The following is a 243,793-nucleotide window of genomic DNA, read 5'->3' as shown; positions in this document are numbered from 1 at the left end:
TTCAGATGGATATAGCCACCAAATCTACTTATATTTTAAATAAAGTTTTTTTTAAAAAAAATTTATATATAAAAACTGTTAGCCGGGTGTTGGTGGCGCACGCCTTTAATACCAGCACTCGGGAGGCATAGGTGGGTGGATCTCTGTGAGTTCGAGGCCAGCCTGGTCTCCAGGGCGAGTGCCAGGATAGGCTCCAAAGCTACACAGAGAAACCCTGTCTCCAAAAACCAACCAACCAACCAACCAAACAAACAAACAAACAAACAAACAAAAACTGCTATATATACACTGGGCAGTGGTGGTGCATTCCTTTAATCCCAGCACTTGGGAGGCAGAGGCAGGTGGATCTCTGAGTTTGAGGCCAGGCTGGTCTACAAGAGCTAGTTCCAGGACAGCCTCCAAAGCTACAGAGAAACCCCGTCTCAGAAAAAAAACAAAAAACAAAACAAAACTGTTATATCAAACAACTTGAAAAACACCAAAACACTAAGAGTAAGGTATATGGCAGAGCATTTGACTGTGTGAGCGTTCTCAGGCCTCCATGCAACCTCACTGCAATAGCCCCAACTGCACACCTGCAAGTTGTTGCATGGTTTCCTACTTCCCTTGCTTTCACAGAGTTTGCAAATGACACACAAATTTATGAACCTGAAATTTATTTTTTCTTGAAGAGATGTAAATAAATCTAGTATTTGAAAAAGTAATGAGTCTCTTAGATGGAAAGTGGCCATATCTTTCTGAACCAACAACTGGAGAGATCCTTCTTAATTCACTCAGAATCACTACTGACCACAGCCCTACATTCACTTGCAGTTCTTCAGTCTGGGGTATGGCCAGAAGAAATGGGGGTGCTCCCTGCAGACCTGCAGAGTCCACTCACATGAAACATTCCCTTCCCGGATGTTCTAGTTTCAAAGAATGGTGGAAGAGCTGGGAGCAAAAGTAAGAGAAGAGTCCGGTGGGCCTAGGGCTAGGCTCCTGCAATAGATTCTCTTCTGTGAACACAGCAATGGGGTCTGGGTGTCTGCGTCACAGCGAAGCTCACGCTTTAGCTGCTGGAACTTGCACTGTGTCCAGCCATATATGCCACAGTTGAGCAGACCCTGGGATGCTGCTGTGAGAGCCTGCAGGAGATGGAGAATGATGGAACCCAAGCTACAGACATAAAGTCCCAACCCTATAGTGCTGTATTGCCATTTGAGCTACTGAATTATATACAAGCTCATCTAAACTCTTCATGTTATATCTTGCTGTGGACAGCTGATAGCTAGTTACACTGTTTAGTATATAGATGAGGACAATAAAATGGCCTCAACTGCTGACCCAATTCTCATAGAAACTGTTCTAAGAAGTTTTCTTCTGACAATGGAGGAAAGAGGAAAGCATTCCTTTACTGTTCACTACTCACTATGAACAGTTAATTTGTGCCATTTGATTCACTCTGGATGGGAGAGCATCACCACCACCAGTGCCTCACAAGAATATACCCTGGGAGATCTTATTCTATCACCCATAGCTTCAACATAACAAAACTAAGTTGCCCAAAAATACCTGTGCTCCAAACTAGACCCAAAAACACTTAGACTAGCTTGCCTTTGAAGAAATGGTTTTATTCCTTCCAAGTGAGCACAAACATTAGATGTTCTCTTCTGTAATGCACAAATAAATATACTGAAGGAAAATACCGTGTGTCTTTTAAATGGCAGTGCAAGAGAATAGTTCATGGAGGCACAAGACAAGAGACTCTGGCTTTGGAAGGTCTTACCTGGAGCACAGAGAAAGCCATGTGCAATGAGGTATCCTGTGGCTTGACCAGTTTTATGATTAGCAGTGTGACAGCTGCAAATACACAATGTGTGACCTGCTGTTAGCTCTAAGTGCACATGCCTGAGCATTCCATGAACAGAAGCTACAGGTAAATGAAGATCAGCACTGAGATTAATCAGTTATGCAAACCCCTGAGCTTTTGGCTTTGATTTCTGGGTCTTTACTGATTAAAACTTTCAGATTAATGCCAGACAGAATGGTACATGTCTTTAATTCCAGCAATTTGAGGCAGAGGCTGTAGGTGGTCCTCTGTGTGTTTGAGGCCCCGGGGGTAGGGGTGGGGCTACATAATGAGACTCTGTCTCAAAAAATAAAGCAGTAAGTAAATAAATAAAATTTACAAGCTAGACAGGAATATGCAGTCATGATTTGGGTGAGATCATTTTGTTTGGCAAACCCCACAGTCACCACCTCCCAGTTCTTTTTATTAAGATACCAACCTGGGCCCCAACAGCATACAAAGGCCACCGGGAAGAAGCGAACTCGCTGACCCACAATGTAAATCACTGCCCACTGCTCACTCTCCAGAAAACCTGTCGATTTCACAAACTTCTTATACAATGTCTGGGCATGGAGGAGTAAGACCTAAACATGAGTGTAATTGTGAGTAGTCAGCCTATGGCTTAGTTAAAATTTCAGCACTTTAGAAGGCTCACTCTACAAGGAGCTCATCATGTCAGGAAAAACTACTCTCCTTCTTTACCATGAGAGCAGACTTTAGAGAATTATCCAGCGGGAATTTTAATGTAGACAAACAGATACTAACCAAACAGAGTTATGTTCAGTGTGTGAGCATCATCAACCCCCAGCTTTCCCAACCTCAAACAAATCATAATATATATGGGAAGGCATGTGTTTTCTTATGGAGGTGGGAATCAAACCCACAGACTTGTAATAATAGGCAAGTATTGTACTAATGACCTACATTGCCACCCAGGAAGTTAAAGTGAGATCTAACGAACACATCTCTTATTAGAGATTCTTCAAGACCATGTTTGTTTTTTGTTTTGTTTTGTTTTTTGTTGTTGTTTTTTCGAGGCAGGGTTTCTCTGTGGCTTTGGAGACTGTCCTGGAACTAGCTCTTGTAGACCAGGCTGGTCTCGAACTCACAGAGATCCGCCTGCCTCTGCCTCCCGAGTGCTGGGATTAAAGGTGTGCAACACCAAAGTCCGGCCAAGACCATGTTTTATGCTAAGTACCCTGAAGTTCATCAGTACAAAGGCTGAGATTAAATTCTCAACTCCAAGTAAAAAAAGAGTTTTTGAAAATCTTTTCTCAGCCAACCAATGGTGGCATACATTTTTAATCCCAGCAGTTGGAGGCAGAGGAAGGAGGATCTCTGTGAGGTTGAGGCCAGCCTGGTCTACAGAGGCCAGCCAAGGCTGAAGAAATAGTCTCTGGGAAAAAAAAAAAGAACGTGCTTTCATTATCTGAGAAATTAAATCAAAGCACAGGTTCTTTGTTTCAGAGTGTCACTTACGTAAAGGATACATCTGTGTCCTATGATCTACTCTGGGTCCTCATGGGAATCAAAGAAACACATTAATTTTAGAGTGAACATGATTGTCACCTAACTAATACAAGCTTTTTTTGCTGCTCATTGTTTGATTTTGTGAAGTCCAAAAACCAAAGGCAGTAATTACATTGTCAACATCTCCTAGTCACTTTCCTTTTTTTTTCCCCAAGATGGGGTTTCTCTGTGTAACAGTCCTGGCTGTCTGGAACTAGCTCTACAGACCTAGCTGGCCTTGAACTCACAGAGATCCACCTGCCTCTGCCTCCTAAGTTCTGGGAGAAAGGCTCTTATATACAGCCCAGACAGGCTCTATGTAGCTGAGGATGATCCCATTTCAGCTTCACCTGCTCTCTGCATTCTAGCGAAGTGTTCTACCCCACCTAAGCCACATCCTCAGCCATGACCACTTCCCTGGTGCTGGATGTACAGGAAATGTCTCTTGCATGGTTCCAGCCTTGGAATATCACCTATCTCTCCTAGTCCTTCATTTCTGCCATAACAGAGAGGTGATGCCATACCGTGATGATGAGGAGGCTGAAGAAAAAGCTGGTCAGGAAAACAGTGACGCCATAAAAATACAGTGTGCTGCAGACAGATGTGTTGGTGGAAGGCAGGAGTTCAATCATGGCTGAGGGTGGAGAGTGCATTAGGACACACCTGAGGAGAGAACCAATGGGCAGGATGATACGACAAGGACAAGACAGGAGAAACAGAACAAGAACTGAATGTCTTAGTTAGGATCACTATTGCTGTGACCAAACACCATGACCATAAGCAAGCCAGGGAGGAAAGGGTTTATTTGGCTTATTCTTCCACATCTTAGTCCATCACTGAAGGAAGTCAGGGCAGGAACATTGAGGCAGAGGCCATGGAGGGATACTGCTTACTGGAATGCTCCCCATGGTTTGCTTAGCCTGCTTTCCTATAGAACCCAGAACCACCAGGCCAGGGATGGCACCACTCACAGTTGCCTGGTTCCACCAACACCAGTCACTAATGAAGAAAACCCTCTACAGGCTTGCCTGCAGCCCGATCTCCTGAAGGCACTTTCTCAATTAAGGATCCCTCCAATCTGAGGCCTTTAGCTTCTGTCAGGTTGACAGAAAACTATCTGGAACAGTGAGTAACTGTACTTATCATTTTTGGGGCTCTTGCCTATAACTATAGCATCTTATTCCTTCCCACAGATGAAATATCTTGAAGTCACTCAATACTGTCTGTTTCCTTGTGTATCTTCAGCCTGACTACATCATGTTATGTCTAGAACCCATTTCCAAAACAAGCATTTTTTTTTTTTTGAGGCAGGGTCTGATGTCGCCCAGGTTGGCCTCAAACTGATAAGTAATTCAAGATGACCATGAAACTCTAACCTCCTGTCTCCACCTCCTGTGTGCTGAAGTCACAGGTGTGCACCACCACACACACTATCTGCAGTGCTGGGGATCCAAGCCAAGACTGCATAAGCACAGAAAACATTCTACTGCCTGAGCTACAACCATATGTAAAACAAACTGTATGACTAAAGAAGACCCATTGTATGCTAGACATCCATTTTGGTACCCACCAATTGTTTGTTGTTGACTCCAGTTCCTGGAAGGTAAGTTTCCAGTATAAGAAGGAACAAAACTGAAGCCATCTTAAAAAGCATGGTGAAATAAACTTTAAGTTCCTAATGCCTCCTTAGATCTCCCTGATAACTGACAACATTTGCATCTTGGTTGACAAGGTAAGACATGAATGGTAGACAGACATGAATGGGGCAAGCTGCCCTGCCACACTTGAGTGGACAACCAGTGAGGACAAGAGAAGTGTGCCACACAACAATGTCCCTAGGAGCCGGGCGTTGGTGGCACATGCCTTTAATCCCAGCACTCGGGAAGCAGAGGCCGGTGGATCTCTGTTAGTTCGAGGCCAGCCTGGTCTCCAGAGTCAGCGCCAGGATAGGCTCTGAAGCTACACAAAGAAACCCTGTCTCGAAAACAAAACAAAACAAAAAAACAAAAAAGCAACGTCCCTAGAAAAGGCCCTCATCTTTGCATGCTGGTTGGAGGGAAATGTAAGTGTAACTTGGCACAGATATCTGTCGTTTTCTGCTTAAATACTTGCTGAAATGAACATTCAAAGACACAGCTTCCAAGTCTGTACTGCTGGAACTTGCTTTGCATGAGCTCTTGTGTGTTTGGGTTGTTTTGGGTCTTCTTGGACCCTACAACACCAGTACCTCTGACTCAGTAACACTCACCCAAAAATGTACATCCGTGGCTATCTATGTCTAACGGCTTTTGTTTGTTTGTTTTTTGAGACAGGGTTTCTTTGTGACTTTGGAGGCTGTCATGGAACTAGCCTTTGTAGACCAGGCTAGTCTCGAACTCACAGAGATCCCTGTAACTTACTTATGCAGACACCCAAAGACTGTTTTGAGATACTTTAATCACTTAATTTGGTAGAACAGAACAGTTTTATTTGCTTCATAGATACTGAAAGTCTCTGTGTAGTTTTTCCCTTTAATAATCCTTCCACATACTCCTTCTGTAATGGCAATCTCAAATTTGGTTCTGAGATTGCTTATCTTGCCAGCAGTTAAACAGTACATATTTTAATTATAACTGAATTGAATATATGATCTTTTCTCAGTGGTCACAAACACCAAAACAAAACATCTTGGCTAGAAAGTATGTAGAATTTTCCCCCTTTTTACTCTGTTATAGAAAAGAACAAATAAAAACCAGAGTTAGTCCTTCCTTACCTGTGGCTCTGGCTAGAGTTGTGGAAACATCCATTGACATTGCCCAGGCAAAATACAGGTGTCATCAACAGCAGAGGTATCAGGCTGGGAGGAGAAAACTTATTGTGCAATTACCTGGAAATTTTCATGCCTTTTCCCCTTTTGTAAAATAGTCTCCTTTCTCCAACTATATTACCCCACCAACTCCCCACAACTGACATACATGAAGAAAAACATCTTAAATAATATAGCTATCCTTATTTTCTATTTCCTGATGAACTGCATTGTGAAGTGGGTTATTTATTAATTTATTTATTCATTTTTGGTTTTTCAAGACAGGGTTTCTCTGTGTAGCTTTGGAGGCTTGTCCTGGCACTGGCTCTGGAGACCAGGCTGGCCTCGAACTCACAGAGATCCACCTGCCTCTGCCTCCCGAGTGCTGGGATTAAAGGCGTGCGCCACCAAAGCCCAGCTATGAAGTGGGTTTTATATCTAAGTCAATCTCTTAACAGTTTCTTGAGAATCTTCGGAATTATAGTCAGATAAAAATCTGCTGGTCTAGAAAGTGGTGGCCCACGCCTTTAATCCCAGCACATGGGAGGCAGAGGTAGGCAGATCTCTGTGAGTTCTACAGAGTGAATTCCAGGACAGCCAGGACTGTTTCACAGGGAAACCCTCTCTCAAAAACCAAAAGAATGAATGAACAAACGAGAAAAGGGAAGAGAAGAAAAAAAAGAGAAAGGAAGAGAGAAAAAGAAATCTAAAGGATGGCAAGATGGCTAGGGAGTTGGTTCACTCAGTAAAGTATTTGCTATGCAAACATGAGAATCCGAGTTTGATCCCCACTACCCAAGAAAAGTCAGGGCATGGAAGTGCATCTGTACCCCTGGGGCTAGGGATGGTGCAGGAATGGATGGATCCCCAGAGCTCACTGGCTAGCCAAATGGTGAATTCCAAGTTCAATTAGAGATACTATCTCAAAAAATAAGGTGTTGGGTTGGAGAGATGGCTCAGAAGTCAAGAGAACTCACTGGCTGCTCTTCCAGAAGTTCTGAGTTCAATTCCCAGCAACCACAAGGTGGCTCACAACCATCTGTTATGAGATCTGGTGCCCTCTTCTGGCCTGCAGGGATACATGCAGGCAGAACATTGTACACATAATAAATAAATAAATCTTTAAAAAAATAAAGTACAAAGTGACAGAGGAAGATACCTAACACCTGCTTCCATGTGCACATACTCTCTACAGGCACATGTGATTGGCATATGCAAACATACATACAATCTAAGTAGAAGAAAAGAAATGAATCAGACTCTAAGTGAGGTTGGGTATAGTGATGCAGGCTTATAATCTTAGCATACAGGAAGGTGGGGCAGAAGGATCTTGATTTTGAGGCCAGTCTGAGCTACACAACAAGACTGTCTCAAAAAAGCAAAACAAAACAAAACAAAATTTACGTGAAAAAATCTACATAAAAAAAAAACTATGGAGTTGCCAGGCAGTGGTGGTTCACACCCTTAATCCCAGCACTCAGAAGGCAGAGGCAGAAGGATCTCTTTGTGTTTGACAGACGAGCCTGGTCTTACAGATTGAGTTCCACAACAGCCAGGGCTACAGAGAGAAACCCTGTCTCGAAAAACAAACAAAAACAAAAAACCAACCAAATGAATGAAAGAAAGAAAACTATGGAGCAGCCCTGCATGGTCTCCTTCACACTGCAATTGCCAGATTAATTTTTGTCCTTACTTTCCCTGTGTACTCACTCTTTAGACAGACAACTATTTATCTACTTAAATACAGCATTGCTCTAGAAGGGATTTGGGAGAAAGTTGTAAAGACTAAAACCAGTGTGACTACTTTGTCTGAACTCTAGATTCTTTCTGGACTACAATTCTCATGCGATGTTATAAGGTAGACTGAGTTTGAGAGCTGGGATCCAAAGGCAAAGTGTTTGCTGCCTAAGCCTGAGGACTGGAATGGTATACAATAGGATGCCCAGAACCCACATAAGAAGCTGACAGCTCTTGAGGCCAGCCTGTTGTCCAGCACACAGGAGCCAGAAAAATGAACCCACAAGGCAAGGTAGCTGATCCAACTAGCAGGTATGCTGAGCTCTGGCTTCTGTGAGAGACTGCCTTGTTGTGTAAGATAGAGAGTGACAAAGGAAAGGGGCCAACACCAAGCCTTAGCCTTCATATGCATGCACAGAAGCACACACCTGACACATAAACTCCTGAACTCACATGCATGCCAATGCAAAAAAGAGGTTTGTTCAAAGTCACATAGAATTGGTGTTATAGGGCTGTAGCTAAAACCCAGCTCTCTAATACCAAACTGGGGAAAGGAAGAAATGATTATATTTGTTGCTTCCTATCATTTAATGCCCTGAAAAGACAGGGGAGTGACAGTGGAAATGAAGAGTAACAGGTCATTTGTTCCTTTGGTACCTTACTAAGTAGAAAAAAATCTTACCTTGACAAAATGAACACTATGTTACCACTTTGGCAAGTATGATCTATCAACTGTAAAAAGAATAGATGTGAAAAATGTTAGGGCCAATGCCAAACTCACCAATAAACACACACACACACACACACACACACACACACACACACACACACACACACACACACACACTTCCAGCAGCCCCGTTGCTTTGTCAGCCATGGTACTGGAGAGCACAGTTTTAACTATATTACTGTGCCAAAAAGAAACAATAATAATAAAAACAGAAGACTAAAGCTGGGCGTTTGTGGCACACACCTTTAGTCACAGCACTCGGGAGGCAGAGGCAGGAGGATCTCTGTGAGTTCAAGACCAGCCTGGCCTGCAAGAGCTAGTTCCAGGACAGCCTCCAAAGCCACAGAGAAACCCTGTCTTGAAAAAGCAAAGCAAACAAACAAACAAAAACAGAAGACTACAGGAAGTAATTTAATCCAAGGCTTGAGTGCTGAAACAAATTCTTTTAAGAATAAAAGCATATATGAAATCATAGGGCATTTTATTCTTTTAAAAAAGAAAGGTATGTGTCAATGAAGCTGTGCATAAGTTGGCCAGCACAGAATATCAGTAGGCCAATGTTGACATGACAGTGTCAAAGGAACCTTTGGATATAAGAACATTGCATTCTATAGAATGGAACATTTAAAATCTGGAGACTTAGGAGATTTTTCAGTAGATAAAGTGGTTTCTGAGCAATCACAGGAACCTCAGTTCAGATCCCTAGCACCCACACAAGAAATCAGGCATAGCAGCACTTGTCAGCAACCCTAGCTAGCACTGTGGAGGAGGCAAGGGAAGAGAGACCAACCCTGGGGGCTATGCACAGGTCAATCAGACTAACACAAATGGCAAAATCCAGGTTCAGTGAGAAATAATGTCTCAAAAACAAAAACAAAAAACAAAAAAGGTGGAGAGCATTGGGTGGTGTTGGTACACTCCTTTAATCCAAGCATTTGGGAGGCAGAAGCAGACAGATTTCTGTGAGTTTGAGGCCAGCCTGGTCTAGAGAGTGAGTTCCAGCACAGCCAGAACTGTTATACAGAGAAACCCTGTCTTAGAAAACCAAACAAAACATGAAAGGTAGACAGCAACAGAGGAAAGCAGCTGGTGTTAACTACTGACCTCTGTGCACTGACACACAGTCACACACACTACACATACACCACACACAGAGAATATTGTATTACATAGAGTGATGGAATATGTACTTACTATAGAAAAGAGTTGGTTTCAAATCCATAGCACCCCCAGATAGACAGACAGATGAACACTCCCCGCTTGCATCAGAGACTGAACAATTTACAGCAGCATGACTGCTATGAACTTTGTATTATGATAGAAAGTTCATGGCCTATGGGGTTTGCTTTTCACACTTGGTCAGTGGAGCACCAGCTCAGCCCCAGGGCTTTGAGTGAAGTTGTGGACAAAGCCCTGGGAGTTGCTGCTGTGCTTTGAGGCACTCATCTGCCCAAAGAGAAAAAAACAAAATCGTAGTCCTTTGCAGTATCTTCCATTTATACAGACAAGTGTGTAAAGGGGTAAGTAGTCACAGGTCCTTCCTTCCTGGAGGGATCATGCAATGTTAAGGTGCAGAAGACGCCTATGCCTATGGAATGCCCAGAGTGGGCAAGATAAAATGGCAGCAGAGTGGAGTTCTGGTTGTACACACAGCTACTACCCACACATAGCTACTTACACTAAAACTAAATAAAATGAAAATGTCAACTCCTGTTAGGCATGATAGCATATGCCTTTGAACCCAGAATTTGGAAGGCAGAGGCAGTAAGATTGCTGCAAGTTAGAAACCAGCCTAAATGATAGGCCGGGCCTTGGTGGTGCACGCCTTTAATCTCAGCACTCGGGAGGCAGAGGCAGGCAGATCTCTGTGAGTTCGAGCCCAGCCTGGTCTCCAGAGCAAGTGCCAGGATAGACTCCAAAGCTACACAGAGAAACCCTGTCTTGAAAAACCAAAAAAATAAAAATAAAAAAATAAATAAATAAAAATAATAATAATAAAAAAGAAACCAGCCTAAATGACACAGCAAATTCTAATCCTGCCCCAGCCAGGGCTAGAGTGGGAGAGACTCTGCCTCAAAGCCTGAGTTCCCTGCAGCGGTTCCTTCATTTGGCAGTCATATTACAAGTGGTCAGTGGCCACTCATGGCTAGTAGCTACTGATATAAAACATATGTGCTACCAATTGTGGTGGTATACTCCTTTAGTTCCAGCACTTGGAGGGCAGAAGCAAGCAGATCCCTGTGAGTTCAAGGCCAGCTGGTCTACATAGTAAAAACCTGCCTCCAAGAAGTTTCACTGAATAGCTTTTGTATAGACTATAGTATCTTGTTTAAGATGCTGCTTATGGGTACTTTTCACGTCACATTTCATTAATTTTTCCCTGTTCTAAGAGAAATAGGGACCAGAGAAAAGAAGAGATAAAATTCTCTGTTCCTACCCTTAACAGTGAACATCTTCAATAAATATTTTCACGAGCACAGCATCTTGGTGCTGGAAGCTGGAAGAGGCACTATAGAATATATAGATTAATACTTAATTTTAGATGAAAACTTGAGGCCTAATTGTCTTGGCCACATAGTGAGTTGTGGGCCAGCATTAGCTACATAGCAAGAGCCTTTTAAACAAAATATGAGATGATGCATTTGCTAAAAGCAGAAAATATATAAGTTGAAAGCAACCATCTAAAATTAATATCCACCATAAATGTTGAACTCAACATTTGGATATTAGTTGATAAAGAATGACATTTGTGAGGCTAGGGAGATGGCTTAGTGGTTAAGAGCACTGGCAGTTCTTCCATAGGCTCTGGGTTCAATTCCCAGCATCCACATGTCAGCTCACACCTGTCTGTAACTCCAGTTCCAGGGGGATCCAGCACCCACATATGGACATACTTGCAGGTAAAAAACATAAATGCACAAGAAATTTAGAAAATAAAATAAAATAAATGATGTTTGTTATCTGGGTCAGTTGGAGGTAGTGACTTCATCCCCCGTAAAATTCTGCTAAAGATCCTGTAAAGCATCTCCCCTGCCTCCTCCTGTGAGTCTTCTGTGCTGTTTAATAAAGACAGAGCAAAGCCCTCTGGGAGGGACAGACAGACACAGGGACAGAAGACACAGAGAGCATGAAGTAGAGAATTCAAATATGGACTCACTCTTGTTTAAGTGACTCCAAAGGGAAATGCTTTTATTTCTATTGTTAATGCAATACTGATGTATTATTGATGAATCTGAGTTAATCACTAATGCATTTAATGCACACAGTCTTCCACCTACTCATACAACAGATATTTACTGGGCTATTTCATGTGTTCCCTAGGATAGTCTCCTTTGTTTAAGAAGTAATCTGCAGGCTCTAGGGAATGGGCAGAGCAGCTTTCCAGATCGTTTATCATGTTCTTAACAATAGTTTAAAAGGGGGGGGGGGGGCTGGAGAAATACTGGCTGTTCTTCCAGAGGTCCTGAGTTCAATTCCCAGCAACCACATGGTGGCTCACAGCTATCTGTAATGGGATCTGATTCCTTCTTCTGGTGTGCATGAAGACAGGTCACTCATACACATAAAATAAATATTTAGAAAGTGAGTAAATAGCTGGGCGTTGGTGGCACATGCCTTTAATCCCAGCACTCAGGAGGCAGAGGTTGGCGGATCTCTGTGAGTTTGAGGCCAGCCTGGTCTCCAGAGCAAGTGCCAGGACAGCCTCCAAAGCTACACAGAGAAACCCTGTCTCGAAAAACCAAAAAAAAAAAAAGTGAGTAAGTAAAAACCTATTTATAAAAAAACAAAAGTAGTGAATACTGCAGAAGTAAGATTAGACTATTTAGTAAGATGTACAAGATTAAAATAGGCCTGTGTAGTTGGGCGTTGGTGGCGTACGCCTTTAATCCCAGCACTCGGGAGGCAGAGGCAGGTGGATTCTCCATGAGTTCGAGACCAGCCTGGTCTATAAGAGCTAGTTCCAGGACAGCCTCCAAAGCCACAGGGAAACCCTGTCTGGAACGCCCCCCCCCCCCCCCCGCAAAAAACAAACAAAAAATAATGACTAAATTGAATGTGATGGTGCATGCTTTTAATCCCAGAACTCAGGAAGGCAGAGGCAAGAAGATCTTTGTTAGTTGGAGTTTGAGGCCAGCCTGGTCTACATAGTGAATTACAGGGCAGCCAGGGCCATATAGAGAAACCCTGTTTGAAAAACAAAACACCAATCAAACAAACAAATCTTTTGTATGCCAAGGGAGGAGAGGAAGTGATGTCAACAGATGGAAACTATGTGAACATCATTTTCTTTCTTTCTTTCTTTCTTTCTTTCTTTCTTTCTTTCTTTCTTTCTTTCTTTTTTTGAGACAGAGTTTCCTATGGCTTTGGAGGCTGTCCTGGAACTAGCTCTTGTACACTAGGCTGGTCTCAAACTCACAGAGATCCGCCTGCCTCTACCTCCCGAGTGCTGGGATTAAAGGTGTGCGCCACCACCGCCTGGCAGGAACATTATTTTCATCAGCTTCCACACACTCAGTGTTAAGAGCTTACCGAGCACTCTGGGAGATCCTTCTCGGCTTACCTGTGCAGCTGTGCTCTGTCCACTTTGGCTGTGTTTCATTCTCAGCTCTGAGTACAGATACCAGATGTAATTGACGGTGTAGAGGAGTGAGGCAATGTACAGTATCTAGGTGAGAGTCCAAACACCCATCATAAATGACCCATTCCTACACTTTCAGAAGAGATCTCACCTGAACCAGTTGGCTTCATTTTACCCTTTGAACTGTTCAGAACCACAAATAGCCACCTCCTCTCACCTAACTTTTCCACTTTAGTGAATATTTTTCTATTGTATTTTTTATTTTGTTATCATTATTATTGTGTGTATTGCCACAGCACATGTGGTCAGAAGACAGCTGTGGAGTGGGTTCTTTCCCTGCACTTTTCCTTGGGTTCTAGGGATGCAACTCAGGTCACCAAGTTTATATGGAAAGTGTTTCATCATCTGAGTCATCTCATGGACTCTGTGTTGTATTTGCAATTAAAAAGGTAGTTAGAGCCCGGTGATGGGGGCACAAGCCTAAAATCCTAGCACTCAGGAGGCAGAAACAAGAGGATCTACTGAACAAGTTCCAGGACAGCCTCCAAAGCTACAAAGAGAAACCCTGTCTTGAAAAACAAAAACAAAAAGATAGGATTTCAATTTCCAATAATGGTTGATACATTATTCCATTTTTCATTACTATAAAAAAATATTGGAGGGTACTTTTGAGGAAGAGAGTTTCCTCTCACAGCTCTGGAGGTGCAAGGTTCAGGAATCTCATCTTGTGATACTGTCTTGATGTTAGAATCCTTGGGAGAGGGTGTCAATTACCTCAGCACAAGATGAAGAGCATGTATGTTTATCTATACCTATGTGTTTGTCTTTATAAAGCCACCAGGACTAATTTGTGTGCTTTAATAACCTTATAGTTCTCATCATCCCCTGAAGACCACCCCTCCCCCACTAAACAGCAGAGTAAGTCTCCAACCTTCCAATGCCATTCATAGGAATCATAGAAAAGTTAGTGTCTATGTGTGTGTACACATATATGTCTGTAAGATTTAGGTAATTAAAGCACTACATAAATTTGATGTGGACAAAAAGTGTTCAAGTCACAGAAATATCCCATACTATTTGAACTAAACCTTTCATCCAAAACTTGTACTAGCCGGGTGGTGGTGGCTCACGCCTTTAATCCCAGCACTCGGGAGGCAGAGGCAGGCCGATCTCTGTGAGTTTGAGGCCAGCCTGGTCTCCAGATCGAGTGCCAGGATAGGCTCCAAAGCTACTCAGAGAAAACTTGTCTCAAAAAACCAAAACAAACAAACAAACAAACAAACAAACAAACAAACAAAAACCAACTGGGACTATACAGGCAAGATACTTTTAAAAACAAAAAAAAGAACCTTGGGTATCCCATGCAGGACTTGAATGCTATGTAGCCAAGAATGGTCCTTTATTTGGTTTTCTTGAGACAGTGCATCTCTATGTAATCCTGGCTGTTCTAGGGTTCACTGTATAGACCAGGTAGGTCTCTTGACTTCACACAAATCCTCTTGCTTCTACCTCTCATGTGCTAGGAGTAAAGTTGTGTGCCACTACAGCTTCACAAATGGTCTTAAACTCGTGGTTCTCCTGCCTCACCTCTCAAGTTTATGGAGTGTTGTGATTCAACCAAGGGCTTCATTAAGCAAATGCTCTACCAGTTGATGCAGCCTCAGCACTGATGTTTAAAAGCTCTTTCAGAGAATCAGGTGCTGGAGAGATGGCTCAGCAGGGAAAGGCATTTACTGCCAACCTTGGTATTGGAGCTGAATTTGATCCCCAGGAAGGACCCATAGAGCAGAGAGAATGGGTTCTTGAAAGTTGTCCTCTGACCTACACACACACACACACACACACACACACACACACACACACACACACAAGCCCATGTAGCTAAAATAAGCAAATAAATATAATGATATTTAGAAAATAAAGAAAAGGACTTATGGGAACTAAAGAGATGGCTTAGAAGTTAAAAGCACTTGTTGCTTTTTTTTTTTTTTTTCCTTCGGGACAGGGTTTCTCTGTGTAGCTTTGGAGCCTATCCTGGCACTCACTCGATCTAGAGTCCAGGCTGGCCTCGAACTCACAGAGATCAGCCTGCCTCTGCCTCCTGAGTGCTGGGATTAAAGGCATGAGCAACCAACACCCGGCTGCACTTGTTGCTTTTGCAGAGGGCTTTGATTCAGTTCCCAGCACCTGCAGCAGGCTACTCACAACTGCCTATAACTCTAGCTCTATGAGATCTGATACCCTCTCTCCTGAACTTCATAAGCACCCTCAAGCATGTGCACACACACATACATAGATAAAAGTAAAATGAATCATTTTACTTAAAAAATGATTCTTAAAAAAAGAACCAAAGAGATAACTTGTAAACAGAAGTTTCTCTCCCACCTGCTTACTCCCAAATACTATGCTGCTGCTTCCCAAATAACTGACTGGGAGGCTTAATATTACTTATAACTGTTTGGCTGATAGCTCAGGCTTGTTACTAGCTAACTCTTACAATCTAAGTTAACCAATATTCCTTATTTACACTCTGCCATGTGGTGGTAGCTTTATCAGCATGGTATGGCCATCTCCTGCTACCTCTTCAACCCCTGACTCCACCCTTCTCCTTCCCATCATCCTTAGTTTGGTCACCCTGCCTATACTTCCTGCCGGGCAACTGCTCAATCAGCATTTCATTAAAACCAATTTGAGTGACAGAACTTTATAGTGTACAGAGGATTATTCCATGGCACTAACTCATAGATGAAAAAGAAACCACATGACACCACATAAGGCATGAATTCCTGATCCTGCACAGCTAAGCTAAGAGATTTACTCTTCAACCTCATATAAGCAAAAGCTGGAGCTGGGCAGACAGCTCATTGGATGAAACACTTACCATACATACCAAGGAGGGAAGTCCAAATCCCCAACAGCCACTGACAAAAGTCCGTCACACCTTTAATCCTAGCACTCAGGAGGCAGAAACAGGCAGATCTCTGTGTTCAAGGACAGCTTGGTCTACACACCAAGTACTAGGACAGCCAGGGATAGACAGAGAAACCCTGTCTCCAAAAGCTAAAAAACAAACAAACAAACAAACACCCCCCCCAAAAAAAAACACATTATAAGAAGGATAATTCTAGCACTCACTATATTGTTGGTTTGTAATGTGTACAGATGTATAGTAATATGTTTAAGAACAAGGTCATCCCAGGCTGTGACAGAATTAATATGCCTTGCTAGTGAGATCACTGCACACACCTAGAGATTAATAGAGGAAAAATCCTTTAACAATAGCACATGACTACTGTTGGGCTGGAACCTCCAGCTAATTGCTGCTTGATCTGGAAAGCACCATTCCTGTCTCTCCTCTCTACTCTCTCCCCATCTCCCTCTCTTTCCCCCTCTTCAAACCCACCCTCTCAGAGAATCTCTAAAAAAGAAAAGGCTCCAAAAAGCCCAGTTCCACATTCTTGGTTGCTAGGGCAGCTCCTCCCCATGAAGTTGCCAGCAGCCCAAGTCCCTGATCAAGCATTCCAGCTTTTGACTATACCTGGGCACAAACCCAGTTTGTGGGGCACATCATCCCTCACCTACAGGCTATAAAATCTCCCTGCTTTAGTTCAGGCATATGACTTCTCCAGCCTCCATCTCTGGGGCTGGAGAATTCATCTGGGTGTTGCTTTGCTCAAATAAACCTGTTCTTTTAGTTTTCAATTCAGCTTGATCTAGCTTACTGTGTTGATGGAGAAACCGATTACGGGGCATGGACAAACTATTAACTATAGTTTGGGATAATACACAAGAAGAAACAGCTTTAGACAGAGAACTGTACCATCCTAAGCAAGCCCGAGGCTTATAATTACACACACACACACACACCGTTATCCTTAAATCTCTTTCAGGTCCTTGCCTCAGGTTACACTGAACAATTTTTTAAAAAGACAGTGGATTTCAAGTCTGGCCACTTAGGCAGATGTGAGACTTACACAGCAAAGATACTGCCATAATTACTTAAGTAAACCAAGCAGTGTTCTTTTCAAATAGTTATTACCCAGGGTCATCTTGACTACCTACTGGAATTATGCATCTCCTGTTAAAGACTTAATGACATGATAACCTTGCACTGACTCCTTGAGCTGCCTATTGGGAGACATGTCCTTTGATATAAGCAGGGTCCTAATGGCTGGCTGTAAATCAGGGTTATCTCCTTTTGTTATGGAACAGTACCTAATCAGAGGCCAGAGGTCAATCTTGGTAAACAAACATTAGCAGAAACTTTCTCAAGTTCAGTGAGAGAACCTATCTCAAAAGAATGTGGTGGAGAGGTTGGACAGATGGCTCAGTGGTTAAGAGCACTGGCGGCTCCTCGAGAGGGCCAGGGGTTCAATTACAGGCGGCTCACAACTGTCTGTAATTCAGCTCCAGTTCTTACACCTTCACACAGCTACACATTCCGTCAAAGTACCAATGCACATAAAATTTGTTAGTTTTATGCCTGTATCCCAGCACTTAAGAAGTTGAGGCAAGAGGATTGCTATGAGTGCAAAAAACTCATGTACCTGGGATACATACTGAGTTTCATTCCAACCTGTGTTAGGTGAGAAAATATCTATTTAATGAACACTAGGCAATTTCACTTAATGCCAGGAGAGGGAGCCATGATATCATGAAACAGATTCCCGACTGGACTTGGGCACAACCCCTTCCTTCAGGTTCTCATGAAAGGAGAGGATACTGATGGGGTTGGAGGAAGAAAATTAATTGATTAATTTTTAAAAATTAAAAACTTGGCTGGGCAGTGGTAGCACACCTTTTAATCTCAGCACTTGGGAGACAGAAGCAGGTGGATCTTGCAGTTTGAGGCCAGCGTGGTCTACATAGGGAGTTCCAGGACAGCCAGGAGAAACCCTGATTTGGAAGAAAAAAAAAAAAAAAAACTTAAAAAAAAATCTGTGAAAAGCCTGAAAGATAATCTTTTCCTCTTTTTTTTTTTTGTTTGTTTGTTTTGGTTTTGGATTCTCAAGAAAGGGATTCTCTGTGTAGCCCTGATTGTCCTGAAACTCAATCGGTAGATTAGGCTGGCCTTGAACTCAAAGATTCACCTGCCTCTGCCTCCTTAAGTGCTGAGATTAAAGGCATGTGACACCAATCTCACCCCAAACCCTGGCAATGCTCACATTTCAGCATTTAAGAGAATTACATACAAATCTACTTTGTAGACAAGTCTACTCTACTTTGTCTTCTTTTTTTTTTTTTTTTTTTTTTGGTTTTTCGAGACAGGGTTTCTCTGTGGCTTTGGAGGCTGTCCTGGAACTAGCTCTTGTAGACCAGGCTGCTCTCGAACTCACAGAGATTCACCTGCCTCTGCCTCCCAAGTGCTGGGATTAAAGGCGTGCACCACCAACGCCCGGCTATTTTGTCTTCTTTTAAGAGACTCAGAAATCATCAAACCCATCATCTCTTGTGAATCAGGCAAGTGACCATTTAGTTACCATCACTTCAGGAAGGAAGGCAGGAGAGCCTCATGCACAAAAACTGCATTTGGACATTCAGGCCTTCAAGTTAGAGCATAGGCTAACATGTCTTTATGAGCTGTCACTTGGGCTCTGGGAACTAACCCTGGGTTCCCCAAAAGAGCAGCCACTGCTCCCAACCACTGAGCCTACCCAGTAAAGCTTTGTTGTTGTTGTTTTCCAGTAAAGCTTTTTAAACTGCTTTTTAAAAGGCTCATTAAGCGGCAAAAGCTACTTCTCATTTACTATTAAATTAATAACCTAGACTAAGGTGATGAGGGATGAGCTATGACCCACATCTTCCCTAACACCCAATACAGTTTGTCCAAACAGAAAATTCCCAAATCTTGATTTTCTTTATCTTTTGTTGGTTTTGTTTTTGAGGCAGGGTCTCCTGTCACCTAGGCTAGCCTTGAGCTCACTATGTGGGTGAACATGACCCTGAACTCCTCTTCCTGCCTCTACCTTCAAACTGCTGGCTACAGACAAAAACAACCAAACTCAGCTCATAATCCTGGTATTCAATCAGGCACATGCCTGTAAGCCTAGCACTTTTTGAAATAGGAGGATCGCCACACATTTGAGGCTAGCCTGGGTCTTACAGTAAGCTCCATATCAGTGAGGCTATGAGACCCTGTCAAACAAATCTTGGTATTCTTGCTAGCTTATTTACAAGATGAATGCACCTAAAATTCTTAGTAAAAATAGAGGTTAAAGTTATTTACAGAGAATAGTCTCCAATTAAGTATAAATTTACTCTCAATTTTTGCCAGTTATTTCAATAATCTGAATATCATGTTTTCAATGTTGAGTGCACAAGATCCTTGTACTCACAGACAATCACTGAAGAAACCAGGAATGTTAAATACACAGAATTGTCTCCTTGATGAAGGTGATGTATACCTGATGTCCACCCTGAAGGCTGGGTGTGGATGTAGCTAATAGCCGGTGACCCCTGCTGATTATAGGGCCAGGTCACATCTGAACCCCCAGACGATTATGCTTATCCCAAACTCTTCTTAAACATTTGTCCTGAGCATTCTCTCTCAGTCAATGAAGCCAATCTTTATGGGAGATGTTACTAGTACTTTACAACAACCTAGTTAACTTCTATGTTATCTGTAGGGCCAGGCCCCTCCTAACTACCAGTCTTTCTCCCTAGACTCTTATCCTGAGCATTGCTTCTGGGGTAGTTTGAATGTAGCTGACCTTCATAATCTCATAGGGAGTATCACTATCAGGAGGTGTGGCTTTGTTGGAGTAGATATGGCCTTCTTAGAGGAGGTGTGTCACTGTGGGGGTGGGCTTTGGGTTTCCTAATGCTCAGGATACTGCCCAGTGTCTCAGTTGACTTCCTGTTGCTTGCAAGACATAGGACTCTCAACTACCAGCACCATGTCTGCCCGCACACTGCAATGCTCCCCTTGATGATGATAATGGACTGAACCTATGAAACTATGAGGAAGCCACCCAAATTAAATGTTTTCCTTTATAAGAGTTGCTGTGATCAAAAGTGGGGGAGGGAGTGGCCTGGAGAAATGGCTCAGCAGTTAAAAGCACTGACTGCTAATTCAGAAGACCTGGGCTCGATTCCCAGTACCCACATGGCAGCTCACAAGTATCTGTAATTCCAGGATCCAACACCCTCACACAGACACACATGCAGGCAAAACATGATCAAAATAAAATAAAAGAGTTGCCATGGTCATGGTATCTCTTCACAGCAATAAAAACACTAAGTTTCAGGCTGGAGAGATGGCTCAGAGGTTAAGAGCACTCTTTGTTCTTCCAAAGGTCCTGAGTTCAATTCCCAGCAACCCCATCCATAATGAGATCTGACACCCTCTTCTGGCATGTAGGCAGAATGTATACATGATAAATAAATAAATTAAAAAAAACACTAAGTTTCTGAGTCAGAGAACCTATCTTTTAAGAAAGAGGTCATGTGCACTTTTAAAGAATTTCAATGTAAATATATCTTAAGCTTTGTTGAACACACAGGATTGAGTTAATTATCATTAGAAAACTCTTTTCTAACATGGTACCATGCTTAAATATGGCTAAAACAAACTGCCTAAGATCTGACTCTAGAAGTTTGAACCAGCACCAGCTACTGAGGCATGTTGAACCAGATTACCTTCTTGCCTGTCAAGGAGCAGAATTCTGCTGGCCCTGCTATTTGCCCTACAAAATGTAGGGCAGTATTTGCCCGGTAAAATGTAGGGCTTAGAGTTAGGAGCGGTAAGCCCAAGGGGTCAGACAGACACTGAGAACATACTAACAAGATCATAAATCTAAGAAGATGCTTCAAATAAAACAGGCTCTCTATTGACAGATGAAGAAAGCAAGAGACCACTAAGTATGTGAAGCAAACAACAAACCTGCCAGTGAATCTTTTTTGCAAGTACTCTTCAACATTGGTCTAACTTGTCTTCACTGTTGCACCAAGAATCTATCATTTATAAGTGAGAAAACTATGATCCAGAGATTTTAGATTGATTAGAAAGTATGTGGCTGCCGGGCGGTGGTGGCACGCCTGTGCCACAGTACTGTGTAGCTGGAGACAAGCTGCTGGCCATTCGTCTGTAACAGATTCAGTGAAAGACCCTGCTCAGAGGAAGAAGGTGGAGATTGGTAGAGCAGGAGCCCTTTTCCCCCCTCATGTCCCTGCACAGGAGCATACTTCCTCCAATATGAGTTCATGTACATACATGCCATACTCATACAAATACATAAAAACCAAGAAAAGCCGGGCGTTGGTGGCACACGCCTTTAATCCCAGCACTCGGGAGGCAGAGGCAGGCGGATCTCTGTGAGTTCTAGGCCAGCCTGGTCTCCAGAGTGAGTGCCAGGATAGGCTCCAAAGCTACACAGAGAACCCTGTCTCGAAAAACCAAAAAAAAAAAAAAAAAAAAAAGAAAGAAAGAAACGGAAAAAAAGAAAGTACGTGGCTATATGTCATTATGAAGACATCTTTAAAAAATTTAATTTCTGTTTTTTTTTGAGAGAGAGGGTTTTTCTGTGTAGCCCTAGCTGTCCTGGAACTCACTTTCTAGACCAGGCTAGCCCGAACTCAGCGATCCACCTGCCTTTGCCTCCCCAGGCTATGTGGCTGAAGACTCTAAACCTTAACTCTAAAACATCATGTCATTTGCAACCCAAACTGACACCACTACAATATGTGACCAGCATGCTCTTTCAGGAAATAGAAACTGGACATTGCTGAGCAGTGGTGGTGCACGCCTTTAGTCCCAGCACTAGGGAGGCAGTGGAAGGTAGATCTCGGTGAGTTCGAGACCAGCCTGGTCTACAAGAGCTAGTTCCAGAACAGCCTCCAAAGCCACAGAGAAACCCTGTCTCAGAAAAAAAAAATTATTCCTGATGGCTTGGTTTTCTGAGCCACTTTACTTCCTAGTAAGACCCAGAATGGCATGAGTAAATGTTGACTTCCTGTATTCCAGCTCTGTGAAGTGGCCTCAGGTACTCCAGCTTGGCCAAGCCTGTTCCCTCACAGCTCTGGGCTCCATGAAAGCCTTCCATTACCTGAATCAGGTTCAGAAACAGTGGTCATATGATCAAGCTATGCAAACAGAAGGTGAACAAGTCTAATTTTTACCCCTTGTTCAACCAGGTAGAAACAGAAAATCAATGGAAAAACTGATGCTTCTTGGAGTTTCAGCAGCCTCACCCAAGAACAACATTCACTGGCTGATAATTAAGCTGGTCTAAGAACACACAGAAAAACATCCGAAATAATAATGGGTTTCTGATAGGGCTAAGTTTACTATTTATTTCCTTAGAATTTATTTTTGTTTTATGTGTATGTGTGTTTTGCCTTCACTCTGTGTGTATCACATTTGCATTTGATCCCTGGGAAGCCAGAAGAGAGTGCTGAATCCCCTGGAGCAGGAGTTACAGGTTGGAAGCCACAGTATGTATTCAGAATGGAACCTGATCCTCTGAAGAACAAATGCTCCCACCCACTGAGCTATCTCCCCAGTACTAAGAATCACTATCTTTTAGGTTATAGTTTTACCAAGTTTCTTTTTTCTCAAATGATATTTATTTCATAAATGGTAACTTTTTTCATTTTGGTTTTTCAAGACAGGGTTTCTCTGTGTAGCTTTGGTTGTCCTGGAACTCATTCTGTAGACTGAGCTGGCCTCGAACTCACAGAGATCTGCCTGCCTCTGCCTCCCCAGTGCTGGAATTAAAGGCATGTGCCACTGCTCAGCTTTTTAAAATGTTCTTAATTCACCCAAACCAAGAAGTAGAGGACATTTTATCAAGTCCTAGGGATTTAATTTTATTCTTCTGCAAAATTATGAAGTCTGGAAACCACTGAGCTTCTTGGCATATCACATAGTGAAGGGACCAGCTTCCCTTTTGGCAGCCATAGCGGCCGAACACATGCTTCTATGACCTTGTCCTAGTCACTAGAAAGTCAGATGCCTGTCTCGTGACAAGGAACCAATCAGAAGTTAGCTGATGGTGCTATGCTTTATGACTCTGGGTGTGCTTTACGGATAAGGGCACAGCAATGATGTAGAGAGCATAGCAACCACCCTGGGAGGGCCTATGGGCCATAACAACCAGTTGACCAATCAACACAGGGCAAGCCCTCCAAGCCTGGAGGCACACCAATCGTGAGCCTGTATGTACCCCTAGACACTCCCCTTACGCTGTCCTATAAGATCTCTCGGGAGCCCCTAGGAGCCATCTTTTGCTAGCCATCAGCCTTAGCGGGTGGGTGAAAGACCCGAGCTAACATGGGGTTAGCTCATTAAATTACAATAAAGCCTCTTGCAGTTTGCAGCAAGCTCTCGAATCCGCCTGGTGATTGGGGTGACCGAGAACGTGGCCTGGGACCCCGGATACTTGAGTTTTCGGGGGTCTAACAATAGCTTTCCTGGAAAAGCAGCAGTTTCAAGCAAGTGGAAATTGAGTGTAGATTTGGCAGGCAGATCCCTGTGAGTTCAAGGTCAGCCTGGTCTACACTGCAAGTTCCAGGACAGCCAGGGCTACACATAGAACCCCTATTTTGAAAAAAAGAAAAAAAAAAAAAGACAAGCAAACAAATGGCCCCCAAAGGCCTGTAGGGAGTGGCCTATTAAAAGATGTGGCCTTGTTAAAGTAGGTGTGGCCTTGTTGGAGGAAGTGTATCACTGGGAGTGGATTTTGAGGTTTCAAATGCTAAATCATATATGGGCGGTGCTGGTGAATTACTTTAATCCCAGCACTCAGTAAGCAGAGGCAGGTGGATATCTGAGTTCCAGGGAGGCCTAGTCTACAGAGGGAGTTACAGTGAAGGGACCAGCTCCCCATTTCCGCAGCCATTACAGCTGAACACGTGCTTGTCTGACCTTGTCCTAGTTACTAAGGTCAGATGCCTGCCTTGTGGCAAGGAACCAATCAGAAGTTAGCTAGTGGTGCTATGCTTTACAACTCTGGGTGTGCTTTACGGACAAGTGCACAGCAATGACATGCAGAGCATAGCAACCACCCTGGGTCCTATGGGCCTATGGGCCATAACAACCAATTAGCCAAGCCTGGAGGCACACCAATTCTGAGCCTGTGCATACCCCTAGACACTCCCCTTACGCTGCCCTACAAGATCGCTCAGCAGCCAGTTCAAGCTGTCTTTGCTAGCCATCCGCCATGGCGGGTGGGTGAAAGACCGAGCCAACATGGGGTTAGCTTGTTAAAAAAAAAACAATAAAACCTCATGCAGTTTGCAGCAAGTGTTCGAATCTGCCTGGTGATTGGGGTGACCTTGGTCCTGGGCTGGGACCCCGGATACCTGAGTTTTCTGGGGGTCTAACAACAGGATGGCCAAGGCAACACAGAGAAATCATTTTGAAAAAAACTAAAACAAAAAAATGCTCAATGCTCAAGCCAAATCTGCTGCCTTCGGTGGATCTGGATTTGGAACTCTCAGCTCCTTCTCCAACACCATGTCTGCCTGCATGTTGCCATGTCCGGCCATGCTGATAATGAACTAAACCTCTGTACTGTAAGCTGAACCCAATTAAATGCTTTCTTTCATAGGAATTGTCGTGATCATAGTATCTCTTCACAACAATAGAACACTAAGAAAATGGGCAGCGATGGAAGGAGGAAGGAAAGGAAGAAAGCCAGATGAGTGTCAACATTATAATTTCCTGCCATTATGAGAACAACCTGTCCTGGAGCACACATTTCTGCTGCCACCATGTTCTTGTAAGAAAACCATCAAGGTAGGTAAGACCCAACTTCTGAAGTTGTCCTCTGACTTCCACATATGCACCATAGCATGTGCACATGCTTACAAGAGCACACAGACACAGTCACACAGGAACACACACACACATACACACACACACACACACACACACACAGTCACACAGACAGACAGACACACACACAGACACAGTCACACAGAAACACACACAGTCACACACACAGACACAGTCACACAGAAACACACACAGTCACACAGTCACACACACACACAGTCACACAGAAACACACACAGTCACACACACAGACACAGTCACACAGAAACACACAGTCACACAGTCACACACACACACAGTCACACAGAAACACACACAGTCACACAGTCACACACACACACACAGACACAGTCACACAGAAACACACACAGTCACACACACAGACACAGTCACACAGAAACACACACAGTCACACAGAAACACACACAGTCACACAGAAACACACACAGTCACACACACACACACACACACAGTCACACACACAGAAACACACGGTCACACACACACACACAGTCACACAGTCACACAGAAACACACACAGTCACACAGTCACACACACACAGTCACACAGACAGACAGACAGACACACACACACACTCACACACACAGACACAGTCACACAGAAACACACACAGTCACACACACAGACACAGTCACACAGAAACACACACAGTCACACACACACACACACACACAGTCACACAGTCACACAGAAACACACACAGTCACACACACAGAAACACACGGTCACACACACACACAGTCACACAGTCACACAGAAACACACACAGTCACACAGTCACACACACACACAGACACAGTCACACAGAAACACACACAGTCACACAGAAACACACACAGTCACACACACAGAAACACACGGTCACACACACACACAGTCACACAGAAACACACACAGTCACACAGTCACACACACACAGACACAGTCACACAGAAACACACACAGTCACACAGAAACACACACAGTCACACACACACACACACACACACACAGTCACACACACAGAAACACACGGTCACACACACACACACAGTCACACAGTCACACAGAAACACACACAGTCACACAGTCACACACACACACACACAGTCACACAGACAGACACACATACACACACACAGACACAGTCACACAGAAACACACACAGTCACACACACAGACACAGTCACACAGAAACACACAGTCACACAGTCACACACACACAGTCACACAGACAGACAGACACACACACACACTCACACACACAGACACAGTCACACAGAAACACACACAGTCACACACACAGACACAGTCACACAGAAACACACACAGTCACACACACAGACACAGTCACACAGAAACACACACAGTCACACAGAAACACACACAGTCACACACACACACACACACACACAGTCACACACACAGAAACACACGGTCACACACACACACACACAGTCACACAGTCACACAGAAACACACACAGTCACACAGAAACACACACAGTCACACACACAGACACAGTCACACAGAAACACACACAGTCACACACACACACACACACACAGTCACACAGTCACACAGAAACACACACAGTCACACACACAGAAACACACGGTCACACACACACACAGTCACACAGTCACACAGAAACACACACAGTCACACACACAGAAACACACGGTCACACACACACACAGTCACACAGTCACACAGAAACACACACAGTCACACAGTCACACACACACACAGACACAGTCACACAGAAACACACACAGTCACACACACACACAGTCACACAGAAACACACAGTCACACACACAGACACAGTCACACAGAAACACACACAGTCACACACACAGACACAGTCACACAGAAACACACACAGTCACACAGTCACACACACACACACACACACACAGACACACAGTCACACAGACAGACACACATACACACACACAGACACAGTCACACAGAAACACACACAGTCACACACACAGACACAGTCACACAGAAACACACACAGTCACACAGTCACACAGTCACACACACACAGACAGACACACACACACACACACACACTCACACACACAGACACAGTCACACAGAAACACACACAGTCACACACACGGACACAGTCACACAGAAACACACACAGTCACACACACACACACACACACAGTCACACAGTCACACACACACAGACACAGTCACACAGAAACACACACAGTCACACACACACACACAGTCACACAGAAACACACACAGTCACACACACACAGTCACACACACACACACACACACGCGCGCGCGCGCGCGCACAAGATGCATTTAGTGTGTGCACATGTGTATGTGGGTGCCAGAAGTCAATGTCTGTTCTCTGTTATTTCCTGAGGTAAAATCTCTTGCTGGGTCCTGAGGTTCACCAATTAGTTTAGGCTGACTGACTAGCAAGTTCCAGAGATCCATCTGTCTTTATACCCCATCAACAATGGATTAACTTTTATATAGGTACTGGGGACCAATTTCAGGTCCTCATACTTGAGTGGCAGACACTTTGCCAACTGAACCATTCTCCCAGTCCCTTCAATGAAGATTTTTGGGGTTTTTATTTTTTTTAATTTCAAAGACTATAATAGTTCTTCATCTGAAAAAATATGGCCTTGACTCTACTTAACTAGTGAGACTATTGGCAGGGCTGAGCAAAGTATGTCTCTAAAATAGTTGAAAACTTCTGTGATCTGTGACATGTAAATACACAGATTTTAAAATACCAGTCACGAGGGGCTGGAGAGATGGCTCAGAGGTTAAGAGCACTGGCTGCTTTTCCAGAGGTCCTGAGCTCAATTCCCAGCAACCACATGATGGCTCACAACCATCGGTAATGAGATCTGGTGCCCTCTTCTGGCGTGCAGGCATACGTACAGGCAGAATGCCATATACATAATAAATAAAGTCTTAAAAAAAAAAAAAAAAAAAAAAAAAAACAGTCACAAGCCGGGCATTGGTGGCAGAGGGAGGCAGAGGCTGGCCTGGTCTCCAGAGAACTGCCAGGATAGGCTTTAAAGCTACACAGAAAAACCCTGTCTCAAAAAAACAAAAAAACAAAAACAAAAAAACAGTCACGAGTCACAGGCTGTGTATCCCATATCTAGTCTGAACTAGTTGGGAATGTTTAAGACTTGAGATATCTGCTGGGCAGTGGTGGTGCACGCCTTTAATCCCAGCATTTGGGAGACAGAGGGAGGCCGATCTCTGTGAAAAAAACAAAAGATTTGGCATATTTTAAGATTGGGAATATGCATATATATGCACACACATGTACATTTGTGCTTATATATTCACACAAACAGATACATATGGCTGTGCACACACAAATACACACACACACACACACACACACACACACACACACACACACACGATATGTTGGAGATCCTCCAAGTCTAAACAAGATGTTTACTTATATTGCATATATGAAATATTAGAAATACTTTGCAAGGGTAATTAAAAAAAACTGTGGCTATCTGCATTTTGACTATGACCTGCCACAAGAGGTCCACTGTACATTTTCTTACAAAATTTCATATTCTTGATAATATCCCTTTCTGATTATATCATCTTAACTTGTGTTACTTTCCTAGTAAAAGAGAAGACATTTCCCCTTAAGTAACAGATTCCAAGCAGTGTCCATCTTAATCTCCTTTTTTTTCACACTGCAACTCTTAGAGATTCAGAAGCAGCAGCCCATATCGATAGTGTTGTACAACTTAACTTGTGATAAACTTCATGGAAGGCATGATGTGAGCCTACACCATCACCAGTGGTATCTTTAAAACCGAATGTTTATTATAGCCACACAGCACAAAACTATGTAGTCATTTCAAAAGTTATAAAAATATTTGAGTATATAGAAATATGGTTAAAATAGGACTAAAAATGATCACAAAACATTAATCTACTATTTTTTACATTTTAAAAATATCCTCAGAAAAAATTTGAAAGATTTGTATTATACACATTTATATGACTATGTGTATGACATTTTTGTTTTATATCTTCCTGAATTTTCAAAAATTCTATTAGCAGTAATGTTTTGTTTTGGGTTTTTTGGACTTATTTTTTAAGACAGGGTTTTTCTGTGTAGTCCAGATGGGTCTAAAACTCTAGATCCTCTTTTGTCCATCTCCTAAGTTGGATGACTATGGTGATATTTTGTTTGTACTCTACAAATAAAGCTTGCCTGAAGATCAGAGGAATGGGCTAGCCATTAGTTAACTATAGAGGTCTGTAGTTCTGTACAGACAGGAAGTGATAAAGCATGGTGGAGTGAGGAACTCAGTCTCTTTTGGGGCTGAGAGTCACAGAGGTAAGAGCTCTAGTGGACCTGGCTGCTCTACTCTGATCTTTCAGCTTTCACCCCCCTAATATCTGACTCCAGGTTTTTAAAAATAATTTATGTTTTTATTTTATTTGCATTGGTGTTTTGCTTGCATGTTTGACTGTGTGGGAGTGTCAGATCTTGGAGTTACAGACAGTTGTTAGCTGCCATGTGTGTGTTAGGAATTGAGTACTCTAGAAGAGCAACCAGTGCCCTTAACCTCTGAGCCATCTCTCCACTCCCTGGGTTGTTATTATTAATATTGAAGACAGGTCATCAGACTTAGTGACAGGTGCCTTTCCCACTGAGCCATCTTACAGGCCTGGCAGTGGCTTTCCTCTTCTCTTTTTCTTCTCTCCTCTCTCTCCTCTCCTCTCTCATCTCCCCACCCCCTCATTTTATTTTTGAAACAAGGTCTTTCTATGCAGTCCTGGCTGTCCTGGAACTCACTCTGTAGACCAGGCTGGCATCTAACTCACCTGTCTCTGCCTCCCAAGTGCTGGGATTAAAGGTGTGCGCCACCACCCCCCAGCCTCAGTAGCTACTTTTAAGATAAAAAGTGATAAAACTATTATATCAAAGTATAACAATGGACAATGGGTCTGTATTTCCACAATGGATCATCTTTGATCTGAATTGTACTTATATCTGAATGTACCTTACTTGCACAGTGTTGGCGGAGTCTAGGAATGCTCACCTCCCCGACTGTCTGTAGGTTATAGCATATGCTGTCCTTGTGGGCTGCTGAAGTTCCATAGAGAAGTCCCTGTATGAGCCAGCAAATTCCCAGGAGCAGGTCAGAAAAGCTCAGATAAAAGAGTGATTTTGTCTGTCAAAAGCCACAAAATCTTAATTCAGTAAGTGATATAGCTAGGAGAAAGAACATACAAATTATCTTTACATTTTATGCTTTGAGTAGAAAAAATTGCTGTCAGTCTGCCAGGGCTTCTGCCATTGTTTGACTATTGATAATGTAAAGGAAGATTTCTGATAGGAAGGTATCTGTGACCACAGCTACTTCAAAGTCCTGGAGTAAGAGGGCTTGTGAACAGCTCAGCACTCTCACCCACAGGGACACTCCTTCCTCAGCTATAGGGTCACAGATAGAATGGACAGGTAAAAGGTTTACAGTGGAGCTATAACATAAATGCTAGGCGTGTTCAGTCACCATATTCTAGAATTAGACAATGATGTCATGAGTCTCATGTTTACAGATATAGTTGAGGACTTAAAAAGTGAGAGAAATGCCAGTATGATATATATGCTACCTTTTGCCTTCTTACTACACTGATGAGGTCTTAATATTTTCTTGGTTTTTGTTTGTTTGTTTGTTTGTTTGGTTGGTTGGTTTTTTGAGACAGAGTTTCTCTGTGTAGCTTTGGGGCCTATCCTGGCAATCACTCTGGAGACCAGGCTGGCCTAGAACTCACAGAGATCCGCCTGCCTCTGCCTCCCGAGTGCTGGGATTAAAGGCGTGTGCCACCAACGCCAGGCTTTTCTTGGTTTTTATGTATTTGTATGAGTATGGCATGTACATGAACTCATATTGGAGGAAGTATGCTCCTGTGCATGGACATGAGAGGGAAAAAGGGCTCCTGCTCTACCAGTCTCCACCTTCTTCCTCTGAGCAGGGTCTTTCACTGAATCTGTGACAGACGAATGGCCAGCAGCTTATCTCCAGCTACACAGTACTGTGGCACAGGTGTGCATGGCCAAGCCCCACCTTTGACCTGAGTGCTAGAATTTGAACTCAGGGCTTCAGTCTTGCACAGCATGCACTCTTACTCGCTGAGCCACTCTCAGTCTGCTTGCTTACTTTTTATTATCTTTGTGCCTCCCTGTTCCCAATTAGTTTTTTACCACTTTATTTTATTATTAGTTAATTTTTGAGACAGGGTCTCACCATGTAAACCAGACTGGCTTCCACTAGCTTCTGTCTCCTGAGTGCAGGGATTAAAGGAGTGCACCACCACACCCAGCTCTTTTCTGATTATTCTACAGAAGAAATATGTTTATGGAGACACACCAAAGAAATTCTAAGAAATATGTAGTGCTCATGGATGTAAGATACTATAAAATGGTGGTTCTTTCTAAGTGGGTCTATAAATTAAATGTATCTTATTCTCTACAGATTTCCCTGTGGAATTTAACAAGCTAACTTGAAGTATGAAAAATGTACTAACCAGAAATGGCAGAACAGGCTGGTGATTGTTGTGCTCAGCAGACAGAGGCAGAGAATCAAGAATTTGAAGCTACCTGGACTATAGCAAAACTACTTGGGATTCATAACAAGACTGTGTCAAAGAAATATTTAGGGTTTAAAGCACCAAGAGAATATAGCTAGACTATAATAAATACTATATTTGTTTAATTCAGAGGGATTGGTCTTCTGAAAAGCTCTGCTACTTGGTGGATAACTTAATCTTGAATGTCTGTAGTTTCCTCAAGTGTGAAATGGGCCAAACTGCATTCTTCATGGTTTTTTAGACAGCAGCTCTCCAGCATACACATTAAACAGCACTGTGGCTAATTCTGAGCCATTCAGCCTAATTACAGCAATAATTGCTCCCTGTTCTTTAAGGTATGTATTGAACTGGCACGTAGACCACTCTTGCCAGCACTTCATGAGTGTGTGTGTGTGGGTTGAGCACACAAGTTGGCGTGTGTGTGTGTGTGTGTGTGTGTGTGTGTGTGTGTGTGTGTATGTATGTGTGTGTTTTATTTTGAGGTGGAATCTCAACCTGCCCAACAGTAAAGTTTTTAACTTGAACATTTCGGTGTGATTATTTTTATGAAGTATTTTTTTAATGAAACTGTAATTGCTAAGGAGGACAGGACAACAAACAAGTGTTTCAAGCAGACAAGTCAAGATCAGAAAGCTTACCTAAGCCAGTCATGGTGTCTCACATCTTTAATCCCAGCACTTGGGAGGTAGATGCAAGTACATCTCTTGAATTTGAGGCCAGCCTGTTTTACAGAGTAAGTTCCAGGACAGTCAGGGATACACAGAGAGACTCTGGAGAGAGAGAGAGAGAGAGAGAGAGAGAGAGAGAGAGAGAGAGAGAGAGAGAGAAAGAAAGATAAAAAGAAAGAAAGCTGCTCACCCAGAGGGAAGGCCTTACCACACTTAACGTCAATACAAGCCTCAGACTTCAGACAGCAGCTTCCCTAACCTTAACAACTCACAGTACAAAGAGAGCCATACTTAATAGCTAACCTCTAAAAACCAAAGGTTACAGCTGCAGTCCTGCCCAGAAGAAAAAGGAGTTCTGTGATAGAGGGAAACATTCCCATCTATTATAATGAGGAACTTATTGGTAATCATAGAATTATCCCACTGTGCATAGGTTGGTGCTTTCCTGGCACTTATGTCAAAGGCTAAATCACCAGCAGTTCAAACTCAATGGAAAGAGACTCTTACCTCTGCAGATGTCTGTGGGTTCTGGAACACAGTATAAGTAATAAGTGAACTTGAACCTATAACACTGAGAGACAAAGATCATTGGCCATTACAATACAGTGGTAAGACTCTCATTTTTATAATTCATTGGCATAACTGATATAAAATATACCACACATTTTAAAATTTAGAGTGCTTTGTGAATATTCATGCCACCCTTGTCTAGTATCATTCCAATTTCTCTTACTTTGTAGCCTCTGATTGCCTAGAACTCACTGTGTAGACCAGGCTGGCCTCAGTCCCCCCAAGTGCTGGGATTAGATGTGAACAACCATGTTCACCTTCCTCCCAGAGTTTAAAACGTGCAGTGCTGAGGTGAGTGCCTGATGCTGGTCTGCGCCAGTCCTGCTCGCAGGCTGTCCACTTATTTCAAATGAGTGCCCTACCTCTGTTTCTTATGGCTCGAATTCTTGCTTCCACTGGGTGTAGATGTGGTGACCCATCAGTAACCTCTGGAAGGCCAGAGGTCAATGTCAGTGTCTTCCTCTATCACTTCCCACCTTAATTTTTAGACAGCCTCTCTTGCTGAACCTGGAGCCGCCCCCAAGATCCTCAGTCTCTGTCTCCCAAGACTGAGACAACAGGCAGGTAACAACATGGCAGACTTTTCATATGAATGCCTGGAATCCCAACTCAGCTTCTCATGCTTAGGAAGCAAGTGCTTTATTCACTAAGCCGTCTTCCCAGTGAAAAAATACCAACATAAGAAAGAATTTCTAACTAAAAGTAACATGCAACTCTTGGGAGCAAGGTGTGGGAAGCTACACAGCTCTCCAGTCTGCTCATGCGATTTCAACAGTCATGTGACATGAGACTGAAAAAAAAAACATACCTCAGAGTAGCCGTGGCAAATTGTATCCACTGTATTGCAGGAAAAAACTAAAGAAAAGAGAAAAGTCAATCTTTTACATTTAGTGTTCAAGCTGACTTCCGTTTCAATGTTTATTAACCATCTTTTCAACACAGACCTTCAAATCCACTCCAGGTCTGGGAAGGAGTGAAATCTAAACAGACCTGTGGGAAGGCAGGACCTGGCTGCCCTCAACCCAACTCCTTATAAAACAGTCAAATTTTAGAAGAAACAGCAATGTGCGGGGAGTGAATGAAGGAGAAAGAGAAGGTGAGAAAGCTACAAAAACAAAATAACAGAGAGAGGAAAGGCTGATGTTTAAGGGAGAACAGATGACAGAAAGAAGCCTTAACATGGAAGAGAATGCTAAGTGAAGCTGACTGACAGAAAGCTAAAAAGACGGAAAAAGGGGAAATAATGAAGAGGGGGAAAGTTATTAGTATGGAGAGAGCCACTGTGAGTAACACCCAGAACAGAGAGTACAAAGAAAGGAGGGAAAGGGGGAAGGACAGCCAGCTTTTGACCTTACAGAGTCCCATCTGCCTTCCAGAGGGCTCGTCTCCAGTGGGAGGGCCATAAGGACTTCAGTCCCAGCGACCCTCCAGCCCAGGCCCTTCTCCGGCAGGTTCCAAACAGGTAGCTCCACCCCTGCCTCAGCTGGGCTCCACCCCATCTAATCCTGCCCCTACTACCTTAGGGCAGGAGGTAGAAGGGCCAAGAAGAACAAAAATAGAAACAGCAGGTGACAGGAGAAACCAAGTTGTAAGAAACATTAGAGAAAAAAAAAGAAAAAGCAACATTAGAAATTTTAAGAAGGAGCAAGAGGAGGGAGTAATAAAAAAGCAGATAAAGTTGCAAAAGAGAGTACAACAGGAAAATAAGGAAGAGAAGGAAATGGGGTAAACAGAGGCCTGTTAAAACTTATCCTTTTTTGGGGATAAAATGAAGAGAAAGACGATGGCACATTCAATCAACAAACTTTTAGTAATAGTGAAAATCAAGAATAGGTTTTAGGGGTTTGTTTTGTTTTGCTTTTTGAGGAAGGGTTTCTCTTCACAGAACTGGCTGTCCTGGAACTCACTATGCTGACCAGGCTGGCCTCGAACTCACAGAGATTCGCCTGCCTCTGCCTCCTGAGTGCTGGAATTAAAGGCATGCACCACCGAGCCACTGCCACCACCACCACCACACCACCACCACCACCACCACCACCACCACCACCACCACCACCACCACCATCATCATCATCATCATTATTACTGCCTGGTGAGAGAAGAGGTTATTAATGTTTGTTATATTCAATACTAACATATTAAATACTATTTTATATCATGCCATTTACTCAGCACACTTAAGTGTAATCAATTTTGTATAAATCAATGTATTATGGGAGACACAAAGATAAACAAAATCTAGATGAAGCCTTCCAGGAGCTTGTAACACAGTGGGGGAATGGTTTAAGCACCAAGACACAGTCTGAATAGTACAATGATGTATAGAACAGCATGTGGACAGTGTTTGGGGGGAGTCTGACAGAGTCTGGGGGAGAGCAAACACACGAACACTCATTGCTTTAATTATACTTTCATTGTGTTCAGCAAACATCTCTCTTGTGTGTCAAAGTGCTGGGGACTATGGGGACTGAGCTCAGGGCCTGCCAAATGTCATACATGTATGCTGACCACTGATCATTGTCCAGCTCTTCAATATTGTAACAAATACTTGCATGGCTGGAATAATTTAAATGAATGGTGTTCATATCAGACTGAAAGTATAGTATAGCATGGAAGATCAGACATTTTTTTTTCTTTTTTTATTAAATTATTAATATTTTCACATATACTTTCCCTCTCCCTCTCCCTCCCCCCACCCCCATTCCTTCTCCCCCACCTCCAACCTACCCCCACCCCATCCACCCAAGATCAGACATTTTTAAGAGGAAGATTTCATTTAATAACTTGTCTTGAACAAGTAATCAAAGTTCTGGGAGACATCACACCAAAGATCAAGTCTTGGGAACATATGGAGGCCTCTAATCATGTCTACCTACTGAGGGTGTGGAGACTAATGACAGTGTCACTGGATGATAAGAGAATGCTCTTGAACAAAAGACTCTTCTGTTTCTCAAGACAAATCTCAGATTGTTCAGAGAACTTTTCCCTTTGGCATATTGCTAAAGCGTCTATGCCACCTTCCTGCACAAATGCATGTGTGCACACACATACATATATGTGTACGCACATGTGTGTCTGTATGTGTCTGTGTCCATGCTTGTATGTGCCTTTGCATGTGGATGTGCACACCTTAATGCACATGTGTACTTTCCCTTTGGAAATAGAACTTTGCCTTCTTTCACTACAAGGTTAACTCAAACTCAATGAAATCAGTCATATTCAGTCTTTGCTTCTGTGTTTAAGCTCTGCTGTTGATTTGTGTGTATCTTCATGTGTGGTTCTGAGATTGAACCCAGGAGCTTGTGCATGCCAGACAGCTGCCTCAGCCCAGTCCCATTCTTTTTTCTAAAAAGCTCTATCACAAGTGCAGGTACATGTACCTTCAACGGCCATGATGGGCACAGCATGTTACATATGGATCATATGACAAGAATTCATTAACTTGTAAAAGGTGTATATGTTGTTTTGTTGTTGTTGACATTTCTGTTCTTGTTTTGAAATAGGATCTCACTCTGACAGCAGCCCTATCTAGCCTGAATATGCTATGCAGCCTAGGATGGCCCTGAATTTGTAACAACCTTGCTCTACCTAAAGGGTTCTGAGATGACAAACATGAGCCACAATACCCTGCCTGAAGGATTTACAGTGGTAATAACAACAAGCTTTTAAGTGGTTTCTATGTAAAGATCTGTGTTGTGGTATTTTGAATGTAGTTGACCCCCATAATCACACAGGGTGCAGAATGTGGTGGTTTGGAAGAAAATTGCTGCCAAAGGGAGTGGCACTATTAGGAGGTGTGGCCTTGTTGGAAGAAGTGTGTCACTGTGGCAGTAGGGTTTGAGTTCTCCTATGCTCAAGTTACTCCCACTGTCACAGTCCACTTCCTGCTGCCTTCTGTGCAAGATGTAGCCAGCACCATGTCTGCCTACAAGGCCCCATGTACTGCCATGATGATAATAAATTAAATCTCTGAAACTGCAAGTGACCACCTCAATTAAATGTTTTCTTTAGGGGCTGGAGAGATGGCTCAGAGATTAAGAGCACTGGCTGCTCTTCCAGAGGTCCTGAGTTCAATTCCCAGCAACCACGTGGTGGTTCACAACCATCTATAATGAGATCTGGTGCCCTCTTCTGGTGTGCAAGAATACATGCAGGCAAAAGAGTGCATCCATAATAAATAAATAAATAAATCTTAAAAAACGTTTTCTTTATAGGAGTTGCTGTGGTCCTGGTGTCCCTTCACAGGAATAGAAACGCTAACTAAGATATATGCTAACAATGTAGTCCTTTTCACAATTTTTTTTTCAAGACAGAGTTTCTTTGTGTAGCCCTGGATGTCCTGGAACTCTCTCTCTGTAGACCAGGCTGACCTTGAACTCACAGAGATCTGCCTGGCTCTGCTAGAATTAAAGGCATGCATAACCACTACCCACGGAGGTATTTAAAAAGTCACACCAGGCTAGTATGTTCTCTTTGGACAGAATAACAATATTGAGCATATCTGGGATTTGGACAGAGTAGCTGGTAAGAAATTTCATGATACAAAAATAAACTTTGCGAGGGGCACTTAGGAGGCAGAGGCAGGCAGATCTCAGTGAGTTCAAGACCAGCCTGGTCTACAAAGTGAGTTCTAGAACAGGCAGGACTATTACAAGAGAAACCCTGTCATAAAACAAAGAAACAAAAAGCTTTGTCAGGCATGGTGGCTTATACCTTAAACCCAGTACTCAAGGGGCAGAAGCTGGCAGATTTCTGTGAGTTTGAAGCTAGCCTGGTCTACACAGTGAGTTCCAGGACAGCCAGGGTACCTATAAAAACCCTGTCTCAAAAAAACAAAAACAAACAACCCACAACACTTAGACTTAGTATTACAATTAACATCATTTCCTACACAAATAAACTCTGGCTACCATCTACATCTATGTGCTTTAGTAACACAGGTGAGAAGCCAATTTCTTCAGCCACCTCCCTTCCATAGGCTCAAGCAGGCTTGTTTCCAGGAGCCTATACCTGGCTTCAGCCTCTGGTAAAAACCAGGCATAATCTGTTTGTTCCCTTGACACAGTGCATTAACAACTGGATGCTCTCCTAGAAGACATCAGCCTGGTTTCCCAACAGGACCCATATAATTTGGCCAGGACATGCTTTGTGGTTCCTGGAGCCTTCACTGGGGTCACAGGAATCTTTACAGCATGGGGATTCTGGGTACACCTGACCTGTGGGCAAAACTGTAAGGTATCTGTGTGCATTTCTTGCCTCCTGGTTCTGAATCCATATGAATGAGACCCAGTCAGTGAACAGGGTTCTCATCCTCACCAGTGAATGTTATTCTGCACCAGGATTTTTCCCACAGTGGTACTTCAACAAACAGAATCCTCGAGGGGAGGTGGTGGTGCACGCCTTTAGTCCCAGCACTCAGGAGGCAGAGGCAGGTGGATCTCTGTGAGTTTGAGACCAGCCTGGTCTACAAGAGTTAGTTCCAGGATAGCCTCCAAAGCCACAGAGAAACCCTGTCTAGAAAAACAAAACAAAACAAAAAAAAATAGAATCCTACAAAAAACAAAACAAACCAACACTGTCTTAATCATGGTTTCTATTGCCACAATGGGTGGAAACATGGCAGCACTCTGGCATATATAGCGCTAGAGAAGTAGCTGAGAGTTCTACATCTGGAACCGAATGCAGCAGAAATAGACTGAGACACACTTCTTCCAACAACACCACACCTCCTAAAAGTGGCACATCCTATGACCACATGGGGGACATTTTTATTCAAACCACCACAACCATGAGCAACAAAAAAACCAAACATTAGCAATGACTGCAATTATTCCCATTTCAAACTCATTTGTTTCCACAGCCACATAGCTACTAGGAAAGTCAGTGGAACAAACACTACAAACCCCAAACTTCAGTAGAACCACAAAAATGTATCTACAACCTCCCAAGAGAGATAAAACTTTATACCACTACAGCAATCCACCCTCTGCATTTAGACTTATTATAGGATCTGTTAGCATGACCCCTCCTTTTTTTTTTTTTTTACCTCCATGGAATAGTTAGGGTGAGCCTTATATTTTCCACATCAGGTCATCACTCAAAGCAATAAAGCAATTACTTTTGCAATGCAATTCACAATAGAGGTATCAATATGCCACCTCCGACTAATCCACTTCCTTCACTTCTTCCAAAACCTAATTCTACCTCGGTGTAGTGGCACATATCTTTAATCTCAGAATTTGAGAGACAGAGGAAGGCAGATCTCTGGGTTCTCTGTGAGTTTGAAGTCAGCCAGGTCTACATACTGAGTTCCAGGATATTCTCACTACTGGCAACATAGTGAGACTGTCCCACCAAAAACAAACAAAAGTCTACTTCTAGAGCTGAGGAGAAGGGTTAGTAGGTAAAGAGTGTGCTACACAATTTTAATAACCAAGGTTCATATTCCCAGAATCCACCTAAAATGCCAGGTGTGCAGTGCTGGCCTGCCTGTAGTTTCAGCAGATGGACACAGGGAATCCACAAAGCAAGCTGGTTAGCATTGGCCATAGCTTTGAGCTCTACGTTTGAATGAGACTTTGCTTCATTGAATAGGATAGAGATGAATGACTGCTAATTTTAACCTCAGGCCTCCTCATGCACACCCCATGTATCCACACACAAATAGGCATACATATACACACGTCTGCACATCTCTCTCATACACACACACACACACACACACACACACACACACACACACACACACACACGAAAAAGAAAAAAAAGTTAAGCCTACTTCTATATTAACCACAACCAGAAAAGCATTTCTGGATAACCATTCTAATGGGGTGTACCCAGAGTATTCATATACTCAGAAATGAGCAATGTCAAAAAATCAACATTTTATAAAGAGTTTTCAATGTATTTTTGGGAGGGGGGTTCAAAGCAGGATTTCTCTATGTAGCTTTGGAGCCTGTCCTGGAACTTGCTCTGTAGACCAGGATGGCCTTGACCTCAGAGATCCACCTGCCTCTTCCTCCCAAGTGCTGGTACTAAAGATGCGCCACCTCCTGGCTCTTTTTTTTTTTTTTTTTTTGATTCTTCAGCTGAGACAGCAAGAGAGAGGGGTTTACTGGCAACTAGTGAACTAGTGAGGCAGAGAGTCCAGAATGGCAGGGGACCAGTGGAACTGTTTTGGTATAATGAAGGCAGTCAAGTCTCTCAGGTGGTCTCTGCAAATAGATGGTGATGTTGCAGGTTCATTGAGACTTACACCAACGGTAGCACACTCCAACAACTTGTACCAGTGCCCCAGCCTTCAGCATCCCTTACTTCTGCTCCTCAGCCTTCGTGGGTAGACAAGCTAGTTTACTGCCTCATCTTTTTTCTCTTGCCCTTCAGCCTGCTCATTTGTTTCTTCCTCCACTTAAGTCTCATGGCAAGGAGTTTCAAGGAAGGCAAAGAGCTTTTATCTTTTTTATTTTTATTTTTTTAAAGACTCAGGGTTTCTCTGTGGAGCCCTGGCTGTCCTGGAACTTGCTTTGTAATACCAGGCTGCCTTGAATTACAGTGATCCGCCTGCCTCTGCCTTCTGAGTGCTGGGATTAGAGGCGTGGGCCACCACACCAGGCCTGAAGGTTTTCAATTTTTTTAATAAGTCCTTATGGACTGTAAGACAAAACAGAAATTTTCAATTTTGTTTTCAAGACACTCTCCTAACTTCAAGCTATCTTACTATTTTGAGAAATTCCTCCCATCAAGGTACTCATCCCCTAACCTGAGGGTCTAAAGCAGCCATTTCTGTATCTTTCCCTTTTAGTAATCTCCCTCCTACAGTGAGCTTTCTTCTGAGGAATTACCTGTTTCTACTTCCCACACGTAAGCCGGTAATTCACTGCACTCCTTCACACCCTTCTCAGGACCAAGGCATCACTCTTTTACTTACAGCCTACTTGAGCTAACGTATTCAAAATCAATTTTTCCCTCTTAAAATTAAAATTTTGGGCAGAGGGTTTGAGACAGGGTTTCTTTGTGTAGCTTTGGTTGTCCTGGAACTTGCTTTGTAGACCAGACTGGCCTCAAACTTAAAAAGATCTACCTGCCTCTGCCTCCTGAGTGCTGGGATTAAAGGCATGAGTGTCTACTGCTCAGTCTTTAAAATTAATTCTTTAAAATTAAAAAAAAATAGGTTTTTCAAGACAGGGTTTCTCTGTATAGCACCAGCTATTCTAGAACTTACTCTGTAGACTAGGCTGCCTTTGTTTAAGATTATTATTAAGGCAGCATTTCATGTGTCATATTCTAGGTTGCTCTTAAACTAGCTACATAGTCAAGGATGACCTTGAACTTTTGTTCCTCTGCCTCTACTTCCCCAGTGCTGTGATGACAGGTGTGTGTCACAAGTTTGTTCTCTAGCATTCATGGTTCCTTTTATTCCAGAATTAGTTAATGGTATTAACTCTTAGCTCACACATTACCCTGTCATACAATAACATGCCTATGCAGATTACAGGATGGCCATAGGAGAGTTACAGATGCTGCAGAGTGCTGAGAGACTGTCCTGAAGTTGAATGGATAAAATCTAAATTCAAATCCTGCTGGGGCCATAAGGAGAGTCTTACTAGATACAGGCTCAGAGTTGTCAGCACAGGCCCAGGAGTTTGGGCATCTCAAATGCTGAAGTGTCCAAAGGGTCACATGATGGAGAAGCTGCACTCAGCCTGGAGTCTCGGCATACAGGAAGAAGTCTTTCACTTCAGCCAGTGTCTTACATAAGGCTCATGACCAGTGATGGGTCAAAATGGGGTACTCTGTACAGTTCCAGGCGTGGGTATTTCTGTTAAACACATGTAGAGTCTCTGCTTTGATTTGATATAGTCATAGGCAGCTCTGCTTATTCACACAAAAGAAATGATTTGTCAACTGGTACATCCTGGTGCCCTGACAGACAGTAGTTGTTGACTTGTGTGAACATGCTGTAGAGTCATTTTTCCTTGGCACTTAACTTCAAAAATGTGTTGCACGGCCCGAGAGCAGCAATTGTAAGTAAGGGCAGGCTCAAACAGTTACTTCCACTTGAATCTATTTGTTTAATCAAAATCTAACCAATTGTTTTTCTGTAACACAGGGTTTCTCTGTGTAGCCCTGGATTTCTTAGAACTTGCTTTGTAGACCAGGCTGGCTTCAAACTCATGGAGATCCACCTGTCTCTGCCTCCAGAGTGCTGGGATTAAAGGCTTCCACCAGCACCACTGCAGCAACCACCACCCAGAATTCCATACTACAAAAGGGTCTTTTTGTTTGTTTGTGACAGGGTCTCTCACTGTGTGGCCCTGACTGACCTGGAACTTGCTTTATAGACTGGGCTGATCTTGAACTCAGAGATCTGTGTATGCTTTTTTAAATTACCAGATTTTAACTTCTGTCACCTCCTTTAATACTGCAATAGATACTTAACTCCCTTCAGCTTTCTCTCTTCTGATCTGTTCCTTTCATTTGCTCATTGTCTCACTATACAACCTTGGCTGACCTGAAACTAAGTAGACAAGGCTGGTTTCCCATTCACCTGATATCAAAGGCATGTGCCTCCATGCCCAGCTGTAATCTTTTTCTTAAAGGGACTATCTCTCCAAATGCAATCACAGTGCGTGTGGGGAACACAATTTAGTCCATGACAGGACACTGCTTATTTCAAACTCCTCCTCAGATTTTCTCCAGTCTTCATTGCTCTCCTTCCCAAGAACAGCCCAGTAAGACTGGGGTTATAGGTGTGTCCCACCATGCCCAGTTTTCTCTTCATTCTTCAGTGATGCTTTTACACACCTCTGACAGCACTCCAGCTAAAACCTCTGGTGGCTCTAAACCCTTTAGATTAGTGAAAGCCTTTATTTTGCCCCCCAGTTTGCCTTTTCACAGATTTGTGGTGCCCAACATATTTGACCATATTTGTCTCTGACTGGAACTGTTTCTCTTTGCTTCACAAATGCTTCCTCCCTTTCCAGTCAAGCAATAAATCAAGGATAACAATGCTGATGCTTTTGGGGAGGACTGACTTGAACACAGACCTTTTAAAGTGGAGAAATACCCTGGCAGTGATTGGAAAAATGATGAGATAGGAGTGAAGATTTTCATACTTACTGGGAAGATGGCAGCCCTGAAGACCTCACACACAATTCAAGACAAGTAAGAAAGCAGACAGAGAAGGACCGATAGGTCTTTCTTAGGACATAGTGATGGCCAAATGTGTTTCCTGGGAAGAGTTTCTATGGGTAGGCTTAAAGTAAGTAGGCATGAATCACAGAAGTCACACTGACAGAGTGGTCATATGTCATACCTGCACAGCCTGTGCTAGATGTGAAGGTAAACATGGCCAGTCAAATGGAGGGCATCTAGCTGTCTATTAGAGGGGTGGCCACTGGGCAGCAAGTGTAGATGGCACAGCTATGTAGAATCAACACACTGAAGAGTACAGTTATAAAACTACAAACTGTTATTGAGAGCACTGAAGGGGCTGGAAAGATGGTTTAAGGGTAAGAGCACTGGCTGCTCTTCCAGAGGACCTGGGTTCAATTCCCAGCACCCACACGGCAGCTCACAACTGTTTGTAACCCAGTCTCAGGGAATCTGATGGCCTCTTCTGGCCTTCTTGATATACACATGTCACACACATAATACACTAACATATACACAGACCAAACACCCATGCACATAAACAAGAGATCAAGAAGGGGGGGAGGGAGACAGACTGCTGAGGTGGGGGCTGCAGAGCTGGTCCCGTGGTTAAGAGTGCTTGGCTGCTCTTCTGGAGGACTAGGGTTTCATTCCAGCACCCACATGGAGGCTTAAAACCATACCCAACTGGCTGGGTGGTGGTAGCGAACGCCTTTAATCCCAGCACTCAAGAAGCAGAGGCAGGTGGATCTCTGTGAGTTCAAGGCCAGCCTGGTCTCCAGAGTGAGTTCCAGAACAGGCTCCAAAGCTACACAGAGAAACCCTGTCTCGAAGAAAAAACAAAACAACAAAATCAACAACAGCAACAAAAAGGGATGAGATGGATCGCTCCCCATATTAAAGTACTTGCTGAGTTGAATTTCCAGGAACTATATGGTGTGTGTGTGTGTGTGTGTGTGTGTGTGTGTGTGTGTGTGTTTGTGTGTGTGTTTGTGTGTGTGTTTGTGTGCATGTATATGCATGTAGAGTGGCCAGCCTATCTTCCTCAATGATAACCCCATCTTTTTTTGAAAATCTCTAATCCTGGAACTCACTGATTCAGTTAGGCTCGATTTGGGGACCTTCCTGTCTGCCTACCCCGCACTGCTAAGTGTGCCACATTCAGCTTTTTTGTCTTTTTTGACACAGGATCTTACTAGGTTTAGCCTGGGTGGCCTAGAACTCCCCACGTGGACCAGTATGGTCTTGAACTCAGGCCCACCTTGGCCTCAGGAGTGCTGTGATTAAAGGTGTGTCTCAACACACCAGGCCTAGATCCAGCTGTTTCCTTGGGTGCTGATGGAACGTATATGGGGTGGGGGTGGGGGGCAAGTATGCAGTCATGGCAGGCCTGGAACACACTATGTAGAATCAGCCTGCTAGTTTTCCTAGTACTGAGGTTGAAGGCCTGCACCGCACACCACACGCAGCCTGCTGGGTGTGATCCCCATGTCTTCTGGGACAGGGGATTCCTTCGAGACTTTATGGCTGAAATCCCATGGATGCAATCAGAACCTAGCAGTCACTCAAAAAGGATGCTTGTTTTCTCACTACACATCCCAGTTCGGTCTTGCCACCCTCCTGCCTTGTTGTGTTGAGGTGATAGGCATGTGCCACCTACTACATCAGGAGGCTACTGTGCCTATGTACCCCGTGGGCCTGACCAGCGCTGCAGCCTGAGGGGGCCTGCGGCTTAAAGTGACAGACAGCTGACTAACCGAAGGAGGTGGCGGGTCCCAACAGACAGCATGAGAGCCCAGCGCTGGGGAGGAAGGGACACCCGCCTCGTCTGCTTCCAAGGAGAGAGAAGGCCGCACGGGAATTGTCGAAACTTAGCTTCGCGCGGCTCAAGCGTCGTCACCCGCTCACCCATCATGTAGCCGCGCCTTCGCCCTGAGCTTCGCCCACTACGCACGCGCAACTGCCTCACGTCGCCCCGCCCCTCGAGCGACCATCTCTTTCACCCTAGGCCTGGAGTGGCCACGTGAGCGCATGCGCGCTCGCAGGACCGCCCACCAAGTGACGTGAGCGTCCACTCCGAGCTCACGGTCCGCAGGTTTCCATCTTCCGCAATCTGCTGTGATGGCTGCCTCGGTCCCTGCCGCCGTTTCCCTCTCCCCACTGCTGTCTATTCTCCTGGGCCTGCTGCTCCTCTCTGCTCCGCCTGGCGGCAGCGGCCTGCACACGAAGGGCGCCCTTCCCTTGGACACAATCACTTTCTATAAGGTAATGAGGACTCGGGGGTCGTGCGTAGGTGCAACCAGGCTCCCGTGGGAGCGCGCGCCCGTGAGGACGTTGGGTCCAGAGGGGTGGCAGCAGACAGTCCTTAGGGACCACCCCTACATATCCCACCCTCCTATAGGCCCAGTGTTGGCAGAGCAGGCGAGCACGCTGACCACCCGGCACCCTTGCCTTTGCTTTGCAGCCCGGGTACTCGCTACCTCCTTTTACAAAAGAGCTACCAAGATGCAGCCGAGGGAACTAAGTGTCCCTTCCCTTTGTCTAAAGGGAAAAGACAATGCCGGGAGAGATCCAATCCACGAGTCCCAAGTGGAAGACCGAAGGGCGGGGCGAGGTCGACGCTCCTCGGCTTCCTGATGGGGTGGGGGGGGTGGCGAAGAGAACTTAGCAGGTCTGCTCCCCCTCTTCTCTGAGGACGGCTTGTAGCCTGCTTGGCAATGTGCAAACCACGTTCACACAGCACGCGGACCCATACAAAGTGCAAGGGTTAAAAAGGTTCAGTTCTGCCACCTGTAGAGAACATCTTGGGGGCAGAGAACGAAATAAACACAACCAGGTCAGAGCACAGAAGAGGCGCCACTACCCCCAGCTCTTTTTTCAAAATTTGGCACCCAGGTATGGGTAAATAGATGGTGGAAATGTTGGAGGCTGAATGCAGTGGCCTCTGTGGACCCAGACTCTGTCCTCATGCATGTCTCCAGCCACCAGCAGCTTCTCACTTCCTCTATTGGGGGAGCTAAGCGTGGCGAGAAGTAGTCCATTTTCTTATTTTGTTCTCATAGTGAGGAACCGAAAAGCAGAAGAGGACTCTAAATACGTCTGGAAAGGGTTGCTGTTTGGAAAGGACCCTTGCACGTGTTGTTCATAGGAATTTAAAAGAAGAAGCTGGCCATATTATTAATCACTCATTCAACTCTAGACAGCGATCGAGAAATGCAGCAAGCAGTCCAACTTGGAAGAAAAGGGCCCTTTAGTACCATAAGTTTAATGAGTAGGTGCTTCCTCATGTTTACCAACAGCATCCCTGCACCTTGAGATCCGACTCTATTAACAAGTCCTGTATAGAGAATGCCCCTTGTTCAATCTACTCCAGCCAGCAGAAGCCTCCTGACTGTTGCTAGCTCACAGCTGTTAGTACATCTGCACTGTTCCTTGTGACTGGAACATTCTTTGCCCGGGTCTTTGAAATGTTATTTCCCATTGTTCTGTCTTGGGTTAAATATTATCCCCTCGGGTCCTTTCCTTATTTTCTCAGGCCCCCAGGCTTGAATTCAGTCCTGTTGCTCTGTCACTATTGTTTTTTTTTTTTTTTTTTTTAAACTCAGCATTTTCAAGAGGGGCTATGGCAGTGCACACATTTAATCCCAGCAGGGGCAGGGAAAAAAAAAGAAAACCAAGCTTGTCAGTTTCAAATGTCCCATAGTAGATTATTACATACTGATGAAGTACCTGATCCTCTCTCTGACTCTACACAGCATACCACATTGTTTATTGAGCATCTACTATGACAGTTGATCTGGTGTGCTGTGTTTACGGGAATGAGCATTTGTCTCTAGTCCCTTCCAAATCTCACTCCTCTGAAACAAGGGGCAATTCCTCGTGTTTTGCCAGGAATCTTGTTACAAGCTTTGACTTTCAGTGGTTTCCAACTCAGAATTAAATTTTCTGTTATTTTTTTGCTCATCACTGGGCGGCTTCGTTAGATAAGCCCCTATGTTGTTCACTGCTGTGTTTGTTTACAGTGATGTCTAGTGCATCTAGTGAAGTCTACCAGCTTCTTATTCGGTGAACAAATAGATAATTTCAGCCAGACAGTGGTGCCACACACACAACTATCGAGGCAGAGGCAGAAAGGTTGTGAGTTCAAGGCCAGTCTAGGCAACCTAATGAGACCTTATTTTAAAAATGCCAGTGAAGGACCCATGAGATGACTCAGCAGGAAAGCACTTCTACCAAGCCTGACCACCAGAGTTCAGTCCTGTGGCGCCACGTGGTGAAAGGAGAAAATTGATTGCCACAGTTGTCCTCTGATCTGCATTTCCAAGGATAAGGAGGACCATGGCCTGTGTTTCGGTGCACCCCTCCAGTCCCAGTATCTGGTATATGGCAGACACTCTGAGAAATGTTCTGAATAGAACTCTAGCAGTCCTTGGGGAGCTGGTGCTGCATGGTTGTGAGTCAAGGTGGGCAGAAGCACAACACAGGGACCCTTACCAGGGGGCCAACATGTGTAATAATACAGAGTACCAGTAACCATAGGGTGGTTGGACACTGAGTAGAGAGTTTAGCTGACAGGATGCAATGGTGCTGTTGCATATGTGTGTTATGTGTAGGTGCCATAATACCGAACACAGGCCATGGTCCTTATCCTTGGAAATGCAAATCCTATTGGAAAGGACAGAAAGTGAGCTGATAAAACACGGTTTCAGAGTGAGATGGGAGGGTTAAGGAAGCGAATAGGTGATTGCATCCTTCTCGAAACTATAAGGAGACATTTAAACTGAGCCTTGAATGACAGAGGCAGACAGAACCCAGGAAGAGGCTTCTAGACAGGTTGGAACTAGTATTGAGGAGAAACAAGGTCAACGGGGCCACAGGGATATGATCTGGTTTATATTTTCAGTTTTCCCTGCTGCTGGGCCCTGAACTTTTGGTGTCAGTAACTGTTCTAGTTGCTTCTGTCCTTCATTTCCCTAGGCAGTTTTGTTTTGTTTTGTTTTGAGGCAGGGTTTCTCTGTTTAACAGCCTTAGCTGTCATCGAACTCACAGAGATCTGCCTGTCTCTTTGCCTCCTGGGTGCTGGGATTAAAGGTGTATGCTTTTGTTTGGTTGTTTTTTTTTTTTTTTTTTTTGCTTGTTCTTTTTTGTCCTTAGGCAGTGTTAATGTCATTAAATATGTAAAACCAAGTGAATGGGGCTAGAGAGATGGCTCAGAGGTTAAGAGCACTGACTGCTCTTCCAGAGGTCCTGAGTTCAATTCCCAGCAACCACATGGTGGCTCACAACCATCCGTTATGAGATCTGGTGCCCTCTTCTGGTGTGCAGATATCCATGGAAGCAGAATGTTGTATACATAATAAATAAATAAAATCTTTAAAAAAAAACAAAAACAAAAAAACCAAGTGAATGTTAATAATAATAAGGCCTCTTTACCTCTAATGATGGCCTGTGAAGAAAATATGACAGTTTGAGACTGCCAGACTACAAGCATGTAAGGTTGGGGGTCGGCTGGAGAGATGACATAGTGGTTAAAAGAGCAAGCACTGCTTTTGCACCATGTCAGGCAGCTTACAGCCTGTAACTCTAGCTCCAGGGGATCAAACGCCCTCTTCTGACCTTGGGTACCTGCACTCAGATGCACATAGCCACACACACAAAATTTAAAATGAAAGTAAGTTGTTTTGGCTTTTTAATTTGAAGAAGGGTAGGCAGTATTGCTGATCAAAGCTAGTTAGATAAAATGTATGCATTGAAAGAAGACACCAAAAGGAAGTCTTGGGCTCTAAGTTAAATGTACTCACCATTATAAACCCCTGGTACCCAGTAAACCAGAGGGATGGAATGTATGTGCTCAAACAAAACATGTATGTGAACCTTTAGGGCAGTGCTATGTACAATAACCAAGAGGAAGGAGCCAATCAAGAGTTTATCAGCTGATATGTGGTTTACTTGGGGGGAAATGTCCAAAGTACTAAGCCAGGCTATGGTGATACATGCATGTATCCTTTGCACTTAGGAAACTGAGACAAGAAGATCAATGTGAGCCAGCCTGGCTACAGAATTCCAGGATAGCCAGGTCTAATCAGAGAAAACCTGTCTTGAAAGAAAGAGAGGGGGAAAAAGAAGATTGAGAAATATTTCATTATATTAACTTTACCACAATTAAAATCCTGGCCTCAACAATTTAAGGCGGAGATGTAGGCAAAGGGAACTCTGGTCTTAGGAGATGACACTGACCCAAGTCTGGCCTCTCACCAGCCTTCTACTTGACCTGAAATTGCTCAGTTTAGTTCAAACTCTGGTCTCTATGGCCAAAGCACTCTGAGTGTTTGAGCTTTACTGAGAAAGACCCTCTGAGATGTCTGAGGATAGAAGTGCATGTTAAAGTCCCCTTGGCATTGAAAGACACTTTTGAGGGGAAGGCCTCAGCTATTTATCCACTACTCTTTGTCTTTCTTGAGTGTGCACAGATTCCCAGTGAGATACCCAGCCAAGGAAGCATGTCCTAACCTTTAGAGGAATCGGTGAATGGTAGCATGGGACAGCTTGTCTCCTGTGTAGGCTTGCTTCCACTCTGTTTCTTAAACAGGGGTCCCTTGGGAAGGGGATTTAGCCCTAAGGGTCCCTCAACACCCGACTTGCTCAGCTCTATGCGCCCTCAGGTCATCCCCAAAAGCAAGTTCGTCTTGGTGAAGTTCGACACCCAGTATCCCTATGGTGAGAAGCAGGACGAGTTCAAGCGGCTGGCTGAAAATTCGGCCTCCAGCGATGATCTCTTGGTGGCAGAGGTGGGGATCTCAGGTATGGACAAGTCCAATATGACTGGGGAGGGACCTGGGAGGGAAGGAAGCTAGGGCTCATTTCCCTGCTGGGGGGTGGGGGGAATACCCTTTGAGCCAGTTCCTTGGAGAAATTGGTTGTGGTCTGTTAAGACTTAGTGCCTATAGCAAGTTAGGCAGGTGCTGCCCATGGAACCAGAAATAATCATATAGCTGCCTTAAGGGATTCCTCCTCGCTAGGCGTTGGTGGCACATGCCTTTATTTCCAGCACTCGAAAGGCAGAGGCAGGTGGACCTCTGTGAGTTCGAGACCAGCCTGGTCTACAAGAGCTAGTTCCAGGACAGCCTCCAAAGCCACAGAGAAACCCTGTCTCAAAAGGGGGGGGGGGGACTACTCTTCCTCTTCCCAAACATTCACTTGTCTGACTTACCTTGAGAACTGAGTCTCAAACCTTGCAAGGCAGGGGACAAGAGAAATGCCATCCTCTTGTCTTCATTTCAGATTTTATGCCACTGTTGGGTTCTGGCATTCTTGTCTTGAAGGACCCACACCTCCAGCTGGGAGGACCCTAGGAACTTCCTGCAGTGTGATAGCAGTAGAGCTGGCTGGCATACTTCTCCAGAGTAGTTAGGCAGTTTATTCAATTTCCAGTCTTTTCAGAGCTTGGTAAATAATACCTGCAGTGGGGCCAACATTCATCCTTTATCTCCTGTGTGCTCTGTGGGGGAAGTACTATGGGATGTCACCTGTGTCTCAGACCAGGGCCTGATGCTTAAGATTGAGTGTAGCAGTTAAATGCCAGACCTAGGGAGCTAAAGAGATGGCTCAGCACTGGCTGTTCTTCCAGAGGACCTAGGTTCAATTCTCAGAACCCACCTGGCAGCCATCATACCTTTTAGCCTTGGAGACTACCATGCCCTTTGGGGGAGGGTGTTCCCTCACATGTCTACCTACATGGTCTGTGTTGTGTTGTAGTCAATATTGAATAAACACTCTTCTTTAATGCTACAGCCAGCATGGCTGTATGTGGCTCATGACCTCCAACCTCAGTCCCTGTCCAGACCCCACACTACCCCACGTCTTCATATGGCTGACTCCTCTGAAGTCAGATCCCACAGCTGTGTTCATAGCCTGGACCACAAGAGCTTCCTCACCCCACGAACTGTGCCATCACCCTATTGGTTACAATACAAGTATTTACTGTGCCCTGTGTAGTCTCTCTCGGTCCTATAGAGTACAAGCTCCTTACAGCATCAGAGCTTGACATCTGAACTGTGACTAGGCCCTCACACCCACCACAGGTTCTGGCACATGGCACATACAATATTCAGATCAGTTGTCCTCCACAAAGCAAACCCCCCCCCAAAAAAAAAAAAACATAGAGCCATTGAATGACACAGTAAAGCCACACAGCTAAGGCTTGTTAAGATGTTCTGCTAGTTCCTCATGTCTGGTTTCTGTTCACAGACTACGGTGACAAGCTGAACATGGAGCTAAGTGAAAAATATAAGCTGGACAAAGAGAACTACCCAGTATTCTACCTCTTCCGGGATGGGGACTTTGAGAACCCTATCCCATACAGTGGGGCGATTAAGGTCGGAGCCATCCAGCGCTGGCTAAAGGGGCAGGGGGTCTACCTGGGCATGCCTGGTTGCCTGCCTGCGTATGATGCCCTGGCAGGTGAGTTCATCAAAGCCTCCAGCATAGAGGCCCGCCAGGCCATCTTGAAACAGGGGCAGGATGGCCTCTCAGGTGTGAAGGAGACAGAGAAGAAGTGGGCCAGCCAGTACCTCAAGATCATGGGGAAGATCTTGGACCACGGTGAGGACTTCCCAGCCTCAGAAACGAATCGGATTGGCAAGCTGATTGAGAACAAGATGAGTGACAGCAAGAAGGAAGAACTGCAGAAGAGCTTAAACATCCTGACTGCCTTCCGGAAGAAGGGGGCTGAGAAGGAGGAGCTGTGACAGGGTTTGCTGGGGGCAGGAAGAGGAGAGCCACCTGCTGGCTGTGAGGCCCCTGTGGGGTATAAGGGGTGGTGGAACAAAGCAGTCCTGAACCAGAAACCTGAGCTCTGAGTACTCCCGGACATTGATGCTGCTGAGACCATACATAGGACATCCCCTGAGCCAGTGTGTGGAACTGTGCGCTCAGTCAAGGCTAGTGAGATGCCCCCAAAGAGGAATTGGTGCTACAGAGAAGTTCATTCTGAACAAATAAAGGTCTGTTTTGGTTAGGTGGTTTTCTTTTCAGATTTATGTTGGCCTATAATTTGAGTACAGTTTTGAGTCTCGGCTGTGTGGATTCCTATCAGGAGAACTCTTCCCTGCACAAGGTACTACCCTCTGACCTCATCAGTGAGTTAGCAACAGGGCATTGCCTTTCATGCTTTCTCTCTACAGAGCAAATTCTTAGTGGTACCTTATATATGGCATTTAGAATTTATGCACCAAAGCCAGATGTGGTGACATATCTGAAATCTGAGCACTAGGAAAGCAGAGGCACAAGGAAGGATCAGGATTCCAAGGCCAGCTTCAGCTACATAATGAATTTGAGGACCAGCCAGGGGTGCATACCTTATCTCAACAACAACAAAAAATGTACACAACCAAATGGAACAATCATTTCAATTTAAAAGTTATAAATTACTTTCCAGCAGTGTCACTTTGCTCCAAGTTACTGAGTCAATACCAACTCTTTTTTTTGCTTTCCAGTCAGGGTTTCTTTGTGTGACAGTTCTGGCTGTCCTGGAACTCACTCTGTAAAGCAGACAGGCCTTGAACTCACAGAGCTCCACCTGCCTGCCTCTGCCTCCTGAGTGCTAGGAGTAAAGGTGTGCACTACTGCCAGGCAAAATCAACTTTTATTAAACAAGGTGACTCCACCCCACCTGTTATAAAATGCTGTTCCTCTATGTACAGCTGTCAGCATGGATAAAAGCCTGGATCAAGCAGAACATCTGGCTATTTAGACGGGTGTGAACCAGCCCACATGTGAGCCTCTGCTGCCAGCGCAGAGTTCACATCTCAGTAAGGATTCTGAAATCCAGAGAACCTAGTATTTTCATTTCTAGTGTAAGAGTGCTTGCGTGGATGCGCACAGTGTGCACGGGTGTGCAGTGACATGGAGGCCAGAAGAGGGGGTGGGGCTCTCTGGACTAAAGTAGTAGACAGTTGAGAGCTCTGGGAACCAAACTCTGGTCCTTGAGGGCTCTTAACTGCCGAACAAGCCATCTTTCTAGCTGCTAGGATTTTATTTTAATCAGAACCCTGTCTCGTCTCCTTGGGTGCTTCTGAAACATGACTTGCCTTAGCTGCTCTAAATTTATACCTGGATCTAGGCCAGGCCAACTCCAAAGAACAGAATATTTGCTGTTTTGTAGAAAGTAGAGGACCTACTTAGCCTCTTCATCCTTTATGACAGAAGCAGGACAGTGGCAGCCTACCCTGGGCTCTCCCAGGATGGGCTCAGGCTGGCTGCTATCATTTCTAATCTCAGGAGCTCTGGAGTGGGACTAAATTACCATGTCTTTTATTTCAAGTTAAATCTGCTTAAAAGATTTACCTATGCCACAGAAATGCAATCTACCTCATACTGCAGCCTTCCACAACACTGGCCCAGGGCAGTAAGCAGGCTCTAATGATGGCTACGTAGAGTCTGACTTCTTAGGGTCACACAGCTACATACTGTTTAAGGGAATTCTTCAATAACCTGAAGCAATAAACACTGGATCCAACATAGCAAATTTTATTCTAAAGAACCTAAACATTTTCTCAGATAGTGCCAAAAGGGCCTATTAAATTAAGGAGCATTTCTTAGTAATGAATACCATTGAAAGGGTGGAGTAGGGCAAGACAAAGAAGTCAGGGCTAGCTTTGGGTGTACGTAGGGGGAAGCACAGTTGCACAAAGAAACAATCTAGATTGTAACTCTTATGTGGGACCCACGCATGTTCCTGGCATCCACAGAAGTTACAAGTTGCACAAAGCTGCGCCCCTCAAGTATGAACTGCAATAGAAAATCCCAAATAATGTGTTTGATCATGTGACTCGCTCTGTACTCACCATTGTAAAGCTGGCATCATACTGTCTGCAAAGTCATTTCCCAAAATCATGTTGGGAAAGTTAAGAACAGTAGTGAGGTTCAGGCAAGCACTCTTTTTGTTAAAGGAAAAAATATTCAGATGAAGTTAATTCCTCCCTGAAGAAGCAGGCAAAACTAAGGGCATATATTATCAGGACAAAAAGGATCAGGAAAATAGCTCCTGCTCCCACTGCATGGTTAGTGTGCGCTTGAGCAGGTGCTATCACAAGACAGCCTGAAGCCTTCTAGTCACTCTCCTAGGTGGAGCCTTTGCACTGACTCATTCAGATTTCCAGACACACTGCAACAACTTCCATCACACGTAATAGATTTTCTACACCACACAGCCTCCAACCAGGACGTAGGGTCACAGTAACTAGCATGTAGTACAACTGCTTGAGCCGAACCTGTTAGTTAATAAATGCAAGTGTGCAAGGCACTACTGTTAAGCCACAAAGATTAGTTTTGACCTTCAGTCTTTTGGTTTTATTTTCATTTGTTTTTTAAGACAGTGTCTTATAGCTGCACATGGTCTTGACTTGATCCTCCTGCCTCCAGCCAGGGCTAGCCCAAGGGAGGGATAACATTCAGTATAGAATTGAGATGAGGAAGCTCTAACTGTTAAGAGTGAACAAAAATGAACCAGGCAAAAGTGCCAAGTAAAAATAAAAACACTTAAGGAAATTAACCTGTCCAGTTAAAGCCAATTTGCTGCCTTTCACTTAATTCTCAAGAGTGGATTTCCCATACCAATAAATCACATCAAAAAGTAGGAAGAGTTTCAACAAGCCTGAAGATACATTGAACCCCTTTTTATATTGAAAAAGTTGAAATGAAAGACAAATACAGATTGAATGTGGTGATTGCAAAATATAATGCAATTTTGAACAATTAAAATTATGAAAATATACAAAATTGATGGCAGCACACCTAGGTTTGTGCACACTCTCCCATTATGTGGAGACACTACAGAGGACTCTCCGTCCACGTCAGAGCAGTAACTTGAACCCAATGCCTGCTGTGGAAAGTCTTGACTTAGGATCTCAGTAGTATAAAAAGCAGTGATTTTTCAGTCTGTAAACAGTAGTTGTGGTTTTTTTTTCTTTTTGTTTTTTAAATATCAATTTACCACACAAAAACAAAACAGGACAAAACCCATATAAACCAGAACAGCAGCAGCAGCAACAGGTCACTGAGCATTCTCCTCAGATACTAAGACATACAAACCATGGGAGAGGGTGCTTTTTACTCAGTAAGAATATATATATATATATATATACTTTAACTGTACACAATGTATAGTGCATGACAGCTTCCAAAAGAACAGACTGATAAAAGATATTGGTCATTTCTTCATAATTTCATTCTTTTTACAATTATCTTAAAATGTAAGAATTGGGTCTAATTGAAATGCTACATTTAGTAGGAAAATCAGCAAGTAAGAAAGGAAGCATAACTCCAACTTGACATTATTTGTCAGTAAAACCAGTGGAGATCCCAGGTGTCCAGGGCAGGAGACTGACTGGATAGACCACTAGAGGGAGGAGCCAGAGGGCCCTGAGAGCCAGAGCCAGCACAATTATGGTCAGCTGACAGAGCTGTTTCAAAGAGCTTCTATGTCTATACACATACAGTATAGTTTGGATATCCCAAGAAACATTATTCCAAGAGATACAGTGCTTGCAAAAGCCCACCTAGTCCCATGGGACACAGGCCATTGCTAAAGAAAATGGCCACATGTTGATGTTCAAGGCAAGTCAGAATTAGAATCTTCATCTTACTCAAAAGGTCCTTTCCTTTTGGGATGGAGCATGTGATACTATGGCAACTAAGTTATTATGTGGTCTAGACTTTCCAGCACATCTTACAAGTAAGAAAGTGGTTTCTACAGATTTCCTTAGACGTTTAAACTGTTAATAACCACTATGAATACAATTTGTAAATCTAAGACTGTCAAGATAAAGGATAAAATGCAAACCTGACACCCGAGATTTACCCAGCTCTCGTTAGCTGGTGTCACCTTTTACTGGAGTAGAATTTGGGAAAGACCAATACTCAGCAAATTCATGTCCTCATCTCATAGTTACTGACTTGTAGTAGTTAGTCAGATGACAGGAAACCAGAACAGAAGAGGATTCAAACACCAGCAGTTACCAAAGGAGCTGTAAGAGCTCGCCACAACATATTCAAGAGCAGTTTTCATCTCTCTCTCAGGCCAGACTCTCATGCAGGCTTGGGGACCAGACCTCTAATCTCCAGGTGAACAAAGAAAATACATCCTTGGTACAGTTGCCAAGCGTCAACAAAGTAGACTGACATCAGGCCCATTGTAAAACATATCTTTTGTTAACCTAAAACTTAAAACCTAGGTTAAATCCATAATATATAATCCTTGTGTCTCAAACTCCCCACTTAAAAACATTAGGGTGGTAAGCCTTTGTTTCCAAACATATTTATGCCAATGTGTATCTGTTGTGTATGACTCATTTATCAGCTGCAGAATGTGACTCAAAACCAAGGAAACAAATATCAGACTGGCCTGCACAAATCATGCACACCTCTCTTTAACAGCTCTTCCCACCTTTCCTGGAGGACCAGGGGAGGGATCTCAGCAGCTTAGGAAGTGTGAAGCGGGCTGTACTCAAGGGTTTCCCTCGCTGACTTGAGGCTGGGCTAGCTCTCCCAAGAGCGGGGCTAGGATGTCTTGGCTGTCAGGACTATGAAGCCAAAACTGAGCACCTGTGGTCATGTGTGGTGCCCTGAAGTGGCATGTGTTCACGCCACATCTCACCTGATCCTCTGTGGACCCACCCTGGTTCTGTGTGAGCCTCACAAGGAACCTGCCACCTTGGAAAGGGCATGCTCCTGCATCTGCTTTTTACCTCCTGTGGCTCAGGACCAAACCCAAACTCCCACTGCACGACAGAGCAATCACCTGCTTTGAGGTTGATGCTTTGTACTTGTTTCTATTGCTGCTTGTATAGAAACCCCACTCCAGACATTTCTGGTGATGGGAGGAAGGTGGGGCTCTCCTTGCTGTCCTGTGTGTATGAACAGGTATAAAGAGTGGTAAACCCAGATGAGGGTCCTGCTTCTGGTTTATATACAATAATTTATAATCAGTTGTATATATTTAATACCTCAAAAATTAATTCACGATCAAAGTCCTTCATGCATTTGTGAGGAAGTTCTGGATGAAAACGATGGCCAGCAGCAGACGGTGCTGTTGCTGGAGAAGGTGGTGTGTCGTCTTCTGCTGGAGCATCTTCAGTGCCTCTGGTTCATACTTTCTTAAATTTTTAGTTTCTTTGTGGTCTCAAGTCTTTTTCTGAGCAGCTCCCCAATTTCCAGAAGTGAGTGCAGGTAACTGCTCTGCACTTTCCCCTGCACAGTCTTTGAAAATTTTCTTTCTTCCTACAACAGAAACAAGTAATCTTGCTTGAAAATCATTCACTTGATTTATAGTGATCTTTCCCAGAACACCAGGTGATTCATTCCTACATTGATACAAACAGCTAATCAAAGCACAAGGCTGGCTGTACATGTGAGTCTTAACAAATCTGTATAGCTGTGAGTGAATAAAGAAAGCCCAAGTTGCAGAAAGTGGTATTTTCACTTACTTAAACTATGAAATAATATGATACTATACACTCTCATGAATATAAACACAAAGAAAGTTGTCTACCTACAACTCTTTTTAGTTGGGTACCCCATATGGAAAGAGGACCAGGAAGAAAGGCTACCAAGTTTGGGAGGAAAGACTAGAAACACAAGAGATGTACTTAAAGGAAATGGAATTGAGGTATTTAAAGATAAAACAGGACTAGAGAGATGGCTTTGCAGTTAAGAGCACTGGTTACTGTTACAGAGGACACAGGTTAAGTTCCCAGAACTGTCATGGTGGCTTACAACTCCAGTTCCAGAGGATATAGAATGACTCAGGCTCCAGGTACACATGTGGTCCACAGGTATATATGCAGGTGAAATAACCAAACATTACATAAAAATACTTATTTTAAAAGTTAAACAACAACAAAAACACTAAAAGATGAGGACCATTCCAGGCATGGCATTTCATCCCCATGATTGCTGATACTAGGAATGCTGGGGCAGGATAGTACAAAGTGAGCCTGTGCTCTGCAAAGGGAAAACCAGAGACACACATGCCAGTGCCTGTGCAGAGTAGCCCGGTGGACTCTGCAGATCTTGACTAGTTAATGCCATTAACTGGCCAGTTAACTGCTGTGCTCCATCCCAAAAGGTGGGTGTTCTCCTCTCCATGTGGATAAAGAGAAATGTGGTGATATCTTGCTTGTACAAATAAAGCCTGTCTGAGGGTCAGAGAATGGAGCTTGCCACTAGCTAACCATAGAGGTCTGGAGGTCTGTACAGACAGAAGGAAGGGACGTGGCTGGGCAGAAACAGGACATAAGCATGGAGAAACAGAAAATTGTTCTCTTCTCTACTAGACACATAGGAGGTAAGGTATGCAGTGACTTGTTCCTTCTCTCTGATCTCTCAGCATTTCCCTCTATGACTCTGGGCTTTTATTATCTAGACCAATTAAGAACTCCATTTACAGAGGAAATTCCCCCCAGAGTACTGTACTGTGAGGGGCAGTGTCGAGACTGTCATCACTGTCTACGGCCAGGCTAAGCTACAAGAAGAAAGGGAAAAGGGGACTCCATAGCACTGACCCAGAATTACCATTCCATATTTGGAGGCAGGTGAACAGGAGCCCACTACCACAGTCCCACAGCTCGCCTCCTACCTCTTCTCCCTGCTAATCTTCAAATATCTCCATGAGACTTTCCAAATTTCATTTCAATATGAAGGATTCTGGGATTTTTGTGATACACCCTATCTCCCCCCCCCCCCCCGGCCTAGGATGCTATGTAGACCAGACTGGACTCACACTTTTAGTGATCCTCCTGCTTCAGAGTCCTGAGTCCCGAGAAAGCAGGCATGTGCCACCATGCCCAACCTCCCTGAAGGTTAGGCAGGTGTTCTCTATCAACTGAGCCACACCACCAGCCCTTGGCATTAGTCCTCTTTGGAAAGTAATAGCCACAGAAAATTGGGTTGGGGGATGGAAGAGGAAGAAAAACCTATTACCTCAATGTACTTTTAAAAACCACCACCACAATAACAAAGCGACATCCAAAGCATCCTCTTGTTCTGGGTCTTACAGATGAAGAGAATGATGAGCTAAACAGTAACTAGTCCTCCTAAAAAGATTTCAACATGTGCAGAGGGCATGCTGCTAGCCTAGCATCTCTTACCGGAGAGATACACGTGTCTTCTAACGTGAGTTCCTCAAGTTTAAGTGCAATTAGATGTGTTTCAAGTCCTTTAATATGATCCACAACGTTGGAAATTAGAGTCTGAAGTCCAGTAACATAGTCTTGGAAAGTGGTGAAGACTGGAGGCTGAGGCAAAGAAGATCAAAAATATTAAAAAGCCTTCTGAGCATCTCCTGTTTCCAGCACGAGTTACGAACGCAAACTTCCCACTGCCCAGTGCTTTGCCCACAGGGATGGACACACTGGGATAGTAAGACAGCCTGGAGTAACCAATTAGCTGCTAACTGATGGTTTAGACAGCCTTTGGATGGGAAAAAAAATACTGGAGATTAGTCTAGGCAGGAAACTGTATCCAGGGTTTATACTTTTTTTTTTATTTTTCGAGACGGGGTTTCTCCATGGTTTTGGAGGCTCTCCTGGAACTAGCTTTTGTAGAGGCTGGTCTCGAACTATACTTTTTTTAAATGAATTTGTATTTCCTATTTCCCAGCATGAGCTGGAGAAGAACTAACAGAAAAGCGTGTGAGTTGTTTATGACTCCTGCGGGCTGGAAATATGCAAGAACAGTACAGGATAGGGAGGGAAACAAGGCTTTATTTTCAGGACTGGGGAGGTAGCACAATGGGTAAAAAAACCTTACAAGTGTTGGACCCAGCAACCACATAAATGCTGGCCGTAATCCTAGCACTCAGGAGGCAGAGACAGGCAAGCCCAACAGCAAACTGGCAATCTACACTGTGCGTGCGTGCGTGCGTGCGTGCGTGCGTGCGTGCGTGCGTGCGTGCGTGCGTGCGTGCGTGCGTGTGTGTGTGTGTAGGCCAGAAGATGGTGTCTGATCCTCTAGAGCTAGAGATAAAGGAGGTTGTGAGCCATTTCATGCGGATGCAGAGAACCAAATCAGGTTCTATGGAGCAAAGCAAGCTCTCCTAGCCACTGAGCCCGTTCCCAAGTGCCATATCTAATTTTTAATCACAGAAGGAAAGAGGAACATCTGTGATGAACCAGGGAGACACTTCCTTCATAGAACACTAAAATGTCAAGAATGGGACACAAACCTTAATGTTTCCTAATTTAATGAAGTAACAGTGCTTATGTCTAACCTCAATTTCTGCCTGTATCTAAGAATATAATAAGTTTCAGTAGTGACAATTGTCACACACATGCCTAAACTCTTCAAAATAGACAAAAGGATAAGGAGTGTTCAGATGCAAAGACAGTGGGGAGACGGCAACTAAAGGCCTCATCACAGGAATCCAGCACTTTGGAAAGGAAAGCAAGGGTGTGGTTGGGACGAACAGGTACTCTGAACTCTCAAGCCTTCCAAGACCATGGTTCCATGTCAACACCTTGACAACATAGGTTTGGTGTAAGCACCTTGGGTACGAAGTTGTTCTTTGAGATGTGTCAATTGACAAGACAGCAGATTTGTCCAAGTGATAACCTAGAGAAGGACCTTTATGGTGACATTAGTCTGTCCCTTTCACTGAGAGGGTGTAACTGGGGAAAGAGCTCTTAGGACGCTGAGATAGGACAGAGTGTCTCAAACAACACATACTTGTTGTCCCACCTACTGGGGTGTTGATGATCAAAGTCAAGAAAAGGCCAGGCTTTTTCAGAAAAGCCCTAAAGACTCACATAGCATGAGGCAAAGGCAGGCATGTTATTACCATGATGATGCTGGTCTCTTTTTTCTTCTTTTTCTTTTTCTGTATATTTAATTTGTATGGTCGCAAGACACTCTCACAGTAACTGGATACCCAAAGGATGACAGAGACAGTCTGAAAGAGGAAATGTGCAAATTAGTCAGTATGGATTCCAATAAGGTGTCAAAACAGCAGTTAGGGACAGACAACTGGCAGTTCCGCAGAAGCCCTCCGGAGACCATGGTGATGGGAAAAGTCAACAAGAACTGAAAACTGTGACTGTGAGCCAGAATGAACTATTCTTCCTTTGAAGACATTCCTTCATACAGTTTCTCACTCCAACAGCCTAGCGTCCTCATCCTTCCTTCCGATTCAAATCTGCTAGACTCCATTTTACTTCACTTCTCTAAGTTCCTTTGTGAGTGTTAAGTCCACACCCCAGGGCAAGGGACCCAAGAGTTCCTTACAGTGTGGACTCAGCAGCAAACTTGTGAATTCTTAGCTAGAAACCCATCCTGGAGCATTCAGTCAGCTCCTGTTCCACAGTGTGATCAGTGACTACTTGGCACTCATTACCAGTCACCAGAGCAGTGTAAACCCTTCAGGAGACTGCAGGCCACAGGAAAAAGGGAGACATGGTTAAAAGAAATATGGCTACTGGCTTTGGGAACACTCTGTAGTTCAAAGTGCTGGCTGTTCTTGCAGAAGACCTGGAATTGATGCCCAGAACTCACATGACAGCTCATAACTGCCTGTGACTCCAGTTTGAGGAGGTTGATGCCCTCTGGCCATTTGTAGGTACCTGTGCACAGGTACACATAACCCCACGCAGGGCCACACACATATACACACAAACCTAAACCAATAATGACAAAAAGAATCTGGCTAAGACACAACAGTTTTGCTACTAGGTGTGCTAGCAGGTGTCCATGACTCCAGTACCTGGGAAGCTGAGGCAGGAGGATTCAGAGTTCAAAGTCAGCCTTGACTACACAGTAACTAACACTCTGTCTCAAAAAAGCAAGATGGGAAGAAAGTTGTATTCTATCATCCTCCAGACTCCTTCATAATGAAGAATGCAAGGTAATTAGTAAAAACAGCTGGAGGAATGACCTAAAGTAAAGAGCCAAAGGAAGTGGGACAAACGGATTGGGAGAATCTTAGAAAAGAAGCATGCCACTCGGAAGCTGTCCCTAGGCATAAGGAATGACACCAGTTTAGAAAACAATGTGAAACTGGATGTAAAGTCCTGCCTGTGCTCTCAGGATGGATGGAGACACAACACACCTCCACAAAGAAGACCAGATTCTCCAGGATGGCAGGCTGTGTCTTCACGTTACCATCTGTAACTTCTAAGAGTTCACCTTTACACGTGCTGAAGACACCTGAGGAAGGAAGAGGTTTTACGCTTTATTCTCCTTAAGTTTCCACACTTTTAGAAACATGGTGTAGAATCTGAAAATAAGTGATGTAAGAAGTTAACCCAAGCTGGGCACAGTGGCCACCATGCCTTTAATATCAGCACTGGGACGCAGAGGCAGGCAGATCTCTGAGAACAAGGCCAGTCTGGTACATACTAAGTCCCAAGCTTCCCAGAGGTACAAAATGAGACCCTGTTTCAAAAAGCAAAATAAATAAATAAATAAATAAATAAATAAATAAATAAATAATACTACAAGGGAGTGCGAGTATAGCTCAGTGTCACTGCTTGCCTGGCCCAATCAATGTCCCAGATTCCATCCCTAGTACCACCACCAAAACCAAAAATCTCCTCCAAACAAAGAAAAAGACCCAATGCATATGAAGTAAAAAGTCCTAATGATTGTTCTATAGTCTCCAAAATATAAAAAGTACCCTTAAAATGATACATGCTATTGGGCAATGGTGGTGCACACCTTTACTCCCAGCACTTAGGAGGCAGAGGCAAGAGGATCTCTGTGAGTTTGAGGCCAGCGAAGGCATGCATGAGCTGGGGGGGTGGGGTGGGGAGAAGAGATATATGATTATTTCCAAATCCTTACATATTTTTACATATCCTTTTCTTTCTTTCTTTCTTTCTTTCTTTCTTTCTTTCTTTCTTTCTTTTTTTTTTTCCTGGTTTTTTGAGACAGGGTTTCTCTGTGGCTTTGGAGGCTGTCCTGGAACTAGCTCTTGTAGACCAGGCTGGTCTCGAACTCACAGAGATCCACCTACCTCTGCCTCCCGAGTGCTGGGATTAAAGGTGTGTGCCACCAACGCATGGCTATTGTTTACATATTCTTAAACACTGAGCTATTGTTAGACATGCAGGCAAAATTCAAAAAACTACAGTAAGAACTTACCTTTTAATAGTTCTAGTAAAGATGTAAGACTATTTTCTATCCGTTCCTGTATATCGACTGTACCCTCTAAAATTGAAAAACAAATAATCAACCTTTGTATTTGTAGAAAGAAAAAGAACCAAACTGGGCACGACTGCACATAGCTGTGATCCCAGCACCCAAGACACTGGTGCAGCAGGATTGAGCTCAAGGCCAGCTCACAGCTATGCTTGCTGGAAACACAATTGTCATCAAGCTTCAGGACCTGAATTTAATCCCTGGGACCCACATGGTAGAAAGAGAAAACTGACTCCTATGAGTTGTCCTGTGACTCTCCAAGAACAATGTGGCACATATACACACACACACACACACACACATCTGCCATAGCAAATTTGGAGAGATGGCTCAGTGGCTAGGAGCATATACTACTCTTGCAGAGAACCTGAGTTCAGTTCCCAGTACACATCTAAGGTAGTTCACAACAGCCTCTAACTCCAACTCCAGGGGAGCTGGTAACTCCAGTTTCCACTGGCACCTGCCCTTATGTGTACACCCCAAAACACACAATTAAAAGTTGGGGTTGGAAAGATGACTCAGCAGTCAAGAGCACTGGCTGCTCTTGCAGAAGAACCAGGTTTAATTCCTAGCATGCACGCACATCCTAACCCACAACTGTTACTTCAGGTCCAGGGGGATCTGACACTGACCCCGCTTCTGGCCTCTGAGGGCACCAGGCATGCTCATGATGGACAGAAATACACACAGGCAAAACACCCATACACTTACAATAATCATTTTAAATTAATGAGAATTCTAAAAAGCAACAGTAAACTTGATATCAACAATCAAATCACGGCAGGGGCGTTTTCCTCCTGAGACCCCAGACATTTACAGTCCACTACTGAAAGACAGACACAGGGGGAAAAAGAGGCAGAACTGAGCTGGGCAGGGTTGGTGTACACCTTTAATCCCAGCACTTGAGAGGCAAAGGCAGGCAGATTTCCTTGAGTTCGAGGCCAGCCTGGTCCACAGAGCAAGTGCCAGGACAGGCTCCAAAAGCTACACAGAGAAACCCTGTCTCGAAAAACCAAAAACGAAGGGGGGGAAAAAAAAGCAGAACTGCAAAGGGAAGAGGGGCAATGACTGCTCCTCTGTCCAAGGGCTCTAGTCTAAGCAGGACTCGCCAGCTGTGTTCCAAGCACAGATGAATCAGCTCTGATGGAAGCCTAGGGGTGGGGCTCAGCCTATGGGTATTCTTGATTCTCCTTAAGTTTAGGATCCTAGTAACATTTCAGTATTCATTCACTTACTAAAATGTTAATGATAAATGAATGCCTGTGCACACTTACCTAAGCCACTGGTATCAAGCTCATACACATCACTGACAAGATGAAAGGAGCGGACCTGGCACTGACAGCAACCAGAGCTGAAGAACCTGCCCATCCTGGTGGGGACAGGCCCAAGGAAGGGATACTGGAAAAAGAGAGAAAACCACATGTGTAATTCACACAAAGTATGAAAACAGGACTGGTGACTACTGCATAAAACCCACTCCTAAGAAAACTAGTAGCCGGGCGATGGTGGCGCACGCCTTTAATCCCAGCACTCGGGAGGCAGAGGCAGGCGGATCTCTGTCAGTTCGAGGCCAGCCTGGTCTACAAGAGCTAGTTCCAGGACAGCCTCCAAAGCCACAGAGAAACCCTGTCTTGATAAACCAAAAAAAAAAGAAAACTAGTAACCGCCTTCCCATAATAACAACAAAAGAGCCATATATACTAGCAGGGCATGGTGGTGTGTACCTGTGGTCCCAACACCAAAGCAGGAAGACTTCAAATTCAACGCCATCCAGAACTATAGACCAAGAGCCTATCTCAAAAAAGAAAAGAAGAGAGGAAGAAAAAAAAAAAAAAGAAGAAGAAGAAAAAAGGAAAACAAAACAAATAAAAACCACAAAAAGCTATTTTGCTTTTCCTGACTAGTAAGTCTAGACAAATGAGTCTAGGGCAAAACCCTCAAATGGCTCAAAACTATCAAATCCCTCTTTCTCACAGAGACACAAACTAGAACCAAAATGTGCTCTTCACTATGCATTAAAAGACAACTTGCGGGTGTAATTATTGCGCCTCCAATAGCAAATACTTATTGATACCTGAATTTCCTTCTCAATAAATCGCTTCCCCGTCTCCACGGCCACTTCTAGCTGTTGGAGGAGCAAACGAAGAATGTCAATCCGGGAGGACACACCATTCTCGGAGGTCTTCTCTGAGTTCTTTGGCTCCACAGGGTGGGTAAGACTCGGAAGTCCACTGATGAGCCTCAGCGTTAAGGTGCGAATTCTTAACCACATGGTCTCCTCCTCCAAGGAGAGTTTCTTATGCTCTTCAGAAACATTCCTTAAACAAAAACATCCCCAGACCGTGCATTTTACTCAGCCTGTTGCCTTTAGAGCTTTGAGCGTTTCCTTTCACCTGTCAGGAAACCTCAGTATAGTTTCTGCCTGGGGCAAACATCTGACTCCTGCCTGCTTCACAAGATAAGCGGGGCATGGCAGCCTTACCAACAGGTCAGCTCCCCATTCAGAGCATTTGCTTTGATGATTAAAACACAAATAACACAAAAAAGCAGAAATGCTAGAAAAACAAGGTAGGTAGTGAAGAATGCAACTACTCAAACACTCAAAAGTCCACAAACTCACACAAACCCCTTCAGAATTCTCTATACAAAAGTATATAAGCATATATACTATACTGGGGCTCAGTTTGCTGGCACAGAACACCCGAAGGATGAGTCTCTTTTACTCTAGAAAGGTCCCAAGAATTGAACTCAGGTTGGTGGCAAGCCCCTCTCCCCACTGAGCTATCTTGCTGGCTCCTCTGACCCCTCTGAAGAAGGGGCATACAGGCTAACAATCTGAAACTCACTTGAATGTATAGGATAAGGATGGGCAAACGCAGCTCTTCTGGTGGCTGAGAAGTTTCTTTTCAAAGAATCACAGGAGGCCTCAGGAGGTTTGTTTTATTTGATTATTTCATTGAAATGGGGCTTCGTGTAGAATAGGCCTTGAACATGCTGTCATGTTCAAGGATAACCTTGAACTCATGATTCACCTGCCTCTAACCTCTCAGGTTGCTGAGTAGGCAGAGGGCAGTGCATGGCTAGTCCTTCAATTTTTGTCCTGCCAGGGCTATTCATGTTTGCATGTGACTTAGAATAGAACATCTATTATTAAGAAGTTTTAACTTTTCTTCCCTTGAAACAAGATCATACTGTGTAGCCCTGGCTGTCCTGAAACTCTATCCTCACAGAGTTCTGCCTGCCTCTGACTCCAGGAGTGAACAACCACACCTAGCTAATAAACACTGATATCATTACAACCTTTTGTATTGCTTTAAAAAAAAAGAATCCTTTTGTATACACATACCACATATATGCACAAACACAGTGCACAAACACACCTGTCAATACCCTCTAGAGCCTAATAGAGATTATAAGCCTCTATATAGTGCTAGGAAGAGCCAACATCACATAAAAATGTTTTCTACCTTCCTCTCAGATGCCTAGGGAACTGCAAGTCATCCCATACCTTGAATCACCTGGCACTTACACACACCAAGGACAGACCTACTTAGCAGGCCCAGCACTGGAGTGGGGCGTGCGGGGCAACTAGGCTCTCTGATTCCAACAATGAACATGTATATTTGTATAAAGGGAAAATTTTTTGAAAGTTTTAGATTCACACTGACTTTTCAGAGCTGAGCCCCTCTTACCTGTCCTTTGGATCCCAGCTAAAGAAAACATCCAAGTCTCTGTTGTCTCTCAAATCTTCCCATGGAACATCATCTTCCTCTGGTCTCAGATTCATTGATTTGATACTTTCTGCCAAGCTAGTTGATCTGTAATACAGAAGGTTTGCTTAGACCGTGTTTGAGCACATACATGTGCACATATGTGTTGCACATGCAAGACTTTATGACTGTGTGTGCCTGAAGAGACCAGAAGTACACACCAGGTATCCCCCTCCCCCTGCCCTCCCTTGTTTTGAAGACAAGCGTCTCACTGAACCTCGAACTCACCATTTGGCTGGGCCGGCTGCCGGTGAGCCACATGTCCCTCCTGACAGCACTGGCCCCCCTAGCACATGATTATAGGCATGCAAGGCCATGCCTGACTTTTTATTTGGGTGTTGGAGATCACAACTCATGTCCTCACAGCCACACAACAATCATTTTACCTACTGAGCCATCTCCCCAACCCTAAGGTTTTATTTCTGTAACAATACACCATGGAAACATTAGCCAGGACTTTCTTTTACCGGAAAAAGAAAAAGGATCTACTTTAGAAAACATGGTCTCATAAATCCGAGACAAGCTATGACAGCAAGCAAAAGCCTTTTGGTGTTCAGCAGAATACAGAACACCCTGCTCCTGAAGCCTGTCCAGGGAAGAGGCCTCAAAAGCACTACAGGGAGGAGGGTTAGTTCCCAGGGCAGGCGGCTCTACTAGATCTGAGACACAGCCTCAGCCCTCCAGCATTCTCCATGACAGGGTCAAGGTTCTATGTCTCCCTGTTTGCAGCTTCTCTTCTCTTCCTGTCCTCCATTTTCCTCTTAGCTCTGCTGCTGACAGCCATTAACATCTGACCTGGACCCTCAATCCCTCTTGGCCTCTCATCACATACTTACATGTTTGCTTCAAGTAGAAGGTCTAACAGCATCCGTTCAGTGCGCACTTGTGCAAAGTGGAGAGAATTATTCAGCCTATTCCTAAAAGCGATAAACTCTGGGATCTTCTCAAATGCACCGTATTTGTAAGCTTGAATAATGTATTCTGAGGTCTGAGAAGGAAAGACACCACCTTGGTATAAATACTCCACAGTTCAGGCAATAGAAGCAAAGCTTGCCAGCCAACTAAATACCCAAACTACAGCCAAGGCTCTGGTCCAATCTCTGAAGGTCTGGGCCACACAGCACAGTCCCAGTCATGAATAAAGTTACTTTTCTTTCTTCCTGCAGCAGAGTCAAATGTCTCCTCCACTACACTGCAGCCCTGAGGCAGTTCCTACTGTCTCAGCCCTGTCTTAGCACTCATGCCTTTCATGGCAACAGGACTAGAGGATGTTCTATCACGTCAGCCAAAAATGTGGCAAATGCAGATCTTACCCAGTATCTCTCCAATTCTAAGACAAACTGTGCTATGTTCAAAGATTTCAAAGATGTCATAAGTCCACAATCCTACCCCATGGGCCCCAAATGAAACCCTCTCCTGAATTCAGAAAGAGACTGCTCCTTGGTTGGTTCTGTCTGAAGACGGTATCAGACATAGGCAGATGAGTTTCTCAGCAGGACAGAAAGAAGACAACAAACAACAAGACCCATCAACAGGAATGCCACCTACTCTGAGGACAATGTCAAGAACCAAGTTGCCTGAGCACACAAACTGCTAGAAATTACACTAGACAACTAAGGGAAGGGGAGGGAGCCCTCACACGCATGTATTTAACTACAGATTAAAATCATCAGATGAAACCCTGCAGACAGAGGCAAGACAAGAGTTCCTTATCAAGCACTGGTGCAACAGAAGAACGCTTCAGAGTGGGTGGAAGCCACCAGGAACAGAAGACAGATCACCCCTGTGGGCCAAGGAAGTGTTTCACTCAATGCTGATGTCTGCCCTGAAGACACTTTCTGGAAAAGCCTGTCTTTTGCCTAGCCTTATTTGCTTGCTCTGCCCCCATTTCTACTATGCCTGAGTAATTTGCCCAGTAGGAAAATAGGCCAATAGTCAACAACATACCCTCTGATACACAGCCTCGCAGGGTTCATTTCAGGCCGTGGGGTTGTGCCACAGGCGCTAAGTCAACTGCATTCGATGCGGCTTTTAAACCCCCAGGGGACACCTCGGCCAGCTGTTTGCCTGCAGTATCTGGAGAGATTAAAGACGGACGGACACAAGAAAATTAAAAAGATTATGTGTGATCCTGCGGGTTTAGGACTACCTGCCAGCTTGACTTCGGACAACAGCATGCCCCATCAAGAGGCCCACACTTATCACACTCTTCTCTCCTCTAGTCCCCAACTTAGAAGCCACACAGGGTTGACTGCTGACCCTTGCAATGGGAACTGACAGCTTGAAAACACTTCCAAGTAGCCAGGATGGAAATAGGACTTTCGTGGTTCTACACAGAATGCAGTTCCAACATGAGACCCAGCCTTCTTTCAGTGGGAACCTCAGTGGCCCATGGAACATCACTTGTGAGAAAAGACAATAGCTTTCCAAAGAGAGAAACAAGGGCAATCAGGGGATACATATAGTCAGTTAACAAGCCAGGAGTGGCTTCAGATTTCTGTCCATTCGACCGACATAGTCCCCTTAAATACCACAATAAAGTGGCTCTGCAGAGCTAGCCAAGGGCCCAGGGAGCATAGCAGGAGGCTGAGAACATCACTGCTGAGGCCTTATGCCTTGTGGAATGCAGCCAAACAGCAGCACAGGCACACTGAGGACTACTGACCAGAGAGTGCATCCTCATCACGCCCACTCATTTGTGTACCAGCGAGGCTAGAAGGACCCCTGAAATGAACCCTGATCACTGTGAAAATTAGCAAATCTACATGGGTATCAGATTTTAAAGAATGACCTTTATGAATACCTAAAACAGAGACTTCAGAGAGAACTCTGAAAAGATTTTTACTATTTTTATTTCTGTGATGTGTGTTTGGGCAGATTCCCTGGTAGTATTTTGCCTGAGGTAGACTCAAGCCCTGCAAGTCCGGCAAGCTCTTCACCACTGTGCCATGTCTCTGTCACCCAAAATCAAGCTTTTAAAACCATAAACATTTAAGTGACTTTTGGCAATGAGGAACCCTAACACTGATTCCCAAGTAAATGACAGCAGACAGACATCCAAAGATAATTTTCACACCACAGCACAAAGCCCACCAACAACAGCGGGTTTGCTTCTTAAAAAGCTCTATGTAGAAGACTAATTAGGAAGTCAAATATACTAGTTACCCAAGGGAAAGAGCAATTAGGAAACCTCCAAAACCAGAGAATGATAGCTGTAGAACATGGTGTTTGGGCTTTGCAGAAAGCCACTCCAACAGGCCCAGGGCTCTGCTTCCTTACTGGGTACACAGGCACTGCTGCCTCAGGTCCTTATAGATGGGCTACTCTAAATGGGCTACTCTAAACTCTGAGTTTATACTTTACTCCACGATCAATAAAACGCTAATTCATCAGGCTCAATATCATGTACATTTAGCTGCATCAGGGATCAATCAAAACCATGACCCTTCTGAGGTCAGGCAGAAGATAGAGAAGGAGCTTGGAGACAGCCTCACCTACATTGCAAGGCCCTATCCCAAATTTCAAGTCTTCTGTAAATGAAATGTCTTCAACCTCTTCCTTATAAATACAGAAAGAAGAGCTGAAATAGTGAGACTTGAGGACACAGTTCTGGAAAAGCTGTAAATTCCTAGAAAACAGAGGAGGGCGATTACAGATTCTTAATGCACTGTGTAGCCTTAGATTTATCACTCAACATCTATTTACACTGGAAATCTAACCCAATGTCTGAGACAAGGCTTCTTGTCTCTATGCCAAGCCAGCACCTTGGAAACAAGTCTTAGATGCTGATACCCTCTTCTCTCTCATCAGAGAGAAGGTCTCCATAGATCCCAATACGTTCAGGACAGCAGACAGACAAGTTGGTGGTGTGGGCTGAGGCAGAGGGGTTGGTCAGCCTTCTCCGGGATTGGAGCTGTCCTCTGCCACTCTACCAACAGCTCAAAACACACCGTTCAGAAGTGCTCTGTCCTGCTTCTCTATTCTCTAACACGCCTCTCAAGAAGCAAGTGGAAGACAGGTATGACTTTAAAGCAGAGGCCTCAAGAGTAAGATGAATCTCAAATGACTTGATGATATCAAGAGACCAGGAAAATGGAAAGCTACAGGCCGAGCCTGGCATGGTCAAACCACAGGGAGAACAGCAGCAGTGGCCACTCGAACAACACACCTTCTCTGCACACTAGTTCCTGGACACGCTGAGAACTTCTTTAACCTAATGGGCCCAAGTGAGCAGCAGGGAAGACTGCACTCAGGTCCACCCTTGCCTCTGCCAGGGCAGCTATAATTGCACAAACTCAGCAGCCTCTTGCTTCCAATCATGATAAGACTTCTCAGTCTGTTAATGCCCAGTTGCAAATGTAAATTTCCAAGGATTCAATTACAGACACACACAATGAACAAATGCAAATCTCTACCTAGTGGCCTTGGATGATTCAACTCAGCCTAAGGGCATCTGCCAGCAATAGATCAAGGTACCACGTGACATGTATCCTATGATCCTAGGGAGTGGTGCATTCTGAACCACGTCATTCACCAGGAAACCATAGCACCAATGGGTTTCACTTACATCTTTCTGGTTGGAGTGGAAAAACCTGAGTGCGAAGTTACAGGACTGGGAGGCAGCAGCATACTGACCCAAGGATGCAGCATATCGGGTCAGAAGATAGCTAGGTAGGAAAGAAAGAGAAAACATGTTACAGTTACCTCATTCTACTGTCTAATACTAGGCACCAAGAAAGAGGAGGTCATAAAAGAAAAAAAAAAAATACTATTAGCAGTACTATTTAGTTCACAGGATCAAATTTTTAAAAGAATGAACGTAGTTCTTTCTTTATACCTGGTAATAACAGAAACATAACTGGTGAGACAACATGTTCTCTAACTAAATGTGAATAGAAAAATGCCTATTGCATAACACAGTCAAAAATCAAACCCAGTGTTGGGTCACGGGCAACAGCAAGGGAAAAGTAGAAACTTCAAAATACAGTGTGCTAAAGAGAAAGTGGAAAATATACAGATGGCTGCCTGGAGACATGCCACCCAACAAAAGAGGGCATGCAGCCTTAGCATGATTGAAGCTGTAAACTCCATAATGCCTGAAGATATAAGGCCCTGCTGCTTTGCAGTAGTGACTGGTGTATAGAGTCCTTCCTGTTCCACTATCATCTACAAGTGAGCTTCCTAGGCTGTCTGCACAGTATTCAGAGTATATACTACCAACCCAATGGTGTCGTGCTGGATATGCTTGGCGTCAAGGCTGGAGTAAAGATCCACCACTGGCTCAAATGCACCCAGCATGCAGTAGATTCGAACAAGCAGCAATTTGAACTGAGCATTCGATGGGCTGTGGGTTAATCCTTCTTCCAGCAGAGTCAGGGCCTGCCACACAGCAGTCTCCTCACCTAGAATCAAAACATATCCACTCATCTTTAAGGAACCACCACCTGGCAAGAAAATCATTTGTTAAACATTAGTAACTAACTAAAAAGGGCTCTTCTGTTCTGTGGGTTTGCCCATCTGCCTTTGAATCAGTGCGGTTGTATCTAAACTCTAGCTTTATTTCACAGTGATTGTGCATTATGCAGACACATTTAGAAACTAATGAGCCAGCTAATGAGTTGGGCCCAAGGATCAGTGGTGTTATTTCCACAGTGTGGCCTCTATCTTCAAAAAACCCCCACGGAGTTGACACTGGCATCCTACCTGCTTCTCTCCATATATCAGTGAGCACATGGACAGCAAGGAGACAGTAATAGTCGGAGAACTGCAACTCTGTCTTCAAACAAGAGCGCCCTGGGGGGGGGGGAATCACACCTGTTTTTAATTGTTACTTATTAAGTGCTGCTACAGGAGGCTTTTGTTTCTTTACCTTTTAAGCAATGTATGTGACAGGCACAAAAAATGGAAAAGAGAAAGAAAGTAAGAATAGGATGAGTAAGCCAGGCAGTGGTGGCGCAGGCCTTTAATCCTAGCACTCAGGAGGCAGAGGCAGGTGGATCTCTGTGAGTTGGAGGCTAGCCTGGTCTACAGATTGAATTCCAGGACAAGCAGGGCTACAAAGAGAAACTGTGTCAGAAAAAAACAATACAAAAAACAGACAAACAAAAAAAGAATAGGATCTGTACTGAAGACAATAGAAGCCATAAAAACTGGGGATGTGTCATGAACATAAGCACTTGTTTAACAAGTATGAGCAACTGGCTATCATCCGTAGAACCACAAAAGATGGGAGCAAGAAAGAAAGGATGGATAGAAGGAAAGGGGGGTAGGCATGACACAACCAAGAAGCCACACTCGACTGGAACAGAACATTCCAGGGGAGAAGGTGCATATGCCAGTCTTTACAAAGGGAAAGGTCTGAAGAAGTCTGAGGTGAAGAAAAGAATCTGACTCCTATACCAAAGGGTTCTTTTTTCTTTTCTTTCTTTCTTTTTCTTTTTTTTGGTTTTTCGAGACAGGGTTTCTCTGTGTAGCTTTGGAGGCTGTCCTGGCACTTGCTCTGGAGACCAGGCTGGTCTCGAACTCACAGAGATCTGCCTGCATCTGCCTCCCAAGTGCTGGGATTAAAGGCGTGCGCCACCAACGTCCGGCTAGTTTTTTTTTTTTTTTTCAAAGGGTTCTTAATGAAGAAGCTTAGTGCTCAAGCAACACCTCTATTGAGCAGTTTAAAGCCAGTCAGAAGACCCCTGCTTCTGCACTGAAGGGTCCATCACCTCACAATGCATACTACACTACTCTGCTTCCCAAAGCAGAGTTAGAACATAAGGCCACAGCTCCTGAGCTCAAAAACCCTGACAAGTCATGGGACTTGTTTAAGAGCCATGGATCACCCAGCTGCTCAGAAGAAGCAGGCACCAGACAAAGTCTGCTAGCCTACCTAGGCTTCTGAGAATTACTCTGGCTGGGGAAGCACTTGATGAAATACCGGGCACATGCATTAGACCAGTGTGCTTTGGGTACTTTACATACAGACTTATCAGTATGGCAAAACTGGGGGGTGAGGCGGGGAACGACACATATCTGAATGGCTACTCACCAAACTCCAGTCCATGCTGGTACCTTAACATCAACTCTCTGACCACACCCAGCTTCTGGTTCTTGTCCATGATGTGGTACAAGCCGAGCAGCCTTGTCAGCTGCACAACACACAGATGCTGCTGCAGGGCTCGGATGTCAGCTGGCAGGGCCAGTTTGTCCTCTGTTGGTGTTGACAACGGAACTACTCCAAGAAGCTGATTAATAAACTGCAGAGAGAAAGAACAAAGTCCACACAATACAAATGACACCTGAGATGCTCTACAGGAGGACTCTCTACCTACCCACAGCTATTGTCCAACCTCTGGCTCACACAGATCAGGTGTGGTGCTACACACCTAGAAGAAACATGACATTCCTCTTGAGCAGCAGGCCTCTTGCTGCTCTCTGCAGGGTGGTCAGCACTACTGGACAAGACGCTCTGCCCCGCACTGCTCAGCACACTGCTCACCAGCACTCACGTGATCTGGTCCACATGGTCACCTGGATTCTATTTCAATTCCCGACAGAAACAAAACCCACTGTATTTTTGGAGGAATCTGACTACTTGCTATAGCCACACTGAACCAAAATCTGAATTCCTTGTAAAAAAAAATTATCTTCCCTCCTGTCCTCCAAGACAGCTGTTCAGATATGCCCTCCCAGACCAAACTTCTACTGCACAACTTTCAAATGTTCCTAAAACTAGGATCTTCCGCCCTGCGTGCTACAATTACCCAAGAAGTTGTTGGCATGAGCCTGTGCACAGACACCCCAAGAAGACAAGAATAGAGTCTTTCTCTATTGGATCCTTATTAGGGAGCTGGGATTAGTTAGGGTGCCCTAGATGGGTGACCAAAGTCTGCCAAAGTACTGAGTCCAGGTAGAGTGAAGACATAGTCATTCCACCGTGTTCAGTCCACTTCACTCACTGCTCATGGGCACAGAAGGCGTTGTGGAAGGCCACATGGCAGCAGCCCTGGCACAAGTTTCCAGTTATCAAGTGGATGGCAGATATTGGTTTATTCTCTGCACTTGATGCTATCCTACCTCAGGTGTACTGTTCCCCAGTGGACAAAGGCCCCCAACTGCCTATGAGCAAGGCTAACTCTGGAGCAGGCACTAAACACTTCTGAATATCAAACAGTCTAGGGCAGTGGTTCTCAACCTATGGGTCACAACCCCTTTGGGGGTTACACATCAGATAAATACATGAAAATTCCTAAGAGTAGCAAAATTACAGTTATGAAGTAGCAACAAAATAATCTTATGGTTGAGGGTTGCCACAGCATGAGGAACTGTCTTAAATAAAGGGTCACAGTGGTAGGAAGGTTGAGAACCACTGGTCTAGGGGCTTCTGTGTATGGCTCTTCAGCTTGTAAAGACACAGCAAGATGTGCAGGACGGAAAAAGTATCTTGACTTCAGTCTGCTCAGCCTCGAGATGAGAAGTCAGCCTGGTGTAACAGCTCACATAAGACCTCCATGTTTGAGGATAGAGGCAGGGTGACCCTGGGCCATGTGAGCTGTCTCAGAAAAATGAAGTGCCTATTGTCAAGTGAGACATCTAGGTGTGGTTCTCCAGTGGTTCTAGAACTGTAGACAGACAGCAGTCACTCCTGCACCACCTCCTCCTGCATGCAAGCACAGACACTCCAGACACTAGCAGAACTCTGAGAGACACATACTTGTGTGCACTGGGCAGCAGGCAAGAGGTCAACAAACACCTTCAGGTCTGTGAAACAACAAGGCTTATCCCCAAACTTCTTGAAATACTGGAACATTAACTCTTCCGGGTCACCTTAAAGAGGAGGACAATACATTACTACATTACTCACAGACTGGAGTGAGTGCTTCAGTGACATCTCTAATCTTAAAGCATCTGTTTTGTTTACATTAACTTGGCCTGAAGCCAGTCATCGTGGCACAGACCTTTAAAATCAGCATTTCCTGTCTCAAAAAAAATAAAATGAAATAAGAAATACAAAAAAGAAAAAAGAGAGAGAGAGAGATGGTGTTGCTGGTTGATGGGGGTACATCTTTAATCCCAGCACTTGGGGCAGAGGCAGGCAGATCTCTGTGAGTTCAAGGACAGCCTGGTCTACAGAGTGAGTTCTAGGACAGGCAGGAATACACAAAGAAACTCTATCCCCAAAACCCAAGAATCAGGTATGGTGAGCACACCTATAACCCCAGTATTTGGGAGGCTGAGGCAGGAGGGGTCAGTTTAAGGTTATCCTCAATTAGTGGCAAGCTCCAGGCTTCCAACCTTCTAAAAAATAAAAAGTAGTCATTGTAGCTCAAAATGGGAAGTCTGAGTTCCCGGCAAACATGGGCTACTGAGTGAAATCCATTCACACAAAAGCAAATTGGAAAGAATACTAATGCGCTCTGAGAAATACTGAGAATGGCAAGCCTGGAAATTTCTCTTTATACTGGGTCAGCAAGAACATGACGGACTAATCTAACACACATATGAAAAGCTAAGCAAACGGGGAAGGGAATGGGAGAAGGGAAGGGAAACTGTAGTCAGGATGTAAAATGAATTAATTAATTAAATAAAAGTAAAATAAAGCCAAGCCAAATATGTGCTGAAGACAGATTTTATAAATAAACCATCTTTAGTAATTAATTTCAGGTAATAAGCACATTGATAGAGGACTACACTCTCAAGATTTGAAGGGTATCCCTCATCTTCTCTAGTTCTCCCCAATACCCAACAGTTCTTTACCCAGCTTGTACTCGTCGTTACAGCCTTGGCTCCTCAGGCGCCTGATGAGTTCCAACTTAGCAAGGTGTGGGCCTCGGACATGCCGGGCACTTTGTGCTGCCTCCGTTATCCTATCCTCTATAAACTTCACGGCGTCTTCTGCAGAGCAGTGTACTTCCCCTTCTAAGGAGCTGGAGGAAACACAAGGCACCATTACTGCCTCTGACGACAAAAACAGCAATAAAGCAACAGTGGTGGAATGTGATACCACTGCTACAGCCATCCATGCCTGTAGCAGGTTGCAGGAGACTAAGCAAAGTCAGCACTGGCCTCCAATAGTCAATTCAAGGAAGGGCTCCCAGGACCTGGGAGGAAGAGGCAGGTGGATCTCTATGAGTTCTGAACCAGCCAGGTTTACATAGATACACAACAGCTAAGTAAAGACCCTGCCTCAAACAAAACAAAACAAAACAGACAATGACTAGCAGTGTGGATTAGTGGGAAATCACTTGCTTCACACACTCAGATGTCTGAGCACAGTCTCTATAAATGAGGTTGAGGAGGTACAACCCATGTGAGAAAGCCATGATGAGCCTGATCTAACAGGTAGCAGATTATAAAATTATTTGTTGGTGGCAAGATGGCTCAGCAGTTAAAGTGCCTCTATGAGCCAGAACCCACATAGTAGGAGGAGGGGACTCATTCCCACAAGGTGACCTCTGACCTTGGGCACATGTAGTAGTATACAAGCCCCCCCACCCACCCCGCGCGCGTGCGCGCGCGTGCGCGCGCGCACACACACACCGTAACATACACACACACGTATACACACACACGTATACACACACACACACACACACACACACACGTAAAGCTTTTTTGTTTCTTTGTTGTTTCAAGACAGGGTTTCTCTGGGTAGCCCTGGCCGTTTTGGAATTCATTCTATAGACCAAGCCAGCCTTGAACACAGAAATCCACCTGCCTCTGCCTCCCGAGTGCCCCCAAGTATTAGCACTAAGGGTGTGCACCAATATGCCTGGCTAAATGAAGACTTTTTTTTAATAACAAAGGAAATTATTGTAAACAAGGTATAAATAAAGTACAACAAAATATACTGTGCAAATTGGAGCTCATTATCCTTTATAATTTTTTAAGAAAAATCTTTTTCAAGGTTCAAGTTTGCATGTCAGAAACCACACCCAAGATATAGAAACAGTTTAAACGGGAAAGTATAGTGACAGTTTTACACTATATATTTTTGAACAATTTACCTTTACTACCGAGGGTACTATCCACTTTCCAACAGAACAAAAATACTGTTAGCCAAAGTCATTGTTCTAGGCTGGGGATGTAGCTCAGTGGTACAACATTTGCAGAACACATGCAAGGCCCTGAATTTGATCCCCAGAACTGAGGTGAGTGACCACAATAAAGCCTTTTTTTTTTTGACTTTTCAAGACAGGGTTTCTCTGTGACTTTGGAGGCTGTCCTGGTACTCATTCTTATAGACCAGGCTGGCCTTGAACTCACAGAGATCCACCTGCCTCTGCCTCCCAAGTGTGCGGGGATTAAGGGCATGCGCCACCAAACCCCTGGGTAAATGAAGTCTTTTTAAAAACTGATTTTTAGCCGGGAAGTAGTGGCCCATAACTTAATCCCAGCACCCAGGAGGCCGGCAGATCTGAGTTCAAGGTCAGTGAGGTCTACTAAGTGAGTTCCAGGACAGTCAGGGATACTCAGAGAAACCCTGTCTCAAAAAGTCAAAGCAAAGCAAAACAAACCGGTTTTTAAAAGATTCTCCATAAGCTTGCTTCATATCACCTATAAAAGGGGGAAGAAAAGTTTCTGCAATAGCATAACTGCAATCAACAGCAGAGACATTATTGGATTATGAACCATCTCTAAAGGATAGCTCTTGAGCTACTCACAGAAAGATGAAACAGATGTCTAGCACACAAGAAAGGGCCTACAGGAATTTTTGGGAGGAACACACAACAACCGCTGCGTCTAATCTAATCCACTCTCAAGTTATACAGCACTGTGTTAAAGGATAAAAGCAAGTGGGGTGACAAGGTGCTGTCAGGATTTATTTTTACACTGACAGTTAAGGGGGACGAAAAAGAGTCTTATAGGGATTATTTTAAAGGAATGCATTTTGGACAGATAAATGATGACTGGTGCACAATAAAGGCCTCCTGGTCCATCACTCAAAAGCACCACTATAATCCAGACATGCTGACACAGGCTGTAACCCCAGCACTCAGGCTAAGGCAAAACAGCAGCCACTGTGCTGGGATGCAGTTTGGCACTAAGAAGGCTTGCATACTAATGTAATCCCTGGGGTCAACAACCAATCCACAGAAAGTGAAACTGTAACTCAGAGATGACAACCATTTGGGAATACAGGTTAAAAATCCTCAGGGTGGCACTTAACGTAAGCTGCCAAAACCAAACCTTTTAAAAAACAGCATAAAGGCTAGAGAGATGGCTCATCATTTATGAACACTGCTGCTCTTGTAGGCTTTCAATTCCCAACACCCACATGTAAGCTCAAACATGTTAAATAAATATCTTTGAAAAAAATTTAAAAATGTGTAACCCATACATCACTCCTTACATAAAGACAAATAAAAACTGCTAAGATATGAAAATGAGAGCTGGAAAGATGGCTCAGAGGTTAAAAGCACTGGCTGTTCTTCTAGAAGTCCTGAGTTCAATTCCCAGCAACCACATGGTGGCTTACAACCATCTATAAGATCTGGTTCCCGATTCTGGCCTCCAGGTATACATGCAGACTATATACATAATAAATAAATAAATCTCAAAAATAGAAAAGATATGGAAGAGAAGAAAGATGACAACTTACTGTTCCCCTTCAGCAGGAGGTGTCCAGGCCTCTTCGATCAGTCGAAAGACAGAATCGAAATAAGTCAGATAGAACTGCCAGTCATCTGAGCTAAAATCAGATTGAATGATGCACACAGGATTAAACCCAAATTGTGACAAAACTGCCTTAGGAACCATGACTTCAACTGATCCTCTAAGTCACGCCCACATGTCCCTGGACCCCCAAGGTGGCACTGCAAGGGCTGTCAGAGCCCAGGACTTTTCAGGTGCTCAAAGACTAATGTTCTTAGCAGAAAATTCCCCAGTGAGCTCTCCCTAAGTAGGAGTTGGGATGAAGAGGGAAACCTCCTTTTAAGGCCAGCGTCAAATGTGACACAGTAACTTGCTGGGCAATGGTGGCATACACCTTTTATCCCAGCACTCGGGAGGTAAAGACAGACAGATCTCCTCACAGAGATCAGGGCAGCCTGGTCTACAAAGCATGTTCCAGGACAGTCAGAGCTATGGATAGAAATCTTATTTCAAAAAACAAAAACAAAAAGTGATACAGTAACTCAGTACTCAGGCACCATTAGGTCTTACAAAAAATAAAGCTCACTGAAAACTTGTAAAACCTCTCAAATACACCCAGAATTCTCACAGCACACAGCAGCAATTAGTCTTGGGGCTCGGACACCTCCAGAGGATCTCAGCTCAGAGGCAGTGACGCCTACTCACTTTTTTAACAGGAGACGTCTGGAAAGGGCGTTGCACTCTGGCCACCTGCTCAGTTTCTTGTACATAGCCATGCATTTGTTTTCCCGACTCTGAATCTCACTTGTCAACTTCTCTACAACAAAAAGTGTAAGTTGATGGGCTAGTTTCATGTCTACCAGAATAAAATCCAATCACTGAAAAAAGTTGCATTTTTTTCCTCCCTCAAGAAAATAAACTCAGTCAGGCAGTGGTGGCACACATCTTTAAACCCAGCACTTGGGAGGCAGAGACCTCAGTGAGTTCGAGACGAGCTGGTCCACAGAGCAAGTTCAAGGACAGCCAGGACTGTTACACAGAGAAATTGTCTCCAAAAACCAAAATAAAAAATAAACTCACTCTTATAATACACACTACTATTTTATAAAGATCCCCTTCCCAAATAGAAAACTACATTTCCAACAACAAATTTTGATAATCATTGAAGATCCACTGAGCTGTGGTATACACAAGTGAAAGCTAACACCTGAGGACTGGAAAGCTCAACTGACACATTTCTGAAACACAGTCACCACTGTGCACTGGCTGCAGATATGCATTCAGGCAAAACACCCATATCTATAAAATAGAAGTAAGTAAAATGGCCAGGCAGTGGCAGCGTAAGTTTTGAATTCAAGCACTTAGGAGGCAGAGGCAGGTGAACCTCTGCGTTTGAGGCCAGGCTGGTCTCCAGAGTGAGTTTCAGGACAGCCAGGGCTACACAGAAAAACTCTGTCTCAAAACCAAAAACAAACAAACAAACAAAAAAACAAAACCTAAAAAACAGTAGCTAGGCCCAGGAATGATGGTACATAGCTATACTGCCAGCATTCAAGAGACAAAGGCCTGGGTAAGTAGATTTGAGGCTAATTTGGTACACAGAATGAAATCCAGACCAGTCAGAGCTATACATTGAAACCTTGTCTCCAAAATCCAAAATAGGACGTTTTTTCCTGGGTGTGATGGCTCTGGCCTGTAATCCCAACACTCATGAGGCCAAGGCAGCAGGAGTGTTGTCTAAGGACAGCCTGAGCTACACGCAGAGCTCCAGGCTACCAAGGGCTGCAAGACTGTCTCAAAAAAAAAAAAAAATTAAAGGCAGCAACAGGCTGAAAAGATGGCTTAGCAGTTAAGAGCAAGCACTTGTTGCTTTTGCAGAGGACTAGGGTTTAATTCCCAGCATCCACATGGCAGCTCACAACCATTCCTAACAGTAGTCTCAGGGGAATCCAATGCCTTCTCTGGCCTCTGAGGGCACTACACACATAACATGCACTCGCATACATGCAACAAAACACCAAACACATACAATAAGGCCTGGCAAGAACAAGCAGCAGCAGGACTGTGACAAGATTAGAAACCTAGGATACAACTCTCACACCTTTAGTCTGAGCCATCAATCAATTTCAATGAAAGACAGTTTAACCTGAGCTGGCGTGGTGGCACACGCCTTTAGTCCCCAGGACTCAGGAGGGAGAAGGCGGATCTCCGTGAGTTTGAGACCAGCCTTGTCTACAAAGGACAGCATTCTTAGAGTAGGCTACACAGAGAAACCTTGTCTCGAAAACAAACAAACAAACAAAAAGTTAAACCCAGCAGTTTATGGGCAGCATAAACTAAGGTCAATGAAAAAAATTAGGGGGCAAGGGAAGTGAGGTAGGGGTGACCTAGGGGAAGTTAGGAGAGAGTGGAGAATGATTATAATAAAAATGCATTGTATGAAATTCCTGAAGAATTCATTTAAAAAATTGTTATTGTTTGAGACAGAGTATCTTCACACAGCTCTAGCTGTCTTGTGTAGGCCATGCCTGTCTCTGCCTCCCAAGGGCTAGGAATAAAAGTATTTATAATAGTTTAAAAATAAGGCAAGCCGGTGATGGCACACTCCTTTAATCCTAGCACTAGGGAGGCAGAGGCAGGCTGATCTCTGTGAGTTCGAGGACAGCCTGTTCTACATGGCGAGTTCCTGGACAGGCTCCAAAGTTATAGAGAAACCCTGGCTCAAAAAACCAAAAATACAAATTTAGAACACAGAAGTATATAGCAAGTCATAGGACTTTTATGTGTGTGGAAATGTTTCCCCGACAAATAATTTTCATCTTCGAATTAAAAACAAAACAAAAAATTTTAAAATTACCTCCTAATTTCCCTCTAATGACATCCAGAGCTTCCTGGTACTTCCCCAAGCGTTCCAGGATCATATAATAAAGTTCAACCTTCAGAAGACACAAACAGTTACAGCACTGAGAGACCAGCAGGACACAGCACCTGTATATTCATTACAATTATTTAACACAACTTAGTGATGACTTTCCCTTTCCACATGCATCTCGGCAGAGTGCACTTCCCAGAGATGGCTCGGTTTCATGGTGTCTGAGCTGAGCCAGGGCCCAGATGGGGTCACCAGCCCCGAAATGGCTGTTGGGATACAAGGCTACTGCACTGTCACATTGGGGAAAATGGAGGAAGGCTCATACTCACTTCAGCTTCGGCTTCTATCTTGTCTTCTTTCACCATTTTTTCTACCATCCTCTCTGCCAAGGGCAGAAACATGGTTTTTGAGAGGTTTTCATCTCGTGCGGATATAGACTACAAGAGGAAAGGTAAGTGTTCTCTGTCATCTTTCTCCTGCTTGCTCTGTTCACATCACCACACAGATCGTCACTATGGCCTGACTCTGGCCACCAGTCCACTGGGTACATATCAGGCCTAATCTGGATCTACCATGTGGATACATGTAACGGTGGCCACCATAGCACCCCATGCATTCCTACAATCCCACCTTCTACACATGACCTAGTGCCCTGACAGGCTGCTGTAATGTGTATCTAGAACAACTCAAATAGGGGTGTGCTTCTGCTGGGTATTACATACATTACTAGCTAGGGTGTCAAGAAGAAAGTTGTTTACACTGTGTCTTGATATGTTAATACAGCTAGAAGAGGACACATGCCAACTCTATCAACTTATACAGCTTTTGCTATTAGCTAATTATCATATAGCCATCATTTTAAAACCAGGACCATTGTTAACTGAACCATGCAAAGATTCTGCTCAGAGCTCACTTACACAGAAGATATAACCTTTCAAGTAGGTATACATTCACTTCGCAGATAAAGAAATTAGGGGAATGTCGTGCGGTGGTGGCACACACCTTTAATCCCAGCACTTAGAAGGCAGAGGGTAGGTAGATCTCTGTGAGTTTGAGGCCAGCCTGGTATACAGAGTGAGATTCAGGACAGTCATAGCTGTTACAGAGAAACCCTGTCTTGAAAAATAAAAACAAAAAAAAAAAAAAAAAGAAAAGAAGGAAGGAAGGAAGGAAGGAAGAGAAAGAAAGAAAGAAAGAAAGAAAGAAAGAAAGAAAGAAAGGGAAAAAAAACAAACTAAGGGAAGGTATTCCCCCAGTATCTTGGCAATTTGTGATAAAACCTCACACACTTGAAGATAGTCCTGACACGAGAGCTTGGTTTGTTGGCTGGGTTTTTGTCTTTTCAGACAGGATCTCACTTGTACCCTAGCTCAGTCTCAAACTCAAGATCTTCCTGCTATGCTGGGTTTTGGGTCTGCATCACCACGCCCAGTCTCATCCCGTGTTTTCTCAGCCATTGGCCTCCCACCCTTTTCCCCACAGGGCCTCACTGTGATCCTCACAGGAGTTCTGGGAGATAAGCATCTCCCTTATGCAAAAAAGGAAACTGAGGCTTGGTAAGAACAAATGTGGTGCACAACTGCAATCCCAATACTCAAGTCCTCTGTACCCACTTGAGTTGGGAGTAAACTAACAGGACAACTGAGAATATAACAAGCAGCCAGGCATGGTGGCCACCTCATCTGTAATCCCCAAATTCAAGAGGTGGAGGCAGCAGGAGCTTGAATTTGAGGTCAATCTAGGTTACAACGCAACTACAAGGAGATATCCTGTCTCAAAACAAAACAAAAAACACTAAATAAAGGAAACTGGAAAACAGTCTCAGTGGTTAAGAGCACTGGCTGTTCTTCCAGAGGACTCTGATTTGATTCCCAGCACCCACATGGTGGCTAAAAACTGTTTGTAACTCCAGTTCCAAGGGATCAGACACCCTCTGCTGAGTGACCTCAGCAGCCACTGGTTCTAACATGGTGCACAGACATACATACAGGTAAAACACCCATACACATAAAATAAAATTTAATTAAACAAAGACTAAGTATCCTCAACTTGAAAAGCTAAGGGTCGATCCATCAAGACCCTCCTGACACTTGGGGCAGGATATTACCCATGACAGACGATGGTAAAAACAGACTTCAATCCATCCTGAGCGGCATACTTACTTGCATGATTAAGCTCATCACGGACCAAAAGTAGTAAGGGTTTTTGGGGACAATCTTATACAGAGCCATGCCAGCCTGAAAGAGAAAGAGCTTAATTTAAAAAATATCAGACAGACAACAATAAACTGAAAATGAAAACAAAATCTTGGTGTGTGATAATACATTTCCAAGGAGACCAGTAACACAATTACATATTCTACTTGGTGGCAGTACAGGGTCACCTTATCACTGCACTATAGCAACATGAGTAATCATAAATGCCAAGTTTTACAACCTGAGTGACAGTTCAACTTTAGAACTACTGAAGTCCAAACTTATAAAATGGATGTGACACAGTACAGTTTTAGGAAGACTACCAAAACCCACAAAATTTGACTGAGTGTCCATCCATGTGCTCTCCAGGCTGGAGCACAGTTCAGTTGGTAGAGTGCTTGTCCCCCCCCATTCACAAAGCCATGGGTTCGATGCATACACCAGGCCCGGCGATGCATGCTCGTAGTCTCAGGCACTTGAGAGACAGAGGCAGTTCAATTACCCTCAGTTGCACAGGAAGTTTGAAGTCAGCTTGGGCTGAGACCTTCTCCAAGCAAACAAGCCACAGCACAAGTCCTCATGGAAGACAATGAAACAACTACAACAAAGCGGGGTCACCAGACAGGATATGGGCTTGATGGGAAACATTAGGTCCTTCCAAGATATCAAAAACTACAACTGACCCCACAAGCCGCACAATGGAACACGGCTGTAATAAACATGGCCTCCCAGAGCTTGAGCAGTAGAGAAGAAGAGCTCAGGAGCCCAAGGTGACCTTCAGCTATAGTGAGAGAGTAACATGAGACCCTGTCTCAAACAACACATGAAAAAGGTGACTAACCCTCTTACACAGTATGCCCACACTTGGAGCAGATGCAGACACACAGAGTAAAATTACTCAAGCATACTTGAGACTGAATTGCTGTCCCCAAATTCCTTTGAATTCAAGAAGGGAACCTTTTCCGGGCATGAGCAAAACCCAGTACAAACAAGAAACAGATAAGGCAAAATGTAAACCACACACACAAATAATTCACTAGGGGTGATGTGTGTTCATACATATGAATTCACATGTGTGCACATGCCTGTGGAGGCCAGAGGGCTTTTTTGAGACCAGTTCTCTTACTGGGGCTTGTCAATTAACCCATCTCCCAGGTACATAATACACATCTAACCAGTTAAAATTTACCTAGCAACAGAAATGTGTATAAAAACATGCTAGAAAGATGGCTCCATGATTAAGAGTGCAATGGCTCAGCGTTAGGAGCACGGGTTGCTCTTCCAGAGATCCAGATTCAGTTTCCAGCACCCACAAGGCTGCCTACAACTGTAACTGTAGACCCAGATCTATAGTTGCCCTCTTCTATCCTTCTCAAGTACTGTACACAAACATACAAGCAGGAAAATACACACACACATACACATATACATACATACAAAACAAAAGGGGCTGGAGAGGTGGCTTGGGTAAAGAGCATGTATTGTTCTTCCAGAAGGCCTGAGTTTGATTTCTAATGCCCATGTCAGGCAGATGACAATTGCCTGAACTCCAGTACCAGGGGGATCTGATGCCTCCAGCATTTACATGCACATACACACACACACACACACACACACTAAAAGTAACAATAAATAGAATCACATGCCGGTTGATTTCAAGAAAGGTGAGATCACACACATGTTGCCCGTGGCTCCTTAAGAGAAAATGGGGAAGTATCACTATGAAATTCCCTGAAAAATAGTATTTCAGATGGACCTCAAAGGACAAAGTGAAGCTCTAAGCTAGACTGGAGATATTTATGATGCACAAGCTTTTGAGGTCAACAGGTAAGTCCTCAAGTCTCAGTAGGGGAAATGACTCTCAACAAAATCAAAGTGAGTCACGGGTTGGCTCAGCGGTTAATAGACCCTGCTGTCCTTCCAAAGGACCAACTGGCAGACATACACACATAAAGAAAACTACAGAGGGCCGAGCAGCTTAGCCGTGGAGCACTGGCCTAGCACTAGAGAGCCTGGTTCAATCTCTAGCACTACCGAAAAGTCAAAGAGTCAAAGCTGAGTTTTGCACTATGGGTGGCTGCCCACCCAGCACATAAAAGGCCCTAGGTTCAATCTCTAGCACCAAACATGAGACAGGAAGGAAAACAAGTTCATGAGAGACACAAAAAGTTCTTCTACTTTGAAAACAGATATAAATATAAACTGATTCTGAGGAAAGTTTTGTATTACTACAGTATTATTACCATGCCTGACTTTCTATTGCCACAGTGTGATACTCCAGGTAATGAACAGTTAAAGCTGGGCGTTGGTGGCACACGCCTTTAATCCCAGCACTCGGGAGGCAGAGGCAGGTGGATCTCTGTGAGTTCGAGGCCAGCCTGGTCTCCAGAGTGAGTGCCAGGATAGGCTCCAAAGCTACACAGAGAAACCCTGTCTCGAAAAACAAAAAAACAAAACAAAACAAAAAAGTAAATAAATGTTAGCATAACATTCTTCAAACATACACAAAGAACCCCTAAAGTCCAATGCTACCTCTGGAAAGCAAGAATTATAAATTCCAGCCATGGGGACTTCTCCCGTGGTGAATTTATTTAACTCTCAGAAGGCTAAAGCAGCTCAATTAACTGAATGTAAACTTCAGAGCAGCTGTCTGTCTGTTTTGTGCTCTGTGATCTCTGCCTATTCATTTTCTGAAACCTGAACAGCATGTCACTCAGGGGAGCAATCTGAAGCTGAAAGCAAACTAAAGCAAACACATCCGCAGCCAGACAGAGACAAGCAACTTCCCCAAGTAAAGCATTTCAAACCCTTGAATAATAACTGCTCATCACCACACACACAGCAGCTCAATCACAGTAGACTTTACACCATGCCCAGAAGCCTGTGGACTCAGTTACCTGTTGCATCTTCTTGTACTCGCCCACTCTGGCGTAGGCCATGAAGAGGTGAGAGTGATACTCCTCGCTATTGGGAACTTTCTTCACAGCCGCCTCATAAAGCTTCGTGACTAACTCCGCTAAGAAGGAGAAAAGCAAGACTGGGTTTTGTTTCTGTGAAGAGAAAATCCTAATGCTCTTTCCTGTTCGGCCAAAGCAAGTGTTCTCAATCTTTCTAACGCTGCAACTCCTTGTGCTGTGCTGACCCCAACCATAAAATTCTTTTTGTTGCTACTTCATAACTGTAGTTTTGCCACTGTTATGAATCGTAACGTATATAGGCTCCAAAGCTACACAGAGAAACCCTGTCTCAAAAAAAAAAAAAAAAAAAAAAAAAAAAAAAAAAAAAAAAAAGGTTCCTCCTGCCACTAAAGGATATGGAAGTTTTGTCCCCATCTGAGCACTGATCATCAAATTTACTAGAACATTACATAAAACAATGTATTTAATAATAAAATGTTGAAGAAATTCCAATGAAGCTGTAGTGTGGTGGTAGAAGTCATTAATCCCAGCAGTAGAGAACAAAGGGGCAGGCAGATCTCTGTGAGTTCCAGACCAGCCTAAGATCCTGTCTCAAAAAAAAAAAAAAAAAAAAAAGAAACAAAGAAAAAAGAAACTCATTTTGATTCTCATTCCAAGTCAAGGAAGCTCATGCTTTTAACTACCCTAGTCAAGCTCTTCAAAGGCCACGGGCAATACACTCATCTCTTTATTGTCATCCACACAGCTTAGGGGAGACATGGAAAGTCACATACGCCGATGCATCTCCCGGTAGAGGATGGTCAGGGCCTGCAGAGAGTTGTCATCTGTGGGCTCAAGGGCAGCCACCTCCTGTGCCAAGGTGAAGGCTTCTTCCTGTTTTCCAGTTCTCTGTAAACCAATTGCCTTGAGAACCTGACAGCAAGAAAAGAAAAATCAGCTTCCTTTGGAAAGAAAAGCTAAGGCAGAGTAAAGAGTCCCAGATCTGCACCTGGGCTACATAGTGAGATAAAGCAAGGAGAGAGGTAAGGGCAAGCCTGGTGAAGTGCTCTGTGGAAACACAATAGCTGCGCCTGCTGCCCAAGGATTACTACTTGCTCCTAATCCCAGTGCTGGGAAGGCAGAGGCAAGTGAGCTCAGGGATCAGTGGCCTTCCAGTCTAGCCTACTTGGCAGGTTCCAGACCAGTGCAACTGTCTCCAAATAAATAAATAAATAAATAAATAAATAAATAAATAAATAACAGTTGTGGGGTGGAGAGCTAGCTCAACTTGCTGGTCTATAATGAAGACCAGACCAGATTCATGTTAGGCAGCCCACACACCTCACCGTTAACTCCAGCTCTAGGTGACCTGATTGATGCCATGTTGTAGTCTCCACAGACATGGAGGAGGGGGTATATACACAGACATGTAAATAATAAAATCTTTTCTTTCTTTCTTTTTTTAAAGACAGGTTTTCTTAGTATAACAGCCTTGGCTGTCCTGGAACTGGCTCTACATGCCAGGCTGGTCTGGAACCCACAAAGATCCTCCTGACTCTGCCTCATTAGTATTGGGATTAAAGGAATGGGCCACCACCGTTGGCTATAAAATCTTTAAAATGTTACCTTTGTCTCCACATGTACGCACATATGCACCAAAACTGATGAGTGCACATATGTACACACAAGACAGGGAAATGGGAACCAGGAGCAAAGCCAAAAGTAGAAGCTGCAAGGGACGCTAAGCTGTGATGAACTACAACTGTTCTCGAAAAAAATAAGTAGCAACTCAAAATTCCTTCTTACCCTAGTCACAATGAAAGCAGCTAATACTGCTTTTAAAGACTGTGAAAATAAACTGGGTGTGGTGGCACATACCTATAATCCCAGGAGGTAGAGGCAGGCGGATATTTGTTAGTTCAAGGCCAGCCTGGTCTACAGAGCAAGTTCCAGGGCAACCAGAGACACACAGGGAAACCCTGTCCCTGTGCCAGACAAAAATGATTGTGAAAATAAAATTAAGTAGTATCCCAAAATATACACAGTTAAGCTTCAATTAAGTACTATCTATGCAATATAAAGTGCTCAGGACAGTAAGTAACGGGGAGGGGGGGCAGGGCTATCAAGTAAGAAAGCTGGGGAGCCAGCTTGATGGGCAGAGGTCACTGCACATAAATAAGCCTGGTGACCTAATTCAGTCCCTGGAACTGACATGGTAGACAGAGAGAATCAAGCCCTGAATGTTGTTTCTCCTCTGACATCTACATGCTCTGCACTGTGGCATCTGCACAGGCACAGGGAAGAAGGAAGGGAGAGAGGGGACTGGGCAGGGGAGGGAGGGAGGGAAAAAAAAGAAATGGACCTGGGAGGGCAAAGCAGTAGAATCAGAACTTCAAAGTCACCCTCAGTTATGTAAGACCATGTCTCATAGATACAATACAAAATACAAAACACAAAACAAATATGAGAAAGAATTACAAATACAACTCACAGTCCAGTGTGGTAGCACATGCCCTTAATCCCAAACTCAGGAGGCAGAGGCAGGAGGATCTCTCTGAGTCTGAGGTCAGTTTGGTTTCATATCAAGTTTCATGCCAGCCAAGGCCACATAGAAACCCTGCCTCAAAAAATATAAACAATATTACCCACAAATGTAAGTAAAGAGCAAATGCAGTTACCTTTGCACAGTGAAGATCTTTATGTTTCTTCAACAGTTTATCAGCTTGCTGAATTGCCATTTTATTATTCCCATTATCAAGATAATCTACAAAAAAAAAAAAAAATCAGAGGCATCACAATCCTTCACCAACAAACATGAGAAACACAGTTCCCTTTGACACCTATTTTTTACTTAAAACATCCTGGGCCAGGCTCAGACTAGCTTCAAAGTCACTATGTAATCTAGGCTGGCCTTGAACTCACTGGGATCTTCTTGCCTCAGACTCTCAAATGCTGAGATTATGGGTGTGCACTGTATAGTAATACCCCGCCCATCCTTTCACACTAGACCCCAGTTTAGGATTGTGAATTGAGTGGTTGAGGCCAGCCTGGGCTACATACAAAGCAAGGCCATCTTTTTTTTTAATAGACTTTCTCTTAGATTAGTCATATTTTTAAATATTCATTTATTGGTTGGTTTTTCAAGACAGGGTTTCTCTATGTAGCTCTGGCTGGTCTGGAACCAGGCTGGCCTCAAACTTACAAGATATCCACCTGGTTCTGCCTCCCAAGTGCTGGGATTAAAGGTATGCGCCACCACTGCCTGGCCAATCTATTTATTTTATGCATATTAGTGTTTGGCCTGTATGTATGTCTGTGTGAGGGTGGTAGAGCCACTGGAACTGTAGTTACAGACACTTGTGAACTACCATGTAGGTGCTGGGAATTGAACCCGGGTCCTCTGGAAGGGCAGCCAGTGCTCTTAACTGCTGAGCCATCTCTCCAGCCCCTCCTTTTTGTTTTTTAAACTAGTTGTCTTTCATGTGCTCAATTTGTTAGGGTGACCATTTGATAAACAATCAAAGCTGGGGTCAGGACTAAGGACATTTCCCTATTGGACCTCGGCCTCACCTCTGAGAAGGGGCTCCACTTCGCTGGGAATGCGGTATGACCACAAGTAAACCACAGAACTGCAGCCCACCCCAGTGTGGACATTTGACCCAAGCTGGGTAAATCTGGTTTCTTCCTGGTAACCAGTAGCTACAACACTAGATGGCTGCATCGGAAAGCCATGGGCAACCCCAGGTGGAAAAGCCTAGATATATGGAGTCTAGGGTTATCAGTGACTGCTCTAGGACTTCCATTCAGAAGCTTCATAGGATATAAACAGGATGGGGGGGGGCAAAGAAAATGTCACCTTCAGGCTCTGATCCTGTAAGAAAGGAAATCCAAGTAGTAGTAGTAATAATAATAGTAGTAGTAATAATAATAATAATAATAATAATAATAATAATAATAGAGAAATAAGAAGAAAAAAAAAACTCCCTTTATCCAAAACTCCCTGCAAGCGGGGCTGGAGTGATTACTGACTGCTCCTGCACAGGACCAGAGTTCAGTCCCGCACCAACATGGCAGCTCACAATTACCTGCTCCAGGGTATCCGATATCCCCTTCGGGCCTCTTTGGGCACTGCACACATGGGGTACACCCACACAGGCACATATACTTTAAAAAATACAAAAACTTGGAAGCAGCCACCTTATGAAGTCTGTGGAGTGAGGATAAGGGACCCTCCCTCCTCTGACCACAACTTAATATGGCTACAAAGCCAACGGGGTTTGCCCTTGAAGAATGCAAACAGCAAAAGAAAATGAGTCTGATGCGGGCAGTGGTTGCACATGCCTTTAATCCCAGTATTCATGAAGCAGAGGTAGGTGATCTTGTGAGTATGAAGCCAGCCTGGTCTACAGAGCTAGTTCTAGGACAGCCAGGGCTATACCAGGGAATCCTGTCTGGAAAAGAAAAAGAAAAAGAAAAAGAAAAAAGAAAAAGAAAAAGAAAAAGAAAAAGAAAAAGGAAAGGTAATCAGTCTGAAGAGCAGGGCAGAGACACTCCCTGGCAGCCTCCTAGCTTCGTAGGAGCACTACACTCTGCCCTCAGGACCAACCAAGAACTCTGAGAAGCCTCCTAACAGGGGCTGTTGCCTGTGGTTTCTGTCCCCAGTGCCACTGCACTACATTCTACCTGATGTCAAACCCTCCTCCCCTAAAGCTTGGGCAAAGACTGATTAATTAATTGGCCTCTAACTTCTTTGGCAAAAGTTGGTTTTCATGTCAGGTGGTGGTGGCGCATAGCTTTAATCTCAGTGCTTGGGAGGCAGACACAGGTGAACCTCTGAATTTGAGGCCAGCCTGGTCTACAGAGCAAGTTCTACACAGAGAAACCCTATCTTGAAAAACCAAGTTAAAAAAAAAAAGTTGGTTTTTAACTTACATTACTGGGTCTCTAATATAAATCACATAGCCCTTGGACAAAACAGGCCAGTAAATATGATATCCTAAGTTAGTAAATCTTTTAAAAACGTATTCAAAAGTAATTGTGGTTTGGCGAGGGACTGCTGCTACCCCTTAGTAAAAGGAGTCTGACATATGAGCCAGAGGGAAGCCTGACAGAGGTGGGAATGGCACTGGCTTCAGTGCAGCTTCACTGAGTATGGTGAGCACCAGCCCAAAAGACAGGCTGGGTACCTGGTCCTCACAGACAGGACTAGAGAATCCCACAGCAAGATCGCAGAGAGGACTAGAACCCACATGATAGCTTTTCTCCGGCCTGCTTGGCCCCACCTTGCCTTCTCTCACCTTCTTGCTATCTTTACTAGTGTCTTTTTGTTTCTTTTAAAGAAGGAGGGTACAGATAGGAATTTAATGACATTTTGTTTCATTGTTTCTGCCCAGCAAGATACAAGTTTCCACTGCTAATATGGATATATGTTATAATTATTGGTGTGAGGTGACATAGGATCTCAGGTATCCTGGGTCAGAACTATGCAGCCAAAGATGACCTTCAACTTTTTTTTTCTGATCTGTTGTTTATCCTTCTCTTTCTTTTCTTTTAGAGACAGGGTCTCTGTGTAGCCTTGTCTAGGGGGAACTTGCTATGTACACCTGACTGGCCTTGAACTCACAGAAGTCTACCTGCCTTCACCTCCCAAATACTGGTATTAAAGGGAAAAAGTTACACTTATGTATTTATTTATTTATGTGTGGAGTACAAATGTGCCACTGTGAGTTCAAAGCCTGCCTGGTCTACATTTTAAGTTCCAGACTAGCCAGGGCCACACAGTGAGACCCTGTCTCCAAAAACAAACACCCTAACACATTCAATGGTAATTAAGATAATAAAAATACATTTAAAAAATTTAACCCTATTTCCTACCCAATATTCTGAGCTCTCTTAAAAACAGAAGCCTAATGAATGGTTCCTGCTGCCTTTTAAACTAGAACAAGAGCTCAGCCACCTACAACCCCAACACTCAGGGAGGTGGAGGCAGGAATGTCAAAACTTGAAGGTCTTCCCTGGCTAAAAAGCTAGTCTGTGGGCAACCTGAACTACATGAGACTAAATCTAAAAAAAAAAAAAAAAAAAAAAAAGGCAAACCTATGAAAGGAAAACCAAAACACCTCCGTAGTCCTTTGAACAGCTTACAAGGCCGAGTCCCTATTCCTCTGCTGTCTGGTCCTGCTCCCGTTCTAACACATAGAAATCCCACCACAGAAGTCTTCTGATTGTGTCTCCTAAGTGGGCCATACTCTAGGGGTCTTCATCAGTATTTCCCTCATTCCACATTCAAAATAGAACATTACATCCACAAGGCTGTTTCAAGACCTGCTCCTAAAGCCCAGGTATCCACACTGCATGATCTCAGGGCAAGCCACTTTTCAGAGCCCTCAGCACAAACACAGCTATTGAATGTCTGGGCTGCCAGTGGAGCTCAGTAGACCCCAAAAGCTCGTAAGACCACATGTGGTGGCAGAGTCTATGATCCTGGCACACAGTAGACAAGAGTATCTGAAATTCAGGGTAATCTACATAGCAAGTTCTAGGTCACCCTGGGCTTTCTGAGACACTCTCAAAAAATGTGTGTGTGTGTGTGTGTGTGTGTGTGTGTGTGTGTGTGTGTGTGTATGTTCACACACACATTATAGTAGTTATACACATTATGGTAAAAACCACTTGTACAGGTTAACAAGTAGATCTCTCATGACCATGAATTTTCTTTTTCCCCTGGGCCCCAGTGCTAGAGACTGAAACAGTGGCCTATACACATTAGTCAGACACTATCACTGAGTACATTCCCATTTAGACACAGCTTTTAAGTGGTTATGTTTTCACTACAGAAGAAAGGATGTTGTGCCAAGTGAAATTTCTACAGAAAGTCAAAACAGGAGCTGGTAAGATAGCTCAGGAGGTAAAGTGTTCATGCAAACATGAGGACTAGGTTTGATCCCTGGATCAAGTAAAAAGGCTGACTACAGTGACATACATTTGTAATTCTAGTGCTGGAGAAGCGGAGACAGGACAGTCCCTGAGGGTCTTGGCCAGCCTAAATTATCTAAATTATCTGGCAAGTACCAGGCCATAAAGAGACCCCAAGTCAAAAATGTGTATTCACGGGTTGATGCTGTGCATGTGGAAGTTAAGAGGACAACTTTCAAGAACTGGATCTCTCCTAACACAGTGAGGGTCCCCAGGATGGAGCTCAGTGCTTTAACCCACTGAGCCATCATCTCACAGCCCCAACAGCAGTAGTATTGGCAGGGGTAAAAAGCACTATGTTCACCCACTCAAACCAAAGAGCCACTGGGTGAGAACCACCACCACCACCCAGCAAGAGGTCATTTCAAGAAAGCAGGAGGATGGGGTGGCACTAGCCTTTAATCTGAGCATTCACGTGAGTGAGACAGGAGGGTTTTGAGTTTGAAACCAGCATGAGCAACTTAGGGAGCTCCAGGTCTGGACTATGGAAGCCTGTGTTCAACCCCAGCCCTACAACTCACTCCTTACAACCTAAGTCTGCTAATCTGTTTAGCCTTCAGTTCCCTGCAGTGGCTAGCTCTCAGTTAATGCAGTAAGGGAACATCAGGCCATGGCTGAGCTCCACAATGATGAACTTGCTCATGGGTCAGCTAGTACAGCCTGGATTTAAGGATTAGCAGTTGTTTAGGAGCATCCATGTGTTTGACCAACAAAATTCAGGAGGTCTAAAGGCTGAAGGCTGAAGCATGGCCTCTATTCCTGCCACTTTATATTAGGCCCTCAGAAGCTCTCCTCTATCCCCATTAGCTGGAACAAAAGCTACATTAATTCAGACTTCAGCTTTGAGAATATAAATAAATAAATACATCTGACGTATGTCAATGTGTTCTCTATTGAACAATTTAAAACACTATTAATTGTAACTGAATGTAGGACCAACATCGTTCTCTTGGTCTTCAAGAACAATGTTATAAATCTAATTATTCTTAAGTTTTGAGTCTTTTGTAAAAGTGCAAAAAAAGGAGAAGTCTGCAGGCGGTGTCTGTATAAGGATGTGATTCACAAACCATGAAACCTAAACTGAGGTTTTACTTTCTATTACCCAGAAGCAGAAGAGCAGCTGCAAGCCAGAGACCAGCCTGGTCTACATAGGGGCTTCTCTGCCTTCTGCAAAGGCAGGAGGATGTACAGCAATGGGAAATCTGAGTCCTCTTTCTGCTAGCCCATTGACTCTGTGTTCTTAGGTAAATCAAAGTGGTATGGATTTCTAGCACAGCAGTTAAGACAGTGTGCTTGGGCTGGGCTTCAGTGGCCCACACCTTTAATCCCAGAAGTAGGTGGACCTCTGTGAATTCAAGGCCAGCCTGGTCTACAGAGTGACAGCCAGGGCAATACATAGTAACCCTGTCTGGAAAAAACAAAACAAAAAAAGACAGTGTGCCTGGAGTTCAAACTAAAGTTCAGGAAGAACTAACAAACAGCTTTAGATAAATCACATAAGAGCAATAAAACTTGTTTCTCCAGCTGTCGCGGGGGAGGAGTTAAATGAGATGTCCCAGGTAAAAGCTCTAGGACACTGACTAAAGAATCTTATAGCAGACTGTTCTTAGCCTGATATTTTCCACTGCACAGGGCCATTAGTACTAGAAACAGGAAACGTGAAGGTAAGCCATCACACAACATAGCACCTAGGGCCAGCAAGATGGCTCAGCAGGTGAGGGTGCTTGCTGCCATTCTTGACAACCTCAATTTAATCCCAGAATCCACATGATAAGAGAGGACCAATTCCCTCTACTAAGGTGTTCTCTGAACTCCACAGGGACACAGTATTAGTTGTGTGACCACACCCCACCATACAAATGTAATCAAAAAAATGCATCTAACACATATATAAAATTATGAACACTGGGCATAGGGCCACATGCTTGTAAACCCAACAGCTGGGAGGAAGAGGTATAGCTGAAAGTTTGAGCCCAACTGGCCTATAGAAGGAGTTCCAGGCTACTGTACCCAGGACTAGTTAGTGAAACCTTGTCTTACAAAAGAGCAGCCTAGTGCTAATCCCAGCACTCGGAAGACAGAGGCAGGTCTGAGTTCGGGACCAGCCTTCTCTACAGAGCCAAGGCTACACAGAGAAACCCTGTCTCAAGACAAGTAATTTCTGTGAGTTCTAGGCCACCCTAGGGCTACATAGTGTGATCTTCTCACAGGGAGAAAAAAAAGAAAAAAGAAAGGGGGCAGGAGAGAAGGCTCAGGTTTTAAGAGCACTTGCTACTCTTCCACAGGACTCCAGTTCGAGTCCCAGCACCCACAGAATGGTGCTGTAACTCCAGTTCTAGTGGATCCTAATGCCCACTTTAGGCACCAGGAACGCATGTGGCACAGACATCGTGAAGGCAAAATACTTACAGAAGTAAAATAGTGGGGGGAAAGGGGGAAAAAAAGTAAAGGACGGGGAAAAAAAAAAAAAAGAAACGAAACAAAAACTGGAGCACTTGTACCAACTTGCTAGAAACACAAGCACCCACTCTGCCAAGGGAAAAAAAAAACGCGGAGCCACACTGAAAACCTGAGGTCTACTTCAGCAAGAACCCCTGACCTTGACTCTTCCTCATCATTACAGGAGACAAGACCATACATACAACCATCAATAAGGAAAGGCAACGCAAAAAGGAACCACTTGCAATAACAGACCAGCTCAGTTATCTCAAAGTGTCTCTCTGACTCAATTCATTGAGTCTTTATTCCATCAAGGTAGGAAGATATAACATCAAGGTTCATTTTAAAGCCTGTGGGTTTGGGGCGAGCGCCGTGAAGAGGGAGCCACACTAAGCACGCCGAAGGCAAGCTGCAGAAAGGAAAAACCTTCCAGCAGCCCGGCCCGCACCTCCGACACCAGCTATTACCATCTCTTCCCCGCTATTCTGGGCCAGGCGACCCCATCCCCCTGCCTCCCACGTGTGCCCAGAGCAGCTGTTCCTGCAGCGAGTAGCATCAGGATAGGGCTCGATCTGAGTGACCTTGCATCAGCCCTTCTCTGGGCCTCAGTTTCTCCACGTGCACCAGACTTCGTCCATTCAGACAAAGCCCGGATCCTCATCCTCGTTAACAGAACCGCTATCACTGGGGCATCTCCTCTCGGAGAGCATCCCACCTCATGCCGAAGCCGGTTGTCACCTGCAAGAAAGACCACGGCCTCCCTGGGAGCCGCTGGAATAAAGCGACCTAGTGCTAGCCCTGGTCTGGCCGGAAGGCGCGTCCCGCGTCTTCTGACAGCTGCATGCACCCGCCGATGCCACCTCAGGGACGAGCTTCGCCGGGCAGGCACCTACGCGAGGCCGAGGCTGCGGCCTAGCGCCCCGCGCGGCCCGCCCTATCGTCGCCCCATACTGCGCGCACCCCCGGTGGCCCTCCGTGGCCTTCGCCCGGGGCAGGGAAGGCCTCGGGTTGTCGCGCTGGCCAGCAGGCCGGCTCCAGGTACTCACCGTAAATGGGCCGGAGGCGCCGGTCGTTAGGATCCTGCACATGGCCCCGCGTCGCCATGATGACAAGCGCAGAACCGCAGTGCGCACGCGCCAGGCAGGCCCCCGGGAAGGGGCCGTTAAAGGGCCAGCGTCGATCTCGCTGGCGTATCGCGATAGTGGAGGGGCGCTGCAATGGGGTGCGCCTGCGCGGAAAGGGAAGTTCGCCTCCCCTTTAATTGGCGCTGTGGTTTGATTTTTTGCCGGTAGAATAATTTGGACCCCAGGGAAGGTTGTTGCCGCGGAAGGCTTATTCCCCTTGAGAGGGAGAGGCGTGGAAAGCGAAAAAGCATTTAATCCCTTAACTTTACATCTTGAAGAACCAGTTGGTCTTGGCTTTGATTATGGAGCTGCGGGGAACTCCTGGAGGAGTGTGAGCCCTGGGAAAGAGATCTTGCCCAACAGTGAAACTGCAAAAAGTTTATGAGCCCCTGCCCTGGACTCGATTCCGTGAGTCTAGACACTAGTGCAAGCAGTTTAAGTAGATAGTGTAATATTCATAACGCGCTAGACGTTATCATTACCTTTCTTTACAGATCTAGTCACGGCACACAAGGTTATGAAAGCTAATTATCTACGAAGTCATTTTAGGCGTCAAGAGCTACAAGGAACTAAAGGTGCATACTTTTTTTTGTATGTTTATGTTTTGGGGTTTCCTTTCTATCTTAATTTCTTTTTTCTTTTTTCTTTTTTCTTTTTTTTTTGGGGGGGGGTTTCAAGACAGGGTTTCTCTGTGTAGCTTTGTAGCCTGTCCTGGAGCTCACTTCTGTAAACCAGGCTGGCCTGGAACTCACAGAGATTCACTTGCCTCTGCCTCCCGAGTGCTGGAATTAAAGGTGTGTGCCACCAACACTTGGCTAAAGATGCACATCTTTAATCCCAACACTGGGAAGGCAGAAGCAGGGGGATCTCTGTGAGTTTGTTTCAAAGATTTCCTACCAGGTGGTTGCCTGCCACCTTGTTTGCTCACAGGCAAATATATCTTCCTCTTCACACCAACAATTTGCCCTCAATTCATGGCGACATCATAACTTGCACAGAAAGGTGAATCTAGTAGCTTTTTTCAAAGCCACAAAGTAGTGGTATGTAGGGTGTATATTTATAAACTGGGACCTGAGGAAGTTAAGAAAAGAGGACAGAGTCAAAGCCAGTCTGGCGTAACTACACAGTAAGACCCTGTTCTCAAAAGACAGAGAGAGAGAGAGAGAGAGAGAGAGAGAGAGAGAGAGAGAGAGAGAGAATGATACATATTGAAGTTTTGAAGTTGATTTGGTTTGGTTATTTAAAACATTGCACAATGTATACTGCTGTCACAACAATACATAGTATCGTATACATTTGTATAACTGTACCTTTAGTTATTTCATGCGTGTGTCTGTGTATAGGTGGGTGGGCTCTCCAGTACCACTTGCAAATGTGAGGGTGGAGGTGAGAGGACAACTTAGAAAAGTCAGTTCTAGGGGGCTGGAGAGATGGCTCAGAGGTTAAGAGCATTGGCTGCTCTTCCAGAGGTCCTAAGTTCAATTCCCAGCAACCACATGGTGGCTCACAACCATCTATAATGAGATCTGGTGTCCTCTTCTGGCATACAATGTATACATGATAATTTTTTTTTTTTTTAAAAAAAAGGGTTTACATCCAAATGAAACACACACCGAAATCAGCAGCCACACACAGTACTTGCTCTAGGCCAGCTTTTTTTAACTCAGTAGGTCTGGGGGAGTACACAGAATGTTTTGAATAGCTGTGTGTGTATGTGTGTGGGCATGTGTACCTGAAGAGCCCAGAGGAAGATGTCAGCTACCCTGCTCTATCCCTCTCTGTCTTATTCCCTTGAGACACAGTCTCTCAAATGAACATGGAGCTGGGCTGGTGGCCAACAAGCAAGCCCCTGAAATCCCCATCAGCTGGAAACCCCACCCCAAGCACTAAGCCAAGCCTGGCCTTTCCATGGGTGCTAGAGATCGGGAGTCAGGTAGTCATGCTTGTTCATCAAGCTCCTAATCATTGAATCAGCTTCCTGCCTTATTGTCTTTTCTTCTTTTTCATTTTTGTTTGTTTTTGGGTTTGCCTCTGCCTCCCGAGTGCTGGGATTAAAGGCATGCTCCGCCACCACCTCCCAGTTGTTTTTTTCTTTTTTTTTTCTTTTGCGTATGACTTCTTGCTTACAGGTAAGCCTGTGCACCACATGTATGTGCCTGGCACCAGCGAAGGTTATAAGAGTGTGTCAGTTTCCCTGGAACTTGAGTTACATAAAACAGGTTTTGAGCCACGATGTGGATGCTGGGAACCAAACTCTGGTCCTTCAGAAGATCAAACAGTGCTCTTACTTGCTGGGCTCTCTCTCCAGACTCTAGTTTCAGATTTTTGAGACAGGGTCTCTAGTAGCCTAGACTGGCCTCAAAGTCCAGATTCTCCTGCCCTGACTTCCTCAATTCTTGAATTACAGTTGTATGCCACCACACTGGCTGGCTTGGGTTCTGTTGGTGGTGGTTTGTTTTGGTTTTGTGGTTTGGGAACTTGGACCTGGGTTCTCATGTATGCTGGGCAAATGCTCTACCACAGAGTTACATTCCCAGTTCTCTCTGTCTCTGTCTCCTCTCTCTCTCTCTCTCTCTCTCTCTCTCTCTCTCTCTCTCTCTCTCTCATTTTATGTGCACTGCTGTTTTGCCATGGATGTTGGGGTCCCCTGGAACTGGAGCTACAGACTGTTATGAACTGCCATGTGGGTGCTGGGAATTGAATCTTGGTTCTCTGGAAGAGCAGCCAGTGCTCTTAACCCCTGAGCCATCTCTCCAACCTCCCAGCACTCTTTTTACTTTTGATTTTTAGACAGGGGCCCACATTGAGTTGTTCAGGCTGGCCTTTAACTTACTCTTCAAGAAGCTGGAACTACAGGCCTGCCCCACCTTTCCAGCATGATTCACAGGGAAGTTTGTGACCCTAGATCAACAGTAGGCAAACCTTTCGCCAAATCCTAATAAGCTTAACACTCTTTGTGCAAACCCTGTGCTAAGAATGTGGTTTTATTTGTAAAATGATAAAAAACAAAAGCCATTCTTGCTGGATGTGACAGTGTCCATCTTTAATCCCAGCACTCTGGAGGCAGAGGCAGGCAGATGTTTCTGAACTGAGGGTCAGCCTGGTCTATACAGCAAGTTCCTGGACAGCCAGAACTATATAGAAAAATTTTATTTTAAATTACACATGTGTGTGTATGTTTCTCTTTTAGTTTGTACAGGCGAGTACAGGAGCCCAAGGAGGCCAGAGGCATTGCATTTTCTCTGGAGCCGGAGGTACAGGTGGGGGTGAGCTGTTCAGCATGGATGCTGGGAAACAGACTTAAATCCCCTACAAGAACAGCCAGTGCTCTTGCCTGCTGAACCATCTCTCTAGCACTGGGTGTTTAGCACCATTATTTATTTAATTATTTTTCATTTTCAAACTTTTTTATTTAATTTTATTTTATATGCATTGGTGTGAGGGTGTCAGATCCCCTGGAACTAGAGTTACAGACAGTTGTGAGCTTCCATGTGGGTGCTGGGAATTGAACCCAGGTCCTCTCTTGAAAAGCACCCAGTGTTCTTAACCACTGAGCAATCTCTCCAGACCCCTCAAACTTTTATTATTTATGTGTGTGTATGACAGGAGTGTGCCGAAGCACACAAGACACCCAGAAGAGGCATCAGGTCTCTTGTCTTCTGGCCTATGTGATAACAGACATACATACAAGCAAGCATTCATACACATAAAATAAAAAGAACAACAAATAACAAATGGATGACAACAGCTGCAGTTGACTTCTAACCTCCACACAGAAGCAGGTGTGCACGTGCAAAGCGAGTGTGTGAGCACTCGAGCGTGCTCACACACATACTAATTAAAATCAATTTTGCTGAACCTGCTCTAGACTGTTGAATGGTATCCAAACAAGTAAATAACCCAAAGATAGGGTTCCCCAAGTCAAGCACCACAACACTTGGCTGTAATCCCTTCCTTTGAAGATGGACAGTTCAGACCTGCATTTAGAAGTCACCACAGACTGCCTGTGCTCTGGTCATCCAGAATTCAGGGAGAGGAGTTGCTGAAAGCCATTTCCCATGTTTGAAGGGTCCTCTCCCATTCCTCTCAAATGCTGGCGCTTTCACATAGTCCTGAAAAGAAGAAGAAGAAGAAGAAGAGGAAAAAGAAGAAGTAGGAGAAGGAGAAAAGGAGGAGGAGGAGGAGGAGGAGGAGGAGGAGCTCAAGAGAAGCCTGGTCTACCTGAGACCTTGTCTAAAAAAAACAATAGCCAGGAAGTGGTGGCACACGCCTTTAATCCCAGCACTCTGGAGGCAGAGGCAGGAGGATCTCTGTGAGCTTGAGACCAGCCTGGTCTACAAGAGCTAGTTCCAGGACAGCCTCCAAAGCCACAGAGGAACCCTGTCTCAAAAAACAAACAAACAAACAAACAACAAAAAAAACAACAACAAAACCCCACTATCCCTACCATGTACGGTGGTCTACATTTTTAATCCTAGCACTCAGAAGGCAGAGGAAGGTGGATCTCTGTGAGATCCAGGCCAGCCTGATTTACAGAGTGAGTTCCGGGACAGCCAGGGCTACACAGAGAAACCCTGTTTCAAAAAATAAACAAAAAAGAATTTATAGAGTGGAGAAACAAACCACTTTTGGGTGTAGGGAGAGAGCATCGTGCTGAGCAGGCTTTTGGCCAGGCCTGTGGCCACTCACTTCTGTCCTTACTGTTACCTCTCTTGTCAGTACAGCATGGGAACATGGGCCAACCTGGAAAGCTAGATCTCCAGATTTGGCAAGGCTAGGGGTGCCATGGACCTCCTAAGAGAAGCTTCCAAAATATTAGGTCAGCCCTTACTGGATACATTTCCTTGTACCCTGAATGTCTAGGATCTAAGTAGTCATCCCTTCTGAGTTTCCCATTCCCATCCTTTGTCTTCAGACACTGAGAAGGAAGCCAGGAGCTAACTGTGGGCCTGTTCTTACCTGCTCTGCAGAAGGCAACGTCCACTCCCTTTCAGAGAAAGGCCTGAGTCATCTCAGGGCATGAAGAGACTCCCTAGGAGGGTAAATACCCATGTTTGTTGTACTGCTGAGAACCCAGAACACCCATAGATGACACTATCGGCATTATGAGAAGGTACTTGGTATACAGCAGGTGGTCATTAAATGGTGCCTTTAATTTCCCCACCTAGACCAGAAGAATTGCCTCATTTGGGGAGGCAGAGTTGATCTTGGGAGAGTGTAGTGAGATATCCACCCTGCCAACAATTGTAGCACTGACCAAGCCCGTTTGGGCGTGGTCACAGGTGTCACAGGTGTGGATTTCGTGGAGAGTAGTTTTAGGGTTGGGGTCCAGGCACAGGTGGCTCTCTCTTGCTTCCGGTCGGGTCGCAGATTGCAGCTGTGTGGATCCTTGGAGCAGGAACTTGAGGCGGTCATCTGTTTCCTGTGTAAGTACCTTCTCCCCGAATAAAATTATGTTAACCTATATTGAGCCTAGTCCCGTGAATCTCAATCCACACGTCTATAGGAGAGGCCTTCTTTCCAATGGACAGAGAGGTTGATGGGTGCACTGCACTGTGCATCACAAGCTGGGGTACAAGAAGTGACGTGGCTGCAGGACTTGGGCATGGCGGTTCTGCATGTCTTGCCCAATGGCCTCTTCCACTTTTCTCTTTGGTCTTGATGTCCTGGTACCCACCTCCTCCAAATCTTTCACCCCCCCACCCCAGAATAAATAGAAAGGTGGTGTGTATGCCTGCACAGGTCCAAAGGCTGCATCAGATCCCCTGCAGCTAGACTTACAGACAGAAGTGAGCCACCATGTAGGGGCTGGGAATTGAACCTTGGTACTCTACAAAGGCAGCTAGTGTTCACAGCTCAGCCATCTCTCCAGGCCCCGTGTGTGTGTGTGTGTGTGTGTGTGTGTGTGTGTGTGTGTGTGTGTGTGTGTGTGAAACAAAACAGCCCTAGCTGTCCTGGAACTCGCTGTGTAGACTAGACTGGCTTTCAACTCAGAGATCTCCATGCCTCTGCCTCCCAAATGTTGGGATTAAATGAACAAGCCACCACCTCCCATCTTAAAAATAAATCTTAAAAAAAAGAGTTGAGGGGCTGGCGAGGTGGCTCAGAGGTTAAGAGCACTGACTGCTCTTCCAGAGGCCATGAGTTCAATTCCCAGCAACCACATGGTGGCTAACAACCATCTGTTATGAGATCTGGTGCCCTCTTCTGGCCTGCAGGCATACATGCAGGCAGAACATTGTATACATATAAATAAAATCTTTTTAAAATTAAAAAAAAAAGAGTTGGGATAAACTGGTTATGATCTTGCTCTGCAAATATTCAAGGAATGAATTTTCTTCACGAAAATGGAGAGGCTAGGTCTGCATCCCCTTGCCAGTTTAATCCGAAGCCCAGGTTGTTTGTTGCAATTCTAACCGTGTCCACCAGGTGGCACATGAGCACGAAATTGCCTTGGCCATTTTCAAGATTTGAAAGGGTGAGTCTTTTTTTGTTTTGTTTTGTTTTTGTTTTTCCGTGACAGGGTTTCTCTGTGACTTTGGAGGCTGTCCTGGAACTAGCTCTTGTAGACCAGGCTGGTCTTGGACTCACAGAGATCCACCTGCCTCTGTCTCCTGAGTGCTGTGACTAAAGGTGTCCACCACCACCGCCGGCAAAAGGATGAGTCTTAATAAAAATTAAGAAAACACAGCAAATGTGATTTTTTTGGTCAAATTTTATTATTTTTGTATGTGTTCTTGGAATTTCGGTGTGTTAAGAGCATGTTTGTCAGGCGTTAGTGGTGCATGCCTTTAGTCCCAGCACTTGGGAGGCAGAGGCAGGTGGATCTCTGTGAGTTCAAGGCCATCCTGGTCTACAGAGCGAGTTCCAGGACAGGCTCGAAAGCAATACAGAAAAAACCCTGTCTCGAAAAAAAAAAGAAAGACACATGTTTGTGTGGGTGCACATGTATGTGCGCTCCTGACTTTATCCTCAAGGCATTATCTTTACTATATTTTGAGACAGGGTCCCCATTGGGACATGGTACTAGCCAGAGATCCCCAAGGGTCTGCAGCACTGGGGATAACAAGCCTGTGTCTCTATGCATGACTTTCTACAAAGTCAGGTTCTTGCATTTGCTCTGCACACATCTGACCCACTTAGCCATCTTCCTAGCCCTGTGTATGGAACCTATGTAGCCAAGGCTAGTCTCAAATTACATCAATAATCCTGCCTCAGCCACCTAGAGTGCTAAAATTAAAGTTTGTGAGTTCCCTTGTTGTAAAGTATATTTTTACACTCTTCCTTCCTTCTTCCTTTTTCTTTCTTTCTTTTTTTTTTTCTTTTGGTTAAGATTTCACTGTAGCCTGGCTATCCTGGAACTAGCTCTTGTAGACCAGGCTGGCCTCAAACTCACAGAGATCTGCCTGCCTCTGCCACCAATGCAGGGCATTAGTTGGGGTTTCTATAGCTGTGATAAACACCATGTCCAAAGGAATTTGGGGAGTAGAGGGTTCTTTCTTCTTATACTTCCAGGTCACACTCCATCATAGTGAAATCAGGGCAGTTCCTGAGGGCAGGGACTGATGCAGAGGCCATGAATGGAGGTGCTTACTGGCTTGCTTCCCATGGTTTGCTCACTTTGTTTTCTTTTATACCTTAGACCTACCACCACAATGGGCTGCACAAGAAAATGTCCCATAGGCTTCATTACAGACCATGGAGGCATTTTCTCAGTTGAAGTCCCCTCTACTCTAGCTTGTGTCAAGTTGAGATCTAACCAGGACAGTGGGCATTTCATTTTTTTTCCCAGTAAACAAATTGCTTTGTTGTTGTTGTTTTGTTTGTTTTTCAAAACAGAGTTTCTCTGTGTAGCACTGGCTGTCCTGGAATTCAATATGTAGAACAGGCTGGCCTCGAAATCACAGATCCACCTGCCTCTGCCTGGGATCAAAGCTATGCACCACCATGCCCAGCTTTTTTTTTTTAATTTATTTAACTTTATTTTATGCACATTGGTGTGAAGGTGTCAGATCCCCTGGAACTGGAGTTACAGACAATTATGAGTTGCCATGGGAGTCCTGAGAATTGAACCTGGGTCCTGTGGAAGAACAGCCAGTGCTCACTAATGCTGAGCCATCTCTTCAGCCCTGTCAGCTTCTTTTTTAAAGTAAGGTCTTGTGTAGCCCAGGCTGGTCTTGAATTCCCAATAGCTGAGAATTATCTTAAACACCTGATCCTCCTGCCTCCACTTGCTAGATGCTGAGATTACACAAGTGTGCCACCATGCTGGGCAGGGGTATGTACTTTCTTAGGTAGGGCTAGGAGAAAAAACAGAGTTTTCTAAAATAAAAAAAAAATTAAGATGCATGTGATTGTAAGCTGTCCCCTGCTGCAGACCCCAGAAGGCTCTGTGTAGCCACTGAAGGATGAAGCCTTCAGGGAAAAGGATGGAGCCACAGTTCCTGGGAACTCTGCATAGTAACCAGACAGCCTGGAGAGTGTCCTAGCCTGCTCCTCAGGGAACTGTGGTCCAATCCCTGTCTTCCTCATGAATACATATGAGTCCCCAGATGTCAGCTGAACCCACTCCTTCCTGCTCAAACACCACAAAATCCTCTCTCTCTTTCTTCCTTGCTCATTCCCCCAATAGCTGGCGTCATCTTCAGCTCTACGCTTCAGAACTGGTAAAATAACGTTCATATTGCATTTCAGGGCCTGAGGACACACCCATAGAATGTTCCAGAGCTTAGCACCTCCAAAAGGAAACCGGCTTCTAGTAGTGGTTTCCCAACTATGTCCCCAGCAATAATAGATAGTCCCATGACTATGAAAATAACAAGGGCTGAGGAAGGCACTCAGTGCACTGCATAGCTTGTGACCTCCAGCACAGAAAAGAAAGGAGGAAAAGAGGCTGTAAATGCAGCTCAGTGGATAGAGTGTTTGCCCAGCAGCTGTGAAGAGCTGGGTTCAAGCCCCAGCACTATGTAGCTGTGGTGGTACACACATGTACCACCAGCTCTTGGGAGGCAGAGGGAGAGGGCTCTCAACAAGTTCAACCTGGCCTACATAGTGAATGCCAGGCCAGCTAAGGCTGTATATAGAAGCACCTCAGGAGAAATCAAAGAGGAAGACAAAGAGAGAGAGAAAGAGGGACAGACAGACAGACAGACAAGAGAGAGACAAATATCGACTGAGACATTGAACTTACCCAAAGGTCTGACAGATAAGTGCGATGGATGTGATACATTGCTATCATGAAGTGCTCAGGCTGAGCATGGTACCTCACACCTGGAATCTCAGTGTCTGGGAGGCTGAGGCAGGAGGACTGCCTTGAGTCTGAGGCCAGCCTGAGGTACAGATTGAGACCATTAAACAAACGCCGGGCGTTGGTGGCACACACCTTTAATCCCAGCACTCGGGAGGCAGAGGCAGGCGGATCTCCGTGAATTCGAGACCAGCCTGGTCTACAAGAGCAAGTTCCAGGACAGCCTCCAAAGCCACAGAGAAACCCTGTCTAGGAAAACCAAAACCAACCAAACAAACAAACAAAAACAGCAGCAACCACACACAGCAAGTAAGAAGGCCCCCAGCTTTTTTTTTTGTTTTGTTTTTTGTTTTTTGTTTTTCGAGACAGAGTTTCTCTGTGTAGCTTTGGAGCCTATCCTGGCACTCGCTCTGGAGACCAGGCTGGCCTCGAACTCACAGAGATCTGAGGCCCCCAGCTCTTATTTTTTTTTGTAATTAAGAATAAAGGCATGGATGTGTGCATATATACACACACATACTTATACACACATATACACACACGCACACACATTACATACTTATACATATACTCACACACAAATAATAATAAATCAAATAAATCCAGCCACAAAGTTGTGCTGGTTTTATGCTTTTCATAAGAAATGTACAGGCAAGCCCTGAGAAGCAGAAGTTAATGGAGATAAAGGGCAAAGGCAGTGATGGACACTTTCTTTGGGGGCTAACAAGAGTGTTTACAATTAGATTGTAAACAGGAATGGTTTGGACACGTTACTGTGAATACATTTCTTTCTTCCTTTCTTCTTCTTTTTTTTTTTTTTTTTTTTTTGGTTTTACAAGATAGGGTTTCTTAGCCAGGCAGTGGTGGCACACACCTTTAATCCCAGCACTCCAGAGGCAGAGGCAGGGGGATCTCTGTGAGTTCAAGACCAGCCTGGTCTATAAGAGCAAGTTACAGGACAGCCTCCAGAGCCATAGAGAAACCCTGTCTTGAGCACCTCCCCACCCCCCACCCCCCAAAAAAGACAAGGTTTCTCTGTGTAGCCCTGGATGTTCTGGAACTCACTCTGTAGACAAGGCTGACCTTGAACTCAGAGATCTGCCTTCCTCCACTGCTCAGCTAATACATTTCCTAAAAAAGGTTGTCACATTTGGCACACCAGAAATGGTGAAATTATATGGTATGAATATGGCCCAATGGAGCCTTTATGTAAATTTTGCATTGGGCATTAAACTAAGAATTTATGTACTATAGGGGGCTAGCAAAGTTGGCTCCCTGGGTAAAAGGGCTTGGAGGGAGAAAAGCAACTCCGGCAGTTATCTTCTGGCCTCCAGATATACCATGGACATGCTCCTGCCATGTAAATAAATAAATGTAATAAAAAGTTATGAACTTTATTGTAATTATGCTCCAATAAAATGTAAAATAACACAAACCAATCGTACCTTTGTCCCAGCAGTTTTGGAGAAGGCAGGTAGAAGATGAGAAGGTCTCTAGGGTGGAGTACTACTTGCATTGCCAGGGATCCAGAAAGTCACTCCCTGATAGAGAATACAAAGGAATCTGGGGCTGGCAAGATGGCTCCCAGGATGAAGGTGCTTGCTGCCAAGCCTGACGACCAGGGTTCAGGCCACATGGTGGAAGGAGAGAAATGATTCATAAAAAATGTCCTCTGACCTCCACATTCATGCCCAACTCCACACCAACATCATCCTTATTACACACAACGCAAGCACTAATGAATAAAATACATCAAAATTTGGTATTTCTTTTTTATTTCATTTTATGTGCACGTTTGTGTGTGTAAGGGTGTTGGATCTCCTGGAACCGAAGTTACAAGCAGTTATAAGCTGCCATGTGGGTGCGGGAAATTGAACCCAGGTCCTCTGGAAGAGCAGTCAGTGCTCTTAACCACTGAGCTTCTAAAATACATTTAAAAAGGGAATTCTGTTCTATAACAAATCTGAAGTCTGGCATGGTGGTTCATGTCTTCTTATTCTTATTCTTATTCTTATTCTTATTTTCAAGGCAAGGTTTTTCTGTGTAACAGCGTTGGCTGTCCTGGAACTCACTCAGTAGACCAGGCTGGCCTCGAACTCACAGAGACCCATCTGTCTCTGCCTCCCAAGTGCTGGGATTAAAAGGCATGCACCATTGCTGCCTGGCTAGGACGGTAACTTTTTTTTTTTTTTTTTGGTTTTTCGAGACAAGGTTTCTCTGTGTAGCTTTGGAGCCTATCCTGGCACTCGCTCTGGAGACCAGGCTGGCCTCGAACTCACAGAGATCTGCCTGCCTCTGCCTCCCGAGTGCTGGGATTAAAGGCGAGCGCCACCAACGCCCGGCAGGACGTAACTTTTAATGCCTATCTCGAAGGCAGCAAAAAACAAAAGCATCAACTGGAAGAAACTGGAGTTAAACCCCACAGGCACCTTGCTGTAATTCGTCGAGGGTACAGACTTTTCCGAAGTGAGTCCTTGTCCAGTCCAAGCTGGGCACCAGGTCAGCGAGCGGTCTGCAAATCTCAGCAGCTGCTGGGAAGTCAGAGGGAGGAAGGGAAGTGGCCAGCAGCAAGAACCAGGAGCAGAAGCTTCCTGTCAGGGAGAGCCTGGAGCCTTGAGCTGAGGTGGGGGTTGGGGTGGATAGTAGCCAGTGTGGGGGGTAGGAGGCATGACAGCCTTGGCTAGGTGCTCCCTCCCTCAGCGTGACAGAGCCTTGAGCCTGGCTGGGCTGGGAAAGGCAGGGCACCACCTACCCTGGGGCTTTATCCAAATTCCACAGTCAGTGTTGAAGCAGGCAGAGCCAGGAGAGATGTTTAGATTATGACATTCAGATTCAGTTAATCTGCTACACATGTGGAGACAGAGGGCTATCCAAGACCAGATATTAATTTTAAATGCTTTTAGTAGCATATGTTTCGTTTTGACATTTTCACACGTGTATTTGTATTTGATCATGTCCACCCTGGCTTACCCTCTTGCAACCTCCCTTCTACTGTTCCCTTTCCTTTTCTCTACCAGCCCCCTTCTCCGTTCATGTGTTTGTTTATTTTAGACAGGGTCTCTTTATGTAGCTCTGGCTGTCCTAAACTCCCCGAGACTCCTCTGCTTCTGCCTCCTGAGTGTGGGAACAAAGTGGGCACCACCAGCTCAGGCTGTTGATTTATTTATTTTGGACATAGGGTCTCACTATGTAAACCAGGCTGGCCTAGAACTCAGAGATTTTCCTGTCTCAGCCTCTCTAGTGCTGGAATTAAATGTGTTTGCCACCACACTGAGCCCACAACTTTAATTTTTAACAAATCCAAACGGTTAAGCAGAGCCTGGGCTGGTCTGCGTCCTGGGCTGTCCTTTCTTTCCCCTGTAAACTCGGAATTCAAAGGAGCCTCTGAGTCACTTTCACAGGGAGGGTAGTGAGTTGTTTCCAGGAGACAGGGCTGCCATTCTCTTGTTTATTTCTTCTGAATGTATTTATATCACGTTGGGAACATGTGGGGCATCTGGAACTTTCCTCCCCTCCCGATGGGAATGTTAAATGTTGCCGTCACCTTCGGAAAAGGTTTGCCAGTTAAAAACAAAACAAAACAAACCCCAGAAACATGGGTAATGACAGCAGCAGAGCCAACAGTGAGCCCATAGTTCTTTTTTCTTTTCCTTTTTTTTTTTTTTTTCCAAGACAGGGTTTCCCTGTGTAGTTTTGGAGGCTGTCCTGGAACTAGCTCTTGTAGACCAGGCTGGCTTCGAATTCACAGAGATCCACCTGCCTCTGTCTCCCAAGTGCTGGGATTAAAGGTGTGTGCCACCAACCTGGCTGAGCCCACAGTTCTAATTTCAAATATTTGAAAGAAATAAAAACATACAGCAATTATATGGGTGAGGTAGCATAAGCCTGCAAACCCAGTACTTGGGAGATGGAGGCAGGAGGATATTGAGTTTAAGGTCATCCTTGGTGCATAGGCAGTTGAGGCCAGAGTGCTGGGATTAAAGGTTCGAGCTTCTGTGCTCTGCTTTTCTGTTACATTTTAAAAACATTTTATTTCCAGACCGTGTGGCACATGCCTTTAATCCCAGGCAGGCAGATCTCTGTGAGTTCCAGCCTGGTCTACAGAGCGAGTGCCAGGATAGGCTCCAAAGCTACATAGAGAAACCCTGTCTCGAAAAACCAAAAACCAAAAAAAAAAAAAAAAAAAAAAAAAAAGGAGGTTGAGGAGGTTGTGAAGCACCTGTTGTGCTGAGACCCAAAGTCGGGTCCTCTATAAGGACAGCAAGCGCTCCTAACTGTGGAGCCATCATCTCCCCATCCACACAGCTTAGGTGTGCCCTTTGCAGTTTATATGCCAGGTTAGACTTAGAATTTTCCCTTTTGTATCCATTAGGTATGAGATGCTCCACCAAGGCAGGAGACTTTGCTGTCACATAGGAGTCTCCGGCGCCTCCAAGAGGTCTGGCACGAGGAAGCGTTAATGACAAGGATGGCGAGTGGCTATTAACAGCCCATGACAAAGCACAAACGCCACTCACCGTCTTATTGGGCACATCGGGAATGTTTGCCCAGTATTAGTCAGGCAATCAATGCACGAGCCGGCAGAGAGGTCGGCTTCCAGATGTGAGAAGCCCCGCCCCTGAGCGCCGTGAGCCAATGGGGGATGAGGAGGCGGACCAGAGAGAGCGGCAGCGCTGCCGTCCAGTAGGTGTCCTGTATTGCCTCACGGCCATCCAATGGGCGTGCCCCTCGGCGACGGTGGGAAGCGGCCCGGTGGCTGGGCCGTTGTTGGCGCGGGGCGGCCGAGGCGGCTGTGGCGGCGGCGTTCCCGCTGGGCTCCGAGGTGAACGTGGGCGGGGGGTGGGGCGAGGCGGGGCGGGTGGCGGCGGCCGAGGCCGAGGCTCGCGGCGGGGGGCGGAGGCGGAGGCCCGGCCCGCTCCAACCGCTCCGGCCCGCGGAGAGCAGAGCGGCCGCTCCCCGAGGCGCCGCCGTGGCGTGTGGCCCGGCCTGCCTCCGCCTCCCCGGGCCTCCCGCTCGCAGAGCCTTCCCCGCTGTCGACAGAGGTCCGTCGGTCCGTCCGCCCGGCAGCCCGCTTTGTCTGCGAGGTTTCACTTAGACACTCACCTTAGGTTACCTAGTTTCATTGCTTGTTTTCCAGGCTCTGCTACATTGGACTCTTTAATTCGTTAAATAGGCTCAGTTGCCAGGGTACCGAGAATGGCAGGTGACTTGACAGTGTCCAGATCAGCCTGGCCCCTTGTTAGCAGTCAGTACCTACATCTATTTTTGTGTCAAGGGAAGGAGTGATGTAAACATTGGCGCTGCAAGAGAAAGGGCTGGAGCGGATCGCCTTTGCCTGGCGTGCCCGGGTGGGAGGGCTTCAAATTTGACAGAGAAAAAACATGGTAGGCCCCATCTCAACTAAGTAGGTAGCGTCACAAGTCATCCTGTTCCTTTTTCCTTTTAATACGATGTACCAACATGAGCTCTCTGTTGCTTTTTTTTTTTTTTTTTTTTTTTTTTTTTTTTTTTTTTTTGGTTTTCTGAGACAAGGTTTCTCTGTGGCTTTGAGGGCTGCCATGGAACTAGCACTTGTAGACCAGGCTGGTCTCGAACTCACAGAGACCCAACAGCCTTTGCCTCCTGAGTGCTGGGATTAAAGACGTGAGCCACCACTGCCTGGCTTTTATTTTTTTAATAGGGTATAATGTATCCCAAGTTGGTTTTGAACTTAACTAACCATGTTGCCAAGAAGGTTTTGAATTTTTGATTTTTGTTGTTTTTTTTTTTTTGCCCCCATTTCCCTAGTGGTAAGATTACAGGCATGTACCATCATGCCCAGTTTTATGGCTGGTCAGGGAACACAGGGCCCTGTACCACCTGAGCCCCAGCCTAGGTTCCTCACGTCGATGTACCCCTGCCAAAAGTATAGCATGAGTTTAATCCCAAGAAAACATCAGACAAACCCAGACTGAAGGTTTTTCTACAAAATAACTAGCCAATAGCTAGTACTAACTAGCTGAATTAGCCGTGAGAGAGAAAAACTAGAGCACTTTGAAGTCAGAGTGAGGAGCAACATCTAAGTGCTTTATTTGTCCCAGGGCTGAAACTGAACCAGAAAAGGGGTTGGTGGCCTCACTGCCATCTGGATAAAGTCTGTAGATTAGTTAGTTATTTTTAAAGTTAATATTAGGATTTAAGAATGTTAACTTTTGCTGCAGTTGACTGAAGGGCATAAAGGAGGTCTTTGTATTGTAAGCTTTTTTGTAAGTATTTTTTAAGTTGGAAATTCAAGAAAAATGAGAAGGAATGCCCCAAGTTTTCATTCTCTTGCATGTCATCCCTAAAGCAGAAATGAAACAGAAAGTGATACCTCTTCCTTTGCATTTGTCAGGAAGAGCTAAGATGGCTGAGTTTGCAGATGACCAGGCTGCCCGGCTGTGTGACAACTGGTAAGACATGGAATCTGAAGGTCTGACATGAGGCCATGGCAGCTCTGTAAAGACTTGGGTATTTTATTTGCAGGTTGTGACCCTAAACGGTGTAAGTCATTGTAACTCAAGCCTTTTAACTATTTGGGTGAATGGTTTAGGACTTGACAGGGAAGTTTCTCTGGTGTACTAAAGATTGGAATGGATGGAGCTGGGACTTGGGGCTCTGTCCTGCCCTTAATGAATTTTGACTTAGCAAGATAGGACTTGGGCTGGAGAGATGGCTCAGTGGTTAGAGCACTGCCTGCTCTTGCAGAGGACCCAGGTTTGGTCTCCAGTGCCCAGTGGGTCACAACCATCTGAAACTCTAGTTTTAGGAGATCCAAAGGCCTCTGGCCTCTCTGGACACCGGGCACACATGTGTACAGACATGCATGCAGGTAAAGCAACCATAGATAGAATAAAAACAACAACAACAACAAAAAAAAACAACTTGAGAGCCGGGCAGTGGTGGCGCACACCTTTAATCCCAGCACTTGGGAGGCAGAGGCAGGCGGATTTCTGTGAGTTCGAGACCAGCCTGGTCTACAAGAGCTAGTTCCAGGACAGCCTCCAAAGCCACAGAGAAACCCTGTCTTGAAAAACAAAACAAAACAAAACAAAACAAAAAAAGTCGGGCGTTGGTGGCGCACGCCTTTAATCCCAGCACTCGGGAGGCAGAGGCAGGCGGATCTCTGTGAGTTCGAGGCCAGCCTGGTCTCCAGAGCGAGTGCCAGATAGGCTCCAAAGCTACACAGAGAAACCCTGTCTCGAAAAAACCAACACCCAAAAAAAAAAAAAAAAAAAAAACACTGGAGCTGAGTGGTACATGCCTTGATCCTAGCTCTCAGGAGGCAGAGGCAGCAAGATCTTTGTGAGTTCCAGGACAGCTTGGTCTACAGAGGCTTATACAGGTAGTCCCATCTCAAAAGAAAAGAAACAAACAAAAAACCCAAAAAGCCCATTGGATTCGTTTGGATCTTCACTCTTTTTGAAGGTGGGGAAAGGTAGAGGTTGGGATTGTGCACAGCCTTATGTTTGGTAGGCACACTCTATTATTGAGCCCCTACAGCGTTTATACACATATAAGAAGCCAACTGCTTTTTTATATGTCCCCAAAGTATGCTATTTTATTTCTTCTTCTTCTTCTTCTTCTTCTTCTTCTTCTTCTTCTTCTTCTTCTTCTTCTTCTTCTTCTTCTTCTTCTTTCTTTTCCTCTTCCTCCTCCTCCTCCTCCTCTTACTCTTCCTCCTCCTGCTCCTGCTCCTCCTCTTTTTTTCTTTTTGAGACAGGGTCTCACTGGCTGGCCTGAACTCTCTGCAGACCAGGATGGCATTGAACTCAAAAGTCCATCTCTCTCTGCCAGTGTGGTGAAAGGAAGGATTTCCCTGAGTGGTCTCAGATGCTGGCTTGGAGTGCTTGGGTGGTGGAAAAGTTAACAGGATGGACTTTTTCTTTTCTTTCTGATGTGGGGAGTGTTTGAAGACAGGGTCTTGCTATGTAGCCCAGGCTGGTCTGGGATTGGACATGTAGCCTCCAGAGCTCTTGGGATGACAACAATGAGTCACATGCTGGGCTTTTCTTTTTGCAGTGGTTCATGTAACTCAGGTTAGTTTCAAACTCAGCAAATAGCCAAAGATATAGACCTTCTATCTTTACTTTCTGGTTTCGAAGGTGTTAGCTTCCTACTGTTTGGAGCTACAGTATTAACTCTTCTTTTCCAGTACTGGGCAGCAAACCCAGGGCTTCTCTGGAAGCAGCAGACCAGAGGACTGGGATTAAAGACATATGACACCATGGGTCTTCACTCCCCCCTTTTTTCCTTTCCGTGCAGGGCATTAAACCTGGGACAGGAAACAAACTCCTAAGGCAGCCATGTTTAATTGTTATCATGTCATGGTTAAAGACTCTGGTGAGGTCTGTGCCACACAGTCTTGAATGCTAAGCTTAGTATTTTCATGTTTTTAACCCAAATGTTGAAAGAGAAATGTATGTATGTATGTATGTATGTATGTATGTATGTATGTATATTTTTTATGTGAGATGTGAGTGCTACTTCACACCCATGGTCAGAGGACATCTTGTGGGACTTGGTTTTCTATTTCCATCTTGCTGTGCCTTTGCCTACTGGAATAAGAAGTAGGCAGGTAGGTGAGAGTAGCTGCTTCCTGGTGTGGCTTTCTCAAGAATTTCCCTCTTCATTTGAGACAAGGATTTTTTTTTTTTTCTTTTGAAACAAGGTTTGAGTAGCTTTGAGTTTGGTTTGTAGCCTAGTGTAGCTGCAAGTTATGATTTTCTCACCTTTGTCTCCTGAGTGCTAGGATTATAGGCATGCATCACTGTTCCTGGCTCCACTAATACACATACATTCTCTCAAGATTTGTTTAATTTATGTGTGTGAATGGTTTGTCTGCATATATGTGTGTGCCTCGTGCCTATGGTGACCAGAAGAGAGTGCTGGATCCCCTGGGACTGGAGTTACATGTGATAGTGAGCTACCCTGTAGTTTTGGGAACTGACCCTGGGTCCTATGCAATAGCAATGAGTGAGCGATCTTATCCTCTGAGCCATTGTTCCAGCCTCTTCACTAACACTTATGAAAACAAAAGAAGATGTGTGCATGTGTGTACATGTGTGGCGGGTGTCTTGCCATTTCAGCAAGATTGGCTGGTCACAAGCCCCAAATATGCCTGTCTCTGCCATGACACCTGGCTTTTACATGTGCCTGGGAATCTAAACTCAGGTGTTGTGCTGGCACAGCAAGCACTGTAGCTACCAAGCAGAGCTGCATCACGGTGTGTGTGTTCTGTGCTTCACATACCACAAGGCGGTGGAGGGGATGCTGAAGGAGAGACTGCTCTGCTGGCGAGGGTGTGAGCAAAGCACTTCTCTGCTGCTTTCCTCTGTTCAGCTTTGAGCAGAGCTGTGGCTGCTAGACCTGCCCTCAGGGATAAAGGGCACATTTTAGAGAGTGGCTTTCTACTGGCGCTCCCTACCTGCCACTTTAGACTCCAAGCATCATTTGCATATCTGTGTAGGTCAGTGGCTCCATCATCATTGGCATGGATAAAATAAGAAAATGTGATTTGAGAAGCAAAATGACATTTGGCTGAAACATCCTGATTTTCAGTCTGTTCTAATTTGAAGGAGTCTGAGGCCTGGGACTGTGTATAAATAACTGTGCTAAGGGAGTTCAAGCAGCACAAGGGAGAAGCTGGTGAAAACAAGGTTACCCAGAGCAGAGCAACTAAAAGAAAAAGCTTAGCATGGCAAACTGACCTGCTGGCCTGTGTGAGGAATTGTTTTCATCGCCTGTAACTCCAGCTCTGGGAATCACACGCCTCTGGTCTCCACAGGCACCTGCCCTCATGTGTACATACCCATACATACATGCATGTAAAAAATAATAATAATAATAAAACTGTGCTGGGCAATGGTGGCGCACTTTTTTGGAATCAGTTCTCTTTCTACCTACCATGTGGATCCTGGAGATCAAATTTAGGTTGCTAGGCTTGGCAACAAATACTTTCGTTCACTGAGCCATCTCATCAGCCCCTGAAATTTCTTGTGGTTACCTCTTTTCATATGGTATCTAACATTCCAGGACATGGAAGTATCAGGGTTAGAAGGCTCCCTGAAATTAAGAGGCTGAGGAAGGAGTTCCAGGCCAACCAAAGCTACACTAACAAGAACCTGTCTCAAAAGTAAAACAGTAGCAAATAAACAGAAATAAAAATTGTTAGCCAGGCAAGGTAGGCCATACCTCCATTTTCTTTTTTTTTTTAACATTTTTTAGATTTAATTATTGATATGTATACAGCATCTGTCTGTATGCCCGCAGGCCAGAAGAGGGTGCCAGATTTCATTACAGATTGTGAGCCACCATGTGGTTCCTGGGAATTGAACTTAGGTGCTCTGGAAGAACAGCCAGTGCTCTTAACCTTTGAGCCATCTCTCTAGCCCCAATACCTCCATTTTCAATACTCAGTAAGCTAGGGCAGGAAGGTTACTATGAATTTGAGGACAGTCTGTGTTCCAGAACCTGTCTCAAAAAACAAGCAGGGAGCTCTCTACACTCACTCTTTACTCTCTCTCTTCTTCGCTCTCTTTCACCTACGTGCTCTGCTTCTCTATGGTGACCGGCCATGGCGGTCAGCCATTACCCCTGTTTCTCTTCTCTCTTAGTCTCCCTACTCTACCGGGCCTCTAATAAACTGGTTAACATGTTTAAAAAAAAAAAAACAGGGCATGGTGGTCCACACCTGCATAGTGACTTGAGGCCAGCCTGGGCTACATGAGATCCTTTGTGAAAAGACAAACACAAAACCAAATGGTTAATGGAGACAAAGACCTACAGGACAGGTGTCCATGTGCTGCCACTGTGTGAGAAAAGTCATCGATCACTTAGTAATACTTGCCTTTTTCTTTGGCTTATTTCTGTAGCAAAAAGGAAATCCCCGTGTTTAATTTTACCATCCATGAAATCCACTGTCAGAGGAACATTGGTGTGTGCCCTGTCTGCAAGGAGCCATTCCCCAAATCCGACATGGACGTTCACATGGCCACAGAACACTGTCAGGTGAACTGCCCATTCCCAGATGTGCAATGGGAGAGCATGTTGTTACAGAGCCACTTGACTGATTCTTTTCATCCTAGGTGACATGCAAATGTAACAAGAAGTTGGAGAAGAGACAGTTAAAGCAGCATATGGTTAGTCTCACCCTGGGAAGGAGGGATTTCTGGGGCCAGGCCTGCTGAGACCAGAGCCACATGCAGCAAGAAACCCTGTACACAGCCTGTTCTCACCAGCTCTCATGTAGACCCAGGCTCAGGGCCCAGGTGAAACTTTGGCTGACTCCTGCCAGATGGGATTGTCTAGCTCCTGTACTCCCTCCCTTTGGAACTTTGTTTTTCCCCCTTTGGAACCAAGTCTATCTGTCCAATGGGATTAACCTATTCTGTGGCTTATTCTCTGTTGAAAATTGGCTTTTCCTTTAATTTTTTAGTTGTTTTTAGTTAGTGTGTGTAATGGGCTGTGTGTGTGCCACAGTGCACATGTGGTGTCAGGGTAACTTGTGGGAGTCGGTTCTTCTACTATGTAGGTCCTGGATCTCAAATTCAGGCTGCCAGCTTTGGCCGCAAGCACCTTTATTGCAAATCCATCACACATGTCCTGCAGCTCATAATTCCTAGACAGCATAGCCTTCCAGCCAGGGTTGGAGGAGAAGCCTGAAGTAGATACTTAGTTTTCTTGCCCTGTGTTGAACTCCAGCATCTCTGCATATAATAAGTGCCTTCCCACCTTGCCTTGCAGGAAACTGAGTGTCCTCTGCGGCTTGCTGTCTGCCAGCACTGTGATCTGGAGCTTTCTGTTCTCAAGCTGAAGGAGCACGAAGATTACTGTGGTGCCCGGACAGAGCTGTGTGGCAGCTGTGGGCGCAATGTGCTTGTGAAAGAGCTGAAGACTCACCCTGAAGTCTGTGGGCGAGTGGAGGAGGAAAAGAAAAATGAGGCTGCCCTCCCTCCTGATGCCTACGATGAGCCTTGGAATCAGGATGGAATCTGGATTGCATCCCAGCTCCTCAGACAAATTGAGGCCCTGGACCCTCCCATGAGACTCCCTGGAAGGCCCCTGAGAGCCTTTGAGTCGGACCCTTTCCACAGTAGGCCTATCAGCCAGAGGAACACTACAGCCCATTTTCCAATTCAGAATAATCTGTGTGAGTTGGGCTTAGCCATAGAAAATGGGAGTAAGGCCACAGTTCTAGACAAAGGGCAACAGGACCTTGGAGCCAGTAGATCTAGATGTTAGAAACATGACAGTCACGGGTGACACTGGCAAGGATACCAGATTTGCCTGTACAGCAGGAATGATGGAACCTTGTCATATGCTATTGCTGTTAGGATTGATGTGGTAGGCCTCACAGTGTCCTTAGTCCCTGAGGCACCTGCAGCATGCCCTCAGGTTGTTAGCAGGGCTCACCAGCACAGGGAGTGGTGAGGCTCAGGTTGTCTAGGCAGCCTGACTGTTTAATCATAGTGCAGATAAGATGTGAGCAGTGTTTAGCACAGTGCCTGTCTAAGTAACACTGCTGACTAGTCATTTGTTTTTGATCCTAATGGAGTGTTGTCTTATGCAGATGTCAGGTTCAGAGGTCTCTGAAGGCAGAGGTTGCTAGTGGGCCTGCAGGTTTCTGTTAGTTTGACAGCTTGTCAGGCATGGATGGTGGCAATCTCTAATGTGCTAATGAGTCGTTTTCTTCCCAGTTGAAGAACAAGAAAGGCAAGAAAGGAATAGAAGCCGGCAGTCCCCAAAAGAGAGTGGTGAAAATAATGCACACTTGGACTTCATGTTGGCCCTGAGTCTGCAGAATGAAGGACAGGCCTCCAGCATGGCAGAACAGGGCTTCTGGGGGTCTGTGCCTGAGGCTGACCCAGCACATGGTGGGCCCACTTCTCTGAGTGACATAAAGGGTAGGTTTGCTTATTCTGCATAGACTACATTTTTTTGTTATTTAATTTTTATGACTGTTTTGCTTGTTTGTATGCATGTGCACCATGTGCATTCAGTGCCTTGGGAGGCCAGAAGTACCCAGAACTGGAGTTCAGGTGCCAGGAAGAGAACCTAGGTCCTCTGCAAGAAGAGCAAGTGCTCTTAACCATGGAGGGGTCTCTCCAGCCCCTCCCTGTCACCACAGTTTCTGTTAGTCTTACATTACTCATATAAAATTGAAATACTGGGCTGTGAGATAGTTCAGTGGGTAGAGGCACTTGTTGCCAAGACCAGGGTCCTGGGTTTGGAACCAACTCCCATAAGTTGTTCTTTGATACCACGTGAGCCCCATGGCATGGCTGTACCATCTCCCAGTACAAACACAAATTTAAAATAAATAAGAGTATTAGTGCTGGGTATTGCAGCACGTGCTGGGCATTGGTGGCGCATGCCTTTAATCCAGCACTAGGGAGGCAGTGGCAGGCGGATCTCTGTGAGTTCCTGGGCAGCCTCCAAAGGAGATAGGAGAAATCCTATCTCGAAAAAACCAAAAACCAAAACAAAACAAAAATAGCGTCCTTTTTCCACACAGTCTTTCCCAAACTTAGAGAATTTCTTTGTCCTGTGAACCCTCCCCTGAAACAAGAGTTTATTTTGTGTCCTTTTCATGGCACTTCAGCAGCCCTCTTGCCCCAAGTCAGACTTGTGTGACAGATCCCCTAAGGTGAAAAGATTGACTGCACTTCTTGTTCCTGTGGCGGCAGGTGCAGCTGACGAGACTCTGCTGCCCTGTGAGTTCTGTGAGGAGCTGTACCCAGAGGAGCTGCTCATTGACCACCAGGTGTGTATTCTTGACAGCTTCAGACAGGAAGGTGAGCAGGCTGTGCTCACTGGCACAAGCCACCAGAGGCCTTGTGACCACAGTGCCTATGGTGAGGTGTAACTACTGCTACCATATGGCTGCAGCACTCAGCCTCATCTTCTTAGGCTCAAATGACCTTTCTGCGAATCGTCCCAAGTGGCATATAGCACTGTGCCTGGTTATAAGGGGGCCATGTTTCCCTTTGTACTTGGTCTGTGTACTGAGCCTAGGCCCGCATTTATCAGGTGCCAACTAGTCTCAGCTTTGGTAAAGGGACATACCTTGCTCTCAGAAATTGTGTCAAACACTTTGAATACATCTATTGTTTGGGCCTTTAACAAGGATAAAAAGACTATTTGGCCTTTGTTTTATCATGTGGTCATGGGCGGTGTGTGATGGTGCGGGTGCAGTAGAGAACAGCAGATCATGGAGGTGCTGTGGTGCTCTCTGGCCTCTCCAGCACCACACTTAGGGGGGTCAAAGGAGTTTCTTAGAGAAAATGTTTTAGCAGTATAATTTTTCCTTAACCTCTTTTCATTTTTTAACATGTTTTTTGAATGACAGACAAGCTGCAACCCTTCACATGCCTTACGTTCACTCAATACTGGCAGCTCTTCCATCAGGGGGGTAGAGGATCCTGGTGTCATCTTCCAGAACTTTCTACAGCAGGCCACAAGTAACCAATTAGACACTTTAGTGGGCATGAGCAACACAGCTGCTGTGGAAGAGAGCATCATCATCCCCTGTGAGTTCTGTGGGGTGCAGCTGGAAGAGGAGGTGCTGTTCCACCATCAGGTGAGAGTCCCTGGAGGCTGCCCTCTGGTGTCCCTGTGGGTCATCTGGGAGGGCAGTTGATGCTCTCCACCCTCACTTTGCCCTCAAGAGCCCTGATTTCTAGCAGCTGAGACCATGGCATCTGCATCTGAGACTGCATTTGAGCAGAGGGATGAGGGGCATCCCCTGAGAGTGGAGGCTCTCCTGTCATGCTATTGGAGAGTTGTGTCCATGGGACTTGGGCTCCAGTTCCGGCTTTCCATGTGCTAGCCTGGTTCTACTCACGTGAGCCTCTGGAAGGAAAGGGGCTACATTACATACTCTAAAGTCCTTTTCCAGTTTTCCAGTCTGGAGCTCCAGGCTGTTTGTGGAATATACTTTTCTTTCCTCCTCAGTCACATTTTTTATGAAGTCAGCAGTGCAGGCATCACTTTTCTTTGCTTTTTGTACACCTCAGATTTCAAGGGCACACCTTCTGTTTGTCCTCTAGGAGACAGGAATAAGCTACCACTCCAACATTCCAGCCAAAGCCCTTTTCTCACCTCTCAACCAGCCTCGGGAGCCCCTAATGGTGGTCCATTCCCAGGGTCTGGCTTCCTCTTTGTCTCAGTGTCCCCATGGGACAGCCTGCTGCTGTTCTCCCCAATAATCTCAGCATTCATTTTTTGTTTTTTTGTTTAGGACCAATGTGATCAACGCCCAGCCACAGGAAACCACCATGCAATGGAGGGCATCCCTACACAGGATTCCCAGCCTGAAGACACTTCACCAGAGCTGCCCAAGAGGCTGGTCAAACATCAGGGTATCAGCTGGGGCTGAGCTAGGCTACACAGCACTGCTGGCTCAGGCCTGCTTCCCAGTTCTCATCTCTCTAGGGGCTTACCTGCATCACTAGTTGGCATGCATGAAGGTCTCCTGGGGACCTTCTGAGGCTAAGTGGTCCCCACATGACCCCTAGCTGTCCTCAGTGCAGATTTTATAGGGTTATGGCTTCAGAGATAGCTGTGAGTCAATGTGGTGACATGTGACTCCTGACTGCCTTATTATTGTCTGTCTGGGCACAGAACTGTTTCTGAAACATCCCAGCACAAAGCCAGTTACTAATTACCCTTCAGAGTTTGGTGGCATCCATTTGCTGTTCATCTAGGAGGCTGTCTTTGAGGGTTGGGAAGTCAGCATGTAGAGTCGCAGCTGTTAATGGGGAGCAGTTGTCTGTTGTCTCCCTGAATCTAGCACTAACAGCTAGAGTAGCCTTTCCCCTAAAGCCATCACCGCCTTCTCTTCCCAGGAGACCCATCTTCAGGCTACATGGATGTCAAGCAGGAAGCAGCAAAAGGCTCCACCTGCTCGCTGTCTCCCAGCAGAACGATGAACAATGTGACTACCTGTAACCCCAGATCTGAGTGCCAGCCTAGCCCTCCTCGTGTGCTGAAACTCAACAACTCAGACAGCCAGGATAGAGGGCAGAGTCGGGGCAGCCAGAATGGGCCTGTAGCATCTGGGCATGCTCCAGTGATCCACTCTATTCGAAATATCTATCCAGAAAACCTTGTGCCCTCTTTTCCTCATGGGCCCTCTGGGAGATATGGAGCTAGGTAAGCAGCAGCCCCAGCATGGGTGGGGGCTGATAGTGGCTGAAGAGAGCATGAATGGGCAGTCTGGGGCTAGCGAGATGGCTCAGTGGGTAAAAACACTTGCTGTAAAAGCCTCATGACTTGAGTTGAATCCTCAGAATTCACCTAGGTAGAACAGAAAAACCAGGTCCACATAATTGTCCTCTGAACGCCATATACACCAGCATACATTGCACACATGCAGAGTAATTAATACAATGAGTCCAACGTGGTCCACAGGACAAGAAAGGACTTTGCCTTTTTCTGCAGTGGTGCTGGGGGTGGAACCCAAGACCGCATGCTTGCTTGGCTCATGCTTTAACTGTTCCTCCCACTTCCATTGCGGGGTCTGTATTTTGCCTGTGTTGCCACATCTGCTGTGCACAGGGGTTTGTTGTGCTGATGTCTCCTCCTCCAGTCCCCACATCTCACTCAGCAAGCTGACTCCTGATCTTTTTCTGCAGCGGGAGGAGTGAAGGTGGTCAGAGCTCTCGGGTTACCCCTACAGCTGCCAGCTACCACAGCAGAGCCCCAAAGGTAACTTGGGCAGATGCAGACATGGGTGGGGCTGGTGGGTTGTGAGTTGAGAACTTGAACTCCTAATGGCTTTTTGTGGGGAAAGCTGTCTGGGACTCTCCTTGCTTAGTCTTCCCTTGTATATGCAACAGGCAAAGCCTCCAAAGCAACAGGGAGCGGGGGATGCAGAGGAAGAGGAGGAGTAATGCTGACTATGGGGGCCCTTCCCGCCCACCCCTATGCTTAGCGGCACGTGCGTGCTGGTGCAGTGTCCAACTGCCTCTTAGGCTCGTCAAGAGGAGAGACTCCAGGTTTTCATTTTTCCCAGGTTATGGCCATTTTGTGTCTTTGAGATTGTGCTGTGCGTGTTTGGGTTTGAGGGAGGGCTAGCTGGGAGACCCTGGCTGCTACTGTTTGACAGTAGTGAGATGAGTGCATTTGTGGCCCTCTTGGCTCATAAGGGCTCCATCCTTAGACAGACTATCACCACCACTGCTTCTGGTGCTTTGTGGTCCTGGTGGACAGAGAGGAGGGTTCTGGGAATCTCAGCTACCAGTGAATCAATTCTCTCCCTGGAAGGGCCTGAGCTTGGGTTTGCAGCATGTTAGGGACAAGTTGAGATGCACGCACATGGACTGGAGGCCACTTTGGTGCTTGTGGGTCACTCACCACCCTGTTCCTGATGGGGAATGTACTGCTTTGTTCTCGATGCCCCCACCAGGGCCACGCCTGCCCTCATGAGGACTGAGGTTCCAGCCCCTTCCCGTTTTATTTTACTGTTCTAATTATCTATTTCCTTGTAATAGAAATAAAGTTTGTATCCAGAGCTCAACTGAGGCTTGTGGTTCTTTTATAGAGGTGGTGGAGTGTGCAGTCTCATTTAGCCTAGGCTGGCTTTGAACTTGCAGTCTTCACAATCTACTGTAGGAAGTGGGCTCTTTGTTGGATATCCAGCATAGGCTCCTTTGCTCCTCAACTTAATTGCTGGCAGTTTCCTCCGAAATTTGTCCTTTGGATCAAACTCAAAGGTTCACTGCAACTATGGAAGTTGGGGCCTAGAAGCAAAACACAAATCCTGAATCCCAAAGGGAGCTCTGCCTTTGAAGGACAACCAGTCCTGCTACAGCACTCCTGGAAGAACTGCCACCTCCATAGATGGAGCATGGGTGACCATGTGACTGTGCCACTAATGTCAGCAGTCCTCAGTGAGACATACTGTAGCCAGATATGCCACTCAGTCATACCTCACCAGACCCACAAAAGGTGGTTAGCTCACAAAAGCCGTTCTCAGGTGAAGGGCTTCTGTGTCACTGCTGTTCTGTGACTTCAAAGAGGAGTGAGGCTGGAGCCTGCCAGGAAGTAGAACTCTCACCCCACAGGATGCCATGTGGATGAGACATGTAAAATGACAGCAGATAGGTTTGTGGATGATTTGTAATCTGCTGTCCTGAATGTCTCATGGATACACTTTTTAGTTTCATGTGTAAGTACTTCTAAAAACTAAAGCAAGCTGAGGACAGCTACAAATAAAGATTTCCCATATTCTCAGGAGCCTGTGCTTTATCCCAGTCATCTGGTATTCACAGCCATGGTTCCAAGCCATTCCTGTTCTTGTCCAAACTCTCGTGTATCCTTAGTGTCGTTTTGGAGCCTGTCTTGGAACTCGCTCTGTAGACAGGCTGGCCTCGAAATCACAGAGATACACCTGCCTCTGACTCCCGAGTGCTGGGATTATAGGCGAGTGCCACCACCATCCAGCCCAAATTTCATTATTTATTTATATTTTTCGAGACAGGGTTTCTCTGTATTTTGGAGTCTGTCTTGGAACTTGCTCTTGACCAGGTTGGCCTCAAACTCAGAGAGATCCGCCTGCCTCCGCCTCCTGAGTGCTGGGATCAAAGGAGTGTGCCACCATCGCCCAGTGAGGTGCAGATATTATATATCCTTTTTTTTTTAAGTATATATTAGTTATAGGAAATGGACTTACAACTTTTTCATACATAAAATGTACATTTTGTGTGGAGCTGAACTGATGTCTCACTGTGTAGTCCTGGCTGGCCTGGAATTCACTATGTAGACCAGACTGGCCTTGAACTTGTGGCAATCCTTGCTCTCCTGAGTGCTGATATAAGTAGTGCCTATGCCCTGCCATATAATGAACTCTGATCATAGTTACATCCATGTTATTTTTCTTTTTCTGGGGGTGGTGGTGGTGAGAGACAGGGCATCATGTAGGTTGGCCTTGTGCTTTCCCTTTTCCTCTGCAGGGAACCACCATCCCTCACCCCATTTGAGCTTAGTCCTTTGCTGGTAGATGATGACTGGAAGCCTGTTCCAGTTGTCTGTCTGCTGCAGTCTGGTTTGGCTAGGGTTAGAAGGCTTCTGTCATTTTCTAGGTTACAAAGTTTCCCACTCTGACACAAGGCTGATTTTCTCCTGTGAAGCTCTGCACTCTCCTAGGATTGGAAGTCCACTGTCTGTGGCCTGTGCTGCATCCATCTACAGAGCACCCTCTGCTGGAGACCCATGTCCCACACCTCTTCAGAACTTTCTGGACTCATTTAGACTGTGTTGGCTTTTTCAATGCACTCCTGGACTGATCCTAACAATTTTAAATGTCCTTTTGTCTTTTTGTTCTCCATAGATTTCATCTTTTAACTGTTTTGATGCTTCTGTCCTCTCAGGTCTGTTTCTGGGTTTGGGATGTCTTGTGTCTGTTGTCTACTTCCTGCTTAGACTCCCACTCACCATGTCACGATGGGCACTAAACCCTAGGGCAGCTCCCAGCAGTCTTTACTATGACAATCAGCTGGCACTTCCCCCAAAAGCCTGTACTTGCAGGTCTTCCTTCTTTCAGGACAGTTGAAAGCCTACCTCCCACCTACTTGAAATTCTGTTTTCTCCTGGTACACAGCTGTTTTCTCCTGGTACACAGCTGTTTTCTCCTGGTACACAGCTTCTCCCTGCCCCCTCCTTTTTTTTTTTTTTTTTTGAGACAGGGTCTCTCTACATAGCCCTGGCTGTCTGGGAACTCGAGGGATCCACCTGCCTCTGCCCCCCACATGCTGGGCTTAAAGGTGTGTGCCACTTTGCCCAGCCACATTCCTTCTTAAAATGGAAACAGGAAACAGCCCGAGTCCTATGAATGTTTCCTTCAGCTCAGTCATTTCCACAAGCTGGCCTTTTTCAGAAACTCTGAATTATCAACCACCTCACAGATTATTTCATGGTTCTATACTGCAGATGTGTGCCCCTGGTTCCTTTGTTTTTTGGTCCTCACGAGATCCCTTCACAGTGGTGCCTCCTTGCACAAAGGCCTGTGCACACCCAGGAGAGCTGCTCTTCCAGTCACTAATGCGCTGGCTTCTTTCTGGGACCAATGCTTCAGACGTTTGAGGTGTTGGGTTGCTTCACTCTGCTCTTGCAGACCTCACCTGCTGGCTGGACTGGGGCTGTTTGTTGTCTGTGGAGTCTCTCAAGGGGGTCTTGAACACACATCCCTCTCTACTGGTTTCCCACCTCCTAGAGATGCCATGGATACATGGTGCACAGCTCCCCCCCTCCAACATTCATGGTCCAGATCACATGTCTCTACCCAATGATGCTGTAGAATGTCTCCTGGTGTCCCAGCAGTGCTCTCCAGCCAAGGAGTCTTCTGAACGTGCTTTGTAAGGTGACACTGAAGAGTGGGGAGTGCTTGTTGTGCCGTGAGCGAATGCTGGCTTGTGCTGTTTCGAGTGACAGGATAAGGAAGGAAAATTGCTTGGTTGGCACCCACATGAGTCCTTTCTGTCCCTGTGATGAAGATGTATTTAGGAGACTGGGTGATGATGATCATGGAGGATTAGGAGGGGACAAGCAAGTTAGAATGGAGTTGGGGTCCCTGAGTAGGTGGTCCCTGTTCAAGCAGGTCTAGATGCCCAAGGTCTAGATGTCTCCCCAAGAAGGACTTTTAGGAACAGCCAAACTCTTCCAGGGTAACAGTTGCTCTGGAAAAGGCCCATGCCAGGCTTCAGAGCACAGACAAGCCACCAGGACGGAGTGGGCAGCACATGCAGGGCTAGGCTGAGCTCTGACCATGGTTCTACTTTTTACCCATGTGGAATGTGCAGGCTGAGGGGTTTCGTGGAACAAGATGCCGCTGTTCATAAGCTAATGGAGCACGAATCACATCGAGTGCAGAGAGACCCTGCTAAGCACAAATGTGAATTCCTAGCCATTTGTAACATTAGGGATCAGAGCCATCTAGCAGTGCCCGCCTGTGAGCTAACTCAGCAAGAGGACATGATCATACACTTTTAGGGTCAATCACTTAGATGAAGGTTATTTATTGGTGTGACTTTTTCCTGTAGTGAGCTTTCTTTACACAGCATAGTGTAAATAGCATCAGACTGAATGGGAAGTCTGTTAATGCAATCATAAATAATTATAATAAATATACATCAAGTAACTTTACAGCACACATTGTTCAGGGCCAAGGTTGGGAATCTGTCTGGACCTCAGTGTGCTCTCTAGGAGAAACAGCTGAGTTAGCAGCAGACGTCTCACTCACAGCTGTCATGTAATCAAGGAATGGGCCAACAGAAACTTCCAGAACCCCTCTTGGGGAGGTAGCTGACAGAATCCAGAGTCCATTCATGGGAAGAGGATTGAAGGGGAACCAAGATTTTGAAGGTACAGGGATGAAAACCCACTTTAGTAAATTCAGGGGCTCCTTCCTTCTGTAGAATGGAGTCAGGATCCTTGAGGTCGCTAGGGTGGTCCCGAGCAGCAGCCACTGTCTTCTGTGGGAGCAGGGCTTGTTCGGGCACTTACCTCCAAGTGAGTGCTGCAGCCTAGTGACTGGCGTGGCCGTCACACTGAGCTGGGTCTGTCTCTTCCTTGGGTAGGGTAGGGTTGGGTGAGGTTGGGTCGGGGGTCTTTTCTGTAATGGTCCACAACGCTTTTGCTAAGCGTAACAGGGAAGAGATGGATGCTGGCATGCCAGCCCTAAAGCTTGTACACCTTCCAGCAGGCCAGGTGCTGCAGAGAGAGGAGCATATCCTCCTTATGACTTCTGTGTGCACAATATCATACAATAACTACAGCACTGCCATTCTGTGATGACTGGCAAGGCCCAAATGACAGTGTCCAACAGGTGGCATGTGCTGTTCTTGAATAAAGTACCATTGGACAAAGACTTATTTGGGGCACAGATGCACTGGGGTAGTGGGTGAGCCTGCAGGCAGCTCAGCCCTGGTGCACACACACACTTGGGGCACAAAGGGTGCTGGGCAGGTCAACCAGGGCACAGAGGAATCCCCTGCAGTCTCCATCTGGGTCACTGATGCAGCCCTCATTGGGCAGAGCACCTCAGTCAGTCTTTAAAGACAGGCTGTACTGTAAGCCCTCCCTGGGCTCCTTCCAGCACTGTGCTGAGGAGGGGCCTTCTGTGAGCAGAGTAGGACAGGCTACACCATGTGCTTTCCTGTGCAGTCAGTTGTAGAAAAGGACCATTCAGCACTATCCCTCCAGCTCTGCTGTCTTTTCAACTCCAGCCACCAGGAGGTACCCAACCTGTCCCTGGGAACTAAGGCCTGGAGTAGCCCCTGGTGTTTGCTCCTGAGGAGTCCTCAGGAGAAATGCAGACAGGGGCCCAGAAGAGACAGGTGGCAGATAGGGCTGCCTGGACGGGATGAGACAAGGGGCCTCTGTGAGTTTTTCATAAAAAAATAAAAATAAAAATAAATAAAATAAAAATAAAAAGACCAGGAACACACAGTAAAGCAGGAAGATTAACACATGAGCTCCCTGTGTGTCTCTTGAATGTGTGAGCACTGGCTCATCCATTTCAAGATGGAAGGAGGGAGGCCTGCAGAAGGTGCCTCTGGGAATGATGCCAGCTCAGGGCAGGAGGGCAGGACTGGCCACACACATTTGTGGAGACACTCTGTAGAGAGAGAGAACAGGACACTTGGTGTGGCTGAGGTCATCTCACCCCCAGCTTTCCGCTGGTGGATCTGTGATGCAGAACCAGCTGGAACCTTGTGGCATCAGAATCTGGTAGCCACTGAAGACAGTGTCCAGGAAGATCAAATTTGACATAAACTGTCTGGGAACTAAACTATCCTACAAATGTACCACAAACAGGCAGCAAAGGAACAGACCCTCACAACACAGACACATACAAAAGGTGTCTTCCAGGTGGCCCTGGGACACTGACGAAAGTTCAGAAAAGCAAAATGTCGCCAGCTCCTCACTTGGGGCCCTAGCGGGATGTGCCTGCACTGGCAAGCTTCCCAAGCCGGCAGAATGGTGCCTTGGTGATAGCCTAATACTGTGGTTCACTCCCATCAGCCACTTAGGGGGTCTTCTCGGTAGTGAATGGCACAGCGCAGCTTCTCCAGCATGGTCTCCAGGGAGGAGTACTGGGGAAGCTTGATCATGAACATGCAGGTCTCCACTCGGATGTAGCGGGAGTCGGGGGGACCTACACAAGACACAAACACACAACATTCACTTCAGAGACAGGCTGCGCTCCTGGGTACCCATTTGTTTATCGAGCGAATGCTGTGTGCGTGTGTGTGGTCTCTGTGCATGTGTGCCTGAATGTTTGAAGGATAGAGGACAGCTCTGGGCTGTTCCCTAGGAGCAGTCTATCCCCTTCACTTTGGGGCTAGCCAAGCAGGCTGGATTGGCCACAGTGAGCCTGTCTGTCTCCAGTGCTGGGACCACAAGTATGCCACTGTGCCTGGCTTTAAAAAAAATGGTTTTATGTGTGGTGGTCCACATATGGTCAAAAGACAACTTGCAGGTGTCAGCTCTCTCCACCATATGGGAGCCAGGGATAGAATTCATGATTTGAGACATCTTGCTGGTGTTCCACATTTTGAAAGGAAGTCAAACTCCTACTGTCCTCATAAGTACAGTGGTAAAAATCCCCATCTGTCACACTAGGGTTTGATTCCCCAACAGGGAGGCAAGTCATCCTTTTGACTGGGCACAATGGTATACACCTATAATCCCGCACTTGGGAGGTAGAGGCAGGAGGATCAGTTCAAGGTCATCCTCAACTACACAGTGAGTTTGAGGCCAGACTGAAGCATAAGATGTTGTCAAAAAAACACCACCAACAACAACAAAAAAAAAACAACAAATTATCTTTCTGCACTTGAAAGTTCAGAAACTAGTGGTGTGTCTCAGAGGTATCTAGTCACCCTAGCTCATGGGAGTCCCTGGATTTAATCTCTAGTAGAACTAAAAATAAAACTATGGTAAGAAATTGACAAGTCATGGCTCCTTGGACTCTTAAGATTCTGGATGGTGTGCAGCATCAGGGCTGAACTGTAGCAGAACTCCCCATCACATATGTATGAGCCCCGGTCACTGTGCTCCACAAGGACCCAAGGGTCCCACCTAGAATAGGAGCTGGGAAGGGCAATACCTGCTGTGCCATCTGGAGGGGCAATCTTCATGGGGTACGGTGGCACATGGGCTGTGTCAGGGCCCCCATCCTTGCAAGGGCAGGTGAAAGGGATGCGCTCCTGGTTGCAGGCAAACTTGATGAACTTGCACAGTTCTTCCTGGGTGAACGTCTCCAGAGCCCCCCAGAAGAGCTCAATGTGCTGGTCAGTCTCCATCAGCCCCACCTGGTACATGGTGTGAGCCTGGGGAAGAAAGGTCCAGGTGTGAGCAGGCCTGGCCCAGGTCCAGGTAGAGTGAGGCAGTGATTGTGTGTGGGCCAAAACACAAAGCAACTGTGGCAAAGGCAGAATGCCGAGACAGGCCTGAACAGTTGCCTACCTTCAGGAACTCTAGGTTGATGTATGGGAGGCCACAGGTACGTAATTCCATCTCCAGTGGGCTGAGGGTGGTGAGCAACTGCAGGGGGATGATGGAGCCTAGGCCAGCACGCACAGCTGTCACACACTCCATGTTCTGTAGCTCACGTAGCCGCAAGCTCCGGATGGCTGCTGCGTAGATATCCTTGTTCTCCCAACTGCTGGGTTGAGGACCATCAGTGAGGGTTGGGGGAGAGTGATGGCACAGCTCTTGGGCCTGAGAGTCACACCCACCAAGGCGGTCGAGCCCTGGCTTTGTGGTTCACCTCTCTCCTTCAGAGCTGCTATTGCCTTAAGGTAGTGGTTTCGCAACCATCCTAATCCTGTGACCCTTTAAAACAGTGCCTCATGATGTGGTGACCCCAGCCATAAAATTATTTTCGTTGTTATTTCATCACTCTAATTCTGCTACTGTTATGAATTGTAAATATTTGATATGCAGAGTACCTGATATTTGATCCCTGTGAAAGGGTCATTTGACCCCCACAAAGGGTCATGACCCACAGGATGAGAAGCACTGCTTAAAGGGAAGTCTAGTATCCCCACTTCTTATCTTATGCCTTCCCCTGGGAACATCCCCCTCACTGGTGTAGTTCATCCCCTCCAAGTCACACACTCACGCCACAGGGATGTGCCGGCCACGGCTGCACAGCTCCACCTCCTCTCCAGTCATAGTCAAGTAGGTGAACCGGCAGCAGGGCTTGGGACCTTCAGGGCTCTCGGTAGGCAAGTGCTGGGAGGCAATCTCAGCGCATAAGGCCTCCAGCTCGCTCTCATCGTTGATCTGTGGGGCACAGGCACGGGGAGGCTGACTGCTGGTCTGCTGCCAAGTCCCCGGGCAGTGGAACCACATCCTGGCAAACATTGGTATACTCAAAGGCCTGTGATAGGCCTCGCCAGAATTGCCATGAGTTCAAGCTTGTGCCTGCATCACAAGGCAGCCTCATGGAACCCAAAGCCCAGGCTGTCTGGAGGTGGCAGTCCTCTTCCCTGTGTGCATCTCATGATCCTTGCTGTCCACTTCCACAGATTGCTGCCACTTTTTAGCAGAGTGAGGCAAGACCTTTCTAAGTTGCCTTACTTGATGTGTAGCCCAGACCTTGAACTCATAATCCTCCCAACAGCCTCCAAAGTAATGAGGATTAAAGACCTGCTCTAAACACCTGAGCTATAACTGTTTTTTGTTTTTGTTTTTGGAGGGGGTGGGATGGGGTCTGGTTTACTTTTTTGGACAGGGTCTCACTATGGTCTTAGATTCACTCCCCATGAAGCTAGAAATTATCTTGAACATTTTTTTTTGGCAGGGGAGTATTTTTTTTTTCAAGACAAGGTTTCTCTGTGGCTTTGGAGGCTGTCTTGGAACTCACTCTGTAGATCAGGGTGGCCTTGAACTCACAGAGATCCACCTGTCTCTGCCTCCTGAGTGCTGGGGTTAAAGGCTTGCGCCACCAGCATACGCAGCAATCTTGAACTCATGCTTCCACCTCTGAAGTGCTTGCTGTGTTCTGGTGTGTGCTTCTGTGACTGACTTTTTATGTGGGTGAGTGTCTCGCATGCATCTGTGTATGTACATCACATGCAAGCAGTGCCCAGGAAGATGGGCATCAGATCCATCCCCTGACATTACTCATGGTTGTGAGTTGGGAATTGAACCCAGGTTCTCTGGAGGAGCAGCCAGTGCTCCTGCCCACTGAGCCATCTCATCTCCCCAGCCCAGGATACTGCCTCTTTTTTTTGTTTAAGATTTATTTATTTATTTATCATGTATACAGTGTGTGCCAGAAGAGGGCACCAGATCACATTACAGATGGTTGTGAGCCACCATGTGGTTGCTGGGAATTGAACTCAGAACCTGTGGAAGAACAGTCAGTGCTCTTAACCCCAGAGCCATATCTCTAGCCCAAGGATACTGCCTCTTAAAAATGACTTTTATTTGTTTACGTACGTGTGTGTGTGTGTGTGTGTGTGTGTGTGTGTGTGTGTGTGTGTGTGTGTGTGTGTACAGGGGGTGAGGGAAGGGATAACACGTGGACTACAGTGAGCATGGGAGCTGAGAGGACAATTAGGAGGAGTCAGTTCTCTCCATGCTCCATGTGGGTCCTCGGGATAGAACTCCAGTCTGAGCCATCCCAGGGGCCACAAGGCAGACGTTTGTTTGCTTTTTAGATAGTCTCATCATGGAAGCCTGAACAGCCTAGAACTTGCTATGTAGATCAAACAGGCCTTGAACTCACAGCGATCCACTTGCCTCTTGAGTACTAGAATAAAGGTGTGTGCCATCATGTCTGATGTGAGACTGATACTTGATGATATCATTTGAACTCCTTGATTCAGACCTGCCTGAAGTCAAACCTTTGTTTTTTTCCCCCCATGATTAAAAATTTTTAATGTGTATGAGTGTTTTGCCTGCATGTGTCTGTACCATGTGCATGCAGGAGTTAAAAGAGGGTGCTGGACCTCCTAAAACTGAAGTTACAGATGGTTGTGAACTGACTCATGGTGTCAGGAATCAAACCCAGTTCCTTTGAAAGAACACTGAATGTTCTTAACTATTAAGCCATCTCCCCATCCCCTTTCCATGAATTTTAATAATTTTAAAATCAGATATATTTTCTAATTTGAACTAATAAAAAATAATTTAAAAAATTAGATTTATTTATGGGGGTGTACTTGGTGACAAGCACCTTTGCCTTCTAAGCCATCTTGCCGGCCAGTATGCCCATGATTCCCCACCCCCCCCCCCCCCCCCACCACACCCCAACTGAGATGATTTCTCTATGTAGTCCTGGCTGTCCTGGACCTTAACTCTGTAGACCAGGCTGGCCTCAAACTGATGTTCCTGCCTCTGTCTTCTGAGTGCTGGGATTAAAGGCATGTGCCACCACTGTCTGGCATCCATGACTTTTCAGAGTGGACATTTTTGCTTTTGTAATTTTCTTTAGTTTGTTGGAACTGGGCTTTCTGTCACTGGCTACCAGAGTTCTGACTTAATTCTCTCTCAAGAAGTTATATTGGAGCAGCCTATAGCTCAAGGTAGTGACAGTGGGGTCAGGGTCAGCAGTGAGCACCCAGCAAGAGCACTTAACACCCAGTGAGCAAGCACTGGTTTTCTCTCTAGTGCATGGTTCTAGAGATCAAGCACAGATGGCTAGGCTTGGTGTCAAGTGCTACCCACTGTGCCATCTCACAACCCTGAGAGAGAGTTCTTCAGGAGAGGCACCAGTGTTTGTCTCTCTGTGGTCCTGCCTAGCTTGTACACCATTGCTTGTCCCAGCCCCTTGCTCCCACTTAGAGCATTAGGATGCTTTCTGCAGACACTACCTAGTAGCCACACTGTGGTGGTCACATTAAGAATGGCCCTCTTATACAGGCTGGTAGCGGTGGTGTACACCTTTAATCCCAGCACTCAGGAGGCAGAGGCAGGAAAATCTGAGTTTGAGGCCAGCCTGGTCTATAGAGTGAGTTTCAGGACAGCCAGAGCTACACAGAGAAACCCTGCCCCCCCCCCCCTTTTTTTCTTTTTTGGTTCGAGACAGGGTTTCTCTGTGGCTTTGGAGGCTGTCCTGGAACTAGCTCTTGTAGACCAGGCTGGTCTCGAACTCACCGAGATCCACCTGCCTCTGCCTCCTGAGTGCTGGGATTAAAGGCATGCGCCACCAACCCCAGGCTTGTGGGATTAAATCTTGAGCCACCACCTCCTGGACAGTGGTCCTGTTTTTATAAAGACTGATAGTCTTGGCTTTGTTGCTCCCTCCAATGGAGGCTGAGGGGAACAACAAATCACTTGTTCTTGAGAGGCCTCAATAGGCTGCCAGGTGGCCAGGGAGAACCAGAATCAGCCCAAACTCCCTCAGACAAGGTCCTATACAGCATGGCCTTGCCACGCCTCAGACACACGCAAGGCAGGGAACCTGGAGGGAGATGTAGCTAAAAGTCCCTTTCCCCACTTTCTCTCTCAAGTGTTGAAGGTGAGTAAAGCAGGGGTTCTCTGGCAGCTTGCCCTGTCATCTCTCCCACACATTCTTCCCTTGGATGGAAGAGGAGAAGAAAGCCCTCAGTGTGATATGTATACAGGAAAGGGAAACCTGGAGCTCCTGAGGGCACAACTTGGCCTAAGCAGGGACGGGGTGGCTCTACAGAACCAATGAAACTCTCCAGTGGCTCCAGAGGCCCAGCTTCAGCCAAGTACCGGTCATCTCCTCCTGTAGGAGGGCTATGATTTGACCATTTACACTTGTTTGACTATTTCCAGGAGGGCAAAAAGGAAGCAAGGATGCTATCTCCACAAGTCCCTGCTGTCTGCATGGACCCCATGATCACCTCTTTCTCCCTTTTGCAAGCTCTCAAACAGCTCAACATTGAAACCCAACCTGGTCTATGTGCATGCATATATACACTCCTGGCCCTTCAGCTGCCTGGAACACTCCACTGTATCCTTGGTTACGGACATGGTAAATGGGCCCCATGGAGTGGCAGCTTCATCTGTCTGCTTCTGTCAGTTTCTCTGCCCCCTGAGATAAGCCTTCTGTGGAGAATCCCAGTCCCCCTTCCCTGGAATCTTGGGTCCTTAAGGAGTGCTAGACCAGATGACCATGGGGTCCTGTTGTTCCCAAAAATATGCCTTTACTCACACTCTCAAACTTCTTGACGTAATTGTAGGTGAGGATGTCTGCTTCCTGTAGGTCCTGGTCGGGGTCAAGGGGCTCGCCAACCAGCGTCTTCCAGAAGGAGGGCAGCAAGTCCAGGGGGAGAGGCACATCTGCACGGATGGCAATCCCCAGCAGCTGGCCTAAGAAGTGCAGCAGCTGTTCCTCCCCATAGGTGATGGGGCTTGGCGTCAGGATGTACTTGCCCTGTAAGAGTGAGGTCAGGTCAACTCTGAGCATATGTCCCAGGCAGGAGGGAAGATGCTGTGAGGATGTACCCAGTTCCCATGCTTAGTCAGCTGGGCATCAACACTGCCCCACCTGGGCCAGGTAGGTCTGTGGGGAGGGTATGGGACCACAAGAACACTTGCCCCTGCCTTACCTTGTTCTTGTTGACAGCAGAGCTGGGACATAGCAGGAGCAGTGACAGTGAGGAACTCTGCAGCTCCTTACACACCTGCCACAGGAAGTGACGGAAGGAGCCACCTGCAGAGCAGACAGACCATCAGGTCTCAGCACTGGCTGAGAGTTCCCTGGAGATCACTTCCTCCATACAACCGTCTGCCACTGGGACCACAAGGTCAACTCACTGCCAACTCCTATGGTGTAGAAAGAACCCTTGCCTGCTTGAGCATGGAGGCCTGAGGGTGGGTCTGCTCAGCTGCTGGCCCCAGCTCTCCACAAAGATACCTGTACCCAGGGTTAGTTGTCTCCTGTCATACAGGGGTAAGAAACAGAACCTGAAGCCTGAGGAGTAAATGAGGCCAGTCCCAAGCTTGGCTTAATTGTGCCAGTGTCCCCAGATGAGAGGGTTGCTTTAGTTTAGTGCTGCCTCCCACCATCTCTCAGAGCTGCACTGGCTCAGTAAATACAGATGAGAATGGCCAGATGTGGCATCCTTGCAGACAGCTGGGATCCCTCTGTCCACTCCCACTTAGAATGTTCCTGTTGGTACCCATGGCTCAGGAAGCTACAGGCGGTTCAGGACACTATAGGCTGGGGAAGCCCAGTCTGGGGCAGGTTGTCAAAGCCTGAGAGGCAGGAGCCCGGTTTTTGCCTGGAGCCTGTGGTCAGCTGGGCCTCAGCTTGGGGCTGCAGCGCCTGGCTGCCTGTGGGGACACTGCTGAGCTTTCTGGAGTTCAGGTTCCCATCTGTGGGATGGTAAGATGCTGGTCTTATAGCAAGGCATGGAGCCTGCACCTGGCAGTCACAGAAGCAGGGGAGTGTCTAAAGGGTTCCCTGACTAAGGCTGTTTCATGTGTGTCCAGAGGGAAATGGGGGTCAGAGAGGGTTCTTCACCCACTTACAGCAGGTAAAAGTTCCAAACATGACTGACAGGGCCAAGGGACATCTCAGCTGTTCTTCCTCATTGCCAAGGAGTGTCATGATCCCAGGTGTCACTTTAATGGACAGACCCCAATGTCTATGTCTATGTCTCATGGGCAGCTCAAGCTTGGGGCTCAAGCAGCTGCTTTTATCTGTGCCTCTTGCTGGGAAAGATGTATGAGTGGGACTAGTGTGCTAAGAAGAGTATGGTCCACACACCTGGAGAGACTGACCAAGGTCCCAAACCAGTGCAGGTACCAGTTCCCATATGGTTGGTGACAGGACAAGTCAATGAAACTAGCCTGACTTCCATAGCCCAGGACAACAAGAACATGGCATTTACTTTTTTTACTTTGTATTGAGGATTGAGTCTAAGCCATACCTCACCCCATCCTCTCCACCCCATCCCTCTACATGCCTCCTGTCCTCTCCATTCCTGTCACTTTGTACCTCCAGCCCCATTATATCTCCAGCCGTCTATACTGCCAGATCCCTATACATCCAGCTCGTTCCACCTACGTCCTCTCCACCCTCAGCCCTCCTTTACCCTCCTTTTTACATTTGGAGAGAGGTTTCACTAAATTGCTAACATTGGTCTTGAATTCACTCTGTACCCCCAAACTGGTCTTGAACTTGTGATGTTCCTGCCTTGGTCCCCCAAATGACTGGGATGACAGACCTGACTGTGGCATTTCTTCTCACTAGCAGAGCACTCCTGGGATTTCAGTCCTCCCACGCCTGAGTCTGTGCATTTGCACCCAGCCCAAGAGCCACTTACTGGTGCCATGAACCTCCTCCCCAGTGAAGCGGATGTTGAAGGCATACGTGGGGTCACCACCACTGGCCAGCTTGACACAGAGCTGAGAGGATGGCACGGAGGCCAGCTGCCGGGCAGCCTGGCAGAAGTAGGAGTTTTCTGAGGCTCTGATTTCCCCTGGAAGTGGAAGGAGCAGATCATAAGCTCCAGTGCCCTGCCTGTTCACCAGTAGACTCAAGCCTGGTCGGACCAGGCTGGCTTTTCTTCCGTCTGCACGTAGACCTTTCGCCTGTGCAGTTCACCTAGAGGCTCTCAGAGGCTTTGCCCCCAAAATTGGTATATGGCTCCTCCCTTGAATACTTCATGTCTGTTCTGGGCTACACCACACCTGTCCTGAACTACAGAACCAGGGCCTGTTCCCAGGTAGAATGGCTTCTGTACCCTCCTATAGCCAGGGAGGAAAGGCCCTGGAGCAGGGAGTGCTAAGCACCTCTGCTTGCCCCTCCTTGGACCACCCCTCACCTACCAGGAGCCTAATACACAGACCCAGGCCGCCCGAAGAGCACCACCACTCTCCAGGCCCTTCCTGGGGGTTCAAGGGCCAGCTGTCCGCCCTACCTCCTACAATTTCCAGTGGGTCTAAGGTGATCTCAGGTGCTGCATGGTCAGCTGTCCTCTGCACAGTGGCATTTAGCACCCGATTCATCACAGTCACCTTTGTGTCGTAGAAGATCAGTCCTGAAGAGAGAAATGTGGGAGGGGTGGGATATAGTTGCTTCTCGTTCCCAATCACCCCTGCAACCTGGGGAAGGCCATGTTCACCCCTTAACCCTTTGGAATGTCTTCTAGTCAGGTCCCTGGGTATCACAGAAACATAGACAAGTGGGAGATAAAAACACACCATGTAAAGTGCCATCTGTTTTATGTGTGTGGTACAGGAAACACACATGTGCCTATGGGGAGGGCAGAGGTCAACATCAGGTACCTCTATCACTGCTTGTCTTATTGTGTGTGTGTGTGTGTGTGTGTGTGTGTGCGCGCTCACGCATGCATGCACAAGCATGCACACGCACACGCACATGTTCTTGTGTGGGTGTACATACATGCAGAAAGGCCAGAGGAGGCTGTTGGTGTTTTCCTGTCACCATCTACCTTATTCCTTTGAGACAGTCCTTCACTGAACCTGGAGGTCACTGATTTAGCAAAGCTGCCTGGTCAGCGAGCTCCCTGAGTCCACCAGTCTCTGTCCCACCCCGCCCACACGATGTGCTGTGCATAAACACACAGCTGGGAAGACAGCCTTGCACTAACTAGTTCCTGAGTGCGCCCTGGGCAGATGCACCAACCTCATTTCTGAATGCTTTGAACTTTTTGTTTTTTTGTTTTACGGGTTCAGGCTACTTTTGATTAGCTTCTTTTAGGGAACCTGCTGCTTGACAGAGGCCTGCCTGCCAGCCAGCAGTGAGAGAGGGGTGGGCCTTCCTGCTTGCTGGCTCTGAGGGTGGCCCAGCACTGACCTTTTGCCTCCTTCAGCAGGGCAGCAATGCTGTGTGTGTACATGGGTGTCTGACGCAGCTCCACTAGGGGCAAGAAGAAGGTCTCCAGTGTGGTGTTGAGAGACTGGAGCAGTGCGAAGCGAAGGCGCAAGCTCTCGATCGGCACATCTACAGAGAGAAGGTGGGGTGGTCAGGATGAATGCCAGCCAAGCCAGACAGTGTCTGTACCTAGCAAGGATGAATGGAGTGGGACGGGGCCTCCCTTCCGTGGGCTTTAGCCCTGGGAGCCCAGAAAAACTGTGAGTGGGGGGCTCCCCAGGAACATAAGCCAGTATCAAACAGGTACAGGGGGTGAGGCCCTGGGAATACAAGCCTACCCCATCCTTCCCTTGGGCCACGCCACGACTGCATATGGCCTCAGTGTTTTTTTGTGGAGACAGAACCCAGGCCTTATACATACCAGGCAATCACTCTGCTTCTGAGTTACACCCTTGGCCCTACATGGTGTTTTGTTGTTTTTTCTTTTTAAATTTTATTTATTTATTTTACATCCTGACAGTTTCTTATTCTCCTCCTTCTCCTCCCATTCCTTCTTCCCACTTCTGTCTCCCCCAATCCACTCCTCCTCTGTTTTTGTTTAGAAAGGGACAGGCCTCCCATGGGTATAAAAAAAGCATGGCATATCAAGTTGCTGTAAGATTAAGCACCTCCCTTTATATTCAGGCTGGGCAAGGCAACCCAGGAGTAGGGTCCCAAGAGCCAGCCCCTACAAGGCTTTTAAACTTTAAAATAATTACAATGTATAAGAAGTGGCAAAAGTTGGCCGGGTGTTAGTGGCGCACACCTTTAATCCCAGCACCCGGGAGGCAAAGTCAGGTGGATCTCTGTGAGTTTGAGGCCAGCCTGGTCTACAGAGCAAGTGCTAGGATAGGCTCTAAAGCTACACAGAGAAACCCTGAAACACTGTGTTGAAAAACAAAACAAAAACAAACAAACAAAGAAACAAACAAAAAGTGGCAAAAGCAGGCCAGAGTCTAGTATGCTCTTCACCCAGCTGCATTCAACAGTGACAAAACCATGCCACTGGCACACTGCCTTTTTGCTAGTTCCCCCACACAGCTGTGTCCTTTCCCCTGTGAGAGACTCACATCATGGACAACTTGCCCATCTTTGTCTCCTGCATCCAGAAGAACAAGGGTCCTGACCTTGCTGCCAGGTGAGGCAGTGGCCCTGTGGTGCCTGTGCGCAGCCTTGCAGGACTGGTGACTCACTAGAGCTTTCTTGCTGTCCATGGACTGCCCTCCCTGATGGTCAGCAGAGCCCTAACCCTCTTACAGTAGCCTGACCTTCGTGGGCGTGGTGGCAGGAATCTCTGTCCACTCTGAGCTCATTATCCCACCTTGGCTTTCTTTTAATGAGCATCAAACAAAGATCAGAGACTAATTTGGCCAGAGTAGCAGCCCCGTCAGCCCCTTCAGTGGATGCACATGGGAGGCCTAAGTATTTCTACAGCATGGGGGAGCACCCCTAGAGGCCACATACTTGAGAGACAGGCCATCCTGGGGTCAGTGGCATCGGCTGGGTCAAGATACACCTCGTGAGGGTGAAGCCGCGCTGGTGTGATAGCAAGATGGCGGCACAGCCTGTTGATGTACTGCACAAGAGCCACATCCATCTCTAGGGTCCACTTCCTGGAGGCCTTCTGTGCATGTCGGACGTCGATGCAGGCACACCTGGGGCAGAACAGGAGAGGCACCAGGTAAGGCACTGTTTAGAGCCACACTTAACCCCAGTTTTTCAGGGATTTTTGGGGCAGATCAGATTGCTCCTCAAGAGAGAAAGCTCTTTCAAAGTACAAGTGCTCAGGGGTATGGGCATGGAGGAGTCTTGTGGGGAGTCTGGAAGCCCACATGCCATGCACAAGTGCTTTCCTCTTATTAGGTTGAGGTGTGTGGTCCTGGGGAGAAATGGGGAACACTCAGTGATCGGGGGTAAAAGCACACCCATTTCTGAGCCCAGGTTTATTTTTCCGTAATATGAGTTCAGAATGGCATTGGTGTCAGCATGTCACAAGAATTCATGCCTGTAAGGCATATGGCATGGTGCCTATGTCATCCGTGTACTAGTCATCTGCTGCTGGTGCCAACATGGTTCCCCTCAGCTAGGTGACCCCATTCCAGCATTTACCTGCACAGACGTTAGGAAGATAGACCTAAGTGTGCTGGAAAGGGCTTACTGTAAGGCTGTTTTGTTGCAGTAACACTGGGAGCAACCTACATGGCCATGCCAGAAACTGCTGCCTGCCTAATTTGTGCTGTTCCTAGCAACGGAACTCTGGGCAATCACAGGGATGACTGTGTGGAACCCCATAACACCAACTGTGTGACAAACTGGAAAACTCACACTGCTGACAGTGACTTCAACAGGGCTGAAGACACCAACCTCAAAACCACATGGGGTGAGATAGCGCAGAAGCATTATAAGCTGCTACCCTACGCAGAGCCACAGGGTGTCTTCTGGTCAAGGCAATAATCACCAGAACAGCTATGTGGTTAGTGTGCATATCCCTCTCTCACAAACCCATAGCTGTCACCTGGGAAAGGCAGGGCTGCCTAGCATCCAGGGCTCATGTGCTAGGCTGGCCATAGCATCTCGGGAGGGGGCAGGAGGGGACACTGTTCTCTTTACACTAGAGACTAACTCAGCCCCATACTACAGGTCTCAGATACCCAAGTCCCTCTCACTGCAGAGTTCTTGCCCAGCCCCCACTTGGTGGGCTGATCTGTCCTTAGACCAGTCAGTGATAAGCAGGGAGGACAGTCCAGGGAGGACTATCATGCACAAGGAACATTCACTACAGATTCCACTGATGGTCCCACTTGTCCCCTCCCACCTAGACTATAGCTCTTAGTCCAAAGAGTCCCTCTAACCTAATTAATGTCTACAATAATAAGCAGATTCTCAAATCAGGGTAGAATGCAAACACAGTCCCCAAGGAGCACAAATGATGGGGTTGGGTTTCCCACACTTGGCGAGATTACAGGGGTCAGCATGTTCAGAGTGCAATGGACAAGCCACACCCTAGGAAAAGCACTCTGTGAGCACAGGATACTCTTCCCTGTAAGTCTGAAGTCTGACTTCTCAGGACATTAGTACTGGGCAGCCCCTCTTTTGAGGTTCAGCATGTTCAACTGTGGACAAGGCTGAGGGACTTGAGTGTGGTTTAGTGAGGTGACTTCCTTGGTTCTGCAGACTCCCTGCTTGCCTGGGATTCACCTGTGGACAGGAGCGAGCCCTGCTTTGCAGGGTCCATGGGACCTGTCCAAGACCTGCCTTGCTGCCTTCATGGGAAGGGGAGCATGGGGACCCAAGGAAATCTGAGGAAGACTTTAGAATAAGCAGTGTCCTCGTCACAGACAAAACTGTAGTGTAATAACACTTGGAGATATAATTATGGTTAATTATAGTATTAAAGCTAAAAGAGCCAGGCAGTAGTGGCACAGGCCTTTAATCCCAGCACTAAAGGCAGAGGAAGGAGGATCTCTGTGAGTTCGAGCCCAGCCTGTTCTACAAAGCTAGTTCCAGGACAGCCAGGACTGTTACACAGAGAAACCCTGTCTCCAAAATAAATTAAAAAACAAAAACAAACAAACAAACCAAAAACCAAAACAAACAAACAAACAAAAACCCTAAAGAACCCCAGAAAAAGCTGAAAAAAATCATGCAAGTGGGCCCCAATCCAACAGGCCTGATGTCTTTTTTTTTTTTTTAAAGACTTATTTATTGTGTATATATATAGTGTTCTGCCTGCATGTATCCCTGTAGTCCAGAAGAGGGCACCAGATCTCATTACAGATGGTTGTGAGCCACCATGTGGTTGCTGGGAATTGAACTCAGAACCTCTGGAAGAGCAGTCAGTGCTCTTAACCACTGAGTCATCTCTCCTGCTCCCCAGGCCTGATGTGTTTTTAAGAAAAGAGTGAAGCCAGGCATAGTGGTGCACACCTTTATTCCCAGCACTTAGGAGGCAGAGGCAGATGGAACTCTATGCTTTCAAGGCCAGCCTGGTCTACATAGGGAGCTCTAGGACAGCCAGGGCAACATAGTGAGACTATCTCAAAAAGAAAGGGAGGGGAGAGGGAGGCAGGGAGAAGCAAGCAAACAAGCAGACAGGCAGAGATTAGGTCACGCAAGCACAGAAAGAGGCTGAGTGAGATGAAATGAGCAGGGTACCATGTGCTGGTCACTGGGAGGCCCCATGTAACCCCCAGAACTGTATGGAGAAGTGTCTGCTGTTTAAGCCATGCATGTAATGGCACCAAAAGTCAAGATTTGAAGGAAAAGAACAGTTTGTTTTCAAATGGGCAAAAAAAAAAAAAAAAAAATCATGTGACAATCATGTAAACTCAGGGAGCAGCTTCATGGGCCAAAGCATCACAGACAGACAGAGCAGACCCTCAGCAGGACAACAGCTGAGACATCTGCCTGCCAAAACCACTTCTATCCTGGACTCAACCTAGAGGAAGGCCAGTTTCTCACCTCTCAAAATGAAGATCATAACCACAGGATAAGATTGCCCTCCAGACACTGCGGATATCTTGCTTGGCTCTATCGATGACAAATTTGTGAAATCCTTCTAGGGTCAGGTACTTTTCCTCAGGAACTGATGGCACAGCACGCGCATGCAGTCAGAAGTGGGAACAAGAGTGTCACAGTCAGGGTGGGAAGCCTGCACACTGTGGCCCTTCACTGTCATTCACTGTGGACTCTTGTCCATGGCTTCCTCTGCCTAGCTCCCCTTCCCGTGCTCCCAGTGTTAATTCTGAGGTCCTCAGCCCTGTCACAGTGTGACACAGTCAGTTTCTGAATACCCAGCCTCCCAGCCAGGCTCTGCTATGGCTTCCCATCTCCCTTATCTCACCAAGTCTCAGAAGCACAAGGGTGACAAAGCAGTTAATACACAGGGAACAGCTTTCTCTGTCTGTGCTTAAGCTATCAGGAAGCCTCTGTCTACCTCCCTCATTGGTTCAGGCAAATGCCATCTAGAAACCCCAAGCAAATTTCCACACCTTCACTATCCATTCTTCTTCTTTTTAACCTGCCTTAAGATGACGGCCACAAAGCTGGCAATCAGGGATACTTCCCACTGTCTGCACAAACACTGTCCCATCTCAACTGTGACTCAAAGGAGCAAGGGCATAAAGAGCTGGGCTATCTGGGTGGGTGGACCCATCCAGGCAGGCCTTGGCCCAGAGGCTGGTCCTGGAGTGGGCTGCTGTCCCCAGGATGGAAGCAGGTTCACCAGCCATGAATGTACCTTCTTGCTTTTTGGTGGGTGACTTTTCTGGATCCTTTTCATCTGGTTTGCTCTTCTCGGGTGACTTTGCCTTCACGGTTGGCTTCTTCTCACTTAACGCAGTCCTGCTACAGACCAAAGCACTGCAGTTAGGATGTGCATGTCCACACCACCTCCCAACAGGAAACACGGAACCTCACACACCCCAACTATGGCACAGGGGTCACTAGGGCTGAGTGTAAGGCTTTGTTCTGAGCATACTACAGAGACAAAGCAATGCTTTCAGATGTGAGAACCCATGAAACTTTTCTGACATTTTCTATATATTCAGAATGGCATGGCTTAGTAAAGCAGCTAGTACCAAGATTAGCTACCTACAATTAAGTTAAGTAACACTGAGTAATTCACAAGCTCAGGTTCTCAACTGACTCACATTCTCAATGCTCCTGAGAGACCACAGGGCAGTAGTACCGAGCAGCACAGGGGCAGCCCTGAGTGCTGCTGGCACGGGAATTCTGCAGGACAGGGCCATTTACACATAGAAGGTTAATGAAAGGGTGTAGGATCTCTCTGTTCACTCATACAATTCTTCTAGACACACTTGCAGTACAAGGGCTATCAGAACAGTGAGGATTTGAGTTATAAACTACAGCCAGGCATGACAGGGAGTGCCAGGGTTCCTGAACTGATGCAGGGGGATCACTAGTCGGAGCATGGCTGGGGTTGCACAGTAAGTCCCTATTTTTTGTTTCTAGGGACAGGGTCTCACACAGTCCAAGATGGAACACACTATGTAGCCAAGTCTGACCTTGAATCCTTGATCCTGCCTCCACTCCTAAGTGTTCACCCTCTGCCCTCACTGGCCTTGAGACACTGCCTTAAGAAAATGTATGGGAAGCAGCGGCAGGTGGATCTCTGAATTTGAAGTCAGCCTGATCTACATAGTGAGTTCCAGGACAGCCAGAACTATGCCGGAAAAAAAACCTGTCCAAAAAAAATTACACTAAACATACATGAATACTCAAATATGGAATATTATATAGCAACCAACAGAAAGGAAATAGCGGGGAGAAAGACAGCTCAAGAGTTAGATGTTCAGCTGGGCATTGGTGGCACATGCCTTTAATCCCAGCACTCAGGAGGCAGAGGCAGGCGGATCTCTGTGAGTTCGAAGCCAGCCTGGTCTCCAGAGCAAGTGCCAGGACAGGCTCCAAAGCTACACAGAGAAACCCTGTCTCGAAACAAAACAAAACAAAACAAAACAAACAAAAAAAAGACAGGGAGTTTATTTTTGTGTTGAGCCAAGACAAGTGTTAAAACAGAAACAGCAGGGTGCTTATACTGTGCACAGTACCCACATTTGCACAGAAGCATATTCACTAGTGTGCCACAGACAGTTCTGGAAGGCTTCTAACACAATGCATCAGTCTCGGGGAAGGGACTCTGAAGTGAGTTATCATCACTCATTCATTTACTAACGTAGTGCTGGCAACTGAACCCAGAGCCTCACACACACTAGGCAAATGCTCTACTACTAAGCCCTATTTATCTATTTGTTTATTTATTTATTCATTTATTTGAGACAGGGTTTCATTATGTAGCTTTCCCTGGCCTGGGCCTTGCTATGTATAACAGGCTGCCCTCGAACTCACAGAGATCCTATTGCCTCAGCCTACTGAGTGCCGAGATTAAACGTGTGTGCCACCATGCCTGGCTATCCCCAGTTCTCTTCTGGCCTTTTGTTTTGAGACAGGCAACTTAGGAATTCACTCTCTGGTCAGGTAGGCCTTGAGCTTGTGATCTTTTTGCCTTAGCCTCTTCTGAATTTCATGTCAGTTAAGAAAATGATACACTGGATCTGGAGAGATGGCTCAGAGGTTAAGAGCACTGGATGCTCTTCCAGAGGTCCTGAGTTCAATTCCCAGCAACCACATGGTGGCTCACAACCATCTATAATAAGATCTGGTGCCCTTTTCTGGCCTGCAGGGATACATGCAGAGCAGAACATTGTATACATATAAATAAATCTTTTTAAAAAGATGTTACAAAAAACAGAAAATGATACATACAGCCATGCAGTGTTGGCACACTCCTTTAATCCCAGCACTCGGGAGGCAGAGGCAGGCAGATCTCTGTGAGTCTGAGGTCAGCCTGGTCAACCAAAAACAAAAAAGCAAAAAAACAAAAAAACCCAACCAACCAAAAAAAAAAAAAAAAAAAAAAAAAAAAAAAAAAAAAAAAAGGAAAGAAAGAAAGAAAAAGAAAATGATACATACATATAAATCATAGGGCCTGGGGTCCTGCACATGCTGAATGCACACTTTGCTGCTGAGCTATGTCCCTCATCAGTCTTTCCCTGCATGCATTATAAAAGCTTTCTGTGTATGGGTCAAGTATTATTTATTGCAATGTTTTCTCAGTGTACACTGTCTGCCTGACAGCCCACAAGGACCAGGATTTACTGCACTTGCAGGTGAGGTGAACCGTTAAGTTGCAATGGATGAGGCTGAGGACTGAAGGGCCCTCAGCAGCAGAGCAGAAGACAACTGGCATGCCTGGCTATCCCAGGGGTGCCCCAGTTTCTCATGGAAGGCCACACTACAGCCACCCTCTTCCCGAGCTTCTTGGGTGTGCACCTGAGACTGCTGAGCACGGCTTTGTCCTTGGCAGGCGGCTTGGTGACAGGCCGCTTGGTGCTCACCACCTTCACGGGGTGCTGCTCCTTCCCGGCTTTGCTGTACTTGCTCTTATCCAACTTGGGCTTAGGCACGCCATATTTCCTCAGGATCTGTGGAACACAGACGTGGAGATGGGGATTCTCAGGCCAGCCCAGATGAGGAGCCCAGGCTAAGCACAGAGACTATGTGGAGAATGTGGCTACCTGTGTGAGCTGGTCCTCCAGCACCTTCTTTGGAGGCCGGACGTTGGTGAAGAAGAGGTGTAAGAGGTTGCCTGGGCTCTGGGAGTTTATCTGCTCTTTGCTAAGATAGATGTCAGAGACCCTGATGGGTTTCGCTGGTGTTAGGCTCAGCGTCTGCTCTGAGTGGGCGCAGCTTTTAAATATTTCTGTCAGGACCTCTCTGGCCCCAGGCACCAATTTCTCACCTGTTATAAAAGAGGACAAGGCCAAATAAACATACTATGCTAGGACACACATTGCAAGCACTGCAAGCATCTTTTCTAGCAACTGTGTGCTGTGTTTTCAGAGACAAGGTCTCATGTAGGTGAGGCTGGTCTTCAAGTTCTGATCCTCTTGCCTGGCTAACAACCACACATTTAAAGATTAATGAGTGAATGTGTATGTGTGCATAATGGAGGTGTGTGTACCACATCACGTGCTGAGTTGAGGACAACTTAGTAGAGTCAGTTTCCTCTCTTCAACATTTTATGGGTTTAGTTGGACTCAGGGGGACACTTTTTGTTTCTCTGTTTTTCAAGACAGGGTTTTTCCATAAAGCTTTAGAGCCTGTCCTGGAACTCACTCTGTAGACCAGGCTGGCCTTGAACTTACAGAGATCCACCTGTCTCTGCCTCCCAAGTGCTGGGATTAAAGGTATGTCACCACCACCCAGCAGAGCAAATTCCTTCACTCACTGAGCTATTTCTGTCCACAATCATACATTTTTGTAGGTAAATGATAGACTAAATGAGGTGGAAGTGGTTACCTGGATCCTCATCCTCAGGCATTCACCTTAGTTACATACCCAGACTCCCTTGCAGTAAGGTGTAGCAGTCTGAGCATGTGCTCTGGGCCAGGCTGCTGTCCTCTCTACAGCTGCTTTGCTCTCAGGCCTACTTTGTCCCAGTGCTTTAGCTAATCTTTTTTTTTTTTTTTTTTTGGGGGGGGGTTCTCTGTATTGCTTTGGAGCCTAACCTAGAACTCGCCCTGTAGACAGGGCTGGCTTCTGCTTTAGCTAATCTTAATTTATTACTATTTTTCTTATTTTTATAAGGTGTGCATCACCATTTGGTGATTCTATTTTTAGATTTATTTATTTTTATTTTATGTGCACCATTGTTTTGCCTAAATTTTCACATTTAAATATGTACAACACATGAATGCCTGGTATCAGAGGAGGTAAAAAAAGAGCACTAGATTCCCTGGAACTGGAGTTATGGATGGTTGTGAGCTGCCATGTAAGCACCGGGAACCAAACCTAGACTCTCTGCAAGAGCAACAAGTGCTTTGAACCACTGACCCATCTCTCCATCCCCAGCTTATCGTAATTTAAACATTACAGGTGTACTAGAGAATCCAAAGCAGTAAAAGAACACACAGGCAGTTAGGGCTTGCAGCATGACAGAGCAAGAAAATGAGTCATCGTGCTGAGAGAGCATGTGAAATTGGCAGGGGCCCAGGGAGAGAAGAGGGGGCTCCTCGGCAGCACATAGGGCCACACATGGTAATCTCACCACTTGGGAGGCTGAAGCAGGAGGACCAGGAATTCAAGATCAGTGTTGGCTACATGGTGAGTCTGAAGTCAGCCTGGACTACATGAGACCACTGTGTGTGTTGGGGCAGGGACATATGGTAAAATGAGGCCCCAAACTGCATTAACAAAGACCTGAGCACCATCAGCAGAAGGGCTGACTGCAATAGAATCAGGAGCTAGAAGTGCATCCTGGATTCAGAGTTGGGGAGTCTAGGAAGCAATAAAGACAGCAACCTCTTGAGCATTCTGTAAATAAATCCTCTACTGCCCATCTTCTAAGGGGACAGCTAAGGTGAAAGGTGAAATTCTGAAAGGAATGGTGCAGGACCTTGGGGGCGGCCAGGGCCAGGCAGCTGCTCAGGCACAAAATGTAAGGCACCTCCCGTCAAACCCTGTGACTAACAAAATATTCCCATAACAACAGCTCTGTCTTACATTTGCTGGGGCCTGGGATGAAGAAGCACTAGCATTTTATTCACTCATTTATTTTTGGGTGTGTGCATGTGTGCATTGGTGTGTGCACCAACACAAGTATGTGAGTCAGAAGACAACTACTTGTGGACATTGATTCTTTCTTTATACTGTGTGGTTACTGAGAAATCAAACACAGATAATCAGTTTTGATGCAGGCACATTTATCCACTGAACCATCTTGGCAGCACTTCTCTCTGCCTTTGTTTTTGAGATGGGGGGTCTTACAGGCTGGTATTGAACTCTTGAGTTCAGGCAATCCTTCTGCCTTAGCTTCCCAAGTGCTGGGACTGCAAGATACTGGAATGTTTCTTTCTGGCCAGTATTTTTTCTTTTCAAAGATTTTACTATTTTATGTGTATTAATATTTTGCCTGCATGTATGTATATATAACACATGTGTACCTGGTGCCCACAGAGGTCAAAGGGCATCAGACCCTCTGTAACTGAAGTTACAGACTGTTGTGAGTCACCATGTGGGTGGTGCTGGGAACTGAACTCAGGTCCTCTAGAAGAGCAGCAGTACTCTTAAAGCACTGAGCCTATGTTCCAGCCCCTGGCTGGTTGTAAAAGTGAGATATGAACACTTAAACGAGAATAGTCCCGTCTGTGACTACACAGGACAGAGCACAATAATACACTTTGACAAGAAAGCCCACAGTGAAGCTTAGAGTAGGAGGGCTCTTCTCAGGGTCTCTAGCTAGAACATGGGTTGTGGCTCCCTGCCCACCCCCAGCACAAAGCCTTGTGAGTTGGGGCTGAATTCAAGTGTCCCTTACATCCTACAGAGATGCATAGACTTATGGCCACCATAAGCCAGCAGAAAGCCCAAAAATTACTCTATACTTAAAACTGCTCACCAAAGAAATAAGTAAAAATTAAATTCAAAAGGAACATAGTTCAAACCTGTAATCCTATCACTTGAAGGGGAGAGGCAGGAGGAACAAGGAGTTCAAGGCCAGCCTCAGCTATATTGGGAATTCAAGGCCAACCTAGGTTATATGAGACTCTTTCAAAACCCCAAATATGGGCCTATGATAAGGGGGCTTGCCACCAAGCTTGAAGACCCGAGTTTGGTTCCTGGGACTCACATAGTAGAAGGAGAAGATGGACCACCACAGCTGTCCTCTGACCTCTCTACATGGGTACCATGATGGGCATGCACAGTCACACACAAATACATATACAGACTTAAAAAATAAAGACTACAAACACTAAGCACACACACTCTCCAGCCCACCTTTAATGGACTTGTCGTTGAAGTAGTCTTCTAGGCCTGGGCTCCCCTGAGTGTCAAACAGACTCTGGTTCACCACAGACACTGTGAGAATCTCCTCTGTAGACATTTCCATCAACTCATCCTCACCATCCAGACTTGACAAGCCAATCAGATCGTTATTGTTAAATAAACTTGCTCGGATTTTCTCGATTTTTGCTCGGGACCTTATCTGTATGAACAAAGAGAAAGGTTGGGCTCTGGATGGATATGCCCCGTTGAAGCATGCTGGCCTGCTTTCTTGAGCGGCTCCCTCCCAACGCCACTGTGGCCATTACAGAACAGCTCACCTGGGAAGCTCTGGAGCCTAAAGGCTGGCCAGTCCCCAGGAAGGCAGCCCAGCTGGAAGAGCAGCTGATGGAAGTTCTTGCCCTTGGGCTTTATGTAGCACTTACTCTTACAGTGATGCTGGGTCAAGTGCCTGGGACTTTATGCATACACACTAAGCAAGCGCTGCACCCCAGTGCTGGATGTTACCTTTGAGTCTAACTCTTGCAAAAGTGTAGGAAGTCATTAGATGCCTCATTTCTAAACAAGGTGGCCCAAGAAACGTGTGGCATCTGAAGTGGCTATCATCTGGTCACACACACAGCACCCGCACTCAGCATGCCTGGAGTACAGTGTGCGTGATTCTCACACTGCCAACACAGTGCCTCTCACAACACTGCCATGGTCCTCCGGTGCACCTGCCAGAGACCCTTACCCCACTCACAGCAATGAACTGCCTGTGCCTTATAACACCAACACCAAACTGGATGTCCCTCTTAGAGTTGACCTCAAGAAAAGCAGCTGCTGAGAGTTGCCCAGGAGTTCCCTAGAACCCCATGTTGCCTAACTCCTTGAAAGTAGCTTGGAGAAGCCATGTTGGCCAGGTCAAGGTTGAGTGGCTTTCAAGGCTGAGAGCTATTACCTCCACCACTGCAAAGCCTTTGATAGGGCGCGCTGTGAGGGGCTGGGTATCCAGGGAAGTGACTGTGTACATGGAGCCCACGTCTGACACAGACGCTGTCTCAGCATTGTCCAGAGGTTCCCCTAGGCTGCCCAGGCTACCCAGGCTGCCAGTGCTGCACAAGGAAATGTCCAGGCTCTCCTGGCTGGACACCACATGGGGTTCCAACAGGACAGGAGGAACAGGCAGCTCCAGGCCGGAGGGCAGTGGATCCACTGAGAGATCACTAGCAGTCTGTGAAACACCCTGGGAGCTGCAGACTGAGGCCTGACTGGTAGATGCTGAGGCACTGATGCTCATGGCGGGGGCCAGGCTGCTGGACGTGCTCCCCTCCAAGCTGTCCACACTGGTGAACCCCAGCAACCTTTCAGACTCAACCTTGCTGTCAACACCCTCAGCCTTGTCTTTTGGCTTCTTGGGGTCTTCCTCCTGCAGTGGGATGTAGATCTCATCTTTGAAGACACCGCCATGGGCATTGCAGGCCTTGCGGATAGCACCTCTGACAACAGCTTCATCCAGGTGTGTGGGAATGCCTGAGATCACTAGTAGGCGACTGTGGGCAGTGGGGCCCACCAGGGCCTGGCAGGCATCAGCAATGGCATCACTTGTCACACCCAGTCCCTGTGGATCCTTTCTGGTAAGGTGACGGAGGATGATGAGCAAGGTGAGGGCACGGTGGAACCACAGCATGTCCTCAGGCTTGCTCCCTCCTATGCTGAGCACTGTGGAGTCTGCATCTGCAGCACGGGATGACTGGCGCTTGCTGGAGGAGGAAGCCTTCTCCCGCTTCATCTTAACTTTCTTCCTCTTGGACAGGAGGCTAGGGCTCTGTGGTGTCTGTCCCGGAGAGGAGGAGGAGGATGAAGATGAGTCGCTGAGGTTTGGGGTGGTTGTTGAGGTCACCCCACTAGCTGTGACACTGATATTGGTAGGCAGGGTTACTTCAGCAACTGCCAGGCAGCCTTCCATGAGAGCGTGGAAATAGGTGGAAAACCTGCCCTGGTCACCCACAGCTACTGCTCCAGAGCCACCACAGGCACTGCCCGAGACCCAGCTCTGGGTCTCCTCATCGTACAGCTTATGCAGCTCTGACTGTAAGGCCATCAGCATAGCCAGGCAGGGGTTGAGCTGGAGGGCGATAGAGGAGGTCAGGCCAGCTGGGTGCTTCCGTTGTTCCAGGGTGTGGACTGTACGCAAAAGCTCAGCTAAGAGGTGGAAGACCAACTCCTTCACACAGGCTGCCATGTCTGTGGTCCACAGGAAGTTTCCTGAGACAGAGAGAAAACAGAGTAACCATGTCACTGCTCATCACTTCCCAGAAACAGCTCTGAGCACTGTGATGGAACTTAGAGATGGAGAGACCAGTGCCCGCTGGCGGACTGGCCATGGCCTTTAGCTCATGCCTTTGACAACATGTTGTCTGTTTCTGGATCTCAGGCCAGACATCTCTGCAGAGTTAGAAGCCATCAGAAGGCTTCCTAAGATACAGGATGCCTGCCACTGGGGATGAATAACTCAGCTCTATTCCAAAGCACAACTGAGCAATGATTAAAACTGCCCTAACTTAGTCAACAAGAAGGCTTACTCTGGGTTAGGGCATCAGATGCAGAGCATTTGCCTGGCATATTCAAGGCTCTATGTTTTACCCCAGTACTGCCAGGGGCAGGAAAGGGAGGAAGAAAGGACTGAAAAGAGGGGACAGAGGTAGAGAGAAAAAGGAGGGAGGAAGGGGAGTATAAGAAAGGAAGAGAAGAGAAAGGAGTAAAGAACTTTGGGATAATCTTTTTTTTTTTTCAGATTTTTTTTTTTTATTTGAATTAGAAACAAGATTGTTTTACATGACAATCCCAGGTCCCTTCTCCCTTCTGTTCTCCCCTACCACCACCTCCCCCCAACTAAAATCCTACCTATCACATATCCTTTCTTCCATTCTTCCCGACTCAACCTTTCTGCTCCCTCATGACCTCTGCATCTTTCCTTTTCTTCCCTTCTCATTCTCGCAGCTCTCTCCCCCCCTCTTCCCATGCTCTCAGTTTGCTCAGGGGATCTTGACCCTTTCCCCTTCTCCAGGGGAAAATGTTTGTCTCTCTTAGGGTCCTCCTTGTTTACTAGCTTCTTTTTTTTTTTTTTTTTTTTTTTTTTTTTTTTTTTTTTTTTGAGACAGGGTTTCTCAGTGGCTTTGGAGCCTGTCCTGGAACTAGCTCTTGTAGACTAGGCTGGTCTCGAACTCACAGAGATCCACTTGCCTCTGCCTCCCGAGTGCTGGGATTAAAGGCGTGCGCCACCAACGCCCGGCCAAAATCCACATCTTTTTAAGATTTTGTTTTGTTTTGTTTTTTTTCGAGACAGGGTTTCTCTGTGTAGCTTTGAAGCCTGTCCTGGAACTCGCCCTGTAGACCAGGCTGGCCTTGCCTCGAACTCAGAGATCTGCCTGCCTCTACCTCCTGAGTGCTGGGATTAAAGGAGTGCACCACCACCACCTGGCTTGGTTTTATTTTTTAAAAATCAGATTTATCAATTTTTAATTTATGTGTGTGTGCCCCTGTATAACTTTATTGTAGCATATGTGTGCAAGTGCCCATGAGGTCAGAAGGTCAGATCTGGAACTGGAGTCACAGGTGGTTGTGAGTCATCTGATGGGTGCTGGGAACTGAACCCAGGACCTCTGAAAGTGCAGTGTGTGCTCTTAACCACTGAGCCATCTCTCCAGATCAGTTTTTATTTTACTTACTTGAAGGTGCTGTGTCTATGTGCCTATCTGCCATTTGTGAGCTGGTACACAGAAAGCCAGAAGATGTTTTCAGGTCCCTTGGAGCTGGAGTTATAGGCAGTTGTAAGGTACTACACATGAATGCTGGGGACCGAATCTAGGTCCTCTTGGAGAGCAGCAACTCCTAACCAATGAGCCATCCTCCTCCCACTGTGATGCATTTGTTTTTAACATAGTAGCCTTTGATGGGCTACAACATGTAGCTCCACAACAGTCTTTATTTTCCTTTTATTTTTGTTATAGTTACATTTTACAGTTATGGCAAGGTATACTAACGTCTCATTTACAGCAAGGATATAAATACCTCCTTGAAAATTAAATTTAGAAAAAGACAGGCTGGGAAGGCAGCTTAGTTGGTAAAGTGATACTGTATAAGCATGAGGTCCTGAGTCTGATTCTCACACCCACATATAAGCTGGGCACAGTGTAACTCCAGTTCTGGGGTGGCAGACAGATGGCTCCCAGGAGCTTGTTGGCTAGCCAGCCTAGCCAAGCCAGTGACCTCCAGATTCAATAAAAGACTGTGTCAAAAAAACAGATCAGAGCCAGGCAGTGGTGGCCTCTAATCCCAGCACTCGGGAGGCAGAAGCAGGCGGATCTCTGTGAGTTTGAGGACAGCCTGGTCTACAGAGTGAGTTCGAGGACAGACTCCAAAGCTACACAGAGAAACCCTGTCTCAAAAAAACCAAGAAACAAAACAAAACCAAAAAATGAAAACAAAAGCAAAAGAACAACAATAACAACAACAACAACCTCAAATTGGCAAAAAACTGAGGAAAATACCTAACAGTGACCTCTACTCTCCACATGCGCATGGATTTGCACACACATGCACACATATACATGGGCTCACACATATATGCACACAAAGAAAGGAACCAAGTGTGGTTGTACACACCTATAATTTCAGCATTCAGAAGGTACAGGCAGAAAGAGCAGGGATTCAAAGTCATCCCAGGCTACGTAGCAAGTTCAAGATCAGCCTAGTTAAACCAAGACTCAGTCTCAAAAAATAAAAGAACAAGAAACCACCAAGCAACAGCAAGAAAAAACAAAACAAAACAAAATTCACCTGAGCAAACAAACCAGAAAGGAACTGACCTGAATAATAGTATTATATTCTCCAGGCCCAATTCATGGTTACAAGACTTCATGAAGAGTACATGACAGTGACTATCTCTGCAGAAAAAAAGATGTCCTGGCCTGGGAGTGTAGTTCAGATGGTAGAGTGCCTGTCTAGTATGAATAAGGTCTTGGCACACACATCCAAAATAAGACATACAATGTTCTCCACACATGTAATCTCAGCAATCAAGAGGTAGAGGCAGGAGAATCAGAAATTTGAGATCATCCTCGCCTACATAGTGAGTTCCAGGCTAGCTTGCACTGCATGAGATCTTGGTTTAAAGAAATCCTACTTGGGGGCTGGAGAGATGGCTCAGAGGTTAAGAGCACTGACTGCTCTTCCAGGGGTCCTGAGTTCAATTCCCAGCAAACACATGGTGGTTCATAACCATCTGTAATGAGATCTGGTGCCCTCTTCTGGTCTGCAGGCATACATGCAGACAGAACACTGCATACATAATAAATAAATAAATATCTTAAAAAAGAAAAAAAAGGAAAAGAAAGAAATCCTACTTGATAGGTGTGATAGTTTGAATGTGATTGGCCCCCATAGGCTCATTGGGAGTGGCATTATTAGGAGGTGTGGCTTTGTTGTAAGAAGTGTCTCAGCTCACTTCCTGCAGCCTGAGGATCAAGATATAGAACTCTCAGTTCCTTCTCTAGTACCATGTCCAACCATGAAGATAATGGACTAAACCTCTGAAACTGTAAGCCACTCCAATTAAATGCTTTCCTTTATAAGAGTTGCTGTGGTGATGGTGTCTCTTCACAGCAATAGAAATCCTAACTAAGACAGAAGGGAAAAAAGATTATGGGAAAGGGCAGGAACAAGAGATGATATGGGGAGGTGAATGTATGATTGAAGAAATGTATCCAGCATATGAAAGAAACCGTGAATGATTAAGCAAGAACAAACCAAGAAACAAACAAAAACCAGAAAGAAGTCCCAAACTCTTCACACTAGATGCACTTCTGGTTTATGTAGTGCTAGGGATGGAACACAGGGCTTTGTACATGCTAGGCACATACTTGACTAGCTGTGCCATAGACCCAGCTCCCAAATGCTTCTGTTCATGTTGCCTGGGAGAGGATGGTGGTGAAAGCTCAGGTAGTATTTGAGTAGCTGAGGATGGTGAACATTTTGGTCCAGTTCCAAGGAGGCAGCTGAGCCCAGAGCTGCAAGAGAGCAGGCTGTAGCTGGTTCCATCTACATGGGATGTGCACTGGGTAGAACTCTTCCTGGGGCTCCCAAGACTACTGCTTAAGTGCAATGCCTTCCAGGGAAGGCAGTGAGCTTCCTGCTCTGTCAGGAGGAGGCTGCTTGGAAGTTCTCACTGAAAATAAGTTCATGGGTTCCCATAAAGCCTGCAAAGGCCAAGGTTAAAGTTCCCTTGACAATAGGCTCAAGGCTTATGTCATCCCCACCAAGTCTTTCCTGTACCATAGGACACTATGTAAGAGGACAGACATCCTCAAAGGGAAGTCTTCACCAAACTGAACACAGTGGCATGGACATCTGTTCCTGCAGTGAGTACCACCCAGACTGTCTTAAATGTCCTACAAGTTTGACCTAGTTGTCAATGTCTAAAAATTGGGAGGATCACAAAAAAAATTTGCTTTTCTAGTTTTTGTTGAAATAAATACAAAAATTCTGGCCAGGCATGGTGTCATACACCTTTAATGCCAGTACAAAACCATCTGATTTTCACAGGGAGGTCCAGTCTAGCCAGGCTACAAAGTGAACTGCTGTCTACATAAAAAAACAAAACAAAGTACAAAACAAAGTAAAATGACAAAAATACACAACTCTGATCAGACTTCATTTGACAGTGAACAGTCAAGACTTGGTGGACATATGTGAACATTCATTTTCTTCTGGTTATTTGTTTCAGTGACATATGTGGCGCCTGAGGCATCTGGGATTGCTACCTTGTTTTTTTTTTTTTTTCCTTTTCATCAGGGTCTATTCCCATATGCCCATCAGCCAGACTCCACCACTAACAAGGCACTGAATTTGCTTTAGTGGACACTCACCTCTATCTAGCCATCCAGCCCCTACCTTATGTCCTAAAGAACCATCAGTATGACTCACCCTATAAACAGTGAGCAGGCACATTGTGGATTAAAGTTCAATATGTACTTCAAATGTTTTGGTGGTAAGTTTGCTTTTAGTTAAAAATCTGATATCTAAGCTGACCATTTTGTAAGTGTTGTATGCTTAAGTCAGCCAGCAGCTCTGTGGTTAACATTCCATTTGGTAGCACTGTTCATGTCCATGACACCCTTCACCATGAGTTAAAGCAAACAGAATATGAGGCAAACATTTGCATTTTGTTGTTGTTGTTCTCAGACAGGGTCTCACAACGTAGTTCTAGCTGGCCTAGAACTCACTGTATAGACCAGGTTGTCCTCAAACTCAGAGATACACCTGCTTCTGCCTCTATGCCTGGCACACATTTCACACTTTAAAGCATGTTAATGATGTTCTTTGCTTCATGGGTAGCTGCCACCAGGCAGTACAGTGGTGATACCCTGAAGACTTCGGACTTAAGAGTCAGGACTCCCAAGCCTACTTTCAGTGGAAGTGCTCTGACAGGTTGCAGCTGCCCAACCTCCACATACCCCTAACACTTGCTCACCTAGCAGTTCCACCACGTGCAGGAGGACTGCAGTAGGAATGGCATCAGGCTCATCCTCCGACTTCCCATTACTGTCCTCTGACTTCCAGGACAGTAGCTGCTCTGCAAAAGCCATCGCCAGGGGGAACTCCAGGGGCAGAGAGTGTAAGACCAGCACAGCTCCAGGAGGTGGGGACACTCCTAAGAGAAGGGCCCAGAAACAACATGTGTGATTGGCAGCAACTGACCCAGGTACATTTGAGAAAGCACCGGCTGCCCAGTGTCTCCAGACAGAGTCATCAATGGGTATGGCAATCAGAAGCCAACCCTGGACTACATTTGTTGTTGGTGTGGCAATGGGATAAAGGGCAGCACCAGTAACTATCTAGTGAGGTGTCAATGGACAGGACAGGCGTGGTAGCTCAAATCTGTCATCCTACCACTTACAAGGCTGAGGCAGAAAGACTTTGAGTTTGAAGCCAGTCTGGGCTACACAGCAAAACAACCAAAGAACTAAGTGAATGAAGACAGGGCAAGATACCAAGTGCCTCAAGCCCAGAACTAGAGATAGGCTACGCTAAAAGGAGCTTTCCTGAAGCTTGCCCAGCTTGAAGATACTAAGACCCATACACATCAAATTAAATTTAAATTAAAAAAAGTAAAAAGGGCCAGGGATGGTGGTGCATGGCTTTAATCCCAACACTTAAGAGGCAGAGGCAGGTGCGTCTCTATGAGTTTGAGGCTGGCCTGATCTACATAGAGAGTTCTAGGACAGCTAGGGATGCATAAACAATCTTTTTTAAAAAATGAAAGAGGAAGAGAAAATAGAAAGTAGAGACTATGAAGTGGTGACAAAATCACTAAAGAAATATCCCTTCATCTTGTCCCCTAAAGACACAGTGACTCAAGGGCTAGGCTTGGGGACCAGTGCTCATCACTCTGGCTAGAAGTTCAGCTAGTGCAAATGATTGTCTTGGGCAGATACATGATGCTCTTTTCTTGTTAAATATATTGAGGAAGAGTGCAAGTCTGGAATTAAGATTTTTTTTTTTTTCCTTTCAGCCGGCTTTGACAAGGATTGGCAGTGACAGCTTCATCAAGATTTGTAATTCCGCTGGGTATTGGTGGCGCATGCCTTTAATCCCAGCACTCAGGAGGCAGAGGCAGGCAGATCTCTGTGAGTTTGAGGCCAGCCTGGTCTACAGTGCCAGTGCTAGGATAGGCCCAAAGCTACACAGAGAAACCCTGTCTCGAAAAACCAAAAAAAAAAAAAAAAAAAAAGACTTGTAATCCCTGAGGCTTTACTAGGGGTGCCAGAGATAAGAGCAGCAGGTGCTCACAGACCACACCAGACACCAGAGAATTGTTACAACAAAAACTCCAGGAACAGGGGCTGGAGAGATGATGGCTCAGAGGTTAAGAACACTGGCTGCTCCTCCAGAGGTCCTGAGTTCAATTCCCAGGACCCACATGGGGTCTCACAACCATCTGTAATGAGATCTGGTGCCCTCTTCTGGCCTGCAGGGATATATGCAGGCAAAACACTGTATACATAATAAATAAAAAAAAAAAAAAAATCTTTAAAAAAAAAAAGTGGGGGGATTCCAGGAACAAACTGCACCTGAGATTACTACAGGCTGTGATTCCTGCAGCTCTTTGAAGGTGGCTCTCAGTGTGCCCGAGAAGGAAGGGATCCCTCTGTGCCTGGATGGCCTCTGCCAGGCATTTAATCGACTGTCTATCCAGCACACTGCTGTGAGCAGTCCTTTTCTTCACTCATAGCAATGGGACTGGGAGCTCCCAAAAGAAGGCCAGCAAGGCACAGCTGCCTGCCACCTGCATCACTGTGAGCTGAGGAAGACTCACCTAGTTTGATGTGGACCTTGTCTGTGGAGAGAACCACAGAAGGGTACTGGTCAGCGGTGGGTGGAGGGGCGAGCCCAGTGTTGGCTGGGGAGGCATCTCTTGGGTAGCAGGCAGCTTCGATGAGGTTCAGCTGGCCGGTGCGCTTCACTTTGTGGCCAAGCCCATAGACGAGCACACGTGCCCACGGGGCCTTGTACAGAGAGGAGCTGAGAGGAAGTGGGGGTTAAGACAGACTTGGCCAGGCCATGTACTGGGCATAAGTCATTTCCACCACCTTTAGAAGGTCGTTCTCTATAAAGCCTAGCTCCCCACAGAAGGAGATACAAGAAGAACTGCAAGTTAGCATTAACGATAGTGTGTCCTGGAGGGCAAGGACAGCTGGAGACATGTTCCTGGGGCAATGCTGCTGGAATGAATCCACTTAGCTTTCTCTCCCCAGCACCGTCTTCTGGAGAAAGGACAACTTACTCTTTGCGGAATCCAGATTGGCTTTCCTTGCAAGACACAACAACAAAAGCGGCTCCGGGGAAATTCACATCCATATTGACTTTGGACTCGGAGATTGGGAATTCTTCAGAGGGGAACTGCTCTGGTGCTGTCTGAAAGGAGATGTGTAATAAGCAAGCGTAGGACAGACACAGGGGACATACTCTGTCTCCTCATCTCACGAGGGAGGGGAATCATTCAGGACACATGCTGAAACAGGCACGAGAGGCTGGCACCCTCTGGAGGGGGAGGAAGAGGCCACCAGAGGCAGAAGAGTTCCTCAAGAATGGCTGCCCAGGGTGACTGATAGGAGAGCACTATTCAGCCAGCCACTGAGACTCCTAGTTCAATGGTGTCCACAGCTGGGATCCATGAGTTCAAGCCTGTACCTGCAGGAAAGCGCAGATCTGCTTTGTCAGCTCCAGAAGGCTATCCTCGCCCTGGTGCAGGGTGCGGGTGATGGCCACGCTGAGCCACTCCCTCAGCGTCTGGGAGCTGCCCTGGTAGAAAAGGTCGGTGGCAGAGCAGCTCTGTGAGTGGATACAGTGCTGCAGAGACTGTGCCAGGAGGATGGAGCTCGAGCTGATGGTGCCATCTATGTATAGGGAAAGAAAGGGGCATTGACAGAACTGCAGCAGCCAACGTCCAGACAACAGGAATGACCCACCAGAAAGGATGGCATGGATGGAAAGAAAGTCCTGGGTAGTGTGGGGAAGTCAAGAGCTTGTGGCCTTTAAATTTGTGCTTTCTTTCTAACAGTAACACATTTCTGCAAATAACACCTTCAGTGGCACTGCCCAGATGCACAGAGAGAGCCCTTGCCTGAAGTCTCCTGGGCTTAGCTGACTCAGATGAGCAGGGCCTGCCATGGGAACCCATGTCTGTCTCTCCAGGGTCAAGCAGAACATCTGTGACAGTAGTCTCATGTTTACTGAATGACTAGGATGAGAGTGCATTCAGTTGTCTAAGAGCAGACGGCATGGCTATCTTAGGCCCGCCTGACCCCACCATGGAAAACTAGGATGCTAGGCAGCCTGTGGGACCTGGCTCAACCTTGGGGATCTTACCTGGGAGGGGAGGAGCAAGGAGCTGATTGGACAGGAGCTGCAGGTGCTCTAATGTAATGTCACGGATGGCAGGGATGTGGAAGAGGCGAGTGAATAAGTGAGGTAGCTTGGGGGCGAAGATATTGAGCAGGGCCATGCGACAGTACAGCCTGGCCAGTGCAGCCTCACACCGCAGCAGCTCTCTGGGGAAAAGAACGGTGAGACATACTGAGTGTTGTGTTGACCGTCTGGTCTGGCCCTTACACCTGAGCAGAGGCAAGAGGACTGACAACATGAGTGTGAGGCCAGCCAGGACTATATAGTCTTTTTTCTTTTCTTCTTTTTTTTTTTTAAAGATTTTTTTTTTAATTTATTATGTATACAATGTTCTGTCTGCATGTGTCCCTGCGGGCCAGAAGAGGGCACCAGATCTCATTACAGATGGTTGTGAACCACCATGTGGCTGCTGGGAATTGAACTCAGGACCTCTGGAAGAGCAGCCAGTGCTCTTAACCGCTGAGCCATCTCTCTAGCCCAGGACTATATAGTCTTAAAAAAAGGGGAGGGGAGCTAGAGACATAGTCAAGCCAAGTCCAAATTGACACCCTAGAGAGAAATTTGTTGCTGTGGGTTTTTTTTACTGCTTTTTGGCTATGGTCCCAATGTGTCAAGCTCAGGTGATCCTTCCACCTCAGCTTCCCTGGTGTTGGAAGCATGGACATAGACTGTGTGGGTTTGCCTGAGAAGGAACTGTGATGTTAAAGGAAAGATAGCATGGAATAGTGTGTAGAGGCTTTTAGTAGAGAACTGCACTTGTTACTTTGCCTTCATCTCAACTGCAACAGGGATTTCTTTCTTCCTTCCTTCCTTCCTTCCTTCCTTCCTTCCTTCCTTTCTTAATGATTTATTTGCACTGATGTTTGCCTACATGTGTATCTGAGTAAGGGTGTTGAATCCCTTGGAACTGGAGTTATAGACAGTTGTGAGCCACCACGTGGTTGCTAGGAACTGAACTCAGGACCCCTGCAAGAGCAGACAATGCTCTTATCCTCTCCAGCCATCTTCCCAGCCCCACAGGGCATTCTTTAACACTGCATGGCAAGGAATGGTAACTGCTCATCATTATTTTTGTCTGTAGAGAGCAGGAATGTCTCCACTGTAGCCCTGTCCCTTTCAGAATCCTGTACTGTGCACACAGCCAGTGTTCCCCTCACATGGATGAACTAGATGTCTCTGCTGTTCCCTCCTGACTTCTTTCCTCTGTGTGTCTTTATTTTGCCTCTCTAGTTGGCTCCAGTCCCAAGCATACAGTAGAGTGCCTGCAACATAGGCCATGTGCTTCTAGACCCATCTTGTCTTCCCAACACCTGCAATTGTGCAACTGCTTCCCCTCCTTTCAACACTTAGCTTTGAAGGAAAGCCTTCTAGTCAAGCATAAATGGGACACGTGGAAACCACAGTTAACAGATCTCTGTGCCCCACAGAAAGAAAGGCTCAGTTTTACCTGTGAATTTGAAGGTTGGTATTGTCCAATGTGACCAGCCCATTAGTGGCCGTCCTCCGGTAGCCTGCAGGGGGTCTTTCCAACATGTCAATGGGGTACCAGTAGCGCACCAGTACCCCTTCACTTCGGAGGTATGTTTCCACCTGTACTAGTTCATTCACCTGCAGTGGAAAAGTAAACATTCAACCTGCTTTTCTGAGAATTGACTTTATTTTTCAAGTTCATACACAGATATTAAACTTTTAGATATTATGCTATAATTTGTATCTAGTTGCTATTTTATAAACAGAATTAATGAACCCAATGAGAATTAACAATACATATGTTTATTTGATTTTTCCCCAAAAAATATTTTTTGAGGAAGTGTTTCACTGTGTATTCCTGACTGGTCTGAATCTCACAGAGATCCACTTGCCTCTGCCTCCGAGTGTTGGAATTAAGGGCATGTACTACTATACCTGGCTAAAAGATTCATTTTTATAACATTTAATTACATGTATGCCTGTGCTTCTCTCTCTCTCTCTCTCTCTCTCTCTCTCCTTTTCCCTCTCCCCTCTCTCTCTGTCTCTCCATATATATGCACACTGAGAGCAGTTGACCTTGGAGGCCAGAATAGGGTGTCAAGAGTTCCTGGAACTGGAGTTACAGACAGTTGTTAGTCGCCAAACCCAGGTCCTCTGTAGGAGCAGCAAGTGCTCTTAACTGTTGAGCCATTCTACAGTATTCCCCCCAAATAAAATTCTTAGTTGTAAATAAACACTATTTTAAAAAAAGATATTAGCATAGGGGCTGGAAACAAAGCTCAGCCACATCTTTCAAGCCTCCAGCCTCCCCTGTGTCCCCCCTTCCCTTTGTCTCTCCTGGGCTCCTGCCCCTTCGAATCCTTCTGAGCTTCAGGAGAGTTTTGCAAAATGGAGACGACTACTGATGAGCTTAAGACACTTGCTTGGCAGAGGGGAGACCAACACTGAAACAGTCCATGGGATAATATGATCAGAACAATTCCTTGCACTTCCACCATCTCCAGAACCACAGAGGCCCAGCCTAAATTTTTAACTTCTGTCTGTGTAACAACCCTGATGCTGTTTCTCAAGGATAGTGCCTACTTTGCTCCATACTGAGGAGATGTAAGGCAGTGACAGTTTGGACATGATTGGCAGCATCACGTAAGATTTGTAAGATTTATTTTATATTTATTTATGTGTGTTTGTCCATGTGACTATATACATATGTGTGTCTGAATGACATTTCTGATCCCTTGTAGTTAAGGTGTCTGTGAACTGCCTGACATGGGTGCTGGGATCTGAACTCTGTTCCCAATGACAGAGTGAAACAAAGTGAGTGACAGAGTGAGTGCTTGTAATCACTGTGCCACCTTCAGCCCAATTGCCTTGTTTCTAACTAGGAGAGAAATCTCAAAGCACAAACCCTTTTTCAAGTGTTTCTGTGGAGCTGAAGATAGAACCCCAGGACTTTGCACATTTGCACATGTTAAGCCTCCCTGCCTCTAATCCCTGTGTATGGTACCTGGCCATAGGAACCTCTCTACAGGTACAGGACTGGAGCAGCCAGAGTGGCTGTTCACTTACAGAATCAACATCTAGGACGACTCCATGAAGGCCAAAGGTTTTTAGCATCCCTCGGATGGCAAATTTTGGCAAGGCAGTTCCCACAGTACTGCTGGCTACATTGCTGCTGTCTGGAGATCGGGTTACAACTGTGAGACCTGAGGAGGTAAAGGAAGTACCATGTCACCTTGGGAGACTGTACGGTAGAGTCTAAAATAGCTCTGCAGCATGTGACAATAAAAAATGAACACAGCTCAGCCTGTAAAGTAATAACAAAATGGTAAACTCTCCTGATTCATGAGTTAAGAAGACAAGTAGATATTTAAAAATAGGCAGAGAACTTGGATAAATAATTCTCAAAAATAAATAAATACATAAATAAAATTAAAAAACAGCACATGAAACAATGTCATTATTACTTATCAATCATCAGCAATGGCTGGTGTAAAAAGACAGATGGAACACACTACCACACATGTACAGAAACTGGAACACTCATGCATAGCTTGGTGAGCTACTGGAAATGTAGGATGGTCTAGTTGCTTTGGAAAGTATTTTGGCAGTTTCTCAAAAGGTTAAACTTACAGTTATCATATCACCCAACAATTCTACTCATGCTTATGGATTCTAATCTATTATAATACATATGTATTTCTCCTGGAGAAATGAAGATATATGCCCATCCAAGAGTATGTACAGAAGTATTTAGAGCAACAGTATTCCTAATAACCAAAAAGTAGGGCCGATTCAATTGTCCATCAACAATGAATGAAAACAACTAAAGGGCATATCTATACAATGGAATATTGCTTGGCAATAAAAAGAATGAAGTATTGATAGGTGCTACATGGATGAGTGTTGTGGAACATTTAACTGTGCAAAGGTTTCTTACATTTGTTTATGCTAAATTTGTTTAATTATGTAAAGATGTGTTGCTGTTTCACCTTGCCTGCCTAAGGCACCTGATTGGCCTAATAAAAAGTGAACAGCCAATAGCTAAGCAGTAGAGTGATAGGTGGGCCTGGTGGGCAGAGAAAATAAACAGGAGGAATCTAGGCTTGGGAGACAGGTTTAACAAGGAAAGAACAAGGAAGAAAGAGGTCAGTCAGACATACAGAAGGAAAGAAAAGTAAAAAGCCCCAAGGCAAAACATAGGTAAAGAGAAACAGATTAAAACAAGAGCTAAGACCAAGCATTCATAACTAATAATAAGTCTTTGTGTCATGATTTGGAAGCTGGTTAGTGGCCAAAAGAAAAGCCTGCTACATTTGGGACCCAACATGGGGACTGAATTTTCTCATAGGGCCTGAGATAGCTGGAAAAAAGAAAGGAAAAGAAAGGAAAGGACAAGGGAAGAAAAGGAAAGAAAAAGGTGGCACCTTAAGTAGAAACAGCAAGCTAAGTAAAAACAACTGCCACAATGTGGGCATCAACTTCCTAGAGCTGGTGTGGTTGAATGCAGTTCCCAGTCGAATGATGCAGCCCTGGACTGGGGCTATGGGCTTAGGCTTGGCTTTCACAGACCCCAGAAGGGGGCAGAGTCAGCCACCAGAGCCACTGGAGGAGGGCCTAGATGCAGACACTTAACTGAGCAGGTTCAAATGGGGAAAAATAAAAACCCTTTAAACAGGTTACAGGGTGTTTAAAAATGTGTATAGGCTTAAGAAAGAAAAGAAAATGGGTATAGACATTCATAGAAAAAAATAATTTAAAAATAATAAAGTATAGTCTTTAAAGAAAGAATAAAGTAATATAAAAAGGGTAAGCCATGTAAAGATGGGAAATACATAAGAAGTGTGGATCCTGTATGGTGTCTTGTTGATTTTGAATTTTTTGACTGCTGATGAGCAAATGACAGCTGCTGAGAGACATGGGATTATAACAGGGACTGCTGAATTAAATCACCCTAGATACTTTATGAATGCCTGAACTTTAAAATGGAAGTAAAAAAATATATTGTGCTGGGGAAGAGGTTATACTTTTGTTTCCACAAGAAATGGAAGTATGTGGATTCGTTCAAGGTTAACAGCGATCAGGTTTGATCACAGGAGATCTCCTGAAAATCTTGGCTACATATAAAAAAAAATCTTGATTTATATAAAGAAATAAATCTAGAAAAGCTACAAGATAGGTTATATATGTTTTACCTGGTCAAATATAAAACAAAAAATCATTCTTGGCAGGCTTGTATACAAAGCACAGTCCATACTTGTGTTAATGCAGATGTGTATGTTACCTTGGAGAGTTTGTGTGTTTTCAGAGCAAGGGGACCAGACAGCAATGAAAACTGGTAGTCCAGGTGATCCAGCCTCTCAGAGTGCCTCTGTTGCAGTTTCCTCAGAGTTCTGCATCCAGAACAGCTTCAAGGCTGCTGGCTGAGATGGTCCAGCCTCACATACTATTCTTGCCAGGAATTCAGATAAGCCTTGAGTTTTCCCATTGCACAGAGACTGGACAACAAATATAGCTGGTTTCCCCAGGATTTGACCATTATCTCAAATTTCCCAGGTTCTCTAAAGATGCCATCGCTCACAGACAACAGGAACTAGTCTAGAGAACACGATGCCCACATTCTCAAGAGATGCAGAGCATGGTTTTTGGTTATTCGGTGGGTTATGGATGTTTGTCATCATTTTGGGGGATATAGGAACATAGGCTAAAAAGACAACTATCAACCTTAAATATTTTATATTGTTATGGACATTGGTATATTGGTACAAATCTGAAGTTGTTTTTGTTATACTGAATATGTGTTTCTATTCTTGGTTGGGATATTGTGCTTATGCAGGTCATTTAAAACTGTAATGTGCTGGGCGTTGGTGGCGCATGCCTTTGATCCCAGCCCTCAGGAGGCAGAGGCAGGCCGATCGCTGTGAGTTCGAGGCAAGTCTGGTCTACAGAGTGAGTTCCAGGACAGCCTCCAAAACAATACAGAGAAACCCTGTCTCAAAAAAGAAACAAACACAAAAGAGTGATGGTCATCTCCATATGGAGTTTCCTTTCAATGTGGCAAAGCTAGCCTTTTGGGCAAGAAACGTCGTCTTTTGCCTCCACTGTCAATAGCATGCAGGACATAAAGGAAAGCAACAGCTGAACTTTGCCAAAACAAGGCAGGACAGTCCTTGAAAATCCTTGCTTTATAGAAAAGGATGTTCCAACATTGCAGAGGAACCCTGGGTGACTGTCTAGACAGCCAGATATCTCTGTCATTTCTATGGTTTTGGAAGTAGCTTGAACTTTCTGTTTACTCAGGTGATATTAAATCCTTCTGGGGTCTTTGATGGAGTTGAAGACTAGATAGTTATAATTACAGCTTTCCTTAGTTATGATAGAAGGTAAATTAGGTATAGAGTTTTGGACTCATCAAGACAGGGTATATAATAGAATGAATTCTCTGAATATGCCAAATGCAAAGGGACTGGATATTGTGAATGTGATTCTTACTTGATAACGGTTATGTTTTGTTGCTTGTTTGTGCATTTGTTTTTTGATTTTTCAAGACAGGGTTTCTTTGTGGTTTTGGAGGCTGTCCTGGAACTAGCTCTTGTAGACCAGGCTGGTCTCGAACTCACAGAGATCCGCCTGCCTCTGCCTCCAGAGTGCAGGGATTAAAGGCGTGCGCCACCACCGCCTGGCTTGATAACTGTTCTTATTGAATATAGTCTTACTATGTTAATGTTAAAACTTTTTTTTTTATTATTTAGACAAAATAAGGGAGATGCGCCTGGAAACAGAAGCCAGGCCTGAAAGTTTACATGTTAAATGATTCCATTTGTAACAAATGTCCAGAATAGGTAAACCCATAGTCAAGAAGCAGAGACACAATTCAGAGTCTAGGGAGAGGGAAGGACAGGCAGATGGGAGAGCACAGAATTTCATTGTGGATATGAATATGTTAAAGAATTAGGCAGAGGAAATTGTTTGGTGGATCTCCTGGAGCTGCCATGTGGGTTCTGGGAACCAAACACAGGGAAGAACAGCCCCCGTCATTAACTGCTGAGCCATTTCTCCATCCCAGTTATGATGTATTTTTGTGAAGATTATTAGGCTAAAAAAACGAGCGACTTAAAATTCTTTGTGTCTGTGTTCTTCTGTTGTTTCTTGGAAATGTATAGTAGATTATTTTAGTGAAAAGCACATTTAAATTCTTTTTTTTTTTTAAGATTTATTTATTATGTATACAGCCTTTATTATGTATACAGCCCCACTGCCTGCATGTATGTCTACACACCAGAAGAGGGCACCAGATCTCATCATAGATGGTTGTAAACTACCATGTGGTTGCTGGGAATTGAACTCTGGAAGAGCAGCCGGTGCTCTCAACCTCTGAGCCATCTCTCCAGCCTGCACATTTAAATTCTTAAAAAGCTTACAAACCATGGACAAGTGGTTTGGGTGTTTTATGGGTTTTTGTTGTTTGTTTTTGAGACAGTGTTTCACATAACCTAGGCTGCCCTCAAAGTCAATATGTAGCCAAGGCTGACCTTGAACAGATCTTGTTTCCTCCAAGAGACTGCCACCATGCCCAGCTAAGCATGGGGCTCATTACCTCCATGCCCATGCCAGGAAGCCTAGCTGAAGCCCCACTTCCTTCCTCTACTCTCAGCTCTGCCACAGCCGCTTCTGCTAGTGAGTTTTCAGCATGTGGGAGAGACTACCAGAGGCCACATGCTTTTTTGTGGCCCACCAGGACACCTGAGAGCTTTAGTCTGGAGGAGGTCAAGTCACTCAGAGAAAGACCACACTAAGGGAGGCAGCAGCCACTCCCTTCAGAAGAAATGTCACACACAGAGAAAGGAGGAAGCAAAAGCAAAACCTTTTCGAACTTTGTCAATTGTGAACTTGTTTGCTTCATCTTTAATGTCCTCAATGGTGGGAAGATAAAGGTCTCTTGGGATGCCGCCATTCTCCTCATAGAGAAATTCAACTGTCTGCCGGGCGATATCCACCATGCCTGCAAACATAGCACAACGAGTAACTCCTCAGGGAACACAATCTTCAGACCAACAGGACACTGAGAGTGTTTCCATGCCCCTGCTGGGAGGACAGTTTGTACCCAGTTTAAATACTAACAGCATCACTTCTAGGAGCTGCAGATCTACCTTGTCAGGTGTGCCAAAGCGAGAGCTCCTGAGCTGGCACTGCCCGTGTGCATCAACAGTGCAAAAAGAGCTGAAGCTCCAGTCCAGGATTGTAACAAGGCACACAACTGTGCTGCATTTAAGCAAGCTAACTAAAGAAAAACAGGGCAAATGGGAGGTGAAGAATGTGAGAGCAGTGTTTGCTTCTGACTTTGTGTATCTTATGCTACAATAAACACAGTTTAGAGAGGCAGAGAGCAGCACTAAGCACCTTCTATCCACTACTGAGATGTCCTGTGGGATTTTTGTTTGTTTTCTGACAAGGTCTTACTATATGGCCCAGGATAGTCTTGAACTTGCCACACAGTCTGTATCACTGGCCTGCACCATTATATCCATCTGCTTTGTTTTTCATTCCCATAAGGAGAGGATATGATCACACTTAATAGCCAAAATGGCAATATCATATTAATTATACTAATAAGCCAAATAAAGAGATGTAACAAAACAAAAAAGGAAAACACTGTGTGGAGTTCAGTGGGTTGTTTCCTTTTGTAGTAGCTATTTCAGACCCATAATGCTTAGCCAGCACAGACAAGACAATGTGGGTTGACAGGAGACTGCTTTTAAACAGACATCTCACAGCTACAATGTCCCATTTGCTGGCCTTTCTGTAATGAAAAGGTGTAGCAATGTGAGCACAATTTAAAGAAAGGTGAACCTACAGAAGAATGCCATGGAAAGAAACAGCTGCCAGGGTTGCAAAGAAGCTGGGCTCAGGATTACAAGGTAACAGAACAGTAATCTTTGCAACTTTTTCAAAAGGAATAGTGCAGAAGAGGAAAACTACTGTTTAAGGAACAAGTCAGGACACTGGGAGATTCCAGTTTAAACCTTGCAGACCTTGTAGGTGGCCTGTTAGCCTTTCCCATGGGATCTGGTGACAGCAGTTGTTCTCTGGGTGTTACAAGCCATCCCCCACCCTTCTTCTCAACTTTGCCACTGCTCTGCTGAAGGGGAAATGGCACCACCACTATCACTGTTGCTGTGACATTGAACACTGTATTGAGAGCATTTCTATGCACCACACTGTGCTCTTAGGAATGCCATGTGCATCACACATGCAGATGAGATAGAGCTCACTACTGACTCCATTCAAGATGGGGCAGCCCAAGCTCCATCAGCTGATAAATAGCCCATCTATGATTGCAGATGTGTGCACTCTACACCGGGCCATTCAGCCTCCCATGGCAACTATTCCAGCTTCTAAGTCACACTGACACTAGCAATGAAGGCAAAGGACTAAACTTCACTGACACCATCAAACCAGATGTGCCATCTGAGGAGCACCTCTCCTCAATTCTACTCCCTCATCCCTCAAGACTTCCAGTGATGTTTCAGGAGAACAAAACACAGCAGACCTAGTTGTAAAGCACCCTTGATCTGGTCCAGGCCTGACTTCCGCTCAGCTTCATTTCGAAAGCGTCTTCGGATGGTAGGGAAAACCTTGGTCTCCCAAGCTTTCACCAACAGGGCATAGTGGTCTTCCTGTGGAGAGAGGAAGCTTCTGAGCTGAGGAAAAGATTCATGCAGGCACTTGCAGCTCTGTGCAAGGACCTGCCCTGCTCAAGCCTGGCCTAAAAATAAGACCTTAGATACTCCACAGCAGGCCCTTCATCCCCCACCATAGCAAGCCCCACCCCCAACAAGCCGTCCTCCCCAGCATGTGCTCCCCTCCCTTCAAAGCCTCTACCAAAACATTCTCACTATAGCCTGGATTTCCTGCTGAGCTACCATCAGGGTACTTCACCCTTCAACACATTGACCTCTCTGGGGCAGCCCAGCCTAGCACACATGGCTATTCATGGGCAGGTCAGAGTGATAAATGTGCCAAGGTAACTAATCACACAAGGACACAGTTGAAAGCTAACATCATACGATTTGTCCCTAAGAGTCCTGACCCAGGCTATTGGCTCTTGCCTGTGGGATGTCATCATCGTCATCGTCATCACTTTCATCATCCGCAATGGGAGGGGGATGGGGGTCTGGGCCAGAGGTGATGAAATTCTCATAGCTGAGCTCCACTTTATAATGGCAGGAGGTGTCACTGTCATATTCTGTAACAAAACATGGTTAGACTCTTCCTTTCCTTTCCTTTCCTTCTGTCTGCTTTCACAGGTCTAGGAATGGGACCTTATCCATTCTAGGTATCGCTTCTACCACTGAGATATGGCTCCAGCTTCTGTCTGTGTATGTATGTATGTATGTATTTATGTATGGTCTATCTAAATGTTGAAACAAGGTCTTGCTAAGTTGAATAGATAGGCCTTGAACATACTCTACAGCTCACATAGGACTTGAATTTATTATCCTCCTGCCGAAGCCTCCAGCCTGAATCACCTGACCTGGCTTAATATGATTTTTTAAAAAATGATCAGGAAACATTGTAGCACACAGCTTTCTACCCATGTTCCTAATTCTGCCATTTTTATTATTACTTGATGATCTCATTTAAAGATATTTTCTTAAAAATGAGTAACACTGTAAGGTGAAGTGATTTCATACAAATATCTGGGTTTTTAGCTTCCTACACTATACTTCCTGTACCAACACTTTTAGCACTATATAGTGGAAATACTCCCCTGCCCCCTGTCAAGTCTTTCTTTATGAGACTGCAATGAGAACTGCACTGCAGATGCCCATATTATGTGGACTTGTGAAATTCACTCCCAAAGCACTAGCAGCTGGGCAAAAGGATGATATGGCTTACGTTGCTGGGCTGTGGCCACTGCAGCAATTCGGCATGGTGGCCCATGAGTGCCTGGATCTGATGCAATACTGGTGCCAGCATCGTTGTCACTATCAGATGCCATAGCAAATGGCAGGGCCTCAAAGTTAGCACTGATCTCCTCTGCCAGGTCAGTGCACAAGTCCGCAGCATTACGATGGGCCTGTCCTTCCGCATACGCAAATGGGCGGGAGCCAAAATTGGCTCGAGTTTTTGTGTTCTAGAAAAAGCAAAGGATTTAGGATTATTTAGATTTTCTTTTATCTTTTTAAACAACAAAGTGCACTTCAGTGAGTGTTGAACCTAAAGAACAACACAGGAGTGGGAAGTAGGACAAACCATCAAAGGAGCAGGCATGTGTGTGCTGTGTGCCAGAGGTACTGCACAACCCACCACAGGTTCCTTGACATTCACTGTCTCTAATACTCTAATCTTGCCTGGTGCTACTCATCTATCTGCCAGCAATATTCTTCCCACTAACTTTCCAAGTCTAATTAACGTTCAGGCCTGGCTTAACCATCATGTCTTCAGAGGGCAGTGATGTGCTTGGTAATTAGAGACTAGATTCCCACTGTAAGCAGTTATTAGTTTGTGATTATATACATATATTTCTGTGATTATTTGACTAACGTCCAACCTCCAACATATTATAGTGTGAGAGAGACAGCATCAATACCTTGTTCTCTGCTTCAACTCAGAATATGCACATATAGACGCTGGGTACATATTTGTTGAATGAATGAAAGCAGGGGACAGGGTGAGACAGGCAGGCCAGGGAAGCAGCTCCTCTTGAACATGAGTTCTGGGCTGCCTAGCTGCTCAGTACATGAAATGGGCATCTGACTATGAACTGGGAAGTGGACACAGATTAGGGGCTGCAGCATGTCATCAGTAACAATGCCCCCAACAGCAGGTGTTCCTAGGCACTCTTTCAAAGTCAACAGAAGCCCCTGAAGAGTGTGTGTGTGTGTGTGTGTGTGTTGGGGGAAGGAGTGCTCAACTTTGAGTCTTCACCAGAGGACAACTCTCCAAGTTTCTCCCATACTATGTGACTCAGAAGCTCACAAGCTATCTTCAGAGACATTTCACTGGTGTTCCTTTCCTTGTTAAGGAAGGATGGCTAACTGGTGGTCAGAGCAGGTTCATACTAAATTCTGGACATAGCACCCCTGAATCCCAGACTGTGGGGTCCACCAGGAGAAGGAAACACTTGTCAATACCCGCCATGCCCCATCACCATGCAGAGAATGGTTAGGCGAAAGCTTTTCTTCTCCTTCTGGTCAGGAAGACATTTCTTTAAAGAATTTACTTTTTGGGGATGGAGAGATGGCTCAGAGGTTAAGAGCACTGACTGCTCTTCCAGAGGTCCTGAGTTCAATTCCCAGCAACCACATGGTGGCTCACAACCATCTGTAATGAGATCTGGTGCCCTCTTCTGGTGTGCAAGCATGCATGCAGGTAACTGTATACATAATAAATAAATAAAATCTAAAAAAAAAGAATTTACTTTTCTTTTTAATCAAAGTCACTTGCCTTTTTCTGAATGTGAACCACAGGCCACATGCCCCCAGAGACATCTTCCAGGTATGGTGTGAGGCGCTGCCCACAGTAAGTGAAGTACACTCGACCTTTGGCTGGCTGCCCTGGAGGGGGCGGAGTCCCTTCAGTTCTTTCCCAGCCGATTCCTGCCACATCACCTACAGCAGTGAACAGGAAGGGCACACACATTTTTCCCATTTTACTGACGAGTGAACTGCTAATTTGCAGCCATGTGACTGAGTGAAAAAAGCAGATGTGTCTGTCTCCTGAGTTACATTACCTCTAAGGGTAATGGCTTCAGAATGTGAGAGCTGTGGTGTAACTAGCAGACAACAAGGGCAGGTGCTTGGTTTTCACTCAGAGATAAATGGCCCATTTCCAACAGCCAAGTTTATTTTAACTTGAAGCAGTCTAGATCCAAGGCTCCCACAGAAGCATGCAGAGTCAGAAGGCCCCACTTCACTCACCAGGAGAGAGGGTGACATCTAGGCGGACACTCTTCCACTGTAGCAGACTGGAGCCATTGTAGTGTACGGCTCGGCCATTGCTGGGAGGAGAACAAGAGGGCAAGCCTGAGACTCACCAGCCATGTGGAGGGAGGGGGAGAAGAAAGAAGGGAAGGAAGGTGCAAGCAAGGGGGGTCCCATAGTCATGAGCAATGCTTTCCTAAGCACTAATAGATTTCCAACTGGCACTGTCCACACGTGGCTTGGGGATATTCTGCTATGCCATTACTATTACAACAGCCCAGCAGATCCCTAATCTACATCATAGCACCATGGTATATGGCTCCAACATGTTTGGGAAACGAAGAAAACAAGTTTCTTGTTGCTGGACAACTAGGAAGGAATCATATTGAGGAACCATAAGCATCCAAAGAGGAAAATGATAACAATTTGCTGTCCCCACTTCCTCAAACACACAACTGCACTTTGGCTCCCTAAATACCCATAAACACCTACAGGAAGTCATTTCTGTAGACTACTGACCCACTTTTAAGACAGGCTCGCTATGAAGCCCTGGCTGGCTTGAAACTTGCTATACGGACAAGGTTGCCCTCAAACTTACAAAGATCAACTAGGATTAAAGGTGAGCCCAACCACACTCAGCAACACTTTTTCTCTCCAGCTGTACCAGGAACAATCACTTACTTGTGGAAAAGGCAGGTGCCCACTGGATTGGTCCAGGCCCCATCACGCTTCTCAGCTTCTGTAGCAAAGCCAAATGAGACGATTGGTCCAGTGTCATCATCAGTATCTCCATAGGAAACAATCTCAATTTCCCAGTAAAAAGATGGAGCCTGAAGAAACACCAGCAGAGGGTGACCATCAGAAGGTGACAAGTGGCCAGAGAATACCACCTGCTGCTTCCTTTCAGTTTGAAGTATGGAAAGAGGCAGGTTGCCATGCACCTTCTCACCTGAACTGGCAGGGGGGAGGTGGCATAGATGAAAGTTCCCCGGGGAAGACCTCCTCCAGCACTGGGGTCAGCCAGAAAGGTGACAGAGGTGAGGTGAGATGAGAACATGCAGGCACGAACTGGAGGGAAGACTCGAGAAGGGCTCCAGGTGATCTCTTTGGGCTGTAGTAGGGGAAGGAGGGAGGATTTCACTCAACAAAGCAAACAAATCTCCTTACCCTCTCAGGGAAGAAAGTAATTTTTATTTGACATGGTTAAAAAATATTGGTTCTCTTCTCTTTCTTTTTCATTTTGTGTTGTAGTGCTGGGAATGGACCCCAAAGTTTTATACCTACTAGGCAAGGCCTCCCATTCAACTACACCATGCCTGCCTGCTCCAAAATACAAGTTATATTAAAAGTATATCTTTTGGGCTACATAAATGTCTCAGAGGTTAGCAGTACTGGCTGCTCTTGCAGAGGACCTGGATTTACTTCCCAGCACCCAGTTCTAGGGGTCTGATGCCCTCTTCTGCTCTCCTCAGATACTGCATGCATGTGGTACATATATAGGCAGGCAAAACACCCACAGACAAAATAAAAGTCTTTACAAGAGGAAAGAAAGCTTTATTTCTATTTTATTTTATTTTGTTAAGTCTAGCTTTTTCCCCCAACAGGAACTTAAATTTTTTTGTTTTATTTACATATTTATTTATTTTGGGGTTTTCGAGACACATGCATGTGGACGCACTGGGTGTCTTCCTCAGTTCGCTTTATTTTTTGAGACAGGGTCTTTCACTGATTTGGTTAGACTGGCTGGCCAGGGAGTCCCAGGGTACTTTTGCTTCTGATACCCAGTATGGGGACTGCAAGTGCATGTCTCCATGCCTGGTTTTTCCATGGGTGCTGGGAAGCCAAGTTCAGGTCAAGTTTGCATGGTAAGCACTTTACCATTTCTACAGTTCCCCAAAAATTTTATGCTGTCTTTTTGTCACTCATAATTCAAATAAATTAATAAATTCTGACCCTTGGTATAATGTTTCAACATTCAGAATGTCATCTCAGTATTCTGACGTGTAAAGGTGACAGAATAGCTACCAAAGGACTGCCATGCCCGTTCTAGGCAGGCGCCCCATCTCCAAACTGTCCCCCAGAACCACACGCTCATTCTTTTCTTTTGTTTGTTTGTTTTGTTTTGTTTTTCGGTTTTTCGAGTCAGGATTTCTTTGTGTAGCTTTGGAGCATGTCCTGGCTCGAACTCACAGAGATCTGCCTGCCTCTGCCTCCCAAGTCCTGGGATTGAAGACATGTGCCACCACTGCCCGGCCCCCAGCCCCCACATGCTTATTCTAATGCCATACCCTACTGCCTGTCCTTCTTTAATGGCAGAGTCACAGCCTGCAGGGAGGCACTGAAGTCTCACCTGTCTCCGGTCAGCCTGCAGTGGAGGTGGAGGGGGCCGAGCACAGTCCCGGTAGAGCATTCTGAGCCGCTCGCACTGCACCTCTACAACTGCAAGCCGCTCTCCTGTAGAAGGACACAGAAAATCTGTGAAACAGCTCCAGGAGTAGCACCAAAACAACAACATTCACCTACAGAGACCATTTCCATCCTTACAAAAGAGAAAATGCCCTGAGCCATCTATCTCCTCACAAAGTTCAGCATCAAGGCACAGTGGGCACAGGCCTGGCTCTGGAGTAGAGTGGCCTAGACTTGGAACACTGGCAAGGATAAGGTATTCTCCATGTCTTCCAACCACAACCCAGAGCAGTGAGGACACCCATGCCTACAGGGGTTTTGAAGATGAGATGGTGTAACTCAAGCCAAGCTTTTAGACAAGCCTCAGGCACAGGACAAACATTTAGCAAACGACACCTATGATTCTTATCATCTGAAAAATGGAGCCCACCCTCTTTATTGTATCTTGTTAAAACAGGGCCTTTGTCTATAGCTAAGGCTGGCCTAAAACTATTTAGCCTAGCTGGCCTGGAAGTTCTGATTCTCTTGCCCTAACTGTCAAAGTTACAGGATTGTGGGAATACCCAACTCATGCCAGATGAAGGTCATTACACTTAAAATTCAAGCTGATTTTAAATATTAATGTTGGGTGGGCATGGTGGTGCATGCCTTTAATCCCAGCACCTAGGCAGGTGGATCTGAGTTTGAAGCCATCTTGGTCTACATCAAAGTTCTACTTGCTGGAGAGGTGGCTCAGCAGTTAAGAGCACTAGCTGCTCTTCCAGAGGTCCTGGGTTTAATTAATTCCCAGCACCTACATAGCAAGCAGTTCACAACTGTCTGTAACTCCAGTTACAGGGGATCCAACACCCTCACTAAGATACACATTCAGGTGAGACACATAAAATACAAACAAATATTTAAAATATTAACAAAGTTCCAGGCCTGCTGGGGCTACATAGCCCCAGATCAAAAATAAAACAAAACAAAAGCCCCTGCACGTCTTAAATGCAGGCTGTCCTGAGGAAAGATGTCACCACAAACTCTTCATATAATGTCAATGTAGAAAAGAAAACAGAAAACTACTCTGGCATGGCCCTGGTGCTCACTGAAGAGCACTGCCTTCCTGGTGAGCAAGGCTTGGGAGCCCTGTGGGGGAATGGTGTTGAAAGGAGCCCAGCCAGTGTGGAGTGTGACACGACCAGCATTCCACATGGCACTGCACAGGCGCTCACTGGGCACTCACCAGCACTGCACTCCTGGGCCACCAGGTTCAGAACTTCCACGGCTGCTGGACATTGCTGTATAAATTCCTCACAGAACAGGCTGTCTTCTAAAAGCTGCGCCATGACCAGGCATGCTCTTAATGTTAAAAGATCCACAACATTTCAACGTCATCAATGTTCATTCTTTAAGATATCAACTGTGAAATATTTCAATCAACTTTGTCATTTTTACATCTTATTTTTCCACAGCAGACTGGCATGGTAATATACAGTTGGCCCTCCATATTCATGACCATCCAAACTGAAAACATGTGGGAAAAGTTTCCCCTGACAGAGTGTGTATGGACATTCTTTCCTGGGCACCATCTCCTGAACAACATTGACTAACACTGCAATCCTTCCACAGCACAGGCATTGCACAGGGAGTCTAAGAAATCCAAAGACTCCCTACAATCCATGGAGGACATATGGGTCCCCTGCTTGGACGTTCCATTCTATACAAGGATGTGAGTAGCCATGGGTTTAGCATTTGAGGATGGCTCTGTGACCAGTTCTCCACAGACACAATGGAATGGCTGTCTAAGAAGCCCTTTTCCCAGTCATTGCTATAATGCAGTTTCTACTAGAAGGAGACACAAAATGTTGGGTGACCATTTGTCAAAGCTCTTCCTCACTGTGCCTTGCGAGCAATGACAGAGCTCTGGAAGTAAGAGGGAACCAGAAATGGAAAATCTATGCCCTGATAGATATCTCTCACTCAAGTCCCCATACATTTGCAACATTTCTGAGAGGTTCATTGTCAAGAGAACTGTGTTACTCCTTTTTTTTTGTTGTTGTTGTTTTTTGAGACAGGGTTTCTCTGTAGCTTTGGAGCCTGTCCTGGAACTCATTCTATAGACTAGGCTGACCTTGAACTCAGAGATCCACCTGCCTCTGCCTCCCGTGTGCTGGGATTAAAGGCATCCACCATCACCGCCCAGTTTTGTGTTACTCTTGTTTAGTGGAGAGTAGACATATTTGTAGGCAGAGACAGCTCCTCTCTGACACAGTACTAAAAGCATTTCCTCATTTTCCTATCACCAGGTTGGAAAGTGATGGACCTGAGTCATTTAAGAAAACTGGCTATGTGATCCTGCAGCAAACCAGGTTCTTTAAGCAGAGTAGCCAGTGCAGCATCAGGTATAAGCCACACAGCACACCACAGCAGCTGGTCCTCACTGGGCAATGGCTCAGCCTTCTTGTGAGGTACAGTAACTACGGGAGGCAATCAGACTTGCAGGAGCTGGGACAAAAACTTTGATAAATGGTGCGTGACAATGGTGCTTATTACTTAGCTGACATGAGCTTCAGGCTATGATTCCTCTAAGGCCAGGCCAATTTACCTTGTTCTAATTTCAGCCAGGAGCCGGACAACTGCCATAACAGGTGCTGAGCCATCTCCTGTTGAAGGAAGTGAGGTGTGGATAGAGAGGCTTCCCTCCTGAGGGAGCAGCATGGACTGCACGGCCTGGACTACCTTCTCAGTAATAGACAGCTTATGAAGAGGCAGCGCCTGCAGTGGGAGTGAAGGCCCCGCAAAAGGGACAAGGAACAACAGTATTAAGAATATGTGGTTATCAAAATCACTGCAGAAAAATCATAAACCAGGTCAAGGCAACCAAAAATAACATGTACTATGGAATATTCCCAGCTAACAAATGAGTTCTATCATCTCAATGAACTTTCCCACCAACGTTACTATGAAATCTTTACAGCCGGTATATAAACATGATCATAGGTGAAAAGTGAAGCCCCTTGCTTCTCTATAGTGTTTGCCTGCCCCAGAGCAACACAGTCAGCATCTACATGGGTGCCTGACAAAGCCAGCAAGCATTGCCTTACCTCTGACCTTGGAACGCAAAGTCTAGACAAGGGAATAGTCAATGTGTCTGATGCTTGAGATGTCCTTCGGCAGTCTACAGGAGGGAATCTGACTGTAGCTATACCTTCCTGTTCATTGATAGAAGCCACAACTCCGATGCTTCCCGATATTCCTCTACCTAAAACCTAGAGAGGAAATTATCAGCACCACCAACCATGGCCACGTGGGAGCAGCTATCTAAAAGGACAAGAGGGAAGGGCTTTGCAGCTGTCATTGCCAATGGTATAATAATCACTAATTCTGATGGGGATCCAAGCCCAAGACATGATCAACATAACAGGCCTGCAACCTTACAGCAATATGAGACATGGCTTCATCTCAGACCTTCACCATTAAAGATAAAAGTTTAGGATACAAGGACTGTAGTTAACATCGGACAGAAATGCCTTAGCATTTGAATAATGCACATAATGATGTCGATGAGAACCCAGGAGTCTCTCAGATTCATTCCTTAGCATCCTTAGGAACAAGGTTTGCTGTCCTTCTGGGTAAATGATAGTTGTCTAAAGCTAGCAGGAGAGGGGGAGCAATGCCTGGGGAAAGCAGTGGTGGGTTACCTGAACCTCAGAGCCTATCTTGATTGTCTCTTTAAAGCCTCCAAGTGCACACAGTGCAGCAACAGCCTGGCGTGCGATCCTCTGAAGTTTGGCGAGTTTCCTGCCACTGCTGCTCCCATTTTCCAGGATGCTTTCGGCATATTTCCCCAATTGTGGAATGTACATCAGTGCTCGGGACAGAACCTGTGTGGAATTAGGAGGATGGCACGGGCTGGAGAGATAGCTCCATGGTTAAGAGCACTAGCTGCTTTTGCAGAAGACCTGGGCTTGGTTTCCAGCACCCACATGGTGGTTCACAACTATCTTTAACTCTAATTCCAGGGGATCTGATGACACTCTCCTCTGACTTCCACAAGCACCAGGCATGCACGTGGTACACATACATATATGTAGGCAATACACTCATACTAAGATAAAATAAATCTTTTTAATTTGCTTGTTTGCTTTTTGTTTTTGAGACAGGTTTCTCTGTGTGCCCCAGCTGTCCTGGAACTTGCTCTATAGAACAACACACTGGCTTCAAATTCAGATTTGTCTGCCTCTGTATCCTGAGCACTGGGATTAAAGGTGTGTGTTACCACTGCCTGGCCAATAAATAAATCTTAAGGAGAAAAAAAAAAAAAAAAAAAGAGGGTAAGCACTGGGAGGTAAAGCATTGGCTACTGGTCCCAAGAATGATGGAATTTCCCCAGGGCCCAGCTATCACATAAACTCTGGATATGGAAGAGACAAAAACTACTAGGTGTGGTCAGTGACATTCTACCCATAGGTGCCTTTGTATAATCAGAACTAGAAAAATACAACTTCATAATATGGGAGAATCTAACACTGTATCACAAACCCATTAAAATCAAGCAGTCATTCACCTGAGGGGAAACTGCCCGCAGTGTCTGCATCTCTGTTCAGCTCTAAGGTCAGGTTTCAGCCCTGGCCTGAAGAGTGGCAGTGGAAAGAGGAATTGGTTATAGAGCTGCAGTTCAAGCAACTAGACTGCTGTTGTGATGGAACAGTGCAAGAGAGAGCACTTGGTCTCCCTAGGACTTCAAGTATGCTGAACATGGCCAATGAGTCAAGGATATATGACACCATAATGTCAGTACCAGTCTGATGCAAGCAAAAAGAAACAAGGACTGCCATTGTCTCCCTGACACACTGTCCTTGAGTCTATAAGTTTGCAAAGTCAGAACCAGCAGGGGCAGGGAGACTCTAGGAGAGTAGGAGTGTCTGACTAGTGGGGAGCACTATCCTAGGATGACCCTTGCTTGCACGACTATAACATTGCTTCATTTTTGCTCCCTCGGCTGGGCGCAGCCCCACACTAACCTTTTCTGCTGTTGTGGTCCAAATTTGAGCAGCATTTGATTCAGGTGCCATCAGCAGGCTATGAAGCAAGGCGATCACTTCTGCAGCCATGCTGTTTGCCACATGCCCACTGATGAAGGGTCGCACGGGGTCAGTCCTACAAGTGTCAACATGGAAAACTCAATGCTCAGTGACGTTTAAAAATACAGAAAAGTGACTTCAGAGTTAATGGGGATGGAAAGAGTTTCTGCTTATACATGACAAAGGACTTACATGTGATGGGGAGTTTGCTGACTGACAAATAACAAGCAAAATCAACAGTAGGAAGAAACTAATTCTTGAACTTTTTTGTGGTATATGGAGAATCCTCTGTGCTATGATCTGAATATTGTTTGTCTCCCAAGGGTTCACAGTGATTGAAAATGTGGTTCCAGGGTGGTATTAATGGTAGGCACTGAAACCTATGGGAGGTTCTTAAGTCATTGGGGACTTGCCTTTGCAAGAGCTATTTCCAGCAAGGGCTATATAAAAGCCTGAGTTTGGCTGTTCTAACTCTCCTTTAGCTCCTAATTTGAGATGTAAACACTTGCTCCGGACAGGATCTGTGATGATGTGACACAACTGAGCACTGGGACAGTACTAGTACCGAATGCCCCTGAGCCTCCAAACCAGAGCTAAATAAGCTTCTTAAGTTAGGAAGTGCTGACTAGCACACTCTGCAACAATGGATGCCAAGTTGCTTTTATTTTAACCACAGAAACCTAGGGAATCAAAGACAGACACAGGCTGCAGCCATTCCTCACCTGTGGGTACAAAACACTATGGAAAGCTCCTTCAAGGCAACATTCCCTTTGAGTCTACCCCAGAAAGAGAGGTATGTGGTCAGCTGGGACACTGAGGAAGCTCTATTCAAGGCCGCTCACTAACACTCAGAAGACTCCCTTAGCTGCCATAGCAGCCTCAGCACTGCCTCTGTGGCTCTCCTCTGGAGCATCCTACTGTCGGTGGTTCTTGCCCCTCCTCCTTATTTTCAGCAGGTTAAGGGATGGTATATAGTTAGAACTCTACTAACAAACACATTATGCAGTGCTTTTGGGAGAGTCCCGACAGGCAGCACAACCTTGAGAGGCTTACCTAGCAAGTTCAGAGTTCCTCTCTCGGCAGATGGAGGTTTGGGCAGTTTTCTTCTTGTCACCTGTAGACAGCCCACTCACAGTCTCTGGGTTGATAGATTCTACCGGTGGCCCAACACTGACAATGAGGCCTGACTGTGCCCACTTGGTTGCTTTCCGGAGGGCGGCTGAGGCCTCTTCTGTGATCACTTCACAGCAGCCACCCTGGGGTTTGGGGTGAAGACAACTGCATTGCTCATTTCATTCTTCCCAGCTCACATGCTCTCAAAACTCTTCCTCATCACCAAAGGGATGAATACCATAAACAACATAAACATATACATAGGATACACATTTCCATAAACTCTTAACCCTCAGATTTTGCTTTGTAAATGGTGACTTTGTGATTACCGGGCCCTGCTCTACACACACCTTACAATATGCTTGATTGGTTTTGAGTTTGTTTCTAGATGCCTGCCATCTCATTATTCAAATGTGCTAATGTCTTTAACCATCTTTTATTTACAGACACAGAAATTCTATTCTGTTTGGTCTCCAAATAAAATGGAAAAACATGCTGTTGTCTCACGGTGTAGCCCTGGCTAATGCCTGCCTCTGCCCCAAGTGCTTGGGTAAAAGGTGCACAGCCCCACTGTGTGTCTCAGTTCCACCAGATCTTGGGATGTCTATTCACCCATGCTTGACACTAATGAGTATTACCACGTTTCATAACAATACCCGGTTTTAAAAAAGTGTTCACCACTGTTGCTTTTATTCCTTTAATGAGTTGTGAATGCAAGCATGTTTTTAAATCTTCATGATCTTTTTGTCTATAAATCTTTGTCTGTCTTTTTGAGATTGGTGCTTGTGTATCCCAGGTTAGCTCCCAACTTGTGATACAAGATAGGAAACCTTAAACTTCAGATCCTCCTGCCTCTTCACCTCTTGAGCGAGCATTGGGATTACCGGAGTGTATCACCACTCCTGATTCACAAAGTGCTGTGGATCAAACCCAGGGCATTCTAGACAAGTACTCTACCAACTGAGGTACCTCCTCAGCGCTGGTCATCCTTGACTATTATTCTCTTAGCAGTCTTTCATCTCTCTTCAATTTCATAACTATTTTACGAGTATAAGAAAAATTTATAGGCCAAAATTAAGTTCTTTAATCAGGAATATAGTTCAGTTGGTGGAGAGCTTACTAAGCATGCATGAGGCTCTGGGTTTAATCCTCAGCCCTGCAAAACCAGGCATGGTTGTATACATCTGTAACCCCAGCACTTGGGAAGTGAGGCAGTAGAAAGTCATCCTTGGCTACTTAGTAAATTTAAGCTGACGTCAAATATGTCTTATTTATATTGCTCAGGTTGGCCTTAAACTGAACTTTAACTAGGACTACAGGCTATGACATCACACCCAACTGAATTAACTTTTAAAAAGGTGATTTCTTCTGAAAGCACAAAGTGTGGTAAATGTTCTTCCATCAGTTTTTCCCATGTGGTTACCTTGGTCATGTCTCGATCCATTTTCACAACTTTCTCCATGTTGGCACCAGTACCAAGTCGAAAGGGTCGTCCTTCCGAGCTACTACAAAGAAAAAGAAAAAAAAAAAAAGGCAGAGGGGCTGAGTCATTGTAAGGAGATTGTTAGAAGGAGGCATGTGTCATCCAGCATGTGCTCAGGCCCTGTTTAGATGCTAATGCTCTCTTTAGAGAGAGAGAGAGGGAGAGAGAGACAGAGAGTGTAATGTGTGTGTGTGTGTGTGTGTGTGTGTGTGTGTGTGTGTGTGTGTGTGTAAACCACGGCATGGGTGAGGACATATCAGAGGACATTTTATAGAAGTCTGTTCTCTCCTTCCATCAAGTGGGTTCTAGAGACAAAACTCGAGTCACCAGGCTTAGTGGCAATGGGTTTTATCTGCTGAGCTATCTTGCTGGACCTAAAATTAGCTTTTAAAATCCATAGATGCTCCCTTTTTCAAAAAAGAAATAACTTTTTCATAATTATAGACATTTTAGTACTCAAAACAATGTCTGTTTTTAAGAATTCAAACAAACATGACACCTTAAAGACAGCTTATAAGCAGGTGGCCTGGTATACAGAATGCCACATCAGTCTGTCAGGAGGCTCAACAGCAGCATGAATACAGTGCCTGCAGGGAAGGCCTGGCTTTCAGTCCTAATAATCCAGTGCCCTCTCAATCGGAATGGTCCTCGTTATATTGGTTTTGTGATGCTTCTTGGAGAGTTCTTCACCTGAGCACTTACTACAGCCATGCTCAGATGAGACCACTTGCTTTCATGTGCCGTCCTGGCAAACAAGAGACCCAACCATGAGGATGACTTCACAGATAACTCATATGAAGGGAGACACTGGCCTAAGTTCCCCTGTGCTATACAGCAGGCCTCCCCACTGCCTTGTAAGGATAATTACATGTTTTTGTTTCCTTGTTGAGCCACTGTAATATTTATACTGTAGTCAATTAATGTTTTAAAACATTCATGTTTTCGGCCTTGGTTGAAGAGTGCCAACATCTGAAGTACTGTCTTTCCCACAGCTAGAGTTACTGTGGACCCTAAAGGAGTGACACAGAAGTGACTGGCTCACCACATACTTGAGCCCTCTGTTGGCTTAGACAAGGAGCACCAAGTCACAGTTCACACTGGTTTCTAGAGGCCTAGGCCTGCTTCCAAGGGTGGAAGCAACAGTGTGTGCCTACTTGGATTGTCAAAAGGGCTGAGGCAGTCACCATATGCACATGGCTTAACACAGTGTCTGTGACATGGGTGTTCTCTGGTGGCATCGCTACTATAGTCATTGCAGTCACCTCAGCAAAGGCTGGAGGACTTCGTGGGAGGACTGATCTTCCCGCTTATGGATGAAAATGGAGAGCTTGCCATCCACTGCTTCACTCTCTTCTCCAGGATCTTTGTCTCCTTTCAAGGGATTCTTAGGACTGGTTTTTGTCAGTGTGGTGTCAGGTTCAGAGGCAGTTGGAGAAAGAACCGTCTGGCATCCTTAAAGCAAAAATCAAGGCCTGCTCAGAAACACTGCAGCACTGTTTGTGTGATTCCCCACACACAAAAAGCCCCTCCCTCACCAACCTTCTCTTTCCTTTATCATGGGAACACACAGGTACATTTGGGGCCTGGCCATAAGCAGAAGCTGAGCTCCCAGCACCACCCTCCTGTCCAGGCACCCCTCACCTGGGACCACGTAGTCTGCCAGCTTGGCTAAGAGCAGAGAGGCGATCTTGGAGGCAGGGTCACTAGGGTCCTCCTGCTCGTTGTTGAGGGAGGGGACAGAGTAGCTCCAGGGTGGGAGCTCCACATTCCCACAGTCCTCTACGCTCATCAGAGGCAGAGCTGCACGGCACAGCTGAAGGATGATCAGTACCAGCTTTGGGGATGGACGCTGGTCCAGCAGGAGTGAGAGGAGCTTGGATACACAGGCTGGTTGGCTCAAGATGGCTTTCCCTATGTGGCTCCTACAAGACAGGGACAAAAGTGTGTCAGGCTGAGAAGGTTGCCCACAAACATCAGAAACAAGTATCCCCTGGGTGAAACTAGAACACGTGATCCTCTTGACTCTGCCTCCTTCAGCAAATCCTACCAGTGTGCGCCACAACAACCGGCCTTGGGTGAAACTAGACAAACCAGTGAGCTCAGACCTCAGGAGGAAGGCATGGACTTGACACCATGTGTGCAGAGAATGGCAGTCTGGAGCAAACATGCAATGAGTGTTTCTAAATCTAACCAATATCACCTGCAGAGCATGATTCCCTTATCTTTTCCCATCTCTGGTGCCTCGAGCTCATGTGTCAACAGCGTTTCACTGAGCACCAAGATTAGAAACCAGAAACTTTGCAGTTCCACACTCAGAACATGTGTGCCAAGAGCAAAGCTGTCACAGAGCTACAGTTCCCAACACCAGCGACCTGCGGCAGCCAAATCTACTGAGCCAGCACAAGCCAAAGAACACGTGGGAACATGGGGTAATTAAGCCCAAGGAGAATCACTCATTTTTAAAGATACAGTGAAAAAGAACAAAGTCATTATAGGCCCTGGCTGGTTCGATGGCTGCGTGGTGTGGAGAATGGAATCTTGCTGGGGTCTTGTGCACATCAGACAGCATCCACCACTGAACTACCCACCAGGCTTGATTGATCCTTTACATTACCCTGAGATGACTGAAATTTGGGTTTGAAATGCAGGTGCACATGCCTGCAAGCCCAGTGGCTGGTGCCACCAATTCATAAAGCAAACAACAGTGCATTGTTCTCTAGATAATCCTGACATTTTGAAACTAAATACTACGTTTCAATGACTTTTTTCTCTACTATTTTTCTGGAAGCACCAGTGTATCAAAAGGTCTGGGAACTTGGATGTTCCAAAACCAACAGAAGCATAAATAACTCTAGCCACTGAAGGGGTACAGGCTACTCTCCAGCTCCAGGGTCTTCCATACCTGGAGAGGTCATTGAGAAGACTCAGGACATCTTGTAGGGCGTCGTTCCCAGCAGCCTGGTTGCCACAGCACTCAGTGGCTCGGGCAAGGTGGTTGGTGAGGAGACTGGAAACCTGACGGGCCAGCCCCGAGTGCACAGCCTCTGTGGAGCCACCTTCAGAGTTGAAGGAAGGAAGGAAAAAAGAGCAGTGAGCACACCAACCTGTAGGCATGGTGAGTCCTCTCTTGGTTTCTCTGCATGATGAGTCCTCCCTCTCCGTCTCCCTGCTCAGTGAATCCTCCCTGGTCTCCCAGAATGGTGAGTCCTCCCTGGTATCCCAGCATTAAAGCATCCTTCAGACTCATTTTATGTTGTTCAATGTTCCACTAACTAGTCGGAGTCTCATTAGACACGTAACAGCCAATGCTGAGGAGAGGCCCTCTCATGAGAAATACAATTAATTTTCTGGGCATTGGTGGTGCACGCCTTTAATCCCAGCACTCGGGAGGCAGAGGCAGGGGGATCTCTGTGAGTTCAAGGCCAGCCTGGTCTCCAGAGCAAGTGCCAGGATAGGCTCCAAAGCTACACAGAGAAACCCTGTCTCGAAAAACCAAAAAAAAAAAAAAAAAAAAAACAAAAAAAAAAAAAAAAAAAAAAAGAAAGAAAGAAAGAAAGAAATACAATTAATTCATGTACAATAGAGGAGTAACACCAATTTCCATGTTTACTCTAACTCCACTTCCCAAATAACCTTTCTAAAAGCCACAGTATGTCTTGAGTTTCCTATGCATGTCTAGCTCCTTGCACCTACAATGCTGTCTGTTCAGCTCTGCAGTCCTCTTGCTCACATTCTCTCTCCTGAGAAGCTTTTCTGATCTCTAGCTCAGTCAGTCTGTTCCATAGCTCTCAGTAAGCACCTCCACTGGGTCTCTGGATCCCGCAAAACTATCATTATTTGTTCACCAATTTCGTTTGCCAGACCTTAGTTCTTTTTTTTTAAAAAAAAGATTTATTGTGCATGCGCGTGTGTGTGTGCACATGTCCGTGTGTCCGTGTCCGTGTGTCCGTGTGTCCGCGTGCGCGCGCGCACACGTGTGTGTGTGTGTGTGTGTGTGTGTGTGTGTGTGTGTGTATGTGTGTGCATATATGCACATGTGTGTGCAGATTCCAAACAGGCCAGAAGAGGGAATCAGGTCTCCTGAAGCTGGAGTTACAGGTGATTGTGAGTTGCCTGATGTGGGTGCTGGAAATTGTACTTTGTCCTCAGAAAGAGCAGCAAGTACTTTTAACTTCTGAGCCAACTTTCCAGCCCCAGACCACAGTTTTTAAAGGAACACTGACTTAACTCCTCTTCTGTCTACTATATAGTATAATAGGCTTTTAAGACATTAGAATACAGCTGGGCACTGATGATGCAGGCCTCTAATCCCAGCACTCGGGAGGCAGAGACAGGTGGATCTCTGTGAGTTCGAGGCCAGCCTGGTCCACACAGAGAAACCTTGCCTCAAAAAACTAAAAAACTAAATAAATAATTAAACCTATGAGTCTTTTTCCTGCAAGTACATATGTGCACCATGTGTGCTTGGTACCCCCAAGGGGAGAAGAGAGTGTTAGATCCCCTTGGACTGGAGTTACCTATAGCAGTGAGTCACCATGCGGGTGCTAGGAATCGAACCTGAGTCGTCTGCCAGAGCAATAAGTGCTCCTAGCTACTAAGTCACCTCTTTAGTATTTTAGTTAATTTTTAAAGTTGGACTGGACACCCAAAGTAGAATTTGAAAATATCCTCTTTAAAATACAATGGCACAATCATTTCACAGAAATATGGAGACTGTTAGTGCCATAGGAACATCTATAGAGAAATGAGCTCAATTTTGAGGCTAGCATCTTTCTTACTGGGCAGGATGTTGCTTGGTACCACAGGGCAGCTGTGCATTTCCAGAGAGCCACAGCCATGTGGAGGAGACTTGTGAACTCATCAGCTGGTGAGGGCCACCTGATTAGTAGTTTAATACTGCCCTCTCCTCTGCCACTCACAGGGATGGAAAGGGCCCACTGCTCACCTTCCTCTTTCTCCCACTCCACACAGCGGTTGGCCAACACCTGGAAGGCAGCCCAGGCCATGGTGGCTACCTTTTGCTTCTTGGTCTGCTTTTCACTGGAGCTGGACTCGGTCTGACTGCTCAAGCTACAGAGTCGATCCATGAGCTGCACAAGGCCACTGCGGACCAGGCACTTCTCTTCACTCCTAGGGCAGAACAGAAACAGAATGAAAAACCACAACTGACCTGCCTTTGTGAAGCTTTCAGGAAGGTTCAGGTTTATCAGAGATGGGTTGAATATACAGGAACCTTTTTTTTTAAAAAACTTTTTTTTTTTAATGATTTATTTATTATGTATATAACATTCTGCTTCCATGTATATCTGCACACCAGAAGAGGGCACCAGATCTCATAATGGATGGTTGTGAGCCACCATGTGGTTGCTGGGAATTGAACTCAGGACCTCTGGAAGAGCAGCCAGTGCTCTTAATCGCTGAGCCATCTCTCTAGCCTCCTTCCCCCAAGTAATTATCTTACTGTAAGAGCATTCAAGTGAGTCCATGAACATCTAACAGCTCCAAGCTACTAATTAAACGACACAAGAAACAAAATAATTGTGCCAAGACAAAATATCCTATCCAGATATGTTTTTTTTTTTTTTAACTTCCAAATCTGCACAGTAATATAATCCTAATGGCAACATTTGGTCAGATAGCAACACAACCAAAGAACTTTAGATACCTGTCAGTAGAACAGAATCTTTAGGAGGTTAGACAACCAAAACAAAAATATGCAATTTTAAGGTTTTATCTTTACTTATGTGTATGTATTTGTGTCTGGTATGATGTATACTATATGTGCAGGTGCCTGCACACACCAGGAGAAGGTGCTGGATCCTCTGTAGCTAGAAACTGAACTCATACCCTCAGCAAGAGACATCTCATTAGCTCCCCCAAATCCAATTTTATAAATTAAAAAACAAGACAAAACAAAACAAAAAATTGTCTTCTGCTTAGTTGACCATATTGGGTATGTCTACACATGGAAATGACAGGTCCACACTCCTCACCTGGTGTACGGTATGGTACACAGGAGTCCAATGCTGTTCGCACAAGCAATAGGGTAACGAGCACACAGGGATACCACAGAGGTCATGGTCTCACCAAAGGCTTCCTGGACCTGCTCCACCATCCCACCACAGGTGAGTTCTTCAATTCTATGAGACAAAAACCAAGCTGAGGTTTCCTAAAGACATCAACAGGGCAGCACAGGAATCCTTCTGAGAAGCCCAGTGCCAAGAATCCAGAGATAAACGGATCTTGGAGATCACCAAGCTCTGTCAAAAGCTGTAGGGCTAAGCCAGGTGTTGGTGGCGCACGCCTTTAATCCCAGCACTCGTGAAGCAGAGGCAGGCGGATCTCTGTGAGTTCGAGACCATCCTGGTCTACAAGAGCTAGCTAGTTCCAGGACAGCCTCCAAAGCCTCAGAGAAACCCTGTCTCAAAAAACCAAAAAACCAAAAAAAAAAAAAAAAAAAAAAGCTGTAGGGCTATAGAAAAGTGTTGGGAAGGATTCCCAGGGGTTCCTCAAGCAAGATGCTCCACACTTAGAAGCACCCCAGGCAATCTTGGCTTAGGGAAACCTGTGATGAAACTAGAACATACTGCAGTTTTAAGAGCAGGGAATGTATTTGACAACAAGCCATAAGACATGTCTATCATAGTGTGTGCAGTGCTGAGGACTGGAAATGCAGTGATACTAATGCAAAAGCAAAGGTCTAGACAGATTAGACAGTGTCTCCTCCAAGTTCATGCTCCAATAAATAGCAGAGGATGAAAGCTCAGGTAACGAAAAATAATCCTTTCCCAATGTAAAAACAAAACATGGGGCTGAGTCTACCTCAATTCATATTAACTGAGAGCTGAAGTTATAAAGATTTTTGTACAAAGATTTGTAACACAACACTGTTTATAATAAAAGAAATAAATAATGTAGAGTTTAAAAGTAGGGCACTGGTGGCTGGGCATTGGTGGCGCACGCCTTTAATCCCAGCACTCTGGAGGCAGAGGCAGGCAGATCTCTGTGAGTTCAAGACCAGCCTGGTCTACAGAGTGAGTGCCAGAACAGGTTCCAAAGCAATACAGAGAAATCCTGCCTCGAAAAAATAATAAATAAATAAATAAGTGAATAAATAAATAAATAAATAAATAAATAAATAAATAAATAAATAAAAAATAGGGCACTGGGCTGGGAGAAAGCTTAGGGGGTAAAGGCCCTGTCTGCACAAGCCTAACAACCAGAGTTTGCTGTCTGGAATGTACATTTAAAAAGCTGGATGTGGTGACACCTTTAACATCCACACACCTACAGACTACAGAGAGAGGGGAGGCAGAGGCAGGACCAGCCTGAAGCTCACAGGGACATATTGGAGTGACAGAAGATAGACCTTGCCTCATCAAGATGGAACTGAGTCTCAAAATTCTCCTGTGACTACCACACATGAGCCATGTTTTGTATTGTATATGTGTGTCTGCCTGCACACATGCATGTACTCGTGCATGCGACACACACACACACACACACACACACACACACACACACACACACACACACAAAGGGAACTGGGTGTCGAGTATGATATAGTTCCAGCTGTGGAAGCAGCACAGTGGAAACCCACAGTTAGAACAAGAACATACACTAAAATGTTAGGAGATTGTAGGTTAGAATTTTATTCTTCCAAATTTTCTTCATATTTTCAAATCTTTAATAAGTGATATTAAAGACTGTGCGAAAATGAAAATAGGGAAATAGTAATCAAAGTAGGGGTGGCTGGTGTCAGAATATTTCCTTCCAGGCACCCTGGAAATGGGTGGGCATGTACACAGTCACCCAGGTCTGTCACAGGGATTGCTGGCTCTGAACATGGTGGTCTCTGACTAACAGCCAGGGAGGACCCACCATGTACTGAAGCAAAACCTAAAATCCTGCCTTTCAAGCCTCTACCATGCTAAAGATGTTTCTGAAAAAAAAAAAAAGCACGAACTCGCCTGATTGACAGAAACTTCTCTAACATTCGCTTTAGCAGCCACTGACCCTCTGCTTGCTGGCCACATTGCATCAAAGACCACCAGAAGGCACAAGCCCCAGTGGTAGCTCCAGCCTTTCCTGTTCTACTGATGGCCTCCGACACCCAGCATGAAAAAAATCCCCAAACATATGCCAAGGCCTTCTGAGTTAGGGTCTATAAAGACAGTTTTAGAAATTGATCAAATAAAAATTATCACTAAAGTATATAAAAAGCATGCTGACTGCATCATTGTACTCAATGCAAAACTGAAAGAAAATAATTAATGACCCTATGTGTCCATGAATAGACATGAGTTAAGCATAACAACAAAAGTACAGTGGAGTTCTATGATGCTTATAACAATGAGGATACAGATCCCTAGATATACTGAGAAAAACAGTAATAATTATAGTGTCAAATGTAACCTAAACTCATCTATGTGAAAACATCACACATGTACAGTTACACAGACAAAGAGAACTAAGGAGACCTGTATGTATGTATGGTTGGTACAACAAACTCAAAAAACCAGAGGCAATTTAGGATGGAAGGTATGAAAGAACCTTCACATTCTGCTTGCATCCTGAGATGTTTTTTAAAATTGTGAACCACAATAAAAATATTTGAGGACAGTTGGGCAGTACTGGCTCACACCTTCAATCCCAGTACTCAGGAGACAGAGGCAAATGGATCTCTGAGTTTGAGGCCAGCTTTGTTTACAGAGCAAGTTCCAGTACAGCCAGGAATACACAGAGAGAAACCCTGTCTCAAGAAACCATTTTTTTGAGGAACAACATTAGCAAATGTCACTGTATGCTTTGGTCCATGGTGGATAGAACAGGGTGACTTAACAGAAACCACTGACCTGGGTCCTCCCTGAAGAACCATTGTCACCGGCCCCACCAGGTGTGTCACTCCCCCAACTCGCACGGCGGCAGTTAGCAATTCCCGCATGTGCACCAGGGCCTGCTTCCGAGTGTTGCCCCGCCGCCACCTTGTCTGTGCAGCCAAAAGGAAGCTGCTACTGGACACCTGAAATGCACAGAAGAAAGGACATTGACTTTCACTGTGATGGACACTTCAGCTGCCAGGAGCCACTCACTGGAAATCATCACATTGTGACCTACCGCTTGGTCAGGACTGGTGCCAATGAAAGCAAACAGCTGCCCCAGCAGGACGCTGTAAGTGGGCTTGTCCCTGCTGTCCTCGATGGCCAGTGACTGCAGGAGTGTAAAGGAGCTGCTGCGGTGGCTGGTCACGTGACGACGCCTACAGAAAACAAAGCTGTAATAGATGAGCAAACAACCATGCTCAGGGAAGCCGTATGGACAATGCGTGCAACTACACACTGGGATCCTGCCTTGACCAAAGATCGTTTACCTCTGATTGGCTCTAGTAAATTCCAGGTCTTCATTACCAATCATTTCCAGGTCAGAAGGTGCAGACATGCTTCGAAGGAAAACAGGCTGGCGGACAGCGTGAGACGCCACCTTTGTTTCTGAAGCTGACTTGCATGCTGCAAGAAGAAGGAAAAACACTTAATACTCATGCTGTCTGATCTGCAGGGAGGAACAGCAACAGCTAATTATAATGAACAAATCACCCTCAGTGCATCTTCACTTTATATCAGGGCTCAGCCATTTAGTGACTATCAGTGCTCACTTCAATATAAGCATTCTTTTTGTTGTTGTCTTGTTTTGTTTTTTGAGGCAGGGTTCTCTGTGTAGCTCTTTCTGTGCTTGAAATTACTTTTTAGAACAGGCTGGCCTTGAACTCACAGAGATTCGCCTGCCTCTGCCTCCTGAGTGCTGGGACTGAAGGTGTAGGACACCACTACCGGCTATTTTTTACATTTTTAAAAAGTAATATTTATTTAATTTATTTTATTGTGTGTTGGTATTGGCCTGCATGTGTATCTGTATGAGGGAGTTAGATTCACTGGAACTTGAGTTACAGACAGTTGTGAGCTGCCATGTGTAGGTGCTGGGAACGAACCTGGGACCTTTAGAAGAACAGCCAGTGCGCTTAATCACTGACCCATCTCTCCATTCCCGAGTTGTTTCCTTTAAGATAGGATGGATGGATGGATGGATGGATGGATGGATGGATGGATGGATGGATGGGTGGGTGGGTGGTGGGTGGGTGGGTGGTTGGGTGGGTGGGTGGGTGGGTGGGTGGGTAGATTAGATAGATAGATAGATAGATAGATAGATAGATAGATAGATAGATAGATAACGGATTGAGGGGCTGAGGAGATGGCACAAACATTAAAGAAAGAGCTTGCCATAGCAGCCTGAGGACCAATGTTCAGATCCCCAGAAGCCATGTAAATGCCAGGTGGGTATGGAGGCCCCAGAGTAAGCTGTCTATCAAGAAATACTAGCCATGTGGGTGAGCTCTGGGTCTGAGCTAGGTCCCACCACAAGGAATAAGGTGAAAGAGCTATTAAGGATAATTCTCAACTTCATGCCTCTGAAGGCACAAGCACACATGTATACCCATACACATGCACCCTGTACACACATATGAAAAGAAAAAAATCTGAAATAAAATAGGTGAAAATTGTAGGGAAAAGTCCTTTCACAACTTAAGAGGAGACAGTTTAAATCTACAATATGGGAAACTTACCTTTACTAGTCTGTTAACTATGATTTCGAGCCCCCTGGAGATTATTATTAAAAATAGTCTGTTTTAATTAAACAAAGACAGTTGTGGCCAGGGATGCATATAGTGGACCATGTTGATAATGCATTGATTTCCCTTTAGACACATTTTCAGACTAAGAATTAAAATGTGACCTGGAAGAGGGGCCTGGAGAGATGACTCAGAGGTACTTGGCTGCTCTTACAGAGAACCTGGGCTGATTCCCAGCACCCACATGGTAACTCACAACTATTTGTAACTCCAGTTCCAGGGAATCCAATGCCCTCTTCTAGTCACTGTCAGCACCAGCACCAGACACACACATACATTCCGGTAAAGCACTCATACACATAAAATAATTGTTAAAAGAAAAAAGAAATAAACTAAAAAACTGTGGATCTGAAGATTTCCAGTAATAATCAATTCATGGCACGTTCGGCCAGAAGGTCCCATGTAACTTAAACCCAGTGTTGAGTAAAGAAAACAAAACAAAACTGAGCCGGGTGGTGGTGGCACACACCTTTGATCCCAGCACTTGGGAGGCAGAGGCAGATGGATCTCTGAGAGTTCAAGGCCAGCCTGGTCTACGGAGAGATTTCAAGGACAGCCAACACTAGATAGAGAAACTCTTGTCATTTTGTCTTGAAAAACTTAAAAAAAAAGGAGGGAGGGAGGGAGAAAAAGAGAGAAGGAAGGAAGGAAGGAAGGAAGGAAGGAAGGAAGGAAGGAAGGAAAGATGGAAGGAAAACTGGCACATTATAAGATTCACAATGCTGATTACATAGATGCTTCTGTTACTCAGAAACACAATTGCACACACAACTACTAAAACCATGAACTTAAAACAGGGAGCACAGGAACCCTGATTACACAAACACATGCCATTGTACTCCTCAGATGCCCCTGAAAGAACCTTCAAAGCCACTCATGATGACTCCATGAGGATTAAAGAGACTAAAGAAAATAAGGCAAGAAGGAAATGTTTATATTTCCTTTGTTCTCTAGGAAAACCCAGGAGTGGATTGTTTAACAACAGTTGATGTCTATTTATGAACAGAGTCAGAGCCTGGGGCAGTACCAGGCGTCTCTGCCGGTGTCCCAGAGATGCTCCTGGTGAGGCTGGATTGGGCTGCAATGGTGACGTGCAGCAAGAGCTCGGCTCGGTTCATCAGACTCTTCACCAGTGTCTTTGTTTTGGCCAGGGGGTGAGGGGGCTTCTGAGTAAGAGAATTCACTTCTTGGAGGAACTTCTCCCTAGAGAGAAAGACTGGGGTGGGTTTAGTTGTTCTCCAGCTCACCCCACTCAGCCTTCAGGGACGAGGACACGAGCTAAGCAGTCACCTAGTGAACACGGTTCGCCTGCCCCTTCTCTGTGATGCTGTTCACTGTTTTTCTGTTTCAAATGCTTGCGCTACCTTCTGAGCATTCAGAGCTGTGGACTTACCAGTAAGTAAGTCTGAGTATCTGGTGAACACACAACCCTGAAAATCCTAGCAAGAACTGGACCTGCAGTGTCCTGAGCACCAAGGTGACAAGCCAGCTTGAGAGTGAGTAACGCCACTAACCTCAGTGAGAGGACCATGTTTTCAAGATCATTTCCATCAAAGGAGACTTCTTTCAGTGAACACAAAAGTTCCAGTTCTTTCATTTTGTTCTAAAGAAGGAAAAAGTAAGACAAGATGGTAGGCATGATCGGCAAGAACCAAGCTTACTATACGTTCATCTGCTAGCAGAAACTGAAGTGATCCCTGCTCTTGTTTTCACTTTCCACACTGCAAGAATTAAACCAGTTCTTAGACATGCTGCACAAGTGCTGGGGGGTGGGGTGGGGGCTAGAACCTTGGACCTAACTCTTGACACAGTGTCTTGATTTGTAATGCAGGCTGACAGCAATTATAATACAATCTTCCTGCCTTGTCTTCTTGAGTGCTGCAATTATATACTTTTATTTGATAGGATAAAGTTTAAAAATTGCACGGTCTATTTTCTGGGGATTTCCACTCAAACTGTATTTTAAAACTTTTGTTTTGATTTTTAAGGTTTGAAAGCAAAATTTGCTAATAATGGTAATATCTTTTCCCCTCTATTTACTTATTTGCTTACTTAACTCCTGTGACAGTGTGGGAGTGTGTACACGTATGCCACAGTGCCTGTGTGGAGGTAAAATGACAACACCTCATATTGTTCTCAGGGCTGAAAGTCAGGTGACTCAGCTGGGTGGCAAGCACCTCAACCACTAAGAATCTCACCAGCCGAATAATGGCATTTCCTTAGCCTTTTTACAAAGCTACCAACCAGTTAAAGTCATGTACTTGTACACTAACATGTCAATCTAGCTACTTTCATTTAACCCTTTGGAGAATGGGTGTATCGCACAGTGTGCAAGGTTCTGGAAGTAGCACTCCTTTCTCTGCACACATGAGCTCGAGCACACACAGCATCTTTGCTCTCTAAGCAGCATACTCAAGTGGGGACTCTCACTGCACTCACCTCATTAAAATGGTAATCATAGAAGAAAGGCATGTTGTTCTCCAGCTTGCCCTGCATGGCATCCTCAACCTCACTTTGCCATTTCTGCTCCAGTTCAGCTACACTCTAGGGGGGTTGAAAACACAGCATGTATGTAGATGCAAGACAAAAACCAGGACAATCTGTAAGCTTGGAATCTGGGGTAACAGCTATTGGAAACTTCTTTAACTTGCAGGGAAAGAAACTGTTTCTAACAGTTGATACATGCTTCCTTTTTTACTTACCTGCAGCTGCCTCTCCATGGCATTGAGTTTCTTAAAGGTCTCTCCCATAATTTTACACAATAAATCATATTCCTCAGCATGTTCTTCCTGATATTGGAAATTGATCAGGGACTGCAGTGCATCAACCAAGTTCAAGTGCTTAATAACGCAGGACACTACCATTTCCTCCATGACATCGGGCTGAATCACTTCTCTGGTGACAACAGAAACCAGTCAGGTATATGGTAAACTTAATTTAGCAGTACCCTATGCAACAGGCTGGAACTCACAGGCTTTGACTCAAACACTGATTCACCACAACCCTTGTATTACAAAGAGGTGGTGGCATTGCAGGTGGTATATGCTAGCAATCAGCTTAGTATAGTAGCTGATAAAACTGACACTGGCTGATGATGCTGAAAATCAAAATTAAAGATATCCCCCTTAGTAAGACTTACATATTTTAAGACAGAGTCATATTACAGCTGGAATAGGTCTAAAGCTCTTGACCAGACACTTGGGAAGCTGAGGAGCTGGCTCACTGGGTTGGATACATAAGCCTGAGCACCAGAGTGCCAGTCCCTGGCAGTCACATAAAAGCCAGGGGAGAGCCAGGCATTGGTGACACATGCTTTTAATCCCAGCACTCGGGAGGCAGAGGCAGGAAGATCTCTGAGTTTGAGGCCAGCCTGGTTTACCGAGCGAGTTCCAGGACAGCATCCAAAACAATATAGAGAAAAACAAAACAAACAAACAAACAAACAAAAAGTCCAGGTGAGACTGCACATGGCTGCAGTCTCAGTGCTGGGCACACAGAAAGATCCAGGCACTTGATGGCCAGCCAGCAATGCCAACTATGGAGCTTTGTTCAGTAAGAACCCATTTCAAGAGCATGTGGCTGGGAGTGATAGAGCAGTATGTCCCTTTCCTGGCCTCTGTGAACTCAACCATTGGTGCGTGAACAGGATCCTACATACACAAAATTAAAAAAAAAAAAAAAAAAAAAAAAAAAAGAGTCTTCTGATACTGGGTTAAGCAGAATAGTGTTTATGGATATGAGAGGGCTCAGTTGGGGAAAGGGGCTTGTTGCCAAGTCTAAGAACCCGAGTCTGATTCCCAGGACACACATGGTGGAAGGAGAGAACCAACTCCTGCAAGCTGTCCTCCGACCTCCACATGTGTGCCACTGTGTGCATAGGCAAGATGGAGGCCTGCAAAGACCACTTCAGGTGAGAGCAGTACAAGTACACGTGTGACTCCAAGACTTGGAATTTGTCTCTTCTCTGGGAATCAGAAGTTCCTAGGCTGTATGGAAATCAAAGTAGATGCTGAGGTCATGTGGAAAATGTAGAGCTTGCCAAGTTTTACCAGGCACTGGAATCCCATGGAAAACTTGTTAAGACACAGCTAACAGTTCCACCCTTAGACCCTCAGTTTCAACAAGTGCAAAGTGGGCTGCACACCAACATTGCCAGGACCACCTGGGTGTCACTGGAGGGTCACACAATGAGAACCACCAGCTGCAGTGCTCCTTGGTTGGCTTACTAAATACTCAGCTCATGTCCATTAACTAAACATAAGATTTTCATACAATTGATCTAATTCTTTTATGATGCTGGGAGACTCAAACCCAGAGACTTATATACAATAGGAAAGCACTCTTCCACTGAGCTACACCCAACCCATGTGTAGCATGGGCCTCGCCAATGCCTGGACATACTTTATACTTGGTCTAAACTGAGGTCGTGCACGCCCAGAAATTTCCCTGAGCTTTATCATGATCCCTGGAGGCAGCCTAATCCGAGGCAGGTCAAAGTAGTTCCCAACAGGAGGCACAAGGACGTCCGAGGGGTAGGTAAACTCTCTGTCTTCTTCTATGGTCAGAGGCAGTGGAGAAGGACTTGGAGTAAGGGCAGGGGAGATAACACCGTTGGCCTCCACCTGCCACTGGCACCTGGGAAGAGAGAAATGAGGCTCTTCACTCCCTCTTAACTAAGACTCTGAAAAGCTACTTGAGTGGTTACAGCTACATCAGACACAAGAAAGCTCCCATGATGTGTTCAGTGTGTATTCTGGAAACCTTCTCCAATGGCTACACTGAACACTTTGTGGAATCTACCTCCTTTTTTCTTGGGAATCTACATCCTTTCTAACATGTTCTGAGGAAATCCTGGTGCTTCAGGGTAAAAGCTGAAAGCAACACACGGTTACAACCCCCCATTATGTCTGATTTGCTCATCATATATCTACGCTCCCTGTGGAGGATCCTTCAACTGTACTGTGTTTGGCTGGAGAAAAGCTTATGAATTTCCAAGAAATTCAACAAAGTAAGGCTGAGATGAGAAGGCAGGAGGTGTCATTTTCATCTCAGTCCTCAGATACTAAGACACCAATGAGAGGCTAGGTAGTGGCACAATTCACTGAAAATACACTGAACGCAGCTCTCCACATGAAGTGTATTTCTGATTGTGGGCAAAAGTGGCTCCATGCAGACTTTCTATTACCTTTGTAAAAGTTTGGATCTCAATAGCTCCTGACAGGCTTCCTCTTCTTTGGTAATTTCTGGTCCATTGTACAGGATTCTTAACATGGAACAAGCTAACACAGACAGACCTAAAGCCAGGTCTACCAGGAAGGGCAAGCCTCCAGAGACATCCTCCGAGGACTCCTATAATGCAGACAGGAGCAAACCACACCCAGTGTCAGTGGACATGAGCAGAACACTGCAAGCTGCATTGTATCACACTGGACCACCCCACTGGGCTTCACAGAGCAGCACAGTGCCAACACCAGGAACAAAGGGTGGCACTGGAATGACCACTGAATGAGGTCTCAACACAGTTCTGGGGAGTGAACAGCTATCAGACTTCACATTAGAAACAGCACGCACCCCATGCAGGAAGGTCGGCTATTTGTTCTGGTTTATGCCTAGTCAAGTGCAGACCATTATTCTGCCAATGAGTGCACTGAAGTTATGGGAAACACCTGCATGCCTACCAGGTTGCTTGATAGAGGACAAACAGAGACCCCTGACTCACAGGATACACATGCTAGTTGACAGCTCAGCCGAGAGGCTCTGTGGTGGGTCAAGTTCTAGTAACCTCCAAGTCTACAGGATAACCTGAGGGGGAAGTCCAACTCCTAACCCAGAACTCAAATGCCTATTGTCAGCTGAGTGTTCCAGCTGCCTTTGCCCTGCAAGAACATGCTAGAGCCAGGGCACCTCTCCAGGCCTCAAAGAATCCTAGCACAAGTTTCTGCTGCTGAACTGACTTTAGGTCCCAGCTACTTTCAGTCCATAAGACGACCACTTACTCCTGCTAGGTTCCTATTTGTTGATGAAGAGACAGATGAAAGAGTGGCACATATTTTGCCCTGTTTCCAAGGCAAATATGATCTATGTCACCAAGGCACACAGGACAGAGTTAGGTTCAGTACCTGAGCGCGAACTGTGCAAGCAAAGCCCCACATGGCTTTGTCAGGAGTGTTGTGCTCACGGCCACTTCTCATCTCAAAGGAGAAGGTGACTGTATCGCCTTCAACCTTAAGATTTAAGGGGGAAAATGAATTTTAAGAAGGACAAACAATTTCCAAGAGAGCAATGTATTTCAGAGATTGACTTTTGACTTTTTTTTTTTTTTTTTTTTGAGGTAAGGTGGTCTTTTGAATTCATGATCCTCCTGTCTCAGCTTCTAGAGGACCGGATCACAGGAGTTTACCACCAAATCTCTGGCTTACAGATATTCTCTCTCTCTCTCTCTCTCTCTCTCTCTCTCTCTTTTAAGATAGGGTCCCTCAATGCAGCCCTGGCTAGCCGGCAACTCACTATGTAAACCAGGCTGGCCTCAAAGTCACAGAGATATATCTGTCTGTGCTCTGTTCTCTCCTCTTGTCTCTTCTCAGCCTCACTGTGTTAATGAGGAGGCAAAGAGCAGCAGATTGAGATTTAGTTCACCCCAACAGACTGCTGTCACTGGATAATTAAGTGTGCAGCATGCTAACTGTGTGTATACCATACAAGTTCAGAAAATATGCTAAGCATGTTTGGGGTTTGTGTGCTTCTATCCCTGTCTGTGCTCTGGGCACACACCAGTGAGTAGATCAAAGGCTCAGATTATAAAGCATGACCCTAGTCATATCACTTTGAGAACAGATTGTTATACTTTTAAATTGCAGCATCCCTCAGTCCACATCTAGGGCAGGACTCTGGGAGGACTAGCAGCCTGGCCCCCAAGAAAGAACTAGCTATGACAACTGCTGGCCACAAAGTACCCCACACATGGATCCAAGCTCTAGCATGGACAGGGGTCTGATGTCCTGCAAGCAAAAGGAGGTAATTCTGAAGAGAAGTAGGAAGGTGGTAGGCCTAGCCTTCTGTACCCACCCTAACTAACTAAAGTCTGCATGGTCCTTGGCCTATGAAGAACCTATGGTCACCTTTCTTTTCTAGAAAGAGGTTATGACTTGATACCATACCTTCACCAAGTCCTTCGGCCAACCAGTTCCTAAGACACTACGGCTGCCATATCCCAGAGTGTTGCCTCCATACTCAGCAACCTTCCTACTGTTTGTGTTAGGCCCCGCGTATATCACCAACTTCAAAACAGAAAATAGACTGTTAGACTGTAAAAGAAAAACAAAAACAACATCTACAAATAAAGAGGCTGAAAAAAATATTTGAAAAAAAACACATTTATAGCCACACGGGTATTATTATAACATAACTAATAGATCCTCATATTTAAGGGCTGATGTGAATTTGGAGGCAATCACTTGTTGGTAATTATAAGATAGCCCCAGAAAAATAATGGCTAAAATTACTAACAGGCATATTTCTTATATTTTCAAATCTCTATTGTCACAGGGACATGAAGGCTTAACTAGTTAGACTTGGCTACTGTGCATGTATCTTTCTCAAATAACTATCTTCATCACAGTTATCTGAACTCTTTAACAAGAGTCCTCTTAAGTTCTCCCCAGAATTAACAAACTGAGCCAATACAGGCAGGTTCTAATACCTAATACAAAATAAAAGCACAAAAAAAAAATCATTAATAAGGATATAAAAATGCAACAAAGTGAAAACAAGCCACATAGTCTTACAATGTTGCTTAATGGTATAAAAAGAAATGACACAAGTATGGGCCAGGAAGGTGGCTGCTAACTGTAGGGACAATTTTCATCTGTTAATACTATTCTATCACTTATTTATATCCAATTGGCTGATGCTTTTTATTATTAAAGTTGTGTCTGCATATGTGTGCATGTCCTCTGACCTTCCTATGTGAGCGACAACCCATGTGGGCAGGTCAGAAGACAACTTTGTGAGGTCAGTCAGTCCCCTCCTTACACCTGTATGTGAGGTCGTCAGGTTTCTGCTGCATGAGCCTTATCGACTGAGCCCTCTGGCCCTCACTGGCTGCTTTCCTAACATAAAAGAAAAAGACAGCTCACTTGGCATTCAAGTATGTCCAGAGGAAACAGAGATGTGACTTCTATAACAGTACACTTTGCCATACCTGGCAGCTAAACTCAGATGTGAAAGCTGCATCTTTAACCCCAGATATTTGTCAGCTAGTGAGCTCTTACCCTTTAGACATCTTGCTGACAGCACCCAGGGACAAAGGGGAAAGTAAATTTGTTTGTCTATGTAGTAAGCCTCCTTGTGCATTGTAATTCTAATATATAGGGCAGCCACTAGTCAGTACACACTAGGAGATGCAGATTATCATTTTTAAAGAAAAAACAAAATGATACCAACTAAAGTGAAAACCTCTGTTTGCACATGAGACACTTCAGGCACAACAATTGGACTGAGGAGACAAGCGGGCTGGAGCCAGGCTCCACAAAGCATCTTAGCTAAAGGCAAAGATGAGGTTAGAAGGCATGTTTTCAACTCTTCCATACATCTGGGACTTTTGACTCTCCTAAAATCTAATGGAGAAGAGCATTTCACATCTCTTGGTCATGTGTCTCATCATCTCAAGGCAGATGTGGCTAAGTCCTTTACCTTTACACTAAAAGCCACCCGAGATGTAAGACCATTTGCCTAGTCTGTTCTCAGGGGACAGAGATGATCTGCAGCCAAGCAGTGATATGAAGACAGCATGTGCAGTGCTACTGTGTGTGATCTTTCACTAGCCTTTCTTCATGAATCCAATGAGTTGGTTTATAATTCAATATCAACAAAAGAAAACCCGCCTTTCTATATGGCCATTAAGCCACAGTTGGAAACTGCTCTTCCTCAGAATCTGAAGGTGCCAGAGATAATGACAAAGAAGAAAACACAAACCAGATTCAGGCACATCTGAACCTTCTAAAAGCCACCGTCTTCCATAGGTCACATGAGAAGCCCTAAGAACTGGGCAGTGAGACCTTTTCATATGAACAGCTATCACACATCTATCTACACGACTCTCAGTGGGGGAGGCAGGAGGCAGCCAAGTCACAGGAGGTCCTCTGTCCAAGCTCATGGACACTTACAGAGACAGTGTCTACATGCCCTAACAGTCCTGCTCTCAGACACAGAGCTGTGGCTTTGCAATCCTTCAGTCACTACCCTCCAAAGCACTATCTGAGGGGAGTCTCCTCTGAGAGGGACCTATAAGCAGAAATTAGTCAAGAATGGAGGCCAGCGCAAAGGAAAATAAGAAGCAGCTAAGTCGAGGCAGCAGTGACAACCCCCTCCTGCTTACTTTGTCATAGTCATATTGCGATGAGCATCTGCTATCAAATCGTAGATACAAGCATCGAGCTCCTGGGATATGAACAGTCTCTTTAAACTTATAGTTATCTCTGACAGGGTGTACTGTTTCCACGGTCTTCCCAGCAGCCCACGGGGCAGGGATCTTTAAGCCAGTGAGAAAGCCTGGTTCTTCCTTTTCTTCTAGCATTCTAAAACCAGAGAAAGAAAGTGGTGAAGCTTAACAAGGAAAACAAGCAAGAAATGCAGAACCAGTTAAGAAGCTGTTTTAAGTTTCCCACAGCAAACAGTATGACAACACCTCCCATATAAGTACTAAGTAGCAATGGAAAGCACTTGAAAATGCTGTATAGTCATGTTTTTATCTTCCTGTTGGTAGACACTAAATTATTTCTCACACACAAACAAGCCTAGAACACTGCACATGCATTCACTACTCTTTCAAGGAGACATGCAACTAATGCCCAGGAGAAGACCTCTGATAATTCTCCCAGAAGTTCCTGGGAGGGGTGGGGGTGGCTGAAGGTGGCCACTTTTCCCAATCGCACAGTCTCAGTGCCCGTGAAGCTGAGGCAACCCCACAAGTCTCTAGCTGCTTCCCCTGCAGTTTTACCAAGGAAAGGCGCCCGTGAAACCCCCCATCTCCTCCATTCTTATCCAACTTGCCGTAACTCCATGGAGCCCTAGGCTATACAACACAAACTTAAAATCTGAACTTGGCTGCATGAACTCACTTCCTTTGCTTCAGCCTCAATGCAGAGCTGGGTTGATGCCAGCCACTCACTGCTGAGTAAAAAGCTAGGTCTAGCACTGAGGAGATACATGCTGGAGAGTCAGGTGTTTAAGGACAGCCTGAGCTATACAGTGGTTTTTAGGTAGCCTGGGACATAGGAGAATGTCTCAAAAAGATAATGGAGGTTGGGAGGGAGAAAAGGAAGGAAAACAGCCAACCACACAGGGAAGTTTCTACTTGCAGTCCCATCTCCATGAAAGGCCGGGATAGCAGGATCACTTGAATCCCTGCCCCCTTAAAAACAAGCAGGGCATGGTGGCACACACCTTCAAATCCAGCACTCAGGAGGCAGAGACAGGCAGACCTCTGTGAATTTGAAACCAATCTGGTCTGCATAGTGAGTTTCAGGCCATCCAAGACTATATAGTAAGACCCTGCCTAAAAACAAAACAACAACAAAAACCATACACACCAAAAATAAATAAATAAATAAATAAATAAATAAATCTATCAAATTCAACTTGCATGCCTACTATTATGAGAGTTTCAAGTCAATTTTGAATGGGAATCCCTATAAATTTAAAACAATTCTGTAGCTACTTGTGAAATTGTGGACCTGAAGTATTTTCTTTTACAATTAGCTAATCCTAGGTAAAAGTGACTGTTGTAAAAGGAGTACAAGGCATTCACCAGAAGAAAATAAGGGAGCCCCATGCACATGTTACCTCTCATCAGGGAACAACCTGCACTTCTGGTCTGAGGTGCCACACGGGGAACAGCCCACCTCAGCAAAAACCGGACACTGGGTTTTAAGCAGTAAGGCCGTCTGAAACACAAAAACATCTGCATATCTTAACTGGGATGGCTCAAGACATGAACTTACAAGTCACACTTGGAGCCTGACAGTCCTGGCTGCCCTTCTTCTCTTAGAAATGCTCACTAGTGAGCCCCCCCCCACCCCTTGTGTGCGCTTTACTCTCAGCTGAGGACTCAGGACATAAGATGTGAAGTAGGCTGTCCAATGCTGCATATGAGCAGTTTTACAGTTGGTCAGCAATCAACACTTGGACCACAGCCAGTCATTAAGACACACAAACAAATAAAATCTGTCCCTAACACACTTGTTTGTTTTTTAGGATATGGAGATTTTCTTGGCTCCTGCAAAGAACCGGCTATGTTATTGTGCCCTCTGTGGCAAAGTGAGATGTGTAGAGAGCAGGTCAGGAGTAGGGCCCACCTGGCTGGTGTAGAGCACCAGTTGCACCAACTGAGGCATCAGAGCATCGGCCATGGTCAGGGTCTGCAGATTGGGGTGCATCAAGGAGGTCAGCAATACTGGGAGAAGGTGACCAAGCATAGTGGCCTTGGTAACTTGTTCCAAGCCTTTTAACCTACAAGTTCAGGAGAGCACACAGCCTAAGCAAGTGCATGCATGGAGAAGAGCAACCATCAAGTCCCATGCCTGACAATACCCTCAAACATATTTCTTTAGCCGGGCCTTGGTGGTGCACGCCTTTAATCCCAGCACTCAGCAGCACACAGAGATCCACCCGCCTCTGTGGAGGAGGGGGGTGCTGGGGAGGGGGGATATCTTTGTGAGTTCCAGGCCAGCCTGGTCTACAGAGCAAGTTCCAGGACAACCTCCAAAGCAATATAGAGAAACCCTGTCTAGGAAAAAAAACCAAAAAAACAAAAACATATTTGTTTAAAACAGTCCATTTCGTCTACTTCCCACATTCCCATCGATGAGAGAGAGGGGAAAAGAGCACTTTTAAGTCCAGGTTATACATTTTCAGGCCCTCTTGGCACTTCATAAACAGGTCCTGAGATGCTATGACCTCTCTAAGTACTCAGTGCCCTTCCAGGTCTCTGGCCTCTGGTCTGCTGGCTCTGTACTGTGCTGAGACTCTGAAAGTAGGGATGGAGGGCTACAAAGTGGATTTGCCAGCTCATAGGCCAAGACCTTCATTACTGGAGTAGCGACTGAGGCCCCATGTGCATTTTAAAAACAGGCAGACTTGTTTTAATAATTTTAACAGTGGCAACATATACCTAACATGTAATATATTATCCAAACCATTTTGAAGCATACATTTCAGGGTTAGAATGATGTACAACCATTACCACTGTCCATCTCTCTATTTATCCTGCAAACCCAAACTCTACAGCTATTTGGCAACAGCTCCCCTCCTCCAGCCTCAGTGACTACCATTCAACTTCCTCGTGCATGACTTTGACTACTAACTAGGCAGATTTAAAGTCTAACTTCAAATTACTCTCTTAATATCTCATTTTTCTGCTAGAAGGATCAAAGCCTGCCAGTCTCTCAAAGAAAGAAGTGAGACACGTGTGTTCTCCAAGGTTACTGAGGATACTGGAGTTGGAAGGAGAAGTGGGAGTCCCCCATTACACTCCACCTAGTCCCAAGCGCTGCAAGTGGAGATCAAATGTCTTCCTGAGCCTTGGTGCGATGCCTACTGTGGTTACAGTGTTCTCAGCCAAAATTCCCATCTACCATCTTCAAATGGACAACCACCAAGGACACGGGACATGCACACTGAAGCAAAGACCACTGCAGGGTCACATTATGTCAACATATCATAAAAAATAGAGTGTGTAACTCATTTTGAAAAGCAAGCATAGCAGGGATTGCGTGTGAGGACCTGCTGTCTGGAGAAGTCAAAGACAGTGAACCTGTGCCAGTGCCACCGTTAGTGCAGCACCTAATTATCTGTACCACCATGTCACTTCCTACCAAAAGGAACCAGGCACAGCACTGAGGTAAATGGTTAAAAAGCAAATTTGAGCTGGGTATGGTGGCACCTACCTTTGATCCCAGCACTTCGGAGGCAGAGGCAAGTGGATCTCTGTGAGTTCAAGCCTATTCTGTATAGTGAGTTCCAGGATAGCCAGGGCTATGTAGAGAGACCCTGCCTCAGAAATGAATGAATGAATGAATGAATGAATGAATGAAATAAAAGAAAAAAGAGAAAGAGAAAGAAGAAAAGGAAGCAAGGTCAACTTGAATGCAATGGCAGTGTTGGAGGCCATGTTGCCCAACAGAACTTTGCAAAAACTCTATCACAGCTCAGTGCAGGCTCAGTCTTTTAGGTAAAAGCATATTAAAGTATATGACTGCCCTTGGCATTACAGCAGCATTTCAATTCCTTCTGGCAAGCATGCTAGTACAGTAGATGGTCATTTCTAAAAGATCTCATTTGATAAGCTGCAGTGGGCAATCCCCATGCTCACCTTTGTTCTCGGTCAGCTATGTCACTGTTTATGAGGGCAGTAGTGACCTGCTGCAGCATCTCTAGTACTTCATCACATCCAGTCAGGATCTGGGTGGCAAGAGCCAAAATACTGGCCTTTAACTCCTAGTCAGAAGAAACCATAAGGTTAGTTTTCAGCCTTTCGATGAATAATGCATGCTCACAATGACAACATGACACGATGTGTTTATTTAACAACATGTTTCCAGATGAAATGATGTGGCTAGTAGAAGCCCAATGCAGTGAGCTCCTCTTGGGCGGCAGGTAGGAATGTGACTTGGGAGACCAGAGCCTGGAGTGCAGCTACAAATATGCAGTATTTCACAGGGAAGGCACTGCGTGTCTAGCAGCAAGGCCTAGCTCCCGTCCCATCCAGCACAAGAGCGCTCCTGGAAGCCCAGACACTGTCCAGGTGGAGGACTGCCTTGGGTGGTATGAGCACAGCTAAAGAGAAAAACACAACAGTAAAAAGCACATGTACAGGCGGTGAGTAAAATGAGACAAACCACAGCATGCTGAAACAGGACAAGTGATCTTGTCCTAATATCGCAGACCAGCACATTTAAAATGCAGCAAGTTGAAAAGCCCTGTTAAAGCAGCATCAGCTATGGGCTACTGAACATGGGAGAACAGGACAGAGTGTCTAGGAATGCAAACTGTTAAGAAACACAAGGCAATAGCACAGAACAGTTCAGCTCACAGCTATTTTATGATAAAAGATACCAGCAAACTAACTCTCTGCATGGCATCTGCATCTTGTTTCTACTTGGAGATGTTACACCACCTAGCCCATTCTGTCCTTGCCTAGAGTCTTTCTATCTCTCTACACTATTTAATTAAGAATGTATAAAATTCTTAATGCTTTCTAGTAGAAAGTATTATTGGCATTTCTTGGCATTTTACAGAACTAAGATCATTTATCACTAAAAGACAAGGGACTGTGTATGAGAGAACATTACTGACCACACACCACATGACAGCACAGTGTGGAGACCACAGGCCTTCAACAACACTCTCATTATCTCACAAGGGGAATGGTATTGTCCCTGCTATTAATTAGGAAACTAAGACCAGGCAAGTAAAATAAACAAGACTGACAATTAAAACAATGCAGGTATGCCTGTCTGTATAAAATCCGGTCATTGAATAAGGCTGATTCATGAATACCAACTAGCAGATGCCTGAATTCCAAGGCTCAGGTGCATAAAGGAGGAACAACGGAGGGCATACCATCATTCTATGGCTTACTTAGTGAAATTTTCAGGGTGGTCAAGTCATAGAGTTCATACTGATTTCTCTAGTTTTTGTTTGCTGCTGGGTCTTGTGTAACCCAGACTATCTCTGAACTTGCTGTGTGCCAGATAGTGAGCTCTAGCTCCAATGCTCCTGCTTCTACTCCCAAGTACTGAAAGTACAGGCATCTATAGCCACACCAGGCTTTGGGTATTTTAATTTAAAATTTTTTTGTTTTGTTCTGTTAAAATAAGGGTCTCACCATTTAGTTCTGGTGGATCTAGAACTCACTGTGTAGACCACGCTAGCCTCAAACTCAAGAGATCTACCTGTCTTTGCCTATTGAAAAGGTGGGATTAAAGGTGTGTGCCACCATGTACAGCTCCTTTTTTTTTTTAATTTATGTGTATGTATGTGAGCCTGCATAAGTTTGTGTACCCCATGTATGCAGGTACCTATGGAGGCCAGAAGGGGGCACCAGAGGCACTTACAGATGGTTGGAAGCCGCCTCAAGGTTCCTGGAACAGGACTCATTTCCTCAAGCACTTTCCCTGCTGAGCCATTTCATCAGCCCTCATTTTGTATTGAGGCAGGATCTCTCACACTGTGGTTCAGGCTGGCCTAGAACATACTATGCAATCCAGGCTGAACTTTGATTTTCCACATTGCTTCTGGCTCAGCCTCTCAAGTCTGGGATTATGGGTGTATGCCACCAGATCTAACTCTCAAAGATAAAATTTTCAACAACAATGCAAAAAGGACCTCCACTATCTGTCAGAATTACAACAACCACTGCAATAAAAACATCTGTGTGGTGCCATATTATCATGTGCAAACAAAAGACTGAGTTTACACAGATGCTCATTTAAAAAGAGTAACAGAAAATTAAATGAACTATATGGTTAGAAATTATTCAAAGGGGGCTGGAGAGACGGCTCAGAGGTTAAGAGCACACACTGCTCTTCCAGAGGTCCTGAGTTCGATTCCCAGCAACCACATGGTGGATCACAACCACCTGTAATGAGATCTGGTCCCTCTTCTGGTCTGCAGGCATCCATGCAGGCAGAACACTGCACACATAATAAATAAATAAATAAATAAATAAATAAATAAATAAATAAACAAACAAACAAATAAATCTTTTAAAAAAAGAAAAAAATTATTCAAAGATCAAAATTTATCATTTTAAGTTATTTAAATAAAAAGAATATAAAATCATACAAATATTGGAAGTGGTTAGAATGTAATGTTTTCAAACTGATTTTAAAGTGTAGTGAGATCATTTGTGGGTGCTAAACTTTACAATTCTTACAAAACAAAAAGAAACAAAGGCACAAAGTGACCACCAGGAGCATATGAACAGCACATTATAAGAGTGTCATAAACATAGAGTAAGCACTGGGCAATGACAAAGAGACCTATGAAATGAGTGGCCTCAGTCCTCTCACAAAAATATAAACAACGCCATGACCTCTGACATCGTATACACAGAAATTCAGCAACTGTGGAGGAAGCATTGTTGAAATAGAGCTTGTGTTTACCTGTACCTTCAATGTCTCTCCCTGCAAGGAGTTGTCACTGTCATCATTCTCGTCAGGCTTAATCAAAATAGTGTTACTGAGAAGGTGATTCTGAACTGCCATCAGATAGCGCAGGCAGGAAGATGCAGCCTTTAACACAAATAAGGACATTAAGTGACCTCCCTGCGACTGACAGCGCTCCTGTGCCCTCTTGTTTTTAAAAGATCTCCACAAGAGAAACAAAAACAAGAAGCACATAGGTGAGAGCACACAATTTCTCAGGCACTGACACACTAGCCTTCGTGCCTCCCACCAGGTGTGCCCCCCCCCCCCCCCAGTTAAAACTCTCGCCTCCCCCCACTCAAATTTCTACAACAGACTCCACCCAAACCCTTCAGGAACTTATTGGTCCCTAGCAGCCGGGCTAAATTAACAGAGGAAACTCTGCTATCTAAAACAAAACTTGAAATGCAGTAAGCTATGGTGTCTGAAGCTGAGAGCGGGCCTCAGGGAGGAGTGCTCAGTCTGCCTTTTTTCCCTTTCATAGGAAAGTGCTCCAAGTGGATTTGCCCATGTGCACATTTCTGGGGTAAGCTCAGCCACCCACAGGCTCTCCTGAGAGGACACAACACCGCCTCAGTAGAGTCTTCACTTACAGGCACGGTTGAAAGGAGCTTCTGGAAATCATCCTTGGAAACAGTTTGGCACTTGGTGATTAGGATACAGGATTCTCGCACAACAATCTTCAGGATGTAGTGTAAGAGCTCATCATTGAGCCTTTAAAACAAGAAAACATAACACACTTGGTAAAAGAAAAGACATTAATTCACTCTGTCCATCAAATCATTAAATGGGACACACCACAAAGCAAACTTATTTCTACAAAATGGTGCCCTGCCTCCTAATTCAAGTACTTTAGAAGTAACTGTAATAGGAAAACAAAGGTATCACTTCCTAGCTCAAAAATGCAGCTTCTTTTACAGAGAGCAAGCCAGTTGCTGAGATTTCCCTCATCCATCACTTCTGCTAAGGACATGCCCAGGCCCAAATACTTTTCTGATAATAATACCAATCATACTGAAATGTGTGATTTCAACTCTTAGGACAACTGCAGGATTTATTATCTTTCAGTGGGCCCAAAATTTAGGCTCAACATGCTAATCACCTTATTAGCTACAACAGGAGATTAATGATTGAACACATTTAAATGTAAGTTATCACTCATAAAAAAGGCTAGCAGTGACTAACACAGTGGATGTGTTGTGGTCTGAATGAGAATGTCCCCCTAGGCTTGGGCATTTGAACGAATGGTCCTGAGCTGGTGGTGCTGTCTGGAGAAGTCTTAGGGCATACAGTCTTGCTGGAGGAAGTGTGTCAATGGCAGGAGGCTTTGGGAATTTAAAGCCTTGTGCCACTTCTTAATTCACACTTTCTGCTTCCTGCTTCTACCACCGTACCAGCTGCTTGCAGCCATGCCTCCTCATCATGATGCACCCTTATCCTTCTGAACTCGCCAAACCCAAATAAACCCTTTCTTCCATAAGTTGCTCATGGTCATGGTATTTAATCACAGCAACAGAGAAGTAATGAGTGTCACCTGTAGTGATCGTCCTCATCACTGCCGAATCGGTTGTTTTGAAGCTGCTCAGCTAGGTTGGTTAGGATCACATCTCGAAGCTGGGAGAGTCCGCTGTTTCTCTCTCCTGGTACAGGACAAAATGCCATGAATGAACCTGGTAACAACACTTAGAAAACCCATCTACATTGGGCTGGAGCTCCAGCATCTGGAAGGCTGGGGGCAGGAGAGATGCTCAAGTTTAAGAAGGTTGGGACAATATCTTAACAAACTGATCTCCCATCCTAAGAAAACTGATCTTATTTTAAAAAGGTTCCAATGGAGACTGAGGTCAACTAGGAGCACAGTGTTTAGATTCATGCAAACAACAGCAAAACAGCACCACAACCAGGGCACAGCTAGAGCCAGGACATCCAATTTAAGTGTGATTTGACTTCCTAGTATATTACAATATGTAGCTTTGCTACTTCCTTAGGTTAATGCTGCTTTTAAATGTTCAATGTCTTTACCATGTGTTTTGTTGTTGCTGCTGCTATTGTTTAGTCTATATTAAAAGATATGCTCAAAGCATGAAAAACAAACAAACAAAAACCCTGGGTTAGAAATCATCAAGAGAGCTGGGTGGTGGTGTGCACACTTTTATTCCCAGCACCCGGGAGGCAGAGGCAGGCAGATTTCTGAGTGCAAGGCCAGCTTGGTCTACAAGAGCTAGTTCCAGGACATCCAGAACTACACAGAGAAACTAGTCTTGAAAAACCAATAGAGAGAGACAGAGAGACAGAGAGAGACAGAGACAGAGAGAGACAGAGAGACAGAGAGACAGAGAGTATGTTTTTAAAAGGGAAAAAATTGGTTTTGTTTTTGGTTCTCCTTTGTTTGAGACAGGGTTTCACATATCCTAGGATGGCCCTGAATTCTCTATAAAGCTGAGGATGACACCGAATACCTCTTCATCTTGCTTCTACCTCCCACAAGCTGGAAGTGCAGGCTTGACACCATGCTAGAATAGGAAGTCATTTATTTTTAGATGTGCAAATATGCAAAACATCTAGAATCAGGACATAGGAAGAGGTATAAAGCTTGATCCTTGAATTGTGGCTTCTGCTTTCAACCTGCAGTGCTGGTCTTTATGTACACACATTTTGTTGTTTGTCTGGGGTACCAGGAGGAAACGAGGGACTCTTTCGTGGTAAGCTAACATTCCACCCAGGAACCACAACACCAGCTTTTTCTTTTCTTTAAGATTTATTTATTTTATGTGTATGTTTGCCTAGACATATATGTATTGTGTACTAGCCTGGTACTGGCACAGGTCAGAATCGAACAACAGATCCCCTAGAGCTGCAGTTATAGATGTGTTGTGAACCACCATGTCAGTGTTGGGAGCCAAACCCATTTCCTCCGAAGAAATAGCCAGTGCTCTTAACCACTAAGCATCTCTCCAGCCCTGAATACATGTTTTCAAGTATGCTGACTATTAGGAAGAAAACAAGAAGCCACTGTATTGACACCCAGCTGTTTCCTTGGGAAGAAGAAAGAATAGCAAAGTCTAGCTATTCAGGAGGCCAAAGGAGGAGAACTGAAAGTTCAAGGCCAGCCTGGGAAACTTAACAATACAGTCTCTTAAAAAGTAAAAAGAGGGAACAAGAAAAAGAAATGGCTCAGTGGTTCCTAGCACTTACATGGCAACTCAACACCATCTGTAACTCCCAGTTTCAGGGCATCTGACACCTTCTGGTATATGGGACTATTGGTATGAGGTGCCCAAACATTTATGCAGACAAATATCAAAATCAAAATACAGAATATAAATAGGTGAGTAATTTTTTTGCAGGTAAAAAGAGGGCACTGGAATATAATCAGTAGTAAAGTGTGTTTTTAACACATTCAAAGCCATAGGTTCAATTCTTAGTAACACACACAGGCAGGTAGACACACAGACACACACACACACAAACACAAACACACACACTTGTTCAAGTATAATTCTCACCTTCTGTTAAGACCAGCTTGAGTAAGTTATTGATTTCAGTTTCACCTGGGTATAAGATATTTAAGCCAGAGCTGAAATGACAGGAAAATAAAAATAAAAAAAATTTTTAAACATTTCAGAATATACAAACTCTATTTAAATTTTTGTTAGAGATGCCAGTCTGGCCAAATACATGACAAAGAGAATTTCTGATCTCAGATTTTAAGATGTCTAGAAGATTAGGGTAAAAATGGTATCAGAGGAGTTTTCAGGGGTTTTTTTGTTTTTCATTTGTTTTGTTTTGCTTTGCTTTGTTTTTCCTCTCTGATGAGCTGTGGCATATAATCAAGGATGCAGGCTTATCACACAACCTGAATGTATCCTATGACTTGAGCACTTGAAAAGCCATCACAAAGACAGGACAGTGCCTATCCCCTCTCTAGGAGCTTCTGCCTGGTACCACATTTGTTCTGTTGCTTTTATGCTTAGCAGGAAGCAACTCAAAACATTAAAATAGTGAAAAGACACAGAACAAAACAAAACAAACCCTGCCCTCTGTGCTCGTTCCTGCCAGAAGATCCTTACAGACCCAACATCCAAGTCTCCATTAGCCTCTAAACTACATATGGTCATGGTACAACTCTACTTCTATGAAAGTTGATTGAAATAAAATAAACTAACAAGTCAAAAAACAATATTGAGGTCATTTAAAATACAGAATGAATTTGAGGGCAGCCTGGTCTACACAGTGAGTTTCAGACAGCCAGAACAACATAATGGGATCCTGTCTCAGAAACTGATTAATTAATTCATAATAATTAACAGCTGAGCATGAAGGCACTTGCCTGTAACTGCAGAAATTGAGACTGAGATAGGAGGATCTAAAGTTCAAGGTCACTTTGGGATATATTAAAAGTCCCAGTCTCAAAAAAAAAAAAAAAAAACCATAAACAAAAACACCAAAACAAAATTGTTACTGGACTATGGCTCATAAATTCACTAGTGAAGAGGCTGAGCAGATGGCTTGTTGGGTAAGCTGCTTGCTATGAAAGTATAAGGAGCAGGCTCCATCTCCAGCACCCATGTAGAAAAGCTGGGCACAGCAGCACACAAGTGAGTCCAGTGCTGGGAGGCAGACAGGAGGACAATGGGGGCTTGCTGGCCAGCTAATCTAGCCAACTGGTAAGGTCCTGGTTCCATGAAAGGAACCTGTTCTTTTTCAACAGGGTCTCACTGTATAGCTCTGGCTGGTTTGGAACTGACTATGTAGACCAAGCTGGCCTTGAACTCACAGAGATAGGCCTGCCTCTGCCTCTAGAGGACTGGGATTAAAGGTATGAACTGCTATAACCCAGCTCAACAAGATTTTTAAAAATCATTACTATTATTACTATTACTATTACTATTTGTGTGTGTGTGTGTGTGTGTGTGTGTGTGTGTGTGTGTGTGTGTGTGTGTGTGTGTGTCTGTGGTAAGTACAGGCATATTCATGCCACAGCGTACATCTGGAGCTCAGAGAACAACATTCAGGAGTTGGCTCTTTCCTTCTGGGGTGAGTTCTGGGGATTAAACTCAGGTCATCATTCTTGGGTGGTAAGGAGTCATCTCAGCAGCCCTCCAACAGGATTTTGAGCATATTGATGAGGACTAGCATAACTAAGGCCTGCACCATATCAGGTTATTGCTCATGCCAACCTCATGAACCTATTTGGTAGGTGTCATTTTTAATTCCATCTCACAGCTGAAACAGAAGCATCAAACTATGGCCACAGCCAATGTGAGTGGCAGAGCAAACTCTAGATAACCATGGATGCTCCATGACAAAGCATGCTCCAAAAAACCCTGCCACATTTACACTCAGGCAACATCCTAGTTGCCTGCAACTGTCCACTCACAGTCCTTACAGGTTTGCTCTTTTCACAAAGGAAATGTGCTTCAGTTGGTGAGGTCCAGATTCCTGGTGGGCTGAGCTATCTAGGCTGCAGCCAGCATGGAGAGGTCTGGTACGTTGCTTACTTTGCTGTTTACCTGATGGCAAGACAGACCTCCTTCTGAATTTCGGGGCAGATTTGGTCCTTTGGTGCCATCAACAACTGCCAAAGAAGCAATCCTGACCGCCGAATGATGTCTCGGTTCCTTTCAGATTGTGGGCTGAAGAAAAATTTAAACACCACCTACAGAAACATAAGAGGCAGAGTTAAGTATGCTCATTCCATCCAGGATAAAATTAGCTCTCTAGAAGAAAGCACAGGGTAGCTGTTCTTGTGAAATGATAACCAGGTGCATTTTCAACCCCACTCTCTTACACTGCACAATGGGATATAGTAAATATCTTACACACATTAACAGCAATGAGACAACATTCAAAATTGAAGTGCAATGCACATGATGGATGACAACCCTAGTTAGAGGACTGCGAGGAGGTAAGATATAAAACAGAGGTTGCTGAAGGTACTTCTTCTGGGAGGAGGTGGCCACTGTCTGTCATCTTGCACATCTTACACAGAACAGGTACCTGAAAGACGACGAGGATGCAGCGTACAATACAGGTGTCTCTATTAACCATGGCCTTCTCCATGATGTCACAAATGCTGCTCAGATGGCGTGCCTCAATGGGATGCTGCTTGCCCAGGACGCTAGTGATGGGAAGGTTGGGGTTCGTGGCCAGAAGATTGAGCTGGTGAATGCACATTGCGCCAACATGGTGCAGTAACTGGTTTATGACCTCATTTGTGCTGATGGCTTCTTCTGGAAGATGCAAAGGAAGCATAGTGAGGAAAGACATAACAGGTGTCCCAGAAGAGCAACTCTCTAGTGTACAAAAGCTATGCCACTGCTGGTCCAGAACTGTTTCTGCCACAGTGTGAGATATAACACAGGTAGCTACCACTTACTGAACTGGTTATGTGTGCTTAAAAATTAGATAAAGTTTGACATGAATGGTTACAAATTTAAATTCTTTTAGTCCTATTTTACAGAACAGTAAAATAGTGAGAGAGGTTAAGTTACCCTAAATCACACAACTACAAAGTGATACAGCTAGGGTTTGAATTCAGGCCATCTCAGCCCATGCTGGTAACCATTCTAGAAGACTTAGAGCCATCTTCCATGGCTGCCCTACAGAAGAAGCCCTGTCCACAAGTATCTCCTTTCCCCATAAAACTCAGCATTTCTATACCATTTGGATAGATGTTTATCAATTGATCCTGAGGATTAATAAGCATTTTTCATATAATTACTTCAAAGCTCATGGATGGTTTCAGGCATGCAGAGGATGGAGGTGGAGAATAATCTAAATAAGGCAAAGTACAAGAAAGACTGCTCTGGGAGCTAGAGAGACTGACCACTCAATGGTTAAAAGCAATGGGTGCTCTCCCAAAGGACATGGGTTTGAGTCTCAGCATCTACAATGAAGTTTCAAAGACCATAAATGGTGCAAAGCCTCCACATTTAAATGCTTTATGATTTACATGCTTTCTCCTTCCCCATAGCCAGCCTTCCCCTCCATGGACAGAAGTGGGCTTTAGTTCATAAGTCCCAAGAAGGAAGCTGTGGACACATTCTGTTGCTGGCCTATGTTCCCATCTACCATTGTAACTCTAGTCTGTCATATTTGGGGCTGAGCGTATTGCTCACCTTTGGGCTCGGTGATGATATGGCTGACCCCCAGTCTCTGGCACACATAATGGAAGGCCTGGTTCCCAGGATTGCACCACTGATCAATGTAGTCATTTGAGCAGGTCCATAGCATATTATTCACGGTATCATAACAGGCACCTGCAAACAGCACAGTTCACTCAGCTATTGTACCATGGCACACTTGTACACATATTCCCTACAGAACTGCCAAAGAACAAAGGGCGAGAATTTCCCCCACTGCTGACAGCCACACATCTACTTCCAAAGAACTATGTGATAATACACTAAATTGGAACTGAGCAAAAGGCTTTGCAGTTTTGCTCAGCTCAAGTTATAAAATACATGGTTTGCAGCAACTAATTCATATGATCTACTTCCAAAAAGTATTCAGATAACTTTCATGAAAAATCCAGGAACACCAAGAATAGGTAACACCAACACACAATAAAAAGCTTTAGAGAGTCCCAAACTTCAATATATGCTCGCTGGTAGTCAGGACAAAGCATCAGGTCCATTTTCTAACACGTGTTCTTCAGAGGAATAAACCTTTGCATGACATAACCCTTGGAGACTGTAACGGGCATCATCTTACAACGCGATGTGGACATCTCCAACGGCAGTTCATCTGAGAGTCTCACACATGGCAGCCGAGTCCCTAAACTAAAGGGTATTAGCATTTCTTTCTTGAAAGGAAAATGGAATGCCACAGAGAACTGACAAGACTTTCAAGAGCATTTGCTCAAGCTGAATCTTCCAATGAAATAGGTGTTTTTGTGTCTTACCCAATCCTGGTACAAGAGCACCACGCCCCAGCGAGCTTCCAGCAGCATCTATGAGATCTGCACGACTTGTGAACTGACCATCTGAAATGTTATACACCAAGCTGGAGGCCAGGACTGTGGAAACAGACAGCTGTTTAATGATCCAGAAGACTACTCTTTAAAGTTTCCATTCCAGGCTCCTACCCAGACAAGATTCTTTTGAAAATGCCTTTGTTGTTGTTGTCTATTGTCTTCATAAACTTGACATTGAACTGTATTTTTGAAAGTGAATTTAAAACAGCAACATTGATATGAAGGTGTTTTTCTACTTTAGAAGGTCAAAAGAGAAACTGTAAAATCACGGGATGGCATCACAGGATGGCAGTGTGTTAGGAATTGTTTCAATGGGGCGTTGTAAGCGTTGGTATGAGGTTGCTCTCCTTCCCAGCTCGCACTGTGACTCAGACACTTGGACTTTTCCCTCAACACAGGAGAGTGGAGCGGTGAAGAGGAAGGGTTTTGGGTTTGAATTCTAGCTCTACCACATCTGGACGGCATGGGAAAGTCATTAGCCTCTCAGGTTCATCACTTGCAAAGCAGAGATAATATAAGGGGCTGTGCTGGATAGCTTTATGTCAACTTGACACATGCTACAGCCACCAGATAGAAGGGAACCTCAATTGAGAAAATGCCTCTGTAAGATTGGGATGTAGGCCAGCCAGTGGAGCATTTTCTTAAATAGTGATTGATGGGGAAGGACATAGCCCATTGTAGAAGGGGCCATCCCTGGGCTGGTGGTCCAGGGTTCTATAAGAAAGCAGGCTGAGGGGCTGGAGAGATGGCTCAGAGGTTAAGAGCACTGGCTGCTCTTCCAGAGGTCCTGAGTTCAATTCCCAGCAACCATATGGTGGCTCACAACCATCCGTTATGAGATCTGGTGCCTTCCTTCTGGTGTGCAGATATACATGGAAGCAGAATGTTGTATACATAATAAATAAATAAAATCTTAAAAAAAAAAAGGTTCCTGTATATTCCACCCACAAAGCAGACTGAGCAAGCCATGAGGAGAAAGCCAGTAAGCAGCACTCCTTCATGGCCTCTGCATCAGCTCCTGCCTCCAGGTTCCTGACCTCCTTGAGTTCCTGCTCTGACTTCCTTCAGTGATGGACTGATATATAAAAATGTAAACTAAATAAACCCTTTCCTCCCCATCTTGCTTTTGGCCATGGTGTTTTATCACAGCTATAGACCTTGACTGAGATAGGTGCCTACCACATAGCTGCCATGCAGATGAAGTAAGTTTAAAATGTCAAGCACATATGTGTTAGTTGCTATTGCTGACATCATACCCACACCCACAACTGTTTTGTTTCACAGTGATGTCCAGGGTAGCCTCAAACTCCTGATTTTACTGCTTCAACTTCCCAAGTGCTGGGATTACAGGTGTACAGCAGCCTGCCTAGATTTATATACTTACTTTCTTTTTTGTTTTTTTGGGTGGTTTTTTGTTGTGTTTTTTTCCTTCGTAGTTTGGCCTTAAACTCCCATGGTTCTTAATCCTCCCAAGTATTAGAATAGCAGTTCTCAACCTGTGAGTTGTAATCCCTTTGGGGGTTGCCTATCAGATATACTACATATCAAATATTTATCATAAGATCCATAACAGTAGCAGAATTACAGTTATGAAGTAGCAATGAAAGAACTTTATCGTTGGGGGCCAGAACAACATGAGAAGCGGTATTAAAGGGTTGCAGCATTAGAAGGTTGAGGACCACTGCTCTAAGGTTTTATGGATGTGCTCTACCATTCCTGGCTCCTTTCCTCTTTCTCAACACAGTCTCAGTACTGTACTCTTATATTCGTTTTCTTTTCTTACTCCACCATCACGGCAGTGGGAACTATACTATTTCTAGACAAAGCTCTACTATCTGTTTCTCCCCCTACCCTGGAGATGAAACTCAGGGCCTTGAACATACTAGATAAATACTCTACTGAACTATACGCCCAGCCCTCATTTTTTACATTTGCTACTGTTTAACCCACAAAATCATCTTAACCAAGTTACTTCCTACCATAGAAGCCCTTACTCTACTAGCACACATAGATGAATATAATACCCTTTTCTCGAAGTTGGGCGTGGTGTCCCACCCCTCTAATCCCAGCACTCAGGAGGTAGATGCAGGAGGATTTCTGTGAGTTTGAGGCCAGCATGGTCTACAGATTGAGTTCCAGGACAGCCAGAGCTACACAGAGAAACCCTGTCTTGAAACAAAACAAAACAAAACAAAAAATACCCATTTCTTCTTATTCCAATTTGAGATCCCAAGAAGTCTCCCCTTTCTGCCCTATCCACTCCACAATGACCTCTACTCACACATTCTGCAACATGTACACCTGGCCTCTTTTCAACAATGGCCATTTCTCTGTGTCATAGACATCATCACTCCTCGGAGCTCTTAAAGTTAAGCTCAGCCCAACTACCTAGCAGCCCCATGGTCTAAAGGCAAGAACTGGTGTTCCAGTCAACTGATCAGCCTCTATGGTCTGAAATCAAGAACTGCTATCTCCTTGCGCTGAGACCCATGGTGACCAATGTGAAACAGGCTACAGAAGGAAGTATTTCCTGGGCTGATACAGAACCATGGCATCAACTGTGTCCTCATGGGAAACAGTCCATGAAGAACCATTCTCTTCAAATGCGCCTAAATTCCAGTAAGTTAAAAAGCTATGATAAGAAGACCAAAAACCTAGGAGACCTTTAATTCCAGAACTCAGGAAGCAGAGACAGGTGAATTACCATAGTCCTAGACCAGATAGGGGTACATGGTAAGACCCTGCATGAAAAAATAAAACAAGTTTAAAAGTTATGTTTTGAGGGCTGGGATGTAGCTCAGGGGTAAGAATAGGCACATACACAGGCCCTGGGTGCCATCCTCAGCACCAGATAAACTAACAAATCCTCAGTCTGTAACTCACTGACCATTATTATTGTGTTATCAGAGAGCAACAACTATAACAGAGTAAGTTTAAAACAATAAAAAAGAATGCTTTATATTTCAGGAAATGAACACTTAATCCTCAGTTGGTGATGCTGTTTGGGGAAGTTATGAGGAGGTGCAGTCTTTGGGAGGATATATGTCACTGAGGGCAGGCTTTCAGATTTTAAAGTCTCGCATCTTCTCCAGAGCGAGTGCCAGGATAGGCTCCAAAGCTGCACAGAGAAACCCAGTCTCGAAAAACCAAAAAAAAAAAAAAAAAGTCTCACATCTTCTAGATCTTTCTCCTTCATGCTTGTGATAATAAAAGATGCATTTTCTGCGCTGGGTGTGGTAGCACACACTTTTAATCCCAGCTCTCAGAGGCAGAGGCAGGCAGATCTCTATGAGTTCAGCCTGGTCTACAAAATGAGTCCTAGGACAGCCAGGGCCATGTAGAGAGTCTCTGTCTCAAAAAAAAAAAAGGGGGGGGGGGATTCCTCAGCTTCTTGCTCTGCTATGACAGACCCTTATTCCTCTGGAACAGTATCAAAATAAAACTCTTTCCTTAAGTTGCCTTTAGTCATGGTGTTATCAGAGCAACAAAAAAAATAATTAACACAAAGATACATCAGAAAGAACATTCCAGATAAAATTTACTTACTTTTTAAAGATGACAGACCACTTGTTCCACCAAAGAGAGAGCGAGTGGCAGAGCTGCCTGAGCCCCCCGGAGGTGGGACCAGCATCACCAAGTATGTGCCACAAGTGTACATGGGTGTCTTCCGCAGCATTTTCAAAGGAAGGCCACAGCTAGTATTTGCTGGAGAAGGGAATAAAAACGCTTAGTAAAGTATTGCATTCTGATGAATCTCATTACCAAGTCAGACTTAGATATAATAAGGGAATCCACATTGAAACAAAGATAGGCCTTAATTAGAAAGAGGGGGAGCTGGAGAGATGGGCCAGGATTACGAGCATTGGCTGCTTTTCCAGGGGACCCAGTTTCCATTCCCAACCCCTATGGAGCAGCTGTCAACTGTCTGAAACTCCAGTTCCAGGGGATCTGAATCCCTCTTCTAGCTTCTGAGGGCACTTGGCATACAAGTGGTGGTGCACAGACAAACAGGCAGGCAAAACACCCATCATATGAAATAAAGGAAAATAAAAAGGTTAAGCAGGGAGAGAAGGAGGGGAGGGAGGAGTGGGAGGGAGGGAAAGGGGGGCGGGATGATATTATTTTTGAGTCCAGAGGCTGACTCCAAGACTCCTATGGGATGACCTGACTGTTCTAAAGGTGTTCCCAATTTCCAATATGCCTTATGACTCTAAAAATCCCTCCAAAAGAATGAATGCTTTACATGGAATAAATCTCAAAACAGAATTCCTATGGTCATTTAACTGGGAGTTGATACTCTAATTTAGCTGTTTTTGTTGTTGTTGTGATTTTTTGAGACAGGGTTTCTCTCTGTAGCCCTGGCTCTCCTGGAACTCACTGTCTAGACCGGGCTGGCCTGAAACTCACAGATATCTGCCTGTCTCTGCCTTCTGAGTGCTGGGATTAAAGGCATACCAGGCTCCTGCAGTTTTTCATTTTATATAAAACAATTTTTGAAACAATGGATCACTGTCTGGCCTGGAACTCATTGATAACCACCTGACTCTGGTCCTTGAGTGCCCAGCTTAAAGCAAAATTTTGCTAAGTCTATCATGTCACATTCATTGTGAAGAACTCTGGGCACAGAATCAAAACTTCCAGCTACCCAGGGCTTTCAGGACATTTCTCACATGGTAATTTTAAACCTGCATGGCTTACAGTATCCATTATATACACATTTCTTTCTACTTTGAGGGTCAGTGACATAAGATACCATCAACAGAATAATTATTGTTTCGAGTCAGGAGGTGTGGAATGCACATCATCTCCCCTTGCACCTAGGCACTGAAGAGTGGAGTGAACTTAAGGATTGTCTGTAGGTGAGCTCAGTGAGGACCAATGGACGTCAGCAGGAAGTACACCAGGGCTTTGGAAAGCTGACAGGTTACAAAACACAATTATTCATAGTCTCAGCAGAGAGAAAGGCATTCTTGGGGTTTAGATATGAAGAATGTGTAAAACGGAATCTACTCTCTCTCTCTTTTTCTTAACTCATGTTTTAATTTGCCCACAGGGCTCAGAAGAGGACATTGGATTCCCTGGAGTTGGAGTGACAGGTGGCTATAAGCTACCATGTGGGTGTTAGGAACCCAACTCCAGTCTTCTGCAAGAGCAGCAAGGGAACCTATTCTTTCAGATGTTTTGAATACTTCTGCTTCAAACAGCTCCATTTTAAAAACTTAAGCCCTCAACAAATGTTTTTCATACATAACATCCAAGAAAGTAATAAGTAGAAAACTTCAACAACTTTGCAGTCTAATATGTTCACCAAGATGTTTTCACACATAGACTTACTGACAGGAAATATGCTTTAGCTTATCACAGAATAAAACACATTTTAAAAAATTATCTTTAATATTATTATCTATTTATTGGTGTAGTATGCATACTTGCATTTCGTATATGTCAAATGTATGTATTCATGGGGTGGAGGCCTGAGGTCATCTTCAGGTGACATTACTAAGGAGTTGTCAACTTTATTTTTGTTGTTTCTGTTTTGAGTCAAGGTCTCACTTGTAACCTTGGCTGGCCAAGAACTAACTATGTAGACCAAGCTAGCCTTGAACTCACAAACAACAACATCCCTAATCCTGGGAATACAAGAGTGCAACACCATAATCAGCTTTTTTCCCTTAAGTTCTGGGGAGCAAATTCAGGTCCTTGTGTTTGCTTTGCATGAAGTTTACCAACTGAACCATCTCCAGATCCAAAGCTTCAGAGTCTGTGAATGGTTAATTTTCACAGGCCCATAGAGACTAGATCTGGTGAGTTTGCAGTGTAGTAGTGTCATGTTAAATGAACACAAAAATTCATCTAAGATATCAGTTTTCACACACACACAAAAATCTAAATGTATGTTGTCCATGGGTCTGGCATACACACACAGCACTAGCAGTTGGGTCTGGCAGTGTGCTCCTATGGGCGGGCCCTACTCAGGTAGTAGAGACAGGGATCAGGAGCTGAAGGTCATCCTTGGCTGCATGAGATCACAGTGGAGGAGCGTTTATGGAGCTGGGAGGTAAGTTGTTCTTCCTTCCTTTCTTCCTTTCCTTCCTTCCTTCTTTCCTTCCTTCCTTCCTTTTTTCTTCCTTCCTTCCTTCCTTCCTCCCTTTCTTCTTTCTTTCTTCTCTTTCTTTCTTTCTTTCTTTCTTTCTTTCTTTCTTTCTTTCTTTTTTAGGATTTATTTATTATGTATACGGTGTTCTGCCTGCATGCCAGAAGAGGGCCTCAGATCTCATTACAGATGGTTGTGAGCCACTGTGTGGTTGCTGGGAATTGAACTCAGGACCTCTGGAAGAACACCCAGTGCTCTTAACCTCTGAGCCATTTCTCCAGGCCCTGTTTTTCTTTTCCTTTCATTAAACAAAGAAAGCAGATTCATTAAGTATACTAAAAAGAATTTGGTGGGCATGGAAGGTATATATTAACACAGCCTGTCATGAAAGAGCCTACTTTTTGGGTGTCTTCTTTACATTTATTTATTTACTGTGTGTATATATGGGTCAAAATTATGTGAGTCGGTTCTCTGCTTTCACCTTTACAAGGGATCCAGCAAGCTCAGGTCATCAGCCTTGACCACAGATACCCTTACCTAACAATGAGCCATCTTGCCAACCTCCAAAACATTTATTTACTTAGGTAAAAAGAACTGTTTTGTGCAAGTATCTCCTTGAACTCAAATGGTCTAAACCAAGACAAGGCAAGCATTCACAAAGTACTCATGCTGATACCACAAAGGCCCATGGCAACAAGTCTTTGTCCTTACATTCTAATATAAGCAATAAAGTATCTACTGGATAGCCTTATATGAATTCAACACAGGAGCTTGTGTTCCTAGTGTTTCAAACAGTGAAAGGGTTAAAGCAAAGAATCAAATCCATTTTAGCTCAGACTCATATATTCTTTTTTGGGTAGGGTTTGGGGTGATCTCACACAGCCCAGGCTGGTCTCTCACTCACGATGCCCTGCCTTAGCTTCCTAAGTGTCAGGACTGCAGGTGTGTACTGCTGAAGCTAGCTGCATTTACTTATCTTCCCTGGTGATGAGAGAGCTACAGGTAAGGTAAAACTGTCACAAGGCTCACACTGTGCCCACAGCCTGGACCCGCTAGTCACTGAGGGGGAGGTGCAGGGAAGTAGGATCTGTGTGCTGTGCTGAGGTGCCATAGGCAGGTGGTCAGGAAGAGGCAAACAAACGCACCTGCTTGATCCTCCTTCAGGGTGTTGGAGATGGTGGAGCCGGTCAGGGCAGCCAGTGTCGCCGATGGGGAGGCTCTGTACCGAGACAGTCTACTCAGGAGCATCTCATTAATGCTTTTGGCAGATTCACCCTCTTTTCTCATTAGGATTGTGCGTTCCTGAAGTGGGCTGGCTACAAATACCCCATTTTCCACCTAATATTTAAAGGAAAAAAAGAGGCCCTGAGATGATGCTTCCTTCCATCCAGTTAGAGTCTTCTGAAACTGTTTCTGTGACTAGGGGGCTTATATGCAAACTACTTCCACGCAAACTACTTCCATGCTCCAGAGGAGCTGCTTCACACAGGGAAGGCTCGGCTCACTCTCAGAACTGTTGTTCTTCATGGCAGCCCATATTCAAAGTGAATCAGCTGACATTAATACATTCTGCAAAACACTGTTGATTAGAACCCTTATATTGAATCCCACAGGCAGTTGTTCACTATGAGCTTTCTGACAGGTACAAATGAGAGGAAAACAAATCAACCAGCCCTTGATTTGCTGCTGAGGACAACTGTGAGGTTAATGTGTTTTAGAAATATAACTAATTGCTAAGACCTAACCAACCTTTCCTCAGTAGCTAGCACTAGCTAGCAATCCTGGGTGCAAGCCAGCCTGGCTAAAATACACAGCAAGTTTCCAGTACACCTAGGCTGGCCTGCCAGTTCTCTCACCCAGCAAAGTCTCTCAACAATGTGGATCTGACTTTCAACAAACCACATATATGCTTTCCTTCCCTCCATCCATTCTCCCTGCCCCCTTCTTTTGGGCCACCAACCTGCTCCCAAATAAAGACATGGAGACTTAATATTAGTTATGAATGTTCAGCTTTAGTTTAGGCTTGTTTCTGACTAACTTTTTAAATTTAAATTAACCTGTTTCTCTTCATTTACATTTTGCCTTGAGGCTCTCTTTTTTGTTGTTTTTTTTGTTTTGTTTTGTTTTTGTTTTTCTTTCCCTTGAGACAGGGTTTCTCTATGTAGCCCTGGCTGTCATGGAACACTCTGTAAACCAGGCCAGCCTGAACTCACAGAAATCTGCCTGCCTCTGCCTCCCTGAGTGCTAGGATTAAAGGCATGTGCACCACCACTACCTGGCCCCTTAGGGTTTTTTACCTTTCTTTTATTCTATATGTCCTACTCTGTTTCCGAATATTACTTTAACTATGTAGAGGTATACTGCATGTCTATGCTACAATTGTTTAATGATGTAAAGATGTGTTGCTTTGCCTGCCTAAAGCACCTGATTGGTCTAATAAAAAGCTGAATGGTCAATAGCTAGGCAGTAGAAGGATAGGCAGGACTGGTGGGCAGAGAGTGTAAGTAGGAGGAACAATCTAGGCTTCAAAGAGAACAAGAAAAAATGAGAGAGAACGAGGGAGAAAAAAAAAGAGAGATGCCCAGAGCCAGCCAGAGAGACATGGAGAAGGACATACAGTATCAAAGAAAGCTAAAAAAAAAAAAAAATCCTGAGGAAAAACATAAATGAAGAGAAACAGGTTAATTTATGTTATAAGAGCTCGTGGAACAAGTATAAGATAAGGCCGAGCATTCATAATTAATAAGTCTCTGTGTCATGATTTGGGGGCTGGAGGTCCAAGAAAGCCTGCTATGCTTCCCTCCATCTTTCTTTTCCTTTTTTTGAGACAGGGTGTCATGTAGCCCAGGCTGGTCTAAGGTTATATGTAGCCAAAGCTGGCCTTGGACTCTGATGCTCTGTCTTCTTTCTTTTTTCAAACACTTTCCTAGTTTCTCTCATTGCTGAAGACTGAGATCACTTCCCAGAAGCTTCCCTTCCTCACTTCTCCCCTTGCCGAATTCCCAAGGAGAAGCATCTCTCTCAAGCCATTGGAGATTGCTCCCAGTTCCTAGCTTCTTTCTCCCTTCCTCCTTGGCTCTTTCTCCTGACTGCCTTCTCTGCTTTCATACACACACACACACACACACACACACACACACACACACACACACACACACACACACACACACTACTGCACTTGAATTCACTGTCAAATGTCTCGAGTCTGGGCAGTGAGATGGCTCCAGAGGGAAAGACCCTTGCTGCCATACTTAATGTCCTGAGTTCGATTTCTTGAACACACATAGTCCAAGGAAAGAACCAATCTCTACAAGTTGTCCTATGACCTTCACACACATCACAGTATGTGTACATATGTGGGCTTATGTGTTTCAAAGAATGTGGGTTTGGTTTTTTCTCCCCCTCGAGACAGGGTTTTTCTATATAGCCCTGGCTATTCTGGAACTCACCTCATAGACCAGAGATCCACCTGCCTCTGACTCCTGAGTGCTGAAACTAAAGGTGTGTGCCACCATCGCCCAGCTTGACAGAGTGTGTTTTTTTAAACAAAGACTTTGATCCATCTCAGGAGACCTATGTTAACCAATGCCCCTGCACACCCAGCCTCCTAGACACCAGAGGGCCTTAGAAACCCACCCCACCAGAGAAGACAGCTAGCCTGGCTTACTACTGCAACCCCTGCAAACAAGAATGATGGTGCCAAGGGTCAAGTCTTTAGAAGCCCACAGAAAGTAAAGTCAGGGTCCAGAGGGAAAGGCTGACAGCAAATGGCAAGAGAAAGCACACAACTGAGAAGTGCAGTCAGAAGATCCCAGGGCAGCTGCACACATGTTCACAGAGGATAAGGGAAGAGCTTTCTGGGGAACCCCAGCCTGCTGCTCTGCTCCCCACCCACTGCTTCTTACCCTTACAGGTATGTATGGCCTCTTAACTCTGTACCTTCTCATGAGCACCACTCTTGACAGCCCTCTGTAACCTAAAAACTGAACCACCCACCTTCCCCTTAACTCTCTTGCGGTGGCCTTGGTTCCAGACCTTTGGAGTTTCTGCTTTAGTGGTCTCCATGGCATAGCCCTTCCCTGGTTTATTAGTGAAGCACTTACTTTGTATAAGTAAGTAGAGCCAACAGGACCCAACAGGACCCTACACTGCCAGCTCCTCTCCTGCCTCCTAGCTCCACATCTCCACTTACAGAACTACTCCAGGCTGGCTCAACCCCATCATTTAGGACTCAGAAAGACACAGCTCACAGGAGTCTTCCCTGCTTGCCCATCGTCTCCCCACCATCCACAAAGGAGCACATTCCACTGTTTTGCTCCTGCATATCCTCATCTCTCCAAAATGACCACACGGAAACAGCCATGGCTTATCCTTGAATGCCAGCTGCCTGAGAGAAGGTGCCTGCCTTGGTCACCAGAACATCCCCATCACTGGAGAGGCATTCCCCACAGGCCCTCCCTCACATTCCGCTCCAGCCTCTGTGGTAACACCCCATTTTCTCTACTGCTTCTGCCTTAAGCTGTGTCCCCCTTATCTCACTGCTCCCACCCCTGCCTCTGGCATTTCTACTTAAATTGCCCTTTTTCCCTAAAATTTAACACATCCACTTCTTACTGCATTGTTTTACCCCCACCCTCATGATCTATTTATGTTACACAACTCTAAATATAACCCTGTAAAAGCATCCAAGACAAAAATCGATCTCGTTAAGCTTGGTGTTCAAAAGCGTTACCCATCTGGCCCTATGATGAAATCAATAGCTAATGTAAAACAGTCTCTTGCTGTACTCAGTGCCCTGCAAACCAAGAGAGATGACAAAGCAGCAGGAGGAATGGGTTTAGGGCAAGCATGAGTACTAAATCTGTACAACTGCAGTGCTGGGTTGACTATACTCTGAGCCAAGCAACCATCATCTCAGGGAGTTCAACACTGCACCCCCTTGCAAAGAGGGTTATCCTTGGGCATGTTGAACTGTTTATAATCTCTCATGGAAGAGTGGGGTGGGTCAGAGACCCTCACTTGAATATGCAGACTCTCCCTACTATCTGTTATATGCATCTCTGCCTCAACTAAGCATGGCCCTGGGGAAGGGCTAATAGTATGTATAGACCAGGGAAGACTAAGGGAAAGGGTCTCCCTCTCTGCAGCTACAAGGAAGTCCTATTGTTGGGTAAAGGCTTTTCAAGCACCCCCTATTGGGGGAGGAGCTCCTACATCCCCATAAATTATAGTCTGTAAAGAAGCCTAACAAACTCATTCGTTTTAAGGAGTGAACTTCGGCAGTTTTAGCAACACTCAGCCATGCAGCTCAGAGTGGTAAATGGCTACTGACCTCAAAAGGAGGAGTGAGAAGCAGTATAATTAGCAGTTACAAGGGGTTTCTCTCCCAGTCCACTGGCCAGCTCTGACCAGCCTTCTACTGCCACTTAGTGAATTTGCCCCACACCAACCAACAATCACTTTAAAACATAAATAAATCCCAGGACTGGAGAGATGCCTCATTAGTTAAGAGCACTTGGTTCCCACCATCTACTTAGGGTGGCTCACAACTGTAACTCTAGCTCCAAGGGATCTGATGCCCTGGTGTCTGTGGGCACTGGCACTCACATACAGACACATAATTAAAAGTAAAATATTTTTTAAAGTACCATAAATCCACATCCTGTCCTGTTTAAGACCTTTGTTGACTTCCCAGCTACACTAAAACCCATGATAGTGGGCCGTGAAATAGCTCAGTCAGTAAAGACATTTGCTGTCAAGCCTGAGGAACCCAACTCCCACAAGCTGTCCTCTGACCTCTATTCAAATGCCATGCCAAGTGTTTCCCCTCCCATGCAATAAATGAATGCATTTTAAACAATCCATGCTACTATGAAGGCCCTCTGTCACCATGTTCTCAGTGCAAAGGACCCCTTTAAACAAAAAAACCCCAGCTCACTTATGCTCATTTCTTTTCCCACTGTATTCCCCACTGTTCTCCTGGGGTAGACAGAACTTTTCCTATCTGTCGTCTTTCTGTCTTTGTGTCTCTTTACCTCTTTTCTTACCTCCCCCTCAATAAAACTTTCAATATGAATCACATCTACAAGTCTGTTTCCCCATCTGCTCCCATCCATCATCCGCTCTGGGACTCCCTACCTATGGTCCCAACCCATTATTAATTATTCCTAACACCCAGGACTTACAGAGAACACAAGAAGACAAAGTGCCACTGAGTCCCATCATGAGATTCAAGAGCAGGAGACGTTCCAGGACCTAGGACATGTAACAGGAGTCCCCAGCAGGGGGTCCAGGCAGGCAGCAGTGCAGGTGTTGGGGCCCAAAAATATCAATTATGGTATTTCGGATACAAGCCTCAAGGTCTAGCCCAGGAGCTGGAATCTCACATTGTCTTTTAGATGGCAGCTGGTTACCACTGAATGGCTTGGTCTCAGTGGAGAATGTCTCCTAGTTTGCATAACAAGAGACCTAGGCCCTGGGTGGGCCCACTTCTATTCTGAGGGCTTGTGCCTAGGAACTGGTGAGAGGTTGGTGAGGATGTGCAGTTTTAGAGGTGCCTTTAGGATTAAAGAAAATACTTGATATCAACTTTATACATAATAGATGTCTTCTGATATCACCTCCACAGTTAGAAAGCTATTTAAGACGATGCTTGAATAAACCGTGGAATCCAGTCTTCAGGATGGACTGAAAGCCCTCTTGAGATGACAAGATATGTCTGTCTCATCCTTAATGTAGCAGGGTCCAATCAGGGATGGACCCGGGGCTATTCAGATGGTTCCAACTGCAGCCCCAAAGACAGTCCAGATTAGATGGCCTCTGTAACATGGGACTGATACAAGCCAGACCTCGGCATGCAGGCCATTCTGTGACCACGAAGGTTGGAATTCTAAGAGTCTGGAATTTCAGGAGGCCTGTACCCCCACACACACCCTCACCCCCAGGCAGAATGATCTCTCCTGTTCTCCGCAGAGTTGAGTCCCCCCACTCTGAACTTCACCATGTTACTTCTGCACATAAGCTTGATATGAGCTCTGCTCCCTAAAGAACTCCCTTCTGTAAGCCAGTCCCCATGAGGCCCTGCTTCAGCCTGGACTGCTGGATCCCAGCTGAGTGAAGCTGAAGGTGTGATGTCTGCTGTGCCCACAGGCAGCAGAAGAACCGTGTATGGCCACTACTAGAAGTCACTTGTTTGGGACAGTAAGTTATATAGAATGACCTCCACATCTCTGCCCCCTTCTCTCGACTCCCTTTCTTCTTTCCTTCCTTTCCTCCCTCCCTCCCTCCCTCCCTCCCTCCCTCCATGTGCTGGTTAGTTTTTTGTCAACCTGATACAAGCTAGGTCATCTTGGAAGAGAGCACCTCAAACTAAGAAAATGCCCCCATAACAATGGCCTGTATGCATTTTCTTTCTTTTCTTTTTCGTTTTTTGTTTTGTGTTTCTGGGTTTTTTTGTTTTTTTGTTTTTTTTTTTCAGGCAGGGTCTCACTATATAGCTCTGGCTCTCTTGGAACTCACTATTAGACCAGGCTGGCCTTGAATTCACAGAGATCACCTACCTTGGCCTCCTGGAGTGCTGGGATTAAAGGTAAGTGCAACCATGCCCCGGCTCAAATTTTCTGGATTAGTGATTGTTGTCACCCTTGGTCCTGGGAGGTATAGGAAAGCAGACTAAGAAAGCCATGGAGAGCCGGGCGTTGGTGGCGCACGCCTTTAATCCCAGCACTCGGGAGGCAGAGGCAGGCGGATCTCTGTGAGCTCGAGGCCAGCCTGGTCTCCAGAGTGAGTGACAGGATAGGCTCCAAAGCTATACAGAGAAACCCTGTCTCAAAAAACAAAAAAAAAAAAAAAAAAAAAAAAAAAGAAAAGAAAAAAAAGCCATGAAGAAGAAAAAAGAAAAAAAGAAAGCCATGGAGAACAAGCCAGTAAGCAGCTTCCTCTCTGAGCTCTGCTTCAGTTCCTGATTCCAGATAGGAACCTGCCTTAAATTCCTGCCCTGCCTTCTCTGCATGATGGGCTATAAGTTAAAATAAAGTCTCTCCTGAGGTTGTTGTTGGTCATAGTGTTTCATCACAGCTATAGGACCTAACTAATACAATGTGTACATGTGGGTATGCATGTGCCATGACACTTGTCAGGAGGTCAGAGGACAACTTGTGGGAGTTATTCTCTCCTCCACATACGGGTCCTGGGGATTGAATGCAAGAGCTCAGGCTTGATAGCAGGTTCCCTTACTTACTGAGCCATCTCATTGGCCCCTACATTCCATCTCTTACATCATACACCCAACTGTCTTCCTATAATGGTCACATAATCATGGTAGAAGGTATTTCATGACAAGTAGCCATTTAGTTAAGTCCTCCTGACAGCTTGTTCATTTGAGTTATGGCACATCCAGTTCCGGGACAGGCTCTGGCTGGGAAGCCAGCCTGCACACCTGCAGTAGAAAGTCATGCATGAACACATGGACGGGGCCTTGAGAACAAGCTGTGGCTCATGATTGCTACAAGGATGGGCACACAAGGCCGGGAAGGGACAGCAGGTGAGCAGGCGTGCTCTGCTTTTCCATAGAACATGAGCAGTTTCTCTAACAGTGTACATCAATTACATCACACACAGCTAAATGCTCAGGAAAAAAAAAGAAAAAAGAAAAAAGAAAAAAGAAAAAAAAGGCTGTGTGACTACTTCACAACAAAAAGTAAGCCATGCCTAGACTGGGAAAGAGCTGTGTGGTGATGTGATGTGCATATCTCAAGAAGGTTTAGAGAGGATGGAAGGCAGGAACGGTGGCACACACCTTTAATGCCAGTACCCAGACAGCAGAAGTAGGCAGATCTATGTAAGTTTGGGGACAATCAGGGCTACACATTAAGACCTTGTCTCATGGGACTGGAGAGATGGTTCAGAGGTTAAGACCACTGGCTGCTCTTCCTGAGTTCCTGAGTTCATTTCCCAGCAACTGTATGATGGCTCACAACCATCTGGCTCTCTCTTCTGGCCTGCAGGCATACATGCAGGCAGAACAATGCATACAAAATAAATAAATAAATCTTCTTTAAAAAAGAAAAAAAAAAAGACTCTGTCTCAAAGAAAGGAAAGAAAGAAGAAAGGAGCAAGCCAAGCCTCCAAGGCTCAGCTCCTAATCCAGCACTAAAAAGTCAGGAAGATCGAGTCTTAGGGCAGGACCTGTGTGATGCCTCAGCAGGTATTGCCAACCCAAGTCCCGAGGGAGGAGAACTGACAGCACAGAGAACATGGCTGATTTCCTTGAGTCCATCCCAAGTGATTCAAAGGTCTCCTTTCAATCTAAAGCACACTCCCTCCCGAGCATTTGCTTTCTGCTGCAGCAAGGCTGTTCGAGCTGTCCCATCACCTCCAGTAAGTGTGGCCTTTGACTGCAGAGACCTAAACACAGCTTGTGTTGTCTTCACAGTTGGTTCATACTTTGGAAATCAGTAGAAGATTCCCACTGTATCCAGTATAGTGGCATTGTTTCATAGGAAAATCTTACTCCTCACTGGGCAATTTACTTGCAGATCATAATGAAGATGATTTTTCTAGAGCAATGATGCTTAGTTGGATCAATGGTTTAAAGACACAGGTGGTTAAGTTAGTGAAGATGATTAGGAAAATGGTTTAGGTTGCTCTGAAAATTGCCCTGATGAGAGATACAAGAAAGAAATAAAAGATACCATCCTTTTTGCTAGATATGAGACATGCCAAGGATGGAAAATGAAAACAAGGAAGTTTCACACATTATAGATAAGACACATGAATTCTGCCTGTGGAAAAACAGGCTGATAAGGCAATTATGTCCCTACACCCAAGGTTAGATCTGAGTTCCTTGGTCAAGCTTACAGATTTAATCACAGGTTTCTGTATGTACTCTGAAAAAACAAAGTTGTGAAAAGTAATTTAATGACCCTATTGTGTGTAAAGAAAAAAAAAGAAAAACAGATTGGTTAGCTAGACCACTTGAGTACCATTTTGTAGAGTAGAATTAAGGGTAAAATTTCCTACATGGTAACTGCAACTACTACTGGCTGCCAATACAAACTGGCTGAAATACACTTGGCTTGCTTTAAACTTTGTTAATCAATAATAAAAGAATCATTGCCTTGGGATAAAGATGAAATGTTTAACTACATGTGAGCTTCTAAGAAAACACATAATTTGTTATGATAATGTGATTTCCTCTTGTGTAAAGATTTTAATTTGTTTTGGAAAATATAGTTTGTGGTTGTGAGGTGATCTTTTTTGTGTAGAAATTTCTGTCTTAGGTGGTATAAAAGGGATAAAAGACAAATAAAGACAAGGAATTAAATTTTGCTCCCTCAGATAAATCTCCTGTGTGTCCATTCAGTTGCCAACCCTCTCCAGTATCTCCTGACCTGCTGGAGCTGGACTCCAGCAGGAAACCAAACTCTAATGACTTGGAAGAAGAGCCAGTGCTCTTAACCACTGAGCTTTTACTCCAGGCCCGTCTTCTTTCTTCCTTTTTTAGACATAGCCTTGATGTGTAGGACAAATCATCTATGTGCTCACTATGTAGCACACAGGCTGGCCTCACACACATGATCCTCCTTGCCCCAACCTTCCCAGCCTTCTGGGGCATCATCACACCTGGCTTTCCCAAGTTCTTTATCTGGCAAACTACACTGGTTCTCTCACTGCCTAAAATCATCACTATTCTTAATTCTTTATGGATAAGCTTTTATTTATCCATGACCATCACCCCAATCTACTCAACTGCCCTGCAGCTAGAACTCAAGCTTCACTTGATCAGGAGCCCTGCCTACCCTGACCATGTTCCCACCCACAGGCTAGAATACTATTGGCTCACAGTGAGTGTTCAGTTGATATCCAATACCTTCTCAAAGCTCCAATTCTGTCATCCCAAGTGCTCATTTCTGCCCATGGGGCTGTTCTTGCTACTTCAGTTATGCCAACAAGTATTTCTGCTAAGACCCTCCTGAAATGCATACAGTAATGTTACCACCTCTCTTTGCCAGATTACTCTTCAGAAAGCCAGGGTCCACTGACCCCACATAGCCCTAAACCAGAAATCTAATGGCATGCAAGAGGAAAACCAATGCTGAGGAAACTGGGTACTAAAAGGGTTGCAGGCTCTTTGTCTATGGGCCTGAAAAAAAAGCAGGAAACATTTTCTGAAATGATACAAAATTAAACTCACCATAAGTTCAAAAATGTCCATGAAGACAGAATGTCCCTTTGGGGTTTTCTCATTCAGACTGGCAGGAGACCAGATCCAGTAGAAGTAAGTGCCATCTGAGGAGAGGTGCACGGTACTCATGGTACTGCCTGCAGGGAGGGGACTGGCTGGCATGGGAACTGTCTGGCACACCTGGACAGGAAAGACAGCCCTTCATTAGAGGGGTGCAGAGATTTCGTTTGTTGTTGGGTGGTGGCAGCACACGCCTTTAATCCCAGTACTCAGGAGGCAGAGGCAGGCAGATCTCTGTGATTTCAAACCAACCTGTTCTACAATAGATTCCATTTGTTTGTTTTTAAGATGTATTTATTATGTATACAGTATTCTGCCTGCATATATGACTGCACAGGAGAAGAGGGTGTGCAGATCTCATCATAGATGGTTGTGAGCCATCATGTGGTTGCTGGGAATTGAACTTAGAACCTCTGGAAAAGCAGCCAGTGCTCTTAACCTCTGAGCCATCTCTTCTGCCCTTGTTTTGTTTTTTCAAGACAGGGTCTTACTATGTAGCTCTGGATGTCTGGGAACTCACTCTGTAGACCAGGCTGGCTTTTGAAATCACAAGAGATCTATATGCCTCTGCCTCCTGAGTGCTGAGATTAAAGGTGTGAGCCATTGCACTTGGCATAGGATGAAGAAATCCTAATTTAATGTGACAGCTCACTGGCACTTTGAAATCCAAAAGGAAAATTCATTAGGTTTCTCCTCAGAATAAGACTGTTATTTATGTCCATGAAAAAAAAAAAAAAAAAAAAACACAAAACATAATAACACAACTGGGCATTGGTGATGCACACCTTTAATCCCAGCACTTGGGAGGCAGAGACAGGTGGATGGATCTTCTTGAGTTCAAGGCTAGCCTGGTCTACAGAGTGAGTTCCAGGACAGCCAGAGCTGTTATACAGAGAAACCGTGTCTTGGAAAAACAAACAAATACAGAAGAGAAGAGAAGAGAAGAGAAGAGAAGAGAAGGGAGGGGAGGGGAGGGGAGGGGAGGGGAGGGGAGGGAGGGGAGGGGAGGGAGGGGAGAGGAGAGGAGAGGAGAGGAGAGGAGAGGAGAGGAGAGGAGAGGAGAGGAGAGGAGAGAGATGAGAGAGGAGAGAGGAGAGAAGAGAGAAGAAAGATGAGAGAAGAGAGAAGAGACAAGAGTCAAGACTTAGAAAAAAACAAACAAACAAACAAAACAAAAAACAAAAAACAAAAAAAACGCAAAAAGCCACTAGAGCAGGCTACTACCTCCAGGGCACAGGGAAGACAGTTTTCAGTCATTCATTTCTTTGGTTCAGTCACTGGTCTTGTTAGATTCATAGCAAGATCCAAAGAACAAAAGCAAACTATGCTTACTGGCTGGTATGGTGCCGTATGTCTGTGTTCCTAGTAGGAGGCAAGATATCAGTCATCCTCAGCTACACAGGGAGGCTGAGGTCAGCAGTGGCTAAAAACCTGGTTTGGACAGGTGGTTCAGAGAGCATAGCCCAGTCTGGGCCACCTGGGTTTGGGCTTCAGAATCCAGAGAGGAAGAGAACCAACCCTCTCTAATCTGACAGATGACATGAACAGACCACACTCATATAGCTGCCATGATGGGTGGCCCCAAACCACCTGTACCTCCAGCTCCAGGGGATATGATGTCCTATTTAGGCCTTCATAGACACCTGTACTCACAGGGTATACATACACACAGACACACACAGAAACACACACAAATAATAAAAATTTTAAATAAATTTTAAAGAATACATCCATGGGCAAGATGGCAAACTGGCTGCGTGGCTAAAGCCACTTGGTACCAAGTCTGACTACCCAAGTTCCATCCCCAGGACACACAGGATGGAAGGAAAAGATGGATTCCCAGAAGCAAGTGTCTTCCCCCAAAAATGAATGAGTAATTAAATGTAATAATACGATTAAAGATATAAAAGTTTTAAATGAATACATTCATTCAAATAGAAATAAATAATGAACAAATAAATGTTAAGACAAATTAAAAAGCATATTCAGTCAAAACACCAGGAAAAGTCCAAAAGATAGCAATAGGAAGAGGCTGTGCTCGTGTGTGTGTGTGTGTGTGTGTGTGTGTGTGTGTGTGTGTGTGTGTGTTTAGATACTGGCTGGTACACTTCTGCCTCCAAGGTACAGACTGCATGGTACTCTGCTACTTACCTGTAGGGTATTCTGGTCTAGGACCTGGAAAAGGGAGTGAGGTTTATTGTCAAAAGACACAGGGCGATGGAGGAGGTGGCCACTGCCATACGCCACCCATCCTGGTTCCAGCTCCTCATTTCGGCAGTACACAAACCCTCTGGAAGACAAGAGATATTTGTGGAATCTCAGGCTGTATCTGCAGCCCTACAGGGGTCTACACAAATACAAACATTTCTGACCTAATTCTTTTAAACAACTAACTAGGAAAACACTTAACAAACTTAGCAAAACAGCTAAGAGAGAAGAAGCAAGTTTATATTAACATCAGAACTGACAAATTACAGCAAACATTTAATTTCCCTAATGATGAAGGAAGGAGAAAAAAATCAAAGAAAGGGTCTGACTGACTAACTATATCTCAACTAAAAACATCTCAACAATGGTTTGACAGAATTCATAGAACTTTATTTCAACTGAAAGTCACCTTTAATGTCAAATCCAAGTACAAAACTGATTTAATGATGTTCATTTTTCAACAAGAAGTCATGGCATCATTGTATAAAAAAAAATATAAAAAAAAACTTTAGACTATAATCACAGAAATCAGGAATCAGGGTTATCCTTGGCTACATAAGCAGTTTGAGGTCCACCCGTGCTATAATGAGACCATGTCTCCAAAAAAAAAAAAAAAAAAGGATAGATAAAAGAAAGGAAGCCAGAGGGCTGGAGACATGGTTCAGTGGTTAAGAGCACTGACTGCTCTTCCAGAGGTCCTGAGTTCAATTCCCAGCAACCACATGGTGGCTCACAACCATCTGTTATGAGATCTGGTGCCCTCTTCTGGTGTGCAGATATACATGGAAGCAGAATGTTGTATACATAATAAATAAATAAAATCTTAAAAAAAAAAAAAAAAAAAAAGAGCACTGACTGTTCTTCCAGGGGAACCAGGTTCAATTTCTAGCACCCACATGGCATCTCACAACTGTAATTCCAGCTCCAGGGGACCCAATACCCATGGCAAAACACCAATGCACATGGAAGGAAGGAAGGAAGGAAGGAAGGAAGGAAGGAAGGAAGGAAAGAAGGAAGGAAGCCAGTTAGTGATAATGCATGCCTTTAATGCTAGCATTTGGAAGGCAGAGCCAGGTGAATCTTCGAGGCCAGCCTGGTCTATAGAAAGAGTTCCAGGACAGCCAGGGCTACACAGAGAAACCCTGTCTTGGAAAAAGGAAGGAAGGAAGGAAGGAAGGAAGGAAGGAAGGAAGGAAGGAAGAAAGGAAGGAGGCTCAGCAGTTAAGAGTGCTTCCTGTCCTTGCAAAGGACCTGAGCTCAGTTCCCAGCACCCATACGGCAGCTCACAACTAACAACTCCAGGGACCCCACACACAAGCAATATTAAAAATAAAAATCTTGTGCTGGAGAGGTGGCTTGGCAGTTAACAGCACTTCTTGCTCTTCTGAGAACCTGGGTTCAAGTCCCAGCACCCACATGGCACCTCTCACAATCATCCAGAGGATTTGACACTGTCTTCTGACCTCCACAGGCACCAACCTCACATGTGTGCATATACATGCTTAGATACAGGCAAAACATTCATGCACATAAAATAAAGTAAGTCTTTGTTAAAAATAATACAAATAAAATCATTTTTAAAAAATGCTGAGACCTAAGAGGACTTTCTGGCTATATGACCAAGCACCTCAGTAATAGCAAAGCTAGAGCGCTCCTACAGAGCAAGAGATGGGGAGACAGGGCGTCTGTAAGCTCAGACTTGCTACTTGGTCACTATAAGTGGATCAGGACCCTGGCTGGTGTCTCCTTCGAAGACTTGGACAAGAGTGTCACCCAACACTGGGCAAGCCCCACAACTGACCTGAGAGTGCCATGCAATCCAGAGCCCAGCTTGCTTACTCCTCTTCCAGCTGAGTTAGTGGTGTACAGGTAACGTCCGTCGGCGGTGAGGCAGCGCCCCAAGTCAGCATCTGAAATCAGTTCCACATACAATGAGGCTATAAAAATGCTTTTCTAATTAAAAAAAAAAAGCCTTAGGAAATTGATTGACATGAATTCCCAATTCAAATAACAATTTCAATGTTACCTCAACAGTAGATGGCTTGAATCCCCAAATCGAACATAGAAAAAGCATGTGGGAATTGGGACCAGTTTCAGGGACTGAAGACATAAAGTTATTAGGAGGCCACTGGGTCACCTGCTAAATGATTGCTCTTTTCTTTCTCAATTTTGACATCCCTAAATGACCTGCAATGACTGAGAATGGGTGCTTAGTAAGAAGGGCTCTCAGGAACCAGAGTTTCATTAGGGGACTGTGGGCCTCTTCAGCAGTAATAGGGGTGTGGTGATGTATTAGTTATGATTTCATAAAGTTTGCCTTTGGGTTTGGCATGCAACGTCAGCCACATTAGTTAGCTATAGAAGCTAGGCAGTGGTGGTGCACACCTTTAATCCCACGACTCATGAGACAGAGGCAGATGGATCTCTCTGAGTTTAAGGGCACCCTGGTCTACACAAGAGTGAATCAGTCTAAAAGAGAACTAGAACTCACACCTTTAATTCCAGCCCTAGAAAGGTGTATAAAAGACAGGAGTGTAGGGAGCCGTCCCTGCATTCTCCATTACAATGATAGTGCCTGCAGGCACTGAATGTAAATTATTTCGCAGGCGCTGGGTAATTTTCCATTTCCTTGATCTCTGCCTATTCCGTGGCTCATATGGCCTGAGGAGCTGCAGCCAATCATAGGGGTGACACGTCCCAGGCGGGGCTGCCAGCCTTTATTAGGGGACGGGATTCTTGGCTCGGGGTCTCCGCTCTGGTAAGCTTATGCTCTCCTCTCTCAAGATGCATTAAAGCTTTCCTGCAGAAGGATCCGAATGTCCTGTGTGATTCTTGCCGGCAAGAATATCGCGCGGGACATCTGGTGCCGAAACCCGGGAACATCGCCGGCACCGCGGAGACCCCTTGGCTACAAGGCGGATTCAGAACTGCAGGGTGGTAAATTCGGAGAGGTATGTCTTTTCTGGACTTTGGCTTGGGAATGTTGCTATTTTGGGAGGTTAGTGTAGAGGCTTCTGTGCTTTTACTAGGAGCCATTTTGACCTTTCTCACTGTTGTAACAATCTTAAAGAAGTCCAGAATTACATGTCAGAAACCGAATGTAGTGAGAGATGGTGCGCGCCCAACAATAAAATATAAGAAAAAAGGACCTCCCGGGATGTCTAATGACAAGGGAGTGTGTAAGGAAAAAGGACCTCCCGGGATGTCTAATGACAAGGGAGTGAGTAATTTGTTAGATGATTCTGTAAATAAGTTTAAAGCTTTAAATCTTGATAGCTCTGATGACTCTAAAAGCTCAAGAGATAAAGTTTTAGAGGAAACAGCTCAGCTAGGTAAAAAAGAAACAAAAAAGGAGGGAGAGAAAATAGGGAATAACCGGTCACACCCCGAGACCTGTTAATCCAGCGGGTGTACTTCCATCAACACCCCCATTATTTGGTACCGACTCCTTCTTACCATTAGAGGAGCGGAGGAAATTACAGATGGCTTTCCCAGTCTTTGATAGGGGAAAAGGCCATGCATGTTATTCAACACTTCTTGGAGGCCTGGAATGCCTGGGGCTTTAAAGCCTCATAAACATTGACGCTCGGGGCCATACTGCGGCCAAGCGTCACACCTCAGAACCTAAAAGGCCAAAAGAAATGGTAAAATGGAAAGATATCTTAACTGGTCTTTGGAGAGGCCCGGATCCTATTCTCATAAGATCCAGGGGAGCTATGTGTTTTTCCACAGGATGAAGAGAATCCCCTGTGGATCCCGGAAAGACTCACCCGAAGAGCCCCTTCGGACCTTCAAAAGTCAAAACTCCACCCTCTCCCCGGGAGTTGAGAGCCGCTATTGTTATCCAGATTAACTCCTGTCCTTGACGGAGAGATTGTCATCATAGATCGCTTAAGGGGTGGGGATGGGATTGTTTGCAGCCGTTTGCTGCGGATTGGTGTTACTTCTCTGGCTGGTCTGTAGGCTCAAGGCTCAAACTAAGAGAGACAAGATGGTTATCGCCCAAGCGCTTGTAGCTTTGGAA

General features: G+C 45.2%; 5 protein-coding genes, 1 long non-coding RNA gene and 2 other non-coding genes across 22 annotated transcripts in view; 3 read left to right on the top strand and 5 right to left on the bottom strand.

The window, feature by feature from the left end:
• Positions 1-639: 639 nt before the first annotated feature.
• On the bottom strand, positions 640-44,904 carry Tmem116 (transmembrane protein 116). 4 transcript variants are annotated; one of them, XM_035443290.1, is made up of 10 exons: positions 44,720-44,904; positions 33,619-33,665; positions 32,748-32,811; positions 13,151-13,255; positions 8,542-8,591; positions 6,090-6,173; positions 3,862-4,000; positions 2,268-2,412; positions 1,766-1,839; positions 640-1,124 (listed from the first exon to the last, which is right to left on the bottom strand). In XM_035443290.1, the coding sequence occupies exons 4-10, from the start codon at positions 13,187-13,189 to the stop codon at positions 912-914; spliced, it is 744 nt and encodes a 247-aa protein (XP_035299181.1). In that variant the 5' UTR covers positions 13,190-13,255; positions 32,748-32,811; positions 33,619-33,665; positions 44,720-44,904; the 3' UTR covers positions 640-911. The 4 variants fall into 4 exon arrangements, with proteins under 4 accessions (XP_035299181.1, XP_027269897.1, XP_027269899.1 ...); XM_027414096.2 differs by lacking the exons at positions 32,748-32,811; positions 33,619-33,665; positions 44,720-44,904 and adding exons at positions 16,050-16,228; positions 30,024-30,157; XM_027414098.2 differs by lacking the exons at positions 32,748-32,811; positions 33,619-33,665; positions 44,720-44,904 and adding an exon at positions 9,784-10,035.
• A 109-nt stretch (positions 44,905-45,013) lies between these two features.
• Erp29 (endoplasmic reticulum protein 29) lies at positions 45,014-51,982 on the top strand. Its single transcript, XM_027414100.2, has 3 exons — positions 45,014-45,227; positions 49,625-49,763; positions 51,210-51,982. Exons 1-3 carry the CDS (start codon positions 45,084-45,086, stop codon positions 51,707-51,709), a joined length of 783 nt encoding a protein of 260 aa, XP_027269901.1. The 5' UTR covers positions 45,014-45,083; the 3' UTR covers positions 51,710-51,982.
• Positions 51,983-53,473: 1,491 nt separating this feature from the next.
• Positions 53,474-98,066, bottom strand: Naa25 (N-alpha-acetyltransferase 25, NatB auxiliary subunit). 2 transcript variants are annotated; one of them, XM_027414091.2, is made up of 24 exons: positions 97,926-98,066; positions 90,144-90,229; positions 88,260-88,398; positions 87,466-87,584; positions 84,536-84,610; positions 82,703-82,810; positions 82,359-82,437; positions 80,207-80,318; positions 79,509-79,598; positions 76,664-76,833; positions 75,621-75,733; positions 73,956-74,163; positions 72,623-72,712; positions 72,141-72,321; positions 71,487-71,586; positions 67,756-67,907; positions 66,842-66,967; positions 65,224-65,467; positions 64,424-64,547; positions 63,093-63,158; positions 62,059-62,156; positions 60,796-60,906; positions 59,108-59,254; positions 53,474-57,239 (listed from the first exon to the last, which is right to left on the bottom strand). In XM_027414091.2, exons 1-24 carry the CDS (start codon positions 97,981-97,983, stop codon positions 57,117-57,119), a joined length of 2,919 nt encoding a protein of 972 aa, XP_027269892.1. In that variant the 5' UTR covers positions 97,984-98,066; the 3' UTR covers positions 53,474-57,116. The 2 variants fall into 2 exon arrangements, with proteins under 2 accessions (XP_027269892.1, XP_027269893.1); XM_027414092.2 differs by lacking the exon at positions 79,509-79,598.
• A 3,912-nt stretch (positions 98,067-101,978) lies between these two features.
• LOC113835506 lies at positions 101,979-102,112 on the top strand. Its single transcript, XR_003485094.1, has one exon. It is a non-coding gene; the product is annotated as a small nucleolar RNA SNORA71 (small nucleolar RNA).
• Positions 102,113-107,031: 4,919 nt separating this feature from the next.
• LOC103161889 lies at positions 107,032-109,862 on the bottom strand. Of its 2 annotated transcripts, none has more exons than XR_004769503.1 (3): positions 109,680-109,862; positions 108,696-108,791; positions 107,032-107,332 (listed from the first exon to the last, which is right to left on the bottom strand). It is a non-coding gene; the product is annotated as an uncharacterized LOC103161889 (long non-coding RNA). The 2 variants fall into 2 exon arrangements; XR_003485075.2 differs by lacking the exon at positions 107,032-107,332 and adding an exon at positions 108,290-108,603.
• Positions 109,863-111,935: 2,073 nt separating this feature from the next.
• On the top strand, positions 111,936-124,789 carry Trafd1 (TRAF-type zinc finger domain containing 1). Of its 2 annotated transcripts, none has more exons than XM_027414101.2 (12): positions 111,936-112,072; positions 113,624-113,681; positions 118,143-118,278; positions 118,356-118,409; positions 119,014-119,419; positions 119,967-120,173; positions 120,957-121,033; positions 121,619-121,849; positions 122,510-122,630; positions 123,117-123,423; positions 123,906-123,978; positions 124,110-124,789. In XM_027414101.2, the coding sequence occupies exons 2-12, from the start codon at positions 113,635-113,637 to the stop codon at positions 124,161-124,163; spliced, it is 1,713 nt and encodes a 570-aa protein (XP_027269902.1). In that variant the 5' UTR covers positions 111,936-112,072; positions 113,624-113,634; the 3' UTR covers positions 124,164-124,789. The 2 variants fall into 2 exon arrangements, with proteins under 2 accessions (XP_027269902.1, XP_035299180.1); XM_035443289.1 differs by lacking the exon at positions 111,936-112,072 and adding an exon at positions 112,268-112,292.
• A 3,464-nt stretch (positions 124,790-128,253) lies between these two features.
• Hectd4 (HECT domain E3 ubiquitin protein ligase 4) overlaps positions 128,254-243,793 on the bottom strand; it is a 159,795-nt gene continuing 44,255 nt past the window's right edge. The window contains exons 5-76 of one of the 9 annotated variants that reach the window (XM_027414103.2): positions 241,571-241,679; positions 239,713-239,851; positions 237,511-237,681; positions 227,462-227,654; positions 223,769-223,927; positions 220,151-220,264; positions 219,366-219,506; positions 218,245-218,477; positions 217,758-217,903; positions 215,751-215,821; positions 213,779-213,884; positions 212,838-212,958; positions 212,203-212,331; positions 209,409-209,533; positions 207,394-207,547; positions 206,882-206,982; positions 205,416-205,614; positions 203,197-203,343; positions 202,159-202,263; positions 201,225-201,388; positions 200,441-200,674; positions 198,742-198,934; positions 198,479-198,583; positions 197,554-197,642; positions 197,067-197,242; positions 194,726-194,861; positions 194,473-194,629; positions 194,211-194,377; positions 191,349-191,495; positions 190,301-190,485; positions 188,258-188,411; positions 186,997-187,277; positions 186,618-186,807; positions 185,296-185,377; positions 183,813-184,015; positions 182,700-182,835; positions 181,377-181,559; positions 180,780-180,944; positions 180,281-180,450; positions 178,919-179,034; positions 177,638-177,741; positions 176,237-176,398; positions 175,969-176,117; positions 175,285-175,364; positions 174,812-174,975; positions 173,261-173,498; positions 172,471-172,607; positions 171,912-172,038; positions 170,226-170,363; positions 165,431-165,567; positions 163,842-164,002; positions 162,359-162,540; positions 161,681-161,886; positions 161,274-161,404; positions 160,806-161,011; positions 158,961-159,140; positions 152,388-153,694; positions 151,442-151,649; positions 148,180-148,403; positions 147,935-148,086; positions 145,320-145,426; positions 144,542-144,665; positions 141,545-141,735; positions 140,024-140,170; positions 139,125-139,244; positions 138,528-138,683; positions 136,806-136,909; positions 136,409-136,630; positions 132,398-132,561; positions 131,740-131,935; positions 131,381-131,603; positions 128,254-130,426 (exon numbers count right to left, since the gene is read on the bottom strand). In XM_027414103.2, the coding sequence (XP_027269904.1) occupies positions 130,290-130,426; positions 131,381-131,603; positions 131,740-131,935; positions 132,398-132,561; positions 136,409-136,630; positions 136,806-136,909; positions 138,528-138,683; positions 139,125-139,244; positions 140,024-140,170; positions 141,545-141,735; positions 144,542-144,665; positions 145,320-145,426; positions 147,935-148,086; positions 148,180-148,403; positions 151,442-151,649; positions 152,388-153,694; positions 158,961-159,140; positions 160,806-161,011; positions 161,274-161,404; positions 161,681-161,886; positions 162,359-162,540; positions 163,842-164,002; positions 165,431-165,567; positions 170,226-170,363; positions 171,912-172,038; positions 172,471-172,607; positions 173,261-173,498; positions 174,812-174,975; positions 175,285-175,364; positions 175,969-176,117; positions 176,237-176,398; positions 177,638-177,741; positions 178,919-179,034; positions 180,281-180,450; positions 180,780-180,944; positions 181,377-181,559; positions 182,700-182,835; positions 183,813-184,015; positions 185,296-185,377; positions 186,618-186,807; positions 186,997-187,277; positions 188,258-188,411; positions 190,301-190,485; positions 191,349-191,495; positions 194,211-194,377; positions 194,473-194,629; positions 194,726-194,861; positions 197,067-197,242; positions 197,554-197,642; positions 198,479-198,583; positions 198,742-198,934; positions 200,441-200,674; positions 201,225-201,388; positions 202,159-202,263; positions 203,197-203,343; positions 205,416-205,614; positions 206,882-206,982; positions 207,394-207,547; positions 209,409-209,533; positions 212,203-212,331; positions 212,838-212,958; positions 213,779-213,884; positions 215,751-215,821; positions 217,758-217,903; positions 218,245-218,477; positions 219,366-219,506; positions 220,151-220,264; positions 223,769-223,927; positions 227,462-227,654; positions 237,511-237,681; positions 239,713-239,851; positions 241,571-241,679 (12,380 nt within the window). In that variant the 3' untranslated portion in view covers positions 128,254-130,289. The remainder of the gene's footprint in view (positions 130,427-131,380; positions 131,604-131,739; positions 131,936-132,397; positions 132,562-136,408; positions 136,631-136,805; positions 136,910-138,527; positions 138,684-139,124; positions 139,245-140,023; positions 140,171-141,544; positions 141,736-144,541; positions 144,666-145,319; positions 145,427-147,934; positions 148,087-148,179; positions 148,404-151,441; positions 151,650-152,387; positions 153,695-158,960; positions 159,141-160,805; positions 161,012-161,273; positions 161,405-161,680; positions 161,887-162,358; positions 162,541-163,841; positions 164,003-165,430; positions 165,568-170,225; positions 170,364-171,911; positions 172,039-172,470; positions 172,608-173,260; positions 173,499-174,811; positions 174,976-175,284; positions 175,365-175,968; positions 176,118-176,236; positions 176,399-177,637; positions 177,742-178,918; positions 179,035-180,280; positions 180,451-180,779; positions 180,945-181,376; positions 181,560-182,699; positions 182,836-183,812; positions 184,016-185,295; positions 185,378-186,617; positions 186,808-186,996; positions 187,278-188,257; positions 188,412-190,300; positions 190,486-191,348; positions 191,496-194,210; positions 194,378-194,472; positions 194,630-194,725; positions 194,862-197,066; positions 197,243-197,553; positions 197,643-198,478; positions 198,584-198,741; positions 198,935-200,440; positions 200,675-201,224; positions 201,389-202,158; positions 202,264-203,196; positions 203,344-205,415; positions 205,615-206,881; positions 206,983-207,393; positions 207,548-209,408; positions 209,534-212,202; positions 212,332-212,837; positions 212,959-213,778; positions 213,885-215,750; positions 215,822-217,757; positions 217,904-218,244; positions 218,478-219,365; positions 219,507-220,150; positions 220,265-223,768; positions 223,928-227,461; positions 227,655-237,510; positions 237,682-239,712; positions 239,852-241,570; positions 241,680-243,793) is intronic. The other 8 variants (XM_035443284.1, XM_035443285.1, XM_035443286.1 and 5 more) reach the window with 8 other exon arrangements.
• LOC113835512 lies at positions 142,970-143,130 on the bottom strand. The gene has a single exon (XR_003485100.1). It is a non-coding gene; the product is annotated as a U1 spliceosomal RNA (small nuclear RNA).

Source organism: Cricetulus griseus, chromosome 4 (genome assembly GCF_003668045.3).
Source record: "Cricetulus griseus strain 17A/GY chromosome 4, alternate assembly CriGri-PICRH-1.0, whole genome shotgun sequence".
NCBI lineage: Eukaryota > Metazoa > Chordata > Mammalia > Rodentia > Cricetidae > Cricetulus > Cricetulus griseus.
This window is presented reverse-complemented; position numbering and strand designations above follow the sequence as displayed.

What these genes read in the sequence shown, in the direction of transcription:
- Trafd1 (XM_027414101.2), top strand. Translation starts at nt 113,635, where the DNA reads ATGGCTGAGTTTGCAGATGACCAGGCTGCCCGGCTGTGTGACAACTG. An exon ending in AGGTGCTGTTCCACCATCAG is followed by an intron (nt 121,850 to 122,509) that starts GTGAGAGTCCCT and finishes TTTTTTGTTTAG; the next exon opens with GACCAATGTGATCAACGCCC. An exon ending in ACCACAGCAGAGCCCCAAAG is followed by an intron (nt 123,979 to 124,109) that starts GTAACTTGGGCA and finishes TATATGCAACAG; the next exon opens with GCAAAGCCTCCAAAGCAACA.
- Naa25 (XM_027414091.2), bottom strand. Translation starts at nt 97,983, where the DNA reads ATGGCGACGCGGGGCCATGTGCAGGATCCTAACGACCGGCGCCTCCGG. An exon ending in CCTCCTGCTGAAGGGGAACA is followed by an intron (nt 76,834 to 79,508) that starts GTAAGTTGTCAT and finishes TGTTTCCTCCAG; the next exon opens with CTCCTTAGAAGGGGAAGTAC. An exon ending in AAGACACGTGTATCTCTCCG is followed by an intron (nt 57,240 to 59,107) that starts GTAAGAGATGCT and finishes TTTCTGTTGTAG; the next exon opens with GAAGAAAGAAAATTTTCAAA.
- Erp29 (XM_027414100.2), top strand. Translation starts at nt 45,084, where the DNA reads ATGGCTGCCTCGGTCCCTGCCGCCGTTTCCCTCTCCCCACTGCTGTCT. An exon ending in ACACAATCACTTTCTATAAG is followed by an intron (nt 45,228 to 49,624) that starts GTAATGAGGACT and finishes ATGCGCCCTCAG; the next exon opens with GTCATCCCCAAAAGCAAGTT. An exon ending in GGCAGAGGTGGGGATCTCAG is followed by an intron (nt 49,764 to 51,209) that starts GTATGGACAAGT and finishes TTCTGTTCACAG; the next exon opens with ACTACGGTGACAAGCTGAAC.
- Tmem116 (XM_027414096.2), bottom strand. An exon ending in GACAGAGCACAGCTGCACAG is followed by an intron (nt 8,592 to 13,150) that starts GTAAGCCGAGAA and finishes TTCTTTTTACAG; the next exon opens with TTGATAGATCATACTTGCCA. An exon ending in TCAGCCTCCTCATCATCACG is followed by an intron (nt 2,413 to 3,861) that starts GTATGGCATCAC and finishes ACTCATGTTTAG; the next exon opens with GTCTTACTCCTCCATGCCCA.